The sequence below is a fragment of the Leptosomus discolor genome, chromosome 3 (assembly GCF_034619465.1).
Source record: "Leptosomus discolor isolate bLepDis1 chromosome 3, bLepDis1.hap2, whole genome shotgun sequence".
In the NCBI taxonomy this organism is placed as follows: Eukaryota; Metazoa; Chordata; class Aves; order Leptosomiformes; family Leptosomidae; genus Leptosomus; species Leptosomus discolor.
This window is the reverse complement of record NC_141393.1, coordinates 43,111,722-43,400,079: the sequence shown is the minus strand read 5'-3', so window position 1 is coordinate 43,400,079 and position 288,358 is coordinate 43,111,722. Positions and strand designations below refer to the sequence as shown.

The 288,358-nt window shown below is 42.9% G+C and overlaps 9 protein-coding genes across 13 annotated transcripts; 5 read left to right on the top strand and 4 right to left on the bottom strand.

Moving 5' to 3' along the window:
* The first annotated feature begins 35,023 nt into the window (after positions 1-35,023).
* On the top strand, positions 35,024-43,103 carry DLL4 (delta like canonical Notch ligand 4). Its single transcript, XM_086462993.1, has 10 exons — positions 35,024-35,077; positions 35,210-35,473; positions 35,865-35,922; positions 36,612-36,881; positions 37,864-37,924; positions 38,033-38,163; positions 39,567-39,736; positions 40,811-41,030; positions 41,490-42,198; positions 42,965-43,103. Exons 1-10 carry the CDS (start codon positions 35,024-35,026, stop codon positions 43,101-43,103), a joined length of 2,076 nt encoding a protein of 691 aa, XP_086319119.1.
* Positions 43,104-74,376: 31,273 nt separating this feature from the next.
* Positions 74,377-75,565, top strand: CHAC1 (ChaC glutathione specific gamma-glutamylcyclotransferase 1). Its single transcript, XM_086462952.1, has 3 exons — positions 74,377-74,640; positions 74,737-74,772; positions 75,023-75,565. Exons 1-3 carry the CDS (start codon positions 74,377-74,379, stop codon positions 75,452-75,454), a joined length of 732 nt encoding a protein of 243 aa, XP_086319078.1. The 3' UTR covers positions 75,455-75,565.
* Positions 75,566-90,512: 14,947 nt separating this feature from the next.
* Positions 90,513-149,734, bottom strand: INO80 (INO80 complex ATPase subunit). The gene is made up of 35 exons (XM_086462363.1): positions 149,592-149,734; positions 148,549-148,715; positions 148,385-148,452; positions 146,916-147,077; positions 144,957-145,077; positions 143,467-143,681; positions 142,386-142,439; positions 140,610-140,813; positions 139,125-139,320; positions 138,865-138,932; positions 138,333-138,542; positions 137,706-137,786; positions 136,365-136,460; positions 133,756-133,815; positions 133,027-133,169; positions 131,865-131,949; positions 131,238-131,355; positions 130,102-130,187; positions 128,947-129,114; positions 128,361-128,494; positions 127,451-127,518; positions 126,365-126,458; positions 125,087-125,264; positions 119,478-119,618; positions 114,099-114,324; positions 108,276-108,403; positions 104,152-104,246; positions 100,303-100,375; positions 98,532-98,690; positions 97,098-97,200; positions 96,437-96,525; positions 95,424-95,579; positions 94,211-94,370; positions 93,160-93,378; positions 90,513-92,547 (listed from the first exon to the last, which is right to left on the bottom strand). Exons 1-35 carry the CDS (start codon positions 149,732-149,734, stop codon positions 92,330-92,332), a joined length of 4,686 nt encoding a protein of 1,561 aa, XP_086318489.1. The 3' UTR covers positions 90,513-92,329.
* Positions 149,735-161,141: 11,407 nt separating this feature from the next.
* Positions 161,142-186,543, bottom strand: EXD1 (exonuclease 3'-5' domain containing 1). Its single transcript, XM_086462992.1, is given in 10 exon segments — positions 161,142-161,249; positions 172,923-173,002; positions 173,005-173,113; positions 175,715-175,858; positions 179,882-179,962; positions 180,088-180,192; positions 181,264-181,350; positions 183,364-183,428; positions 185,828-185,896; positions 186,417-186,543. Coding segments are annotated over 10 exon segments (975 nt in total).
* Positions 186,544-186,924: 381 nt separating this feature from the next.
* Positions 186,925-206,625, top strand: CHP1 (calcineurin like EF-hand protein 1). Its single transcript, XM_086462290.1, has 7 exons — positions 186,925-187,057; positions 192,406-192,478; positions 200,204-200,284; positions 201,561-201,688; positions 202,566-202,627; positions 203,672-203,794; positions 205,121-206,625. Exons 1-7 carry the CDS (start codon positions 186,991-186,993, stop codon positions 205,172-205,174), a joined length of 588 nt encoding a protein of 195 aa, XP_086318416.1. The 5' UTR covers positions 186,925-186,990; the 3' UTR covers positions 205,175-206,625.
* A 22,544-nt stretch (positions 206,626-229,169) lies between these two features.
* Positions 229,170-233,254, bottom strand: OIP5 (Opa interacting protein 5). Its single transcript, XM_086463429.1, has 5 exons — positions 232,975-233,254; positions 232,628-232,694; positions 231,535-231,657; positions 230,685-230,766; positions 229,170-229,325 (listed from the first exon to the last, which is right to left on the bottom strand). Exons 1-5 carry the CDS (start codon positions 233,252-233,254, stop codon positions 229,170-229,172), a joined length of 708 nt encoding a protein of 235 aa, XP_086319555.1.
* A 408-nt stretch (positions 233,255-233,662) lies between these two features.
* On the top strand, positions 233,663-245,576 carry NUSAP1 (nucleolar and spindle associated protein 1). 2 transcript variants are annotated; one of them, XM_086463322.1, is made up of 12 exons: positions 233,663-233,755; positions 234,566-234,628; positions 235,695-235,880; positions 236,949-237,120; positions 238,896-238,985; positions 239,721-239,833; positions 240,558-240,623; positions 240,818-241,005; positions 243,080-243,252; positions 244,224-244,334; positions 244,907-245,018; positions 245,489-245,576. In XM_086463322.1, exons 1-12 carry the CDS (start codon positions 233,663-233,665, stop codon positions 245,574-245,576), a joined length of 1,455 nt encoding a protein of 484 aa, XP_086319448.1. The 2 variants fall into 2 exon arrangements, with proteins under 2 accessions (XP_086319448.1, XP_086319449.1); XM_086463323.1 differs by lacking the exon at positions 240,558-240,623 and having other exon boundaries at positions 235,695-235,883; positions 236,952-237,120.
* Positions 245,577-247,430: 1,854 nt separating this feature from the next.
* Positions 247,431-256,316, bottom strand: NDUFAF1 (NADH:ubiquinone oxidoreductase complex assembly factor 1). Of its 4 annotated transcripts, XM_086462203.1 has the most exons (5): positions 256,282-256,316; positions 254,336-254,938; positions 252,365-252,550; positions 250,372-250,476; positions 247,431-247,884 (listed from the first exon to the last, which is right to left on the bottom strand). In XM_086462203.1, the coding sequence occupies exons 2-5, from the start codon at positions 254,843-254,845 to the stop codon at positions 247,753-247,755; spliced, it is 933 nt and encodes a 310-aa protein (XP_086318329.1). In that variant the 5' UTR covers positions 254,846-254,938; positions 256,282-256,316; the 3' UTR covers positions 247,431-247,752. The 4 variants fall into 4 exon arrangements, with proteins under 4 accessions (XP_086318329.1, XP_009951871.1, XP_086318330.1 ...); XM_009953569.2 differs by lacking the exon at positions 256,282-256,316 and having other exon boundaries at positions 250,372-250,446; positions 254,336-255,271; XM_086462204.1 differs by lacking the exons at positions 250,372-250,476; positions 256,282-256,316 and having other exon boundaries at positions 254,336-255,271.
* A 775-nt stretch (positions 256,317-257,091) lies between these two features.
* On the top strand, positions 257,092-286,743 carry RTF1 (RTF1 homolog, Paf1/RNA polymerase II complex component). The gene is made up of 18 exons (XM_086462217.1): positions 257,092-257,169; positions 259,903-260,013; positions 268,842-268,989; positions 270,461-270,665; positions 272,074-272,188; positions 273,807-273,918; positions 274,750-274,885; positions 275,504-275,681; positions 277,643-277,725; positions 278,951-279,038; positions 279,128-279,235; positions 279,810-279,887; positions 281,059-281,180; positions 281,546-281,603; positions 282,163-282,240; positions 283,380-283,475; positions 283,762-283,873; positions 285,704-286,743. The coding sequence occupies exons 1-18, from the start codon at positions 257,092-257,094 to the stop codon at positions 285,808-285,810; spliced, it is 2,013 nt and encodes a 670-aa protein (XP_086318343.1). The 3' UTR covers positions 285,811-286,743.
* Positions 286,744-288,358: the final 1,615 nt, after the last annotated feature.

Here is a 288,358-nt window from a genome sequence, read left to right as displayed (position 1 = left end):
TTGCAATCTTGCAAATGGTCCAGTCTATAGTTACACATCATTTAGCCAAGCTAACAGCAAAGTATACAAATCATAATCAATTATTGTAATTTTCTCTCTCGTGGCTTCAATCCCCTTTTGGATTCTGCTGGAATAAATCCAGAGAAATTTTGCCTGACTCAGGAGAAATAAATTGGTGGATGAAAGAGGAGAGCCCGGCAGTATCTGTCCCTGCAGCTCACATACAATTTTTGCTTCTTTTTCCTCCGTGTATTTTGCTTTTCTTCACGCCCCTATTAGCAAGAGCCAGTGTACAGCGCCAGGCATGGGGCTGAAGAGGTTTAGACACACCATGACAGAGGAACACTTCAGATGTGACTGTTTAACCTTACACAACCTGCTGACACCCTGCCACTTCCTGCAGGGAATATGGGAAAGGGGAAATGACCCCTGTTCTGGTTGGCCAGTTTCACCAGCCAGCCAGCTGCTCCCTTGGCTCTCACATCTCCACGTGACTAGAGTGCGCTCCCAAACCAGCTCCCCTGCACTATGGGCCCAGGAGGAAGGCACACAAGGACTGACACCACAGAGGTGGTTTCTCTACCAGCAGCACCCCCTGAGAAAGGCCATGAGTGTCCCTGGGTCTCCCTTTTACTGATAGCAATAGGTCATTGAAATGGTTAAAAAACATCTCTTGAGGGGGAAGAAGTGTGTCCTTTTCCACTTCACTTACAGAGGCAGAGCCCAATGACAGCCGCTGGGTGTGAAGGAAAGCCACCTTTCCTCAGAGCTGTCCTTCTGGGCTTGCTGCACGATTCTGGGGAAGAGAGACCCCAGAGCATGACAGCACTGGATGAGTCCAGCTCAAGGCTGCAGAGGAAACCTGTCTCTCTGGCCTACTGCCCCTTCTGTGCTGTTGACCCTTCCCAAAACCCAAAGTGTGGTCTGTGCATTTCCCTTTTGAGATGAATCGCGTTTTTATTAATTTTACAGTAAATCTCTTCCCCATTTCCTTTGTTTATGCTAGGTGGATTCGGTGGTTTCCATCTCTGTGTGACACAGCACTTGACACGTGAGCACAACCCATACGATCACTTCATCGTATGCATTGCTGACACTCTAGCACTAGGAAAAGAAGGTAAAAGGTCTGGCTCCACGCTGTCATTTCCCTTCACGCTCCTGCACTGGTTCAAATGGAAACTGCAGCCACTTTCAAGCAGGACGGTCCCAAATGCTAGTGCAGCACAGCTCAGATGTGCGCTTGCCAGACAAGCACCGCAGCTTACCAAGTACAGCTGCTCCATGTCTTGGCTGCTTCTAATGCCATGAATCTTGCACTTTCTTTGGGAAAGCACTGCAGCTTGGAAAGGAGGAGTAGCCGGTAATGCCCCCACTTTTCTCAGGAAAAGTGGGAGTGAATACCTGAATCCAAGGATGATGGGTGTACCTGTAGAATGCTGGCTGTGGGTAAGCTTGGGGTCATAAGTCTGGTCTTCTCACTGCAGACACCCTCTGAAACCCTAAAGGAAGCAGCCTGAGTCTTTCCCTTGAGCAATCCCAGCCTCAAACCACCGTACCCTTTGCAAAGCACAATGGCTACAGGATGGTCATGTGCAATAGTGACCGAGGATGAACCCAAATTATGAACGGGTGAAATGCACACCAGGGCACACATCCTCACTTTTCCCAGGTCTGGAAAGAGAGGGAGGGAGGAACTTCGACTTCAGTGCCATAAAGCAAAGCCATCAGAGCTCAGTTACAGATATTAATCCAAGCCTTCCCCGGGGGCCTGGAGCAGGCAGGGAGTAGGCAGTGATCTTGCCCATATACCCAGGCACAGAAACAGGTGCTGCCCCCTTCTCAGGGTGAATCACGAAATTACCATCTAGTCCTTTATCCTCCAGCAATGTCTCTTTCTCTATTCTCACATCTCTCACACTCTCAAGTGTTGCTCCAAAATAATAAAGCGTAGATGTAGAGGACACTTTCTGCCACCCTCAGAGACAAGGAAAACCACCGCACTGTCTGCCCAGGCAAAGGCAGCTCCCTCTCTCTGCCCTCCCTCTCTTCTGTCCCTTCTCCCAGGGCTTTGGGCCCCTTGCTGAGAGCAAAGAGCTGGCCTGCACTTTTTGAATTTCTTGGCTTTCTATGGCTGGGGTCCCAACCTTAATGTCGTTTCAATACCATTTGTCTTGTGTGTTGAAGAGCAGGCATGGAAAGCTCCTCCTCACAGCAAGCAGCGTGTGCAGTGAGAATCCTGCCGTGCTGTGCCAGGCACTTTTCTTCCTAAGGACCTGGTCAGTGCCAAACCCCGAGGGCATGTGTTGCAGCAGGTTAAGTGTCTCCATGAAGATCTCCCCAGCTCCCTCTCCGCAGTCCCTCCCTCCTCTTACAGCTTTCTGTTTATTGTAAACAGTACCCCCATCTCAGCCGGAGCTGGTAGCTCTGCGCTTCACCCTGGTCACCTGCCCACCCAAGTTGCCTCACAGCTTGCCGTTGCCTGGGAAAACAGCAATGCCACCCTTTGAAAATAACCCACACGTGACAGAGAGCTCTTTTCATTCCTGGGTTGGGTTTTTTCCCATCTCCCCTATTCTCAGATTTGCCTGGATCTCTCACACCAGCTGCAGCCTCACGCTGCCAATGAGGACCGTGTGTTTGTACATGTGGGGAGTGTTCAGGGAAAGCTTGTAGGAGGGAGGCTGGGGGACTGCAACCTCTGAGCCCCACTCCTTCCTCCACCCACATCGCCCCATCGCAGAAAGGGCACTGGTGTGCCCAAGGCTGGGCTGTTGGGTAGATGTACAGCCCACTCCCACCCACATCCACAGCATGTCTCGATCTCACCTGAGCAATCAGGAAAGGGGTAAGACATTTCCCCAAGTCCCCAGGATTCACCTGCTTCTTCAAGCTCCATATAATCCAAAGGTCCCATCTCGCATTCGGTATCTTCCATACAATTTCCAATGCCCACCAGAGATGAGGGAGCCCCATGGGGAACAGCATTCGTGCTTCCCCAGAGGCAGTACATCCCTACTTTGCCTTGGTGTGCTCATGAAAAGCACCCATGACTGGGAAACAGAGTCCTCTCCCTCAGGATATTTTAAAGAGATTTGGGGAAAAATGTGGAGGAGTAAATGCACCCATGTTCCTTCCTGATCTATCACCCTCCTCTAATGCAGACAGCTGGCACATCCCCAGCATATCGCTACAGTTCCTCTGCTCCTGATACTCTTTTGAGGCCATATCTTCACACGGATGGACCATTCCAAAACCATTTCTCCGATATATTTGGCACAAACAGACTTTTCTCTGACATGCCTGTGCAACAGCATATACAGCTCACTGCCAGGGTATTTTTTTGTACTCAACCCCAAGGAAACCTGCTTCTCCCTTTCTGCAGGAACATGTCTGACAAGCTCACCTCCCTGTCCCCCTCTCCAAGCAGGGTAGAAGTACTGGAGTTTGCTACACAAGGCTATGGGGGCACATGCCAGGAAGAGTATGTGCACCTAATGCTCAAGTTGCAACTGGTCTTCACGTGGCCTTGAATCCATCATTTCATCACTTGGTGGCTCAGTTTCTTTCACTGGAGAACGGAAATGGCACTGGTCTGCTTTTGTAAGTATTTTGACACCTTTAGCAAAACACAAGCTAGATAAGTCTCTGTGAATGGATGAGAAGTTGCATCTGTAGTTGCCTATAACAGACAAGAGAGTACATCCTTGGAGCTTGCCACTGCTATAGCAGAAGGTAAAAATCTTTCTAAAATTGCCTTGGGACAGAGTTTTGTCACCCAGTTCCTCTTAGAATAGCCCAAACCAGTAATGGCAAGCATGACTTACCATCCTTCTAGGTTCACCCTGCTTTGCTTCATCCAGCCAGCTCCCAGAGGGGCCTTTGCTGATTCTGACCCATAATCATGTTTATCTGACCTGCCCATGGGCCACAGAAGCATAGATTCACAGAACACAGCTGCAGGGAGACCTGTGCAAACTGCTGTCCAGCAGCCAGCAGGAGGGGGACCCATCCCAGCTCCTGGCACACACCACATGTCATTTTGACACTGCGTCACAGGTGTGTAGGAAGTACGGCATAAAACCTGATTTTGATAAAATAAAACCTGTGTGACAGGGATGAAGACATTCTGGTCATTTCTGAACTGAGATTTGCACGGAAAGAGATGCTGACAGACAGAAATTGAGTTGGAGAAAGGGGGTCCTGGTGGCAAAAAAAGTTCTTTCTGTAAAACAATTTGAAAAGGACTGGAAGAGCCTATCCACCTTCAACAACTGCCTCCAACTAAGTCAAATAGAAACACTCCTGCTTATTTCATCTCTTCTGTGACCAAAAGGTTTAGGGGTAAGTTTATGGCCTTCGAAGTCGCAAAGGCCCAAGTGCTGCAGGTTCCACCAGAGCAGTGGGTGCAGATTGCAGTCTCCTAGATCACCATAACAGGAAGATGATCAAAGTTTCTCACACCACTGACAAGCCTTGGGGTAGTTCTCCCCTCCTGCAGCTTGAGCAGTCTTTGGGTACATAAAAACAGCTCAGGCACTCACATAGTAACTCCACATCCTTTGCCCCACCAACACGTATCCCACTTGGCCCAGGACCATTGCTGCCTGTCAGCTTCTCCATAACACCTGCCCTACAAGGGCTACAGATGCAAAATTCAATGCAAAAAGGGCAACCAAGAAGACACGTCACAGGTCATGTGGAGAAGCTCCTCCAGGTCTTTTGGGGGAAACTCAACACTGGTTTTGGAAGAGTGATACATGAAGGTCTCTCTTCCATCCTCACATTCTTGCTCCTACAACAGTCTCACCATTAAGGTTAGGAAACATTTGCAGGGAGGAGAGGAAAAATTGAGATCTTTCATTTCCTTTCACCTTCAGGTCAAAGATAAGCTTCCCTACTTTCACTGTTCAAGGCAGATTTTTCCTGGCCTTTAACCGAGTCTTTTCACCTGATCTGTACTCAGATCTGTGATGCACAGTCAACATGTTCAGTGAAAGCTGCATTTTATTGTTAACTAATGAAGGTTTATAAAGGAGAGTGCTTGGGTGTCAATAGCAAAGAAAGCAAGACCCAGTGTTTCATAGTGTCAGTTTTTGGACATTAGCTGTCCAAACCCCTCTGTTGGTCTGGAGCAGTCTTTTTTTCTCCAGGGGAATCCTAGTCCGTGACAGTGCTCCAACTGCTCTCCTAGGGCAGCTCGTACAGCATAAGTTCTGCTCAGCAGATGCTCATACAGACCTCAGTGAGCCTGAATGACACAGTCCTCCAAGTTCTGCCTGATACTCAGGGCAGTCAGAGGCTTTTTCTCACTGATGTACTGTGGCTTTTCCCGTAACCTCCCCTTGGGAGGGCAGGACTTAGTGGACGTGGTGTGAAGCAGGAGAGATAGTGCTGACAAGTACAAACTGACAGCTGAGCAAGTCAGGTCCTTCACTTATTTAAAGAAGGCCCATAGTCCAGTGCCTGATAGGATGAGTGTCTTTCCCAGCCAATGTTGATACGGGACAAGTCATTCTGCCTAATGCACTAGCCTGGTTGATCCAAAGTGCACTGTTTCATGGAGCAATCCCTTCTGTTGTACATGGAGATTTATCACCTTCAGGTAGAGAAGAAAAGTTAAAAGAATGGACATATAAGTGAAGCACAGGTACCAAAAATGGTGAAAGTTTATGAGATCATCTTGTCCTTCCCCCACGCTTAGTCAATACAGGATTGTTCCCTGCCAGACTCCAGAACAATGCCACTTAACCTGGATGCAATCATGCAGCAGGAACTGCTAAACACAATGCAATGAAGAGCAGAGAATGAGCTCATATGAGTTAATCTGATTCCTGCAATAAAACAATCCAGGGCTCTGGTCTCCATTCTGCAATGTTCTCCCGAGTCAACTCTTCTGTAATATATACTAACACTCAAACAAAAGCTGGAGCCACTGGTGGGCTGCTGAAATAACCTGGAGCTGGGAAAATGCAACACAACAAATGTTCTTGCTAACTAAACCCATTGCTTTGTTTAGGTGGAATCCATAAACCTTGTTATTCACAAACATTCAGGGAGCAAAGCTTTATTTCCAAGAATGCTCATGGAAAGGAAATCCATTGTGTAGGCCAACATGAATAGACCCTTGCATGTGTAGTTTGTATAGGAAGCATCCAGGTGGCTAGTGAGAAAATAGCTTTTTATCAAATAAAGTAACACATTACAAACAGCTTCCGATGGTTCCCAACCAGTTAGAAGGCATCCCCATCTGTGAGGCACACGTCACGCAAAAGGAGTCTGAAACAATGCCACATAGCAAGCATACTGCCAGAATGGCCAGCCACGATGCAGCAAGCACTCTCCATGGCCCACAAAATCCACCATCAACCAATGTGTTCACACTCACCGTTTGCCAGACATGTCCAGAGCAGCAAAAGCATGTTCAGAGGGTGGAAAGGAGCATCCCAAATATTCCTTGCAATGGTATCTTACAGTGCCTTAGATATAATAGACCTTAAAACAAAGGGTTAAAATGTCATCGTAGGGTCCACCAAAACACTTTCTTGGAACTAGCCTGGGTAGCAAACCTATCTCCTCTGCCTTCTTAAAATCATGTAGCTGATAAAAAGCAGAAAGTCTGCCATCACTATTCTGTATGCATAATTAGGCTTAATTTGCAGAGCAATGAGTTCTTAGTTAGCAAGTGCACACACACAGACAGAGCTTTTTCATTTATGTGACTGATACCCAGAAGCACAATTCCTCAGCCAGAGTTTGGGCGGCTAAGATGAAAATGCATTTTGATAATTTTGATACTGGAATGTAACAGCATACAAAAGTATGTCCACCAAGTGCAACGTATTGTAAACAGGAGCATAAGTAAAATAAACAAATTCATGTCATTTCATCTGGGTCACAAGTTGACTCAATGTGACATTTCCTTTTGTAGTGAAGAACGCTGGAGAAAAAGAGAGCCTATTTATACATACTGGAATATATTTGGGTAAGTTTTTTCCTAGCTCTCTTGGCTATTTTTACAGTTAGCCTGTCTAAGTCTAGAGTCTTTTCCCCCTTTCAAGGTCAAGATTTTCTTTCTACTTGATCTCACAGGATCATAAATCATAGTCCTGCATCCTTAAAAACAACATTGCTGTATAGCTGTGATCAATGACCTCACCATGTGATTTTGCCCCATAATCCAATAAGAGACTAGGCTGAAAACAGTAGCTCTGAGTTCAATATTACCAGCTTTCTAAAAGCATCTGAGACAGCCTCTATTTCTCCAGTCTTCACTTTCTCCTCCTGAATGATGCTTTGCAGCTGTGTCTCTCCCAGCAGCAAGGCAGCCAGGGCTCCCTGGGGAGCCCATTTACACTGTTGCTCTTGAACGGCTAAAGTGGAACACACGTCCTATGTCTCTAGACACACACGCTCGCACACACAGCTCTGTGAAGCCCTGTGGGTGGTTTTCATGGAAGAGAAAATTTTGGCTAAAGCTTCTCTTGCTCTGCCTGCCTTGTGCAGAGTGAATGCTGTGCTGATCTCAGACATGTCGCTCATGATCCTTGAGCTGAGCATGGTGCTGTTGTCAGGACCAAATGTACACATGGGGATCACTGTGCTGGGAGCTACCTACACCAGAGAAGAAGGGCAACAGTGATAGCTGCTCAATAGCTTGTGCAGGTTTCCATCCAGAGCACTCAAAGTACCATGCAGAGGGAATAAAAAATCACAGGGAGGGATAGCAAGAAAAAGAGATTGATCTAGTCATCCAGCAGGCCAGCTGGCTGCAGGGTACCTGTTTTGAGTGCCAGCTCAGGCTAGAAGTGTCACAGCATCCTGCACAAAGTCATTTACCATGAGCAGCAGAGTATGGCAAGCACAAATAACATGATGTGAAACCCTACTGGGAAAGCCGAGCCTTGCTCTGGGCTAGCCACCACTCTGCAGTGCTTTGGGAAGATGGCAATGCAAAGCCAAGGCTCACTGTGGAATATCATGTATGTCTGTGTTGAGGGAGTTGGAGGAATCAAGTAGGTTTTTCTTTTAACAAGGAGATGAGGGAGCACTGGCCACGGCGAGCAACTCCCCAGAGCTCCTTGTCCACACAGAGTGATGCTGCAGCACTGAGAATATGAGATTATAGTCATCAACAGCTCATCAGCCCTGTGAGAAGGGCAAGAGTAATTACCTTTGCTTAACAAACAAAGGACTTGAGACAGGTCAACTACACCAGTGCTGAGAGCAGCATAGCAAGTCTCTGCCCCCGGTCTCCAGGTTTCACACTAGACTGGACCAACAGAGAGGTCCATCAGCCTTGGTCCTCTGGGCAAAGCCATCCCTCTGAGACAGTCAGATACACACACCGAGTAGAGGAGGAGCTGGGAAGAGGACCTGCATTTCAAGGATGTTGATTGTACATTACCAATTCAGCTGTTGTCTACACAACTCCCCGCATCACCCCAGTGCTTACTTTTGTGCCCCTGGTACAGGGCTCCTCAAGCTCACAGCTCACTGTGGCTGCAAGGTTGGCAGGAAAGGCTGACCTAACCCTGCACTAAGCAGGCCCTCAGACCTATTGTCTTGAAATCAGGGTAATGATGGATGCCTAGGATGTTTCATCATTTCCCAGCACTGTTACAAGGCCCACATTTAAACCTCATCAAAACCTTTTTGGTTTCCTTTCTGATTTTTATGTGCCTGGAGTGCTGGCCATACCTCCCCCAACCTTCATTCTCCTGTTATTAAACAAGTAGTCCATTTTTCTGAGGATGAGTAGTGCTGTAGAACAAACCTGTTAGTTAACCGCTTGCGTTAGCAGCAAGACACCAGTGAGGTGTTTGCCACTTGGGACGTGTCCTTCACATTCTCTCTGACCTTCTCCCCCATCCACCCAGGCTCCATCACTCCCTTCTCAACTTTTTCCCACACTTGCCACAAGGTCAAACAAATTAAAAGCTGGATGAGTCAGCAGTAGAAAACAGGGCAATGAGCTTCCAAATGAGTTTGACAGAGCAGTTAACACAAGAAGGTTAAGAGGCTGAGAGGTTAAGAGGCTGAGGGCCCCGGGATGGGCTTAAATAGAGCCCCTGGGCTCATGGGTGTGAGGAAGCCCCAGGTGAAGCTGGTCAGGGCCCTCGGGGCCCTCAGGGCCTGGCACGGTCATCAGCTGGATCCTGCTGTCGGCCTGTCTTCAGAATGGCATCTCTTATGAACAGGAGCAGTGTGCCTTCCTTGTGCAAGGGCAGCATGTGTTTGCACACACAGACAGGCACAGTGTGATTTTGACATTTGCCCTTCTTCATTTTCCATAATTCCCTTCTGCTAACTTTTTTCCCCATACATTTGTGCAAAAATTAATAACCTAGATTTCCAGTCTTAACTGTGACTTTTCCATCACTGCTACAATAAGAGCTTATAAAAATATTGGTAGCAATACCACCATCATTTGGAAAAGAGATCATGCGCAACAACTTGCGTGTTTCAGTGGCTAACATAATAACGCAGCAGTTTATAGCCCTCCTTTGGGTCTGGTCCAGCTGTTTGTTCAAGAGGTCTCTAGGTGCAGCTGTTCTCACCACCAGACCCAGATCCTTTTAGTTACTGCTGACATTGTGCCATAATACTGCTTATAGATCTTGTTTTTCTTCCTTGAAAGCACCTACTTAAGATGCACGGCCTGTTTTGTTATTAGATAGTCAGGAAAGGCAAAAGCTGAATTCTGCTTTCAGGTATTGCATGGAGTGAGGCGAGCACTCATTCTGGAAGCCCCTCTCTTGTTGGTTCTGCAGAGAAATTCATCTACATCTGCTCCCCAAACTTGCCTTCTACCTACAGGACACTTGAAATGGGCAGTATGAATTAACCTCCCTTATGCATGTAGGCTGGCTTAAGAAAATGCAGATCACTGCAGCAGTGAGTACAATGTAAATATCTATAAGAGCTTTGGCAAATAACTCAGATAAACCAGAGAGGGAAAGGATGTGCTTTTCTCCAGAAGATGAGATTTTCTCATCCTCTCTGTGCTTTTGATCCTTAGTATGAGTTCCAATTATTATTTGCACACGTTGTTAAAAATGTGTGAAGGAGTTAAAAGCTGGTGACTCCAGCAGGGACAGGAGCAGTGCAATTTAGGAAGAATGCTGTTATTTAGCTGAAATCAACCCATGTGGATACAACCCCAATGCCACCATAGGCATGCGGGAGCAGCAGGGCCTCCCCTTCGGAGCTGGAGGAAACAAGCCGCAGCTGCTGGAGGACACAGCTCACTGGGGTCAGGCGGCACGTGCAAGCCTGTAACACTGGGGCTCCCAGTGCCAAGAAAAATATCTTGGCCGTGCTTCCTCCATGCCATTGGTGGGCAGGACAGCCCCAGTGATATCCTCCGGACCAGTGGGTAAGCGGACAAACAGGGATGTTTGTTGTGCCTGGAGCCAGCTGCCTGCCCCACCTACATCGCCTGACAGCACGGAGCTCTGTGGCCACTTGCCAAGCAGTGGCCATCGCACTCACCAGTGGCGTCTGGGCTTAGCCGGGGCTGGTGAACCCCTCATGCAGGGTCCAGGCTGCCCTCAGCCCTTGTGGCCAGCCTGGCCGTGACGCCAGAGTCTGGGAGAAGTGGTGGGTTCATGGCTGGCAGGGACATCCCCAAAGGTCTGCCCCATGTGCCAGCAGGCTCCACCGGCACCTGCTCACCAGCGGTGCACAGCACAGCTTCTGGGGTTTATATACAGAACATACAATTATGACTTTTTTTTCCTCCTCCTGTCCCCTTCATAATTCTGGCCTTTCTCCTTTAAAGCCCAGTAACCTGTTTTCCCCTTGTCTTGCTCACATCCACGTAGGTGCCTGAAGGCACCGAGAGCATTGCTGCCTTTGCAAAGCACTGAATAGCAACCTCAGCTGCAATGGAGAAGGGAACAGGGTGCCCAGGGTCTTTGTTCCCAAAAATGAGCCTGGTCAGCTCTACCTCAGCTGCCCTTTAACAGACCTGCACCTCACTTACAGAGCCTGTTTCATTCTTATTGTTTTTAAAAAAGAACTGAGGTCACTTCGCACAATCCTCCTAATATCGGGGCTGGAAGGAGCTACCCTTTTAAAGCTAGTTGCTACATGTTTAGAATAAACAAATCACTTCAAAATAACCAAGTAGAGTCGCCCCCCCCTTGCAAATGTGGCTGTCATTGTCCAGCAGACATCGATGTGCTGTGAAGAAAACTCTGTCACATGCCACGGCTTCAGAAAATCATGAGAAAACACTCACAGCATTCCCTTAGATAAGAACCCCCAAACAAATCAGAAACAACAAGTGAAAATTCAATTCAAGGTTTACTCCAGGATGGACGTCTTGCTACGATAAATTAAGGTGTTTTTCATTATTAAAAATAAACAAAGCAATGAAAGTGAACCATGTTACCATTCATACACTTAAAAAACATCTTTAATCTGCTTGGGAAAATCTTTTTTTCCTTCTAACAGGAAAAAATATTAGTTGTCCAGATAACAAGCAAAACAAAATCAACCAAAGGGCATCAAGAGACTTCCTGAAATTGAAAAAACAATGTTTTGTGTAACAAGTTTGAAAAAAAAAAAAACAACAAAACACACACAGCAAGCAGAATGGTTCCTCCAGCTTCTTCAGGTCGTCAGTGGTTTCAGGAACACCAGGAAGAAATACACAAGCAGTCGAATGTTTTATTTAACCTTGCAGCATTTTACAGCTGTCCTAAGCCTCTTCCCTTCTCCCTCCCCCCCCGCCCCCGGAAACCATTTGTCTTTCTAGTGCCTTATTTTTAACAGCTCAGCTCAGCCCCAAAGGGACATGTGTAAAAACAACAAAAGAACCTAATCTGGCAACTTTGGGGTTCCCAGGACTGAAATAGAAAGCCTGATGTAAATCAGGATTGAGGCTTGTTTGCAAGAGGGAGCGATACCTCCTCGTCTCACAGAAGGGAGGGATGGAAAGAGGCAGAGCTGTGATGATGGGGAGCCCAACCGCTTACTGGCCCTGCGACTGGGAGGTGAGGGCGATGCTGGGCCATACTAGTGGGGAGGCTTGGGGACCCCATTCATCCTGTGGTAAATCAGCCCCTGGAAATGCACAGGGAAGTTCGCACAATGTCTGCCCAAACTCTGCCTGGATCACTGCCAGGGCTGGGACACTTTCATTCTCATGAGTTCACAAATTCCACCTACAAGAGCCTGATTAAAACAATACGGGAGGCAGTGTGGTGTCCCCCTGCATCCCTCTCTCAGCCATCGTGCCGTGAAACCACAGGAAATCATTAGCTGTGCCTGCTAAGAACTTCTGGATCCCAGCAGATTATTCACATTTGATGTATTCGGAGCTTTTTTAAAGTTGTTTATGGTTTCCACAGGTTCATTTGTGGTGTTGATTTATGCAGTTTCTAATGTTTGGCCATGTAGATTAAGTATAGTAATGTAGGGTTTGAAGGCCACCCATGTTACAGTTACCCTGGTTTTAAGTAACATGGTTGCTTGCAATAAGGCAATTGAGCCATGAAATTTTATCTGCTCCCTAATAAATGCACACAGAGGCAGTTCCCACCCTCACACATCTATGAGCCTGTATAGAATATGGTCTCTGAGATGCTGAAAAACACTTTCTGCGAATATTTACGGCAGGAGAGGTCAGTCCATTGCATATTTGCAAAGAGTAATCCCTAGACGGGTGTAGTACTAGCCAAAGCAAATTGATTTAGAAATGTCAACATATATTCATGGATTATTTACCCAGCTCAAGCACTTATAGTAAATGTCAATAGATCTAGGAACAGGGTTCAACTTGCCGGTAAGGAAATCTCTAGCCTTGTAGCAAATGTATGTATCACAACAGGAAAGAAATGCAAACCTGCTGACCAAAGGGAACACCCCAAAGAGGGTGATGGGAGAGAAAAGCACAGTCAAATCTACATCCATGTTTTCTGGGGCCATTCTGCCAAGGAAAGGTTGGCAATCTGTGGTGCTTTCAGCATATCTGATGTTACTTGACAGCACAAGGTCCCTTTGTTCTGCAGGTGGCTCCCAGCAGCCCAGAGCTGGCCTCTGAGGCAGCCACCAGCCGCTGGGTGAAAGGCGCACATTTCCCATCTGGGCATGCAGCACGTGGGCATCTGGGAATGTCCCTAATGCTCACCTGCACCCTTTGGCAAGGTGACACTCCCACAGCTTGCCTCCTCCACCAGACACAGCACTTGCCTGTGTTCCACCAACGAACTGATCCATCACACCAGTCTGCTGGCTGGAAGCAAGAAAGTCTTTAATGGATAAATCAAGCAATATACGGCATGTCTGTGCTGCATACAGTGCTAATGCTATGCTCCAGGGGCCCCCAAGTGTGCAAACCAGAGGATTTACCCCTACCACCTTTTACAGGAAAACTGTCTTCAGGACAGAAAAACAGCTCAGAGTTTGATTTCAAAAGCTGTCTGGCACAGAGCTCCCTCCCAAGGCAGGGCACGGGCAGCAATGTGCAGCCCAGGGCAGCTCTGGACTAGCTGTGAACCGCTCCATTCCCTCTCTAAGCTCTCCCTCCCTAACCAGCCTGTCCAGGGCAGGAAGCAGCCTCAAACTGAGAACACACATAAGGAAAAGGACCAGGCGCTCACTGCTCATTGCACAGCAGCAAGGCACAGAGAGCTCCCTTCTTAACTGTGGAGGCTCAGCCATGTCCCCTCCTAGCTGCTGGAAGCCTTTGCCTGAAGGAATAAGTGATTTAAGGAGTTGTTATTAGTAACAATCAATAGATTTTTTTTTTTTTTAATTTTGATGGCCTTTGTAGACCCGGGACACATCTCCTGCCCTTGGACACCTCTCTCAGAGCACAAAACTGCCCCAGGCCCCCCACCTAGGACGTGGGCAGGTCGTGGCCAGGCTCACGCTGTGCCTGCAGGGAGCAGGCTGGCAGCTACTTGCCACATAAACCTGAACATTCAGCAGACGCTTCCCTCTTTGTCCACCTGAGTTTTGTCACAGGACAAGAAATATGCCAGAGGCCACAAACCTCGGTATCGTCCACGGTCCCTCCCACAGTGCCACTCTTGGCGTAAGGCAGGCTGGTGCTGATTGCGGCCCTTTCCCATCCCCGTGGCTCAGCTCGGCCACAGGAAGGCTGATTTTTAATCTTACTGACACCCTGTTTACATCAGTGAACAGGCTTTGATTGCAGCTGGCTTTCAGCTTGCCTCCGCCAGACCTGCCTTGCACCCTACCTAACCCTTCGTTGCAGCCGCGATGGGAAGCATTGCCTTCTCCCCTGCCACAGCCCCCAGCTGCCCACAGGGACACACTACCACAAAGCCATGAAGTGCCTGGCTGGCAAGGAGATAAATGGCCAGGCTCTGCTGCCTCCATTCACTCAACATTCCCGACCAAGGGCTTCATCCTGCAAAGTCACCATGCCTGTCTTGAGCTGAAATGCACTCGCTCAGCCGCACCATATCCTGACAGGATGTCAGCAGTAAACAGTAGGTAAATACTCATGCTTTATCATCGGTTAGTATTTGTTGTTTTTAGAGACCTGGACTAAAATTCCCACTGAAAAAAAAAATGCGTACAACAAAAGTAGCTTCTATTTTCTGCCCGCAGAAGAACCATGCAAAGAAAGCCATTTCCTTCATCATTATTCCACACACAAAAATGTTTGATGATGTTTGTGTTGGGTTTTTTAGATCTTTTGCACCCATCTACTTAATCCTTGGGAAAAAGATTTGATTTATTTACAAACTTATTTGATGGCTCAATGAAGAGCTATCCCTGTTCCCCTCAAGCTTTTGCCTTCTGCAATGTGTGCAGTGGAATGAGTCAGAAAGCCCTGCGACCATCACCGAGGGGCAGAGTGGGCACCCACCCCTGGCATGACTATTGCTCACACAACTCAAATTTGGTTTTGGTAGATAATTGTAGGTGACATTCAGAAGCCAGCTTTCCTCAAAAAGCACATTCCTGCAAAACTGAAGGAGTAAGGGCACATAGCAGGCGAATCCTTACCCCAGCTTGACTAAAAGATAAACAGATACTTGCTGGAAACCACTGGCAGCATTTGCTCAGCAAAGGTTATTGTTAGAAAATATAGTTTATATTAATGTCTAGGGTTAACTCGTCTGATTGTATCAGCAAAATATGGTATTGCTCAGTAATTATTTTTAACATGATTTTTGTGGAAGAGCAGTCGAAGCTGGAGAACAGAGTTGTCTTTTTAAATGCAGCAAAATACCACCTAATTATGAATTAAACCCCAGGCTGAGGAAAGCTAACAGCCTCTGTATTGAGTCTGAGCAAGCAGCATTTTCCCATTAAACTTCAGATGATTCTCATAATAATTTCTTCATGGAAGTAACACTTTTCTGAAAAAATAACGTCGTTAGCCCACAGAACATTGAAATGATACAATAGCTGCCTGCTTGGAGCTCACTCACCACCTGCTTTTCCTTGTTTTGTTTTCTAGCCTCTAATTACTGAGCAGAGTCAATTCCTAATGAGGCAGTTTGATTTCCTGTTTTTCATACTTCTTGAGCAGCTTAAAGAGCCCGTCCAACATAAAAGGAATCCTTCTCTAAACAGATTTTAAATTAATTATAATAACCTTGGTCGTTGTTATTGTTGTTGCTCTGCGTGTGTGCATGTGTGTGTGTGTGTGCACCCATCTGAGTTTTACATAACTGCATTTCTCATTTAATGTTTCCACACGAAACATCCTTTTTTTTCCCCTCTCCAGTTTCCCGCCCCCCCGCCCCGCAACAATGCAAACTGGAAACTCTTGTCCAGGAAATTGTAGCCACAGAAACACTGTGTCTGGGGCTGAGGAGGAAAAGGTGGTGATGTCATGAATAATTGGACTGTGAGAAAAGATGGAGCATGAATAAGGAGGGAAATATTCTGACGTCTGTCTTTAAAGCTGGAAGATAAACATTTGTTGTGAATGGTGCATGCTTGCTTCCAAAAAGGCTGGTAGGAAGAAGAACGTTATTAAATGACCGCTCAGAAACATATGAATGATGCTAATGAGGTCTCTCAGCCCTCTCCTAGCCCCAGCAAACACATGTAACACCTCTCAGTTCGTGTCTCGGTGCTTCTCCTGTCAATACTGGTGGCACTGGAGAGCTACTGCCATTCCTGGGATTTACAAAGGTCCTAGCCCTCCTCCTGCCTCTGCTCCCTCCTTACTCTGTCCCTGCCTGCTCCCTAGGACCCTGTGGCACAGCGAGGGGCTGCTGTGGGCTGGAGCTGCGCAGGCTGCAGGCATGGGGTGGCCATGAGCTCTGACCTTACCCAAGAGGTCCCACAGGACACTGCTTCTTTCTGACTGGCCACGGGGATCTTGTGGACAAGGTGCCTCAGTGTGAGGATGTCACGGAATATGGCCAGGCAGAGCCTCCTGGCACAGTGGCAGCCCCTGCCATCATCCATCTGTGTTTCCCAGCACACCTCCCCTGCCCCAGTCCCAGGGTCGTGGTTGCTGAGGCCACTCACAGAAGGCACCTAAGGACTTTGCTACGGTGACAGCTTCCCATCACCCTGCTCCTTCCATCTCCCGGCCCAGAGCCTTCCCAGAGAAATTTCCCATGGGATGCTTTATCTGGAGCAGAGCCCTCTGCCATGCCTCAGGAACATGCAACAGGAGCCGCCGTGTTGAGAACATGGCCAACAGTGGCTGTGTGTTTGCATGAGAGCCGCTCAGAGGGCACCCAGTCCAGCTGAGGACCGTCATGCTGGGCCACTCGACAAGCACACAGGAGAAAGGCACTCTCCATTCTGCAAGGTCTGAAGGAGAAAGCAAGAGGCATGCACCAGCCAGCGCCTGGACCTGCTATGTTCACGAGCACTGGAGTTTTCTGTGGAAACTGCATATAAAGCTCATTGAAAAAAACACAACCTGTTGCTAGAAATATAGAGAAAGCCAATCCATTTTATAGCTCTCAAAATTAAAGTGAGCCTCGGCCGGGGACGGCTGCGTTCCAACCCCACCCAAATCATAAAGCTGAGAAAACTTCAATGGGCTCTAGCTTCTGGATTATTATTATTATGACAGGGTTTTCCTCTCAGGATTCAGACTCTCTCTAAATGGTGGGAAAAAGGGTTTTATACAACCTCCAGTCTCCACATGACAAAGTGACTGCCTATTCCTACAGTCATCTGAACAGAATAGACGGAATAAGCTATTGTCTGTGCTCAGAAGTCAGCGACTGCACCGGCACTTGATTGGTCCAGGATGTAGAGGAACAAAAAGGTCATTGAATAAAAGAAGAACAATACTCTTCATGAAACAAATGAGCTTTTGCTAATTTATAACATGTTTGGTTTGGGTATCATATACATCAAAATGATGTAATTAGTAAATGTCATTTTCTGGAGAGAGAGAGCTCAGCAAATCCTTAATGATGGGAATTTCCTGCCCCGGACTGAAGTCTCTGGACTACTAGGGCATCATAAAGATGCTGTATTTCACTAATAATTAGAATAGACATGAAGTGGGACCTAGATGTGTGACAAGTGAAAAACGTTCACCTACTGCAAAGGTTAGTTGCACTGAAGGATTAATGAGAAATACAATGGACTGAAGGCTGATTAAAAACTCTCTTGCACATTCCACACCCAGTGTCTGAAACCAGGAATCTGAATTGGTCTTACTCCCAACATTGCTCAAACCCGTCACCATTTGGCTTCTGCTCTGACCACTCAGCTGATGATCTTTCTGTAATGGGCACAATCACAAGTTCAGCTCCCAAAGCACCTCAGTCAGAGGGATGTCCAGACCGAGACAGAAGCGCCACAGATTGTGCAGTGCTCTGCTGAACACATTAAATTGCAAAGGTGATTTTCAATAAAAGACCTCCACACGCTCAATGCGAACTTTAACTTGTAAAGTTTTGAGGGAGTTGCTCCCCTGCACGCACACAGACACACATGGTCACATTCACAACACAAGGCAGGCTCACACCAGAGGTTACGCTTTCCAGGTCTGAGGGAAAAACTGCTCTCACAATGCTCTTTGCTCAGAAGGGAGTCAGAAGTACTGGAGTCTGTCTCTCGTTTAGGAGACATTTCTCATGCAGTGTAATTCCAGGTTGCGTAAGGCCATCTCTCAGGACTCCTGATACTAACAATGCCAGACCCGCCACAAGACACGAGGAACCTAGGAACATACAGAACCTTCTTGTTAAGGAAAACAGTATTTTGCCCTTTCTTTGCAAATTAGGCTGGAAACTAAGCTGAGGGGAGACTTATTCAAGTCCACCAGAAAGAGCAGCTGGCTGAAGCAGTGAAAGCCAAAAGGTCTAAAACCCCTCTTCAGCTACATGTCTGCCCTCTTCAAATAAGCATATCAGCATGTCTCCCAGATGTACTGGGTGACACCCAAAGAACCTCCTTGCATCTCTTCCTCCAGGTCCTGAAGCCAGTTCTGAGCTAAATGTTGTTATAATGACAGAAAAAAAAAATTGTTTCTGCTTGAATTATAAGGGATGAAGGGACATAGCAAATACCTAGGAGTCTACCAGATTGAAGGAGTCTGCCAAAAAGGCTGAGCCTTGACCTAGTTGCTCAGACGTGGGAGATGACAGAGATCCTCTGCTCTGTTTTCTTTTCATATGTTGTTGACCCTGTGGATCAGCTGTTTCCTTTTGGATCCAAAGCTCCTGCTGTAGCATGAAGACCCTCAGGATGCCTCAAGATGAGCTCTGTGGCACGCTCTGTTCCTCAGCGCTCACCAGAGCTCAGCTGCTCTCAAAGAGACACCGACAGGACAGGGCGCTGAACCGAGTCACCACCTAGAAAATCTTTTCTCATGTGAAAAATGTAATAGGTAGATTTATGAACAGAAATCTCCTCTGGCAACTGCTGCAGCATTCTCTGAGCTGTGTGATAAATATGTTATATTAGTTCACGTTTCCTTCTCCACAGGAATTACTCAGGCACATGCAAAACAATAACACTATTTGGAAAAACTTTCTTGATCATTTATACCGCAACTTTGTTCTTTGCAGCAAATTAAATGTATGTGGGAACTAAACCGAAGGCCCAAAGGGCCAGCAAATACTAATCATGGAGCCTCTTCTGCCAGTAATGGGCATGTTTGAGCTGGAAATGTTGAACTGTTAGGGATTTTCACCTCTCTATTAGCAAAGGAAGGATACCTCTAAATGTAACATTCTCCCCAGGAAATACCCTTACATTCTCTGCTAGCTCAGAAAGGAAAACACTCCACTGCAAATAATTTACTTCACACCCTTTTCTTTCCTTTACTTTAATTTCTTTTTCAAAAATTCCTTCTGCTGCCAATTTTTCTATCTTTTATGAAGATTAACCCAGCAATTCCCACATTTGTGAGCAGCTCCAGCGGAAATCTGCTAAATGAATAATCTTGAGTCAACAAAACCATGTTCTGATGGGCCCTGGCTGAGCCAGCTGCATTTGTGTGACTGTGAAGAGAAAAACATGAATTTCTCCTTAGAGGTAGAGCTGAAAAGCAGAGAAGGTTACCATTCATCCGTTGATCCACTGTACACATGTCACCGGTTCTGTGCTGCCAGCAAAGCAACATCAGCATGACCCTCCTTGTATAGCTGGTGTGCAGCAGCTCATCACCCTCAAAAGCTCCACCACTGGCCTGGGCTGAGGGTACTTCAGTTCCCCTGCTTTCTGGCTGGGGGTCATGTATCTGTTCCCAGCAGCTGGAGAAAGCTGTACGCTGTGGCTTTTCTCTAGCCATTGGAACATGTTACAGGACACACATTGTGCAATCCTGCTTATGCAGTGGGCTATTTGCCCAGGTTATTTTCAGGAAAGTGGCTCCAAGTAACACTCCTGATCTCAAGCAAAGCAGGAAAGACCAAGACACCGGAGCATCCAGACCCCAATAGCCCCCAGGTAGGGCAGGGCCAGCAGGATGGCAGCACTGCAGTGAGTGGGGAGCAGCGAGACGCTCACCCAGATCCTGAAACCCTGCCACGTACAGGCGAGGACCACAGCCAAGTGAGGTACACATTTCAGTAGTGCCCTGCCCGCTGGCAGCTCTCTTAATCATAAGGGGAACAAGGATGCAGCCCTTTCTGCACAGCCGGGCAGCTATCAGCATATGACACACCAGGACAGCAGGTAAAGGTGTTGACTCACAGACGAGCCACCTTTTTTCAGCAAACTTCTGGTTTACCATGAATGAGTGCATACAGCCCACTTTCAGTTCCTCTAAGTCGCTCTCCGGTTTCACTCTGCTTTGAGCTCACCAGATGATAAGAACACATCCATAATCTCAAGGTAGTTTCAGCTCTCTACGGCTGCAGCTATTATTAAAACAGATGTACCACTCCACAAGTGGGATTCAAAGAAATCAGGTTAATTGGCTCAGCAAGAGGACTTGTGGGTGGCAAGTGACAGGGAACTTGTCATAAAGATGAATAGCCTATGACTGCACGTGGATGTAGAGATGTGTGGGTGGCAATGTACCAAAGAAATGGGCGGCTCTTGTTTATTCCAGTGGTTTCCTACATCTTTGATGTCTGGATGGACAGAAGCAATAAAGATGTAATTCCAGTTAAACATTCATTTACTATCTGCTTAGAAAACATGCCACTGAGCTAACTAAACAGTCTCTTCTTCTCATCGTATCAGTCCAAGGTCACATATATTAGTCAAGCCTTTTCTTTGGATTTGGTAGAGTGTGTGTTCTCACAGATGCCTCACCCAACTGCTGGTAGATGAGGATGGAGCCACCGCTCCATGTCCTCAAATATTTTTTGTCCCTTTCCTGTCCCCTTCCTACAGATGGAGGGACCAGAGCCCTCTGCAGAGCTCCAGAGATGACAATATTGCAGATCTGAATTGCAGGTAGTTGAGGTTCATCCCAAATTTCTGTCCTAAAATCTTCTGACATTCCACCTGCCCTTTCACAAAGGGAGGTGTGAAAATGACAGCAAGCATGAGAAAGCTTGGTCTATCGAGAGCTTCACAGATTTGGTGGGCAGAAGTGGCCACCTTCCACCTAACACGGGCCATCAAATGTCACCTGAGATTCAGGCCCTGCCTGTGCACAGAGCAAGGGAAGGACTTTTATAACCATGCAGTATCCAGTAGTATCCTGGAAGAGCAGTGAGTTTTCAGCGTGGATACGTACATGACATCAATGCTGTGAGCATCTCTGCATGCATTTGGAGTGAAGGATCATGGAGAACAGGCACTCAGCATTAGGTGTTACCAGGAAGATCACAACCAAGCTGCACAGAAATCGTTACATATCTGTGAACCTCTGACACTTATTAAAGAAACTCACTGGCTTGGGGAGAGAGAAAGCATAAGTTAATGATAGGTCTAATCAAGAAATCTCCTCTGAACACTAGCACACATGCCCACACACACGATTTCCCAGGACATGGCCACAGCAAAGCAGTCATTGCTCCCAGAGTTTTCATACTTTGGTTTTCTCTGATTTGTGTGCTGCTTTCCTGGTAAAGAGCTGGCACAAATGGTCAGCCATTATTTCATCTCCACAGAAATAGCTTCCTTTGACAGACCAGCTTTTGGCACTCAGAGCCACTGGGGAGCTAGGTCCCCATGGAAAATTTCTTCCAAACCTCAGAAAAAACCCATCTGATCAATGCAAAACATTGACCCTGACTGGCACTTTTGAATTAGGCTTACACCCTGGTTGGTGCTGCTCTGTTCCCTAGTGCCGTACCTCTGCAGATGTCCCAATGGCAGGCAATGGCAGTCCAGCACCCCAAACACAGTAAGATCACACCTAGAGGAAGGAGAGGAAAGTAAGAGGATCTAACAGGGCAAAACCTGATGAGAAACACTGCCTTGAGCTCAACCAAGGGAAGGCTCCCCATTACTGTGGCACTGCATTAGGACAGGACAGAGAAAACAACTCCAGAAAGGAAGAGTCAGATACCTTCTAACCATCCCTACATGACTTTACTAGGTATGGATATAAACTTTGCACTCTGAATTTCAAGGACTTCTAACACAGCAATGACTTCTGTGACTTACCAACCTTCAGGTCAAAGCAATGTAAATTCACTTTCATCTGTTAGCAACTGAGAGCTCCACTTTTCATCCAACCCTGAGGCTTTCTGGAGTACAGCCCCCAAGCCTGACCATTGCTGGAAATCAGCAACTCAGCAGTCCCTGGCAAAATCACCCAAGGAACTGGTTGTCACTTGTGGCTTCTCTCCAGGTCATCACCCAACTTGTTAGTGACCAAAAGTCATTGCCATCTATATGTGCCACCCATCTTGCATGCAATGAATTGGATGGTTTCTGCCTCACTGCCGATGGATATCGATCCACATGCAAAGCCTGCGAGCATCTTTTCTGGTGGGTGTAGTACAAACTTTCTAATGCTACTGGCTACCCCTCCAAGAAGGAACATTAGACAAGAAGCACAGAACAGCTTGCACTGCTGCTGCTTGTGCTGTAGTGATTCCATTAGTAAGAGAACCTATCAGCCTGTAAAGCTGCGTGTCCAAAATCTTCCAGCAGCACTGAATTCAAGAAGAATGAGTCCAGGGCATCACAGGAAGCTGGTCTGAACTGTGACCCACTGACACAGAATCTGGTGGACACTTTCACTGGTATAACAGTATCCGACAGGATTATGGGCTGCACATTTCCAGGCTAGCTAAGATCTACACAAAGCACTACAAAAAATATGGCAGTACCGAGTTTGTTGTTAGAGGTGCTTTGGAGTCCACAACAATACAAGGCTTAGACTTTCCAGCAGATTTCTAAGCAACAAAACTTAGCAATCTCTGTTATCTTAGGGGTGAACTGAAACCACTTTGGTGTCGATACACCACAAACCTCAACCATACTGTGATCATTGCTATGTTTTGCTAAGAAAGGTCCTGTTCTTTAAGTGTTGTAGTTGTACAGCAGCTTTTGTTGGTATTGCTTCATCCAGGCTGCAGAGTATGGTGATTTGTATGAATCTTCTAATCACCCTTGCTGGCTGCCTTGGAATGACTGTGCAGTTAGAAGTAATGTGAATGAAATTAATGCGAATAATAGAATGAAGATCGAGCTTGATTTCGCCAATTTACCTATCTCGTAAATAAGAAGAGAAACAAGAGTCAGAGCTAAGAGCCTGTTCTGACAACTGATGCAAACCACTGCACAGCAAAGGCGTGCAGTTGCTGGTTGTGTTTTTTTCCCAAACCATTGCCCTCAGAAGAGCAGGTACAGCCGTGTCTGGGATACCATAGGTCTGTGTGCTAAAGCAGGCTTCCTGGGCACCTCTTCAGAAGTAGCCCTCTGTCCCACCTCCTTCTCCACTCCATACAAAGAAAATACCTCCACACTTTTTCTCCTTTTCCTCTATTCTTATGTCCGTTTTCAGCTTTCCTTCATCTTTATGCTGATATCCTTACAGGGAATATCGTCTTACCTATCCAGTGCCTATTCTCCCCTTAAACATCCAGCACATGCCATAGTCACTGACCTCAACTACAAGGTCCAAGCAACAGATCAAGGATAAAATTCTTTCCTGTCACACATCTTGTCTCTCTCCAACTCACCACTCTTACCTTGCTATAGTGCTGGCTAACAACAGAACTCTGGTCAGTGCAGTATTTTCCATCATGAGAAACACCCGCATGTGGGTTTAGGAAGAGCTTCCTGGCAGGACTGCCTTATCTTAGGTGAGCATATTGATGCCACCTTCATTAAGAGCCTCATGAGAACCGCAGAAGTACATTAACAGGTGGATATATTTCCTATCTTTAACCATTTCCCCACTGTTTGCAGGACTAAGAGATATTTTGAAACAGGTCCAACAGAGAGGATATTTTGTGGGATTACAAGGCTCCTGTGCCTCCCACCCAAAGTGTACCAGACACGAACTCGGTCCCCCCAGGCAGGAAGAGCAGTCAGGAAAGAGCAAGCAGAATTTGCACTAGCAGTCGTACCCCTGCCAGACTTTTATCTGCAGCGTCTTCTGTCATTGCTTCCCTGGTAAAGCTCCACTGGTGGCAGTCACTGCTGGAGAGCTAACATAGGGAAAGCTGTCCCTGGTGATTCTTCTGCCCTGTCATCTACACTTGCTCTGAGAAAAAGCAGATGTCATGGTGGTTAAAATTCAAGGCAACAGGACATAGACTATCCTCCAATTCCAACTCCTGCCACCATGTCTGATGGGAGAAGGAACGGGAAATGACCAGGAAAAAGGCTCATAAAAGCCTTGCCAAAAATCTCAAATTAAAAAAAAAAAAAAGCTGCATCTAGGAATATTTTAAAGCTGGATTTAGTCCTTGCAAAAGAAGGCTCGCTGTTTTCATCAATTTGAAGTGTTAGCAGAAGTTAAACACCTGTGAATTGTTTCCAAAAAGAGACAAGAAACAGCACTCATCTGAAGGGGGGGTGCAGCAAGCATGGAATGAAACACAACAGGAAAATGTGGCCAAAACTCTTAAACAGGAAAACAAGCAGGCACCAAAATAAGCAGTTGTACAATATATTATGTAAAGTGCCTTCACTGAACAATTCATCATGAACAGAATAAAATGTTTCCCAAGTACATGAGATAAAGCATCCCAGTTTGGTGATATTCTCTGAAGACTTGAGCTGCCGCTGTGTATGTTTCGAGGCTGAAGGCTAAAGCCTCTGCTAGATCCTAGATAATAAACGCACTGGACATCTAAATTGTTATATATCTTGGCATCTGACCAGAAAAATGTTCACGTAAAACCGTATGCCAGTCAATCTGCCTTCTGCTTTTAAGCTGATTATTCAAGGGTTAACTATGAGACACCCTAATGAATTAATAAAACCCAGACATGTTTTGAAAGCTATTGATTCATCGCAATACCTATTTTGGAGCATTCCAAATGTATAAACAATAAGATGGAAATGCTTTGTAACCTACAAAGAGTTCTTTAGTTGTGGTATATTTCATTTGAAACATTACTTCCCCTACCTTCACTGCAAAGCTCCAGATTTTGTTAGGAATGGGCTTAAAACAGAATTGTGCATCTCCTTCCCTCAAAGTTGAAAGTGTGCTCAAAATCCAGAGCACCAGCGCACAGCCTGATTTTACAAATTAATCCATTCAGCATCATGATCGTGGTACAGATCCCTGGCTTAATCCACATATCCCATCTTGCACCCTTTCTGGGTTGTAGTGATGCCTTTTACTCAGGTGTCCTGCTGCAGCATAAGGAAGGTTTCAATGGAAAGAGCATCAAAATGCAAGCAATCTACAAGGCTGTATTTCTTTATATCTTGTAGCTAGTTCTGCAAGTTTTGTCATAACAACTGTGCTCTTGCCAGAACTGGGACAGTTCCGATCCTAATCTCATCCTAAGCGCCGGACAGTGGCTGATGCTCAGAGACGCCACCCTTTGCTCCCAGCTCTGCTGCAGGCTGCCGTGCATCAGGGCAAGCCACATTGTCCCTACTCTACTCAGGTGCTAAGGAAAGGATTAATCTCACTTTGCTTTAGCTTTCCACAAATTAGGGGTCTCACCTGCTCTAGTCATACACGTTCCTCTGGAGTCAATGGAGAGAGAAGGGTTTCTGCAGATGATGATTCATTCTGGCTAGCGCAGAGTCCCCTCCCAGGATGAGCGATATGGTCCCATCTCTCGGTGTTGACTCAAGAGGAAATGTAGATAATTAAAGTAGCCTGTGTGCCTATTACACAGCTAAAGTAAGATGGGACAAATCCCACCCTGAGAAGAAGGGTTTCCCACCCTGGGTCTGTGTATGCATGTGCAGGAAGAACAAGACAGAATGGGCCCATGCCTCACCCCAGGCTTTCAGACAAAATAGTGTGTCAGCCTTACCCAGCCATTTAATCGCTCCTTCACGACAGCTACGTCCCCTCCAGAATGGGATGGATGCTTCTGTCCGCCCTCCCGCAGGTGATCTGGTCACCTGGGGAGACTTTAGTGTCTGCCCCCCTTAAGCAGCTGCTGACACAGGGCACCCAGTGACAGAAGTCTTCTCGATCCCTCCCTGCTGGCTAAGGGTGGCAGCACAGCCGTATATAAGAGCATTAAAGAGCCTGATGGGGAGTCCCCACAGTTGTTCAGCTCAAGAAAGGCTCCTGTGCAGGCTGTGAAGGAGCATCTCCATGACCACCCGAGAGCACTGAGTGGGAGGAAGAAGTCAGTGCCCTCATCGTACCCTTGTTTTGCATCATTTGACACTCACAGACAAAGTGTTTATTACTCATCCATTTGGGGATCACTATGTGATCAAGTACCAGCTTTCTTCAGTCTACTAAACTACCCGATGAAACTTGTGATTTAAAGAATAGAGCTAAGAGCCTGGGCAAGCCTAGCTCTTACCAGCCAACTCGATCTGCTGTCACATATGACTGACAAGATATTTATGCTGATGGGTCAACAGACAGAGAGACAGATTCATTAATTTTCTTCTCCCTTGTCCCATTATCTAAGTCCCTGTGCCATCCACAGCTACTGGAGTGAATGTTCATTTCTATTCCATTGTCATACTAACTACTGCTCTAGTTTAAGTATTCTTTTGAACCCCAAGAACAATGTGCGCAAGGCGCAAATCCATCCCTCTCCTCCATGGCTAAGTAGGGCCATTAGACAGGAGAAACAATAGAAACTCAGCGGGTGCTCTGTGTTTGCTCCCTGCATGGCCGCACACAAAGACAAAAAGCGAGGAGGGCTGGATGGACCAGAGATGGGTATTGGATACCCTGATGCACTCATTTTCCCAGCATCCCCAGATCACAAAGGAAAAGAGGTTTTGCGTGGATCTGCAGAGGCTGCATCAGTCACTGGGCACAGGACCTCATTGTTCGGTTTGTTTTGTTTCCCTGAACAGTATGTCACATATTTACTTTCCTCTTGGAGGGCTGATGCTAGCATAAAATCATCACCACGTTATGTCAAAATGTCAGCATGCCACATTGCCACATCTCCACATGAGGCTGCCTCATGGGCCCCCACTAGGATTTCTGCATCCAATCATTTCCCATAAGCAGTGTTTGCAGGATGTGAAATCTTCTTAAAATAGGACAAACACAGAAATCCTGGAGCCGGTGGCAGCCCTCGCTCATGTCTCTGTCTTGAGTGACTCCATCTGGACAATCTAGGATTGCTTTTGATGGGCTGTGAAAGCAGCTGGTCCTGGTTAAAATCTTTTTTACTAGAAATAAATATAAATGCTACGGATAAAAATTCGGGATAGTCTTTCTCTCTCCTCAGTCATTAGCAAGTTTTACCTCCAGTGAAGGGATTTTAAGACGGATTTTCTTACTTAAGTGGCCAGCTGTATTTTAAATACCTTTAAGTTCTACCAGTGTGCATCTCTGAAAAATTACAACTGCCTTGCTGCAGCTTATCCTGATGCACAAGCAGGTGCAACTCCACTGAGTCCCATAGACCTTCTTCTGCCAGCGCTGGCCTCCACATCTCTCCAGAAATTCAGTCCTGGGCATTCAACAGCTTCTGCCCAATGCCAGGCTACCAGGAGAGTGAGGAAAGCAGAAAAGAACAGCAAGAACCCAGTGTGGCCACCATGCCTGTTGGCAGCACGCCCCCAGTTACGGGGGACCAGTGCAGAGTAGGTAGATCCCACCGGGGTGATAGCATGTCATCGACCTCCGCTCGGTGTGCGGGGTTGGAAGCTGTGCACCTCCAGACGCTCCAGAAGAGTTTCCCAACACCCCCCTCTGCTCTCCTTTCGGTCCTGCCCCACTGGGACAGCCTGTGGGGTGGCTGCACCAAGGCCGTACACGTCTCACTCCAGGATCTGCTCTGTCAAATCTCACATGCCAAAGGTCTGAGACTTCTTCCTCCGACTGTCTGAAGCGAGCGCCACAATGCTGGGTCCCTACCAAACATCCCGTGGGCTCGGTATGGGGGACGGGAGAGGAGGGACTGGTCACACAGGCGGAGCATGGATCCACGCCACTCCCCAGGGGAAGAGTTAAAATTGCCTTTTACTGTTTTTCTGTGACAGATCTCTTTACTCAGTGCTATATAATATAGCCCCAAACATATTCTAAGTAGCCAAGGGCTGCCCAGCCATCTGTTTGAAGACACAGACCTTCTGATGCAGGAGTTCCCAAAGCCTGGCCCATGGGACATTTACTATGGAGCCTGAAAAGGGAATTTTTCCTCTTTAAGAAGCCAGCCTGTACTTGTTTTTTTACGCTGCTTCAGGTCGGTGTCCCATCCATGAACGTTGACCCATGCATGAGTTGTATATGAACAAAAATATGGGAACCTCTGCTCCAAGGGAGACATGTCCATCCTCTCCAACTCTCCCCTGCCAATCTGAGGTTCAAAAAAAGAGCAAGATTTGGTCGTCTCCCAGGTACCTATTCTCAGTTCCAGACATAGCTTCCAGGGCTGATTTTTATAAGAAATACAAATTTTATCCAGCTATCTCAGGTAAAAGTGCCAAGCAACTGCATGACTTTCTTGCTGACTTTCAAAGGAAATCAGGCTTTTACAGCCAGGTGCGTTTGCAAATAGTATCCATGGCCTGCACTGAATTAATTAAGAAAGAAACAGACCCACATAGCTGAAATATGTACATATCTATAACTGAGTTTTTTGTATTACATTTCATTTTATGTATTTATTCAGATTTTAAGCAATAAAGGTGCCTTTCAAAGGCGTCTTTCAAAGGCTTTAGGCACTCCCGGCACAATAAATTATACAACAAATGCAGTCCAAGCAAAATCGCCTCCTCCAGAGAACTCGGAGCTGCTCCCTTCCTCCATGAGGAAACTGCCCGATAACTTCCCCACGCTGCATTACTCACTGCATTTTCTCATCCCCCCAGCGATGCTCCCCTGAGGCCTGAGGGGTGACATCTAGAGACACCCACCTTTCTCCCTCAGCCCAGCTTAGCACGGAGCATGTTGTGGGACAGCCGAAGGGAAACCCGAGGTTTGCCCCAGCATGAGGCAGAGCAGCACATGGGCGAGCACTCTTCTCTCTTTGCTCTTGCTGCCGGCAACCGCAGCATTGCGAGGCCGGGAGGCTCGGCCCCGATGCCCAGCAAAGTGGCCCCTCAAGAAGGGTGTCCCCCCCCGAAACATGTAGAAGGATGAGGCCACTCATCCCACAAGGTGCCTGTAAGGGAGGCCCAAGGCAGCCTTGCTGCATGCCATGCGGTGATGCAGGCAGAGTGTCTTTGTGTCCTTAAAACACAAAATCCCTTAAAATACGCAAAGTATCTCTCGATGGGTAAAATAAAAGGGAACCAGAAATGTCACAAACTGCCCTGGTGCCTGTCACTGGTGGGAATCCCACTGCCACATGTACCCCTGCCTGTCAGACAGGACCTCACTCCCCAGGAGTTCAGAAGCTGCAGCGTTAAAGAAAAGATTGTTGGGGTTAGTGATAAATTTTTTTTTTTAAACTTTTTTTTTTAACGTTTTCTTTACTTTTCAGCTCTACTCCGTGCCCCAGCAGAGGGTTTCGGCGGAGGCAAAGCCGCGGGCTGGGCGGCTGTGCCAGTGGGGCGCTGGGCTGGAGTAGAGGTTTGGAGCTGCTGTGGCATCTGGCATGAAAAAATGTCCCAGGAAGCTGTTACATTAAATGGCCAAATCGATTTATTGAATGGCAGGTGTTAGCTACAAACAGATGGAGAACATAAAGGCATAAGCGGGCATTTGTATGGAAAAGAAGCCATCGATTTGCGGCGAGGGGCTCAATGGCGATCGTTACAGCCCTCAACAGAAATGGTCGCCTTCTCGCGGGCCGGGCGCGGAGCGGGCAGGGCCGAGCGGGCGGCGGGGGGCGCAGCCCGGGGCCCGGCCCGGACCCGGCGGCGGGGGCGGGCGTCTCGGGGGGCGGCCTGCGGCCGGCGCGTGCCGCGGCGGGGCGGGTGCGCGGCGGGTGCGCGGCGGGGCCGGGCCGCCCCCGTTGCGGCGGGGCAGGGCGGCCCGTGGCAGCGGCCCGGCGGCAGATGAGGCACGCGCCGGCCTCATTACAATGAGAATGGGCAGGCTGGAGGAGCCATGTGGCAGCAACAGTTTGCAAATCCCCCTTCCTTCTGTGCAAATCGGGAAACATTTCCAAACATTTGTACCCCAAATCGACCACATTAACTCCCCTCGGAGCGGCGCTCCCTGGAGGGATGCTCCGCGCTACGGACATTTAGGCAGAAACAAAACAAGCAAGGGGGGATTTTTTTCTTCTTTTCTTTTCTCTCTCTCTTTTTTTTTTTTTTTTTCTTAGAGGCTCTCGGTGCGTGTCAGCGCTGAATCGATGCTCAACTTTCTAGCGTAAGGGGTTTAAAAGCCACCGGGGAATCCGGCTCACAAAGTGAGGCTTTGGGCACATGGAAGGGCTGGCGAGCGCGGAATAAACGGGCTGGTCGCTCACTAAGGCATCAAAAAGGCGACCAGCGGAGCCAGCCCCAAAGCGCAGAAAGCAAACGCTACCGAGAAAAGCGTTCAAGGTGCACAACAAAACATCCCACTCGTGCAGGCGCTGGGGATGCTGCACTGACCGACAAAACCGCTGCCAGAAATTTGATCAAGCGCGGACCAGCCCGGGGGGAGCTCTGGATTGGCGAGGGGTTTCGCGGCGCCCCGCAGACCCCAGCCCCGGCGGGGGGGGGGGGGAAGGCGGCTGCCGGGCACGAAGGTGTTAGTGCGCTGCTACCCGCCTCTACGCCCCCCCCCGATCCGGTCCAAATTAAGTGCGGGGAAGGGAGAAACGGGTGGGGGCAGCGACTGGCGCTGAGGGCAGGGTGGGGGGCGTGAGCGGCGGTGCCCCCGCGGAGGCCCGGGCATCCGCACCGCTCCCCCCGCACAGGAGGAAGGGAAAGACGCGGGACGCCCCCAGCCAAGCTTAGGCCAGCCTGGCTGTGCCTTCGTGCTGCCCTAGGGGACAGTCTGGGACATCTGGGGCAGCGGGGAGGCAGGGGCAGCCTCCAGATCGGACGCGTCCCCTTCCAAAAACCTCGGGTGGCACCACGGCGTAGCCAGAGCACCAGGGAGGTCCTGCCCTGGCCGCAGGTACAGGCGCTCCGTGTCTGCAGGGCCTTGGAAGCAGCTCAGCCGAAGCCATGTAGAAGGCTCCCGATAGCTGCAACATTACCGGGAGCCCCTCACGCCCAGAGCCACCCCCCTCCCGCGGGAGCTTCCTCCGTGGGTCGGGAGGGCCGGTTAGAAAATACGGAGCTATCAGAAAGGAAGAAAATCGAGGCTGATGACGGGAGGCGCGGTGCAAGCGCTCCTGGCTGGGTTTGTGCGGGCGATACTGGGCACTTCGCTGCCCCCCCTCCCCCCCCCCCCCGCCCCTTCCCGGGATCTGCAGCCCGAGAGCAGCAGGACAGGGGTGACAGAAAGGAGCCGGGGCGGGGGGGGGACACACACGTTGGATGTACCCCCCTTCGGAGGCTCGGGGCGGGGAGGGGGTGGGGAGGAGAAGGCTTGGGCAGGCTGGCAACTTTCACCCGCCCGGAATTAATCAACGTTGTCTCGTTAGCGAGTTGCGTTTGGTCTGGCCACGCGTATGCTGAGCCGGGCCAGCCTGGAGATAAACCGGCAGCAAATGGGGCACGAAAGGGGGAGGGGGGGGAGGCCCCCTGACCTCCAGTGAGCGAGCTGGAGAGATGGGGAGCAGGGTGGAAAGGACGGGGAGGGGGCGATCACCGGGCACGTCTGGCCGCTGGCCAGCATCCCGGCAGGGGCATCCCACTGCCGGCCCTCGGCAAAGTCCGGGGCTCGGCTCCCCCGCCCCCAGGACATGCGCCCCTCGAAATGAGCCCAGGCTCTTCGGGGTGGTCGCTGCGCTGTTGCCCTCCGAAGTGACCCAGGATGGCGCGCTGGGCACAGGAAGTTCTCAGGAGTTGCGCTTCTCCTCTGCCCTCGGTCCACTTTCAGGCTCAGCTGGTTGATGCTATTAATGCAACTTTTTCTTTTTTTTTTTTTTAAATCTGAACTCCGTGTGCGTGTGTGTCAACATGCAGCAGGTGGTTTATTATATTCCCCGGTTATTATTTTATTACGGGCTCTTTTTATAGCCGCAATCACAATAATGCCCTGGAGTTTCGAGGAGGATTTTACGTTTGTTTTGCACCACTCGAGCTTCTGAAAATATTTGGGGGGGGGGGGGCGCGGGGGGGGGGGGGCGCGACACGTGGGGAGCTGGAGCGACTTCTGCTCCCGCCGGGAACGAGCGAAACCAGGTGCAAGGTTTGGACTCGAGAAATACCGGCCACTCAAGGGCGGCTGAGCGGGCTGGGAGCGCTCAGGGAGCTTGCACCCCTCTTGCCAGGTGTTGGGGAAGGTGGAGGCATGGAGCCCTTCCCCAACCGCCAAGGTGCACACCGCCAGGATGGCAGAGAGGTTTTGGCAGAGCTGTGAAAAGCAGAGATCAGCTTGTCTTGCTTTAACCTACATTAGCTCCGGGTCCATATGGTAGATGCTGCCTGTGGATCCTCAGCACCAAAGCGAGGCCCTATTCTTGCACGCCGCCCTGCTTGTGCCAGATGGTGCCTGGACCAAGTGGCCATGCGTGGGGTGGCTCTGGTTAGCCTAATAAACGTCCAATACAAGTCAAAAATCAAAACACACACATACTAACATCTGCTAGAGCCTGCAGTACCCAGCTAGCCTTTCAATACTGAATTAAAGAGCCCCACAGCCCTTCTGTTCCCCTAGGTTAGACACTCATTACCATTTATCAAGCACTGATGTTATCTGGCCTCTCATTTTATTTAGTACCGAAGCTATTAGCATCAGATTTGATTTTGACAGTTGACGCTGCTGCTGGTAAAGCCGGGATCTGGCCGGGCGGATCGCTGCAAAATTCCGAGTTCATCAGCGGCGACACATTCCTCCTTCCCACTTGTTTACGAGGCCGAGACAAAAGAGCTCCTCGCCTGTGCCTCTGCCTTGCGGTTTATCTCCGTCTCACGGACACGGCTCCCGGCCCTGCCCGCCGCGGCCGCGCTCACGCACCAACACGCGCACCCCGGGTGCAGCCCCCCGACATTGCCAGCCCTTGTGCCCCCCGGCTCCGGCTTTCCCCGGCGCAGCGGGGACCAGAAGTTTTAATCTCCTTTTGGCGGCGACCCCGATTCCTGGCCTGGCCCCCTGCCCAAACCCGCCCACAGCCCCGCGCCTTGGTGCGGTGGCACCGTTCACGGCGACGGCCGGTGGCGGCCGTGCCCGCTGCTTTCTCCCGTGGAAAGCTCCGCTGTTTCTCCGCGGAAGCCGTGCCCTGCCCTCCCTGCCCCACCCCGGGCGTTTGGCCGCACACGGGCCCTCACCCCATCCCGGAGCAAAGCTGGTTTCCAGGAATCGTTAACGTGCGGGGAAGCGGGGCGGCCGGGGAAGGTTGGCCGGGGTGCGCCCTCCCCGTGCTGCCTCGCCTCCAAACAAGCCAGATCCCCGGCTCTGCTTTATCCCACCCCCACCCCCACCCCCAAAAAAAAAAAAAAAAAAAAAAAAAAAAGAGCCCGGGCTGGGAAATTAACGCAGCAAGAAAAGACCCTCTGGGAGAGCAGCACAGAGGCTGAAGGTCGACTCGCAGCGCGCTGCGCCTCGACGCTGCTCCCCAGGTGATCCACGCCGGAAAGGTCCGCAGCCTTGCGAGCCGGGCGCTGGCATAAAGGTGGCAAGACCTCATTATCATACAGCTGAGGGTTTATCTCTCCCTCCGGCCTCCCATCCATTTAACAAGCTGAAATAAAAAACCACATGAAAGGCCTTCTCTGTGCTTGGCTTTAATGAGGGACACGCGACCCAACAATAAGCGCACGCTGCAATCAGGCCAAGGGCTTTACTGGCACACGCCAGACCGCAGCCCGGGTGCAGCCCGGCACCGGCCGCTGCCAAGCAGCTTGACACGGCCCCCGGCCCCCGCTCCCGCCTCGCTTGCCCGCAAGCGCCCCACTCTCCCACCGCTTGCCCTTGCTTTTGGGGGGGGGGCCGGGGCAGCGGCAGGAAAGCCGCCCTCCGTCCCCGCCGCCGGCCTCGGCCACCTCGTTCGCCACCCGTTTCGGAAGGGCGACCAAGCGCCTGCAGGGCCCCGCCGTGCCCGGCTCCCTGCCACCTCCCGTCCCGCTCGGGGGCCCCCTTCCGCGGTGGGTGTCGGCACACCGCCGTTAACCGGGGCCGGGAGCCCCGCCGGGCCTGCGGCTCGGGCGGCCCCGCAGCAAGCTGCTGCGCCCCGGCGGCGGCGGGGCCGTCCCGGCGTCCCGCCTGTCGGGCAAGCGCCGCTTTACTTTTACTTTCTACCCGGGACCAGCCCTCGCCGGGCAAGGGCAGCTCCTGCCCGCCGGGCGCCGCGCTGCCCCGGGGATGGCGGGGGGGCCACACGTGGAGATGGGGGGGCGGGGGGGCAGAAGCCAGCAAACAAACAAACAAACTAACAAGCATGTTTTTGAAACATTTCATCCTCTATTGTTCGGGCGCGGTGGAAAGCTGCTCTGCGGAGAGGCGTCTGATTTTCGAGGGAACTCTCGCAGTGCGAGCGCCGTAAATATCTCAACAGATGCTTGGCTCGTCCGTAATCAGCTCGGCTCCGCGGCGGCCAGCGCGGCCGCGGCGGCGGCAGGGTATTAATTCTGGATATGAGGGCTCTCCGCAACATTTGGTTCTCTTTTCCAGAAAGGAAAGATGGAAAAGGGGAGGGATCGCCCGTGAGTCTGACTGACAGTTTACATAATGAGCTTGTGAGGATGCGAGGCAACTATATAAACAGCTCGAAGGGAAGCAAGTTTTCCATTTACTGAGCGCTGTGAGCACCGGTGGAAGGAGGAGCGGTTCCACGCTAAGCACTCCCCTCCGCGTCTCGCAGCGAACCCACCCGGCTTTGGAGTTTATAAAGGCGACGACAGCGAGCAGAGGTCGGCGGTTGGCTGCAGGATTAATTCCCAGAAGGGGACGGATCGCCACCTGGATTTTACCTTCCGATTTCTGCTGGTGCTCGGGGAATATTTGGAAGAGCAGGTTGCTCCAGTAGAATCGCCGTGACGCGTCTCTTTTCTCCCTTGACCGAGAAGCGCTTGCTTGGACCATTTGAGGAATACAGGAGGAAAACTAAACCCACTAAGAACTGGAAGCTTGAATAACACAAGGATGACAGCCTTGCGCATCTTTGGCTTGACGTTTCTGTTAATGATTTTGCAGCAGGTAATCGCACATCAAAAAAAAAAAAAAAAAAAGGGTTCGCGAAATGTAAAGTGGGTGATGGAAGCAAGTTTGCATGGCAAAGCCAGGGTAAGGTCTGATTTAGGCTATTTTGTGTGTCTCCCCTTTGTGCAGAGGGTGTCCGGCTCCGGCGTCTTCCAGCTGGAGCTGCACGAATTCGTGAATAGCCATGGGTCTCTGGCCAGCGGGAAGCCCTGCTCCCCCCACTGCAGGACCTTCTTTCGCGTTTGTTTGAAGCATTTTCAGGCAGTGGTCTCGCCGGGCTCCTGCACTTTCGGCAGCATCATCACCCCGGTTCTGGGAATAAACTCCTTCAGCATCAAGGATACAGAGAGATTTGACAGCCCCATTAAGTTGCCCTTTAACTTCACGTGGCCGGTGAGATTCCACTTTAAATCCAATTGCGACGGTGGGGCAGGAGGGCGGCAGGGAAGGTGGATCGCAGCGCGCTGGTAATCTGTCGTGTAAACAAACTACTTTCGCCTTTAGAGTTATTTCCAGAACTTCCTTTAAAGAGAAAAAAAAAAAAAGGCTCATCCAGCACTTGCGATAATAACTGTTATTAAGAGAAATAAAAGCAAAGGGGTGTGTGTGGGGGGGGGGTGTCCGCGGTGTGTAGGAGGGGGAGAGAGAAGCGCGTAGCCGCGGGGGGAGCGCCGGGGCGGGTGGCGGGCGGCTCGGCTCGGCTCGGCGGGGCAGGGCAGGGGTGCGGGGCGCGGCGGGGCAGGGCAGGGGTGCGGGGCTGACGCTGGTTTCTCCCCCCCCGCAGGGGACCTTCTCGCTGATCATCCAGGCCTGGCATGCGCCCGCCAACTACCTGCCGGAAGGTGACTACGGCCGGCCGCCGCCGGCAGGGGGCGCCCGCGCGGCGGGAGCGACCTCCCCCCCCCCCCCCCCCGCCCCATCCCGAAAGGGTTAACGGCCGCCCCCGCTCAGCTGTTTATATGATGACGGCGGGGCCGGCTCTGTCCTACCGCCGGGAGCCGGTTCCCCCAACGATATCCATCAGGGGCCGCTTTGATTCTGCCTCGGCCTAATCTCCAACACAATTGCGTTTCCTGCGGTTTATTTTTGGCGTGGGAAAGCGAGGCGGGCTGCGGTGAGAAAGCCGGGAGGCTGCCAGCGAGCTCCGGCCGCCTTTTCCTGTATTTTACACCTTGCTCGAATTCCGCCCTTTGGAAGGGAATAATGGCTTTGGGATGTTTTTCTGAGCGGAGAGGAAAAGGATATTTCACGGCCGCCCTCGCTTCCAAAGGCCCCTCCGCTGAGCCCCCCTCGGCCGGGCTTCGCGCTCCCGCCCCGCACACACCCCGAGGGCCGCCTTCGCACGCCGGGCATGCCCTTACGTGTAAATATATGCATATATGCACACACACCTATGCGTATCTATGGGGGACCCCGCTGCGCTGCCCTCCGGTGTCTCACCGCCCGGGGCGGGTGGTTCGGGTGGCGGGGCGGGCGCACACACACGGGGAGGCCCGCGGGCGGCCGCTGACGTGGGGGTCCCTCTCCGCAGGCTCCCGCCCGCCCTCGGAGGACTGGCTCATCAGCCAGATGTCGATCCAGCGGTCGCTGTCGGTGGGCGAGGACTGGTCTCAGGACGTGCAGAGCGGCCCCCTGACCCAGCTGCGCTACTCCTACCGGGTGGTCTGCAGCGAGAACTACTACGGCGAGAGCTGCTCCCGCCTCTGCAAGCGCCGCGACGATCGCTTCGGACACTACGTGTGCGAGGCGGACGGCAGCCTGGCCTGCCTGCCCGGCTGGACCGGCGAGTACTGCACCGAGCGTAAGTGCCGCGCCGGGGGCTGGCGGCAGAGCTGGGGCCTGCGTGGGCGTCGGGCGGGCCCGTAAAGCTCTGGGACGCCTCAGCGCCTGTAGGGTCGCCACCCGCTTTGGCTCCTGCCAGCGGCAATGTGGCAGTGGCGTTAGCGAGGGGTAGGGCTGACGGCCAAGAGGCCTTGGAGGAAACGCAGCCCCCCCTGCCCGAGGCATCAGGGAGCTTGTTGGGTGAAGGGACCCGGGACCCCAAAACATGTCCCGTTGTCCAGTTCCGCCGGCTGGCCTGACCCTGGTTGCAGCTGTCTTTGCGGTGGGTCCTTACAATGCGGTGGCTGCGACAGCGCTGTAACCAGTGTACCGGGGGGGCGCCTGGGGCCCTGTTTTCGTGCTGACATTTCCACTCCCTGCCCGGAGAGAGAAAGTTGCAGGCCGAGGACTTTGCTCCCTTTGGCTGTAGCTACCAGCACCACGCTTCACTTCAGCCAGCGTTCGCAGCAAGGAGTGAGCTAGCACGAAGGGATCTTGGCTGATGTGCCTGAACCAGAGGCACCTGTTCCCGGTTAAAATGCTCGCACAGCTTGCCCACACAAATGCTTCCACTGTTCCTGCTGCCAGAGGGGATGAGACCAGTGCTGCGGTGTAGTAGCACAAATCTTTACTGTGAGCTCAGGGTCCTGTTTGGATTTTTCACTCTTTCGTTAGCACAAGCCAAAGCCACCTCCTCTTGCTCCTTTTCTAGCAAGAGTTCATGTTTGTTGTATAAACAGAAAAAACGAAGGACAATTAGTCAAATGTCGGCTCTCCTTGTTCACTTCCTCCTGCTCCAGAACTCCCCGTACCAAGAATTTTTAAAACAAAGCTTTGAAAGCGCAAACCTGATTTTTTTAAAGTATTTTTTTTAAAGCTGGCATTTGCCCTTTTAAAAGCATGCTCTGTAGTGCCATGTATATTTATCTAAACATTTCTGCATTTTTATATTCTCTTTACAGCCATCTGTCTGTCTGGGTGTACTGAGCAGAATGGATATTGCAACAAGCCTGGAGAGTGCATGTGAGTAGATGACAATTGCAGTCTGAACTTCAGTTAAAATGTTGCCTCGTAATAGAAACTTACACTCTTTCCCATGTCATTAATGTTTTAATTTGACTTTTCTTTTAGCTGTCGTCCCGGTTGGCAGGGCCGCTACTGCGATGAATGCATTCCCCATATAGGCTGCCGCCATGGGACTTGTAAAACACAATGGCAGTGCATATGTGATGAAGGATGGGGTGGCCTCTTCTGTGATCAAGGTTCGTTCTGAAGGTTGTGGTTATGGCTCTAGATTGGGTACTCCTCAGTACTGGATGAAGGAATCTGACCCCTTGGATCTAGATTTGAATTTCCGCAGGGTACACATTCATAGGCATCAGTTTGTAGCACCGCTGTCTGAGATAACCAATTCTTGTATTTGTAGTAATTTTGTCTGAAAATAAGCAAACCTTTTTGGTAGCTGCAGCTTTTTGCTTGCAAAAAAAGTTTTTCTCTTGGAAAAAACCCCAACAACCTGGATGAGTGTTGGACAGGCAAGTTTTCTGCCTGCTCAAACTAAGTTTAGTTTATTCCCTGTACAACTATAACAATTTACTAAACAGTTTCCAGCAGCAGTAAACACCGTCATTTGGGCCTTCCTTATTTTGCATACAAGGAAGTTAACTCATGTGATAAGTCTGGAGCATGAGAGAAAAATCATGTAAGCAAGAATGAAAAGTACAGGTTCCATTTTAAGGTACACCAGACCACTTCCACCTATTCAACCCATTGAATCGCTGAACCGTAGCCAGCGGAGCAGTCATGTCCTCAAGGCCGTATATGCACTGCTGGCACTGAGATCATTTAAGTGGTCAAAGCAAGCAAAGTGTTTTCAAGACAGTTGCAGGATTAAGATGGCAAAGTCTGAATTAAGCAGGAACAGTAAAGTTGCAGATCTTTTTTCTGCTTGTAGTTATCTATTAACCTGTGGTATTCCAATTACTCTATGGTATTATAGAGATCATAAAGTTTTTCTACTTACGTCCTATAAATTTGTGTGCTCAACCTCTGTCTCAAATTTAAAAGGGAAAAAAAAAGACTGTCAAGCTGGGCAGAGCATTTAGACAGTTTAAGCTGCTAACATTCATAACAAGAGAGCATGGTAAATAAACAATAAAAGATTTCCAGTGTTTGTCTAAATCTCCAAGCCAAAACATCTGTATTTCCTCCCTGCCTCCCCAGAACGTGCCTTGGAGCACACCTCGCTGTTTTAGTGTGCGACATGTTGTGCACAAAGTGTCCATAGCGCCGTGGTGTGTCTTTTGGAGAACACGCACTTATATTTTCCAACTTGGCATCTAAATCCCTTTGCAGCTGTCGGTTTTATGCGCACAAAAAAGGGGGAGTATACCAAAGCACTAAGGAAGCTCAATTTTTGCCAGGTCTCTCAAAATTCAGAGCTCACATATTGATGGATGTAGAGAAATACCTGAAATCGATGATAATCTGAAACATCTGATTATTACTGATAATAACCTGGATAACCATCTTCAGTATTCCTATTGCTAGCAAAATTAAATACTGCCTTGAAAAGCCTGTCTTTTTTGTTGACTAAAGCGTTTTTGTATCGATGTCTTTTCCCAGCTGCCAAAGACATTTTCTCTAACTCCTGGTACCTTTGCAGATCTGAACTACTGCACTCACCACAGGCCATGCAAAAACGGAGCAACATGCATGAACACTGGCCAGGGCAGCTATACGTGTTCGTGCAAACCCGGCTTTACTGGTGTTGACTGTGAACATGAGATCAGCGAGTGTGACAGCAATCCCTGCAGGAACGGTGGTAGCTGCACGGTAAGGGCATTTTAAATGTAAAGTCTTTGTGTGAAGCAAGCCCCAGTATACCTTTTCAGAAACGGTTCTGTAGCAACATAATGGGAATTTGATAGTACACAGGTTCATTACTGACACTCACAACTATCATACTGAACCCTTCCCGAGAGGTGTCAGGGGAGGAAGTCTGTTACAGGAGGAGATGTATCATCTAGATTAGAACAAGTCAACTGATTCTTAGGTTTCTGTGGCAGCCATTATCAGAGCTTGGCAAGGTCCAAGGTTGGTGAGGGAGCAGATCTGTAAAAAAATAAGCTTTGCAAACCAAGGTTCACACAGAAATACGCTAAGTCCGTATTTTAATAGCAAATAAAAGAACACTTCTGCTTTCTGCTGTGGGAGTGTAGTGTCAGACAATATGAGGGCAATCAACAGAAGCACTTTCTGTGAAACAGAGTTCTGTATTTTACTTTCCTGCAGTCTAGTGTTTCAGTGCAATGATTGATTCTACCTGTTGATAAAGACTGATTGATTATAGATATTGAATGTAATCTGATGCATGTTTAGATTAAAGCTAATGACGTGAGACCCTAGCTCCCTTCTCCCAAGGCCTTGGCCATACAGTACTTGGGAAGAAGAAGCAGTTTTGTTGTGATGTAAGTGGTGGGAGTTATCCATGGCAAAACAACGTAAGCCCTTGTAAATTAAAAAAGGGCTCTCGCACCGAGGATAAACAGCCTGGTCACAGCTCTGTAGGTCCACACGTGCCATTCTGCTCTGGGAGGACCTCGGGGATCCTGTTAGCCAGTATTGGTGTTAGTAGTGTTTTTGTGTCGCTGCCTGTAGTCTCCCTTCAACTGCATCTGCTCTGCTTGTGTAGCTGCATGATTACTCCTACATGCTGAGTACCGCCGATCCACAGCTCTATCCCTCACAGCCCAGCCTGCAGTTATTTACTCTCCAAATGTTGCTTTTGCCACATCAGAGTGTGGATGAGAAGCGACTGAACAGCGCTCACCACCATCCAAAATAAGCATGCAAGCAGCTTTCATTTGGTGCCATCAAGTAACAGTGGCCTAATGTTGTGTTTTGCAGGATATGGAGAACGGTTATCACTGCCTGTGCCCCCCTGGCTACTATGGCACTCACTGTGAGCACAGCGCTTTGACGTGCATAGATTCTCCGTGCTTTAATGGTGGCACATGCTTGGAAAAAGAACAAGGGGCCAGCTACACTTGCGTTTGCCCTTTCGGCTTCACAGGGTCAAACTGTGAAAAAAAAGTGGACAGGTGCACAAGCAACCCGTGTGCAAACGGTGAGTCTTTTTATCAAAAAATCTCCTGTATCTGACTTGTTTGTGCTTTTCAGTGCAGAAGTGATAGAAATCCAATCTGACCTTTACTCTTCCTCTGATACATTAGTCCCTCTCCCCCACTGTATTCCACATCTACCCTAATTTTAGTCTCTTGCTTGGGGGGGCTTTCGCTGACATTTTCTGTGCAACAAAACAGTGCACAAGGTTTTTCATGTGATGGGGAAGATGGCAGAATTAAGTAAATTAAATTAACTTTCTAACATATTTGGAAGGGGCATATTTTGAAGGCATAGTGCTACAATTAGGTAAACTAGAAGGAGCTTTTAGATGTGCAGTTGTTTTGCAAAATAACCTCCCTCTTCTTGAGATAGTACAAAATGCTAACCGGGGAGAAGTTTAGGTTTCTGAGTGAAGTGCATTGCAGGCTAATTTTTTTTTATTTTACTTCTTTTTCCTCAGATGGTAATTGCTTTTACCTTGGTCAGATTCGTGTGTGTCGTTGTCGGGCTGGTTTCTCTGGTCAGAAATGTGAGATAAACATCAATGACTGTGCCAGAAACCCATGTTCTAATGGGGGAACTTGTCATGACCTGATCAATGATTACACCTGCACATGCTTGCCAGGCTACAGTGGCAGGAACTGTGACATCAAAACCAGAGAGGAATGCGCTTCTGGACCATGTGAGAATGGAGGTACATGCTACAGCGGACTTTATAGTGCCAACTTTGTCTGCTACTGTCCTTCTGGCTTCATGGGCAACCGTTGCGAATTGCCAGTTTATTCAGTACCCGTTACTCTTCCTCCTAAACCAGTCCCCTGGATTGCCATATCCATGGGAGTGGGGCTGGTGGCTTTGCTCATACTGTTCTGCATGATAGCAATGGTCATCAGGCAGATGAGGATGCACCCAGAGCAGGACTTGGAGACAATGAACAACCTGTCTGACTTCCAGAAGGACAATCTCATTCCAGCTTCCCAGCTCAAAAACACCAACAAAAATAAAGACCTTGAAGTGGACTGTGGGCTGGAGAAATCAAACTACAAACCCAAGAATCATAAACTGGACTACAATCTGGTAAAAGACCTGACGAGTAGAGGGACACAGGAAGATAAATACTACAAAAGTGAAAAGTGTTTAGGAGAAAAGTCTCCCCTCCGACTACACAGGTGAGAATGCAGTCTTCCTTCTAGTCTTTCTTAAGGCCCCTCATCTTCATACAGGTCTAGAAGCAGATGAGAAAATAGAAAAAAAGGACAAAAAAGAAACCTCGAGCAGATAATACAGAGAACAGACCAGAGCAAAGCCAGGAATCTTCATAGTGGAGTATGTGTGTCACGGCCAAGTGGTAACCTTAGTGAAGTCAGTTAAATTGAGTGTTTGTGCAGAGTGCTGCTAGTGTGGGTCTTTGTGAAGGGCAACGGGAGTGGCTAGGTCAGTGGTGAAAGTAAGAAGTGTCTTTCCTTCTTCAGTACATCTTGGAGGAACAACAGTTAAGGCATTTAGTGATAAAAAATAAGTATTTTGCTTATTAAGAAGGCAAAATTATCTGCTTACTGAGAAGAATGATAGAGTAAAAATAACCACGCTTTTTCGAAAAAAGAAAAGAGCAGTTATTCACTGGCTCATCAGTCTTCTGATACACGTGCTGGAAGTCTTGTCTGGGATCTGCTTGGGCTGTTACACTGAGGGATCTGAGGAGCATGCTTTTTAGGTTGGAGATGGCGGAAGCATAGGAAGACAGTAACTGTGCCTTACTTCCACTTTTCTAGTATAAAGTCCTGCCATCACGTAGAACGTGTGAAACTTCATCCTCTGCACTTCCCTCCTACTCCTTCATGGCTATCTCATCCACCCCTCCACATTCACAGTAGATTTTGAGAGTCAGGCTTGTTAGCAGTCAACTAACATTCTTTTCTCTCTGCCCTGCCTTAGTGAAAAGCCGGAATGTAGGATATCAGCGATATGCTCTCCGAGGGATTCGATGTACCAGTCCGTCTTTGTGATAACAGAAGAAAGGAATGAGTGCATCATAGCCACAGAGGTAAGTAAGTACACAGGTGGACAGACATAAATTCACAATGTAAAGGGGTAAATTATCCTTTAGAATTGCCTCTGAGAAGGTTACTCTTATTTCCAGGGATTCTGATGCTTCCCAGCATTCACCTCTCCTCTTCTGTGGCCCACACAGAACATACAGTGGGGAAAATAAGGAAATTATCAGCTCTGATTTTGTTAAATCAGAGATTTTGAGCTTAGATAAATCAGCCAGAGATGAAAGCATAGAATGTCAGCCCATAAAAATTCAGCACATTGTAGGATTATTTCCTTTTAAATAGATAGTCAGCAAAAATTGAAATAATAATCGTTCATAGGCCCATTGATGTAAAGCCACATTTTTTTCCCATGACTGCAATGGATAATCTGTGTTCTGTGGAAACAAGCAAAGCCATAGATTTCCAGTAGAAGATGGAGGGTAGCTGAATGTGTTGGTGGGTAGGCATAACAGCCATTTAGGGAGTCTGTGATAAGGTCATTTCAACATCTTGGCATTTAAGCTCCAGCTATATATTCTCTAACAGAAGTTAACACTGTTACTGATAAACACATGTAGATTTTGATGTTATGTTGAAGAGTCAGAGGGCAGATACACAAGAAAGGAAGAGCCTAGCATTGAACATTACACTTTAACGTTAAGACTTTTCCTCAGCTATTGAGGAACCAACCAGTTCCTGAATTACTGACCCTTTGGAAAAAGGCTCATTGGAAGTTAAAGGCAATTTGGCATTAACCAATATTTGCCTTCTTCAGCGTAGCCGTCTTAAGGGCTAATTTCAAACTCCAGGAAAGAGTAGCTTGCTGTGCCACATAGCAGTGACCTGTGAATTCAGATCTGCAGGATTCTGTCTCCCTTGCCAGGGTGGATATCAGATTTCCTCTTGGAGGCAAGCTGGAACACAGGTCAACCAACAATATTAAAAGTTAAGCCGAAGTGAAAGGATTTTCAAAGATACAACTGACAGCTAGACGCTTTATTCCTATTAACTGACCTAAATACCATATCTTCCTTTGAAGATCTTGATGACCAAAGCTAGACTCCCAGATTTACATTAGCGATCTCCAGAAGTGTTTTTATTTTCAGAATCACAGCCCCTGAAACCTCTCTCCACATCTATCAGGGGTAATGCTTCCGAACACGAGCCGTGTTACTATACCATATGCTTTTTAGAGAGATCTAGTGTGAGGCACCCAGATTTGTAAGCATTCTTCCCCTCAGTCCAGGTAAAGAGGCTACTCATCATACAGATGACTCTTTTTGCTGATAAACCTTTATCTCTGGACCCAGCCAAAAATGTTGAACGCCAGTAGTTAAACCGCAGTAGTGTCTGGCTTAAATTGCTTTGGTTTGATGTACTTGAATTGCAGTCTGTTAGTTCTGCAGTAGTCTGTATGCTGTGCTTCCTTCTCATTCCTGGTATTGTTGTGTGTCCTGACAGGTATAAGACTGAAGATCAGCCCATTTGCACCTCAGATTTGGTAATGCCAGTAGATGGACGTTCCTGCTGCATTGTTTACAATTCAGAACTGGATTGGACTGTTTTTAATTACATTCAACTTGCTGCTCTCAGGCGGAGGATGGAACTGGGTGAACTGGACAGACTGTGAATTTACTGAAAGATGCAATACACCTTTTTGTTCTTACTGCCCTTGTTTGAAGTTTGATACCAGAAATCTCATTGGCTATAGAAGAGGGGAGGCAGAGGGAAGAGAGAGGGGTTAAAAATGTTGTTGGTTTAGTTTGGTTTTAAAAGATACTGGGGCCAGTTCCTTATGGACAGACCCCTGCCTTGCCAGAACTCTGGTTGCAGGAGGTGCCAGTAGATGAGGAGGCACTTAACCATCACAGATGTTGCCATGGAAGGTGTGAAGAAAGACACATTGCTATGCAGATAATGGATACAGTGTAAACGAGGTCTCCATTTTTTTCTGGGTTTAAAAGTGCCTAAAATGTGTCAAGAGAATCTAACAAGCCTAAACAGAGACTTAACTGCTCTTTTTGCAGTTAACTGAACAGTATTGGACAGGGGGTGGTTGCTACTTCCTGCTACACATCTAGTTGTGTCTCCTCTCTCCTGCTGCATGTATTGGAGACTGTGTTAGGAGCAAGAGGAGGAAGGAAAGAGGAATACCGAATTTACATGTCATCTCATTTGGTGATGCTTTGGAGAACTGATTGACCCAAGCCACAGTATGGGACAGGATTTTTGTGGATTTAAACATTCGAGAAGGAAAAGTTGTGATAAGGAATGTGTACTGCCTCTTCTCCATTGATAAGGAGGAGGCGTGATCCCAGCTCTATTTTAAAGCCTTACAAATGCGTTTAAAATCAATCAGCTCCTACAACCTTTATGTGCTGAGCTGTCTCAGCTGTTTTCATGCCCTTTGCACTACCAGTGATTGTGAATAGACATTACTTTTTTTTCTTCTCCTTCCTCATTCTCTTCCCCCTGCCTTATTTTGACACAAACTTGGGGGTTTGTGTTGTGTTTCTGAATCAGGTGCCACCTTCTACTACAAATAGTCTCAAAATTGCAGCTGTTACTTTCTGAAGGCGAAGCAGCAGTGTGACACACACCCCCACCCCATCCCCATTTCTCCATCTGGTTGCAAAACCCCAACTCCAGTCCTTCATCCCGGTTCCAAATGCCCAATAGTGAAGCACCCACTGAGACACCCTCTGCCAAGACAGGTGGAGATTAGAGTTAGAAGGTTCTAGGCTTGTCCTGTTTCTTTCATACCCACCCACAGCTGCACGGTGAAGGGGAAGCCTGCCCCTGGAAACCAGAGGCGTGCAGAAGCTCTTTTCTTCTATACATATTTACAGCAATAATACCAGACACCCCAGTGGAAAATGCAGTGACGCTAATGAGACGAGACTGTGGGATGGGGCAGAATGAGGAGGGAGGAAACAAGATCTCTTTGAAGAAACCTGGACCGTGCTATCTCTCAGACAGCAACGTTCCTGCCCTTGTAAATCCTGTTGTTGGACTAGCCCATCTACTGCCTTGAACTGTGCAGACAAGACCCCTTCATAATGTCCACTACTGACCTTCTGCTCTGACCACGTAGGACCATTTTGAAGATGACCTTCAGAAATCAATAATATGGGTTTTAGTTTGTCTGTTTGTAGTTTATTTTGAAGACTAGTATTTCAGTAATTTAAAAAAAATCAGAAGCACTGAACTTTCTACGTTTTATAACATTATTTTGTATATAATGTATATTTATAATCAACAGAAGTGTAAATATGTTTATTACTTCTCATGTAATGTTTTTAATGTGATGACAAAGTTTGAATTTTATTTTTTTTTTCAAGCAATGAAAATACTTTCCTGCTACTACGAAGTTTATTGTGGTTTGTCCTTTTACACTTCAGGTTCCTTGATTCTGTGGCAGCCAAGGTCATGTGAAGCCCCAGAAGTAAGATTGTCTGCCCGCTCCCTGCAGTTAGCCCTACATTTACATTTTGGACAGCAACTGCTGTCAGCTGCTTTTTATAAAACAGTTACACTGTTGTCAACAACTCAGTTGTTCAGCTGAGTGACATTCATCTGACAGAAAAGTTATACATATTTATATTGTGATATATTATGTAATATTTAAATTATCTATATACATATAGATATATATATTCTCTTGCTATGGAGTGCGACTGAACTGCCAGGGAAGTTATATTTATTAACACTTCACTCTTCCATGACAACTCATGGCAGGGAAGATACAGATGTAATACCACTTCAAAGTGGCTTAATAAATGTGCTGGCTTGGGGTTCACTCACAGAACAAGATGCGATTGCTTTTTTTTTTTTTAATCCCATTTCTTCAAATACTCTCAGTAAGACCCAAATCTTGCCCTCGGCTTACTCTTGCACAGCATTTACATCTACGCTTGCAAGATGGTATCCTTGGTTGGTTGATGGCGATGAGTAAGATTTGTCTTTCACTTGTGGGATTAGGGGGAGTTTCAGGCTTTCTCCTCCTGACTTCCCTATGCTACACCAGCAACCATGCTTCCCAGGGCATCACAAAGCCATTATCCTCCACAGCCCTTTTGGAGGACATTTCCACAAAAATGTCCACTGCAAAAAGCACACTTGTGTAAAAAACACTCCCAGCAGATTCAGCAGCCTTTGAAGCACATACATTTACAGACAATTAAATCTCTCACTAGATCAGCTAGGTGCAATACAGCCAACATCTGAATGCACAAAAGCAGAAATTATAAGAATAGGAAACCACTGCTGCTCTATTTTGAAAGCAGACTTTTTTGGTTGTTGTTGACAAAATGCCAAAAAAGCATCTTAGTGTTGGATGCCTTCCCCAAAATAAAATCTAACCAAAATTTGCTAGTTTTTTAAAAAAATCTAGGGGAAAAAAAAAAACAACAAACAAAACCCACTGGTGTAAAAACACACCATGACAAATTATTTTTACTCTGTCATTAAAACGCTGCAAATAATGGTTTATAAGGGTCCTTCTGAGTATATTATTAAGATTACATAAATACTATTTACTTTGCATGGTTTTGTTTCTCCCTCTTCAGCTCTTTTCTTAGCAAAATTAACTTTCAGATTCCAGCCAATTTCCCTGGCTACCATAAAAATAAGTGTAAGATGAAACTCAGAAATAAAAAGCCACCTCCCCCTCCCCAAACATTCACCCTGTAGAGCAAATTATGAAAAACAAGCCATTGACAAAAAGCCGAGCAGATGCTCCCTGCTTGCAGTCCTTCCTCGGCAATGTGAAATAAACCCAACAGATGCCTCTCTTAATTGAGCACATGGATTACATACACACATGCACTCTGTCCTGCTTAAAACAAAACACACACAAAAATCAAACACGAAAATAGCCAGAGAACTCTTCCCAAAGCCTAGGCAAGCAGGAATGCTAAGACCAAAAAAGACCCATCTCTTCCTGCTCAAAATGAGACAGGAAACAGTATCCATAGTCAGAAGGGAGTTGCAATCCATTAAAACCCATGGACCTGATTATGTAGATCCCACAGGGTAAAGCAGGTACAACACGTGCCTTTGTGTATCCACACAGGAGAGAGGAAACAAAAAAAAGCATCAGCTTACAAGGAAATCTGTGAATACTCACTGGAGGCAGTACTGCACTATGCAGCTACCAGAATAGATCACAGATCCTACACAGGAAAAACAGGAGCAGTGCCTACTTCCACACAGGAGGAGATGGAAAGCATATGTGAATGTATGCACGTGTGTACATCCCCAAGTCCTTGCCAAAGAAACTACAAGCAAATTAGCTGAACACATAATATGACCTGGATTTAACCCGCATCTTTAGCCAAAAAATTCCTGACCGAGGGCTGCTGTGCACTGACTGCTCACCAGCCTGCCCCCCCACCCGAGGTGAATGCATCTCTGAGCCACAGTGTGCGAACTCACCAGGAGGAGCTCTGAGACCCTTTGGGGTTGTAAATTCCAAAGTTTCCTCTTGAGTACCACAGATGATGCCAGGACTGTAAATGTACTGACAAATAATGCCTTTTCTCTTAACAAGCTTACAGTGCTCTGACCCAACTGTACAGCTAAGTTCTCCTAGCATAATTTGCACCAGCTGTGGCAAGATTACAGATTCAGCTCGAGGACAGCACCTCAACTTGGCCTTTCAGTTTCAAAAGACCGCACAAACTCACTTCAAAGCAATGTGACAACACAACAGTTTTAAGAATGGACTCCTGACTCAGAGAAACTCTTTGGTGTTGCCTTCTGTTAGCACCTGATAGAAACCCCTTCACAGCCACACAGAGCCCTTCAGTCTAAACAATTTCAGAGTTGGGCTGAGTGAGAGGATGTCCTGCTCCATGCAGCGCTTTGCTTCAGTCATTCCATGTCCGGCTCCATCCCTTCATCATTTACCTCTTTAAAGAGTCTGCTGATGAGGGGAAACAGATGCCGGGATATGCCCGTAACTATAGCACACACTGGTGCTGAGACAACATGCAGCAGGACTGTGCTGGTGCAAACACAGCACAGGGCACAGAGTTCAGTTAGGTTAGTGTAGATGAGGGATGCTCGTGGAAATTAGGCTTGATACAAGACGTGCCTAAAATGGGATAAAATGCAGAACGTATTTTATTATGCACAATACTTGTCCAGCAACATCTCTCAGCCTTGAAAGAGCTGCTGACAAAGCCTAAATTAGTCATTGTGCAATTGCAACCATCTAGTCCAACAGACGAAACCATTTCTGTAAGAACACATTTCAAGTATTTCCATTGCTCCTCTGTCTTTTTTCATGCTAAAATGAGCAAGACACAGCAGGTCACCGACAAAGCTGTACTACAGTGGCTTAAGCAACAGTTATGTGTCTGTTTGCCTGTCATTCCCTTATCTCACATACCTGATCCATAAATATGTATTGATTTTACGCAGCAGATACGACACTCCCAGCACATTTTGCTCACAATCCAAACTCCAGTTGTGGATAATTGACATAACTCAGTGGCTCTCTGGCACGCTTCACTATTTCCATAACTTCAATTTTACGACGTCTCTGGAGAGTCAACATCAAGATTTGCCCCCACCTCCACACTCTCTCAGTTTAAGTTTTGCCAGCTCAGCTCCCAGAGCTTGCAGGTAGTGACCCTGCTGGCTAGTGACACCCAAAGCTGTGAGATTTCTCCTTGATCACTCTTGTGCCTGTTCTAACCCTGCCTACTCTGCTCTCAGACCTTGCCTGGGCAACAGTGTGACTCAGCACCATAAAACTACCTTATCTCTTTCTCCTCCCTCTGCTGGTCCTACCATCACTGCTGTCCTCGCTCCCCTTCCCCTCTGCAGCTTTGTGGCATATTTCTGCATCACAGTGGTCTATCATGCTGCAGGGTTAGGATGGAACTCTCTGATTCACCAGGTAAGTGGTTGTGTACAGAGCAATAATTTCAGATGCTAGAGAAATTGTTCCACGCACAGCATTTGATTCTGGGAACCAGTACATACCTTCATCCCTTCCCTTTTAAATCTTGATGTCAGACCATCACCTTCCCAGATGTGCTCCTTTCTCCACAGATATATCAGCCATCCTCTCCAACGAACTTCAGCCCTTGGGAGATGCAAGGGGGAAGACACACAATGTTAATCTGCTTACAAGGCTCACCCAGCAGTCACTGCCACCCATAGGTCTTCACTGCATTCCAGCAACCCTCCACATGTCTCCGAGGGACTCAGTGGTGACAGGCTCTGTGCAGCTCTCCGTGCTGCAGGATTGCACCCTGGGCAGGAAGAAGAGGAGGCAAAGTCTCAAAGTGCAGGGCAGGGAGTGGACTGGAAAACAACTACTGCTCCCCAAGTCTCCATCTCATTGTCCTCCCATATGACTGGGTTGCTCAGGGCTTGTGGCTGGCATGTCATGTGAGAGGGAAGACCAGACAGATAAGACAAACAGAGCGGTCCACTATGAAGATAACATTACCCTGGATGTTATGTGACCTGCTTAACACAGATGATCCCATGATTACTTTATGTCTTCCATATACTGTAGAATAGTGATGGACTTGCCTCTCACATAGGTAGCAGTGTAGTACATAACCACCATAGAAGGGCTTATCCTTCTTCATTTCCTCTGTGAGCATCGTGTCTTTCCTCCCGGCAAACAAGACAGAGATAGTGCTCAGAATCAATCTATCCCTGCAGCCAACCACCCTGCAGGCTGCTCTACATGAAGTCCAGGTCATTCCCAGGAAGAGTCCCAAGGTGCAAAACAGCACCTTGTTCACATTCATGTTTTGCAAATACACAGATAAATGAGGAAAACATGTTTGAGGAGAGGCTGTTTGGTGATGACTTCTTTTATCTAAGCTTTATGACTAATTTGTTGAGTTGTTGATAGCTTCACAGTGGTTTTGTTGATTATGTTTTTAACTAACTGCCTAGAAGGTCATAGAGGCACCATGTTTGGTTTTATAAATTAAATTAAACCAACTTGTATTTAACATCCAAACAGATTTGCTGAGACTTAGGTTTATAGCTGGAGAGGCTCTCACCAGTCAGAACAGGATTCAACCCTTCCAGGCACCATGCAAGAACTCTGATGATCCCTGTACTAGGGCACACGGCTCCCACAATGGTTTGTGATCAGGGTCAAAATTCCTGGTGAAAATAAAAATCATTGCCCATTTGAAATTCCTTTTCGATTAACACTGTTTGATATTTGCCTTACATCTTCTACTTTGGCAGAAAATGCCAAAAACATTTTTTGTTCCTGCCCATAAACTCGTTTGTTCTCTGGAAGATTGTCAGTAAAGAAACACAAGACAATCTGAATAAAAAGTATTTGGGATGGGGGTAGGGGGGAAACCCACGAAGGATAAAAGTGTGATAATTACAAAAGAAATGGCCCTGCTCTAATTCCCTCTTTCAATTCAGCCCACCAGGTCCTGGTGTTAGCTTCTTCATCAATAGCTTTTCCTTCTCTCAACCTCCTTATAGCACAGAGGATCTTTTCTTCCTCCAGACCCCCTCCCTTCATAAAGATTACACTGATTTTCACTCTATTAATGGTATTTACATTTTTCATAAGTTGCTTAGGAGGAGGTTTTTGAAGTTCTCCAAAACTCCAGATACAATTCATAATGCATGGCCAGGTTTCTGGAGACAGAGTTCACTTACATCCTAGGAACAGGCAGAAACACCCATGTTCTTATAATTACAAAAAGCTCATTTTTCATAGAGACAGCATGGTTAGAATCTCTTACATCAGTTACACGTTTTTCATAAGTGGGGAGGAAGAATTTCCTTGCCTTCTGGCAGTTGCTCCACAATCTGCTCTCAGTCATCTTCAGCAGACGCAGGTTCATCTCACCTTGCTGCAGCCATCCAAGTGTGAAGCATCTAGTTTAAGCTAACCATGCGGCTTATCTAGCATGCGCAGAGAAAGGTAGACCATTTCAGTGTTCTCCCCTGGAGAGGCATCTGAAATAACTGGGAGCAAAGAGTGACTCTTGGAGCGGTCAACACCATTAACTGAAACCTGACAACTACCTTTAAGATGGTTTGGACTGTGCAAGAGGCATTCTTAGGCACGAATTTGAGAAGCAGACAATGCTTCTCTGAAAGGAGTGGGATGTGAATGCTTAACCCCTACATGTCCTTGAGAAAGCCTGCCTTCCACCATTCCCCTCTCCTGACATGCGAGGTGGAGTTGTTCATGCCAACGTGACTCAGAGGGATGTTGCGAGGCCTCATTTGTATTCTTCAGACTCGTCGCGGCTGCGGAAGTGCAAATAAGCCTTTACTGGTCTCATCTTATTGTTTAAATAGCAGCTCAGTGTAAACAGCATCTGGGCAAACCAAATAGCGGTGCGCGGGCGCGTGGAGGCAGACATTGCTCCCTCTGAGAAGCACTTTCCTCAAGTTTGAGCCCAAACCAGGCCACGCTGTGCTGCCATCATCGCTTCCTGTTTGTTACCTCACAACATCGTTTCCTGTTTCCTGCCTGATTACAACCGTGCCAACTGTTTTTCCGAAGGCTGAACCAGCTTCCCAGCACCCCCCCTTTTGGCTCACACAAAAGTACCACCATGACACCAGCCTGGTGGTGGGGTGTGCCACCATCTGCGTGTGAAGCATGGCCCTCTCCCACCACCAGCACCTTCCCTGCCCGCTTGGGCACCAAGTCCCAGGCTAAAGAAGCGAGTCTCACCCGTTACATAATGTGGGAGAGAAAGAAATGCGGTGCTGATAACTCCCAGGGTTTTGTGGCAAGCAGATGCAAGGCAGCACAGTGCCCTGCAAGGCATCTGGGTCAGCTGAATGTGGAAGGAGATGATGTGAAGGACTCACAGAGCTCATCTCTTCAGGCACCCTATATGCCACAGGGCTTTCTGTTTACACAGCAACCTGGCACTGAGCTGGCTAAAGCACATTAAGGGAATCAAAGTATGGTGATTAATATAGTCCGCAGTAGCTAGTCCCAGTGGCTCATCACAACCATGGTAGAACACTTCCACTTTCGTAGCTGAATTTGGTTTCAGTCCAGTCACTTCTAGTTATGCCTTCTCCACTTTATTTAGGGCCTTTTAGCATGTGGTATTTTCTCTTTACCTGTAATCAAGTGGTGCTCCCCAGTATTTTTTCAGTACCTGAGGCAGCTGAGCCCTTTCTGTCTCTCCCTGAATGTCACAGCCTCTAACATTGAGGTGAGCTCCCTGGCTTAGGAAGAACACCTTCCTCCTCCTACTCTCCACCCCCTTGTTTAAGCATCCAAGGACTACAGAGACCCCAGAAGGGGTCCCTTTCCCAAACCCCTGGAGGACTGCTGTCCTCTCACCAATCACCTGATGGTGCATCCAAAGTCCTAACAGGATCCTGGAGATCTCTTGGAGACAGGGAGCAGCTTACAGGCTGGCAGAAAGCAAACATTCTGCAGTTCTGGCTTTTAAGGGGCTGGGGGGCAGGGACACACAGGAGAATAACCTGCATTTAATACCAGTTCACACTAAAGCACACAGGAGCCTCCTAGGAGCTGTTACGTAGCTCTGGTCTGTGCCTTTACTCTCCTGCAGTCACAGCAGCAATGACCTGTCACAGACAGATTAAGTGAATCCTCTTTAGCGTCCTGTACCCAGTTCAGGGCCTGACCCAGGTAATACATATTATCAGTTACTCACTGTGTTGGGTCATCACCTTTCAAACATGAAGAAAAATAAATAGCCTTTGCGGACACACGCCAAAGGCACGTGCCCATTGAAGCTTAGCAGACTGAAAATGTGAGCTGGCACTTTTATTTCCTCACATCTCCCCTACAGTAGGCAAAAAAAAAAGAGCACCCCTGGCCCTTCACCTTTTGCCTGCCCTGTCTATTTAAACTGTAAACTATTTGAGGAAGGAACTGTCCTTTGCTGCAGCTTTCATAACATTCAGGTGCTTCTGAGACGCAGCACAGGAAAGACCCTGGACATCCTGAACTGCAGAATGAAGACGTCAAAGTAGCAACAACTGATCTACAAACAAAAAATGAAAGCTGATTTCCCTAACCGACCCTAAATGAACATGACATATGCATGCTTTGAACTATCTGCTTTGTTACTAGAACACATGGAAATACGACTGTACTGCTACAAGTGGTCCCATTGCAGCATAAAGCTTTATGGCTATTCCATTTGTTGTCAGAAATCTGAGCAGGCAATGGTAGCAGAGCATTTTCTGTACTTTAACTTCATTACGAACTGTCCCACCATAAGTAGCTGTGAGGCATGCTTCTGGGAACAGGCTGGAGAGGAACAGATTACACCACACAAATCCAAACCAGCAGCATGTGGGAGTGGTGAGAGCTCTGGTGTTGAAGGAGCTCTTGACCATGTACCAGCTATTGCACTCATATTTTGTATTTGGAAAGCTGAGTACGTTCATCTGTGCCGGAGGGCAGGGAGAGCAGCCGGAAAAGGGAATAAGTATTTGCACCAGTTCCAAAAGCCTCACACACATATGTGCACAGGCAGTCTCACAGTCCCTCAGGAGTCAGAAATACCGCATCCCTGACCAGCACTGTTTAGCCAGCAGAGGTCTGGAGAGTAGTTGCAGCCTGAGACTGCAGCTCTGAGGCTGTGAGGGCTCAGGGTAGGTGTCAGACTATGCCTGTCTCTCAGAAGAGGCACCTTAACTGAGAAGAGCTGTAGGGTCTCTTGTGACTGAAGACACAGCAGGGCTCTGTCACTGTGCACTCCAGTTAATGGGGAAGAGTAGCGGGGCTAACAGAGTAAAATGCCCTGTGCTGCACGGCCACAGGCATGTAACGGTACTGTGGGAAAGATTCGTGGTGGCAGGGGTAGCTCACTAATAGCGGGAGTACAGGTGCATCATTGCACAAATTGAAGACGCCTGGCCAAGGTGCTTTTTAAATAGAGTTGAAAGGTTTTGCACAGCTCTGGGACTGCAACAGCAAGGTCACAAATGACCATGTAAATAAGAAGTCTGTACAACCTTACAAAGTGCACTCAAGTGTTGCACAATGCTGTTTGCTAGGACAGTTGCAGGGTGTGTGGCACCAAAACCCATGTTACAGTACAGACAAGGTATCAGAACACGCCCCTGCAGCCAAGGGGAGGCAACATGGGCATTTCCAATGAGACTGCAAGCTAACGCCCTCTCCCAAAGCTTAAGAGATGAAACAAACTCTACCCTTTGAGAAACCTGCCTGGACTGAGGAATTGATATCCTGTCCTTCAGTGACTTACTGTCGCGTGGCACATGATGCAGCACACCAGGTAATGCGCATCAATCCAGCGCTGGTCTGCAGGGCCGAGAAGGGCATCTCTGACAGTCACTGCTTATGTTTCAGCTTCAGGCTGCAGCTCCACTCAAGGAGCTTTACTGCGGAGCAGCAGGCATGGGGAGAAAGCAAACAGCATCCTTTCCACTCAGTATCAGATTCCCACCCCAGAACCCTCTTCTGGTGAGCTCCCCCGGCCACTTGCAGGATCCCTGGGCTGCAGCTGTAGCACCACAAGGACTTCTTCAGCAACAACAGCCAAGCTAACAAGCAGAGAAAGGGGTCCATGTGGGAGACAGGAAGTTGCATCCCTCCCCAGCCTATCACAAAACTGACTGAAAATAGCTGAACTTAGAAAGCTGCGGAGCAACCACCCTCCAGTCCATGCCTTGAGGGGACAGAAAGCTTTCTGGTTTTCTCAGTTGTCCCTTTGTGTTAGGGGACACCTGCACAGCTGGCTCAGCAGCAGCAGTGGGGTCCCTGGTACCGCTTCGAGCCCTCAGGGAGCCAGGGACCAGCTCCAGCCCCTCGAATGGCATCCCACGGCAAACAGCATTGTGTTTCTTGTCAGAGGCTCATTAACATATCAATATTTAATCGCTGCTACTGAGGCACAAAGGAAGAAGGGACGGAGAGCTTGGGGCTTTTGAAGGTTTGCAGGAGAGGCAGCACATGTGCCAGTGGGACTGCAGGGTTGAGAGCCTGGAGACGGGTGGGAGAGCAGGCCATGTGCTTCTCTACCGTTGGTTAAAGATGTCACCATGTCCCTTCAGGGACCAGTGCAGTTAGTCACTTCTGCAACAACAATGTTTTGGGGTATGGCTGGTTGGCTTTTGATTTCTTTTTCTCAGGTTCACACACATGCTGGAAATTGTGCTAGCGAAGGGACAGTTAGAGTAGTTTAAGGGGTATTTGTAAGCCTACAGCAAAATGCATCAGCATCTCATGGCAAACAGCTGCACTGTGCACGCTCACTTTGAAAAGGATTCCTCGCTGTCCACCCCTGCTTCTTTTCCTTCACTCCAGTTCCTGTTTCATTTCTCCAGGCCCTGCCACCTCCTTCCTGAGAATAACTAACTGCAGCTCTCCAGTCTTTCGAGTCATTTTCCAGAGAGGCAGAGGCATTCAAGGCACCACTGTGCAACCACACAGGATACCCCAGAAGAAGACCCCACCCCAGACCTGGAGAAAGCAGCCATTTCCCAGAAGAAGGGTGGATGCCATCCTTTATGTCTTTCTAACCTAATTCTTCACTTCCATACACACCACCTTCATTTTAATGCTGCTAGTCTGGCCACCTCGCTGTGTTCTGTGGCAGCTAATGCCACAGGGTTGTAGTTGCCAAACAAAAGGGAATTCCTCTTCATGTAGGCATGCAGCTGCTTTGAGGATGCTGAATAGCCCTGGATGTAATTTTTTAGGGCTGGATGATTAGGTCCAAAATGAATTTACATTAACCTGCACAGTATTTGATGCACACAGCTGGTGTTCTCCTCTTGTTCTCTGCTTTCTTTAATACATAAGAAGCATTGCTGAACAGTTGCAGCATGCAATTTCCTATAACCCGGATGGAGCATGTTCTGGAGTGTGAAGAAAGCTTGTGCTAATAGTACAAATGACAACTGGTGAAGAGACATGGAGCTCATTTTTTATTTCTCAGCCAGCTTTCCTACCAGTGCAATTGCCCTAGTTCCAACAGAGTTACATGGGTGTAAATCAGGATCACAAGAATTCAGGATGAGGCATCTATTCCTTCTCTCCTCTCTCAACTGCCACTGTTCAGGCTCTGCAGCTGCCCTCTGCAGAATTCACCCTCTTTCTCTGTCCCTCACATTCTCTGTCATGTATTACTGTCCACTGTAGGTTACAGCAGGCGTTTGTACAATGCTTTGAGATCCTCTATCAGTGGAGGCTGCATTACCGTTAAAGACAAACACCTCTCCAGTTCTGCCCTCCACCTTGCAGTCACTACCACCTTGCAAGATGTGCCCAAGTGAATGGCACAGTTCCTATACTGACACAAGCTGAAGGCATACTGAAGAGACTCCTTTCGGCTGCAAAGCCAGTGTCAGAGCTGGTTGCTTGTCCAAAGCAAGGTGTTACCACACCATGGCACTGTAAGTCCTGTGGGCAGGTCCTGTACGCACTCCACTCTGAGCTGAAAGGCATTTACACTGAGGAGACAAAAAAAATAAGAGAAAATAAGAAGGATTGGTGTTTACCTGGTGCTCCACTGGGTTCAAAAGATTTCAGCGAGGGTTCATTTTTTGCCCCTTCTTGCCCCTGTCTCAACAAAAGGACTCAAGATCCTCACACAGATATTTTCACATGTAACACTGACATCGTCACAAAAAGGAGACACGAGCTGTGCCATGGAGGACTGTTTCGGTGCATAGCCGTTTATGCTTACCTGGCAGGTGAGACACGCACACATTTCCTGTTCATGACTACCTCCTTTAGGGAAAGGTTAAGCTATGCTTTTGCTGACATTTTCCTCTGGGGCCATGGGGACTGCTCAGGGGACGAGAGAATGTACGCCTTAGTGCTGTTAAACAGTCGCAGGAGTCTGTTGAATAAGCCTGTAAGGAATTCATCCTTCAGCTCATAATTAAGTGTATTATATCTTTATTATCAGTGTTCCATAGGGTTTCCAACACACCATTGTCACTGCCACAGGACTCATGCTCTCCAAATGGTTATGAATGCCATACAGAGACAGCAAGGTCTCCTACACAGCTCCTGCTGGAATTCTCCAAGCACAAGTCACTGCTCGGTACATAATCAGCTCTCTACTTCTAATGTTCACTTAAAAATTCACCTGCATAGAGTAGTTCAGAGTAAAGGGAGACACCATTTTTCCCAGATATGATTTACCATAGACACAGTGCACTAAATAGTACTTCTTGGACTGCACTCCAAGGCTGGAGCAAGAAAAGTGGATGAGATGTGCAGCAGAAGGTTTTTTTTGTTGTTGTTGTTGTTTTTCTTTTTTAATGAATACCTCATTAGTTCCATGCTTCCTCTTCATATTCCAGGTTAGCAGCTGATGGTGAAGTTTGAGAACGACCGTGAAGGATGAACTTTTATGCTCTGGGCCACAGAGGAGCTCACTTGTGATCTCTTTAAACCTACCCACTCACACTTTCTTGCAGAGAAATTCCTACTAGCTCAGGATGACACTCCTGCCAGACTCTGAATGTCATCATATGGAGATCTGCTCCCACACAGAAGGGTGCAGAAAAGATGATGTGCTAATGAGCTACCTTCTTATCCCTGCTGTCTGTTCAGTGACTCCCCCTCCTCCTTTTCCCTTTCCCCTGAATTGCAAATGGAATTGCTTTCCAGCAGCACTGCGAAGAGCCCAGTCCATCTGCAACCCTGGAATCCCTCCAGAGGGCAAAGTCTTGGTTTTGTGCTTCAAATTATCTTGTCTTTTCTCTAGAGAAGACGGAACGAAATACTAACCAGGGCACTGATGCAGCCAGACTGAGCAGTTGAAATGAGGCCAGCATCCCTTTTGCCATCGGACTACCCAGGCTGTCGTCCTGCCAGTGCTCAGCAGGCCAGTGCAAGTCTGTTGCCACCATGTCACCAGTACTGTTATTCTGCTTGGCAGTGCAACGTGTGCCTCAGCCTGCTCCCCTCATGCCTTTCTCAATACATGACCTAGCACCCAGTAAGCAATATAATATCTAACACAGAATGGATAGCCCAACACTTAACTCATCTCCCATGTTCTATAAGAAGTTTACAATTTCTGCACACACAGGGCTCAGGCGCAGGCAAACAGGGTACTCTGCCATCACTCACACCCGTTGCCACTTAAACATGGCAAGCCACTTTCCCTTGCCACTCTTCCTAGGTGTAAAGCAGGGCTAATACTTACTCATCTGCTTCCAAGAGGGATAGTTAGACTCAATTAGCTAGTGTAAGAAGAGTTCTGTGCATTACTAGGGGACACTGATGCAATGTCTGAGCCTGCTCAGGCAAGAAGTATGCTCAGGCTAGAGGCAATGAATACAGCAAGGTCAGCGTTATGATTCCATGGTATTCGTGGTCTATGAAGGCATAAAATCCTTACAGGTGTCATGGTTATCAGCATCTTTCTTTCACATTGTCTCTCCATACACAGATTCGAGAGGTGAATGGTTCTGCTTAGGGCCCTCGGAAACGAGAGATCAGCAGAGGAAAAAACCTGATAACCAAGAACCCCGCATAGGAAGAGGAAAAATTTCCCTGCTCAGTTTTCTTAGAGGATCTGTTGGTACAATATTTGATAAATAATAGTATCTAAGCAGTTGCTTTAATTTCTCTTACAGAGACAACACACCAGGAAAAAGATTTTTCAATAAAAAATTGATGCTTTCAAACTGTCTTGTTCCCCAGTTCCCTTGTTTATGAAATCTATGCCAGCCTTTTTTAGCTTTTTCAATTTAAAGGGTCGTACTGAGAGCTCAATGCTGTTTTCTGCCCTGCCATTTTTTCTCAGTTTCCCATTTATACCTGCTTTTTGACTAGCCTGATCACAGAGTATGAAATTATTTGTTTTCACATCCAGTGCACGAGGTTCTCAGCAAACAGCACAGAAAAACTGTGGGATTCAGCTTGTAACTATTTTGATCTGATGTCTTCTGGGAAAAGGCACATGCAGCCACCAGCTGGCCTTCCCACATGGATTTCTCCCACTTTAGGGCTCTCTAGATGTTCTTTACTGCTGATGCTCAGCCATCTGATGCAACCTTTGCTACATATATCACCAATACTGTAACATGCCACAATGACCCTTCCACTCAGGTACTGAGTCCTCTTGCCTCACAGTGCCTTCTAGTGTGAGCTATACGGAAAACACGAAGCTATTGCACAACCATACTATGACACCTTTCTTCCATTACCTCCAGCACAGAGTCTTGCAATTCCTTTTTAATTGCTTTCATAATCTTCCTCTACCACATATATATCTAAAGAACAGCCGAAAATAGCTCAAATAGGCAAATTCTGTTACAGGAAAGTGGCTGAAGTATGACAGATGGTTTTCTTCTCAGGCTGAAGGCTTCACAGAGGATTCTATGGAGTCTAGTTTTGACTCTTCTTCAGTGTAGAACTCATTACCGTGACAGAACTAAAGACCTCACACCTGCTGATGTTTGAAAGAAGATGCATGGCAGAACTATATTTATGTTCAACATATATCAAGTCACTCTGGCTTGAAGGGAGGAAGAGAAGAGACCCAGTTCTTGGCTTAGATTAGCTCTCTCGTATTTGTACCGCTTGACTGCGAGAAGTGCAGTACGTAGGCTTTGCCTTAGATGAATGGAGACCTCTTCAGCTACATCCATCAGCATGTTGGGCCGCTTCACCACCTTGCAGCAAAATCTAAATCCTTGCTGCTGTTGCACTTAACCTGCCTACCCCTGTATCCATCCACAATCACTCATTCATAGCCAAGCTCTTGATGTGCCACAGCTGTCTGATTCCCTCCCCTCTGTCTGCTCACCCATGGAAATCCAAGGGCTAAGAAATCCCAGGGCTCTACTGCGCGGCTTTGCACTACATGTCAGCACACACTTGGAAAGCCAGTTTTATGAGGCAGTTAAGGGGAAAGAGGAATGCTTGGAGGTGGATGCACACTCTAAACTGCTGTGCCATCAGATGTTAGCTTCACCTGCTGAACAGCAGTTCACTTGCCCTGCTCATTTAGGCTAAAATGTATACACACAACCCTGCCAGCAGGTCTGGAGAGGCAGTGAGAAAAAGCTGGGACAGACCAAGTGCAGTGAACTTTCCCACCAGCCGGATCTAGAAGAGAATAGTGGTCCACAGACTTCATTCAAGAAGTTTTCATATTATAGGCTCCCATTTCTGCATAGATTGTAATGAAGTATGGGACAGGAGAGGAATAGGTGGCCAATGATTCAGCTTGAGATGCAGCATTAAACAGTCCCTGAACAACAGTTTGATTACCTCAGCCATCTCCAGGATCGAAGAGAAAAGGCACTGGCAGATTTGGAGGGATTCTTCATATCTCTGACTCTGAAGTCATCTGTTATGCACAGACTCAGACTCAAATTAAAGGAATCACTAACTGCTTAATCTTAAGCACGTGATTAAGTTCAGCATCAAGTAATTTAAACACATTCTTAAAAGTCTTCACCCAGGAACCTCTGATAATTTTGATCCACGCAGCTGGTCAGTCCATGAGTGGGCAGCATTGTCACTGCCCATTCCTGTTTGAACCAGTGGAATACGGAATAAAGCTAAAGATTTTGGCATTAACCTGCAGTGACAGACTTTAGAAATAAGCCTCTGCCAACCAAGATTCTAGAGAGCAGAACACTACTGTCCTCTCACCTTGCATCCACCTCCGCATTAAGCCTCTCTCCCCCAGACAGTGCCCAGGTGCTCCAGCTGACATTGCAAGCTACCTGCTGCTAGAGGCTGGGTTCTCAGCAGGTTGTAGGCAAGCACTACGGGATTGGAGGTTGTGAGATTAGAGGGTGATTTAAAAAAAAGAGAAAACGATTATCCTAAAGAATCATTAGCCTCTTAAAGGGCTATAAGGCAACAGCCTTCCTATCTTAGCTGGCACAGATTTCCTAAAATGGGAATTCTACAAGACCAAAATATATTGGAAAGCCCACACTGTACTGCAACATGACATGTATGTGTACCTCACAAAATTAAGAATGGGCTGTGCATGTCCTAGCACTGCCAAGAGCAATTTCACATTCATCAGAAGCTGGAAAGCAGCTGTACAACCACTTTGTTGTAATTGTCTGGAGGCTCTGGGCTAAGAGTTTACTTATTTTTATATAGGAAAGATGGACTCAAGGAACTGGTTTCTGTCCAATACACACAGGCAACAGGACAGGGAGTCTTTCCTCAACAGTGCAATCTGTACCAAGGTGGGGTTCACACACCTTTGAGGGTCTGAAATACGTGTGTCAGCTAAGAGTTATGAAATCTTATACCAGGGATACCATCAAGGGAACATTTCAAGGCTTTTCCTTGAAACAAGAGGAGGAAAATACCTGTCAAAAAAAGCTGACATTGTCAGCTGTTGTCCTGGCGTCAGTCTAGTGTTCCCACCTCACAAAAATCTGGCTGTGCTCTCCTTAGTCTGATGTAACCTCAGGCTATGTGTAACACCGGAGTTAGTAAACAGGCGGTGACGATGCCTCTGCTTGTGTACAGCATTCCAGTTCAATCATTACATCACATACCAACCACTCAGGTTATGACTTTGATATTCCACTGACACACCAGTCATCAGCCTTCAGCGTCCGTGCCACCAGAGTGCCCGCAGCTTTAGTCTGCCTCAGAAGAAGATTCCCCATAGTCAGCACTGTACAGCTCACTGCCAGATCTCACACTGGCCATTAAACAGGGAGGGTGCCCTGGTAAAATCGGGATTCAGGTTCATCCAAACTACATCGCTCTTCACCCTGTGTTGTTATGACTTGGGTGGCTCTGGCGGATGAGTGCTACAGATGAGGTACAAAGATGCAGGTGGAATTCAACTGGATTAATTTAAGCAGATTACTTGTAAAAAAGCACGTAAGCCACATCCACCTCACTTCTCCCTCTTCTCTACCTCCCCTCAAAAAAGTCCCATCCTTTTTCAAGAGCCCTACAGGCCCAGATGTCTGTATCCTTGCACCCACACTAGCCTTTACTGCAGCCAAGGCAGATAAACTGCACTTACGTTCTGATCTGGTGACACTGCCACTGGCACCATGCACAGACAAACATAACTAGGCAGGGTATTTGGCACTGGGAAGATACCACAGCACCTCGAACTACGAAAGAGCTGCTGAGAGCTGACATTAGAGGGGGAAGAGCGACAAGCAAAACTCTGGCCTTGGTCTAAATAGATGAAGCTACTGAATTCAGCGTGGCTAAGTTTAGCTTCTGCTCTTAGGTCAGTTCCAAAAGGCTCAGCATGTAGCAGGGTCTGAGATAAAACAAGGTTAGGGACATGAGAAGAATTAAAATCTGCAATGGAAAGATGTCATGGCAGAGCTGGAAGAGGTTAGTGCCCTGTCAAGATCAATAGCAGAACCACAGCAGGTGGAGAAAAGCAATTACATACGGAACACTGATAGGTCAGAGCAAGCCGAGAGAGAAGCATCATCAGGACACGGTCGGTGAGTGCAGGAAAAAGTTCCAACTATGCCACTGCAGCTACATGCATGGAGGAGTTACCCAAGCAGACACGGGAACAGGCTAACAGTAAATACCTTGTTCTGTCAGCACTGGATGCTATTTTTGGCCACGGGAATTAAAACACTGACAAAGTATGACAGCTCTTGATGGAGCAGAACTCTATTTGCTAGTGCCCACAGGTCATTGATCGCTTAGGAGTTCCTCAGCTGAGCTCAAATGACTTCACTAGTGACCTTAACCAGCCAAGAGCTCAGTCACTGCCAGCCTATATCATTTTGCTGTCAGTCTCACAGCTACTGTGTGGCCCAGCATCTGTCCCTCGAGTCACCATGTTCCCTGCGCAGAAGGGGACGCAATGTCACATGAGTCACTTTCCTGTTGCCTCCCAATTAGGAGCATGGACCACAGAACTGCACTGTCAACACTTCCCACACACAGCTTACATGGCGAGGAGGTGCAGAGGGAACAGCTACCCTGCACCGAGAAAAGCTGTCCAGTGACCCTTCCTTACCGTGCATTTGACCAAAAGGCTGGCAGTGGCCTTCTCACATTTCCACTGGGGGCAGGGAAGCTGTACCTAGTTAATGGACTGGCTGTTCAGGGCTGCAGGAGCCCTGCTTGCTTAGGCATTCAGGCAACACAGCTACCATTTCATGCAAAACACACCTGTGCCACCTTAAGCCCAGGGAACAAAAGCAAAGGACACTGCCTCTGGGTAGTGACTTCTGCCTGGAGAAGAGAGGTGAAGTCAGTGCCTCCAGGTACAGTCATGTCTAGATGACACAAAGCTAGGGCAGAAACAGCAGCAATCACAGTAAGCCCAGCTGGTGAAGCCACGCAGTCCAAGGCTCTTTGCATTGACAATGCCATGAGTCACGAGCAGCAGAGGTGCAACTGCCCAGCAGCTCCTGGTCTTCCTACCTACGTGCCTGGAGTCAGCTTCCCCGAAACACACCCCCTGGCACAGTGCAGCCAGAGGGAATTCACCCCAATTTATGCTAATGCTGTGACTCACCCTGTTGATCAGCTTCTCAGCTCTGCAGAGATCAGCTTCTCTGTTTGCTACAACAGCAGTCTTGGCCAGGCAGTAAAGTGCCTGAAGCCTGGACACTGGTGTTCCTCCTACCTGCCTTCTGTTATCACCACAGACTGTGACGATGCAATATGCCCCCACGAGCCTTCTGTTTCCATCTTAGTGCAGGACAGCACAACCATTCTGACACATGGACCAGGTTTTTCATACAGGGCAGAAAGGAAACTTTCCCTCCCAAAAAAGAGCACAATCAAATACATGCATAGTTGTTTTCCTTTTTAAAGCCAAACCCAGACTTCAAAGAGGCTGCTACCAAAGCCATTGCCAGTCTGGTAACAGACCACAGAAATCATGACTTCTCTTAAAAACAGAATCCATTTTATTTCACTAGAAAAAATCTGTTCCCACATGGGCTACAGCTGCCCTTTCTGACCTCTCATTCCAGAGGGCTTGGAAGCATCATACCTCCTAAACTGAACTGAAAGAGGTTTAATGTTGAAATAATTTTATCTTCACCATCTTTAATAGTTTTCAGGTATTTGAAAGTCATTGGAACAGGTTGCCCAGAGAAGCTATGTCTGCCCCCTCCCTGGCAGTGTCCAAGGCCAGATTGGATGGGGCTTTGAGCAACCTGGTGTAGTGGAAGGTGAACCTGCCCAGGGTGGGGGGGTTGGACTAGATGATCTTGAAGGCCCCTTCCAACCCAAATCATTCTGTGATTCTATGATATCCCTGTGGCGGAAGTGACAACACCGAGCTTTCAAATGTTGCTACAGTGAACTGCCACAAAGGTTATGAAGCATGGAACGCACCAGGACCATACAGGATGGGTCACAGCCAACATGCACAACAGCTCTGCCCAGGCCGATGCTTTTCCTGTTTTGATCTTGCATGTGGTTGAGCACAGGAGGTCAATGCCCATTACTGGCCATGCAGAAATTTCAACAGCTTCTGATGACTTTTGAGTACTCTCAGCTGTCCAGCCATGCAAGTTCCTGCTGTCCCTACATGCAAGAAGGTAGCAGGAACTTGACTTTACAGAGCAGCATGACTAACACCCAGGTTACAGGGAGGAGCATATCCAGCTTTGGAGAGATGCTCAAGAACTGACCGCTGGCCCACAGCATGGAAAGGATGGTCTGGACAGACTGTTGGGCAGCACATGGTACTTACGCATTTGTGCTCCAGGCTGAACGAGAGTGCTTCTGTGGAACCTGCATGTACTCGTGCAAGTCCTCCATGCCTGTTATCCTGGCACTCAGCTTTGTCTTCTGGGGCAAAGATACAGCCTGATCTGACACACAGATGCTCTCTCTGAATTAAAGAGCTGGCAGAACTTGTTTATCATATTTACCAGGGCACCACAAGGAAGACAGGCAACACTTAGCAGGTGTGTGAGTAATTTCTTGGCTTATTAAGTGTTTTTTCCATAACATTTTGTTTTAAATAAATAGTATTGTGCTTTAAGGAAGGTGGTGAAACACTGGTGTATTCTGCTCCTCGTCTTTGGGAAGAGCACCTGTAATTAATAAGGACAGATCTTCCGATCTGCTAGGCTAATCACAAAAAGATTCATCCACGGAAACTGCAGACCTGGGTTACCAACCTAAAGGGAGAAGAAAGCAGGGTTTTATTTTGAGACAGCTGAGAACTCAGGGCCTGAAACTTAAGTGGGCATGATTTAGGAAATCACAAAAGGAGTGGAGTTACTGTTGAGCCAGAATCTGTCTTATTAATACCACAAAACCAAACACGTTAGAGTCACAACACATTCACAGCTATTTCTCAAACCTCAAACAGTTCTCAATATAGGTGCCAGAGGTACTAAAATATAAAGACAAATACTTTCAGCTGTTTATTATAGGACTTCTCCCCAAGACTCCGAATTCCCTTCAGACAGAGATATGGTCTTAATATGAGAACACAAAATTCTACCCAGTGTGGCCATGTCTAAAGTCTTTCAGTATTTGACACTAACAATCTGCTTGGTATAAGCCACAGCTTCAGGACCATTTAGGGGGTTTTGTCACAGCAACCAGACTTTTAGTAATTCCAGAAATAAGCAAGTCTCATTTGCTGATACACCACCATAAACCATTTTGTCTTCCTCTACATTAAGCATCATGTTAGCTGGTTTGGTTGCTTGCAGCAACACTCAAATGTTCAAAAGAGTGAAATGTAATATAAGTGAGGCATACTTACACATTAGAAATTGTAAAGGAGAAAGAATCCAGTGAAAGGAGCAGCTTCTTATCAAGATAGCTACTTATCTCTCTTTCTCCACACTGATCCACAAGTCCCACATGGTGAATGGTTGGTTTATTGCTTTGATTGGATGGTCAATGCACACATCTCCCTGCCATGGAGCAATCAAGAGTCTAAACAGAAGCAGTGCTACTATCCTCCTTTTTGCATTGATAAGGATTTGGAAGAGTGGGTAGCAGGTGAGTTTTCTTCCTCTCTTCAATGAAGACTGTTGGTGACTGCTGCAGGTGCAAATCCTTCCTTCTGGCCACGGCAAGGAGGGGCAGGGCTGCTGGGAGATTGGCTGCTCTCCTTACAGTAGGGCATGCTGGGCTCTACCAGCTGGCTGTTTGAGGGAGGATTTGCTTCCTCTTTGGGCTGCTTAGTCTCATTCCAGACTTCACCCTTACTCTGTCTTTATATGCCTTTCTCACATCTCTTTAGCTGTGTGGTTTATGGTCTTTGCCCCCAGGGAGAAGCCTCTTGTGCCGTTATTACACTTGGGAACCTGCTGCTTCCTGTCTTCAGAGAGCATGCTGGCTAGTTCTGGTCCTTTCTTAAAGCTTGGTGACAGACCTTGTAGCTCACTTCTCTGCTGGCAAGTAGAACAGGAATCTCAACCTCCTCCCATCCTTCAAAATGCCAGATGATGCTGTAATGTCACCTTGCTCAGGGTTTCTCAGTAGTCAGGGGAGGAGACGGTGCTTCAGGGTTTGCATTTGTTCTGCAGCTCTTGCTTTGCCATTAGTATATCAATCAGGCATTTCAGAACTCTCAGTTTGTGCCTGTTTGGGGCTTTGTTGTCATCCTCTAGCTATCTGTGTCTTAGGTTTAGTAGAAAACATCTAGGACACAAAGAAGCAATGCTTGTTATGAAGATGCTATGATGATGTGGGCAAGAACAGCTGCAAGCAAGTCTGGACAAAACCTTATCAATGCAAACTGATGAAGCCTTTCCAGCACCACAAATCTGCAGAAATTCTGGAGCTTGGCTTCAACTGACCGAGGCTACACTGACTATTTCCTGTGATGCACCTGACATGGAAACCTTCTGCTCTTCAAACAAGAGCATTGGATGGAAAGGCACTGTAGGTGATGGATACAATGACATCACATAATCTCTGTGGCAGTTAAATCTACATAAGCTTGTTATTTTTCTGTTATTGGTTCTTCATCTGGATGAGTAGGAGGTACAATTTTAAAAACTTGATGCTTGGCAGGTTAAGATATTCTTTTCAATCTCCAGGCTATGCCACTCATGTCCAGTTAATGCTCATACACTTCTGTGCCAGTTCAGTTTGAGTAACAGCTCCCTTTTCCTCCTCTTTCCCCCAGTCATCAGGATAAACCCCATGATGTAAACCAGTCGTACTTCCTCATTTACATATGCCCAGACTAAGCAAGCCCAGCATCCTCTGGGAGGAGGGCTCTTCATCCCCTCAATCAGCCTAATAATTCTTCCCTGTTCTGTCCATGCTTTCATCCTTCTTTTGAACTGTACACAGTCTTTCAGTTGCAGCTTCAGCAGGGTATTGTGCAACAGCATTAGCTCTTGTTGGTTTGGCAGGTGCTCCCCTCATGCAGCCCCAAACCACACTGGCATATCTCAGAATAACAGTACCCAGTTAATGCCCTCCAATTTTTCTCTTATCCAGCACAGTCCTCTTCCCTTTAACAGCTCCTGTCTACATCTCACCTAATAACTTGTCTTGCATTACCCTATCGAATGCTTGGCTGAAGACTAAACTACATCTGCACATTCTCTTCTCTGCAAAAGCACATCATCAAAGACAGCTGTGCAGTTAGTCTGCAGTGAAGTGTTTTGCTAAGCCCTTTGTGTATTTCAACTATATTTGCATCCTAAGTTATTCTTTCTGTCAAAGCCCATAATAGAATGATTTGTGTGTTATCGAGGTCAGGCTAACAGGTCTTCAGTTTGCTGCACTGCATTTTATTTCTCATGTCTCGCATACAGGCACCGCTTGCTATTTTCCAGTCATGTGGTACATGCCCTGCTTAGATATATTTACATTCCTTGCTAATAAACTCTTGGTTTGTACCTGTTCTTTCACCTCCCTTGACTCAGGCACCAGGAGTTCTTAGAACGGTGCTTTTGCATCAGATGTGGTAATTTTTTAAAAAGCCTCATACCAATCACCCTCCTGTCTTTTACTGGTTTGCATCTAAGCTATCTTTAGTCTTGACGGTCATATTGCTGCCTGTTATCTCACTTCTTTCTTGATCCTCTAATTATTTGATTAGAAATCTTACTGAGTTTTAAACTCTTTGCAATGTGTAAATTACCCCTAACTTCTGCAGCTCTTGCTCCATTCCATAGCAAAGCGCCAAAACAGAGGTTTCTCTGTTGTGTTATTCCTTTTCTGTCCTGTATGAACTCCCTATTATTCCTTAAACCCTTTTTGAAATCATCTGGTTTCTTCCCTAAACACTTTTCCTTCCCTGCTTAGGATGCAAATCATAGATTGCTTTCTCCCTTTGACTTAAAATTCTTCTACATTTCTGTCTTTGGACTCTTCAGTCGACCTTCTTGTACCAACCAGTTCCTTCAGGTTTTTCTCAAATCCGCTTTGTTAAAATTTTAGCTATAAACCCATTTTTCTTCTCTTCGTACTGGAAGTGAAACTAAATCACCTCCTGAAGTGAAACTAAACGATAACGCTACATCAGCCCAGATAAGGTGCTGACATTTACAGTCCAAGCTGACGTTCCCAGCCCAGGCCATGTGAGCCCCCGCCTCCTCTGCCTGTGTCTCATCTTAAAGCTGCCAACATGGACATCCAGATGACTCCTCAAAATGCCCTTCTAGCTGTCAGTGTAGTGTCTGGGCAGCAGAGTAAAGCCACGGGGAATGAAGAGCAGGGAGTTGCACTGCACCGAAGGATGAGCCAATCTGGTTCACGGCTCACAGCCTGACACTCAGATGAGCTCCCAGGCTTGGGATGCTATGGGCTCAAGCAAAAGGGGTTTCCAGCAGGTCTGTACTCAGCTTTTACATCTGGTATCCGATTTGCTCGTCCCTCAAGCTGTGCTAGTTGGAAGCATTTGAGTTTCTTTCCTACCCTAAAGGAAGAAAAGACGAAATTCCCTAAGCTCCTGCTACAACTGTCCGCACTGTCTCCTCAGTCTCTGCTCACTATGTCTGCCTTTAACCAAGAAAAAATCCACTCTGAAATTGGATTTCGGATTCTTTATGGAGACATTTTTTATGGACCAGTGCTGGGGGGACCTCAGTATCAGTCAGCAACATGGCAGAGGAGCAGGGTGACCAGAGCAACAGAGGCCAGCTCCTGCCAGAGGGTCGAAACCTCCCACCAGCTTGAAGTGAGAACGGGAGGGGAAGTTGGCCAAATACATAGTGCAGCAGGTCACTTTGCTGCACAAGACTCAAAAATCAAAACAATAAAGCTGGGTTTCCTTCAGAGAACTTCTCAGTCAACTACAGGGCATTGGGGATTGATGGCATGTTAAAATGCTCTTTTGATCTATGGGGGGTTTTTTTCCTCTCTCACAACTTATTCAAATACAAGTTTGTCATGGCTCAGTCAAGTTTATCATTCCCACCTGCGGGCATTCAGTAGTCTCTGGGGTATGAATTGGGCACACTGCAAAACTGCCGATGCAGCTGACAACAGTCAGAGCTGTAGCAGCCATAGGTGTGAACAGACTGAACACGGGGTGGGTCAGCATCACCATCAGCTTAAGCTCTGTCCTGCAGAAGAATCCCCCAAACTATTAATCCTACTATGCAGGTCACCTAAATGTGGCGACTTGTTTCCCTGCCTTGTTTGATTTCCACGTGAATGGTGCTTTGTATGTGCCACTTCCTTGTTGTCCTCTTACACAGACTTTTGTTTTTCAGTCTGGTGCCCCTACAGTACTGTATTCACTGGAGTTTAGGGTTGTTCTCTTTAAAAGTACTGCTATGTCCTTTGCCATTTTTTCTTCTCTTTGCTCAGGACTGTATTTAACCCCATGAGTTATAGCATTTAACAATGAAAGTGCATTCCCTTCAGATGTAGCAAACAAATCCAAATATACCCCCACCTACTGTTTCATACATCATGTTTGATCACCAAGGTTTAATATGGAAGCTTTGACAATGCCACTTCAGTATTTCCAAGTTTGAAACAAGGGTGCCTGCATATTTATATGGTAAGTGTTCGCACTGGGAGGAGATTTGTAAATGCCATAAGAACTGGATTCAATGAACAGAAGTAAGGCCCTTGGTGATGCACATGGATATGGCATTATGAATATCAGGGTAATAGTACTGACCTCCATCGCTTTAAAACATCTGTGGCATTCTTTGAACTTGACCTCCAATTGCAGAAGCTGTAGTCTTTACTGAATCCTCAGGAAAAAGGGGCAGATTTATATTTTAGATTCTCCTATCTGCTTACTACAGAGAGGAAAGCAGTGCCAAGCTGTTGGAGGAAGATGTGGTGGTACCGGGAAATGAACTGGCAATCCTCCTGTCCCCAGCTGGTATTTTCTGAATAGGACAACTTTTGCTTAAACCCGGTGTGTGCCCTCAGCTTAGTGAAGCCAGTAAGAGCCTGAAACACAAGACAAAGCTAATGGCAGTTTCAATCCATGGCTACCTGTTGTGCCAGCCCTGCTGTTGGTTCCTCTGGGGTGACTCACCACTGCCCTGAAAAACAGGCAGCTCTGGCGCTGTTAGTCACCCAGCACCAACACGGGAACGCTCGCTCTGGGGAAGCAGCGCATATACTGCTGAAGAGAAACTAGATCCTCCCTTTCCCAAAACCTAGAAAGACTAACTTCAGGATGTAACAAATAAAGCTACTATTGCCTTTTCCTCCTTCCTAAAGGTTTCCAGGCCAAAATAAAAACTTAGTGCTGTTAAGCTTTCTTTTTAAGTATAATTAACAGAGTATGACCATTATCTTCCATTCCTTCTTCCTAGTCACTTTTAAACTGTTGAAGTCCTATGGCTTTTTTCCATCTCCTTTTGTAGTACTTCTGAACCTACATCATGTTCCTGAACAGTTAACTCCATTGCTGCTGCATGTCCTCCCTCCCACCTGTTTTAAGCGTTCCTGTGGCTCAGTTTGGCAGGCTGTTCTCCTTGCTGTGTGATCGCAAGCTCCAACACCACTGACAGACACTAAATCTTCTCCTTAGTATCCACCTGCTTTACTTGCATAGCCATACCTACACCATCTGCAAGACATCTCTTCCGCTCAGCCCTTCACGCCTAGTGATCCTCATGCCCTTGGATTTATTTAACCAAAGTACAACGAAGGTACAGTCAGTAACAAAAAATGGATTAATGAAAGCCTGAAACCAAAAAAAAAATTCTTCACCTCTTGCTGCATATGCCGTAACTTCAGTAACAGTCTTCCCTCCCCAGGCCATGCTCCTAATGCTGGAGCAACGAATCAATTTCTTTACACAAGAAAATCAGGGACTTGGTCTGGGTACAGCAGCAGTGAAGGGAGCAGAGATCTGCAGCGTTTAACTCGTGCGGGACCTGAAGCTGGTCCCCTAAGGCTTTTGCTTTAGGCATTGGCTCTCCATTGCAAATCCGGCCTCGCTATGTAGCAGAGCCTTTTGGCGAAATCGAGGCAGCTCTACAATGGAAGGGAGCCATTTTTCTCCCCCATCAGCAAGCATGCAGTCACTTCCCAGTAGCATATTTTTTATGTCTTGATCCAATTTTCCTTAGCTTGTACTAGCAGATAAGATATCTAGTGCTTCATTTGCAAGACATGTATAATCCAGCACATTTCTCAGATAAAATCCACGTCCCAGGGAAAGTTGAAGAAAGAGGCTAGATTTTTTTTTTACTGGTATCACTAGGACCAGAACCTAGCAAGAGCTTCTTCAGCTTATCTTTTAGACACTGATTTGTCTGTCACTGTTTGTGCCCTTGCTTGATATGGATGATGCAGCTACAGCCAAATGTTTTAACGCTTTTATTAACTACATATTGGAGTTTTGCTCAAATTTCCTTGATTTTAGCAGGAAAAAAAATAAAGAACTAAATATCAAAAAATACATGTTTTCTGCAAAGGAACACAGAAGGCTGGTTTAATTCCCAGAAGAAACTGGTTTCATTTGATTGAAAGGCCACGTTATTTGAGCCCTGACAAACTGCATGGCTAAGGGACTGGTGGGGAAGGAATAAGAGGCTGCAAGCCTGTAACAGCACGGGCGTGCGGCGTGAAGGGCTGGGAGGACGCAGTGCCGACCCCATACCTTTGAGCCTGAGTAAGACAGAGAAGGTGACTGGGGAAAGCGCAAGTGGAGAGGAAAATTAAGAAGCTTTGGACACCGTTAAGGCTGACCTTGTGAAGGGTCATCCAAGGTGACACATCAGAGAGTCAGTCATGCAGGGCAGGGGAGGAGGGCACACTGTGTAAGGCACAGCGGGACAGATGCGAGAGCCATGTCACCCATGGTGAATGTGTCAAGGCACAGGGAGCATCTGCAGCCATCTGCGTGCGTTGTAGCTGCAACACCCTGTTAAGGGGAATGGAAAGGTTGGATGGGACCCAAGAGGAAACTAAAGAAAAGACTGTAAATAGACTGTTCGGAGTGATTAGATGCAGATGACAAGAACAATAATGAGAAATACTTCTATAAAAATATCTCAGTGGTTTTGCTTCTCGTTCTTTGCCCCCTTTCTCTCTACCAAAATGAACAACTTTGTAACCACAGCCCACCTCTTTAGCCATCAAAACCTGCTTAAAGCTGATTTACAGCTGGGTCACCATCTCATAGGCCAACAGCTCTTGGACCCATCTACAAGCCCACGCTCCAGCTCCAGTGCAAGGGAAAATGCACTCATCTGGCTGGATTCAGCACCGTTTCCTTGCATTTGTGTGGATTTTATTGCTCTGTTTCACTTACATGCCTTACGCCTCAGCCCTGTTGACGTCAGGAGCTGTCGGTTCACCCGTTTAATACTAACTGCTCGGTTTTCCAACGCAGCAGCCTCAAGTTCTTGGGCGAAGCCAAGCCCGGGAGCGCAGTGCGGGCTCCTGGGGAGGGCTTGCTCGCCCGTTCCACCCCAGCTTCTCCCTTCTGGGCACGGCGCGGCCTGCTCCATCCGTCCCGGGACGGCGGCACCGGCCGGGCAGCCTCGCCGGGGCTCACCCCTGCGGGCAGAGGTGTGACAGCAGGTGAACCCCTGGGATCGCCAGGCGGGAGTCGCTCCCTCAGCGGCTCTCCCCGAGCGCTGACAGTACAACCCGACCGCTCAGCTCCCACTGGGCCCCGTCTTCCGCCACAGGCGCCTCCCGCCCCGCCCCAGCCCCGGCCAGCGGGCCGGGCCGGGGTCTCCTCACGCCGGTCAGCCCCGCCCCGCGTGCGGGCTCAGGGTAACGGCCGCCGCCGCCGACCCCCGCCTCCCCTGACGCAACCCGCGCCCCGCTTTGCCCCACGCGCGGCGCGGCGAAACATCCCGCCCTCGTTGCATCACCCGGCGCGAGCCGCACCGCCCCGCGCGAGAGGGGGCGGGGCTGGGCGGCCCGGCCGTCCTTTAAAGCGCCGCGGCGGCGTGTGCCGCCCCAGGAGCTCCTGGCGCCGAGCCTCGCGCCCGCACCCCCTCAGCGCCGCCGCCATGAAGCGCGACCCGCAGCGCCCCGAGGAGTGCCCGGACTGGCTTGGGGAGCCGCTGGCCCCGCCGTGCCCCCCGCCCCTCCTCTTCCCCTCCCCGGCGGAGGGCGCGGAGACGAAGCTGACGCCGCCGGTGTGGATCTTCGGATACGGCTCGCTGGTGTGGAGGCCGGGCTTCGAGTTCACGTCGCGTAAGGTGGGCTTCATCCGCGGCTACAGCCGCCGCTTCTGGCAGGGCGACACCTTCCACCGCGGCAGCGAGAGGATGGTAAGGGCAGTGGGGCGGCCATCGGGGAGGGGGCGATGGGGTGGCCGTCGGCGCCGGCCCGGCTTCTAATGGCTTCCCCTTGCCTCTTTCTCACAGCCCGGCCGGGTGGTGACGCTGTTGGAGGACTGCGGGGTGAGTACCGGGGGGAGAGTTGGCCTGGGTAGGGGTGCCCACATCGGCAGCTGGACACTGATGTCGGCAGCCGAGGGCTTTTCTGCTCTCCCGGGATCGGGGAGGAGGGTGTGGGTGCGTGTTCTCCTCCCCTGCCCTGTTAACAGCTGTGCAGAGACCCCCAAGCAAGGCAGGCTCGCTTCGAAATGTTAGAGAATGCGTCCGCTGCGGTTAACAGCATCCCATAACCACCTTGCTCCTTGGCTTTTAGGCATGCACGTGGGGTGTAGCCTATGAAGTCCGTGGGGAACAAATTGCTGCATCGCTCCAGTATCTCAACATGCGAGAAGCTGTCCTGGGAGGCTATGACACCAAGTTGGTGAAGTTCCACCCTCAGGAGAAGGATGCAGAGGAACCCATCCTGGCTCTTGTTTACATTGCAACACCCCAGAACCCTTCTTACCTTGGCCCAGCATCTGAAGAAGACATTGCAGCTCAAATCATTGTCTCAAGTGGTTGTGCTGGCCATAACATTGAGTACTTGCTGAGACTGGCAGACTTTATGCGCTACTTCTGTCCTCAAGCAGAGGATAAACATCTCTTCTCCATTGAAGAGGCTCTTACGTCCATCCTTCCGTGCCTGTACTACACAGAGGAGTCTCTAGAAGAACCTACAAGTGTCCCTCAGAAGTGTAAGAGTTGAAATAGAAAACTTTTTTGCAGGGTCCCAGCAGAAGGGACATACGGGAGAAAGCAGTGGGGACAATCTTAACTCTGATAAAATAGACTGGACTGAATGAGTAAAGGGAGAATTAGCAAGTAGTAGGGGAGGGAGGGAGGCATGCTTGCTATAGGACTTGCAATTAGTACCTGTTACACTACTTACCTGTAGCATCACAATAGCCATCACTGCTTTCCAGGTGGGGAGCAGGGATCTTCACTGGAACTTTGCTCTGTAAAGCTTCCAGGGGTCAAACCTGAAGCACTCGCTTCCTTTGGAGAAGAAAGAGGCTCATCTATTCTGTGCACTTTTTTCTTTTTTTTTTTTTTAACTTTCTTTGAAGACTAGTTGAGCAGGACTTGACTGGGTTTAAGTGGTATATATGTTATTCTACCTCACATTGGCAAAAAGCTGTTTGTGTGGTGGTGGAGACTTGGGCAGGTTCTGCCAAATAAGACCTTTTTTCCCCACCGTGTCCCACCTCCAGGACAATGACCTGACACTAAATTTCAGGACTTCTGTGCAATATTAAGTGAACTGGCCTCTGTAGGCTTTTGTGGATCCTACTTAAGTTGTGAAGGATCACAGTAATGCACTTACTTTCTAAAAATGTAGTATTTTATTACGGGTTGTATTTCCCCATGGGCGGGGTATCTGAACTGCTCACGTGCCACAGTGGTATGCAGCCCACATTCAACTTTGTGCCTTCTAGTTTTAAATTGGTTTTCTGGGGAGCTAAGGCTGCTTTGGCAGAAGCTTTTCTTCAAGCTTCACTGACCTTGTGCTGCTACAGACTTAACTGACTGTAAGAAGTGGCCCTGCCCGTGTGGGAAGTCTGTGCTGTCCACAGGGAGGCTGTCTGGATGCAGCAGCGTTTTAACTGGCCCCGGGCTGGATAAACCTCTGGTGCTTCAGGCTAATGTGGGGTTCAGACGAAGTGTTTGAGAGTTCTAGTTCCATGCCGGGGTGGCTGGCTGGTATGCTTGGATTTGACTGCAGAGGGCCGTGGCTGAGCATACGTAGGAGCCTTGGAGCTGCTGAGGGGCCTGCCTTCATCGTGTTAAGCAGAGGCACTGCTGCAAGCTCAGACTTCCCAGCTTCACATACAAACAGCATGAAAACCCATCGTATTTTGTAAGAAAACAGCTGCTACTGCAACTGCAGTTCTTGAGAGCTGACCACTAGGACACTTGGCTCCTCCCAAATGCCTTGTGGGTTTATTATGACGGAGGGTAAGGAACTGTTTGTGTTACTGTGGCTTGTATGTATATGAAGTGGTCCTGTGCTGTGTCCAGTAATAAAACAAACTGGCAAAGATTGTCTGCGTTTTGGTGTCAGTCTCTTTCATTACTGACTTAAAGTTCAAACTGATCCTTCTTTTTTAATGTTTTTGTTTGTTTTTAAAAACAAAGTGAAACCTTAGCTGGTAATGCTGTGGTAGTTCCTATGGGTTTGGGGTGGGGTTTTTGTTGTTTGTTTGGTTTTTTTTGAAAACCACCACCTTGCTGCTGGAACTACTGGAAGACACCCCCTGACTCTCTTTGCTTGGAGAAAAGGGCATTTGGTGACTTTCCCTTCCCAGCTTCCAGCTCTTGTTGATTCTGGAGTGTTAGTGCTGCTGACGGATGCAAGCCAGCCCTCCTGGCTGTACAGGGCAGGCACAGAAACTTAATTTGCCCTTGGCAGGTCGAAGGATTTTTGTTCTGAATGTAACTTGGCATTGCTGTTTCCAAGAAGTAATTGTGGAAGGACAAGAAACTGCTGCTGCAGCCAGACCTACTGGCTCCAGTAAGGGAGAGACTTGTTTCTCTCCTGCCTGTGTGCAGGGGTAATGTGCAGCTGCCCTTCTGATACCTCTAGTTACCAGCTGCCTCAGCACTGGCAGAGCACTGTACTGACTGTTCACTTATGGAGTGAAACCTAATTGAAACAACTGAATTTACCACTAATTAAAGGCAGGTGCATGTTTCAGGGATATAGACTGGAGAAAACTCTGCTTTCCCTGTTCTGTGGAGGCTCTTGCTTCAACTAAGCTGCTCTATCTCTCCAGCTAGAAAATCAAAGGGTTAAAGAATCAATTTACCCGCAGGGGAACACTCCCTCACTGGTACAAGACTGGGGTCAGATACCAAAAGATCTCCAGAATAAACATAAACATTGTTAGCCTTTCAAATTGTCAAAGACACCGCTGACAGGGGTCACTAGCAGATGGGCACTAGGCAGCCTCAGTGGCCATCTCGCAGGGAAAGCCCCTTGCTTTGTTCACCCTGCTGAGCCTGGGTTGGCCCCACAGGTGAAAGACAAGCAGTGAGTGCTTGTGAACAACACATCGGTGCTAGGAATGTTCCTTCAGCTGATCTTTCTTCTTCCCTTGAAAAACTTAAGTATTTTAAGCATGGATATACTTCTTCACTGAACTACCATTTTCTTCCCAATGGGTTCTTTGTAGTGGACTTCCAAAAAAGGACCCCATTTTCTTTTTGGGCATGGTGAATATGGCAGCTTGCTGCTGTCATCCTGACACGGCATCTTCAAGTCACTAAGGTAGACAACGAGGTATCATGTAACTTCTTTCTCCTGAGGCTTTTATTGTGTCTTGTGACTGGGAACTAGTCACATTTTGGTCAGTTGATGAATTTGAAAGGTTAGCATCCCAAATTTTATCTTTGGCCATGTGAGCACAGAGAGATGGCACCCTGCAACACTTGCTCTATGCCCAGCTTATGCTTGTACTGCTACTGGAAGACAGGGGGCTGTGGTGGCTTGCCTCTGATGAACCAAACACGAGGCAGATAATTGCTGCTTGGAGGCAGGCACACAACTGTGGCGCTTGGGTGTGCCAGGCCAACAGCAGCACACAAGGACAGTGTCCTACCCCATACGTGTTTCACTACAGGCTTCCTCCCCCCATGTCATGACTCACCAGCCCAAGTGGAGCGGCTGGCTGTGGGCGCAGCTCCAGCTTCTGGCAGCTCTGCCACTGGCCTGGGAAAGAGCACTCGCCTTGTCAGAAGGTGAGACAACCACCCTCATTTGCAAAGCACTGCCAGATGTTTCTGGAGATGCTTCCCTATCTAGTGGCTTCCTCTTGCACGTGCAGTTTTCTCTTCTCTGCCTTCCCTATGACAATTTCGTGCCTATCAGGTACCCTCACATTAGAAACCAGTTGCAACAGAGCCATGGTTACAAGCACAATCAATCACATACTTTCCAAGTCTAAAACCAGCACAATTCACATGCATTCAATCCCTTCTTCAACCTTTTCCATTTTCCTGCCCAGTAGTTCCCATATGGCCCTGGAACATGGGCCTGAGCAACCATTTCCTTGAGTACTTTAGGACAGGACCTACCCATTTGCTTTGCAGTGGCACAGCCAGCTAAATGAAGGAGATGACAACAGTTGGTCCAGCCCTGGCCTTCGTGTGTATAAAGTGCTCCTGAGGGCACATGGTCCTTAACAGGGCAGGAGAAAGGATAAAGAAACTTAGCCATGTTAAAAGGATCCAGAGAAGACAAAACCAAAAGAAACAGTCTCTCGTTCTTAGGTGCTACAGAATCATCTTTGTTTCAAGGTGGAGTGTCAAGAACCGAGGAGACTTCACACAGGTAAATCTCTACCAAGGTGATTCCAGCTTTAGTAAAAATGTAGTTTAAATACAGCATCACCAAAGGGTGAAATTACCTGTGCTTGGTGTACTTTTCTAGATGGGACACAAAATTAGGGAGACCAAACTCGTGTTGGTGGTTGATAGCAATATAGCCACGCAGCGTAGCAAGCAAGGGAGTGGTAGGAGACAGCAGTGGCCTAGGAGAAGGGTAGGGGACAGATCAGCATTCCTCAGCTGGGTGCAAAAGCAGCCAACGGCTTGGTTGAGTCTACTTCAGAATGTACATTTGAGCAGCCAGAAAATGGGGCCAGCACCGATTTTGAAGGCTATAGAGGAGCCAGTCCAGGATGTCAGTCCCAGGAGGAGCTGAAGAGGAGAGGTGCAGCTCCACTTGCACACCCACAGCCTCAGGAAGGTCCCTGGGGCTCCACCATGTGCGGCAGGGAGAGGCTTGCAAGTGACAGGGAATGGCACATGATGGATTTAGCAGCTGCTACAGGAACTGCAGCTGGTTGTATGTAGCACATGTTGTTCCATATGTGTCTGCTCACCGCTCAAGAGACAGGCTGAAATGTGGATTTAATTACCTCCAGATGTTTCACAGGCAGAGGAAAAGCATAAGATAAAAACCCAAAGAATGCTTATTGCCGCTCCTGGACAGCCTCTGCAGCGATACACGGGCTGACTGGCCGATGCAAGCAAGAGAGCAGCCGGTGCTCTTCAGTTACAGTCTGCAAAGGCTGTGCTTTGACAAGGCTGGACAGCACTTCGTGCGCACTGTACACAGAGTGTATGCATCCAGAAACAACGTCTGGGGCATGGTAACAGCCTGTTCTTCTGCTCCTGCTACCAGGAAAGATAGGATGGTGAAGCAGAGGAAAGAAGAAGGGTCTACTGGGTGTATAGCTGCACCAGGATAAGTGAGACTGACTTTGCATAAGATATTCGGCACAAAAGACGCAGACGTGGTCACCTGTGCACTTCAACACTTCTCCATATAGAATCACAAAGGTTGGAAAAGACCTCTAAGATCATCAAGTCCAACCGTCAAACATGTAACACGTTCCAGATAGTTCAGTGCCAGAATGGTAGCACTGCCAACATGTCCCAAAACCCAGGAGCCAATCTAGGCCTAGAAGTCCTTTGTGAGACTGTAAATTGGGTTATATCACATTCAGTGCAATAACCTCATCCCAAAGGCAGAGGGAAAACAAATGAGCAGAATTTAGATTGGAGATTTTCCCCAAGTCAGACTTCTCGCTTTGGTGCCGCCAGTTTTCATGACACAGCACATTCTTCAGGAGCACCAAATCCAAAGAGTTTTTTTAGAACTGGAGGACAGATGCAATTTAAAAAAAGTGCAGTCCCAGTGCATGAGCAGGCAGCAATGTGCCATCGGCATGCAGTCTAGCTCAGCACAGCATGGTTCCCCATGCACACAAGGAACAGGAAGGGATTGAAAAAAAAATAGATTTATAGTCAGGCTATGGAAAAACTACACTTGCAGCAAAAGCAGCAGCTTGGAATTTCCTACTAACTAGTTGCCTTGCCTTAAGTGAAAATGTCCCTAATTTATATGCTGCATTAAAGTTATGAGAGAAGCCTCATACGGCTTTGAAAGAGCCTTGGGCCTGGGAGGGAAGGGAGAGCGGAAGGAAGTGGGCACTCTGGGCAGCGCTGGGGAAGTTCTACATGCTCTGTTTACAAACCCTGTACACTTTTTGTTTGGCTTTTGGATGTGTTTTATTCTGTCTCAACTCCCTTTTCATCTCATCGTAGTGCCAGCCACGCTGATGAGTGTTTATGCTTGCGAATTCCTGAAGCACAGCCAGTACCTTGAACTCCAGGGAATGAGACTGAAATAACGTAAGAGGTCAGGGAAGTTCAAAGACAGAGAGGTGCTGTTTTCCTAGCTGTGGACACCACACTGTTCCCAGATCACGCTGGGCTGCTCTGGGGACACAAGAACAAAGTCTTCTCTCTTATGTCCTCCTGTTTGCGCTGCTTTTTGCCTCTCTCACCTCACTGTTTTCATGGGACTCATTTCCATGAAGCTTCAATTAAAACCACCAGGGATCAGTTTGGCCTGAGCCTGACAACTGAACAAACTGATAGCTACCGGCATTTAAAACCTGTCATCAAAGGAAAGGGGAAGTTTCTACTCCAGCTGCTACAGCCCCGCCGACTCATATAGTAGGAGCAAGCGCCAGAGCACTGCTTCGTCCGCAAGTGGATATTGGCTATGGCAGCACCTAGAAATCTGTAAGTGCTTCGCCCACAGGAAGATGAGTTGGAAGATGACTTTTGGAGAGGAGTGGTTTTGTTCAGCCTACTGGTTAGCAAGCCTGTCCTTCAGAAACATGACAAACGCATGCCTGGGCTGATGGGGCACTGGCCAGGTACATGCAGCAAAACTGTGCCGTGCAAGCAGACAGCATGCAGCGCGGCCACGGCCAGCCTCCAGCGCATCGGGCACACCACCCCGCGCTCTGCACAAAGCCATCGATCATACTTCCAGCTGTGCATTTCTGTAGACTGGAGGGTTCATTAGCATGTGCACATACACGACATGACATGCTCATTTGCACAGCACTGCACCTGCCCCATCTACTCTCACTCAGAGGTGAAGGCAGGCTAGGGAACAGTCCAGGCTAATGTGAGCACTGGGTTTCTCTAGCTTATGGCCTCAGCTATCTGCTTTGCCTTGCACTGGAGCTATGGACCGAGCGACACCAACAGTGCAGACAATATTAAAGTCATTTCACAGACTCGCATCGCACTCACAGCAATTACAACCTCATCCACAAACAAACCGCCTCGGGGGCAACCACAGCCGGCTTGCTGATATTAAACTCTGAGTACACAAAGCATATGTGACATTTGAAAACATTTAGAAAACAAACTAAAAAGCAGCCTTTTATCCTCTCCTTGTCTAGACAGCACACCAGCCTTTCCAAGCTGCAGGTCGGCACCGACGAAGCGTGTGATGCCGCGGGAGGGAAGGAGCAGGCGCTACCCTGGCCCCCAGGGACGGTGAGGAAAGGCAGGGGCTGCCTGTGGATGCTTTTGTGTTACCTCTGCTCACCCCGCGGGCACCTCGCAGCGCTGGTCTGTGCTCTTTCATGTGTCACCACAACCGTCAGCACTGCAAGTGACCTCCCAGGACTGTGGCTGACGTGTTGCTGATGGGCCGGAGGTGCACAGGGGTGGGAGATACTGTTACAGACAACTGGGGTCAGCAGCTTTGTCCTCAAGATGCTTCTACAGATATCACAGGCTGAAATCTCTCATTTATTTTTTGTTTTCCAGTGAGGTACCCATTTCTTTAAGTAAAATTGACCCAAAAGGCTATTTCAAACAGCTAGCAGGTTTTTAGATTATACATAAATTCATTTTTGATGACACGTACATTCATTCTTTTGGTCTGCTTTATAAAAGTGTGTTTTTCTCCAAGATGTTCCTCTCCACGAACACGCAATCACATTTTCAGAGAGGGAAAAGAGCAAGAACGCCCGGCTCTCCATGGCTGTGATAGATGCTGCTTTTCATCTTCCTTTTGACGGTGACTGTTAAAGAGACTCGATTACCTCTGGACCTGTTAAGGCAGGAGTCAGATGAAACTCTGCCTCTTGTTGCTGCACAGAGCAGCCAATTCTGGCAGCATTTGTGTCTCTAAACTACATATATATTGAATCTATTCCTGGAAATACATCCTATAATTTGAGGGCAGATGAGCTCAGGACTGAGGATAAAAAGTAACTGTGGGACTAGCTTCAGTCAGAATAAATATCCACTATTTTTTCCCAGAGGATTCCTGTCTCATTTCACTTGATAGGAGGATGCTAAAACCGAGCAGCAGTTCAATTCCTTTTTCTCCTATATGTGTTTATGGACACCTTGCTCCAAATGCAGGAGGACCGTTCCCCATTTTGACATTTCTCTGGCAAATCACTATAGTAGCCTTTGCAAATCACTATAGTAGCCTTTGCAAATCACTGGAGCACTTTCCAAACTTTAATCCCTCTTCACAAGACCTTTGTGAAGAGGTGTCATTTCCACTGTATAGACGGGGAACTGACACATCAAGAACATGACTTCAAAAGCATACAGTCACTTTGAATGAACAATGTGAAACAGTGAGAGATGATGTTTTTCCGAGGACTCAGAACTGTACATTTGGTGTCCAGAGATACCACATCAGAATAAAGATAATGTGTGCTCATGTAATTGGCACTGCATCCTGATGCAAACATGTGAGAGTCATCTGAAGTTTTCATGGATACCCCTGTGTTTGCCATTGCCCAGCGAGGATCTGTGTGATTACAAGTTTAGTAATTTGCTCTCAGTATTCTTAAACCTTCACATACCTAAGCTTGCATAGTATTTATTTGCCAACTAAAAATTAAGCTCAGCAGAGAAACATTTTTATACAGCTTGGGGTGGTTCTGTTTTATACACATCACTCAAATTTGTTGCAGTCCCTCAAGCTTTTTTAGCTAGTGGCTGAGGCTCACAGCTGCTGGCAGTTCCAGACTTCTCCCATGTGTTTATTCCTGTAACATCTGAGATGAGATCTGTTTTAAATAAAAAAATCTAAACAACATTACTTGTCTCATTTGCTATCAATTATATCACTGCAAGGAAGAGCTGGGCTTGTCTAATCTGTCTGCAAATATTCTACCAGACCAGCTCTCACTTAACATTTAGTTATTTGATTCCAGACAGCCTCAATGATACATAGCCAAGGACAGCAAACCACAGTGTAACCAAATTACATTAATTATACAATACATACCTCTGATTGCATATGCAAATAGCAAGTTATCAAAGCCAGGGAAGCAAGCCTCCTGCAAAGCCTCCTTCTGCAAAGCTCATGATGGTGTGTTTCAAAAACATATAAATCACTTGGGGTTATAGCAGCCCATAAAAGAAATTGTCATGACTTCCAGTCCCAAATCAACACCATGTTTAAAAACCTACTTGTGCATCACAGATTCAGCATTACAATGTCAGTAAGTTTTCAATGAGTCAGTAGGAATTGAGCTGACACACTACTAAAAAACTAGGCAGCAATTATTTTTTCATGCTAACCCAATTAAATATATACCACAGTCAAATTATGACTACAAGTTAGAGACAGTAACTTCTTCCAAACTCTGAACATGACAGAGAACCTGAATTACTGTTTCAGGAAAATTCAGAGATTGAAATGTACCATTAAGCATCTTTAGAGCTACTTCAAGATCCATACCAAAGAAATATATACATCAATGACCTGGATGAGGAAACAGAGTGCACTGTCAGCAAGTTTGCTGATGACACAAAACCGGGAGGAGTGGCTGACACACCAGAAGGCCGTGCTGCCATTCAGTGGGACCCAGCCAGGCTGGAGAGCTGGGCGGGGAGAAATTGAATGAAATACAACAAGGGCAAGTGTATCTTACATCTGGGAAAGAACAACCCCAAGTACCAGTGTAGGTTGGGGACTGAGCTGTTAGAGAGTAGCGTAGGGGAAAGGGACCTGAGGGTCCTGGTGGGCAGCAGGATGACCATGAGCCAGCAATGGGCCCTCCTGGCCAAGAAGGCCAATGGCATCCTGGGGTGTCTTAGAAGGGGTGTGGTCGGTAGGTGGAGAGAGGTTCTCCTCCCCCTCTCCTCTGCCCTGGTGAGACCGCATCTGGAATAGTGTGTCCTGTTCTGGGCCCCTCAGTTCAAGAAGGACAGGGAACTGCTTGAAAGAGTCCAGCACAGAGCCACAGAGATGATGAAGGGGGTGGGACATCTCCCTTCTGATGAAAGGCTGAGGGAGCTGGGTCTCTTGAGCTTGGAGGAGACTGAGGGGTGACCTCATTAATGTTTATAAATACGTAAAGGGCGAGTGTCAGGAGGATGGAGCTGGGCTCTTCTCGGTGATGGCCAATGACAGGTCAAGGGGCAACAGGTGCAAGCTGGAGCACAGGAGGTTCCACATTAACATAAGGGAAAACTTTTTCACTGTGAGGGTGACAGAGCACTGGAACAGGCTGCCCAGAGAGGTTGTGGAGTCTCCTTCTCTGGAGATATTCAAAACCCGCCTGGACGTGTTCCTGTGTGACCTACTCTAGGTGGTCCTGCTCTGGCAGGGGGGTTGGACTAGATGATCTTTCGAGGTCCCTTCCAACCCCCAACATTCTATGATTCTGTGAAATACCATAGTACTGTAGCTGTAAATAAGATTAAACCAAAGAAAAATCTAGATTAAATGTCAAGAAGAGAGAGGTCTGTAGGAATACAGAAGTTGTCCACGAAAGTGTTCACATGAATTCTGTGGAAGCAGCAGAAGCAACAAGAAGAAACAAGATGCAGAAGAGACCTCACATCAGCACCTGCTAGATGCATGGAGCAACCGAAAAAGAAGGGGTTTTTGGATGTTGATTTTCAAGATTCTCTAAAAGTTGATACAGTCCAAACATCCCTTCTGTTTCCTCTGTTTGCAAAGGAAAACCCTGGAGCTTTGTCACAGGCAATGAAGTGTCATTCAAGGGTGTGTCCGGCCACATGCCATTGCATTTACTGGGCAGCAGCATGCTCCACTGATCAGCATGTAGCTAACGGCAGTCACGTGCCAAGAGCTTAATGTAGTTTAAAAAAAGCAACATTCAGCCAACCACATGTGAAACTTGCTGACTCTTCCACTCTTAAAAAAACCCCAGCAACTTCTACTGGCTGAGTGAAATACAGACCAGCACTCTGTGCACTGCCAGTTCAGATTGACTGGGGGGGGATGAGGACTACCAAAGGTGACTGCTTCAAAGACACTTCCATGAGGAAGTCAGATGGGTTTTAGAGTGGCTTTGATACAAGTTTAGGTTCATCTATAGAGAAAAGTTACTTAAATTAAAGAATGGTGCGAATTAGAGAATAGTTGTTCACAATGCACACAATTGTTCTTTCTCTGCAAAGAGCCTACCTAGGAGGGGGGATATTCAGGAACATCGCTGCGGAGCGAGCATCATAAAACTGTTTGTCTGCATAGTAGCTGTAAAATTCTGAAATGCACTCACTAACGTGAATACAAAAGAAGATTTCTACATTTGAACTCTATCATAACATCGGCGGAAATTTTAACACCAGAATTTAAAAGAAACCTGAAAGACAAGCACCTGAAAGACAGGCACGTGAAAGACAGACGACATCATGGTATGGAGAGTGGGCTCCCATCTGTGATTTTCTTTCTAGAGGAAGGCCCAGGTGGGAAGTTAAGATGTAGGGATACATCAGAAGAACTGCAAGAATAGATAAGAGGTGAGATAAACATGGATTGCTTCTCCTAGTAGGACAGCATTTGTTAAATACACCTTGAGAAGAAAGCCACTAGTTTCTTGTTATGAATAAGAAAATTTGAATAAATTTAACAAATAGTCCAATCCTACACATCAGTTTTGTATGACAGTCCAAACCAGTAGTAAATTTCCAAATAGGTTCTCATCTCTGAACGACAATAACATTTTTTCCTCAGTTTTGAACAAGTTGGTGAAGGTTTATTCAGGGTAACAGTGTGCACAAACTACACATATGCTTGGCCTTATCTGAATTCACAGTTCTCAACACTGAGATTCAAGGCTATGAGGGTCATGCGTTTAAAAATTAACACCTTCAAACAGAAACATTTCTCCTGCCAACCAAAACCCCTTGAAGACAACACTTGGGTCTTGAGAAGAGTTGGGTAAGGCTAAGGAGCAGCGAGGGGAAAAACAGCTGCTTGCAAACAAATGTCACAGGGATGACAAGGGATACTGTCATCCCTGCATGCTTGTGAGCTCGCATCAGCTCCTGTTAACTATGGCAGACTTAACACAACCAGCAATACTGTTGACGAAGGAAGAGACAGTCCATGGGGAAAATTCAAGAAGGCACAAAAGTTGTGTTTCAGTGTTTTTCTCCCCTACCTCATTCTATCAGTGATGCTCATCAGCTAAGAAAGGAAGGAGTCATCGTTTCATACCAGAGTACTGAAACACATCCTCATGCCTAGGATGCAAATGAACTCCCCGACATGCCCCCAGAAGAACATTATGTAAACAGATTTCAGTACAAAATGCCTGGAAGACCCATCAGCTTTGGAGTAACTTCACTTTCCTGAGAGAAGAGGCAGGAGCAGAGGAGAGTGAAGCTGGAGGAAACCCAACTCATCTTATGCATTTCTCCATTTCATAAGGTGTTTGTGGCAGGCTTTTCAGAGGAGCAAACGCTAATCTGAGCGCTACAAGACAGACTTGTTTACAATACAGACCCACTGCTTGAACCTAGGAGCTGGACCACCTGTATCATCCTAATAATGATGCTCCTGAGGGAAAGCATCAATTGCCCCTTCGCCTCTCTCATTCACTGCTATGTACCGGGTGCAGGCTGCAAATCAAAAAAAAAAAAAAAACCCTTTCACAATTCAGTGAGTGCTTACACCTAAGAGCACAAGATGTGGTGATTGCCTTTATTTTAGTACATATGTCTCAGTTATACTCCATATGCAAGCAGCATCCCTTTGGGTAGCAAGCTACCAATTGTTTTTATGGCCACTCGAGCAGAAATTACCAAAGGACAGAGGGGAGCACATCACCATCCCTTCTTGAGCAGGAAGGGGAGCACAAGACAAGCCTATAAGGCTCCCTCAGTTATAGTGTGTGTTTCAGACTGAAAAGTCAACAAAAAAAGAAAGAGGCAGAACTGAGAAGCTGAGGAGACTGTAAGTGTATCTGAGAGCAGAAGCAGGCCAGCTCGCTCCATCGAGAGTTGGAGATCAAGACTGGCAGTGCAGTGGTCACAGGGCAGCATGTCCCAAATTACACTGATCCACATCCTGCCCCCCAAGTGATTTTATCAGTGGTGCTCTTCCTCCTGCCAGCTGCAATGCAGCTGTTCCTGAGCTACGTTCAAAGTAGTGCAGATCCCTATTCCTTCTTCATGGAGCTTTTCCCACTGAGCTCTGTGTGCCTCCCCAACTGGGAAGTGCTGCTGAAGGAAATACTTCGGGAATATGGGAATAACAAGATACAGCCCTAGGTAGACAGAAGGCTTTCCACAAATGGAACATGAATAGCAAAGAGCAGATACAGAAAGCAGGCAACAGGAAGCGGAGAAGGCACAGAAATAACACTACATTTGGACAGTGAAGTATTAATATCCTGAAGTTAAGAATTAAAGCAGTTCTAGGCAAAAAGCCACCTGCAGTAACTTGTTTATCTCTTTGCAGAATAGGAAGAGGAGATCTAGTGGCTGACTAAATGAGGAGGACAACAGAATTGACGCATGATAGAGAAAATGGCTTGAAAGGTAATTCTTCTCCCCTTGATTTAGATTAAGTGGACACCAATTGATCACAAAATAATTAGAAACACAAGTTAGAATTCTGAAAGCACCATGAAGCGAAGGAACCAAACCATTTTTAAGAAGTGGCAAGAGTTTGTGTGAAAGGGGCTGCACAGTGATCGTCCAGCTAAGCAGAAGAATTTCTGAGGAGTGTGATGCACATCCCCCTCTCTGATACATATGATTTTTAAGAGGAGTCGAGTGCTCTGTAACATAATCCTATGTGTTGGCTTTCACAACCCATCTGTGGTGAGCAAGGAGAAGTTTTTCTCTTACTTCTTTGATGCATCATTTGGCTCATTTTTTTTCCCCCAGCTTTTGTGCTTGCTTTTGCCATTCTGTAGAGTGCCGATGATTAACCACATCCAGAGAACATGCAGGGCAAACTGCATTGGGGCTCATAATGTTCCATTTTATCAGTGGCCTGGCTGGTGTGTCCTGTCCACCTGCTTAAGGGTTAAATTCAGCATTAGAGGTCAGAAGGAAATCCCTCTCTCCTGTCTCCAGCTACACTGCAGTATTTTTTGAGAGAAGGCAATGGTTTCAATCACTCTTGCTTTCTTCCAAAGGAGTATTGCAGTTGCAGTCTTTGGTCTTTTAAGAATTTTGTCACTCCTTGGTTAAGACTTTGTTGACCATGCATGGCAGCAGGATAGAATGGGTGTTCTGGGGAGCCTGCTGAACCAGACATCCCTTGTAGGCTAAACTACAAAAATGTGTGTGAGGCTGGGACATGATAGCACCTTTTAGTCCTAACTTCTCAGATGACACAAGAAAATAATCACCTTTAAATGTTTTTAACAGCAGCATTAATCAGTGAACTGTATTGAACAGTTTTGTAGTAACTGGTGAGTAAATGCTATAATCAAATAGCACGAGGAATACACAGCATTCCCAGCACCCCCCAAAACCATGCTGACATCTATTTCACCATTCCAGTTTAAAACACAAATGCCGCTCATACAATATTTTGCCACTAGCCTGTACCTTGATCCCTTGAAGAAAAGTGACTCTCTCTGCCATTAATCCATAAGACAAGTGCACAACAGACAGTTGGAGTGAAAAGATGCTCAAACTCCAGAAAACAAAGCTCCAGTGTGCACGTATTCACTTCAACAGCAGCGTTCCCCGCAGTGTTGATCATAAAACTACCTCCACCTCCATAAAAAATTTCCACTCTTTGTCTTTTCTAGCACTACTTCCTTCCCCAAAACAAGAAATTAGAACAGAACAGCCGTCCCATGAATTCTCCTAATTCCGTGATTAATATTAATCACAGAATCTCAGTTCTTCTATGAGGCATAATACAAACAATGCGTGTGTTTAGATTTAAGTTTTTCCAGAAATTGAACGGGATATGATCTAGGAGTTCATTTACTTTACGCCACATTAGACCTTCCTGAATTTGTTAGTTCCTGATGCCAGTTCCGCAAGCAGACAGGCTACCACTGCTTTTGCCACAACTTGTGATGTCATGTAGTATTTCTTTTGAAGATCAAATGACTTTAAATACATTTTAATATTATCAGCTTTTAAAATATCAGGAATTTAATCTTCCAAAAGGATAGCATGCAACAGCACATATTACATTTTTGCAATCTTTTCAAGTTACAAATTTATTTTTTTCTCTCCACTTTGGATTACAAACTAATGCAACTGTCTAGCAGTTTGAAAATCAAGACTGCACGCAGAAATGTCTTTTCAACTCCCATTAAAAAACAACACAAAAAAACCCACTGTAGAGAATGATGTCCCAAAATGATCAACTGTATCGAATTCAACCATCATAGTTCACGTACTATGTAATTACTCATATTTACTTATTTCTTGTGATCTGCTGCATACCTGTTCCAAAATAGATCACGAGATAATCAGTGAACTCAAGACACATGATAACGGTACAGTTGTAACTGGAAAAGATTACAAACATGATATTCGGAAGAGCGTAGAGACTCTAGAACATTCCACTGAGCAGCATATGTCTTTAGCTACATTTCCAGATATGGACCCTCCATGCCTTCTTCCCTAATCCTCTCATTCATACAGCTACATGCATAAAAACCACAAAGACACTGATTTACATAAAATTATCTCACTCCATTTTATTTAAGATTTTCTTCTCCGGTTAGTAAAAGAAAGATGTGTCTCTCTTTATACATATGTACAAGTTCAGTTATAAAAATAGACAGCACATTCAAAGAGAAAAAAAGGCTTGGCATTTATCTGATTCCCTCTAAATATCATATATACATGTGAATAGGAGAGGAAGGGGGAAGTCTTCATCAGTTAATTAAACACCACCTCCCCCTCAATTATCCCCTGCAAATCTGTTTAAAAATCAATCTAACTAAGCTCAGTTCTGCTATTTTCAGGTGTGCAAATTAGAGGCAGAGCCAACAGGAAGCACTCGCTCCACACTGTAGGACGCCAGGCAAAGGATTTGGGGTTGGAAAAGAATTATAACAATAAAAAAAAAAAAAGTCATCTTCAGCTGTCACAGCCCAGACCTGCAACTCAACTTGCTTCTCTCTCAAGGGATGAAAGTGCCCCGGCAGAACAGCCTTTTAATTCAATGTGGCAGGCAGAAGCACTGCCCCACACCTACATCTCAGTGCAATGCAGACAACGCTTACAGCAAAGCAAGGGGCTACGGGAAGGGTTTGTGCATTGAGGATGGGGAAGGAACAACCAGAGAATGAGAACACAGACAGGCACTGGCCACGCTGCCTTCTATCAGCCTTATGGGACATGGCTACTGGTACCTGCACACCGCAGTGCACTCGACCAAGCTAGGAGGTGTGATGACCACAAATATGAAGGGAAAACACACTGGAAGAACAGTCAATGGATGGCTGGGATAAGAGACAATTTTCTTCCCAGGATTTGGCTGGAAGGGGGAAATGGCACAGTTCTGTCTCTCTCAGGATTGGTTTTCGTTGCTCCCCTCACAGCACTGCCAGCTACAGAACTGTGCTCTGCTATGGCACAGTGAGAGCAGCAGCAGCAAACTCTTCCTCAAAACTCTTCAGCTTCCCCTCTTCTTGAGATTTGTACAAATAAAGCCTTGTTTTGATTCTAAGCTTTTAAGAGTTCTGCAAACCTCAAAAGTGACAGAACTCACTCTGAACACAGCAAGCATTCATGCTGATGAGAACTCTGAAATGCAACCCAAACCATTGGCTTGTGGTTTCTTCCACTGCATGAAGCAGAGGCAGTGCTGCTGCTCTCACTAGGCCTGCCAGCGCGCTCTGCATTCTGCGGCCCTGAACCTCCTCCTGACAAATGGTGCTGAAAAGAGTCCATTCCCTGGAAACCACCCAAGACACCCTCCTTCGCATTTCAAACCCTTAAAGAACCCAGAGGCCCACACTAGAAGAATCCAAGATTTTCTTTGATCACACACCGTCTTCAGCTTAGCTGCCAGTTACCCCTGCACGTACACTGACCAGCTGCCAGTATGGAAAAGTCTCGTGACTCTACAGGATACTCTTGGGGTTCCGACACAGATTTCATAGGATAAAAACTAACACTGGGTTCCACCTCAAGCTACAAGAGAGAAAGTATATTGGTGTGACTTCAAGCACACACAGCTGCAGGATATTGCATGGAGTAGCTGGATGCTTTCTTGGGAATCTTGGTCAGATGTGTCAATAAAACACAAGCTGACACTCTCCCAGTTACCCCAGACTCCCTTCCCTCCTTCTTGCAGTGTCTGCAAAGATAGTTTTTTGGAATACACATAATCAAAGTGCTCACATAAACCACCCTTTCCCATTGTGCTTTGATTTTCTTTTCACATATGTGCTGGACAGCAACAAGGCATTCATTCACATGCCTTCAACTGGCAGGGTGGTCTACTCTGAAAGCCAACGCAGTTCAGACAAGCTTTGGGGGTTCAAAATCACTACCGACCACCTGAGGTGTGGGCACCTTTGCTCTGCTTCCGAATTGGAGTTTCCGATATGAGACTGCTGGTCAGGTTTAAGCTTTTGGGGGTCCCACAAACACTGTTTCCTTTGCTCAAAGGGGAGCTCAAGGGAGAAGAGGCGCTTGAAGGTCCAAAATCTGTAAGTCCAGAAGGCCGAATAATTGCTGTTTGTAGAGGGCTACTTGCAGACATGCCTAGCAATGGAAAAGAGAATCAAATTCCACATGAGAGTATTATTTCACTTGCGGCTCTTCAACAACAAACAATGTACTAACAATCCATCCTAACACCTCCCTGTATTCACAATTTATGAGATTAATGAAAAGGGATGTCCTTAAGATATAAAACACTTTGCAATTATACCCTCAGCCAACTTCAGCTGCTGTAAAGCTGAAGGCCCATCACCATTGGTTTAGCAGATTTTGGAACCTGACGCTGTAACTTCAACATGACAGCAATGCAGGAAAGCCGCAGCTATACCCATGGGATAAACAACACTATCTGATTCGTCTGGACACCAAAGGAAAAAAACAAGAGGAAAAATATTTGGTATGAGATAATTCAAAGGGCAGACGAAACTTCTGCAGGACTAGCCTCTCCAGGTCATCTGCACTGAAACTGGCTACCCTCTCACCCCATTACTGTGTCACATTGTGTACTACCTGGATCTCAGAATATAACGGACAAGGAATACCAACAACATAAGCCTTTTTATCTGTTTTTTGACAGGCTATAAACAACAAACACCCAAACTCATGTGGTTGGTTCTGCTCTGGGTAGTCTGCTGCCTTCCCTTCCCCACATACCTTTAGAGACATTGTACCCGTACGCTGCATATGCCGCTGCAGAGGCTGCTGCTGCCCCTGCTTTGGCACCAGCCATTGCAGCTGCACTTCCCGCTATCGATTTCCGGCTTCTGCCTTTCCCAGTGCCGCCTTTTGATCCACTGCCCGAACCTTTAGGACGACCCCGGCTTCGACCTGACTGGCCTCTCCCAGCGAGAGGTGTATCTTGCATTGAAACACCTTAACAAGAAAAGAATGTTAAAACAGTAACTGCTGTAGTATTTCAGGTGATTCACAAATGAATACAGCATCGTAACTACCTACCATTTCCATGCATACCATTCCTATTTAGTGATACTCTTCATTGACATTAATACAGACACTGTTAGCAAGCAGCAAGCCCATGAAAAGAAATTTTGTACACAAACCTTCACTCCTCACTAACCACATCTTATTAACTCCAACTGCTTGTCATTATTACTATGAATTCAATCCGCAAATAGGTGGAGGATTCTATGTTCTACTTCAAGATGAAGCATTTTCTTACTTGAAGACAGATATGAAGTTTCTTCCATTTGCCAGCTGTAAAGAAACTCGTCAAGAACTATGGCTCTACTTATTTCAGTGTAGAAAACTATGGTAGTTAAAAACATTTGCCATTATTTAAAATTACAGCTGCTCCAATCACCCATCGGAAAAAGACAACTGATTATTAACCCAACAGCAAATTCAAGGAAAAGCTTAGAGATTATAATTAGTTAGATTAGTTCTGCAGTTGTCTGTAATTTGGTAATATGCACATAATGGAAGGGGAGCCCTCTGTAACACAGGAACAAAAGACAAAACTTTTAAGAGTAACTAATAGAGAAAAGAGGAAAGTGTGGTGAATGACGGACTATAAACAGATTTTCTGTCAAATCACAAGTAATTTCTCAATGAAAAGGCAATTTTTTTCTCCAAATCTTGCAAACCATGCATATACTCTGGTTAAAATGCAGAAAACGTAACACCTAGCCATACAAAGCCAATATTTAATAAATGTTAGTAGTAAGTCAAGGCAAAAAGTACTGACCATTCATGGTATCTGACACTGAGCCAGTAATGGACACAGGAGAGTTTGTTGCCCTCGACTGAGGTGCTGAAGAAGCTGGATCATCCACAATCACAAGCATATCACTACTGCTCTCATCAGGAGGAATAGAGCCCATATGTAATTCACTGTTAATGGATATCTAAACATGACAGAGAACAAAGCCATTCACTTCTCAGGTTAGGAAAGGGAAGGGTACAAACATAGTAAGATCTTCAAAAGACAAACAATCACAAGCAATTAACTAGTACTTGTTCTGTTCTCTCTCACTTTCTCTGTGTGAGACTTGCAGCATGATGCACGATCTGCCCAATCACACCACACCCTCTATTTACATGCTGAGTGGCAGTAAAGACCTGCAGGAGCTACTTAATTTCAATTAATGAAAACAGATGTTAAGTTAAGAAGCAGGAGACTAATGGTCTCAGCAGAGATTTAAGAAAACTGCTGTTCAACCGTGCACCGTCAACGGCAAGAGAGAAAACAATAAGATTCTTAACCTCCCGCTACTGCTAATAAAAATCTTGGATCAATAAGGGAACAATACAACATAGGAATCTCAATCAACATGGTATAGAACAAAATGTATCTGCTGCCACAACCAGTTTGCAATTCTTTACAAAAAGCTGACGGAAAATATGATGTATGCCACTGAGAATTTACAATTTAGATTCCAAAGAAAAAAACGACACTAATCCAGAATCAGAAGCAAGGAAGCATACAGAAGGAGATGCAGGTGAGACTAGCAAGGAGTACTTACAAAGTAAATATCAAGGAGCTATTTGAGGGATACTGTGGTTCAGGAGCAGAAAGAGACTGTTCTTGCTACAGAACGTATTGGTATGGAAAAAGGCACGTGGTGTAAATGTGAGCATGACAAAGGCAGGGAAAAGGGAGAAGAAAGTAAGTGGGACTGCAAGCAGGAATGGAAAAAAATACAGAGGCTGAAAGGCAGGAGAGACAGGGCATGAATTCATTGTGGAATATCAAATAACGTAAGAAGCTGTAAGCCAGCTTATTGGCAGCTGTTAAGTTTTCAATAAACTATTTTCATTTCCCTGGTTCACCTTTAAGAGATATCATTTTCCCAAATAGTCAAAGTTCTAAACTAGCTAAGATAAGAAGCAAGAATCCTACAAGACGTAAGGCCACAATTGAAATAGTATAGAGTTTAAAGCAGCAGTGAGAGTCTTACCTCACTGAAAGGGCTGGGCATGGCAGAGTCTACACTAATGAAGGAGTCATCCCCATCAGCAGACAGGTTGGAGTTATCAGCCGAGGGAACAAACGGGATCACAAGGTTCATGCCCTCTTTCTTTCTCTTCCCATCCAATTCATCTTCCTTCTTCTTCTGAAATAAGTAAAACAATACCAGGAATGAAAAAGGTGATGGATAAAACAGAAGAAAGGGAAGAAGGAACCCAAAATCTCAACACCTAATGCAGTATTACAACTCAAGGAATGCCACGTCCAGAATTTCCCAAAACAAGTTTCTGAAGGACACAATAACAGATCCCTTACAGGCTACTTCCTTAGATTTAAGAGGTTTGTTTTTTTTTTTCCCCCCAATAGCTGGAATGATGGAGAATTACTCTTACACAATTACTTTGATTTCCATTACCTTTGCAGCAAGCTTGAAATCCTTTACCATTACACAAAATTCCTATCAATTAATGCAAAGCCTCCCTAACTCAAAAATTCAGAATTTTCATAAACTAGTTTTAAAGATATTTTTTAAACAAACTGATCTTCTTGTGTTCCATAGAAGCCACATAGCTATATGGGTTTTACCTGTGTTTGGTCCTTCATTTACATTCCCTTTTTGTCCTTTGCAGAACAAAATCTTGATTAAGTCACCATTTTATATGCCATAGAATGATCAGTCGATAATTTTGGTTTTTTCAAGCATGACTCTTCAAATTGTTGTGTGTAGACTACCAGTGATCTGCAGTGGTTTTTGGGTATGCAGTACTTCCTTATTTTTCAAGTTGCTAATGATACTGAAATACAGATAACTATGCATTACATATTTTGTAATATCCCTTTTCTGTGTAAGGAAGTGCCACAGATTGATGTTCAACAGTGAAGGGAAGAAGGCATTACTCATTAGACCGCCTTTGCATAAAATGTTTCCGCCCCACATAATAGTGAGCCTGAAGCTCTTCCGGCTCTATCACTGACACGGGCAACCTCTTTGCATCAAAGTACCTTTTCAGCGTATTTTTCCCTTTTACGTTTACGTTCCTTCACACGATTTGTTTCTTCTTGCTGTCGCTTCTCTTCTTGACGCTGACGCACTGTCAGAAAAGAAATACAAAGTTGTCACTGCTGGAAAGGTATTTCATATCCATTTGTGACTCTTACAGGAAATTCTAGTTCTAACAGAACTGTGAAGAAAAGTCAGCTGTATTAGAACTAAACCTCACTGAAAACACCACGGGATTAAAACTATTTGTATCCAAACTACTAAAAAGTCTTATAGTGAAATTCTGCTTTCAAGCAACATAAAAGCCTATACCTCTAATATAGCTTCAAAAGTATGATGCAATACAGCATTTTTACTAATATTTTCCTTGTCATGACCTACATAGCTCTTGTCAAAGCTTTGTCATTCAGGAACAATGTAATGATCCCGAATGAGTGCCAATAAAAACTTTATCGCATCATCATGTCTCTCTTGCACAACTTCATCTTTCAGCTCAACAGTGATATGAAACCAGCTTGTACTAACAGGAGTTGGCAATACAAAAAGAGCCAGGAAACAGAAGTTGTTATCAGCAATACATGTGTTTGCAGAGATAAAAACACAGATTTCATAAGCTAATGAAGTGGAAGATAGGGAAAATGCTGCAACACGAATTTCACATACATTTCTTTTCCAGTTCCTCATCATCCAGCAGAAGGCTGACCACCTCTTTTGGCTTCAAGGTGTCAGGTTTGAAATTGCCACCTGAAATCACCATTCGTTGGATCTAGAAGGAACAAAAACACAAGAGAGAAAAAAAGGAAAAATTACTCAAAGCAGCCATGAACCATTCTCACTACCCTTCACTGAAAGCCAGCCAAAGAGATGCCAGCGCATCTGTGTAAGTAAGAATTGACTGAACTCTATCATACCAAAGTTAGTAGCAAAATTTCAGGGAAGATTTATTAAGAGTATAATTAAGAGTATAAAATAGGAGAAGTAATCAAGATAGAAAGCAGGAAATTGCCATCCCTTGTGCAAAGTTGCACTTCTAAAGCACCATGTTACAAACAACAAATGACAATAGTATTAATATACTGTTGAACAAAAAGAAAAAAATACAGCGGTACTACTGTCAGGTATAAATTAACAGTCCAATTTTTCAAGCAATCTGCACAGAGGATCATGCAGACCACATCCTTTAAGGGTACAATATTTTTAGTCCCCTTGACTGAAAACCAAATCTCTGTACTGAGTCAGTGTCTCAGTTTAAGCAATTCACTCACTTTCTATTACTGCAACTATATTAAAAAAAAAATAAGAAAGAAGAGTCGTAACTTAGCAAAAGCGGACTAGCTTTAGCATAGGCCAATCTCGATGATTTGGCTCACCAGCAAAAGGTCTACATTTTATTTTCAGGTTGACATTAGGTGACTCTAGTGCAGCCTCCTAGAGAAAACAGGTTAAGTTTCAACAAGGGAAACGTGAATGCATTCAGCTGGAGATGCTTGTTGCTACAGGACCATGATAAGCATCTGATTAAGACAAAAGCTAAAAGAAACTCTGAGTACACAAAACCCTTGAATGTTGTATACAGTATACCTACTGCTACCAAACAAAGTGAATCTCCTTATTTTTCTCTTGCCAAGAAAGTGTCACGAGGTTTAAAGTTTCTAATACACTAACTGCTTGATGCTGCAGGACACTGAGCTCTTTTGGCAACCCTCATATCTCAATTTTCACTTAATACTTTTTTTTAAGAAATTTTGAAGGTAATCAGCTGCAGTGTAACAGTATAGCATGAGAGAAATCAGTAGCCCTGACACAGCGAAGAGAGAAGCTCTAGCCTTAAAGAAGCCTGAGTGGTTTCACTGCATCATAAGAAATAGTTTTCATGAAGTCATAGTGTAAATAATTAGCTTCTTCGTAGTTCACACAATGCAGCTGGAATGCTACTGTGGTAGGGACACAGATTTGTTTATGTGAACAAAGAAGTTCCCTTTTGGCCTCTCTTCTGTCTCTCTGCATGTACTTTTTCTGTTGCTTTACTCATTTTGATATGTGTTTTCTGATTCGATTTCTGTAACTTCTTGTTCCAGATGATTTCTTTATTCCTACCTCACTCTTTTCCTTAGCCCTTTGTAAGATGCGCTCCTCAATAGTGCCTTTACATATCAACCGGTATACAGTGACTTGTTTTGTTTGACCCAGCCTATGTGCCCGGTCCATGGCTTGCTGGTCTACTGTTGGGTTCCAATCACTGTCATAGAAAATTACCTGCAAAAGAACACCAGAACAGAAAGGATTAAATAAAACCATACATTTAGAGCACCTAGTGATTAAACAAAAATCCAAAATACTTTTAAAAATAAAAGTTCTACTATACAGCCCCCAGAATTTCTGCCTCACTGCAGGCTGTATTAACCTAGCTTTGCCCAGTTCTATGAAGTCTTTTCCATTGCATTTCAGATGAATTCAAACAAATTAACACTTTGAAGGTTTCAACTTCCACAGAATGTCTTTAACATCTTCAACAAATCTGCTTTGGGGGCACAAATTTCCACAAGAAGTTTCAGTGTTACTTACCTTAAGAAGAAAAAGCCCATCAAATTAGAATTTCACAGAAAAAATAACAGTCCAATATTTTTTTCTTTCAAACCTGGATAAAGTCTAGACTAGTCTAACACTTCCAGCGCTTTTACTACAAAAACCTGAAACGCCACATTACCTTCATATTGCCCTATCATTCCAACAGTACTTTATGCACAGTAAGCATACAAAACAAAAACACTGGAAAAAATTTTAGGCAGCAAAGTAAACTATTCGGAAAGTTACAAAACCACAGAACTAAAAATGTTTGTGCAAGTAGCCTTCAGGAGCACGCCTGTGCTTCCATCTGTTTATTTCCTCTGTTGAAGCAACTGCAATCAAGAGAAATTTTCAACCCTGAAAATTCTACAGATACTCGCCTTCTTCTGATTTCATTTAAGTGACAGCAAGATATGACGGAGTATTAAAAAAAATAGTAATATTTTTTGATTCACAGATCCTTGGTTTTGTGCAGCTAAGGATTGATCACAGTCTGTCCTGGGGACAGATCTACATGCACACAGGGTACCAGGTTAGAAGCACAAGGGTAGCTGTTATTGAAGAGATAAATGGTTCATTTGGTCAGTATTCCTCCCCTAGTGACTAGTGGCAGCTGCTCTAGAGTGCAAATCCTTGCAATTCACCTAAAACAGTATGCCTTTATACCTTGTGTGAGTAGCAGGCGAAGCAATTTATCCTCCCAGACTAGCTGATACTCAGCTACGAATGACTTTGTACTTTTAGAGGCATTGCTTCATTCTTCTATGTACAGAAAAAAGGGTAACTGACACCTGTTCTACTGATTCCTTTGCAGCTGAATCTTAAGAGCAAACAGCCATACATGACACAGCACTCTGTCTGAAAGTGTCACTTGCACCTCCAGACCCCTTCAGTTATCCAACTTCTTTCTAGACTCTGGTACTAAAGTACATGGGGAGAAGGAAGATATTTCCAACTGCAACCAAAAACTGTGTACCAAGTGTCACTGGATGCAACTTTGTCACCAAGATAATACTATATTGTAAATACGAGCAAAGTAAACAAGCTTATGCAATTTCATTATGTGAATGGCAGTACTAAAAAAATATTGATCAGCATGGCTAAACCATTGTCAACTTTCACACAGAAAGACCAATTTCCCTATGTATATTGTGAGGCTGGGAGGCAGGAGATGAGCTGCTTGGGAGAAACGGTGGTTGGAGGCATATGAGGCAAGAAAAGCAAAGAAATATTTATACTGAAAAATAAACACCAGTAACCTGATTTTTCATTCTGCATTACTTTACCAAACTTCACCTACCGTATCTGCAGCTGTGAGGTTAATGCCCAAGCCTCCAGCTCTTGTGCTTAACAGGAACACAAAAATATCATTCCTGTAGAGGAAACAGATTAAAAACCCCTTAGTTTTGCACAATGAACAAGAAATAACCACAGAAGTGATTTTTTTGACCCCTATAAAGTTATCAGGGCTATTTCTATCACTTGAACACCTCAGAATGTTTTGTGCTGTTCATTGACAAGAAAAAATCCTGTATGAATACGTGAGAGAAGTTAATCTACAAATCAGGACTATCAGAACATGCAAACATTCAGTTTGCAACAGCAGCTTATTAATCTCTATCAAAACAAGCCAGGGCTTGTTTATCTTGCCCACATTGGAAATTACAATTTCATATGGACAAAGAACAATTTATTGTTTCACAGAACTGATGGATGTTAAAAAAAAAAAAAATCTTGCCTTAACAATGCTCAATTAACAAAGAAAGAAAAATAAATGTTGAAACTGTGTAGATGCAAGTTTTGTTCTAAATTTGGTGGTTTGAACAGAACAAAAAACTCCTCTGGGGGGAAAAAAAGAGAATAATGTTAATATAAGGGCAATGTGGCAAATAGAGGTACATTAGAAAACGACAAGGGTCTACTGGCACAAACAGAAGTCTTTCAGTCTAAGAACTTCTCAACTCTAGTCCTAATTGTGGTGTTGATGTAAATTAAAAGTTCTAATCTTCTTTGTCCACTTTTCTCATCTCTAAAATGAGGATAAATTGATTCATCTCAAGACAGTCATATAACAATTCGTTTGCGATTGACTGTAAAGTGTTTCAAGGATGACAATGTATACAGTACTAATGATCAGATACTGCACAAAAGCAAGAGTCATTTGTTTCACACTAAGTTAAGCTCTTTGAAACACACTTCTGTAAGTAAACTCCATTATTATTACACACACACTGTCATTCCCACCCTGGAGCATTTTCAGTTTGCACTAACTGCATTACATTTACATTCCTTGTGTATTCCAGACAGCATGAAAATCGACGACAAACCAGTTGCTTTTGGTGCACATCGCCCTCCAGACAGAAGGCCCTAGTAGAATATAGATTGTCATTCCACAACACACTTTGGGAAAGCCATCTCTGAACACCTCCTTGGGAGATCCCTAATATAGCCATACTAGCCCCAAGGGTTAGCCTTGCTGGCACCACATTTAGGGATGCTGGCTGCAAAGACAGAGATGAGGCACCCCAATACCTGACTCAGTAATAGTCCTAATCCCAACCCTAATCATCCTTTCTGTAACCGGAGGAAGGTGGGGCACACTAGACAAGTACCTGTAACAGCACATTAAGCCCTAGATACAGTCTGAGGAGTTGGACAAAATGGACAGTTCTAACACTGTGCGCACAGAAAACAAAGGAGACAGGTCTATACATAGGATGACTGAGTACTGGTGAAAACTCAAGTGATAAAAGTGAAAAGAGGATTTCTGCTAAGGTTGTGAAGCTCACTAGTGCCACTGAGGGGTCAGCAGTATTTAAAAGTGTTTAACACCATATGGATCTGTGAACAGGTTGATGCAAACAAAACCAGACAGCACCAGTAAGGACTCCAAAGAGGTTGGCATACTGTACTTTGGGAGTGACAGAGCAAGGCCCTCTGCTTCACAGAAGATGCTCTGCAATGCTATGTTCTTTTGGTACCACACTGTCTGTACATTAGTGCATGCAAAATTAGTAAAGCACCAGAAACTCTTGCTGAATCAGCAGCATGGGACATTTCCTTCTTGACTAACTTTGTGTAGGCAGTCTGTCCTTGAAAGTCCACTCATCAAATCTAAAGGGTCTTTTGTGCCCTTCCTGAAGGAAGTGTGGGTATATTGCAGACTATTACTCATACGCTAGTACAACTCAACAAATGTAAGAAACTCAGGGGTTTAGAATCTATATCCTTGAAGGTCAAGTAGAACTATTTTCTCAGGACTCAAACTTCAAGACACTCACAAGTACCTGGCAAGGCTTTATCACAGAAACCAGACTTTCAAAGAACCCATTCCAGTCCAAGGTAAGATTTCTCCCTGCCTCTCCTCAAGAAATTACCAACAGACAACAGAAATAATTATGAAAGCTATGAACTAACACACACCAAAAAAGCACCAAGAAGTCTAAAATTAGAAAGGTTTCTGGTAGTCCAAAATCTAAGAGTACAAAAATCCATTCTGAGCTATGGGCAATGGTCTCTAGACTTTCTCTTGCAGGTACAAAGCCAAAGTAGCCAGCAGGTGCCTGTTCGTAATGTAGGTATCCTTGGCCAGGAAATCATTTTCACTCTTGTAACAACAGCGGAATGTCCATATAGACAGTCACCTGAACATCCAGCCGTGAAATGCTTCTGGAAATGCCTTATGGGAAGGAAAGAAAGTGGACAGTGCCACTGACTACAGGAACAAATTATCATTCTACAGCTATATATTTTCAGCACCCTGCTAGGATATCCTGCAGGGTAGTTTAGTCTCAGTTAGACTTTTTTTTCCTGGAAATATTTCTCATAAGTAAATCATGTATAAGAGGAACTCAACTAACATTTTAATAGGAACACTTGTTTAGACTGGCTGACCTATATCTCAAAGGGATTTCCTGCCGAAATGATTATTTTTCTTCAGTTGTTCTATTCATTAATAAAACCCAATTCTGTTCATTAATAAAAACAAATCTCTTCCCTTCTTTTGGTTAAAGGACCTTACAGGAAGGAGAGTCAGGATTCAAGAAGAACATCATAACCTGCAAAAAACCCTGTTTCTGACACCTGGAAACAGAGAGGAAGGTACTGCATGGTCCTCTCACTTACTTCAGGTATTTGGCACACGTTCTTCTCAAGTTTTATTGCTCTGAGGAGTTCACTATAAGACTCATCATTGCAACAAAGTCCTTCAGGTCTTTAAGCCTCGTGAACCAGTGGCCTGAAAGGGTATATATGGTTTTCCCTCCCATTTTCCGCTATGATACCTTGGGACCACTAACACAAAGACTAGTCTGGACTGCTGCTTTCACCCTGCAATAAACAATCTTTGATCCTAACTCCTCTGAAAAAGAACAGTGACCCTCTTAGAAATCACATCAACATCCAGGAAGGGTAACCTTACTGTGAACTACCATACCGAAGTGACTTCCTATCAAGTCATATCTCACGATTAAAAGGAAACTTAATAACCATAAATCAATCATTATAGATCATGCACCCTAGTGGAGACAAAGTTGTACTAAAATATATTAACTTAGAATAAGATGATTACATACTCTTCTTTTCTGATGTGCTTGTAAAAATTGCAAGAATCCATTTTGGTTTACTAAATGAAAAGTAACCAGTTAGCATATCTTACTATCTAATAAAATCCCCATTTTATTACTTGTACATTAGTTTAAGATTTCTTAATAAAACATCCTTAAATGGTTTGTTTTGCAGAAAACTAGGTCACTTTCATAGCTCTAGCATATGCAAGATTTTCAATCTCATCTTCACAGTGTCAGTTGTCAGAGCATTTAATAACCAATGAACATTTGCTGCCTTTCTACTGAGCTTCTTTATAAGCAACAGTATATTTGGAATGGCAAGAAGCACAATAGATGGGTACAATAAAATTGCTTCCAATACTGTTTCACAGATGACAAATTCCTAAATACAACTGGGTTCAATATCAACACCAGTGACTCCTGGTCAGCAAACCACCTAGAAAATTTTTCAGATAAATGAGGTCCATTTGATATCAGGAAAGATAATTTAAGTGCAAGTTTCATTTATTTCCATTACATCGTACACCAAGTCTCTATGTACACACAATTTAGCACAGAAACACATTGTAAAAATACATTACCTGTTCTGAAAATCTGCTACCATGTCCCTTCGTTCAGAAATCTTTGAAGAACCATCCAATCTCATGTAGGTATGTTTCCTATAAACCATGTATTCCTGCAAAGAACACATACCAGAAAAACATAGTTGCTCTTGAAACAGTCCAATCTTGATTCTTCCAGGAAAAAAAAAAAAAAAAAAAAAAGCAGAATTGCTACTTACAAAATCAAATTTAAAAAAAAATTCCTAAATGTCATCAATAAATAAGATATAAGCAATCTTATGTAAGCAATTCAGGGGATTCATCTTGCTCCAGGCTGCAGTGTTCAGCAGATACAGAACAGATGTGCTGTGAGAAGACATAGCAGTGTTTGCACTCTAATGAAGCTTCTGACAGTACCATGCTCAGTTCTGCTTTTCACCTGTCCTTCAGGACACCTGTTCATTTTTGTGCTGCTTCACAACTGCAGAAAATGTGAAAGAGCTATCATACTACAAGGAATCTGGGAAAAAGACTGCTGTACTGGAAAGAAGTTCTGATTTTTGGTAGATGAAAGAGAAAAACAGATAAAGAAAATTAACAATGTGGAAATGGCCAAAGTCACACTTGCTCTATGTATACAAAACAGAGCTCATGGCTAGTACGTTCTTGAGTATAACAATAAAAGTTTAAAGTAGAGAACAGCTACTTCACCACACAGACACTCAAGCCCTAATCTACTATTGATTTATTCCATTTCTATGACAGGTTTCTGTCACCAACTAAAACCAGAGAGATACTCTTGTCAATTAGGCACTATGTGACCTTTTCTCTAGATTTAATCAACCCTTTTTGTATTATCACAAAGGTCTTTTCCTTTCATTTCTTTGTTACTGTCTTTATCTGCTTTTAATACAATTCAACCTTTCAACATCTTGATTTAGTCTTCCCTCATCTCACTATTAACCATCTCTTCACTAGTGATTCTAAATAAACTTCAGCACAAATAGAAAACAAACAACTTCTTTCATTCAATTTGTCCTTGTCCCAGACCATAGACATTTGCACCAGAGGCACAAATCACAAAAGAGTAAGATATTCTACACCTGTAGTACTGGTATTCACGGGTCATTCCCCCTGCCTCCCCACAAACTAGCTTAGTCATTACCCTTTAGCTAATTGTCTACTCAACACTCTGCTTAACAGGTTCTGGTCTTCCTCCATGCACATTCCTTTGATCAAGAAGGATACTTCACAGTAGTTAACAGTGCTCGTATGAAACACCCTTTTTGTGAACTGTTTTTATCGAGTATTTTTCCAAGTATTAACAGTACATTCTTTCAATTCAGAAAAAAAAAGAAAAAAATATTGCAATTTATACAACACTTGTCAGCAGTTTAATGCTTTGATCACTCACAGAAACGGCATGCTTTTAGCCAAAAAAAATAAAGAGCACTCTAATGGCAAATTACTACTATGTAAGTAGCAATATACCTGGTTTCCACTGTACCTATGGGAGGCACTTGACTGCTCATTTTTCCAGTTCCCACATGGGGTGCTGAGGTGAGGTGGGGGAAGCCTTCATGGGAAGGCTTTAATCTCATTGTGATACTTATATTAGACCTGCTTGAAAAATGGACCTGCCAGTCTTGTTTAGTGTAAGGGGTCACCAAGCCACCAAAAGTATCGATCTAGGAAAAATAATGGAAGTGGCCCTTGCAACACAGTACCTATACAGGAAATGAGCAACACGCAGTGACCCGAGTATGGCAAGAATGCAGTGCTGTTAAAGTCAGTGTTCTTCTGGGCTTTGACATTGATACTTTCTCAAAAACTATAAAATGTTTTCCCTTAATTTTATTCCATAGTCCAAATTGAGTACTCTTACATTTTAACACAACTAATAAACTTTGGGTAGAACATAAAGATATGTGACTTAATGCAAAATATAATTTGACCCCTCATCACATGAATGCAAGGTGATTCCCACTGAAATAATGGACAGTTATGCTTCCACACAGGAGAAAGCAATCACATTCAGAAAAACAAACATCACAGTCTTAAAAAGTACAAAATACACATCTGCATGAAACAACAGTACTGAACTTCTCCTTTACCCCCTTTTGTTGAAAGTAACTTTCCTCTTTGCATTTATAGGTGCCATTTCACAATGGCTGAACTAAGCAGTAGTTCTTCAGCTGAAGCTAAATCAAACAAACAAAAAGTTTTATAACTTTGTTTACAATGTTTTTTGTGCTCTCTGCCCTCATAGATTAGGTTAGTATGATACTGTAGCAGTTACACGGACACAGTCAAAATAGTGTTAAAAGAACTAGGACATCTTATGTTCTTCCATATTCAAGTAGGCAGAGGGTATGTATTTTGGTATCTCTGGTCAGGAAAAAAAAAACAACCAAAACCTACTGCTACACAACTTTTGCAAGGATTTTCTTACAAACTCAGTTACTTGATTTTTAACTTGCTTAACTCCAGCTTCTGTTACATGGGTGGGGAGAAGGAAAACCAGAGGACTTGGCAGGTGGCTTCTTAGGGTAATAAAACCCAACAAGTAAAGTTGAGCATTTAGGAGGAGGAATAGCAAAATGGTGTGCTCCCAAGCTATTAAAACAGAATGCTAACAGAACAGACAGACCCACTAAACACTCAGCTTTATAAGCTTCATGGTGTAACGCAGGGTATCAAGAAACCTGCAGCATGTCCAGTGTTTGCCAAAGAGAGAGGCATATGACGTGATGCTAGGCAAAGAGCCAAAATACAGAATTGCAACCATGCAAGTTCTGTTTCTCCTCACAGCAGCAAAAACTAAATTCAGCTTGTGATTCATTATTGAGCTATCAACTGCTGACCTTAAAATGCACTCTTGCTCATACAGGACTCATGATTTAGGCAGCTATTGATTCAGGCTTCTCACTTTTTCTCTTCACTTTATTGTGGAGAAGACAGTATCCCATGTCAAACACTGCTAAGGGAGCCCATGTACACCTAGGACTAATGAGTGAAAGATCTCAGGATCCTGCTCTTTTAGCACTACTGAAATTATACTGCCAAATGCAAATATTATGCAAATGCAAAAACATACCTATTATGTATTCACAGCCAGGAAACTTTATCAGGATTGCCTCTTTGAAGCTAATGTATATTAAGTTTCCTATTTTCTTACTCAGAATTAGATAGTCATAAAATTATTGCTACTAATCCTTCACTGACAAGGGACAGAGACATTGTGATACAAGATACTGCTTTTTTCAGATCCAGCTGAAAACTCAAACTTTGCTGTCTTCAACAAAGGCCCAGGGAAATAAAAGAATTTATCTTTCTAATCATTATAAGGATTACCAACAGGTAACCAAATTAATAGCTCTCCTACTGATGTCTCTTCAGACAAGCTCTTTGGTGACACGGTTGCTAATCAATACTGATTTTTTTTTTTTTTCTTCTGAGGCAGGCTGACTGTATTTAAAGAATGAGTAATGACTTAATTCCTAATTTCTTTCCTATCATATATGTCAGAGAACCTCTTGTTATTAATGTCTATCAACTTTCTGCCCAGGAATAAGATGAGAGAGTGAAACAGTAAAAGTCTGTGAAATTACATGCAACATAAACAACATAAAATTAATCACTGTTCTCCCTCTTCTTTCCAGTAAAAGGACACATGGGCATCAAATAAAAATAGAAGGAAGCAGCTCAAATTCAGCAAAAGAGGATAATTAAGCCATGCAAGCCCTTCCCACAGGGCAGTGCCAATGATGAAAATTTACAACGAGTCAAGATGCAAGTGAACAATTTAATGAAAGAAGAATCCATTTAGGATTACTGAATATACAGAAAGCATATCTGGCTCAGAAAGCCCTTGAGCTGCAAGCTGCTGGACACTGGCAGATTAATCGTGAAATATCACTATTTTTGTACATTTTCCCCATTGGCTGTTGTATACTGGTGAAAGCACAACACTAGGCTGGACCTTAAGCCTAACTTTGTATGGCAGCTCTTATATTCTCACATTAATGCATTTTACTGGGTATCCTTCAGTACAATCATTTCACACCAAGTTTGCTGCATCCAAATTACAGTATTTTCTCCAAAACATGGTTGCTAAATCTGCATATTCAGAATTTGTCTTCTGTAAGCTATAGCCCTCCTACCTCCAGTAAGTCAATCATCCGTGTCATTTGGGAGTAGATGAGAACTCTGTGTCCTTGAGATTTCAGCCGTGTCAACAGAAGATCAAGAGCATGAAGTTTTCCACTGTCAGTGATCAGACTCTCTTTGTCTAAAAAGAAATGGAAGAGAAGCAGGTAACTAATAAAACCAAAACAGCTACATGCAACAAGTTAACTTCTAAGTTTTCCTACTACTTCACTGCATTCCTAAAGTAAGGAGTTGTGATGGAAGAAACTGCAACATCCCTTCTGGCTGACACGTACAATCAGACAGTTAACAATAACTTTCTTTTGCTGGGATGGGAGTAGATGAATACACCCACTTGGCAAAATTGCATCACAGATTGATCTCTTCACGAGTATGGATTCAATCCTTTTTTGGACAGCCATTTCCCCCACCAGTTCAATAACCACAACATGCCTTGACAGTTGAAAAAATTTTTCTCCACACATTAAAGTGCTGTCCTTTGGACATTTGCTGCTATCTGCTACTGACCTTCAGACTTACTCTCCACAGATCTACTTTCAAGATCAAACCCCTCACCAACATGGAAAGTGAAGAACAGTTCTCTGGGTCACTGTAAAGTAACAGCCCCTTCACAGCACTGCCCTAACTTTTCTTTTTCTTCCCTGCCCTCCACTTTTTGGGTTGTGGTGGGGTTTTTTTGTTTAAGAAATATTTCCAGATGGCAATCTTTTAAGTCACTTCAGATTTTATACTTCATGTCCTCTCTATTTCAGCACTGCTCATGAAGTATTTTTCAGGAAGGACATCTTCCTGTTGGCACATTCTGTACATAAACTTCAGTAAACAATACATTACTGCTGAAAGAGGATGAAGAGAAATTTCTTCCAAAAAGTTATCTGTTGGAAAGGCCACCGATGATTCTTTATTCTTTGAGATGTCTGAATTTAGGTTTACAGCCAAAACGGAAAGTCGACAACTGCAGATGGTGCAGGCTAGTACAGAATCCAAATATTTTCAACATGTCTAGCAGGTACCACTCTCTAACGTCTAGCAGGTAACACTTCTGCAGGCTTCTCATAGCACAGAATGAATTGATGGGCTGAAGAAAATCCAGCTTTCTGTAAGGCAGTTAACTGTCTTGCACGATATTCCAATTAAAAAAAAAGTATATACAAAAAATTCATTCATCTGAGCACCATGCATTTTAATATACCTAGTGGAAAAGAGGAGTACAGATCACACAACAGCACTCCTAAAAAGATCTTATGAGCACAGCAAGCAACACAGTCCATGAGTGCCCAAGTGCAGTGATGTGGCACAGAGGTCTAAGTCTGATTTTCGCATGTACAGCCAGGGGTTTGCTGAGAAAAGCAGGAATGTAGTTGTTGTTCTATACCTAATTCAAAAGATGGTTTTTAAAATGACCTGCCTAGGTTTAGTATACCTTTCAGAAAGGTTGTGAAAACCAGAAAGTGTTCATGAAAAATCTCCATGATTTCAGTGTGTTCAAAAACTTTTCCTGCAATAAGGGAGTTTAGAAGCTTGATCCATTTCAATTTTTCAAAGAGCAACTGGCACTATTCAAGGTTGTTCTTTTGGTTTTTAACAACTGAAGAGAACTTTATACTAGGAGAGAGAGGCACAGTATCCAGTGACTTGTTAAAACTGTAAAAGCAAGGCATGCTTCCCTCTCATTCTTCCAATACTGAGGAAAATTTAGTCAGCAACACTTTTATCCAGAAACATGGTGGATTCTTCATTGCTTCAGTATGTCAACCAAGAACTCTGACAAAAATATCCTTCAGCTTAAATATAAATAATGCACTTGATACTGGAATTAGTGGGATTTACATTAGGACATGAGAAGATGCAGTCCTGCTTTCTGAATTTCAAAAAAATTATTAGTTATTATATTTGCAGTATAAGCCAATGCTGTGAATGCTCTCTCCTTTGGTAAGTTTAGGGCCATGGTCCTGCAATTCACTAGCTAAGAATCCAAGACAAGGGAGCTCTGCTCTTTCTTGTTTGTCTGCCCATCTAGATAATCACTCTTTTTCTCCAATTTGCTCTCCCTTTTTGATAGCGATCTTGTTGCTTTGCCAGGAGTGCAAGTGCCACATCATTGCTTGAACTGTTAGCAACTACCTTAGGGAATCCATCAACTAGAGAGCCAAGCCAAGCACATACTGCAAGGAAAACTCCCAAGACCACAAGCTCAGGCTGGCACTTGTTCAAAGTGTAACACAATGTATGATGACACACTCATCTGTAGAACAGAACTCAGTCTCAATTACATACAAATAGTTAACAGTTTCATGCATTCTTCCAAGGAAAACTAAACTTTGAACTTAAGCAATTAAGTAAAAATAGAAATGACTTATGGTTATTGGGTTTTAAAAATAGGTCTATGTAAGCCAAAAACTCTGCACAGAATGAATGTTTACTCTTTATACAAAATGCTATTCTTCCCTTTAAATCCATACAGCCATGACATTCCGCTTTTATTCTAATTGGTCAGCTTGCTTGCTATTTCAGAATGAATTGAGTGAAACAACATGAAAAGTCTAGATATACATGACAATCTAACATGATTATTAACCAAAAGCCATCTGACCGGAAGGAAACTGAGAGAACAAACAGGGTCTGTTCAAAAGTCAACCTCGACTGACTCAGATTAACACACTAGCAAGTTTCCAAAGTTAAAATGCTCCTGGTTTTCCTCACACAGGCATGAATACGTAGAATTAAGTTTGGTAACTGGAAATGATGTGTGTCCTTTGCTGCTGGCTCCTCAGGTCTCCATTGTGTACGTTACTATTTTTAAATAGCAATAAAATGCAAATTACAAGTAAAGAACTTATTTGCAGACGGTCTTACAGTCTGAAAAGTTAGCAACCTGTTAAGAGGTCATAATTTGTCCAATAGCTCAGCATCAGAGCAGACTGCACTGGTTAGAAAGTGGGTTGCTTTATTCTTTTAGGAAAGCAAAACAGAACTAACGAAAAAAAGATTTATCATCTCTGGAAGAGAAAACCATTTGTCTTTAACCTGCATGCTATCTTGATACCATTGTGTTTTCCAAGATCAAATATTTTTGCATGCTTTAAGCCTGCCACCTAGTGCTTCAAAGCACAAATTCTGGAAAGCGGGAACAGAAAATGTGTTACTTTATTCATGTCATCTTCAGAAAACACCGTAATTACTCAAAAGAGGGGGGATAGTGGCAGAAAGTGTCTTCCACCTCTAGTTTCTCTCACTTATATTTCTCATTCCCTTTTACCCTGGGGGAAGAAAAAGACAGTTTATTTCATTTTAAATGGGATTTCCAAAACTGGCAATTCTACATTTTCCATTTTTAATGATCAGTGAAAACTTCCAACTACAATGTCTTTGGATTTTTTTTTTTTTTTTTTTTTTTTTTTAATAGCATCAAATGAACTTTTAAAGTTTTAAGCAGGTCAGGAGATAGACGTCCTGGACTGCACATCAAAGAACTTTCCCTAGGACAGAATTTTTGGGTTCTTCAGCACTGTATAAAATAGGTAAGAGAACTAGATCAAAAAGAAAGTAATGGTCAAATCATATTATATGGCTTTCAGTCTGGGAAAAAAAAAAAAAAAAAGAAAAAAAAAAAGAAAGAAAGAAAGAAAGAAAGAGAGTCCCTGCCTCCGGCCACGAAGGGATATGCACACAAGTTATCTACAAGGGGATACAGTGGGATCCTATGGCCTGGGAAGAACAGTTACAAATGACTGTGACTCAAAATAACCCTTGTCAGGAGGCTCTGGCCGATGAGTGTAGCTGGGCTCACTGCTCTCTGGAGAATGAGAAAAAGTGCCTCTGGACATGCAAAAAGCAGAGGAAAGAGAGATAAAGTCTGGGTTCCAGTTGACACCCCTGGTTCCCCTCCCGACAGTCTGCACAGCACAATGGGGTCAATGAGGAGCTAGCTGGCTCTCACAGTAAACAGCCAGTAAGGCCGGTGCTTTTTATCGATGCTAAAAGGACTCAGACACTTCCTGCCATTTAATCCAGGACCATTTTTCTTTCAAAGAACAGGAAAAGCCTCAAGAGATTCCCACAGTGATCGCAGCTGAGCCTGCTGCCAGGGTACTGGGAACGCTGAGTCTGGGAGAGGATAGATCAGGGTTAGGAGAGTACGTATCCTCTTTTCTTCTTGGCACCTATTTACCGCAGACCTTCACACCTACGATTCCATTTGACACTTGCTAGACCGGAGCCTTGTAAATGGCTCCTTCAGCACATCAGTCACTTTCTGTAATGCACTGTGCCTGCTCCTGTATGTACAAACACAGCTGTCCTGTTGTGGTATGTGTCCTCTCCTCTTTGACTAAGTTTAGGTTTGAATGCTACTTTCCACCTAAGTAAAACACAGCTGTACAAAACTACTTTTTTTTAAATCCACTTTTAGCTCCAACACCTCCTCCTAATTAAGCCAGCTTTACATAACACACTTATCCCAACCAAATTCTTTGTTGTGCTTTGACAAACATTTGCCTAACCTTGCACCTATTCACTCACTTCTGTAAGCTTCCTGTACCTCATCTTTATTCCTCTACAAATTTTTGCTGATGACGAAGTAATCAGCTTAAAATGGAAGTCTTTTCGAGAGAATGCAGCCCTCTCTCCATTCTACACCAGCTACTTTTCTTCCTTTCTCTATCTATGCCTTCTACCTTAATTAATCCCTTTACTATTTTCCTCCTTTCTGCTACTGCAATTCATTTGCTGTTTCCAAATAATTGATAAACAACTCAATGAATTCCTGAAGAAACTACAAAATCATGAACTGTCATTGAACATTAATCTAGGGCAAGCTCACAAAAAATGGTTTCTCCATTACATAGACACAAACATGCATGTGCTTCAAATGACTCCAAGTACTTATGAGGTACCTTCTTAAACCGGACTACAGCAAGCAAAAGGCCATCTTCCTTTTACTGCACTAACTTCCCCTGCCAAACATCCTTGACCCAAAAGGGTCTGGGAATAACTTAGCATCTGGCAGTGTAAGCTGTTTTTCCTCTTGGCTATCTCTCAGATCTCTAGTACTTTCTGCAGAACCCTGCTCACTGCTCAGGACCATCTTCCGATAGCTAGTGTGTCCAGCCCATGAAAGTCACTGCAGTACTGGCAATCAAATTCTAGCAAATCTTGGATTACTTTAATTTTAGGAAAAAATGAAGTGCATTTACTTTACTAGTACATTGGTAACTTTTTCCCCACTTTACCAGGAAATATGAATTAAGTCTTATTCCAGCTGAAACTCAGTAAATCCCTCATGCCTTGTCTTCCAGGCCAATTTCCTCTGAACTTGCTCCCCAAACCCATCCTTCTCATGGCAAACTGGTACAAATAACGTTTGTCCCTTCACTAGGAAGGCCAACAAAAGATCTCACAGATCAATACGAAGGTCTTCCAATACACTAGGAGGCAAGGTATAGCTGTTACTTTTCCTGCAATTTTCTGTCTTCAACCTCAAAATAGTATTTGGTTGTGAGAGCAGACTGTGCTTTAGTAAGTAAATCCATCTCTTTACAGTCATTTGCAGAGCTGACATGCTAAGAGAGGTTTGTAAGCATCAGAAAAGTTGTATTAGACTTGTTCAGTATCCATTGACAGCTTTACTCCACACAGAGGATATGAAATCACAGTGTATTTTAAGATACTAGGGTTAACTTTCACTCAGGAGGAAAAACAAACACACAACCACACCCCACCACCACTCAAAAAGCCCATAACCAAGCATATTACCACCAAAGAGCAGATGTTCATATTTATCTCATCTCTGCTCCCATGACAACCTCCAAACTTACCTGGTATCCTGATAAAAGACCAGCCGTTCTGAGGTCTGATCCCTAATAGCCCTCCTGGATACTCTGGGAAGAACCGGGAGCACTGCCTCAGCCACTCGGCTGCTAGCTCAGGGGCTCCATTGAGTACACACTGCTTTGCTTCAAGACTTCCTCCTTCCTTTAGTGCTCTGCGCTCATATTCTGCACTTCGGTCATTGCAGTAGAACTCCAGTGGCACAGCTGTTACCTACAAGTAAAATAATAATCAATAGTCTTGTTCAGATTTCCCCTCATCCCCAAATTCCCAGTTCAGGCACCTTCCCACTGGATCAAATTTTAAAAGTCAAATAATTACTGACATGTACAAATGCAAAATCATCTTAAACTGGCTTAAAATAAGCAAAGATGCAACATCTCCCCACACCACAAAAAACAGTCCTATGAATGACCAAGCACAGACTACTTGCCTTTTGATAGATAAACAATGCCTTGGGCCAAATGCTACACAACTGATAGCAAAGAGAATAATATCCTTGCTGCACCACTCATTTTGCCTAGATTTCTTTATTTTTTAGTTTGCCCTTCACAGTCAAGTATCTACCTAGCACAGATGAGATTTACATATCGTCCTTAACAGAAATTAATGTGGTAATTTAAAATCAGGAAGATACACAAGTTAGAAAGGAAAAAAATCAACAGGAAGACAGCCCCATTTTGGAACAGCACATTTCTTGGGCTTGACAGCTGATCTGAACACAAGTGGGCGACAGAAACAGTGCAAGTGAGCACAGGGTGACCTTCTTCTGGCCGTTCCATGAATCCCTTGCCTTACTACCTGCTTCAGTACATACAACCCAGCTGGACAGACCAGTGTTGCAAACACAGGAACTCTGATTTCGCATTATGTGAGCTATTCTGGAATGGCTCCATCACTTTAACTCCCCCTGCTCTGCCCCACCTACCCAAATCTGGATGGCGTGTGGAAGGTACATGTTAGCTGGACAGCTGTATGCCCACTGGCTGTAAGGTCCTCCAGCAGACAAGCCTGTCCTTTGTACAATATATAGCTTTCTCTTATATCTCCCTTACTAGGGTAAGGGACAACTTCAAGATACCAAAGTAATAAAATCCCAAAGCATAACTGAGCCATGGTACATACCAGGACAGCCTACTCTGCTGGGTTTTTCTTCAGGTACTTCACCAAGAGTTAAATCGCATGATCCAAAGCAAATACAACAATTACAACGCTTTAACTCAAATACACAACAATTCACTATCTAGCACAAGAATCTTTCCAACAAAAATGCAGACCACCAACTACTTCCTCCTGTCTTTTCTGAATACAGGTCTGTTTTGGGCCAAGGTTCTGGGGTAAGCATTTACAAAATCTATTTATAACCTAATCTACAAAAGAAAGCTAGTAGAAACTTTCACATACTATCAAGAGACTTAATAACACATTGTAACTCACTCAAAAATGAAAATAAAACCTAGTATAATCAAATAACCTTACAGCATGGGCTTAAAACAGAGAAAAGTCATAAATTTGCAATGCTTTGTTGGTTTCTTCACCAATATAGGAAGCAAATAAATCACTACTTTAGCAGTCATCATTGGTTTTATTTCAAAAGCACAATTAAAAAAAAAAAATCATCCACGTAGACTCATGTAAGTTAAAAACATTATCATGAATCCTAATACGGCAAAATGAACACATTACCTAGGGGGCTATGAAAAGCAAAATAACAAATGAAAAGGAACACAAAGGAAATCAAACTTGTGAAAGTTTTCACGTTTTAAAGGAGACAGCTGCATAGGAAGAAACAGCACGGGAGTCTGCAGGGTTTGATGGTAAACATTAAGTAGCTGAGTTTCTGGAGAATCAAGAAAGGCTGGAATTGGTTTGATAACTGGACAATTGAAACATTAAATGCAATGAAGAACTACCTCTGTACCGCAGCCAATAAGCTTTATGAATTTGAAGGATAATGAATTGTTTGGTACAGGTTACTCTGGCATGACACAATTTACTGCTAGATACTGAGAATAACATATACAACATCATACCATGCAAACGAAAATATTTTAATGGCTTAACTAAATGATAAGCAATAAAATAGCTTAAATATCAACAGTTTTAAATACTGTACTCTAAAACTGTTAAGATGAAGGGATCAACCCACACCTCTGGACAGACTGCCTGCTATCTTAGATGTTGGCTGCTGCTCTCTGAACATTTACCAGCTAACTCAAAGTGAAAGGTATCAAGCAAGATCTTCTCAGTGGAAGCCTGTGGCCCCTCCTGTTCTACAGGAGCTCTCTTCCAATAGCAGAAATTAATCTCACAGAGACTTATTGTGGCAAGGGCAAATCAAGCACTTAAACAGATTCATAAGCACAATCAAAAAGCATACAAAATTGTAGCAATAATGGTAAAGCTATTGTTTTGCAAGATGCCAAGAGCTATTTGGTGGGACACTGGAAGAGGCTGCCCAGAGAAGCTGTGGCTGCCCCCTCCCTGGCAGTGTTCAAGGCCAGGTTGGATAGGGCTTTGAGCAACCTGGTCCAGTGGAAGGTGTCCCTTCCTGGTAGGGGGGCTGGAACTGGATGAGCTTTAAAGTCTCTTCCAACCCAAACCGTTCTATAATTTTTAAACCGGATTGGCTTGTAAGTCTATGCACACAGTCATATGAAACACTGCAAATTGAAAGGGACTGTGTTAAATAAGACTTTGTATACATTCCTGCTACTAGACACTGTTAAGAGTTGATGCTATCTCGTGCTGCCATCTGCAGTCAAAGCATGGGACTGTCTTTTGCAGGAGAGGGCAAAAACCTCTCACAATTCATGTCTTGTTCCCTGAAGAGTGATGTAGACCACAACGACGGTACCGACTTAGGTTGTTTCTTTTAAAGAACACTATTAATCGTCACATTTCAGTTCGTATTTCTACACTGGATAGACTGGAACAAATACTCTTCCAGGCACAGACCACCTGTCAGATTTATTTACAGGACACCTAGGACCAGCAGCCACTACACACAAAACAGAGCAGACTGTTTTCTAACACAGAAATCTGGTTTATCTACTGAAATCAATACAGAGATTCGCACACTAGGTTTTTAAAAAGAAAAATAAAATCACATCATAAAATTCTATAAGCTACATTTCAATAGTACTTCAGCTAAAGGAAGAGCTAGTAGGAGACAATATTGAGACAAACTCTGTGTGCGCCTCAGTGCAACTTCTATATTTACAAGAACAAATCTTCCCATGTAGGAAGTATGCCTGTGTAGCACTGGACATCTGAGGACTATCTTTTCTGTCAGGTCCACACTTTTTTAAATGCATACACACACTTCTAGGGTACAGCTCTGTCTTTTTTAAATGGCCTTACAAGAAAATCCAACACATTTCTGAAACAGATCAAAAAAATCTTCCGTTCAAGCTTGTTCATGCTTCTCCTCTCTCCTTTTTGTCATGGCACAGTTCAAGTTTTTCTTTTCCCAGGCTTTTTTTTGTGGTCTTACTCATAACAAAAGGTAGTGTACCCTTAGTACTAAACCTTCCTATGTCAAAATGTTCTTGTCAAACTGACTGAATGTAACAGTCTTGTTTCAGAAATACATTAAAAAAAAAAAAAATACAGTGACAGGGATACATGACTGCATTGCCACCTTAAATTCACCAACTTAGGGTAATCGTAAAATGCTTCCTGCATTTATCTCCACACAAAGTTGACCTTTCAGACATAGTGAGATGCCCAAAACCACTTCTGACCACAATACCTCTGGCACACTGGGATCTACTGAGCTGCTAAACTAAAACAAACAACATTTCTCTAAATCAAATTAATCAACAATTTAATGAATACAAGAATACAAGATCCATCCTCCAAGTTACTTTTTTTTGTGATTGAGGCCTGTCTGCACTCAGGAAAATTGCCTGCATAGAAAGAAAACTACAACACTAAAGTGTCCCCCCTCACCACTACCCCCACCCCTGCCAGCTGCTACATAAACATACACTCCTATTTCTATTATTCGCTCCATTAACTTCCCCAAATTCATCGCAGGTCAAACAACAACAGAAGGCTATTTTTTCTCAGAACATATGTGCTCTTTCTGCTGTTTCAGGTCTTCTACACTCCTGCCAAAAGTTTCTAACAAGTGTAAAATTAAGTCTTTGTATTCCTAGACACAAAAAGCCATGCCTCCACTTAATCATTTTTATACACCACCCAAGCCAAAACAAGCAACTTGTATTCACTAGAATATATTTAGGTATGATCTCTCCTCGTCTTTACCTTCCTATCTAGTCTTCTGAACCCCTCTCCTCTCTTCCTAATGTATAGGAAGTATTCAACATCATCATCTGCAATGCAAATTTCAGTACAAAGGGCAAGAGATCAGAGCAATCTGAAGAAGTGGTTTTCACAATTTACTCTCAGAATAACTGCTTGTTCTTGAACCAGGTAATATGCTGTGACTGGGAAGCGATACGTGACTTGAGAATTCAGTTCGATTCCTGGGCCCCAGACCTGCAGGCACAGATGAACTGAGCTACAGGAGCATGTAGGCGATAAGCAGAGTTTTACTTGCCATACTCCCTTCTCCAGATGCCAATGCGTAATCGCACATGCAGCCCCACTTGATCAAGCCTACAGCAATTATATCAACAGTAATTAAAGAATATAGCATCTGGGTAGCCTGCTAAGATAAGTACATTTTGTCCAGCTTTGTCAAGATCCAACAACATGGAATGAAAACAATAGCCATAGACTTAGGAAGGTCTCTTGTGTCTGCCCAGGAAACTTCAGCTGAAGTAATTTCAAAATTCAGTTAATAGTTGATGGACAATCTCAAGCAGTACCACTTAATCCAAAAGATTTAGAAAATGCCAACTCATATAATCCTTATATATTGCAATTTAGCGTTTCCTTTTTGAAGCATAAGCTGACAGAATGAGAGAAAATGAAGATCCTTTTCAAAAACACATTGCTCCTCAGCCTGCTTTTGTCATCAGAGTTGACCAAACAATCAACCCATTCTGTTCATATCATACCATATCATCTCCCCTTAGATTACTGGGGAATAATCAACCTGCCAATCTCTTCCATAATTTTACTGCTTTTGGTATTAGGATAGAAAGTAAAATCTATGTATCTCAGCATAACTCCTGTTGGGTGCATATTAAAGTTTTTCTTTTCCCTTCAGTACACATTACAGTCACTTCCCCTATGAAAAAACCCACTATTGAATACAGTAGCAAAAGGATATCCTCACAAAAGTCTTACCCAACCAAAAGAAACTAATAGATCATCCTGTTCCTAAGGCACAATTCTAACAAGATTTAAAACACAATAGAAAATACATAATTTACAACTTAACTTGGACTTACCCGTGGACTGGCTATGCACAGGAAGGACGGCAGCTCAGTCACCTGACAGCACCGTACACATGAGGTAGCTGATCTCCTTCGATGTATGACATGATCTGAATAGCCAGTCACTGCTTTACAGGGGCTACTGAAGACAAGGTTCTGAAAACAAAATTAAAATTAAAAAGTTACTATGTCTACAAAGAAAAACTCCTCTTAAATCTTGTAACCGCCCATAAGAAAAACAAAGGGCATTCACCAACAGTTTCTCTTTGAAAAAGGAAACTCTACTCATCTTCTGCAGTGACAACATACAGGATCTCTGTGTAATTATCAGAACACTCAAATCCTGAAATGGGTGAAACCAGAATAGCTAGATCAATACTTGCCTTTATGCCCAGTTGGAACCAGAAACAAGTTTTTCCTTCTTTGAACTTTTTGACTGTAGCTTTTATAATGAAGGAAATACAGGAATATTCTAGCAGGTCTGACCCTCAAGATGTTTTCTAGCCTCTCCTTTATGTATTCTGAAGTATAGGCAAAATGATATTTGGCAGAAAAAAATATTTAAAACTCTAAATGAGACTGGATTGGTATCTTTGGACTTTCACCTTTTCCAACCTTTTTGTCTTTTCCTGTGCAAAATGGCTCCGAATTTTATCCTGAAGACTTTCAAGGTGCTAGCTTGGTTACACACACACTCCCATGTGTAAAACCTGGAACTTGGCACAAGTGTATCAATGTCCTTTTGATCAGAAAAATATATTAACTCAAAAGTGGGGGCACTGAGATGACACTGCAGTTTAAAGAACAGAGAGTTCTTTGAAGATGCTCAACTCTACAAAGAAAAATGATAGAAAACTAATTTTTCTTCGCTTATATCAGTTATATTTCCTTTTTGGTTTAAATATCTGCATCAAACAACGAAATAAACTGCTTATAGACTAAGCCATTTTTGCTACTTAGTTTTTATTCTGACTCTTCTATATTCATAGCAACTGATCATTACTGTTATGTATAACTGTCTCCCATAGTATGCATAGCATTATTCTGCACACTGTAGGAAATCAGCAACAATTTTAGAAATACGAAAAGGTATACCTCTTTGCCATGAGACTACAGGATGTGCCCTCCTGACTACTCTAGCAGTTCACTTCTGTAAAATGTAAACAGTATCTAAAACTTTGGCATTGGCCCCAGGTCCTAATGCACCAAAATTAACTGCATGCTACTTTTTCTTTATAGAGCCTCCCAATTTTTTAAAATCGCAGTGTTTGAAGTTCTAAACATCAGGGTACATGACAGAAGCAGACACCTTGTTTACCATGTCGTACACTGCATATGCGCATTTCTATGTATGTCAAAATACGCTAGAAAAACATCCACAGCAGTAGTCTATTATGGATCATGCATTCTGGGCCCTTTCTATTTCCAGATGTAGATGCACTGGGCAAGATGCAGATGGCTAGCACAAATAATTTGGAACCCACTGACAAGGAAGAAAAATAGTCTTACTGTACATAAGTGCTAGCACCCCCTAAGAAATACAGTCAGTCAATCCTACCATGTAAATGGGTCTTTCAGCTGCTACCAGTGTGATTCGTGGTCTGGAAATGGCAAAAAAAAAGTCCATACTCTCTGTCTAATCATCTGCTCCTTTATATAAAAGGTGAGAGCAGAAAAAGCAGAGAGTAACCTTTCATCGACACTTAGCAAGGCTAAAAAATACAGGTCAAAGCTTGGGCCACACTGGATAATGTGAAGTGATTCCCAAACCAGGCTTTTACTCAGCTGGCAATTCTTTATCAGTAATGCTGGCTTAAGCAACAATCACTTCACATGTTCTCTCCTGTCCCCGTGGAGCCCTTTCTTGTTGGCCTAGTTGTCTGCACTCGTTAAGACGCTGATCAAAATGAAAACAAACCCTTGCCCCTCCATTCCAAGTTAGTTTTGTGATCTGTTTCACCACCTGGTAAAACAGGCTGTGTGCTGAAACAGCAGAGTGGGAAACGCAAGGCTGGTTGTATATGTCTGCAGACAACAGATGTGAACACCGGCTTACTCATCTAAGGGCCAGGAATGGTGGCAACAAAGCACCAGCACAGCTGCTGAAAATGGGAGTCCCTTCCCATGACATATTTGTGCCATTTCTTGTGCTATTTTAGCAGCTGTCACACCCCTCCAGAAGCCTACTTAGCTACATATCTAGTCAAAGAACAAATTCAACAGCCATGAAAACAGAAAGTTTTCTGCAGTTGTTTCATACAGGGATGTGACAGTGCAAGCCCACATCAGCAGAGGCAGGATTCAGTGGCTGGGAGTAAAGAAAGGACATCAAGAGTCAGAGGGGAAGACCGACTTCCCTCTCAGCAACAGCAGGCTACTGGATGGACTTGGAACATCTGCTTTACCTCGAAGCCCCTCTCTTCCACCCCCCTGGCACACACACTGGGCGTACAGCTGATTTTACAAAGAGGCATCAGCATTGCATGCAGTCACAAGAGCTTTCCACTGAGTCTTACGACAGCAAGCGCTGGCATACCTGTTGTGGCCCTGGTCATTAGAGGGGTTGGGTAACTTTATTTCCTGGAAAGCGAGAATACAAGAACTGGATAGAGAGGAAGCTAACAAACTGTAATTCCAAACATATGCAAGTTTGTTACTTAATTCTCTTTTGGAAGACATTATCAAAGAGCCATTGAAGATGGCTTTAGCCCGATTAGAAGTATCCAGGAAGAAACATAAAGGAATTTCCAAGAAGGTACCCAAAACAAGAGGAAAATATTATTTTTGTATACACACAGTATTAGGTCTTGTACATGGGCATTAATATGGTTTTTTAGTGCCTTGCTTCCTGTGTACAAATTATGAGCAAGTCACATAAGAAACATCCCTGATATACGCAGTCGTTAAGCATTCATGAACAGAGAAGACATCAGATATAACAGGGACAGTGGAAACAAGCTTCCCATCAGTCAAATACATGGAAAAGACCGGGTAAGGTTACAGAACTGAACACAGCCACATGGATCTTATATCTTAGTATGACAAAGCCAAGAACCGATTAGGAGGATTGTTAAAAAATAAGAATGTACACATCTACTAAACCACACCATCCAAAGTAAGTGTTGAAAAAGGCTTTCCTATATTGCAAACAGAGCTGCACATAAATATGGGTGATTACTACCAGCATATCTTAAGCTTATTAACACTCCTATTTTTTTAATAGAAAGAAAATTAGGAAGGACAGAAGGTTCATCTCAACAGATCACATTTTATATGAATTTAAATCCATGTATACAAATTAATACACATGTTGTGGAGGTGCTGAGTAAGAGGAACGAAGAGACCTCACACTGCAAGGGATTTCTGTTTTTACGTGAAGAAACTCATACTATCTTTAGACAGATGTTACCTCAATTTCAGAAAGATCCGTTAAAAATAAATGTGTTTTTTTTGTCTACTGACTTATTTTCATAGTTTGTTTCATACTGGAAATGCTGATCTGAGCAGTTAAGAAAAGCCTTTCCAGATTTATAGCATTTCCTTTTTCCTCTGTTTCTCTCCCTCCTCACTCCCTACATGTTACAATCTTATGAAGGCCCAGAGGAAGCCTCAGGGCATTTTACATTTAAAGTTTCTCAAACTTGGGCTAAGATAAAAAAAAGTGAGTTCATTTTCACTCACAATGATGTGTGCTGCTAGAAGACAGGCACGTAAAAGGCAGTTTGTTTTTCAACTCTCCCTTTGGTTTTGTGCCTTTTTTTTTTTTAAATGTTCTTCACGTAAGCTGTGCAAACAAAATTCTGCAAACATAGCTTACTTTAAAGTGACTTCAGGTGGTAATTTGTCTAACATGCAGGTCAGAAAACAGTTTTAAAGAATCTATTGTATCTTTAGGGCTAAACTTCCTTTAAACTTCCTGATTTACTGAGGTTATTATAAATGTGCTGTATTGCACACACTGATGAACTTTGCTCCTCAGCTGGCTGTTTTCTATGTAAAAGGTACTTAGTTACACCAGTCACTAGTTACACACAGCCACAGCACTAGGACCCCCTGAGACACAAGTAATGACTTCCTCAAAGAACAGAAATTATTTTGAGAAATGAAATTATATGTTTAAGTGCTGCCAGGTTGTGGTACAGGTGGGTCTGTAACTTATCTAAATGCTTTACATTTCATTGTTAATAATAAAACCTACGTGTGCATATTCCACATCTCATAGTCAATAGCTATGTTTACTCACCTTCTACTCTTTAAGAAAATACAATTACTTCCATGTTAATATTTATACACACTAACTCAAAGGCTATGTAAAGATCTAGACTGTCTTTCTACACATGTAGAAATAAATGCTACCTTCTGTAACTGCATACAACTTCTGATACCATCTTCTACGCCTTTACTGTTAGGCTGCAACATTTATGACACCACACAAGTTTTCCTTAACCATACCAATGAGAAGACAGAGCCACAGTATAGCTCCACAGTATAGCTCCAGAGATAAGCACTACACAGTCAGTATACAAGCAGCTGAATTTAATCTCAAAAAACCTGAAAGCAAATCCATATAATATGGCATTTTATCAAGCTAGACATAGAAACACAGAATACATAAACACCAGCACAGCCAGAGTTAACTGGCATACACACTCAGTTGGCTTGCTCTTTGTTTGATAACTAAGACGACTCATTTTATTTGCTTTGCTGTTAACACTGCAAAACATGACACCAAGTCCAAAGTTGGGTTTCCTACTGCTTATGCGTCTTCAATTTCAACTTCCTCTACACGCTATTCAATTGAATTCTGGCTATCTCCTTTTCCCTTCCAGACTCATGAACAGAAGCAATATTCCCTAGAGAAATTTGGCACGATCTCACTGTTTCAGAAAAGATTTTTTTTACTGCATATCTGCTAACTGCCCTAGATGCTTTCCTGACTCTATGCTAGCACTTTTGTGAACTTACTTCCCAGTGAAAGGAACCAATGGAGCTACAACTTAACTCAGGAAACAAACAGCAATTTAATCACAGAAAGGCAAAACCTTCACACACATCCCAGGCAAGAGATTAGAGAAAATTACCTTGCATTACACAGTAAGATGAATACATTTGGAATCTACGAGACAGCAGCAGAAACAACTTTCAGAGTAGAAAAGACACCATTGACAACAATTGTCCACCAACTCTGAAACACTGCTGGACTGAAAGTCTCTACTTTCCCCAGTTGCTGCAACAATGTATCGAATTTGAGAAGAGTTTCAGTCAGAAAATAAGCATCTTGCATATAGAAAAACATTACAAAACTCTCAAGCATACATGTAGAATCCATCCCTGACAAATCATGAGTCTCATTCTGTTGCTCCAGTAATATTTAAAATCTCTAATTCAACTGATTAATTTTTTTTATAGCAAGTTTTGAAATATATCACCACATGGGAGGAAGACAGCAGTTAAACTGTTTTTTGGTTCAGCACTCTGAACTTTATTAACTGTATCTAATAAAGCAGTTAAAGCCATCCTGTTTCCAAGTTTGTTTCCTCTGTTTTATAAGGATTGAAAGGTTTTCAGCATTTCTCACTCATGAGGATTTGCTACTGTCTCCACATCACAGAAATTTTGCTTACCTGCAGCAAAGTGCAGCTGTGCAAGTTAGGGAAAGACAGCGGGAAATTCACATCAAGCAACAAATCCCTGTTCCTCAGAAAACATGACCCCTGCTGTTTCTCCCCTTCTGTCTCCATCCAGGAGCGCATGTGATGGAGCCTGTAGGATGCTTTCAGAGACAGGAAAAGAGCTAACCATCTGAAACAAAACACAGTAGATACATTTATTGACTGCTTTGTGAAACAAAGGCTTGAGTACATTTACAACATAACACTATTTGACACAAATGCGGGGGTTTTTTTCAGAATTTCAGGCTTACGGTGTCCTGACAAAGGAATTACTTTTTGCTAGACATCTTCCAATTATATTACTCTTATTTTCAGCTTTTCTAAGGTTTCTTAACCAAATCTAAGTAACTAAATCAGAATACACTCTGAAGCACTTTGTTTAAAAGGGTTGAGCCTGAGTTAGCCACCACTACTTAAAATTACACCCTGACTTATCTGTAAATTACTCTGTATATAAATTATTTGTAATAACCTGCATAACAAATGCAGAATTTATCACAAATATCATTCAGACAGATCAAGAGAAATTTGTATTACGTTACTGAAACACAGCCAAGAAACAGTAGTCCAAAACAACCACCACAATAAAGGAATATGACAAAGCCCTAAGCAAAACACCTTTATTTATTAATAAAGACTTGCTTTTAATCTCAAATTTCTTACAGTCACTAACTTCAGTCAGAGTACTGTTGCAGAGTACACCATAACTTAAACAGATCACCTCCCTTTCCAAGATAATACAGCTCGTGACACTAAAAATCCATTATCCTAAGCCTACACCTTGGAATTCAATTCCATATTAAAAACAACAGGCTCAGAGCTGAAGAACAACTATCACAGCACAAGCTTATTCCACGTGTGTTAACACATACACTCAAGTGCAATATTGCTAAGTATTGCAATAAATTTGCCTTCAAAAGTCTGGGTTTTGCGCTTGATAATGCCAGCAACCTACAGTGTGATCCTAAGCAAACTCTTCTGTGGCCTTTTGACTGCCTTGTGTATTTACAATGTCAAATCTTTGTAAGAGAGGTTTTCTTTTGACAGAGACATAGAAATTGCCTTGCATAATGGTGCCCTATTACCTGCAAGAACACTCTAGAAGTTGCTATGATATCAGATAATGACAGACAAGACCACACATAGGAAATGCGGGTTTAGAGAGCTGCCTCCAGCATCACCTGTACTTTCCCTATAACTAGTAAAAGAGAAAAAAAAAGTTGTCCTCACCTGGCTAAATGTCCCTGAATCATGAGGTTTGCCATTTCCGCTGGAGAGACATCAATAAACCGGAGGAATGAAAAACAGCTTTCTTCATTGATGCCTGTTTCACAGAAATACTGAAGTTAGGCCAAGACATTTCAGACACTCACAGCTGAAAACAATCAATTTACTTCAATATAAGGTACACATTCTCCAACACACAACAGGCCCACCCATGTGCACTGCATATCCCAAATATCATTATATATTTTTATTTTTTAACTTCTACACAAAAATTATATTCTCAAAATTATTTTCCTTTTATAGTATGCCAAAAAGGATGCCCAAGAAAAAGCCTATTATGAATACCAAAACAAATAGAGATCAAAATAATCAGCAAGACAAATGGAAATTGAGTTACAGACAAGTGCCAACCCTGCAGCAGCATCTGGTTCTTCTTAACTGAAAAGGGTTTTGCATAGCTGAATAGGTCCATGCTCACAGATTGCAGCACAGTAATGCAGCCAGTAACTCTCTCGCCTTTTTCTCCCAAAAGTTTTCCCACAATCTAGTTAGCAAACCAGTTATCTCTCTTTAGCAAAAAAAATCCATCATCTATAATAATAAATTGTATTTGTCAATATAAGCAGCTTAATGTGGGTTTTTTGCTCATGGATGAGATCCTGGGTCACTTGCATCTCATCTACTTTCTACTTAAAAGAGAAGCTGGCAGTTTAACATACAATACAGAACATACTGAAATAAATCTGAGATTTCTCTGAATTGAATATGAAAAATTCACATTAGTCTAAAAAGGCAGCATTACTCCCTTGGCGTAAGTTGAAACAAGACAGGAGGAATGGAACAAGAGACTGTAGTAGGATTAAGCAATGACTAAATAACAAGTTGTCCATAGATTATTCTTCCAGCTCCTTCCATCCTTTCCTCACTGAGCAGATGAAATATACGTACAAGTACAAATGCTAACAGAATTCTAACAAGTTCTAATCAGGTTATCTTAGAGGACTAATCGATTTGGCCTCTCAGTCCTTCCCCCTGAATAAGACATATTACAATATCCCATGCAAGTGATTCCTAGGACTGTAAACCTACCCTTCCTATGGAAAAGAGACTGCTGGATGTGGTCTGGTGCAAATGGCGAAAGTAAAACCCGTAACCACCTGAAAATGAAAGCAACAAAACCAAACAAAATCACTAAGAAGGTATTAACACATATAATGTTCAATCATACAATCAGCAGAAAATGCAGAGTAACCATCCAGTTCTTCATTGTAAGTACTTCAGCACTCTGGTACCTGGAACTGCATGGCAGTAAGATAAAAGCACCCTCAGTCCAGATGCACTACTGTTATTTTGACGCTGAGACACACCATTGTTCTGGAATTGCATTTTACGCTGTAGATCAGTAGTCTCATCTTCAAACACTGCTTTCTCATCTCTGCCCTGAGCATTTCTCCTAATTCAATGCAAACCAAATTAATCAACAATTGCCACAGTCAGAGAAAACAGCACTCGAGCAGCTGCTCTTCATCCAAGGTAAGCATTAAAAGCTGTCAAGGCACTAGTAGATGCTCACTGTACACCATGTCACAACAGACAGATACTGATAGCTTCCTCAAACATGAAAACTAACTGAAGGGAACCTGGAGTTTTTTTGGTGTGTGGGTTTTTGGGTTGTTTTGGTTTTTTTGTTTTTTTTTTTTTTAAGAATTCTTTTAAAGCTTAATTCTATTACACATCCTCAGCAATAACTCTATAAATTCCTTTTCCTGACTGTCTCATTCAGTGAAAGGGATATTTGATGATCAAGATTCCACCAAGAAAGAGCATCAGATATCAGATGCTTAACAGCTGAATGAATGAAAGAAAACTAGGAATGCATCGCTTGGCCATGTAATTTAAGAACTTCAGGTACGGGAGTTTATTAGCACATACAAAGCTAAAACAAGCCTAAGTAACAATACTAAACATGCTAAGTTGGAGAGGAAGCAGAGCAGCTTGCCTGTCCCGTGAGTGGTTAAAGACCCTGATCTGTCCATGACGGTAGATGAACTTGGAAATCTGGTATGGCTTTAGGGAGATGTGAAACGGAGACCAAGTTTCTTGTCGCTCAAATAGCTCCGGGTGATTGCACACCTGTAAGAAAGAGAGCATGTCAAATTCTGTGAGGAATTAATTTAGTCCGAAGCAGCATTTAACATCCCAAATCTACTACGACTATTGATCACTAAAATTTTAACTCTGATTAGTATGTCACAGCTATTTCAGTATATCTACTCAAATTTGAACACTGCATTCTATCTTTCCCTATTCACATAACAGCTATTGCCTCTTCTTCCCAAGTGAATGATTTCCTTCAACAACTAATTTGGAACCAATCCAGTGAGCAGATGCAGGTACCATTTGGTTAAAGCTCTTCTACCCCAATATCATGCTACACTGCATCAGAAACACAACTGAACTGCACGAAAATTTGCTTGCCTATGCCAGAATTTTTTTTTATATAGTGTTTTCTAGAAGCCGTTATTTTAGTTCTGCGCTAATGAACAATTATATTTTTCAAAAATTACTATTTAAAATAGCCTTACCTTCCTGAACTGCATTACTAGATTCATGAGACTACTAGTGGTGGTCTGTGCTTGCTGAGTAGTGCCCATTGAAGACTGCAGGAGGTCATCAATAGAGATTTTGTTTTTCAGAGCTTGGTACAGTAGCTTCTGTCGACTTGTCTGCTGGCAGTACATAAGAACTTCAATCTGCAAAACAGTAATGAAGATTTAGCCTTTTCTGTCTCTGAAATGGAGGATGACCATAACAGTAACACACAAAGCAGTTATGTTTTCCTTAAGAAGTGTTTCGCTCTTTCTCAAAAATACACATATAGGCAGTTGCATTCATATCTGCCTTTCAGGATCCAACCTGGGAAGGACTTGAATGATAGGTGTGTTTTAGGTGGCTTAGGTAATGTTGTAGGAGACAGACCTTTAAAAGTATGTAAGCACAACTAAGTAAACAGATAGGCTCTTAAGAAGCTCTGAAAACATTATATCTGCAGCTGATCATCTTAAAATCTGCTATTCTACTATCCTACTGTTAAAGTGCTACCCATTTAGAGGGTAAACAGGTGTCAGAAGCCCACAATAATGACAGGTGCATCACACAACAACAATGTCTGTGGGAAGTCCTGGTTTTGAAAATAAAAAACACATCAGAACAAAGCAGAAGTCTCAGCCAGTGGTCCCAAAACCTGGGACCTTTTGACTCAGTTCATCCAGTATTGCTAACATCCACATGGAATTAAGAGACTAACAAGAGAGAAGAGTATGGTGTTGCCACTATGCATTTCTTGCTCTGTACAAGCAAGCAAAAAGAATCCTAAATCCATGCCAAATCCTTCACAAAGGCAACTGGAGATGTTTATCATCAGATTATTGCTGTAACAATCTCCTTCACTTCAATTAGTGATATTCTTCTCAACCTAATAAGTCTTAAACATTTTTTATTTGTAACTGTTAACAAAATGTTTTTCCTAAAAGAAAAGTTTATTAATTAGGAGTTCTCCAGTTACACTCACATCTAATGAGACTGCTGGGACATTGTGCCAGAAACTGAAGGTCCATAAAAGGTCGACAATCAAATTTCAGGTATGCAGACCAGCAAACAAGTTTGCAAAAACCAGATTAGAGAACAGAGTTATGACAATAAAGTTGAAATACTCATTCCAGATAAATATTTTTTCTCACCTTATCTGACAGCTCATTTTCCACATCCTTCTTGATTCTTCTCAACATGAAAGGCTTCAGGATCATGTGCAAGCGGGACAGCTGGTCTGAAATACAGGGAATGGGGAAGAAGGAACAATTACTTCAAAGAAGAAAACTATACAGTGTTCTACTGCAAACTAAGTCCCTTACTGCTCAGCCATTTCCTCCCACATGAGTTCTTACAGCACGCAGTTGGTATTTCTCTGTTGATTTTTCTTTTTTAAAAATTTAAATTTAAAAATGAGTGCCGAGCTACACTGTTTAACTTACAAATCTAAAGATCTGCTTCAAAGAACGAACTTCTAAAGCATTTTATGTGTTCTATATTCCTCTGGGCTGAACAATATGGGCTTAAATTTAACACTCGCTATTAATGAAGAAGAAAGTTTCAGATGAAACATTGCTAATTCATGAAAAGAGATCGTTACAGTTTTAAGTCTCACCCCCCCAAATTACAGCATCACAAGAACAGGGCACACTACCTTGACAGGCAACTGCAGTCCTTACGTTAACCCATAAAAACAAAGTTCTGGGGTTTTGAGAACTCTTAAAGCCTTTACTTTTGTGACAAGTTCCAACTGTGCTGTGTTCTACTCCAATTACAGATCAGCTGTTTAACCTAGCTAGATTTTTCCACACAACCATCCCCTAAAATTTACTGTGAAGATTATTTTTAAAAGGAATTTTTATGCTTTTCTTCTGAAGCTCAAAAGGTGTTTAGCACTTCGTGTCATAACTTTTATGTCTAGAGCTTGTAACACACTCAGGAGATGTCCAAGATGATGTGCTCTGTAGAAACTTACAAATACTTAAAATATTTGTTCTCTTATGTTTGGGAAGGAGGAGGACTGGAGACAAGTGGCAGACCAACATTTTCAGGACATGTTTTCCTATTCATTACACACGCTACATTACAGTCAGAAACACAAACTGACATAAAATACAGACAAAAATCCATAACATTCCAATCCCACTATGCACGCTCTGCTTTAGATGACATTTCTCATACAAAAACCAAGAGATAAATTTACATATTAGTAGTTGGAAACAGATTTTTATTTAACAGGCAACAGATTTTTAATATAAAAACTACGGCTGTTACACACTGCACTCACTCTCATCAATGGCGGATTTGTTCTCTGCATGGCTCTCTATGTCCTTAGAAAACCACTCATTGAACTCTTCATGGGAATCAAACAGCGTAGGCATGATAAAATGCAGCAGGGCCCACAGCTAAAAGGAAATGAGAAAACAGTAGATCAGCACAAGTCACCCTATGGTGGACAAGGTAACCGGGGATCCCAAAGCCCCGCAGCTCTTTATGAGCAAAATCACTTTGCTAGATCAGACATGGCAAAATTAAACAAAAACCCAGCTGCATCCTCTTCCCCCTGCACCGACAAACGCCAGATATATCAACTTAACAAAACACCATCAGAAAGCAGTGAGAAACACAGCACAATTATTTCAGCCAACAGAAGGAAAAGCCACAGGAATTAGACTTCAACCTGTAATCTAGGTATTACTAACCATCAGGTATCTTCAGTTTTATTTTTATTTGAATGTGGGGCACACTTCCAAATTTTCCCCTCCCAGAGCTGATCTCACATTTGTTTGCCAGTGGTTTGCTACAAGCATGATCCCACAACCACACAAATACAACTGGTTTCTCAACTATTCACAAATATTTAGTATATATTCTTGTTATAAAGAAAAGTCCACTCTTGTGAGCTCCAAAATACCTCAGCCATCGTGTTCTGGATTGGGGTCCCAGTCAACAACAGTCTGTTTCGACACTGGAACTGTAGTAGGATCTTCCAACGAACACTGATGAAAATAAAATTAAGACAAATTATTAGAACTGTTTTTTTGTAAAAGGATACGAGACATAAGGTATTTTAAGACCAATTGCTTCCAGTGACCTTCCCAAATGATTTTTGGAGGCCACTGGGTAAAACTATCACAGTTACTCCCCAGGCTTTCAAAAGACAATTACAGGAAGTAGCCTTTTACAAATTACAAAGAAATGTACATAATTTATTTTGTTTTTCTAGGTAGCTTTTTACTCATTTTTAATACAAATGCTTGGATACTAATAAAATCTTATGATCAGAATAATTAACCTCCCAAAAGAAACAGTCACTGTGAATCAGAACATCATGCATTTTTCAGACTTTCCAACACTAAGTCTATGGGCTACTGTGGCAGGAGTGCTGAGCTATACATTACAATCCTCTTAGAGGAGCAGTTTCCAAAGAATGCTGAAGAGACAGAGCAGTCAGAGTAAGTCGTCATCTAAAGCAGTCTTCTACTTTCTGTGTACAGTGGCAACTTGGACAAAGGTTATGGGAAAGCAATTACAGAACTAAAGACGGACAAATCCATTACTTGAAATCAAACAGAAAACTTTCTGGCACAGTCTTATGACAACTATTGGGCTTTATTGCAGCCAACAGTATTCATGGGGTTCTGACCTTCATTTGTGCCTGGAAGTGCCACTGAAGGAGGAATCAAAATAATGCATTTAATGGAGACAGTATAAGCAATACATGTTAAAGACTACAGACTGTTCACTAGGCAGAATTCTGGGAGCAGTCTGTAAAGCAGACGAACAGCATTTCACACTGTTTTGTTTAACTGTCCTGTACTCCATGCAAGCTTCTGCTCCACAATTACTTTTTAATTACATTTTACATATTTGGAGAAGGAAAATCTAAATGCAAAACCCTAGTGGATCAATCCAGCATCAGAGTGTTATACGGACACCGAACTAGGTTAGGCACTTAAAGGGTCCTACATATGTTAATTTTAACTTCTATCAATTTGTGTAAACTTGATGTTTTCTTAATATTCCTTCAAGAGGTTGATACAGAGGGAAGATTCTGATTCCAGTTAATTTATTACCTGGAGCTACTCTTAAGTGCTTGCGCTTCATCCAGCACCATATATTGCCACTTCACTCGCTGGAAATATTTCACATCCTGTACTACTAGCTGATAACTGGTAATCACCACGTGGAAAGGAGCATCCTGAGTATACAGTGTCTTCTATAACCATAAAATAAGAAACAAATGTCCATATAAAGTAAATACATTGTGAAGAGTTCACTTGTATATACTGTAATTTCAGACTTCTGTTTCATAAGCTTTTCTCATTATTACCGCATTTTTCCGCAGCTGATTTTTTAAATTAATTACAGCACAGTTATTTAACTGGTGGATCTGGACTTCAGCCCATTAGTCCCTGAACAATTTCAGATGCTTCTTAACGTGCCAGACGAGACCCAGGCATTGAACCCTACAAAATGCTGTTGTTAAATCAGGAACAATCCAACAGGCCTGCAGAGATGCTAGACTTGGGCATCCTGAGTTAGGCTACTCAAAATAAACAGTCCTTGACACTGAAACTTTCTGCTTTATTTACAGAGCTCTAGTTTCTTCAACTGAACTTCATACTGCCCTGAACTGCATTGCTCTTCTACCTCGTTATCTTAATGAAAATGCTACTACATAGATGAAGAAACAGAACTCTCTATCCACACATCATTTAGCTTGGTGGCATGTGGCAACAGTTTCTGGTTTACTCTGCAAAAATAACAAAGATGGTCAAAGTACATGGGCATGCTGGTATTACCTGACTCCAGAACTTCCTGATGACCTTTCGATCATGGGGATTTCCCCAGTAAGGTAGCACCTGGAACAGTACCAAAGTAGAAAGACATTATTTTCAAATAAAGACATATCTGCCCTAGAATTCTATACTATGTAGTCTACAAATGAGAAAGACAGACCTCTTTCTCAAAAACAACAAAAAGGGAAATCATCTTTCTCAACCCAGAAAAATCAGAAAGCACTTAAAAACACTTAAAAGCAGAGCATTCCAGGCAAAGCTATCAATCCACTTAGGCCTACTACAAAGACTAGATCAAGATATGTCAAGAATTTCAACATGCCCAGTAGCATGTTAGGCTTTCTAGTCTGTTTTTTCTAAACATTAAGAATGATACTTTGCTTATGGCAGAAAGAGGTCTGCCCTCAATCGCTACAGTTAACCCTACAGGACTAGTGGGCTCATTCTCCTGTTCAACATTTCCTGTTGTCCCACTGGTTTTGTATTTCAGAACTATCCCCTAAAATCTGAGATAAAGTTAACATCTGGTCTGGCCATTTATGGCTCAGAATTTCATGGGTCTCGTCACTCAGAACAGATCTTTCCAGTGCACGGAAACCAGTTACTGGTCAATAATCTTGCACTGCCATCTTCAGTTTGATGAAAGGACTACACTCAACTAAGGCAGAAAGTGAGGAATACTGGTTTCTGAGGTTGTGAAAGGTCTTAAACATCTCCGTCCTTCAACTGATAAACTTCAAAGTGCCTTTAGTTGAATATTCTTCCAAATGTTCTGAAACAAAGATGCAAGTAAAAACCCACCAGATTAACCAAAAAGTGAGTTGCCTTTTAGATTATATATTCTGCATGGGCTTGCAGAAATTAATTCACTACACACTTCTGTCTGATTAGAAGCATTTGTGTATGATTAGAAGCAGGAACAAAACTGTTTGAAAAAGATCGATCAAAGTTGTAAACACGTAACAACCAGAAGTCTAGAAAACTTATTTTTAAAACATGGTCTGTTCCATGAATGAGGTAAATGTTGTTAGGCAATAAACCCAAAGAACAGTTATATAATGACAGAAACAGTGTGTTGTTTGCTTTTTTTAACCAAAAAAGGGAAAACTATCTTTTCACAAGCACCTTGACTGCATTTTGAAACTTTTTCTGTATTTCATTCATGAGGAGAAAGCATAAACAGTTGCTCACCTATTCTATAACAATGAACTAATTAAAGGAAATGAGAGAAAGTAAGTAGAACGACCAACTGCTCTAATGTTTTCTATACCAGGTTTTTAATCAGGGCATCTATTGTTTTAGGCTATACATATAGATAAATGGATTATTTTTCTTTTTTTTTTTTCCTTAAAGTAACTCCCCACTAACTTAAACATTTCTATTTCTTCATCAGTTTCTTTGAAGTCTCAGTAATCCAAATTTATCCCAAAACATAAGCCACTTGAATCATCCAGTACTGAACTACGTTCTAGCACAACTTTTCCTCCTATAGTTACCTCAAACTGTACACCATTAGAACCAACATATGGTCTCATCAGGAATCTGCGGAGCAAGCTATTTAGTAAAATGTAAGTCCTTTAATACTGCCCTACTCCAGCTCAAGAAATCAAATATTACTTATAGTAATACTTCCAAGTCTTTCCCTCCAGCTTTTTAAGTAGCAAGACATTCAAACCATTAGCGTGGTATACTGGCTACTTATAACTGGGTATCTTTTACTGTTCTTACATGTTCTCTGTAAAACAGAAAATCAGATGTTTAAAAACACCCTGATCAATATCTCTTCAAATCAAAGGTTACTACGTTAACAACTCACATATTTAAACTACAATCTGTTCTTCTTTGGAGATGTAACTGCAAGTTTCTGACACCTTTGTCTATCTTTAATTCTAATATTTCAGCACTGTTTCAGCAGTACACATTCTTTTCAAATCTTTCTTTGCAACACTCCAATGTTTTTCGGGGGGGGTAAGGAAGTAACTTGTTTTTCAGTAACTGATCGTTCCTTGCTTTCTACATAACTATGTTTTCACATTCATAATATACCTGAAGAACTCCATTTATTTTCTTCTGATCTTTTTGTTCTTACCTATTTGTGCCTCACTTCTCTCTTTTTCTTGATTACTGCTCATACGTCTATGGTTCTTCCATTTTTCTGTGATAACAACTGCATTCTCACTCTAATCTGTTTAAAGTTCAGTTTTGTTCACAATACAATCTTTATCCCACACAAATCAGTATGAGTGACTGAAAACATTGCTCTAACCCTAAAGACAGTACATAAGACTGAAATATTATTCTTTTATCTGCCGCCAGGCCCACAAATTAGAACTGAACATCCACTCCCTGACCCACTTCAGTTCCTTGTTGAGGAGGTGTCTTCAAGCTGTTGCAAAAGGAAAATCACATGATTCAAGTAAGAACATTTTTAAACCCTAGATAATTGAATGCTCCAGAAAAAAACAGGATGACAGAAAAAAGTATCAGAATCAAGCCCATTACAGAGTTTCAAATTTCAAGGTAATTAGGCATCCAGATGGGGCAAAGAACTCAGAAGAACAAAACAGTTTGCTTTTGAGAAAACAAAGAATTTTCTTGCACATGCTTATTACCTTAAATTTAGGTACAAATCTGGCAAACTCCTGGTGCCAGTTGTTAAGTGTAGAGGCAGGTGAAATTATTAAAAAAGGTCCCCAGATGTTCTCTCTCTGCAATATACACATTAAGAAAAAAAGACATCCAGAAATCAATTGGGGGAAGGGACACAGAGACCATTTGATACAGCTTTATGACAATTAAATGACAGTGACTATGTAAGAGAAGGAACTATATGGAACGTAACAAAACTTTCTCCCAGCACAGCAGGGTGACACAGAATCAAACAGAGCAGATCCAACGTTTGACTAAGACTTATTTCACACAGCAAACTAGAACAACCAGCACCATTTCAATCTGGCTTGCTCCTTTGTTTCTGAAAGTTGCCACCTTGACATTACTAACAGCCCCTGTCATTTTCGAGGAGGAAAAGAACTTCAGGTGGCACTGGCAAGCTTTGCTCCACCACATCACATTAGAAAGCCACTTGGTGAGTAGCAAAGTTGGGCCACTACTGAATTGGTAGTTACAAGCTGGCCTGCAGAAGGGAGAGCCAGAAAAAACAAAAGCCCTCTGCAGGCTTCCAAAAATCTCACACTGCAGTCTAACCGTTATCCCTTCTGGGGACAGATGAGGTCAAGAGCCTTTGGCTCTGCACACTCTTCCACCATCGTGGCTGACAGTAAGAGTGAACTGGTGTCAAAAGGAACATAAACAAATGCACATAATTGTCATTTGGTCACTACTGAAGCTAGTTCTGCTCTCAGTATCACTCGGTTAATATCTCCTATTTAAGGCAAGTGACTGGATGGCAAGCAAGACTTTTTTTTTTAAAAATAAAGGTAGCTATTTCTGCATAAAGATGTAAACTCCTGTTGCTTTTTCTGTTTTGTCTGCCTGCCCTGGCATAGAATAACAACTATGCTTCCTGAAAAAAACCCAAGTTTTTTGGAAATATGGAAATGCATGCTGATTGCCATGAAGCTCTGAATATGGGCTTCGTTTCTATAAGTCTCTCTCATTTGTAAAAGTCAATGAACCATGAAGTCTACAACTTGTTCTCTTATCAGGCTTTCACATTAAGTGCAAGTAAAAAGATACTACTCTGTGAATAAACGAAAACTCTATTTTTATTTATATACATATACATATATATATACACCCTTTATTATTCACACACATACATATTCATATACACACCCTTTCAAAGGTGTAGCTTTAAAACAAAGGGAAAGGACATACCTAAAACGCCTTTTAAGACATTTAAGCTTTATAACCTAGAATTCATTTCAAACATGTGAAAAGCATGCATCTTCTTACCAAGCATACCGACCAGGAATAAGACATAATCCACCTACCTCAGCCAGATGTGCAAGGAGAGCAATACTTTGTACTGTTTTACCCAGACCCATTTCATCTGCCAGGATTCCATTGATGCCCTGCAAAAGATCCATAAATCAAAACCTTTCACCTTACTACTTTTTACTCCATACAGGACTAGCAGAACAGTTTATGGGGATTAGCCCCAGTGTAACAACTCTGAAACACGTTATTGTCTCTTACATCTTCTACTAAGAGATAATTTATCTCAACTGCACTTTCATTCATTTCTTGGGCTGATTTTTTTTCCTCAGCCTGTCTGTACTTTGCAATGTACCACTGGGTATAGACACAAGTACCAGGCTGCCAGCAGTTCACCAGCTGACCAAAGCTTGAAACAGCATGCAGCTCTGAGCAGCAAAAGTATAATCTAAGTGATAAACAGTTGTATAAACACCCACATAAAGAATCTTGAACTTAACGCCCCATTCAAAGTTGTTATTTCATAAATATTCAAGAATACTGATAGGTGGCTTACATAATAGTTTCCTTTCTTCTAAAGACATTACAGATTTAGTATATGTGGTCTATTTTTAAAACCATTACATTTTTTTGGACCAAGTTAACTCTAATGACTTAAGAACTTACAAGATGTACTACGATACCTGCTCATATAGGTTGGCCAGCCAATTCATGCCTTTCAGTTGGTAACCTTTCAGTTTTCCATTGAAAATAGTAGGCTGTGGAATATCTTCTCCTGCCCGGATAGATGGGTTTGCTAAACTGTAGCTCTCTCCAAAGCCAGTACCAGACTTGTTAGCAGCCCGTAAGGCAGCTGCCCGACTCTCCTTTGCATCTTCATCAAATGATCTGGTCTAAACAGGAAGGGGAAAGTATGCGTAAGATGATGAATGTATTAATTTATCAAGAAACGGTATAGTGAAAGGCTTTGCACTTCACATTAAGACACAGGATGTCTGCCAGAAACTAGCAGAAAACAAGCCTGTTCCTATAGCCCAAAACTTTATAGTCTGGTTTTCTATCTGTTTAGCACAGAAAGTGGTGATGGAATTAAATTCAGATTTGGCACGCAAGATTAAACAAAGCTATTGACCTGGTTGCTATGAAAGATTCTGGTTCTGTGGCCTCTACTAATTACTCTTTCTCTCCTACTTCAGGGATCCAGAAAACACATACCTGGGCCTGATGAATCTGGTAAGCATCCTCAGCATTCTTCAGAGCTTGGGCCTTGTAATAGTTACTATCTGAAAACAACATCTCCACATTAGAGCTCTGCAGCAGTAACCACCCAAATTAACACACAGATAAATTCCAGTAATTATGGTAGCGCTTCTTACACAAAAGGATTTTGTGCCTGAAATTGTACATTTGCACAATAATGTGTAGTGTACAGTAAATTTCAAGTGCACAGGAAGGATTATAGATGAATCACTTACCATAATCCTCTTGGGTGATGTTGACCACTACTCCTCCACCAATATCAATCTGTCTTTGGGTAGAGCTGTCTTCCAGTTTGCGCAGGATTTCCTCCTGTATTCCATCATGTCCGATATCTCGTTTACGACTCATAAAATGGGCATATAATTCAGTTTGTGTGATCAGGAAGTTAAGTTTTCGCTGCTGCCTCTTAGCCTAAGAGAAGAGCATTTACAAAAACAGATGAAGGGGGGAAAAAAAAGCCAGGATGAAAGTTTAATGTTAAAAATATCATTAAAAAAATTAAATCTAATAATATCCTAACAACAAATCTATCTAGATTACATTATGCACATCACTGTGATATCAAAATGCTAGAATAACAGTTGCACATAAGAACACCAACCACCATCATAAACATCTATATTAAAATCTAATGTTGTTGTAAATGAAAAGTTCTTTTAAATTCAGTAATCATGGCAAAGAACACCATAATCTAATAAAAGAAAGTTTAAAAGTTTTGTTTACACTGAAAAATTAAAAGATTGACAAAAATAAACAGGATTTTAGTGGTCTACAGTAAAAGAACTGAACAGCTAAAAAAAATGCTCTCATGACAACCTAACTCCAACATTGTTATTTACTAGTAAAGAGAATTACGGTAGAATATGTAAAATATATCACTAGGTAATAGTTGAGATATTATCCTTGTTCAGGGTTCAGCAAGACATTGCAGAAACTCTGTTCACTCTTAAGTTCTGGTTAAAAAAATGCTATAGTTAGAGGTTGTCTATCAATCTAAGTCAGCTGAAACCTTCACAAAATGCTTACAAATTTGCAAGAATGAGAACACCACAATAAATGAAAGCATAATTAAAGCATAAAACTCAACATAAGGTATTCTAAAGATTCAACCTTAGCTCATCACCATGCATGTAAGGTAACGACCATAAATCAACTAGAGAGCTTTGGCAAGGAAGCTTTTTCTTAAATTCAAGCCCTACTGCTCTGCGACGGAGTCCATGAAGCTGTCACCTGGCCAACAAAAAAGCAATCACAGAATAATTCTGTGCCCTATATATAATTGCAATATCAGTTTACAGCAGGGGAAAAAAGGAGGGAAAAAATCAACAAAATTCAATGTGAACAAAAGGCTTGCCTTCTGGACCCAGAGTGATGTATAAATCATCACAAAAGCTTGGCCCTTACCAACACTGTTATGTACGCCTGTGAGACACGTGCTGCTTCTCTAATCCCTTCCTCTATTTCACCCACTTGCAAAGAATTTATGCAGTTCAAAGGCTTTTTTTTTTTTTTTAATCACCTCTAGCTAACATCAGAAGAATTCTGTAAAGAATTTTAAGACAGCAGAAGAAATAGGTGGAATACTGATGAAACAACAAATAACTGAATTTCACAGCCTGAATTTAGAAACTCAAATTATCCGGTCACTTCTGTGTCTCTTCAACTGATTAAATTATGAACAATCTGTGCTTTTGCTGTACCTCTCTCATCTCTTCATCCAGCTTGCGCTGCTCCAGAGCCTCTTTCTCAGCTCGTTTGCGATGTTCTTTTTCCACCTTTTCGTACTTTTTCCAGTAGAGAAGCATCTCCTTGGTAAGACGACGTGCCCGTGGCAGAGTTTCCTTACAGTTTTTCTGGGCCTGGATAGCAGCTCGACGTACCTCTCTCATGCACTGATGGGCAAGCTAGAGAGAAATACAGTTTTGGAAACAGTGGTAAAATAGGCAGATTTTAAAGAAAGACAGCAATAAATAACATCAAATTTAATTATAACCAAGTCTGATCCTTCAGAAGAGAAAAAAACTGTGATACATTACTCAGCAGTAATGCTGCCAAAATGGCATGAGAGAATATGAACTTCCAAAAAGCTCCTGAGATGGTGGAGAAGAGAAAACCTGAAGACAGCCTCAGCACAGCACGGTACTTAAAGGATTGATCTGGTGGTTGAAAGGGACTCAGGAGACTAGAGTTCAAGGCCTGCCTGCAACTCTGACTCACTGATTCTAGACATTTTTTTGGTGCTTCTTTTCTCACTGGTTCAATAAGGCTGCTGCAATAGCAGCATGGTGGAATGCAATTCCATTCACATTAATACACTGAAAAGCAAGGGAGTATCCTACAATTTTCCTACTATCTCATGAAGAAGCATAATTCAACGTGATTTTTTGTTCTAGTATGAATAAATTAATGCCATTGTCACAATGGTCAAAACAGTTGGGTTTGGTGTTTGTGACAGGTTTTTCTTCCTCCACTAAAATTTGCACATCGACAATTCTAACACACAGATTTCAAATGATCAAACAAAACGAAAGCAAAGAAACAAAAGTGGAATTTCAAAACTTCCAAGACTGCTGCATCACTCACTAAAATGCAATTTGTGATACTTACAAATACAATAATCACAGGCTATTTGCCCAGACATCAGAAAGAAAGCCAGTCTCTGCTACCGAAGGAGGACCACAGGAGAGAATGTACCTACAGCAAAATTTCTTATACATGCAGGTCCTGTTTTCTGCATCCCTTACACAGAAGATGCTCCCCTTCTTGCTAATGTATATACAGAATGGAAAATTTCCTACATCATCTTGTCTCTGATGATTCGCAGTCATATATTTGATTACCTTTTCATTAGCCATATAAATGAATCACACACTTGAGCCTAACACTTGAAAAATGCTCAGAAAGCCATTGCCAAGTGTTCCAAAAGTAAAGCCTTCTAGGTAGAAACAATGACACTTCTCAGAGAAGGCTCTGATGAGGAGATAAATTCCTTTTGCAATCACTTAAGCAGAAAGTTGTTCTATTTTTAATTTCAGCTCCTATATATATTTATGTAAATTAACACATTTAATATTCCAAGAGCCCCTATGATTTAAACAAGAATGCTTAAACCAGCAAATTCTAGCTAGTGGGTAGATGGGCAGTTCAAAAGCCAATAAAGTGTACTGAAGTAATTAATTTATTGTATCAAACATCAGTAAATTAAAAATGTACAAACTAAATCCTGCGAAAGCCAAAAAGATCTCTTGAAAGAAATTCATGTTGCTTGTTTCGTCTGTTGCTTATGAAACATGCCAAAGCGACATACCTACAAACCGAAAAGCCTTACATTAATTACAAATTAATTCTGTACAATGCTTTCTCCTATTCTGCCCTGCTAGTATAGTCATATTGTAAAAAAACAGAAGAAACAAAGAAGTTACAGTTTGCTTATTACATTCAGTACAAGTAACAGCATAAAGCTCAGCAACACTCACCTTTTTGCTGTTGGTTAAGAAAAGGTTGCGGGCTGAGGCTTTTTGCTTGTATGCCTATAAAAGAATACCACCTTAAAATTAGATAAAGGGTAATTGTTTCCCATTTTAAAAGACCACTATCCAGTCTTTAGCAGAAACATGTGCCAACTTCAGCCATGCACAGTATATAATTGTGTACAGGTACTGTAATTACTTTTTATTTTGACTGAAACAGCTTTTCACCCTTAATTACTGAAGGCATACGCAAATGTAATCCAACTCCTGAAGGAAGCATGTAACACACCTCCATTTTCAGGATCATTTCTCTACTGCAAAGCAGGGTTCTCCTATTCCACCATTATCACTGAAGTAAATGACAAAAATTTCTAGTTTCCCAAAGATGTTAAGAATTAATATAGATCCTATGTTCTTCATGTGATCAATAACAGTCTTTTGGAAAAATAAGGTCCGTCACAGTGCACATATCCTTTGCCTGGCTTCCAAGTTCATAAAGGGTGACACAGCCATCACTCATATTCAACTTCCTAGAATTCAAAGTCTGTTAACTGTGAACTCCAAAAAGCAGGTTGTAAGGCCCACTCTGGTCACATCTCAAAAAACCAGCAGCTGTGGACCCAGCTTTCTATTTCAAATGTGCCTGAAGCTTGTCCTGTAAATTACACAAACACTTATTCCTACACCTTTTCTGAAATGTTTCAAAACACACCCATGCTACAATGATTGAAACACTCCTTTCCTAAACTTTATGTAAAATCTACACATTGTTTGATCAGATAATCTACACTACCCTGTAGATTAGTAGGAGTAGCTTCTAGTTTACTGTACTATTCATAGAAAAAGCTTGGATAGCCAAATGAAAGCAGTGGCAAAGCACTGCATGATCCACTTAGTTCTTACTGGTGATAAGAAATTCAAACTACACTTTGCTTACAGATTACAGAACATCAGTTTGGTCATTAATGACCACCCGAAACATCAGGTTTTACTTCATTCCGTTCCAAGTGTCAACTCCCCACTAAGCTGATTTTCTATTTTGCTTTCCTGCTGTCATCACTGATCTAGTGTCATTGACCAAACTCACCTTTGGCAACTCCTTTTTAACAATGCTCAGCCACACTTTCCGCCGACGTGCGTTAAGTTGCTCAATAGTCAAATGCTTTTTCTTGGACCCAGGTGGTGGTGTATCATGAGAAAACTTGGCAAAAACTTTGGTCTGGTGATGGTGGCGTTGTGGTGACTCCTCTGAAGAGAGCTCTTCATCCCGTCTCCTCTTTTTCTTTACTTTTTTCAACTTGCCTGCATGGCAACAATTATCATAGAAATCAAATTCTTTTTCTATATTTTTTTGGAGATACATTTAGTCAGGATCTTTCCCAAGTAAACTATCCTAGTCAATTTATGGTGGAACCAACAAAAAAGCCAAACTTACCCACATTTGCCAACTCTGGTACCATCTATTTATCACATTAGATATTTCCTCACTACTTTATAATGGAAAGATTTTCCTGCTTAATAAATAAGTGTGGTGAAATGCACTTTTCCCACCCAGGGAAACTCGCCTTAGGAGTTAAAACGTCTGGGACCTGGTGCAAAGTTTCTTGTTTTGCAGCAAAATTCTACTTAAAGACATGTAAAGTTAAGAACATTAGCATTTGGCAGGCTAAGTCTCAAATCAAACTTCTCAGCAGTTCAAAGAGATTGGCATGTTACTGTGTATTACAGACATCAGCTTTCAGCAGAAATGGATGCAGGTATCAGATATTAAAAATATTCTTTGAATATGCAAAATCATGGATGCTACAAGATTAGTGGGAAAAAAAAAGACAGTTAAAGGAACTTGCAGAAAAATAGGAAGGAAGGAAGCCCAAAATAGCCCTGTTAAAACACAGCTCAAACTTAAGTACTTGCACTAGAGAGAACTCACCTTATGCTGACAGTTCACAGCCTTCTCTTCCTGCTTCCTTACATATATACAGCTGCTGCCAGCTCTATCAAGAAAGGAAACTCTACTTCCTGGCAAACATGCATCCAAGAAACTCCAGCTGAGAGGTTACAGAGTTAATTCTATTTTAACTCACACTGGACATCAATTCTGAGTTCCCTCTGATTTCCAGATAACACTCTCACTCCCTACCATTTCTTGTTCACTACGATTACATATTCAAGAGTAACTGCAGCAGGTACTACGTAAGTTCTTTTTCAAGGAACTATCATGTTTTCAAAAAAAACTGTGAGAAAACTGACCATGGTACCAATGGTATTTATGGATTCTGAAGCACTAAATAAAGCTGTAAGGTACTTAGTGCATAACTCTTTCATTGTAGATTCAGAGGTCTGCAAAGAAAATCTAAAGCCATGAACTCCCAATTCACACTCCCTTCTTTCACCCTAGCTTTCTAGAAGCCAGAAGATAAAGCACAGTATTTTCTGAAGATTTTTTTCTTTGACAGTCCTGGGTATTTTGATGCAAAACCCAAAAGTTTTGAACATTTATTTTTATTCAAAGGAAATCATGTCAGAAAGAAGTTTAATCACAGCAGCCATTTAAAAACACAAGGTTAGTGACTTTACCTTTTAATTTTTTCTCTTCTTTAAACTTCTTTTTCTTGGGTCCTAGCAGGTGGCGCTGCTGCTCGTAGTAAGGATCATGTGTAGACAGCAGTCCTGCACTGTAGTACTGATATTGCTGCAACTGAGGTGGATGTAAATGAGCACAGTAATGGAAAACAGACATAGCATATAACAGAGATCGCAGGTAAACAAGTTCAGATCTTGATCATAAATAATAGATCAGAAAACATGCACTTCTCCATAGTTAGTTTTGTTATCAAGCATCATACAGTGTCCAAAGCGAAACAACTGCTCCTAGGGCTGGCCTCAAAGATCTTTCTACGCTGGGAGTGAAGCCCACCCAGTTAAGTAAGATGCGAAGACCCAGCAGTGAAGCCTACACTTTCAAAACATAACTGCTCTATCTTTTCCAGTGATCTTTTCCAGCAAGACAGCACATTACATGAAGTGGTCCAGTTACGGACCTCCTATTTGTTTTGCTTGTATTCCCAAATTACATACATGTTCTACTTTATCATTCCAAAGGATGTAAAAGTACAGGTTTAGATAAAAGGCATTTAAAAGATTTCCACAAGGAGAAACAACATGAACATTCAGATTGCCAAGTAAAAATATATCTTCCCCAGCATTTTTTCCCTAAATTATCAAAAAGGTCAATATATTCCAAGCATTATTCAACTAAAGTATTAAAGAACTATACTCAAGTTACGTATAAACAGTCAAATCAAACACAGTACAGATCAAAAATTAACTCTTTAAAACCTAAGCATATTATTAAGTTAATAAAAGATTTTTGAAAGGCAAGAACATCAGCATAAACCAACTTTTTTTGGATAGATGGGTTTCTACACATGCCCCCCCATAACTGTGTACTGCTGATCTGACAATACCCTGGTTATTTCCACTGGATATTATTTCTTACTAGTCTGGAAATAAATATTTGTGTAAAATCTAACAAAAGTTATGACCTGTGTAAAAATTGGGTGTATGAATATTTGTGTAGTTATGCAGTATTTCAAGAAGCTAACAAAATCCCAGTTTAGAACTTGACAAGTAAACAAAGGAAAGAAGTGGACTGAAGCAAAGACCTGGGTGGGCAAATATTTCTTTACTCTTCTGGAGGAATTTCAAAAGAAAATGAAACAAGAAGACAAATTTTAATTTCAGACACATCCTCTGATAGCAGAATAGGATGACTTCCTTTATCTGAGACTACTTTCTGGTGCAATTCAAAACAGCAGTGAAAATAATTTCTGCAAAAGCCCTTATAATTTGAAGAAATGTATTATCAGAATCAAAACAGTCACAGAATTTGGCCTAATATTAATAAAAATGCAGAAACACTTCAGACTATTTTCTTATAAGAAGGGAAAAAAAGAGTATAAGAATAAAATCCAAAATAAAAAAAGAAAGGTAAGAAAGAAAAAAAAAGAGTCATGTAAAATCTCAAAGAATGACAGAAAACAATAAGGAAGAAAACTAGGAACTCCCTTTCAAGGTAAACTTCGCCTGACTACTCATCACCTCAATGACGATGCAAGTATACTGCTTTAGGTTTAAATGCACAATTTTAGTCTTGAACAGCAGCTACTACCTGTATTGGAATTTAACCCACAGCACCTCAGTTTTCACATATATGATCCAAATCTTTCATTCTAGCATCCTGTATTTGCTCCAGTGACTGGGACAGAGCATTGTGGAAGCTATAACACGTGCCACTACCAGCTACATAATTATTGAGAGATACTCAGCATAAGGCACCAACAGCTTTTCAGCCGGTATGTAATTAAGTAACCCTTGTGTGAAACTGCTGTTAGATTGTGCCAGTCTACCAAACAACAGGATATTTTCCAGTCCACAAAATATTACGCTTTTTGATAAAAATATAAGAGCAGTTAAATTAACGCAGGTAAAGGAAAGAATAAAAACCAAGGAAACGTAAAAATTCTGGACTTTTACCTCTTTGTCTTTGCTATATTTACTTTGATGCAGTTTCTTATATTTGTGTAATCGCAGCATATTGTGAAGTTCCTCCCTTGAAAGAGAAAACTCTTCTTCCTCCTCTCCATCCTCATCACTTAGTGAATCTGTGTCACTGGAGTCATCACTCAGAAGGATACTCTAACAAGAATAAAGGGAAACTAATTTAACAATCACAAGTCCCTATACCTAATTGCTTTGCAAAGCGCTCTTGATCCTTTACATAATAAAGGGTTGTGGGCCTGGCCCAACAACAATACTTAGCATTTACAAAGTCTCTTCCATCTGAAACACCTCAAATGGAAAACCGTTTTCTGAGGTACAGAACTGTGTAGCAGTCAATCCAATACACATTTTCTGCTTTGGAGGGTGGCAGCTTTCTGTTCCTGGTCATAGTTAAGTCATTTTAGAATCCACTTTGTTTGTGGCCTCAGAAAAGCAGCAGTGAGAAAACACAGGATACCAGTAGGGGCATTTGTGATGTGTGATTGCAGGTGCTTTCCTATCCCATTTGTAGTTGTTCGTGCTATTCCACCACTTCCACCCGCACCAGTTGTGTCAGGTTTGGCTCTTGTCTGACCTCTTGGCAACCTGTTTTTGCTAACCAGAGAAGGCTACAGTATAAAGAAAATGCAAAGATGGCATAAAGCCACCTTTACACTCTCTCCTTCCATCCTCATTTGGACCTTGTACCGAGTCCATCTTAGAAACAAATTTTCAGCTGAGTCCCAAATGTCCATTTAATATATTTCACAATAGATCATTTTAGTTTCGACAGTGTCTAAAATTACTTCGTATTTCTGAATGTATACTCACTGAAATTTAACTAAAATTCTGCTGCTCACCAGAATTGAAATGCCTGCTGTGCATTTTGCCACATGACGAAAATGAAAGCCTCAAATCTACAAAGACTATAATTCTATTTTGTTCTACCCACAGTCTAATACAGTATTCCTTATCAGCTATCACATACTCTTCTTTCTTCCGATTTCCAAGATGAGAAGCTTCTGTAGATTGTATTTTTTGCTTTGGTAAGTGTTTTTTCTTAATGTAAAAAAAACCCCACCAAATTGAAAAAATCTCCATTCCTTATGCCTCCTTTTCAGTGTGAGCTTTTGTATCAATTAAATTGATATGATTTAGGGCAGCTCTTAAAACACGTTAGTCCAGCTTTCTGAACTCTCAGTAGTATGTGTAAAGTAAAATTAAATGGACTTCTGAGATGAGAACAAACTTACTGTATTTGGAAATCGTATTTGTGGTAATTTGTGATAATGCTCTGACCAGCGCTCAACTTACTTTCTTGTTGTCATCTGCTTGCTTACATGTTTCTACACCATGACCTAGGTCAGATGACAAGATGGAATCACTCACCACTGTCTACAGGGTGTTGACTGGAACTCTACTCACAGATTCATGATAGCTGCATTTCCTCCCAATATTCTTACCTTCAGCCACTTTCTGCTTTTCTTCAGTTTGGAGAAGTTATACAAGCTCCCTTTTTCAGACTTTGGTTCTGTTTAGAGAAAAAGTAAAAATAAAGCTCTTAAGAAATAATGCTTTTCCCAGTTTATCCCAAACAAAGCAGAGCTTCAAGCTAGCACATGCCTACCTGGCTGCAGTACTCCATTCAGGGAATGTGTGTTCAGCATCCCAGAATTCCCTGCTCCAGAAGACTCCCCAAGCAAAGAGTTCGGAGGCTCTTCCTTAACCTGCATCAGGGGATCCCCAGACTGAGGCAGCAAAGGATTGTCATCCAATCCATCTTCACTTTCATCGCTGCAAGAAGATAGGCAATACGGTGACAATGAAAGGAAAATATTCAAAAGAGGAAATGCCTGTGCAACTTTCATGCATGTGGCCATTTGTCTAAAGGTTTGAGAACTGAGACAGCTTTAGATGTAATTTTATGCATTAGAAATATTGCTGTTAATAATTTCCTGTTAACCTCTCAGCAGTAGTTAATCATCAGACCAGCCTGGCTATGCTATCAACCAGCACCTTCAGTCTTTAACTAGGTATTTAATTTGAAAAGCATGAACTAAGCAAGAAATTAGTATCAAGTCAAACCAAAGCACAACATTCTCATCCTCAGCACTACTGTACATGTGAGAAACACAATGCTATACTTTTTCTGCTACTTGGGTGGATCTTACTACATGCTAATAAGTATACCTGTTCTCTGTTACCCATACAGTTATCAGTTGTGTAACCCTACAATTCCAAACCATGGATGAAATTAAACGTAAATTGTTTTGGGACAGAAACATACCTTGATGACTCACTTCTCACTGCTACAACTTACATATAAATTCTGCAGCTGACAACAGTCTTTGCATTTCACTTACAGCTACAGGCCACGTCCCTGAAAAATCAACTTGGTGCTTCTTCACCCTACTTTTTGCAGACAAAGTTTTGGGCACTCAGCTACAAAAAAGAGCTTTAAAACATTGTGCTAATTTGTACGTGAGCTGGCAGCACACTGAATTGTCAGCATGAGCTAACAGAAGCACAGTGCAAAATCTTTAAAGGAGAAGAGTTTATATTGAACAAGTCACTACTAAATCCTTAATATGGTGTTGCCTGGGAACAATATAACAAAAATGCTTGTCTTTCCTTGGTATTCTCAAGGGAAAATGGAAAAGGTTTTAGTACCTGGATATACTCCTGTTAAAGATGGCTGATGTCTGTCGTAAAAACTGATCCAGTTGCAGAGCTTTCTCCAGGTATTGCAGATAGAGGGGTTTTGCCAGCTCTGAGCAGCTGCCATCCTCCCTGGCACCCAGCTCTGAGGCCATAGAACAAACTTCTCCTCATGCAGAGGAGCCTCTGAACACACAGCTGTTAAGAAGAAACAACAGTCAGTACCACCACTACCACCTCTGAAAGGAAAGCAGGTGAGCAGGCAAGTCTACTGCATGCTACACCAAATGCTAATATTTCACAGAACACATAACTGAGGTAGTTCCGGGCAAAAAGCTTGAGTTGCAATTAATAGGTATATTAAACAACAAACAAACAAAAACAGACAAAAAAAAACCCACAGAAATTCACACTAAACCTTCCACCACAATATTACCATAGCCAAAAACTAGATTCTTAAGTTTTCTGGTTTATGACTTGACGGATGTCATTGATAGGAATGAGCACTGCGCTGACCTAGTATGACAATCCAAGTGGTGACATGAAATGCAAAGTACAAATGAAGCCAGTCCTTGAACATCTAAAGTAAACTTTCATCATGATTAAAGATAACATGTTTAACTCTGCACAGAGGGCAGCCGTGTATTGTGAAAGCTGCACGAAAACAATTACATCAAATATAAATTTACTCCAAAGGGAAGAACTACTGAAAATATTATTCTGTTGTTTTTACTATGCACTTCACAGCTGTAGTCTACAGTATACCTGTAAAACCTTTCCTTTACTTTAAAGCAATGCTTCTCTGACAGCACCCAGACACAGCTGTTACTCGTTGACAAACAAGCTACAAATACTTGACCAAAAAAAACTTCCATTATAAAATTCAGTGTATATTTATTAAAGTAACATAATTAGCAATTTATTACATACTTTTTATATTTAGAAATTTAGAACATACCCTGTTTTTTCAACCAGTAAAACCAGCCCAGTTGATTTTAATTTTTTAATTTGTTCTCAGCATTTTAGAGTCTTAAAAAACCAAACACATCCCCCCTGCAATATTTGCATAATACATAAAACCAATGCTATCAAGATGTTTTATTACTGTCAACTGCAGTTTTATTTTCTTTTAACTACAAAAGATGTCATAACCACTGTTACAGTAATAGCTCTGTCAACTGGAATTTTTCTTTGATTACAAAAGGTGCCATCATTGTTATAACAACAGGGAGAAAGATAATTTAAAATTATTTCCAAAGTCACAGTTGTCACTGTGTACATGAAAGTGTTGTCAATATCCTAAATAAGACAATATTTGCTAATAAATAAATGCCTTAAGCTTTTGCTTCCGGTAGAAGACAAAAGTAAAACCAGTCAGCTTCGAAAGACTTAGATTAATTGTTCTTCTGAAGGTTTCTTCTGGTTTTCTTCTTCACATTTGTTCAATTATTAAATTGTTAAGCTTATATAAATGAAAACACAGACTGAGTATCTGGTCTTCAAATTGTTCTCTCTTCACATACACAGTCCAAAACCCAGCATCTAACTTTTTCCAAGTCTTTCACCCTCAAAAATTACAGAACAGAATCAGAACTTCCAAAGTTACAAAAAACTAAGGTAAGTGATTACCATCTTGAGACTAATGGCTGTGGTTGAACAAGAGCAAATTTTATTATTTCTTAATAAACACCTGGCCTTGAGTTAACGTCTTGACCCATACAGAATAAACCACAGCGTGCCTGAAATTGTGAGACAGGATAACAGCCTTCATTTAAAAAATATTTGCAGACTGAAGCTATCTACGTTCAGCTTTCTATATGCTATACCTTCGTAAACCTGACAGCAATGGAATGATTGACCTCTGTTACCAAATACTCATTTCCAAAAGAAGATAACAGACAGAACAAAGCACCTGAAAGCTTTCCCTACGCTAAGGGTATTAAGATCCATGTTTTCCAAGAAACTTACATCTACATATGTCACATTGCTTAGTGGCCATCTGAAAAAAAACACCCTAAAATCAAAAACTGCCTTCCAAGAGACAGGGCCACGAAGAAAGTAAAGAGGTTAGAAAATGAGAGGAAACATGAAACTTGTGTCTCTGATGGAAGAAATCATTGAGGAAGAGCAGAAAAGGATACCAAGAAGGTGAAAGTGGTTTTCCTTCAGATCACCAATAAAAATTATATATATCATAGGAGCAAGATTCAATCCCTAGTATTATACCATAAAAAGTACGATGATCCTTTTAATCACTCAATTTCAAAATGTATCTGTCAACAAGAGCACGTGTTATGTCAACATGGTATTATTTTACTTTCCCAGCCAAAATGTCATGTGCAACCAGTGTTTAATGACTTTACTCAGAACTACAAGGCATCTTTCACTTGTCTGCTCTTTGCAGAAAACCTCCTTCCCAAAACCGAACGTTTAGTGGCATTGCCTGCCCTTGAGGCACCCCGGGAAAGAAACGTGCCCCAAGGGGCACAAAACACACAGGAATTCACTTGGATTCACTGCCTCCGAGGAAGCTAACAAAGCAAACGTACTCTTTTGCACCCCAAGGAGCCTTGCCCTCACAAAACTATACAACCTTAACAGCAAAATAAAGGGAAATAATTAAGATAGATTTGAGTTCAAGCTTTTAATTGCAGGACAGAGGCAAAACAAACACAATCATATTTCTGATCTAAAAAGAGTAACTGGATGCTTTTCTAGCTGCCCAGATGCACTTGCCTAAGTGCCTGTCTACATGGATCCACCAGACCGGATGGGTGCCTCTGCTCCGCACAGGCAGTGGTGCTCCTCTGGCTCTACACTCATACAGCTTAGGAGATAACCCAGCAGAACACTATTTCTTTACTTGTAAGATATAAATGACCCTACGAAAAGATGACACTATTAGATGTGTTTAGTAATTAGAAAATGAAGATATTTCCTCAGGAGCGGCTCATTGCTGCTGCAGAGTTCCCAGGCAAATACGAAAGAAAGTGACAATACTCTGCCTGCAACCGCAAAGAGCAGGTTCCATTCAGTATTTTAACACATTAAATTGCCTTATTGTGTACACTTAGCATGTGTACATGCTAAGTACCTGTCTCATCCATACTTTTTTCAGCTACCTGTGTTCTTACACATTACTTCCCAGATCAGGAAACCTTAGATTTCTGCATTTAATAAAGTCCTCCTTCTGCTGACATAGTTTAAGTACTCTGCATTTCACCTGTAGAAAAAGACATGCTTTTGCTTGTCTTCCTATTTTAATCATCCCACAAGGCTCCTGTATGTACAAAGTTAATTACTCTTGTCCTCAAAACAGTTACCCGTCTGTATCCCACCTACCACATAAACAAACACAGGAGAGCTTAACAGTATTCTTAAATGTATTAACAATGCCCAAACAAAATTTAGTAAGTGTTACACAGGCATATTTCATGAATAGAGAATAGCTCAGCCATTGAATTCAGCCATTCATTTATTTATATGCCGACAGTCACACAGTGCTTCTGTGCTAATCAAAGTAATTACAGAGGAAGCTAATTGACAGATACTTCTTTATTCTCTGTTCTTTTGTTCCCACTCCAGGTTTTAAGAAACAAAGATTTCCAATGGTAAAAAATACTTGAATACTGAAGCAAGAGGCACACAACAGCCTGACCCACTACAGTACGTAACAGTGTTCAGGACATCACCAAGACACTGCTTCAGTAGATTAACATGGTGATGACATTCATTCCACTTTTCTTTGCCATTTCCAAACCAAATCTATCCTTTTGCCTAATCAGTTTAAGGAAGACTGCAGATATACAGATTTTTGAAATGGTTTTGTTACTAACTAGGTAAATACTCAAATGTTACAGGCGGTAAAATGACTGGATGCTGCAGAGTAATCCTTCTGCCATCACCATTTCCTTACTGACATATGCCAATTTTATGTGAAGTTTCAGTATCAAATTCAGAAGTTAATCTGCTTTCTCCCTTCATCGCCCCTAGAGCTGTAACAGTTTAGAAAATCAGCATTTGGAAATAAACAGCTGCTGCACTGCCTGGCTGGCACTTCGAATCCTCTAATGTTCTTACTTAAATCAGAAGCTCACATTGAAACTATCTGATTGTATCATGTGGCCCTTTGAATTATTAAAAGCACAGGCAAGATAGCAGCAGCAGGATCTGAGTTTAGTTATATATACATCGACTTCATACAAATAACTTTCATAATCATAGTTTTTTTAAAAAAGATCTAAGTTCAGTTCTGAAGAAGCCTTTCTTACCCTGTTTTAAACCGCACTGCTTAGTTCAATGTTAATGTAGGTGTGGGGTTTCTTCGCTCTGTTTTTTTGAAGTCTGCCCATTATAACATCTAGTCAGCAAGTAAACCCCCAGCATTGGAAAAGAATCCTCCAAGGGCATCCTCAGAGAGCAGAGTTATGTTTTATAAGGTTTCTAAGTTTTATACCCACCAATTTGCATCAACCAACCAGCAGAAACGCTGCTCTCATGAAGCAGCTTTAAAGGTAGATTCTCCCAGTTTAAATATCTGAATGAAGTCCAACAAGTTTTTGCTACCGATACCAACTTAAAGCAGGATCCTCCTAAGTGGCAAGCGCAGTTTGGCACTTGTGCCTAGCTGCAAGCTAGAAAGGATCTGCTTTGTACAGCTGTTTGAAATAGTACTTTCCCCCCCGCCTCCCTTCAGTTGCTGGCATCTCTACACCCCAAGTAGGGCCCAGAGGATTACTTTTCTTTCTCTTTATCCCTAATGCTAACATCAAACATCATAGTAAATAATGGTAAGGACCACACTCCTGGCTGAGGGCACATACACAAACACAAGCTGCCACAGAGGTAAAAGATACAACACAGCAGCTAATCCACAGTACCTCTTCTCAGCCTACAATGAATGCAAGGCAAATCAGGGAGGTAAAACTAACTCAGTCTCGCCTGCCACACACTAAGTGCATGTACATGAAGTGTTACCAGCTGGCAGGTGACCACACTTATTTGTTCAAATATTTCAGCCCACAAAAGCAGGGTCTCTTATCTCTCCTCTGTCCTGTCGGTGTAAGCACACTGACAAAACATTCAAGCAGACACAAACCAGAAATCCCCGTTGACACACAGAAAGTATCTATGCCTCATATCTCTGTCTACAGCATTGACAGTTTTCTCCATAAAGCAGGATGTAAAACTGGGAGCAAGAATACAACCTTCTGTGCTACCTTAGTTCCCTCACAATTTAACCGCTTTCTGTTCTTTCCCACACATGGTCTTTTCATGCTTTGCATTCTGACACCAACTTATTACAAGAGATTTTCCAAACTGATAGGAGCATCCAAGATACTTTTCTTTCATTACAAGATTTACGGTCGAGATGTACAACTCTCATCAGAATAATAGAATACCGTCAGAATTTCCTGTAGTAACATATCCAGAGCAACCCCTGACACAAACATACATGTCCACACAGAAGATGAAGTCAAGATCTATATGGAAAACTTACATTAGCACAGTCATTATCAGTTAGGTATATTTTTGGCAGATTTCTTTATAAGCATAAAATCTCTAATACAGACAATTGTGGTGGCATCAAAAACTTGGAGGTTTTTGCTTGGAGGAGAATTACACACTCTTCTTCCCCCTCTCACATTTTAGCTTGCTTTGATAAATGCACAGGTAGACTGACAACCATTCTCCAGAGTAGACTATATGCCAGGTCTTAAAGCAGAGCATTATCCCCATATGGTCTTTTTTATGGCAGTGTCTTAAATATAACTTTGAAACATAGGAGATTATTGCTCTAAAAAAATCAGAGGAGGATGTTTCATAGGAACCTAAAGCCCATCTCCACTGAACTCAAGGCAAATGAATAAGATATGTACATACAACTGAAGTGAGTTCACACTATTTCAATTTGAAATTAAAAAGCCATTTTAATTGCCTTCCTGAGTAATGAAATGAAATCTAGTTAAAACCAGATACTGTCCTATATACAGTACTTGACTGTTTTGCTTTTGTGGTAAGGAATTTTCCAGGGAATGAGATGGCATTTCATTGATCTCTGTTCCACCTTCTAATTGCTTTTAAATACAGTGAAGAGCCAGTGGGGACAAGTGCTTAATTTTCTAATTGCTGAAATAACAGTCACAGATAGGGCCTAAGTTTGGGTTTTGTTTTTTTTTTTAAAAAAAAAAAAAAAAAAAAAAAAGGCAGCTATACAGCATTACAAAAAATTTATTCAAAGCATATATGTAGGTGAACAACAGAGCATCTTAAAATATATGGAACGCAAAAGCCGGCACGTCACAGCTCCGCTTCCATGTTTAAACTAGGGGAAAAATGACTAGCAGAAAACCAAACTTAACTATTTCATTGTGCAATTAGAGTAAGTCTTGTTCCAAAAGGGCAGTTAACTGTGTTTCTGGAGACCTCTGACAATGCATCCAAACCCTCTGCTCTACATAACAGCACCATCACCCTCACATGGCGCCATTGTTTCACTCCTCCTCTCTCTGCGTACACAAGCACACACGGCATGGATGTTTTCAGTTTTGTTTGGTTTTTACTCCCTCCACCCCAGACCACGAAAAGCGAACTATGTCCAAGACAGCTCTAAAAGGACCATTTTCTTCTTGCCATCTAAAACAATCCCTAGCATGTAATTTAGCTTGTCAAAGAGCATGTTCATTACAGAATTTACCGTTTATTATGTTATACCCAAATGGAACAAAATGTGCTCATTTGAACAGTCAAGAAATGCAAAGCAGTAGTTTAAGCAACTTTTAACAATGTACATGTGAGAGATGGATTAGAATTACAGGGAATATCCTTAAATACTGGGAAAAGGTTCAAGGCCTAGTCTTATTTCTTGTACTTTTCCCTATCTTACCAACCTCTGGATGTCACGACATACTCTTACCTGACAACACAAATCCATCGTTTGTGATTCATGTAAATTAATAACAGAGGAGTGTCGGCCATGTACAGGAGTATCAGATGTGCTGTACAAATCCACACAGTAGATTTGCTCATATGAGAGAAAACTAAAACTCCAATAATGCACATTAAGGCATGTCACTATAAAAAAGGAACTTGACTCATACCATTTTCTTCATGCAAAGAAGAAAATAATGTCAAGGAATTCATTATTATTATGAGCACCACTATCGAGAGGGAAATTTAACATGCAAGATCAGCAACAGAGTAACAAAAAGAATGTATAACACTAAATACTACTAATCACAACCGAAATTGCATTAGGCAACGTGTGTGTAGTGAAACGGGGAAGACTTTACACCACAGCGTTAAAGAGGTATTTTCTAGTGTACGTGTTCACCAGCGCAAACGCACCATTAAGCTACGTGTTACGCACACCTAGCAGGCACTTTTCATCGACAACGACACCAGTTTGGCACCCAACGCCTTCCTGCAGATGCCAGTCGCTGCTCAGCTACAGCCTCCGCCAGCCCCGGGCCCTCCCGGCGCGCGGCTCGCTCGGAGCCCAACACCCTCAGCGCCAACAGCAGCGCTGCATCACCCGGCCGGGGCTGCCCCGGGGCCGCCCTTCCCTTGGCAGCCGAGGGGCAGCTCCAGGCCGCAGGCGCAGGCCCAGGCCCGACACCTCCGCACCGTGCCCCCGTGGGACGCGCCTGCCGGGGGGGGGGGGGGGGGCGGACACTGCCCATAAACGCCCGCGACACCGCCCCCTCAGGAGGACGGAGGGTCCCACGACCGTGCTCCGGCCCGCGGGAACCGCCGCGCTCCTGCCGCCGCCGCTGCTCGCGGTCCTCGTGACGTGACGAGGCGCTACCGGCGGCTGTAGTCCAGCCCGGCCCCTCGCGGCCCGGCCGTGCCGCTGCCCTCGCTACGCGCACGCCCCGCCCCCCCCCCCCCCCGCACGTGCGCCCCCCCCCCCCCCCCCCGCACGTGCGCCCGCAGGTGCACCTCGGCGGGCCCCCCCCCCCCCCCCCCCCCGTGCGGCGGGGGGCTCGGCGGCCGCTCCCGGCGGGGGAGGGGCGGCTCCTGCGCCGGTATATCGGGGCGCATCCGGCGGGCAGGGCGGGGAAGGGGCCTGTCCCTTTAAGAAGAGGCCCGGCTGCTGCGGTCGCCGCTTAGCGGTGCGAGGGGGGGGGGGGGGGGGGGGGGTGTTGAAGCCGCGGCCTGCCCAGGCGGGGCCTCGCTACCGCCGCTCGTAGCCCCGGCCCGGCGTGTCCTTGCTCGGTCGCCGCGGTGGCTCACCTGGGTGGCGGGCCGGGCTGCGGCGCGGCGGCGGCGGGGGGCTGGGGGTGTCTCCCGGGCTCGTTTCCCCGCTCGCTCCACCCGGCCTCGCGCCCCGCGTTGCCGGGGCTGGCGCTGCTTGTCTCCTGCCGCGGGGCGCTCTCGACTCCTGCCTCGCCAAGATGGCGCCCACGCTGCTGCTGAGGAGGAGGCGGCGGCTGCGGGCGCTGGGACGGCGGCGGCGGCCACTTTCGCTCACTGAGAGGAGAGGAGCAGGGACACGGGGAGCCATGGCGGGGGGGAGGAGAGGCGCCATGGCCAGGCCTGAACAATCGAGCCCCGCATACCTCCCTGCCGCCCGGTCCCGCGCTTCGGCCCCGCTGCCTCGCTCGCGTCGCCGCAGACGCCGCACGGCCCCCGCGCCCACGCCGCGGGCCCCGTCCCCACACGCAGCCCACGGGGGTCCCGCTCCCATCGATGCGCTCCTGCGGACGATTGGTAGAGTCTGGCGGTGACGGAAATTGCCGAAGGCACTCGGCCGAAGCGGCCGGGTGAGCTAGCGAGTCTCGCGTGAGACGGGGCGCACTCTCGCGATGCCGGTGCGGGGAGGCGGATGAGTGGCGGAAGTGACGGGCTCTCGCCCTTGAGCTGCCGGAAGGGCGGTGGGGAGGGCACGGCGGCCGGAGGCCTTCCAGCAGCAGCGGGGCGGCCGACCGCCTGCCCCCGGCCGGAGGGCGGCCGGGCCAGGCCCCTCTCCGCCCCCCGGCGGCAGCGCAGCGGGGCTGTTCTCCCTTCGGCGCAGGCAGAAGGCGGCATGTGCCGGGCCCGGCCGCCCGCGGCTGAGGCGGGTGTTGAGGCACAGACGGCGCTGGAAGCGGGGCACCCTCACGGTTAACAGCAGAACAGGCGAAAAGGGGGTGCTTGGTGTGGCTACATGCGTTCTGCCCTATTGCCTTTGTCACGCGTGAAGAATTGCATCACAGAAGCTCGAGACGAAGTAGGCCTGGAAGTTACCGGTGAGGGCGCTGTGCAGTGTAAGCACGGGGGCCTTTCGTTGTTGAGCACAGCTGTCTCCCCAAAACCATTAAGCAGCACATGTACAGTAAATTATTAAAGGAATGATTACTCCAGATCACCTCCTGCCTAGAGAGAGGAACTTGTACTTCATGACCAAGCTCTGTGTCGTCCCAGCAAAAGAACCATCGCTCCGGGCCCAGCAGAACTTCACTACAGAATTGCAAGCCAGTTAAGGAGCTTACATCCCACACTACAACCACCAATTGTACTGGTTCAGAAGCCTACCTGATTTTGTCACGCGCTACTAGCAAGCATAGAAAAATGGTGCTAGCACCAAGCAGCATGACAAGGTCTTAGGGATCATTTAAAAAAAAAAAAAAATTTTTTTTTCCTCCTTTAAGAAAACTGCCATTTTCAATCTTGTGCAGCAATGAGCGATGGCTCCATTCCAATTGGATGCAATTTCCAAATAAAAAGTTGTAAGACAAACTTGTTTCACACCTGTTTTATTTTTCTACAGTGAAATGCAACAAAGGAACTCTACAGCTGGGACTACAGAATACTGTTAGAGGTTTTTTTAAAAAAAGTATAAAATATACTGACAAAGTGCAAATTTCAGAAGTTTTTCTGCCAATTTTCCTGCTGCTCCCAGAAGAGAGTGAGTCGTATCTACAGTTTCAAAGAAGAGACGTATTTAAATACTGCTGCTCTAGTACTCTTGGTGGAGAGAAAAGACCCCACCAAAAACCCAACACACATTTCCTCTAACAGTATTTAAAAGAAATGCACGCAGATACATCAGAAGCATCCAGTCACACCAATATCCATCCGAGGAAAACCAGCTCAAACAGGAATTGGCACATACTCACACGCAGACATCCTGTCCCTTGCGTGGCCTGGCGTCAGGACTGTTCACGCATTTGCAGCCTGATGCCCAGCTTGTTCTGGGACTGCAGGCTGCTTGGCACAGCCACCATCACCTCTTCCATTCTGCCCTACTGCATGATGTTCACCGATACTCATAGCCACAACCCAGGGAACAAAACCTTCCTTACACTTAAGGTGTTCCCCATCCTGTCTGAAGCATTTGAATGGCAAAACATGCAGGTTTTTTTATGCATTTAAATACATAAATGTGTATAAATTCAGAACTTCAAAAAAATTTCAACAGTCCTGTGCTTACAACTCAAAATATATGATATGCCAAAAAACACCCCAAAAATGTTCCAAGACCCTGTCTGTCGTGTGGCAGACTAGTACTATCAGCTGGAGGAGCTTTACTTTTAGCGCATACCAGCCAAAGCAAGTATAGTGGAAATAAACTGGTTTTGCCTTGATACCTTATTTTGCGTGGGGGGAATGCTATAACATCTTTTAAACTAATTTAACTGCTCCACGCCTTTATACACACTCGTCTGTATCCCCACCATGTTAGTGTTACAGCCTTACCTACACGAGTTTGATACCGCAGTGCTGACAAAAAATGATGGCGCACAACTTTTAGCAGGAAGCTTCACAGCCTAAAATAACTCTGACTTGGCAGAAAAGTCCTTTTTATTAGCACACCTCTTTGCCAGTTTGGCCAGTTCACTGGGGTGTGATATTTCTCACTCTCTTATGAAAGACTGTTAATAGCTATGCCAAGAGACTTATCTGTATATAAACCAAGCCCACACAGGTTGGTCAGGTGTTTTTTTTTAATTTTTCCAAGCAAACCCTTCCTAATCTCAATGAACAGGCATCTTCTAGCTCCCCTGTTTACATATCTGGATTGCATGGGAGTTTTACATACCTGCAATAGGTGACAAAAGAACCAATACAATTTAAGACATTGGTCTGAGAACAATGCAAGGAAAAGAAAAGTCACTGCTTTAAAAGCAAAAATAGCTATTGAAAAAAATTAATCGCAAAAATAGACCTCGAGGAACAGTCAGACACAGAAGGAATTTCCCTTGAAAGACAGACCAACATTATTTCCATTCAACAAGGGGTTTGCCTATCATTGTAAAGAAAGGACCTTTTGTTTGACGCTTCTGCATGAGGAATGGCCCCTTTTTTCATGTGGATGTTTTCAAGCACCCAGTCTAAGCTCATCAAGTCACCTGTATCAGAAGTTAGATTCCTACAGCCAGCTTGAGGTTGGTTTAGGGTTATTCCACAGATTTACCACTTGATTTTGATTTTCAAGCTTTTCTGGACAATGTACATCCTGATCGTAGAAGGATGTAATTTGAGACACCACCTTATCTGTGGGAAAGCAATCCCTGTCATCTCTGTGGTTTCCATCCTTCTGTGGATTGTTTCTTTCTCTTAATTCCATGGTTGCTCTCATCAAAAACCATCCTCATTCATTCTGTAGTCTTTTATTGCTTTCTCCCTTCTCAGCTTCTGGATGTCTGCCAGTTGACACAGCTCCTGTGGCAGCTCCATGCAAGTGGGCTGATAAGGTAAACAGAAAAGAAACAGAAAAGAAATCAAATCAGTACATATGCATACATATGCTCTGCAGTTCTTAGTACCAGGTAAGAGCTCCCTCTGTAATTAGCCCGTGGAACAGAACAACCACAATCCATTAGATCTGTGGAACATGTCAACTGCTTACACAAATGATAGCTCAGGGGAAAAAAAGCCCCGCCCCTCCCCCCCCTTTCTTTTAAAGGCAACCCAAAGGGAAAAATATTAGACTTGCATTTATTGTTTTTTCCTTTATTATGAAGATCTTCAAGAATTCAGTAATACTTCACATACGGGTTTTAGATGTCTCCTGAGAAACCTTTTCCACTCTGAAAGTTGTTGTAAACCCCCAAAGAGGCATAACCAGTTCATATTTGCTTGCAGGAGCCACTGCAGAGGCAACTTTCCCAGCTTTTCATTTAAAACCATGGTATTATATCCCATGGGTAAAAAAAAACTTATGTGGAAAAAGCCAACATGTTAACAAATCAATGAAACAGCTGCTTAGGAAGCACGAGAAAGGAGATACACTTGTTACCAAAATATCGGCTCAATAACCCTCCAAGACCAATCTGTAGGGATCAGAAAGCAAGGTGTTCTTTACTGCAGTGCTGGCCACACAAGCGAATCGTTTTGCAAAGGTGAGTGTGGTTTTTGGTTGCGTAGTTACAGCCTTTACAGACCTTTCTCATTCCACATTCATCATCTTTCCCTGAAAAGGCGGTGTTATTCTAGTGATTTCCCAGAATTGTTTTACATAGGTTCCCTCCCACTTGCACATGATCTATCAAGCAGAACTAAATAGTTCGGTGGTCTCTTGAGGGTACTAGTGGTTGTCCGTAGCCTTCCTCACGATATCCTCTACTTGAATCCTCCTTCTTGAGCACAAGCCACGGCCCCTTCTCTGTTGCAACCTCTTGTAATAATCAGTTGTGTAGATGTTTGCTAGGCGTCTCCTTAACATCTGGCATGTGTAGATAGCTTTGTCTCCTTGATGTCTGTCTGGTATGTATAGCTTTGAGGCAGCTCCTGATGTTCCTGGGTTCCTGCGGTTTCAGTACATTACTCTTTCATCAGCAAATGGGCTGTGCAGAGTTTCACAACCCAGAGTTTCACATAGTTTCACAACCCCTAATTCAAATGTTAGCTAAACCAAAATTCATACAAAAGTAGAACACTTCATCATTTCCCCCCTTTGAGACTTATTAGAACGCATACGTTCTCGTAAGTCTCATTCCCAATGATTACAACTAAGATGACAATGATTATCACTCTTATTATCAACCATCCAGTCTGTGACCACCCTTCCTTACACTTAAAGTGGATAGTTATAATATTCGCTTCTTTTACAAGAAGATCGTAACAGTGGTAATATTTGAGTGATCAAACATGCAATAGTTATTAAAAATATTATCAAAATTACAACCAATTGCTTTACCCATGAAAGATCTGGTAACCAGCTAGTCAGTCAGGACCAGTCTATTCATCACTCCAGCTTTTCAAATATACCCAGTCTCCTGGCTGAAAGGGATGGACTGGACAGTCCAATCCCACTGGTATCCTCTGATGAAAGTACCTGTTAAGGGAGAAAAGAACTTTTCCCAAAGACATTATGTATTCTTTTGTAGCATGTCTCCCTAAAATGTGTTCACTCCCCATTCCTTGAGACTGCAGAGTTTAGTAAAGTCTTCCATGCAGTATTTCAAAGGGACTAATCTTATCCCCAGATCTAACAGTTATTCTTATTCTTAACGGAGCCAAAGGTAATGCATCTGGCCATTTTAGTTGTGTTTCTTGAGAAATTTTACTCACCTGCCTTTTTATAGTTTGATTCATTCTTTCTACCTGCCCACTTGACTGAGGTCTCTACGGGGTATATAAATCCCATTTAATCCCCATTCCATTAGCTAATGATTTTATTACATTAGCCACAAAATGAGGACCCCTATCTGATGACATTCCTATTGGTATGCCTAATCGAGGTATTATTTCTGTTAATAAAATCCTCACTTCCTCTCTGCCTGGATTGGTGCAACAAGGGAAGGCTTCTGGCCAACCTGAAAAGGTATTGACTAATACCAAAAGGTACCAGTATCCATCCTGCCCAGGATGTTCTGAAAAGTCAGTTTGGCAGTAATCCGCTGGAGTACTTCCTCTTTTTATTTTTGTTTGGTCTATTCTAGGGATTTTTCTTTTGACATCTCTCACATTTGTTTACTATGCTTTCTGCAATGACAGTCATTCCCACATCAATAGCAAAAGTTTTTGTCAATGTTTCTATTCCCCTCCAGTGTGTTTCTGCATGGGGTTTCTCTAATAATTCTCTCCCTACTGCTTCTGGAAGTACTACTGTTTGGTCAGAAGTTATCCACCACACTCCTTATTCTTTCCAGCTTGTGTCACCTTTGCCAGCTGATCATCCTTTTCAGAATATTTTGGGGCCTGTTCTAATTTATTATACATTTCCGGCCACAAACTCAGCACTTCCTCTTCTGCCACCTGTTTTCCAAATTGGTGGGCTTTACAACGCATTATAGGCACTTGCTTCAGTAACTGTACAGCCTCTAATAAAGTCTTCCAATCAGTTGCCCATATTTGCCTTGGGCTGTTAGTAAACCTCTTTCTTTCTATGTTGCTCCATAAGCAAAATGGAAACTACACCAAAAGCGTATTTCACCACATATTGCAATAAAGTCACAGATGCATTGTTTTCTTTCCACCCCCCTAGTTCTGTCACAAGCTGATTTCCAAAAATAGTCAGGCTGTTTTTAAAACCCTGAGGGAGTACAGTCCAGCGGAATTGAGTCTGTCTTCCCATTGTGGGGTTTTCCCATTCAAAAGCAAATAATTCCTGACTCTCCTTTTCCAGAGGAATGCAAAAGGCGGCATCTTTTAAATCCAGTACTGTGAACCACTGATCAGTATCTTTAACAGTCATTAACAGTATATTCGGGTTTGCAGCAGTAGGGTGGGTGTCCAGACTTATTTTGTTAATAGCCCTCAGATCTTGTACCAGGTGATACTCATTCGCATGTGTTTTCTTTACAGGTAGAATGGGAGTATTAGAGGTTCCAACCCTTTTCTTGCCTTCAATTTTATAGGGCATTGTTTTCATCTTACAGGCTTTGATCCAGGTTTCAGTTCACTGTTTACTGGTTCCGAGGCTTTTGACCTCCCAGGCACTCCAGACGCTCACAGGAGGGGGTTAATATTCAATGTTAGCAAAACCAAAATTCATACAAAAGTAGAAAACTTCGCTTCATCACACTTCTTGATTTGGTCCGGAGCAATGCACGGGACATGGACCAAAATCCTACATTTAAGGATCTGCTCCTTAACAAGGACTGCAATGCTCACTATCTTTGTAGGGTCAACAAAAATACCCACAGTTGTGTTCAGCTGTAAAAAGGGGAATTACACAAATAAGCAAGCTTGATAAAAAATAGTAAGAGACAGTCAAACAAATTCAGTCCTAGCAGGTAGCACGGAGACAACTTCAAGGCAACATACAAGCTGCATAGAGTAAACATTATCTAACAGCACAAGATCACAGAAAGAGTGAAAGGAAATTGGCAGGACTACAGGTTAAAGGAAGGGAGACTACTGATCTGCGAAAGAACTCCGCAATCCAAGTTGATTGTGAAGCAGGTATGTTTATTACAGCTCTGCAGCGCTGGGTGCAGCAAGGGTCAGGTACCCTAAGGATGCTTGCACCCCGAGCTGCGGTAATTGTGTCCTATTTAAAGCAACAAAACTTATATATTTATCACTCTGTCCCGCTTCGGATGTAAATTAGATCTCCTCCCCCTTGCGCAGGCGCAGTCTTCCCCTTCGGGGGTCTTTTGGTGGTCTTGAGGAGGAAGTAAGAGTTCCTCGATAGTCTTCATCATGATTGTCCTTTTGAACCCACCCTCCAGAGTGCGCAGTTCAGCCACAGCTGGGCAGTGTCTTCCCCCGCGACCACAGCGCAAGGCAACATCCCCCTCCGTGGTCACGGTCTGTTCCACAAAGACAATTCCTCCCCCATCACCATCTTACCTAATGAAGCAGGCCTTTGAGTGATCAAGACCCTACTTAAGCCCTGCCAAGGGCAGGGGGTTACACTCTTGTTTACCAAAGACAAGGCTAGCTAGCTAATCTTGCAGAGACTAAAGCATATTACATATTTCAAAAAGAATATTTTCAGATATTTTCTACTTTCCCATATCACTATGAAGTAAGCATTCCTCGGAAAGCAAAGCCACATCCAAGTGAAGAAAATAGTAAGGACAGAGTTACAGAAAAAACAAAGGGCAGGCTAGAATAATTTATCTATATTTAACAAAAATATAACGCAACAAATACAAAAGTTTCTGTGAACATGAGAGGAGCACAAAATGTCAACCATGCTGCAGGGCCAAGTGATGACCAGAATACTAAAGCAGCATGGTAAAACACACAAAATTTTTTTCTTCTCTTCTACATTTAACATGAAAAAAAAAGCGGAATTCCCCTACCAAAAACATCCATTATGTACCCAGAATCTGTTACAGATTGCCTGATAAGTACTTAAGACCAATACCTGAAATACAAACAGCAAAGTGGATTTCACCCAAAATTCCTGAGCAGCCTAAGATGAAAAAGCTGAACTAGGACCTATAGTACCTTGCTTAAAACCTGCCTTAATACCCCAGGACTGGAAGATGGTGAATGTTTATAGAAGGTCCCAGGAAAGATACCAGAACAACATGCTGCTAAGTCAGATGTCTGTATGAGCGTACTAGTAGAAACACTAACAACAGAATGAGTGGATATACAGATGTCATGCACCGGAAAAGTTACCACAGCATTTGTAAAGGGAAGCCATGCCTCACAAAACCTGCCTCTAGAAGATCCAGAGGAAAGCTAAATAATTCAGACAGGATTACAGAAAAAAGCAGAGTAAGCGCGCACTTGAAAACACCCCACCTTCAGGTTTGTTTAACCAGAAGAACGTACATCCAGCTTCCTAACTGTTACAGCATCCTACCCTGAGAGGTAATCCATGCCCTAAACCACTTAAAGCTAAATTGCATGAAAATTCAGGCTGTATGTAAATATTAATATGCATTGTGTGCAATCCCAACCCAACTGCCAATCAGGAAATCTTCTGGCTCAGGCATGGAATTATATTTAGATAGAGAAGACAGTTTATGCCATCACATGTCATGAACACGTTATCTGGCATTATATACTACACTGCACTGCACCTTATCTACTGCAGTTTTACCTTAAGTGCACTGGGAAATCAGCTCTGCTGCATAGGGGCGTGCGACTCCCCTGTGGTACCAGAGCTCTGCTTGTGAACTGTCACTGCTTCAAGACGAAAGCACTGCACTTCTAGGAAAACATTTGCTTTCCTTCACTGATGAGTTCCCAGGCTGTGTTTGCTTCTTTGAATTTATGTCCTAAACATCAGAATGCAGTTGCATTTCCAAAAACCTAAGAACACACAATATGAATCTAGAAGGAGAGTTAGAAATTTAGCACACACAGCTCCTTTACTAGCTCTTTTCTAGGGACAGAGCTGCAGAGGCACAGAAACCCAGTTTACTTGATGTCTGCATCGACAAAAAGAACAATGACTCTTGGTGGACATTTATGCTGAAAATGGAGGAAACTGCAGAGACCTTCATGAGGGGAAGTTTGCGTTGCGTTCTCCCCCCCAGTGGTAAGGAAGGTTATCCATTTGAGAAAGATGCTCAAGAGGGAAGCTGAGGGTTTTGACAGTGAAGCGCTGGGGATCAGAGGTTACTGTTCTGCATCTGGTTTGTGGGTAAAAAGTCAGTTGCTTAGGAGGCAGTGTCCACTATTTGGAAGACTCAACTGCTACTTGCAGGTAGTGACACAAGAAACCACAGAAAGTGTCAACATATACATTTCCAAAACTGTCAGGATCAATGAGATGACTTTCTTTTTATTTCCTTTCATTTTTTCTTTTTCCTCCATTTTCCTCTTCATTCTTTTCTTTCAGTACTACATCAACAAGAGTGTTGCGTTATGATTTTTGGCTGCTGCAGACCACCGGCAATACTTTACTGTTGCTAGCAACTGCTAGGATGCATTGTAATAAGTAACATATTGTGCTTTGTTCATTAAACCTGTATGGGAAGGTATGGATGGAAGGTTTATGTGCCCGCAAGGCTTGATAGCCCAACCGAAGGACATTCTTGCATAAGTCAACAGGACCCGTAGCTGAGGGGGTTGAGTAGTCACATTCTTGCATAAGTCCACCCACAGGGCAACGAGGAAGACCTTCAGCCTTCATCCTTACGATCACCAGGAGGCAGAGAAAGACCCCCAGCAACAGAAGGAACGTGTGCAGAGTATCGACCTGATTGCGACATCACGAATGCAGGAAATGAGACTGTATATAATGTGCTTACACGAGGCGGGAAGTTGCGAGCCGTTGGCGGAGCGCAGACTCCCCGGCCGCCCAGCGCTGCCTTTGCTCTTGTTCGCTTGCTAATATAATAAAATTCGCATTGGATTTTGACACTTTAAATTGTCCGTGTCTCTACCTATCACATCTCCCACCTGGCGTACCAGCTCATGGGCCAGCTCCTCAGTACTTCTGCTACTGCCGAAACAACTATCCAATGACAAAAGAATGTGTTTGGCTGCCCAGGAGCAAGGTTGAAGTCTTGCTGGAAGGGCTGCCCACTGGCTGACCATAAGGACTCTGTTTCTTTGCCATTTCCAGCAAAGCATCAGAAAGATGCAGGGGAAGAAAAGATGGCTGAAACCTGAGGTGAAACCAGGACTACCACCAGTGACTACTGCAATTGCTCACAAGAATTATGACAGCCAAGTCAAAGACTCAAACATACTATTTGCACAAAATACGTAGCTGCTGCTTGCTCTGCTCTTACCAGTTTACTGCTGTGAAAGCAATAAACTGACATTAATCTTCATTTCTACCCGCTTATCCATGGCCTTTGACAACATAGGACTTTGTTCCTATCAAATTATTTATAAAAACTTGTCTTAAGTAAAAGGAAAGTACAAGCTTCTGTCAAAATAAGCCGGAAAAAACAAAACCCCTACCCGTCATGTATGTTCAAGAAACAACGGAAAATTAGACACAGGTACATGCAACTACACGTCTGAAGTCAGGCACTCCTGGATATGTCAAAGCCCACAAGGATGATCTGACCCTAGTAGGAGCTGTGCCAGAAAGTGATTCTTGTATTCTGCCACTAAAAGGGGCCTATTAGAGCACACAGAAATTTTTCACTGAGGAACAAGAGATGCATGTGGAAAAGTGACTGCAGAGACTGGGCATACAGAGCGCAAGGAAAGGTGGTGACAATTACATCCATCAGCCTTATTCATACTCGTCTTTCCTCAACTCTCAGTGGATGCAGTGATCCATAAGGGCAAGTGAACAGGCTTGGCTTTGACTCCATGGTGTCCTAGGTTACAGCGTAAAATGTGCCAAAAGAAAAAAAAAAAGTATTCTATTACCATCTTCAGGAGCTGTTGAGACCAGGTGGGGCGGTGCTCCCTGCCTCCCCCCCTCTGGACTATCTCCTGTTGATGGGCACAACAATGCCTTATCGCCTGACCCATCGATAACTCCCTCCTGGACTATCTCCTGTTAATGGCCCATCAAGGAACTGCCTCACGACTCCCCATCCCATGGTGAGATGCTCCGCCCCGGGGGGAAGGAGCCAAGCAGTCCATGCCAAATAAAAACTGAGATCTCGAACACCCTAGCAGCCTTCTTCCACTGGATTCCCAGAGGAGTTTTCCCTCCACTGGAGTTCCAGAGAGCAAGAGCTACCTACCTACCACTGGACCTTCGGAGGAAGACCAGACCCTTTTACAAGATCGCTGCTTCAAGAGAACTACATCCATCGCTTCAGGAGGACTGCAGCCACCATCTTATTGGACTGCTACTGCCACCCTAACAGGGTGTCAGGTTGTATTCCTGACTCTGTCAGTGTAAACCAGTGGGCTGTTTTTTTTTTTCCTGCCTTGTGTTTTATATCTATATATGTATGTATGTATGTATCTATCTATCTATCTATCTATATACAGTAGTAAAGAATTGTTATTCCTATTCCCCACATCTTTGCCTGAAGGCCCATTAATTTCAAAATAATAATAATTTGGAGGGAAGGGGGTTGCATTTTCAATTTCAAGGGAGGCTCCTGCCTTCCTCAGCAGACACCTGTCCTTCAAACCAAGACACATGGTTATGCATATTCGTTTTTCCTTGCTGCTATTTCCAAGAGGAGAAAAAAAAAAGGTCTGGTCCAGATCTGCTCCCAGAGGCTGAACGCCCTGATTCAACAAGAGGAGGAGAGAGGAGGTAACTGCCCCAGTGGTCATTATTCAACATTATTGGTCATTAGCATTATTTAATTCACAGGCAACCTCAGACTGGAAAGCTAAAGCATCTTTTTCACCAAGTGTATCCTAACAGTGTTACTACACACAAAATCCATAGACATTCTGAATTTCTGGATGTGGCAGTGACCCAGGCAGGATTAGGAGGATGCTACCACGCTAGTGCAAGATGAAGTTCAATGTTGTAAACCCTGATCCAGGAGCTGAGATTCAACATGTGACAGCTAGAGATGGGAAGGAATGTGGCTGGGTATTCCATCCAGCTTCAGTACTTCATTTTTAATGAAGTCTCACGATTGAAACTGTGTCTGTATCTGTGTACTTGCTTTGCAAGCATAGTTTACATGGGAGTGTCATAAGTTTGGGTCAATGGAAGAAGGAAAAAAAGCACTTTTTTGTGTGACATGATGTCACTTAAAAAGATCAGAGGAAACAAGAGCAGGCCAGGGAAGCACTGCTCTGTTCAGATGTACTCAGAACACCTTTGTAGCCCAAAGGCACAACAGGAGGAATGTCTACATAACTAACTTTCCTTTTGTCAAAAGGGTGAAGACCTGGTAGTTCTGTTCAGAGAGCACAATCCAAGAACTAAAACAACAGAGAAGAGCCCAGAAGAGACTTTCTTGACTGGAGAGTTGGAAGCTTCCAGATCTGGTCATCTTCTCCAGGTCCCTGTAAATCACAGAGGCCATGGTAACTTGGAGACTCTCTTGCCTAGTGCCTTTCACTCCCACAACTTTCAAGTAAAGACTTGATGTACCACAAATGGTTCCTGTTCACTCCGGAATTATGTCCACCTTCTAATCTAGAAGCTGAAGCAGTGCAAGATTATCTTTATGGCCCTGGAGCATTTATTGTCTTTGGCTTTGCTACAGTCCTGCATCAGCAACAGAGGCCTCTCTTCCAGTTCTCCAGCATGCAGAAAGCATAGCAGATAACATATTTCAGGTTTCAAAAATGTTTCCCTGGCCTGGGTATTTACTTCAGAATCCAAGAAGATCCATTATTTCTGCTGAAGTAGTGTTGGAACTGCACCAGATCATGTCTGGAGAACACAGTCATCAAGTAAAGGGACTCCAGTGTTGCAGCTGTTGGGAGACTGGCTCCAGGATGAAGTCAAGCTCCTTGTACCAGGCTGCTCATCACCAAGGGTCCAAGGTGGAGCACAAGTGTAAATTGTAACTGGTCAGTGTAAATAGTCCAGTGAAAACATTTTCCAGGTAACTTCCAACTGTAGCGCCAGAAAGTGCACAGAAGGCGTAAGACAGACCTTAGTGATGGATAACTTCTAAATATCCATCAAAAAGCACTAGAATAAACGGCGGAGGGGTAAGTACCTTGACTTCTGCTTCATTCTGAGAATCAGATCTAAATAAAGGCTTTTTGATTCAAGGAATTAATACAGATTTAGCCAGAAAACCTAGAAGTTGCAAAAAGCAAGCTTCTTTTTTTTTTTCTTAAAACAGATTTAGTTGAACTCAGCAACTTGCAAAGGATTCCCTTAAAGTTAACTTTGTTTTCAGTGAAGAAACTGAAGTAACAGACCAGATTTAACTAAACCAAACTCCATATTTGGAGTTTAAATATGCATTGCAGGCATATTATAAATAAAGTAGAAGTAACTTTCATTTGTATGATCTTCTTGCAAGATACAGAAACAACAGAAAATTATTAAGAGTGAAATGATGGTAAAAATGGCTACTTTTACTATCCATACTACAAGATTTCTAAAGCAACTGCAGGAAGTATGATTATCAGATGTGATATTAAATAGATCTTCAAAACGGCATTTGAAATGCTCAGGATCAGATTAATTCCTTGGCTCATCTTATGGAATAAATGGATTTACAAAAGGATTGGCTTCAGCAACCTGAGTACCACTTAAAATTCTACAACCAACCCAATGTTTATCAATTTGTACTCTTTTCCCTTTAACACTGTTCTTTTCTCTTGTGTCATGCCTACTTTTGCATGCATTTCACACTGGAAATTCAGATGGCAAGCTAATTTTTTCCATGAACTATGAACAACCTTGTTTTTTTGGCATCTGTCCTCTAAAAAGAAAAGGTTTTCAGATATGACCTCTTCTCTTCCATCTCTGAAGCAACTATGACCTCTTGTGGTTATCTAAACTAATCTCCTCCTAAATCCTCAATAGTGGGATTTACTGCTCTGAGCCCATAAGTAATTCCCAAAGGATTCAAGTCTGTGCTTGAGTGCTTTGTTAAACCAGGGCAAAGATGACAATTTCTTGCATGAAGATAGACTTGCATTCTCTCTTCCTAATAAATACTTCAAGACATTTACAACTGCAAGAATGGGTCAGTAACAGGATTTAATCATGTTAAGTTCAGTCTCTTTGTGATAAATGAGGATGTTTGACCATTAATTTTTAACACAAATTTAATACCACTAATACCTTACATAGTTGTTGCAAGCAAGCCTTCCTAAGATTACTTCATGGAGAAGACCACACCAATACCACTGCTTGTTTGGTTTACATGGACCTGTTCTTTCTATTAGTGCAGGAAGCACGCTCCTTAACCAAAAACCTCATTTCCTCCCCTGCTTTAAAAAATAACAAGCAATTACAGAAGTGTCCACCATTCAAGAGCCACACCAAAGTATCTGGGCATGCAATACTGATGGTTCTACGTAACATAAAAGGAAAAGTGTTACTTGACTGGAATTTTTTTTTTTTTAAGATAACACAGGCGAGAATAAATTAGGAAGACAAGATAACTCAAAGATGCTTTTACAGAAAAAAAAATCTTTGGCCAACAAGAGACGATATTACTCAGAAACAGCCAGTATATGCAAAACAGCTCATCAGTAAAGATGACAGAATATAAGAAAACCAGAACAGTATTTGGGGACCAAATGCTCTTAACAAAACAAAACAACTCTGGCAACTTCACAACTGCCTGTCCCTCTTCATGCCCTCACACATACACAGCTGCTATGGAGCCCAGAGGTTCTCATTCTCAGACGAGAGTGAACAGAAGGCACATGTGCCTGTGCCTGTGCCCATGCCTTAACAGCTGCAGCTCACCATCCGCAATACTAACTTGAGCTGGATTGCTGCTAATGGATTAACATGAAATGCAGCTAGGAAGATACAGAAACCATCGCTTCTGCCCCTACACACAGGTAACAAGGTATGTAGCACAAAGTAGGGTGTACAGGTGCAGAAAAGGAAGCTGCTGTAGCTAGGTCCTCCAGAGTTTATCCATCAGAGCCTTAGATCTAATCACTAATCAGAGAAACAAGCAAAGGCATACCTACCTTTGTGCTTCCAAGGCGATCTCCAGACCTGGTCCGATAAGCACTTAAATAACCATGTATTACAGCTGTTAGGTCAGAATCAAGTTATCCATTAGAGATGAGCAGAGCAGCAGAAGGTACACTGCCTTCAGAGCCAGTGCTTTAAGCAGAGAAGCTGGGAAGGGTCTCAAGAACCATATGTCAGGATTCTCCTGTGTATCTCAATGCAAATGAAAACAGTTATTTAAGTAGCAAAAATTTTATCAAAAGCTTTTAATCACATTCTTCTGACATTCACAACTTATCTCCCAATGATGATCTCTATTTTCAGTGCCACTGAATGCATGCAGCTTCTAAGGCCATCTGTGTACAAGCCTGTAGATGTTAGAGAAGAGGGAGTTTGGGAGGAGAGATTGCTTCTTCAAAAAAAAAAAAAACCAAACAACCCAAACAAACCAAAAACCAATACACAGCTATTCCAGCATTTAATGCTAGGTTCTCTCTGACCCATCTCTGAAGCTAGGTTGCATTCTTAAAGGCTGAGCTGAAAGATGTAAAGGGAAAAAAAATCCTCCCATCAAGGGAGCCAGGGAAGCAGCTGAGGATAGTAACATCTTCAGCCATCACAACTGGAACCAGAAGAACATGAACATAAACCCCAGTTAAGCAGCATGACCATGATACCCTGAGCAACACTGTCACTACACTGTGGCTTACACTGGTATACTTACTACATACATATTACACATTGTCAACTTTTAGTCTTCAGACCAATATGAGGATTTGGTCTGGTAAACTAAGGCAGGTGTATTGTCATTTGGCTTAGATCCACCAGAGAATTCTCTAAATTTAAATTTTGAGAGACACTTATTAGAATTCCAAAACTTACAGTAAAAAATAAAGCTGTGTTCAAATTAGAGGCTTCACTGAGTAGCTATTACAGAAATATCAAGTAACATTCAATCCAGGTTTTTGAGAAAGATTTTAAGTGTGCAAACAGGCAGTGCAAAAACATACAGATGTACTCAGGAAGTTACAAGATCAGTATGAAGGGAAAAAAATCACTCTGGTAGGAAAGAGGCTGTTCCTATTCAGTAAAGAAATCCTGCCTATATAGTGAGGTCTCATTAAGTATCTAGTTCCCATATTTAACAGTTTCTTTGGAAGTCTTCCCCCCACCCTGCCCCAAAAAAGCAAGGTCAGGTGATTAAAAAACCAGCAAAAAGATGCCACAACTGGCACTAGCATATTTATATACTATTTGTTTAACTAATTAGATAGACTTTTATGATAAGGTCACCCACCTAGTGGATGAAGGGAGGGTGGTAGATGCAGTTTTCCTGGATTTTAGTAAGGCTTTTGATACCGTCCCTCACAGCATCCTTCTGGACCAGTTGTCCAGCCATAGTATGGGTGGGTTCACAGTGCCCTGGGTGAAGAACTGGCTGAAGGACAGAGGTGAAAGGGTTGTAGTGAACGGGGCTCAATTGGGCTGGTGACTGGTCACCAGTGGTGTTCCTCAGGGCTCAGTCCTAGGGCCAGTGCTCTTCAATACATTTATCAACGATCTGGATGCAGGACTTGAACGCACCATTGGCAAGTTTGCTGATGATACCAAACTGGGAGGTCCTGTTGACTCTCTTGATGGACAAGAGGCCTTGCAGAGGGATCTGGACAGATTGGAGCATTGGGCTGTGATTAATGGGATGAAATTTAACAAGGTGAAATGCCAGATTCCGCACCTAGGGTGGAGCAGTGCCAAGCATAAGTATAAACTGGGAGAGGAGCAGCTGGAGAACAGCCCTGCAGCAAAGGATCTGGGGGACTGGTCAGCAGCAGGCTCAGTAGGAGTCAGCAGTGTGCCCTGGCAGGCAAGAGGGCAAACCCCATCCTGGGGTGCATCAAACACAGGACAAACAGCCAGCCGAGAGGTGATTATCCCGCTGTATCCAGCGTTGGTGCAGCCTCACCTTGAGCACTGTGTGTAGTTCTGGCCCCCACAATTTAAGAAGGATGTGAAGGTCCTTGACTGCATCCAGAGGAGAGCACAAAGCTGGTGAAAGGGCTGGAAGGAATGTCCTGTGAGGAGCAGCTGAGGACTTCGGGCTTGTCTAGTTTGGAGTAAAGGAGGCTGAAGGGCAACCTCATTGCTCTCTGCAGCTTCCTGAGGAGGAGACAGGGAGAGGGAGGTGCTGAGCTCTTCTCCTTGGGATCCAGTGACAGGATGCATGGGAATGGTTCAAAGCTGCACCAGGGAGATTTTCTATCTTAGGAGCTCCTGGCCCATTAATTTTTCCTTTGCTTGTCCCTATCTGAAAGATTAACAAAACCAAGGACAATAGAGAATAATGATTTGGCAAATGCTGCCGAACTGCACAAGCAAGAAAAAAATCGTTACTCTCACTTTTTCATTCTAATAGAACTGGCAATAAAAGTTTCCTCTTTCCTTACTTGACTCAGGATTCATTTTAACCAACTTGTTCTGTTGGAACTAGGTTTCAGAGTCAGTCAAATATCTTGAGATATCCGGAACATTTTTTACCCAAGTTATATATATCCTCTATTACACAAGCTTTGTGGTTCTTCAAAACCTCAATTTCAAACAAGCTATTAGGAAATACCAGCATAAGCACTGACGCCAACTAAAGCTTCCATCTGTCTCCCAAGTCAGTGTTACAAAATGTCCTCAACTACCGCAACTTGACCACTGCATAGTGTCATTCTCTTAAAAAAAAAAATGATAGAAACCTCTCAGATGGACAAAGCACAGCTCACAATTGAGTTTTCAGAAAGTGCTTCACTGAATCACTCACTGAAGCCATCTGCTGCCTGCACTTCATCACGGCATCCCATTTGGAAGGTATCTTCGAGTGCTGCATCAAACACTCCTGTAACATGCGGACGTGGTGCGGAAGGAAGCCTCCTGTTGCCATTGAGAACTGCAGAGCATCAGCAACCTATGATGGAAGGGATCAATATGCCATGACTAGTGTTCGTTAACCCAAGGCAAAGAATGTGGAGGTTTGACAGTGAGGATGCATATTAGAAGTAAAGTAGGCTACAAACAAATTAATCCTCATTTTGACTGCATGCAGTTGCAGAGCTAGTAATCTGACTCCTTAAAGCTGTTAAGTTACATAAAAGGGCAAACTGAGTTTTAAGAATAACTTACATACGTTGTATTAGCCTAAGGCTTCTTCTAGCCCAGTACTCTTGTTTCCAGACAGCAGGCGGTTAGGAGCAGTATCAGAAGAAATAAACAGAGTGATACTTCCCCAGGATACTTAACAGTTTTGCCTTTTATCTAAAACCTGAAATTGTGATGCAATGTAAGGAAAACATGATGAAAGAATATGTAAGTTGTCAAAAATCTTTAGCCTAAAACCTGATTTTGTCAGTAAGACCCATCTTTGACAGCACACACAGCCAGAACGGAAGCAGTCAACAGCCTCCAGCAGTGACTGCATGGCATGGTGCTTGCTTGTTTTTCATCTTGGTTTCATCCCTTCCACCCTTTTGCAGGAAGAGCAGGAACAGCCTTAACTTGTCCCTAACCAGGGAACACAAAGATGAGTGGGACTATTTCAACAGGTGCAGAGAGAAGACAATGGAAATGGAAAAGGGAAGCCTGGAAGACAGTCCACTCACCGGGGAAATGGAAAGGGAAAATGCATTTTTATAAGCCTGCGTGCACACTCAAAATCTGAGACTGAGCTATCTGTCATTACAACCTACTCTTCAGACTTCCGCTGCTACTCAAAGGCCCAGATTCCATGCTGGTCCCCTGAAATCCCCACTGACCTCGCATAGCCCTTTTCTCCTTACTACACTCTCCTGGGAAATCTTGAGCCAACTCAAAAGAAGCATTCACAATCCCACCAACAAAACCATGAGCTTACAGGCCAGCCCCGTTCTACTGCAAGGGTTACATCTGAAGTCACTGTTCCAGCTGTTCTACCACACCCTGCTCATGTGCTACCTAGACCAGACCACATAGTGCTTGGCAGCACCAGCTCAGCCCCTGCAACAGTGACCACAGAATTGTAATTGACCTCTTCTCACCTCTTATAGTGAGGGTAAATTCCAAGACCAAACCCCATTCCTAACTTATCTATTAAGTCTTTGGGGAAAAAAAAATAAATCTCTTCCTGTCCAACAGCAAAGGCAAACAAGCTGGCAGGATTTATTAATGACTAAAGCTGTCTCATTTGCTAAGCCTACTAGAAGAAAGTGCTAAGCCAATCCATTTACTGAATTTCCAAGGAATAAAAGATTGTATGAAGGTATTACGAAGAAAATGCAAAACATTAGAGCACCACAAGTAGAACAAGCAATCTTGGACTAAGGAAAGAAATGTCAGACCTTCTATGCTTTGTGGTAGGACAAAGAATTTAGAAGTGCCTATACTTTTGTTAGGCTGACTACATTGGTGCAGTCCAAAAAAGTCTACAATCGCCAGCTGAAAAGTGCCAGGAAACATACCTGGAGAAAGGAACTGCAACAATTCAAACTGCTGAGTTCAGTGAAGAGAAGAAAATGGTGAAGATGCAGGTAAAGCTGACCTTCACGTAATTATAAGCCCAAATCGCCACGTAAAGAAGTTTCCATCATGTCCTTTGTATTGTAGTTCTGATCACTAAAACTTTCTCTGCCTGTTCACTCTCAGTGGCCAAACACAGATGAAAAGGATCCTCAGGAAAGACCTTCTCAAGCAATCAGTTACTTTCACTCAAAGTCAAAACAAAGATGATGTTCAAATCTATGGAAATATATTCCAGTCTTCCACATGGTTACAGAGAGAGTTTCTAGTTAAAAAATTTCAATGCTTTCCAATCAAGGAGAGAAGAGACTTAAATATTTAAACAAAAATGAAAGCATCTTTGTGATCAATATTCATAAAAAGCCTAACCTGAATGAACAAGGTTATAGAATAAACTTGCCCACAATGAAAACAATGTTTTAGCTTTCACTGTGAAAATCTTTGTCCAAAGTCATCACATGCTTGGATTCAAGGGCAGAAAAACTACAACACACTAAAGAGTAGTGTATGTGCACTGATCTGCAGAACCAGGCAGTAACAGTGACTTCTTCACTTGTACATTCTATGATTAAACCTTGCACAGACCTCTGGCTTACAGAAAGTCTCAAGCTGCCAAATTTCCTTTATTCTTTCAGCACACACCTCTAGAAAGAACTGTATTATATCTTTTGGTAGCACACAGATATGCAACCAACAACATTTTACAACAGGCAGGGACTTCAGAGTGTGAGAATGCTCTAGCCTCATGATGCAGCATAGAAGTGTCCCAGAAGGCAATGTAAGGGATGTAAGCATGGACAACAGCCAGTTGCCCGCTCACTATGCAGCTGTTTAGGCTGCTATAGCCCAACAGGGACACAAAGACCCCCACCAAGGCAGTCAAATGTGAAATAGCAGTATCGGACTTCTGCAAACATTATCATTAAAAGTTACTTCCACAGGTGATGCTTAAGAACTAGAAGAACATCAATGGAGAAGACAGTGAACATCAGAAACCTTTCACTACCACCCTCTACATGTTGTCTTAATTATATCAGGTTACTTATTGCAAGTAATAAACAGTTGCAACAACTGGTCAAAAGCAGGTATAAAAATCACTTTTCAAATTATGCAGGCAAGATCCCATCTAAACCAGAGTTCTTCATTCCATTCCTGCGTTTTTTAAGCAGAGCCTCACTTGTGCACACAGCCTGTTCCAATTTTAACAACACTGGGAAGCTGTCTCTGAGAAATGCTTCACAAAATGCTTCTATGAGAGTTTGCTTAGAGGTATCTCCCAGTTGTTTGCTTCAGCAGTACTGAGCGGAAGACAAGACAGCTTAATTCCACAATATCAGGTACACTGCCAAGTAGCCAAAACCAGACTACTTCACTAGCCTACTTATGTTAGAAGCGGGATTCAGGCCAAGGAATCAGAGTAATTGAATCTAAGCCTAGAGATCTATCAGTGCAAGAGAAGCAAGCATGTCAGCTCATATCAAGACTATAGAACAATGAGTGCAATTCTGTGTACCTCAGACCCTAGGGTGGATAGTTCTAGTTAGTTATTTCCACTGTATCACTTACATATTCTAGCCAGTACAGTTGGGAGTACTGGTGGGAATTTTCACCCCTACCTTTTTCATGCAGTCAAGCCTTAACACTGATACTGATATTTGACCTGTAATGGAGTAACATAATTTTTAGGGGCGAAGGGACAAACAAAATGAGAAAGGGACTGAGAGTTTAAAGTTTATGACACAGCCCAGATTAGGGTTTTGATGAGTTACTACAGGCAGTCATATCTATGACGTGAAAAGTCAGAATATTGGCAAGGACAAGTCATACATAAGTATCATAATGGGCATGGATATGTTATCCAAAGATCATAGCCATCATGTTATTTTCTTCTCTCTTGAAAGGCTCTAATTCTCCCATTAGTCACACAACTTTAACTACCACAACTACTAGGGCCAGCACCAACAGAAACAGATTTTTATGGTAACCTGGCTTGTTCTCTCGCTTCTACCACTACTTTTATTAGTAGGTGCTTCCCAGTGCTGGATACCTGTAGCCTGAATCTGTTTCTACACTTGTTAAAGGGGCAGAAAGAATAACAAAGAATATAAAGCACAAGCCAACCTGGCTCCTGTTTAAGTCACAGTAGCCTCAGGTTGTGCAAAGTTTGATCAAGACCAGTAAATACATCTTAAAAAACCCCTCCCACATTAACCTTGCTGCTAATATTAGATATTAACTACCTTTTAAAATGGGTCTACACAAGACTCTAAGTAACACTAATCAGCCTTGCCTGCTGTTTCTTTTTAGCTAGAACAAAACCACTACATTTACATGGTTCAGTAAGTGTCACGTTCTAGTAATGTTAAACCTTGTCTGAGAGAATGCCCTGAATAAGGCTGAACTTTCTCTTTTGTTCCCAACCAGAATATTTGAAGGGTACCTGCGTATCAAAGACACTGAAGAGAAGGACACTGTACTGGTGAAAGGGGCAGTCTGAGTTCCAGCGGCAGTCATGCATGACCTGAAGCAAGAAAGAGCTGTCAGCCAATCTTGTGTCCCGCTGCAACTTTTTTGGTGCAGGTAGATCATTACATGTGTATATGACCTCTGCCACCACAGATGTCCTCACACACCCTGTACCCTTACCTTCAAGATGTTTTTATCTTCCAGCACCATTTGTAATGCATTTTTGAAAGCCTGAGGTCCCAGAAGGAAGATATCAAATAGAAAAATTCAGCTCTTTGTTGCTATCTACAACAAATTCAGTTGCAGAGAAAATGAGTGAAGGACAGAAGAACAAAGGATTTGAAAGTAGGTGAGAGTGCACTGTTGCCCACAAGCCATAAACTCCTACGTACAGGCTTATGTTGGGGAGAGTACGTTCAGTTTCCTTAATGCTAATTCGTAAACAAGTCTTGTTTTTTTCGAGATGCTCAGAGACTCTCACAATAATCAGAAAGAACGACCCAGTAGTCTACTATACACAGTTTAAATACAACATTTTGAGACATATCAAGAGCAAACCCTATGCACTGCACTTAAAATAATTTCCTACACCTATTTTGGTGACATTTTTAAAGAACCACTTCCAACAAAATTCATGTGCCCATGACATTCCTTTCATTGTCAAAGACCACTACCAAAGAAATAAAGGACATAATTTTCCATCCTAGCATTTTGAACAGGATATAAAATTTAGGTTTTGCCTATGTTCAAATTCATAATGGTTTAACAAAAGCTGTTATTTGAAAGCAATTTAGCCATACTAAAGCAAACATTTTGTGGACATTTACTTCTGCATAAATGCGTTAAGTTTGAAGCATGAACTCCCACACAAGTTTTTGCTTGGGATAAACATACTCAGTTTTAAACCTATTTAAAAATAAACTAAGACAATTTTGAGCTAACATATTAAGCTGTTTTCATTTCTCTCCCTTCCTTTTCAGATGTTGATAATATCACAGCTAATTAAGCTACTGTATCATATTCAGATGGATTTTACTCCTCCAATTATATTGGCATTGATTAGGTCTTGCAGTTTTTCCTCTACCTGTATACAAGTATATGAAGATGGCAAACCAAATATACTACATTGTTATATACAAATGCATATACTACATACAAGTTTAGTAATTGTCACATTGCCTTATAATGGCATAATTTTTTCCATAACAGGTCTTTTTATGAAATACCTGATCTGTCTTGAAGAATATCATATCCCTTACCAAAACAGTTATGCGAGTCAAACACAGGCTAATCCCCAAATGCTTTGCAGTTATGCCTCCGTTCAGTGGCACATTTTGGGAAATATCTGACTCTTACCTCAAGCCATGAGAGTTTTCCATGACGACATAAATTAACACCTTCTCCTGCTAAACTGACAACACACTGCTGTTTTAGGTGCAGCACCTAATGAAAAAAATAGGGATAAAATAAGTAGTGCCAGAGAATGATAAGGCAGAGGGACAAATAGCAAACTGCAATTTTTCCGGTCACGATCTACATTTAAAAAGGTAAACACAGATCAAAACCACGATGAATCTCAGGTATATCGTGATCCAAGAGAAACAGACACAGTAGCAGTCCAGTTACAGACAGACAGCTGGAAATTCCACAACTAGAAACATCAATGACAGGTTTAGCAGAGATTATGATTAACTAAAGAATACAGACTCCCCTGATCTCCTCCCAAGAAATTCTGCTAAGTAGGTTTTAGGAACTTCCTTATGATCACATAAAGAAAGTGTTCCTTTCAGATAAAAAGCAGAATTCATTTTCTAACGTATAAAAGAAAAACCTGTTACTTTCACTGACAGAAAAAGTTTTCAGACAGTTAAGATAAGGCAATCTGTAGTGCACATGTAACACGAGTAGAAGGCATAAACAGAAATAAAAAAAGCCAGCTTCTTTTTCAAGCAACGGTTGGATTCCTCTGTAAGCAGGGAAATCTCTTCCTCTGGGGAAGAGCTTTTTCCTCTGTATGTGCAATAGATTTACCACAGTAAGAGCCCAAATGCTAACTGATGTTACTGCAAGACAAAATGGCACGGAGGACCTATAGTAGTGCTGGTTTAATTCAGCATCTAAAAAATGCTATTAAATTTAATAATAAATCTATCATTGTCTCTGAGTTCTGAAACAAAGCCTTTCTACCAAGTACGCTTATGTTGTTATACACGATTTAAAGGAAAAAGGTCCAGGCACATGTGGAGTTCCAAACACCTACAACACAATCAATTCCCTCTCCAAATGCCAACAAATCCTTATGTCGTTCTGTCCTAGGTTACAGTGTAAAATGTGCCAAAAGAAAAAAAAAAAAGTATTCTATTACCATCTTCAGGAGCTGTTGAGACCAGGTGGGGCGGTGCTCCCTGCCTCCCCCCTCTGGACTATCTTCTGTTAATGGGCACAACAATGCCTTATCGCCTGACCCATCGATAACTCCCTCCTGGACTATCTCCTGTTAATGGCCCATCAAGGAACTGCCTCACGACTCCCCATCCCATGGTGAGATGCTCCGCCCGGGGGGAAGGAGCCAAGCAGTCCATGCCAAATAAAAACTGAGATTTCAAACACCCTAGCAGCCTTCTTCCACTGGATTCCCAGAGGAGTTTTTCCCCCCACTGGAGTTCCAGAGGGCAAGAGCTACCTACCTACCACTGGACCTTCGGAGGAAGACCAGACCCTTTTACAAGATCGCTGCTTCAAGAGAACTACATCCATCGCTTCAGGAGGACTGCAGCCACCATCTTATCGGACTGCTACTGCCACCCTAACAGGGTGTCAGGTTGTATTCCTGACTCTGTCAGTGTAAACCAGTGGGAAAATGAAGAAATGGGTTATTTTCCCTGCCTTGTGTTTTATATATATATATATACAGTACTAAAGAACTGTTATTCCTATTCCCCATATCTTTGCCTGAAGGCCCGTTAATTTCAAAATTATAATAATTTGGATGGAAGGGGGTTGCACTTTCCATTTCAAGGGAGGCTCCTGCCTTCCTCCGCAGACACCTGTCTTTCAAACCAAGACACGTTCCCTTCCCAAACAAAATAACTGTTCACTAAACAGTAATATTCACCTCAGTTACTGCTGATACAGAGTCTGAAAACAGCAACCAACACACACAGATGCAAATTCACATCCAACCACTGCAAACTCACGTGCACTGCACTCTTTCCCTGCATATATGCACACTTTAAATATATTGTGATGCCACCAGAGATACCATTTCTCCTTGACTTAAAGAAACCATTTACTACCTGTTACTCAAATTTCACTATGCTCTGCAAAAGCAATTTCCAGTGTAAGATGTCAAGAAGCAGCGCTCACAGTCCTGCCACCTAATGGACCTACTGACAATTAGAAGGGATAAGGCTTAGAAGTCATACACACTGTGTAAGAGCTTTCATTAGTACTTACTGCTGGGCCAAATTTCTGCTGGAAACAATCAACAACTGTGTACTCCACATTCTCTTCTTCCTTCTCTAAAAGGAAGAAAAAAATTAAACAGTAGACACTTCCTCCACGTGAATGAACTTTGCACAAGGTCTGTATTTGAACTGTGTAATCACTCTACTTTTCTGGTTCAGCTGTTCAGTTCCTCTCTCTATACTGCCTGAACACACCCAAACAGACTCCTGAACTGTCTGCTTCAGACGCGTACAGTCTAGAGAATGATCCAAAATTCTGTTTCTGACAGAAAAACTGGATGTTTAAAAGTGAGTTGCAGCATTACTTTTTGTTGTTCAGATGCATAAAAGAAACAAAAAGGTTTTGGTTTAAAAAATTGCATCCATTAAAAAAAAAAAAGGCCCCTAATTCCCCAGTCTTGTCCAGAGAAGGAAAGAGATTGTAATAAGGACAAAACTAACAGACAGTGACACCACAGATCACAAATAGCTAAGTAATCGGGGGGGGGGGGGGGGGGGCAAACAAAATTTAAGCCAGATTTTAATATGTTTTTAACACTTGCTTAACAATGGCTAATGAACAGGTGAAGAAGGGTTCTTCTACAAGATTCTCCCTTCTCTTTAGGTAAGATGCAAATGTTCATAATATGCATCTGTGACAACACAAGGACAATCTTCTGAACTCTAAAATAATAGTAAATTAAAAGATAGTAAGAAAAATTTGTAAAAGCTCTCTCAAATCACACCAACCCTTGCTCATTTTCTCCCCCACTACCCAGGTAAATGCAGCTGACCTTCCTTTAGCCTATACAGGCCTTGCGCTCTTTTCAGTGCTCTGCCAGAACAGAACGAGCTGATCACATTTGGATCTGTACCTGTGTATAGGTACACAGCAGGAACCACACAACCAAATCCATGCAAGCACGTGACAGCCAACACAGAACCAAAGAGCAGTAGACTTAGTGGGCTTTAACTTATCTATCATGCCGCATACATTTCAGGAGTAAGTATAAGATTAAAAAAATCACAAAGAGAAATGCTGACCGGCTGGAGCACTTTGATTTCTCCAAAAGACCAGTTGTGCTGCTCAGCCACTTTTACAGTTGACGACAGCTACAGGATAAACATTCTGGAAAGTAGACGAGTTTCCTTCTGATGTTGTGAACATATCTGCAGGCAAAGCGCATGTCTGCAGGTAACAAGCTCTGTGGAACTTGAAAGAATCTTCTACACAGTGCAGGTCTTCCACTCACCACCTTGTTCACCTCTTTAGAACAGAGAAATACAGACTTGTCACAGCTGAGTCTGAACATCAGTATTATACTAAATGTAAGTAGTGGCTCCCCTAGCAAGCACATCCCACCCCTTCTCCTACCATGAAAGGAAGGAAACATTTCAACGTACTCAGAGAGCATTGCTGTGCCCTTCCCTGAATCTGGTTCATCCAGCAATTCCACTGCAATAGAAACAAACGATTTATACTCTAGTGCTGACAAGTAATTTTTTGGCACTCTTTATATCCCCAAAAAAGGAGAACCATAACCGATACTAACCATCACAGGACATGGCCATACATTAAAAAAAAAAACAAAACCCTGAACTCAAAGTATAGTTTAAATAATTTTAAATTCATTCTAGTAAACAAATCCATATAAAACAACTTACATCAGTAGCCTAGATAAGGTGTATTTCAGAACTCTAGCATTTAAACAAGACTAATGGCTTAGCATTCCACCAAAACCAAAGTCATTATGGAACCACAAGTAATTACTTTACAGACTATTACATATACAATAAAGCAGGTACAAGAAAAAAGGCAGAATGGAGTCAGTTCATCACTTACAAGTTCAGTAGCTGCATTCTAGCTATGCCCCCTTCAGTACTTTGCTCCTTGTCCCCAAAGCAAAGCAGATGCCAACAGAAACACACAGGAGCCTTATACACTAGAAATGTTTTTCTTAAATAATCACATACTCTTGCCACTAGTGAATCACTGAAAGACCATTTGATAGAGGCCTTTGCAATTAAAAAAAAACGCAAACAAGTTAACTAGAACTTCAAGGAATTTTATTTCCCAACACAGTCCATTAGTGGAAGTCTTGCACATATAAGAACACACACAACGAATGTAACTTGCCTTTAGGATGTAAACAGGGGGCACGCTTATCTCAATTGATTACCTTCAGAGTGGTTGCTTTCATTAGTGGTCTTACTGGACTTCACTCATTATTTTACTAATAAGCTTTAACGAAGTACAGTCACAAGACCTTCACAAAGGCGGGAATGATTATTATTCCACTGACAGACAATTGGAGAACAAATTTGTGTGATTTATACATTCTTATTTATACTGATTTTAGAAGAAAGATGTGCAACTGAACAGTTCAGCAGAGTGAAGAAAAAATGGATTTAAAACACTGAACTAAGAGTGCGTGTGACCCCTGTGCCCCAAAATGCAGTAAGAAAAGCCTCACCATTGACTATTTCATGGCCAAACCCCATCTTTACTCCTGAAGTGCTTCTACCAGTTTCCAACGTCTTTACTGAAATGAGGGAGGAGAAAAAAATACAGACGCACATGAAGTCATACTGTTTGGGGTAAAAGCTTATCATTTGCCGAACAAAGCAAGACCATAGGACCGGGCAGTACTAATAATTAAGAAAAAAGAAAATGAAGAAATGGGTTATTTTCCACGACAGCTCCTTCACTCAGCAGAAGAGGGTTTCCATCAGGTGACTGTGTAGCGAGTGGGACACACCTAACGGCTGAGGTGCTAGTAACCCCTACTGTTAAGTGCACGTTTTGTTCATCCCAGTGCCCGTTTCGGCTCCCGGGCAGCATCCACGGGCGCTCCGCGGTGCGGTCGAGGCTCCCCACGCCTCGGGCCGCACACTGCCCGCCGGGGGGCCGGGCGTCCCTGCCCCAGCGCCCTTCGCCGCCAGGCAGACGGCGCCGGGCTCGCCTGTTCCCCTCCCTCTCCCCGTCACCCCCGCCAGGGCGGCAAAGGGCGCTAGGAGGGCTGGCCGGGCACAGACCCGCCCGCCGCCGCGGCGGGCCCCGACCTTTCCGCAGGAGGAGGCTCAGGTCGAGGTTCACGTCCTCCAGCACCCCCTGGAAGACACTGCCTTTTAAGGTGACTTTAACGGTTCTCCCCAGAAGGGCCCTGAAGCGCTCGCTGCTGAGGGCCATGGGGCGGCGGGACACCTGCGGCGCGGCCGCGCTGCGGCAGGACACCAAGTCCCCGCTCACGCCCCGGGGGTGGGACCATCAGAGCCCACACCCAATCACGGAGCTACAGGCAGAGAGCAGCCGCCCCGCGCGCCGCCGCTGGGAGCAGCAGAGGAAGCTGCTCTGCCGCACCCGCGAGTGCTGCCAGGGAGGACGCCTGCGCCTTGTCAGGGCGTGCTGCGCGCGTGCGCCTGCCGGTGGCTGCCGGGGGGCTGAGGGGCGGGGTGAGGCCGGGGGCGAGGGCCGGGCCGGACCGGACGCGGCGGGCGGGGCGATAAGAGTCGGTGCGGGCTCGCCTTCCGCCTCAGTGCAGCTGGGCGGCCGTAGTACCGCCGTCGCTGTTCGGCTGCGCAACTCTCCCCGTCGCGGAGCGCGGCCCTTCCCTTCCCCTCGGGCCCAGTGGCGGCGATGGGTTCCCGGGCATCCACGCTGCTGCGGGACGAGGAGATTGAGGAGATCAAGAAGGAGACGGGCTGTGAGTGTGGGGGTATGAGGCGAGGCGGGCCGGGAAGTGCTGTGGGGGTTCCGTCCCTCAAGCCGGGGAGGCGCCTCGGCCGGCCGTGCTGTCGCCTGTTCCCTCGCGGCTGCGCGCCGAGCCGTGCCCGGGGCGGCCAGTCCTGCCCGGCGCGGGAAGGCCGGCCCGACCGCTGCGTTCCCGGCTGGGCTGTGCTTGGTCTCAGCTGGTCTCGGGTCAGGAGCCTGCTGTCCCTAGCGACCGGGGCCGGACGTGTCTTGTGGGCCCGCGGAAACCTGGGAAGAGCCTCTTGGCTCAGCCCGCCCCGCTCGCCCCCACCACCCCCCCGGCCATGCTGCCGCGCAGGAGCAGCCCTGGGGGGACGGCGCCCGGGGCTGGCAGAAACCCGCGGACAGCGCTTCTATTTTGCAGATTTCCTGCTCACTCCTGCCAGCTGTAAATACAGGTGCTGGTAGCGCAAATGTTCCTTGGGCTGGCCTGAATGCGACAGGGGCAGCTGCGGGGGCTGGTGTTTTCTTGGCGGACTAGGAAGCGTAAGGTGTCATCCAGCTAGCGGGGTTCTGCGAGTCCCTTCAGCTGCTGGTTATGCTGGGGTTGTAGGGGAGACCGCGTGGGAGCCATTAGTGTGGCTTCAGGAGGCGAAGATTGGCTGTGCGACGGCAGCGAGATCTGAGTGGGAAGGGAGAGAAGCAGTGCTCTTGGTGTCTGGTGTTACATTTGGTCAGAGCTAACTCGTTGGGTTTTGAAGAGTTGTTTGGTTTTGGTGCTGGAGTCTTTCTCTAGCAGCTGTTTTTAGCCCCAAAAAGCTGACATTCTATAGCAGATTTTTTTCCAAATGTTACTTGTTTCATAGGCTATCTGTAAATTTGTAGTAAGGGTATTCAGAATGCATGCTGAGTGACATTTAAAACATGAAGGAGGTAATGTAATTTGTGAAAGTTGGGTATGGTTAACTAAAGTGATGAAAATTCCTACTGTAGTCAGCAATTGAGAGAGAGTTATTCAAGCTGGACTGTAGTATATAGCTACTTTACCCTATAGTATTGGATTGAGTTGTTCTCCATAAACATAATGTACCTTAGAAAAAGTAAAATTCAGTGTTGTTAGGCTGGCTGATGGAACGGTTGACTCTCTGAGAATTCTGGTGAATACTGAATAATAGTGAATGGAGGACGCCTTCTCAACTAGTTGGAGGGGAGGTCATATCATAGGTACCACTTTGGTGTTCCCCCTGCCCCACCCTTCAGGTGAACAAGGTCTTCCCAGATGACATTTTTTTCTTGCTTATGCTTGCTCATCTGTTCTTGCTCCATGGAAATACTTTCTTCAGTTTTCTTTCCAGTAGAAATGGTATCATATATTCATTTTAGGTGATAGTTTATTTGTGTCAGGAAAATGACTGGCTACAGAAAAGGAGTGGAAGAAAATGAAGACAGTCCTGGCTAGTGTAAGGGACAGCTGAGTTAACATAGTTTCTGTGATCCTTTTTCCGTCTGTGAAGGGAACCTTCTACAGGAAGGCTATGATAAACAAGTAGGAATGTCAGTCTGCTTATTCAGCTAGAACTTCTGGGGTTTTTTTCTTTTTAATCACAAAGGTCATAGAGTAAAGGTAGCCTCACCTCATTTATAAAGACTCCTTAAAAACCAAATCCCAAATCTGGAATGTTCTTCCTAAAGGTTTTGCTTTGTTTTTCCTCATGCCAATATTTGATGTATTGTCAGTGGTATTTTCTTCCTAGAATTTAACTTACACAATAGTTAAATACCATTAAGATGCCTATATCAATGTTCTAAGCAATAAAACCACTCTGCTCTAGTCAGCCTCTAAATGCTTTTCTTACATCTTCAAAGTGGGGAGCTTAAGGTTGTGATCAGCATGTTTAAGCTTTGTGGCCTGAGTTTGGTTCATTTTCCTGTGCTTTTACAAAGTAATACCACTTTGTTAATCAAGAATTGCTAATCTCTGACTCATGCTTGCTTGTAAGTCATCACAGTGTGTTGACTTTATCAAATCTTTTTTCCCCCTCAGCCTGTAATCACAGTCTAGGAATGTGGTTTCTTCTGCCGTTTATACTTCTCTAGGTAGATGGAAAATTCCACCAAGCTCTTAGCACTGTTATACACTTCATATAGGTGCAAATATTTATGCAAGGTACAAGGTGGGGGGAAAAAAAAACCCAAACAGGATGCTGTTTTATCTGGAACAAAGTTCACGGGGAGAATGCTAAGTTAGTGTTACTGAATAGAGTATCCTATGGTTTGTTAGAGGCTTGATGCTTATGATACTTCACATACTCAAGAGTTTGAGAAAGGGACTTCATAGGCATGAAACAGTTTGACAGTGCTACATGTCCCTTGTCCAATTGTACATGGGAATTGAACTGATGTTCTCGTAAGTGCTCCTAAGGATTTTTTGGCCTCCTGGCTGTGGAATATGACTTGTTCAGTTCATCTGGGATAAGTGTGAACCACTGAACAGAACATTTAACCAATTCAATTGAGTTCAACTATGGAATTACACAACTTTTCTCTTGTTCAGTTTTATGTAGTGTGAAACTGAATAGCTCACTAATGTGAGTGATAAACCATATATTAATGTTCTTCAGCTGAGCAGATTAAAAAGATCTCTTTTAGGGGACTTGAAGCATAGTTTTTCAAAAGCTGTACAGTGGCACTTAATCTCTTGAATGAAGTCTAAGTTTGGATTAAAGTTCTATTCTGATTTTTTTATATTGTGGTGAAATACACTTCTTGGCATAATAAGTGTAGAATCATCTGCAAAGGTAATGTTTCCAAGAACTGGGAATAACATGTTCACTGAAGTGGACATGAAAATCTCCATCAGGTTCTCAGTAACAGGTGCTAAGCCTGAAGTTGACAGTCCTAGATCTTGTATGATGTTCTACAGAAATTGTTTGCTTTGCATATAAACATTTTGAAATTTGAGTTTGAAAAAACTTGCAAGTAGTCTTCATTGCTTTTGTATAGAAGAAGCAGATGAGAGTCCAAGATGTTGCTTGCCTGCATTCCGTTGCAAGCTTTTGGGAAGCCATTGGAATGTAACTTTGTTCAGACTATTTGGTTCACACCCTTTGTTCCCATGCTTTGAAGCCGTCTACCTAAGGATTAATAATAAACTAATGCTCATATTGGAGCTCAGGAGAAAAAATATTTTAGTAGCAGTAGGTGATGGATTTTCTGATGGATGTTCATATATTTTCTAAGTATATAAATATCATATATTTATGTATTTATGCTAAGTTTTAGACAAAACTTTCAAAATGTCTAATTGCAAAAAAAACTTTCTCATGATTTAACAGAAGTAAAATAGAGGGTGCAGTTCCTATTCTAGAGGTCTTGGCTTAAATTTTTAGAAGGACCTTAGTAGGATAGCAATGTAGACGGAGTAGTGTTTCAGCTAGCTTTTAAGTGTTAACCTTTGATTTTAAGAAGCAGTCATAAATTGCAGATCTTGTTTCTGTGTCTCCTGTGGTCAGCAGGGAATGTCAGAATCTTTTATTTTGCATGAGAAGGCTTTGGAAAGTGTCTAGTGATGCAGCTTTTGTGAGGAATGAGAGCCCAAAAGGAATCAAAGAGTTTATTATTAAATAATAAAATATTAGAGGATACAGTGGTGGACTTGGATCACCTTCCTTTCTCATATAGCTGTGCTATGCTTTTTGTCTAGTGTGATGTTAACAAAAACACCTCTTTTGTCAATAGCTACATACTGTTTATCACATACTAGCTGTTATGGAGGTGTTCCAAAAATGGAGTTGCTGACAGTAGTTTGGAAATGGTGGCTGCGTAGAATTCTCATCACCCTCTTTCTTTCCAAGGAGGAGTGGGAGTCCAGGGCTTCTTAGCGGAGATGTAACTCCAGGCTATTCTTTTATCATCATCAGATGCTGTTATTGCATATCATATCTAAAACACTAAATCAGAAATGCAGAAATGTGCAGTCTTTACAATACCAGTGCCTGCTTTTCTATGTGTTGCTTAATTTGAAATTGAGCAAGCTGCCTGATCTGATTGTAGAGAAGTTGCCCGAGGTGGAACTGAGCAAATTGCCCAACCCTATGCGAAGAACAAAAGTTGCAGAGGAGACAAGGAGGAAAAAAAACCCCAACAAAACAGTTGCTTGGCAGGTCATCCTAAAGGAGGGAACAGCTGAACTTAAACAGCCTGGAGAAAGAACAAACCTGGAAAAAACCCGAATTGCCTCAGTTGTCACAGATCAGACAACTGGTGTGCAACCTGTTTACAAGTAACAAACATTGTATGTGTGCTGGTGAAGGCTTTTAAAGCAATTTAATCTGAAAATGATACTAAGTAATAGTTTAACTTTTTAGCAAATCACACCTTTACTGACTAAACGTTGAAATTCAATTCAGTCTTATTTCATGCATTTATTAACTTCATCTGAAGAGGCTCTGAAAAGCCAAGATCTTTTAGGTGTTCTTTCAGTGTAAAAGGAATTGCTATTCCAGAAAGGTTTAACTTGCTCCCATCATGGACTAATCTAAAGATCTAGATGTGTCTAATATTGTTGTGTTGTCTAATATCTTGGTAATGTTGACACCATGATGCTAAACTTAATACTGGCTTTGGAATTTCTGTTTCAAATTGCAGATTTAAAAAGTCTGCAATAACTTTCTGCTTGCTTTGTATCCCAGCTCCCTCCTGAACTTATTTAGAAATAGGCTTTTTAATTTTTAACTCAATGTCCTAAAAGCCTGGAAATTACTTTAGTGAACCCCCAAATGAACAAACTTCTTAAAATTCAAGCAGTCCTGTAAAGGAAGAAAAGTGATCAGGTATAAAGTTTCCAACTGCTTTCCAGATGCAGAGAAAGTGAATACCCTTTCCATCTTTAGATGGAAAACAGACCACAGGAGTAGAGATAAGCAAAAGAGAAGGAAAAATACTATAGGAGAGGTCTGCAGTGTCATGAATGAGGTAGAGGTCATCAGTGAAGGCTGTGTCCAGATTATTTCTAGCCATAAAGGAATTAAGGAAAATACAGTGGAACTGTGAATCTTTTTTTTTTTAATTGCCATTTACTGAATCAGATGACCAAAAATATAAACAGGTAGAAGGCAGAATTAGTCAAATTCTTGGAGAATGGGCTTATTTGTGGATTCTTGAATATTAAGATGCAATTTACAGCTCATGAAGTCCCTAAATTGCTGATTGCTATGTGCTTCCAATGCAACTTTTTCTGTGTGATCTTTTTTTTTTTAACACAGCTTCTGGCAACAGAGTAGCTCAGTGTAATGAGGTCTGTTCCTATGAGGAATCATTGACATGCTAATTTGTGGTTCTTTTTTTTCTTTTTTTTTTCAGTCTCACACAGTCAAATCACCCGCTTGTACAGTCGCTTCACCAGCCTAGACAAAGGAGAAAATGGCACTCTTAGGTGGGTACCGCCACTAGTTCAGCTGTCCATGCATTGACACGTATCTGTAATAGTGGCTTGCTGTCGCATGACGCCTGCGTGTTTTCCTCATGTGGTGAATCAGTGAGGATTGTAACAGGTTCTTTCATACCTACTGTCTACATGGACATTCAGGTTTGTTCTCTTTTATGAAAGGTCAGGAGTAATCTGACTGTTGAACTGAGCTGCTCTAAATACCAATTATCTTTACTGTAGTGCTGAAGGTTTGTAGTAATTAATACAAGAAAGGTCAGATTTGGTATTCAAGGTCTTACAACATGTTCAGAAATGTTAAACGGTATTTTTAGATTATTTCTTGCCTTTCTTTATATGTTGCTTCTAATGATTATTACAAGAATGGTTCTACTATGTCTTCTCCATCCAGGCTTTCATAACAAAAAGATCATTTATGTTTTTGGGAGCATGGGCTCTTAATAGCTTCTGATACCTGGTGTCTTTTAACACTACTTTGATCTGCAAGCCCTTTACTATTCTTAACTTTGCACCTCTTCCTGAACACCTATGTGTAGTAGTACGCTCAGAAATAAAGAGCAAGCTGTAACTGAATCACTGACTAAACACACTTTTTATTCTTTAAAGTAGTAGTGCAGGATATTCCAAAAACTTTAAAATGTTTTTCTGTCTTCAGTTTGAAAATTACAAAAGCGAACCTAGTTTCTTACAGCTTAATCAATTGAATAAAGATGAGGCTTACATTTTTATCTGCAAAACATTTTTCACTTTGATGGATGGAGTCTGCTGGAAAGAGTATTCTCAGCTGAAAGGTAAACTCTAGTGGCGTGATTGCCTGTTAAAATATATCTCTGCCTGCTGGCTTTGTTCTCTAGCCTTCCACACTCTGGTTATTGTATTATGTGTGGTATTGGTTTGCTCTTTATTTACTGAACTAATTATGAACTCTGTATTAAATTGCTTATTAATCTTCTTCTTTAAGGTTGCCTACAGATTACATTAATATTATGGAAACAGGTGACAAATAAGAGCTGTCTGTGATTGCATCGGGGTGAAATTTTGCAACCAACATAGCTGGTCTAAAACCATACTGCCACTGAAAGTCTGTTGCTTTTCTGTGTTGATGCTGATACTCTGTTCTCATCTTTGGAAACAAAGCCTTCAGCTTTGGAAACTTACCAAGTGAAACAACAAAGGAATCTGATCAGTTTTCAGATGGATTTTGTTTCCCATTCACCATATAGCCACATATGCCAGAACCAGTGCACAGGGATGCTGGAGAGAATGCAGGAGAGAGTAGGAAGGGGAAAGGAACCTTGTTGTAGCATAGTGTACAGGGTCTGACTGGGCTGAAGTTATTTTTTTCATAGCAACTCAGTCCTGGTTAAAGCTAGCAAACATAGATTCGGGGATCTCCTGGGATTTTGTATATGATCTTGCAAAATATGGTTGTAGGATGCACTATAAACCTACAAAAGCTAGACCTACCTATAAACAAGCCTAACTGTAAATCTAGAATCACTGCTTAGGAGGTGAAGGTGACAAGTTGTAAGAAGTCTTTGGCAGTATGCCAGTTTACTGCAGTTTCCTTTCCTGAAGGAAATACACAGTTCCTTCTGGTGCTACAAATTGCTGGCTTCTCAGTTAAGTGTTAACTGGAGTTGTGGAGTTGTACTGTAAACAGGACTACTGAGTGATTATTTTTGGTTGAAAATACTCTCCCTCCCCTTCTGGTTTGTATAGATATTTTTAAGCTGACTGACTCCGGTGATTTGGACTGTGGCTGTACTGTTAATAGTGGGACTTGCGTAGCTGAAGGGATGACAAAAGGGACTGTGGGTGTGGAAACAATTGGCTTGGCATGGCGTTGGCAGGAACTTCTTAAGCCCACTCTGTCACCAAAGCAAATGTATCATATGAATTGTAGCATTGGCTAGTTGGCAATTGTGACAATCAGGTCAGCTGTTGGCATTGTAGGTAAGGTTAATACTACTTATGTCTCAAGTATTCTTCTTTTTCAAGTAATTTAATTTTAACAGCCTCTTCAAACTTTGCATATAGGTTTAGCCTTCCTGATGAATAAAGGTGATGGCTGCCAGTCTAGCACAGTTTGAACCTAGCACACATACTTCCTCAGCTCTTCCCTCCAACTTTTGAATCCATAAAGTTTGTATAGACTTCAAAGTGATCATACTCACTTCATGTAAGAGGAGTAATTAATTAAATATGCTATGAATGTCTGTTGCACAATGCTTAGTTTCATAGTGTTACGTATCAGGAGGAGTTTGAATTTCGTTGTCGATAGTCACATGGTACTTGGGAAAGGAAATGAAGTTCTCTTGAAAAATCCCAACAGCTGTGCAAACTGTGATCCATTAACTCGCAGTCTTGGCCTCTTAAGCACAGCCTGCTCCCAAATGTGGCTTGACTTAAAGTGGCGTTCCAATTTTGAACCTGTCCTGGCACCCACAATATGTGGAAACCATTAAGCTTGAGTAATGGAAAACTACTTCCTGAAAAAAACGAGGGGGGAGTAAGAACTACAGCTTGGAAGGTCATAAATGTTGGTTTCAGAAATACTGATCAAAGAACTTGCTACTTTGAGACAAGTGAGATGAAGTTACCACTTGCTTACTACCTCCAAACAGTTTAGAAGGCATGTCTGTTTTCTGTGAGCAAGAATGATTGTTTCCCTAGGATGACTTACACCTTTGACTTAGACAGACGTGACAGAAATTACTCTTGTGACTATGATCAGGAAAAGAAGTGTTAGGCAGTTCTTTATGGCACAAAATAAATCTTTAAATGTGTACCACCCTTCTGAGGAAGGGGAAAAGCTATATTGTCCTTATCTATGTATTAAAAATGGGCAAGGTAAAGAGCACTTTGTACAGAAGATCTGGTAGATGATGATTAATTCTGGTGGTTAGAGAAGACAGGTAGTTCACTCTGAAACTATAATCCAAAGCTGAAGTCTTTCCTAGCCAGATGTTTCTATCCAGTGTACTATGAGCAGTTTCAAGGTACTTTCTTTTTACAGAGTTACTTAAATGAGATGTGAGTGAAGGGTATTGATGGAGACAAAAACTTCATATGCCTTGTTTTACCTTGTCCCCCACACCCCCATCCTCCTTATCCTCTAAATGGCTACAGCCATGGTTACTGATTAACTCTTATAAAAAGTGTAGAAAAATGTTATATTTTTCCTTAGCTTTACTGTTCCTAAACAAAATGAGTAAGCTCCCTCAGACTTGCACTGCCTGAATTAAATTAGGTTGTAAAAGCCAGGAAAAAACTGTTCCTTTAAAAATTCTTTTGTCACCTTTGATTTTAATATTGTGACATGCTGAATTGCCAAAATGAAAGGTTGATACTCTTGGATGTCCGTAGCTACTTCCAAATTGTGAAATTGGAAACGTTTGTTTTGCCTACATCCTAACTATAGGTCAGGAAGAAACCAGTGTGCATGTTTACTTCTTTACATTCTGATTTCCAAGATGAGGAAATTGAAGCCTATGACCAGGATAAGTATGTGCTTGCTTCAGTGAGTCTCCGTGTTGGGCTGCTACGGAAGTGTACACCACACAAGAATACATCTGCTCCAAAATTTATCTAGTAGTAAGTAGCTCTAGACAGACATGTATAGAGCTATAAAAAGGAGATACTGTCTAAACTGCTACTTTTGAATGTAGCCTCCCACTTACGGTAGCTGCTTCTGTGCTGGGCCAATGACAGGTTAAGCACTTCAGAAGTGCTTTTTTACTGTACAGCAATTGGTATAGCTCTGTGAGTGTGGCAGAAGGAAGGGAGGGCAAGTATTCTGAGGATAATAGACACACTTGAAGCAGTTCCAAAAACTTAAAAAAAAAAAAAAAATTAATGGCACCATGGCTGACAAAAAGATGCTGGGAGCCTAGAGAAGTGATAGGGAAAAAGGACAGACATCCTCCTCATTCACAGCCGTCTCATCTAACCTCCTCCTTACACATGAGGAGAATAGATGCACTGAGCTGTTTCTGTGTATCTTGTGCTTATGAAAGCTGTTCGCAAGATGGTGTTTCCTGGAGAACTTCAGAAAGCCTCTGGTCTTGAAAGAAGGGTAACAAGAGCTAGTCAGGTCCTCTGTTAATCTTGTGAATGGCATCATCTCAGTGTGGAAAGGTGTCAGGGTTGTTCTTAAGTTCAAACTGGTGTTGCAAGGTTTCAAAGTAAAACATAAAAGGTGGGTCTCTGAATGTGGAATTATTTATCTTTGCTTAAGAAAATGCAAATGATTTTTAGCTTTATCTAAACAAGACAAGGCAGGCAGGATATGGGTTTGGATTGGAGAATGGTAGGATACTAGAATAGACTATACTTCCATCCATGACCATGCTTATTTCATACTGCTTTCCCCCCCTCTTCCCTGTCTTGCTCATCTGATTACTACCTTTACTTTTAATGTAATTCCTGGCCTAATGTTTATAAACAAATTATTCCTCTGATAGTTAAGCGACCTCTAAAATTTGTGTAGAGCATGTGTAAGGATGAAATTAAATGAGATGGCTGTGAAAAGAGGAGGATGTCTGTGCTTTCCCTATTGTTTCTCCAGGCTCCCAGCATCTTTGTCAGCCACGGTGCTGTTAGATTTTTTTTTTTGAAGCTTTTGAAACTGCTTCGTACTGCTTATTCAATGGAAAGGTATTTGGGAGGATGAAGAACAGGAGGATGGGGAGCATTTTGGGGGGTTAGTGAGATACATTAGATCACCAAAAGGTTTGAATGACAAAGCTGATGTTAGCAAGGGAAGGGAGCAGTGAAAGCTCTTCAGTAATCTGTTTGACCATCTTGTGTGGTACACCTTAGTACTTCCCTTTTTTCAAATAATGTCTTGTTTCCTATGTCTTTTGGACACTTTTCCTTTCCTCTACCATTTCTGTTTTGCATTTGGTTGTTTTCTTTCTATTGTTTCACTTTTCCCTCAGCCCTAGATAGCCCTACCCTCCTCTGCCCTGTTGAGGGAACAGTACTCTCTTCTACTACCTAGAAGTAAAAATAAAAATAAATAAATAATAATAAAAAATGAACAAACAGAAATAATGGAAGGAAAAAGTGTCTGAGTTTCTTGCAGCCTTTGGGGTAAGGCAGAGCCAGCTTTACGGTAGGGGTGTGCTATGTGCCTTGTAGGGAATACTCATGCTGAGGAATACTTGTCTTTAGAATCTACAAACTGCTTGCTGCAAAGTATGTCTAAGTGTGAATGCATTTGCATATATATTAAATGGGTGGCCTGCATGATGGTAACATGCTGTTAAAGGTTGCTTTGCATGTTGTGTTTAAGCAAGGATTTAATAGAAGCTACGTTCCTGGAAAGATGCGTTAGAAGAGCCTTGTTGCTATGAACACAGAAGAAGCAGAGGGCATCAAATTTCCTGTAAGCTCTAGCCTCAGCCAGGTGAAGTTGGTCCCTAATGACTGCAGAAAGCCTTACTTTATAAAGTGGAGAATAACTTATGTCATGCATTCATTTACTTTTATGGCTGTTACTGCTATTTCAATTATAACACTTACTCAGTAATGTGCTCTTAATAAGCAAAAATGGTCTGCTGCAATCCTGATAATGACAGGACACATAGATTTGAAACCTGCAGAGTTATTTGTGGTTAATTGTTAATCTCCTGTTAGAAAGCAGAACAACTGGAGACTGAAATGCTGAGTGTAAATTCAGGCTCAATACTAAGAAACAGCAATAAAGTAAAAAATTCTGAAGCCTTAGGATTTTGCTCTAAATGGAAAAGTGGGCAGTTGGTGCTTTTAGCTTGTAAATGTTAGCATTGACTCTGACGTCCTGTTGTTAGTTTTGTTACTCGGACATAGGTTTTCCACATCACTGCATCTCCTGCCTAAATTGCTAATGCATACTTTGCCCTTAAGCTATAGCTTAAAATGCACTAGTCCTGAAGGGTCTGGTAACAAGTTGATAACGTTACGCAGATATTAACTGTGCCTATTAAAAATAATTCAGACCTGGTCAGAGCAGAAGTTTGTTGGGTAGCTTAAAAATATGGTCAGGTCATTCTATTAGAAGGTCAAACAGTTTAACCATGTTATAAAAGATGTATTGTAATTGGGACTCTTAACAGTGCTGTGGTGTGACTCGGTGCAATGAGTGCTTTAGAATGCATTTAAAACTAGAATGTCATGCTTCTGTACCTTTCCCTGGCTAGACTAGTAATAAGGTTAGCCAGTTCCTTTTTTTTGCCCGTCTTCAAGATTGTAGTATTGTAAAAGGGCAGTGTACTTAAATAATCTCAAAATCTGTTTGTTTACTTTACTCTGCCAGTATTTCGGTGTAATGACACCATAAATCAAACCTTGTTGCAGATTCATTTAGTGAGCATAGGTTTCAAAAGTAGCAAACCTTTAGTAACCAAGTCTGAGACTTTGACCCAGGGTTCAAGAACAGTAGCGTTGCATTTGACTTGGAGGGAGCTGCCAATATTTCTGGAGACAGGGCAGGAAATGTCAAGCTGTGCATCCAGACAGAATAGATTTTTTTTTTTACAGCCTTACCCCATTGCTGTCATCTTTGCAATTTAAAACCTAAATGATTATGGAGTACATCTTGTACTAACTGATAAATTGCTGTGCTCTGTTGTGGGGGTGGTGGAACCCCCAAAAAACCCCCAAAACTAAACCTGCTGACCAAAGTATTCAATAGGACACATGGAGCATCTGCCTTGGTCACACTAAGATTATCCCACTTTCCTGTCAGTGACACTCTATTAGGGTGAAAGAAAAGAAAAATTATTCGTGCAACTGTAGTAACAGAATGAACCCTATGTTCACTTCATACTGATCTAACACATGTTTACATAAGTACAGCTCATGTGTTCCAGATCAGAAAAAGCTTCTAACAATGTAAGCACAGCTATGCTGTTACTGTACTCTGTACATGTAATCATGAGCAGAAAGGAGAACGGCTGGCAAGAGCAGTGAGTATTTGCAATGTGCTGGTGAAGTTACGTCTGCTGTACAGGCCCCTGTCAAAGTCTAAATTTCCTACTTTAAGATAGCATGCTGCTTGGTTGAAGCTAACATAAACTGAAATTTGGCATTTATAATAAGATATAAAGTTGTTGCATTAAACAAAAAAATTCTATTAGAATATGCAAATCATCTGTGGTATGTTTGGAGGGGTGTGGTGTTGTCCCAGAATCTGGAGTGGGGTAGTCTGGAAAAATCATGCCAACTCAAGTGATTCAGTACCAAAGTAATTATTATTTTTTTAAAAAATTATATTATATAAATATATAATATATATACATATTATATATATAAATATATATAAATATATTTATATTTAATTTTATAAAAATATAAAAAAGTTTATTTGAAGACGTATTTTTCATTCAAGGCATTTTCAAAGCTTTCCTTTCCTTACATTGCAGACTAGTTGGCATCATTACAGGAAGGTTCCTAGCACAAACAATGTTAGTATCTGAGAAGTGCTGGTAACATGATAAATGAACACTGCTAGTCAGTAATGTAATACAGGCTTGGCATTGTGTTTTGCTTTGTTTTGTGCTGTTAGTCATAGAGAAAACATGATTTAAATTTACATTTTAAACACCACCAAGTGTCTTACTGCAGAAATAGAACCCAACGGATGTTTTACTCTGAATTCTTTTTAAGCAACTTTTTCTCCTCTGTCTTCAACTTTATGTAAACTTCTTGTGTTCTTGCTTTACTTAGCCGTGAAGACTTCCAGCGAATTCCAGAGCTTGCTATCAATCCACTGGGAGACAGAATTATCAATGCCTTCTTTCCAGAAGGGTGAGTTCCAACAGACTGAATTTGCAAGCACGCACAAAACTTGTAGTGCGTCAGAAGCTTTGATAGGAGTGAAATGCTGATAATTAGAACACAGAATTTACTAACGATTGAATGCCTTAGATTTGTTATGAAATGTGAGTGGGTACATTGTTTCCTCAGCATGTTGTCATCCCGTAATGAGAAATACTTCACAACCTTACAAGAGTTTTGTGTGCTTTATTTGTTGACAAGCTCGGGCTTAATGTCACAGTTTTCCACTCTTGCTATGCTGCTGAACACTTTTCAAGAAAGTGAAGGGCACGTGTGGACTTTGGTTCTTAAAGCAAAGTTGTAGCAACCCTATTTTATGCTAAGTAGTATTGCAATTACCTAATTCAGTATTGGTTTTCACCTTTTAGCCTATAAATGTATCTTTGTTATTAGATCAGCTTGCTTGTTTATTTGTTGTTTAGTTTTCATTCACATTTAAGACATAGCTTATGGCACTTCTAACATAAATCCAAAGAGATGATCAAATTTGCAGTGCTGTCTGTCTTCATTATTCTTCTCTAGATATGTTCTATTGTTGTTGCTGTCCTTAAACACATTTCTCATTACTGATTGATGAAGATTGGATTGTATAGTCAAGCCATAATATCAGCTGGGAAGTATTTCCTGACTAGAAAGCAGGAGTTCTAGAAAGTACTTACGTAGCTGGCTCCCAGAGAACAGAGGTATTTGTCAGAGCAGTGAGTGATGGCTGCCCTACAAGCAGGAGGCAAGGGCAATGGCAAAGCTGGCAGGGGCAACGTACTCACTGACAAAGGGCACAGCACCTGAACAAGAAAAGCAGAGCAAGTCCAGTGACTGTTTTCACGTCTGCCAACAGTGGTTGCCAGAGAAGTTGACAGTGGTGAAGCTTGTCTTGGGTCAGTCCAGGGAATCAGGGTCCAAATCAGCAAGACACATTGCTAGACTTGGGCGCAGTGCAGGATAGCTCAGGCAAGGGCAAAGGGTGAAGGCTTGAGTTTAAATAGAGCTTGCAGGCAAGGGGAGCCCTCAAAACTTCTCACAGCTTCTTGTTTTACATGTCATCCTTCAAAATAGTGTGATCCCAGGTTGCAACTGCATTATATCAGAGCTGAGTTTGAGCATAGGTAGCCAAACCCTGGGGAAGCAGGAGTGGAAACGTCTGCATGGTGTTAATGCTTTGGATGTTACATTCATACCCTCCTTTACTGAAATAAGGAACTTGTATAAGCTGTGCTCAAACTGACTTGCTGAAATGCTTACGCAGAGAGGACCAGGTGAATTTCCGTGGATTCATGAGGACGCTTGCCCACTTCCGACCCATAGAAGATAATGAAAAGAGCAAAGATCAGAATGGACCAGAACCACTGAACAGCCGAAGTAACAAGCTCCACTGTAAGAAATGTGAACCTTTCTATAGAAGCAACTATTTTCCTTTTTTTTTTTTTTTTTTCTGGGGAGTGGAGGGTCTTGGAGGTCTTCTGTATAATCATTCCCTGTGGAATGGTATCCTCTAATACCCAATTGTTTTTATTTTTAAATCAACTTGCAAGCTTACCTGTTCAGAATGTCAACAATTGACCCATTCTTCTATTGGAATTTGGTGGAATTGGTTGAATCTGGAGTAATGTATATGCTTTTCCAAATGTCTCATAACAGAACTGTTTCAAAATGATTTGCAGCCAAAGTTATTTCAGATTTAGAAGCCGCATCCCAGCCATGAATGGGCTTTTCTGCTTCTTTCTCCAGTCTTGCATATAATATAGTGCTTTTTCCTCACCTTCAGCTGAGTACTTTTTTGAGTGTTTGGATGTCTGCATGCAGTATTTGAGCAGAATGCTCTTGCTTGCTAATCAAAGTTGGCAACAGTTCTCAGAGCACTTAAAATTTCTATCATATCTCATCCAGAATATAGTCAAAGAGGAGGTATGGTAATATAAAAATGATTGGCTCTGAAGTTAAAGGATTGAAAGTATCTTAGTGGTAATTATACTTCCATGAGTTGAGGCTTTGAAGAAATACCTCTACAAGCAGAATGCTTCTGAAAGTACTCATACTGAATACTTCATTAAGATTTTTCAGTTCTTGGCAATGATGTTATTCCTGTATGTGGTAGTAACACTTCATGGAACTGAACATGAATTTCATGATGAATTAATTCTGAGCTAATTCTCTTAAAATAATTTATGAATACTTACTATTATTTTTTTAGAGAAATGTGGTGTTATGAAGAAAACTTGAATTAAACTGCTCATTCTTTTCTTCCCTGTAGTTGCTTTTCGGTTATATGATCTAGATAAAGATGACAAGATTTCCAGGGATGAGCTTCTTCAGGTAAATAGCACAGGGCTGCTTTGAATGACTGCATCATAACCTTCTCTGTGACTTCACACCCATTTAGAATGAAGAGGGGAGTTACGTCAGTCTTAAAAGAACTCCTGAAGGAATTTGGTGGCTAATAGCTTATCTCTGGTTTAAAGCTTTACATATGGTATGAGACTTTAATCTCATTTGGTAGTCTAGGCTGTTCTGTCAGACTGGGAATGCTCGATTCAAATTTAAACCAGAGTGTTAGGCTAAGCAGATTCTATTGGAAATGATACCTAAACATCCAATACACTAAGCCCCTTAAGAACTGCCTTCTGTAACTTTCAAAGATGCTTCCAGCATGACTTCACAGGGACAATCCTTGAGGTGGATTAGGTTGTTTGCCTGATCCTCTGTGCCTCGTCTCAATAGAATAAAACTTCTTGAAATTGCAGCAAAGGTAATCAAAGTTCATCAGTGCTGCATATATATAAAACTAGGCTTGATCTAGGAGTAATTACATACTACTAATCCTGGGACGTAGACATGGCAATTTGTGGTTCCTGATGTAGGACAAGGATTTGCTTTTGACTGAAACTGCCCTCTGTTAACTGCACAGAAAATGCTTTACTAACTGAGAGTAATGGCAGTTATCATTTGACCATGTGCTTACAAGTAGGCAACTATCTCACACAGCAGATATTCAAGCAAATGTTGGTATGTTCTGTGGGGAAAAAAATGGATAAAAGCATTGGAACAAAACAGTCATTCCTAATTCCGAAAGCTTTTTCACTCTTACCTCTTCCTACTGTCTAATGAAAAAGCAGGATTCTTTGACAAAGGTGGCTACAAAAGGAAGCTGTCTATCCTGAAAGCCTTGGTGTACAAAGGACAAATAGAAGTCTGTCTAGAAATTACTTCCATGGAAATCCTCCAGTGGTGTTCTTGTACGGTGTTATTTTGGCAGTATACATGAGAAAAACAGCACTAAGAATACTTCTGTTCCTATGTCAATAATGGCTATTTTTATTTTCTTATTAAAAATAATATGGGGACTTCTGTATGTTACAGGTATTACGGATGATGGTTGGTGTAAACATTTCAGACGAGCAGCTGGGCAGCATTGCTGACAGGACAATCCAGGAAGCTGATCAAGATGGAGATAGTGCCATCTCCTTTGCAGAGTTTGTAAAGGTTGGTAAATACATTTTTAATGACTAAATGAAACTGCTCGGTAATGGGCAGGTCCTTCAGACTTAAATGCATGTGGAAACAGAGTCATTCAAATAGTCCTGCCTGCTTTTGGGCAAAGCAAGCCTTCTGCTAGCTCTTTCTTCCCTTCGTCAGAGCTGGGGTTTTTTTTTAATACTGTCAGGGTACTAGTAATTAGTCTGTGTTTCTTCGTATTTCTACATAAGTCACAGCACTGAATATGCTGCAGAATTTTCACTTTTTTCTTTTTGCAACCACTGCTTTCTATGCAAGTAGCCTGACTAGCACAGTTACCACAGAGTAATTCTGCTATAATTGTGCTGATCAGTTTTCACTTGCAGATTTTGTCTGTTAGCAACACAACTGCTATCAGTATTCAAGTTCCTAGCTCTAGTCCTTTGAATTACATCCTTTGTTAGTGGCTACAAAAGGAAGCCGTCTATAGGTAACGGTAAGGAGCCATTACGTAGTCAGTGGAGAAAGTTGTCCTATAGCAGGACAACTTCAACTGCTTAATAGGATGGTATTGACAAGAGGAACTAGACTCATTTTGGAGGTGGACAAAGACAGAACAAGAGACAACAGAAACAAGGTGCAACATGGGAAATTCTGGTTAGCTATAAGGAAAACTTTTTACCAAGAGGGTGATCATAGCTGCTGAAGATGTAGAACCTCTTTCCTTGGAGACAGTTAAAAACTTATCTGGACAAGGCTCTGAGCAACCTGATCTAGCTGGGCCTGCTTTAAGTAGGAGTTGAGGGAGCTGGACTAAATGACCTCCAGAGGTCTCTTTAAACTTAAATTAATCTTGGAACACTGAAGTCTACTGCCTGAAACAGCCTGGAGCAGACTAACATCTTTGTACCTCAGTGCTAATCGCAATTCAGTAATGAAGTTGCTACCCCAGTTTTACAGTGATCCGTGTTAGTGATGCTGTGGTCTTGATTTTAGCTTGTCAATGACTGCTCATGACCTTTCCTCTACTCCATTCTCCCTTCTGTTTCCTGGCCCTGCACTCCCACACAATCCAGTTTTGGGAATCCAAGCCTGTCTGGGCTCTTGGCAGACTGAAACTGCATCAGTTACATTTTGGTTGACAGCTTTCTTCCAGCTTTTAACGGCTGAAGTTTCTTTCCTTGGAAGGACATTAGTCCAGAATGAAAAACAGCAGTCTCTAGATGAAAGACTGGCATGCCAAATTGAAGACATCCCATGTTCCTGCCCACTTCCTCTATACTAGAGTAAGAAACCTTGTAGGAGAGAAGAATGTACGGTAACTTAAGTAGCTGTTTCTGAATTTTATTGCAGGTTTTGGAGAAGGTGGATGTAGAGCAGAAAATGAGCATTCGATTTCTTCACTGATGGATGGAGAACCTATTCCTTTCTACCCCTACTATATAATGAATAGAACTTCATTTTCTCCTTAGCACCTTCCCCCAGAGCATTGCTACTGGTGCATATACATCTCCAGCCCCTCCCTGATTTGTCCTACCAATGTGAACATTCCCTGTGCATCAGGAACAAAGGGAAATGGCTGCCCTGCAACTTAGAAAGGAGCATTTTTAAAAAAAAAAAAAAATTTTCCTTCCACTTTTTTACCCTTACTCCCTTGTCTCCTTCTGCACTACTGTTTCAGCAAAAATGTCTCTCCTTATGTACTGCTATTTAATCTACAAACTGATTCTTCTGAGCTCTGAATCCAAGAATGGAAAAATGGGAACATGCCACAGAAGCATCTTCTGAAACACTTTGAAGACAAGCATCTACTCCAATACTAGGTGCAGTGATAATGATTCATGTTTGCTTCCCGTAGCAACACCGCATTACAGCTGCCTTTTTTTTCCCTTTCCCATTTGGCTTTTTACATGCAGATTTGTTTCTTTGCTGCTTTTGAATCTGCCTTCTACTTGAGGACTTCTCAATTTCTATGGCTACATTGTACAACTAGCACTGAATGCATGATGATAACCTAAAGTACTTTGAAGTACTGGGAATAGATTTTTTTTTATGCTTTGAGGGATGAATTCATAGGGACAATGGGAGAATCCGTGGTGGAGACAGGCTGTGGTGTCCTCAAAAGGAATAGGAATTCTGCACTAAGTCACTTAAATTGTTCCAGTAGCAGATGCAGAAACTTGTTTCATTCCTTTGAGTAGCTTCCAGGCTTGGCAGCCAGTGGACCATGAAGTGCCCTCTCCAGGTTACTTTGCTCTAGGATCCCCCCCTCTCATCAGGGTGGTTTTGCCTCTGAAAGGGTAAACTTGTTTACCCGCAAAGCTAATGCAAGGAAACTAATCATGCCAAAATCTGAATTTGTAGCTCTGTCACTGCCCCCCTGGTAATAGTGTTATGAAACATAGTACTGACTTCTTTTCTTTCTTTCAATCAGAGTGGCCTGGATAATCGGTAATTATTTACATTTTCTAGTATGGAAGTCCTGGTCTGTTAGATTTATATTGAGGGTAGTAGCTGTATTTATGAAAGCTCTGGCATAAGAATATATTTTGGGGAAGTACATACTATCACTAATATTTCAGGATATATTACTACACAAATCTGCTTGTAGGTATAAGATGATGAATACCACTAATATAATGCTGATAAATTTAAGAGATCAAAATTATTGAAGGTTCAATAGTAACATCAATTTTCTGTGGCTAGATTGGTAAATGATCTCATCTAGTTCAGTACAGTCTTGGGAGGTCCATCCAATAAAACCAAAAAATCCTGGGAGCTTCTTCACTGATTCTTCAGTGTTACAACTGCTTCTCTGTCATGTGTTAACATTTCTATAAATACTTACCAGTCTCAAACTACTCTCAAATGTGTATTTCCTTTTTTCCCCCAGTTCCTTTAATCATAACTTGTGTTAAAGAATAACATGGAGGCCTGTGAAGGATTTTTGATCTGTTTTAAATTAAGGAATTGCAAAGTGAAATGTTGCAGTTCATTGTTTTGCAGAGTACAGCACAATTCCAGCAAGAAATGTAAATAAAAAGCCTCTACTCTGTATGAGAAACATTACAGTTTTATGACAGTGTCATGTAAAATAGGAATGTAATAATGTTAACAGATTGAAAAGCAAAAAACCTGTTTGTAGGCTTTGTGATTTGCTTAAAAGTAGGTGATGCTCTCTTCTGGCTTTGTAGTTGTAACCTACAGTTGTGCCTTACTGTCCCAGTGAGACTGGATATTGTATTTATCAATCCATAAATAAACCTTCCACTGTATAAAAACAAACACTAAAACTATTCCTGTATGGTAATTGACTATCTTTTAATGCCTGGAAAAGCTAAATACCAGTAGAAAGGTGCTTGCCAGGTTTACAGATCAATTTCTTATAACTGAGCTTGTTTTCAGAATATTTACAATCGGTGAGTAGAGTGGAGGAAACTAGTGCAGAACATGAGCTCCAGAAGAGGACAGGCACTAATAATACTGCACTAGGGATCCTGTAACATGAGCTTTTACCTCTCCATGGTTCCAGACTAGGCTTCCCCCCTGTCCCTGTAGCATTGTTCTAATTAAGGGTATATAATACCAATGTCAGTTTGTGACATCTGTCCTTACAAGTCCCCACCTCAGACATCAGGTATTTTTGCAGTGAACACAAATACTCTAATAGGTGCACAGCAAAAAAAAAAAGGCACAACCCAACCAGACCAACTAACCTTCCTGTGATAAACAAAAAAAACTCCCTCAACTATCAGAATCTGACTTTGCTGTTAGCTGTATAAATCACATAGAAGCCACTTGAGTATCTTATTCAGTGTTCTGAATTCTACTGCTTAACATGTAACTTAAAAGGTGGTAGGCAGTAAAAGGAGTTTTATAGAGCTGAGATCTTAAATTTATGTTAAATTTAAAATTTTCCGAAACTAAGCTGTACAGATATAAGTGGATTTCCACAGAAGTAATCTTTTTAGTGTACCTGATTGCTTGTAGAAATTGTTTTAAGTCTTCTTGAGAATGAAGGTCATCTGTGAAGGTTAAAGTCTGGCAGGGGGATAGTATCAGCTCAAAGGCAGAAGTACTTAGTATTTCATCTTTGTCTTTTGAAAAAGCAGTATAAGGGATAGGTATTTAAATACAGATGAACCATTTTCCAATCTACTGGCAAATAGGAGGTAAAGTATTTTAAAATCTGCAGGCTGAAGTTGATGTTGAGACTCTGGATGGTTGGCTGCAGGAATCAATGGTTACATTAGTTTTCATTAACTGTTAAAGTATTATGAAGACTACAGAAAGCAGAAATAGGTTTGATAGCTAATTGATACTGAAAGGTGGCAAATGAGTTGGCTGAAACAGCTGTAGGCCCATTAGCTTGGCATCAGGTCTGGGCAGAACAAACAAATCTCAATACAGGATTTGACTCACAAAGAGAAGTAGTAAAAATAATGTTAGCTTCCATAATTTTACAATGGAAAATTACTTTATAAGTCTGCTTTCAGTTTTTTGAGATGACGACTTTGGTTGTAAATAAGATGCGGATGTAGTGCTGAAGTTGGCAGAAGTGTTTCATATAAGCTGACGGTCTGCATTAAAGCACTACATAGCAGAGAAGTGTGCATTAACTGGATTAAGATTTAAACTGAAATGGGTTGTAGTAGTTGTCTGTGATGAATTACGGTTAAATGGGGGTGTTTCTCGAGAGTTTTCTGAATGGGTAAGTACTCCTCTTCACACTGTTCAATACACTCACCCGTCAGCTTGAAGTGTAAAATTACCGCTGCTAAAAACCTTATTTCCTGCAGATGACACAAAAACTGGCAGAATGAATAAGCTCATTCAGAGCAATCAAGATCACTCGATAACCGCGACCCATGCCGGCGGCTGCGCCGGTCCCGCCGGGATGCCTCATCCGCAGCCCGGGCGCGGGCAGGCGGCAGTTGGTGGGGCCGCTGCTGCGCGGTGAAATGGAGGACGGGCAGCGGCAGCAGCGGTCACGCACCGGGGCTCTCCAGGGGCATCCCCGGCTGAGCGGGGTCCGAGTGAAAGGGGCGCCCGAGACCCCCACGACAGCCCCAGGAGCCGGGCCCGCTCCACTCTCCACGCCCCGGGAGCCGGCCTGCGCGGCGCCATCGGTCGGGCTGCCGCTGGCCCCGTAGCTCGAGGCGGGTGCTGGCAGGGCTACCAGAAGGGATGCCCCGCGGCCTCTCCGCCCCCTTCCCTCCTGGGACGGGCGGGTGGCCAGGGCCGCCGGGCCGGAGTACCTCGGGTCGCCCGCGCCCGGTGCTGCGGGCAGGCCCTCCCGCCGCCGCTCCCCCGTCGCCAGTGGCTCCTTTAAATTTCTGTGGAGGTCACCGGAGGATTCGCCCCAGGCCAGCCCCGCTCGCTCGGCTTGAGCCAATCCTGTTTCAGGCGTGTGCCCTGCCCGGGGCCAATCACAAAGGAAGGCCTTGGAGGCGGGAGGCCAGCCCCCGTGACTGATGTTGCTACTGACCAATCACCGCCAAAATCGGACGGCTCATGCATAGGCGCGGCACCCAATAGGCTTGAGGCCGAGTGGGCGGGCCCGGCGTCGCCGGGTGCTGTGAGCCCCCCGCCGGGTGGCCGAGGTAAGGAGGGGAAGATGGCGGAGTGAGAGGAAGAGGTGGAGAGGTTGGGGCCGGCCGCGGCCCCGCGGCCTCGGCCGCGCTCAGGTGAGTGCGGGAAGGAACAACGGCCTCTGGCGCGGGACCACACCCAGCCCGGTGCCTGGTGCCCCGTTCCCTGATTGGGCTGGGCCCGGGCGCCCGCGCACCCTCCTCCCCGTCCTGCTCCGTGATTGGGCTGGGCCCTGGCATGTTCGCGCCCGCCGCTTCCTGAGACGCGCTCCGCCCGCGGCCCCGGGCCGGATCGGTGCGCGCCCCTGGGCGGCTGCCCCCCCGCCGCACCCGGCAGCGCCGCCTCCACGCTGGGGTGGCCCCGAGCAGGGGCGGGGGTTGGAGCTGGGGGGTTTCTGTGCGGCGACGGCTGGCGCCCGTCGGGGACACCCGTCGGGGCGCGGGTGAGGGGGTGGGAGCCGGGCCGGTTCGACCCGCCCGCCGCCCTGAAAAGTCCGAGTAACTTCGGAGCTGGGGGTGAGGGCGGGAGCGGGCGTGCAGTGGCACGGGGCTGCAGCAGATGGCCGGGAGGGAGAGCCCGTTTGCTCACAGCGGTACCCGACAGCCGAGTTAGGAGCAGCCGGGAAGGCGCTTTCGGAGAACAGCTGCGGGTTCGTGGAGCGTTCGTGGAGCAGAGAACCCAAAATGTATCATCCGGAATTAGTTTTATCATCTCTGGCTACAAACATAGCCCTGATGGTAGTCACTCTGCTGTTACCGTGGTTGTTGGAATCTGTGCGCCTGGTGGGTTGTGCTGCTCTGAACATGCTTTTCTGAGGTCTTGATGTCATACTGACAGAAGTGCACAAAGGGGATGGCTGCCAAGTGATCTGACGAAACTAGAACGTACGAGTAATCTGTAGTGCAAAATAAGCTTTATGGAGGGTGGAATTGCCTTATGAATTGATATGATCGTTGGTAATAAGGTGAAAAGGACTTTACACGTTATGAAACAGGTGAAACTACTACTAAAAATGCTATCTCCTTTCCATGTTAGTAACATGCATGTCAGATATACCCTGAATTTTTCAAAATTATTGGATGTATTTTCTACTACAGAGTGGTACTTTGTTTAAAAAAAAACAACCAGGGGACGTTTTTATTGAAAGCAAAAGCATTACTATCACTAGCATGAGATTCTGTTTGTCCTATATTTGATAACAATTCTTTAAATCTCGAGTTTGTTATAGAATTCTCAGCGACTGCATTTTCAACGTGCATGTCAGGTAAAAGTAAAAAAGCGAAGTGGTTAAATAAGAAGCACAGCCTTAGGTCCTGTGGAGATGTGGTATGGTATCTTACTTGGTCTAATAATTAAGTAGTTGTTTGTAACTGGTGAAATAACTCACAAGAAATATGGTGTATTATTCACAACTAGTTCTGAAAGCAGTAGCTGCTTATGAGAAAGATATCCTAAGGAACATTTTATGAATTTTGTGTGCTGTGTTATTCACATAGTAACAGTAATAGCAGCTTATGAGCCACATAACATTAAGGCACAGTGTGCTGCAACTGATGAGTATTCCTACTTATACATGTCTATGTACAAATTGTTAAAATATACCAGGGGATTTGTTTGAAATATTACATATAGAGATAATTCTGCTTTACATTATCATTAAGAATAATAAGCAATCAGCTTGCTTTCACGTGAAGTTGTACGCTGTTTTAGAGGTAAGTAAATTCACTTGGATTAATATTTATTCTTAATTGCTTCGAATGCAGGAGAGCTGCGAGAAGTAGTCTCTTAAAAAAAAAATTTAAAAAAAAATCAGAGTTTTCTGTTAACCTGGTATATGTCAAATCAACTATATGCACTGCTTTATGATCTTGACACAGTGATGTGAGTCTGTAGCATGAAGATTTGCATGAACAGGCTATGCATCTTACAATGGTGACCTGTCCTTCAGGGATATCAAAAATTGTGGGCCAACTAAGGCTAAAAATTCTGACCGAGTCTGTGAGGAGTCTGGAGTATCTCTTGAACACCTCCCACATTCATTCTTGAAAACTAGAAAAGGAACAGTGTTTGAAACCAGTCCTGACATGCTGGAGGTTATGTGAATGCAAGATGCGAGGGCCGGCGCAGCCTTTGGAGAATTCAAAAAAAAAAAAAAAAAAAAGAGGTTTCTCTAAAACAGGATGCGGAGGAAGGGATTTCTTTACCTGAACAGTATTCAAGGAGCACATGAGTATGACGTGTGTATCGTGGAATAGAAAGCTCAGCTGTGAAACAGTCTTTCGTATTTTCTCTGCTGCTGTAGGAAGTACTGTTACAACATTATACCAACAGTGTCGGAAATATCCATTGGAAACCTCGTAGGAGAGGAAGGTGGTTTTATTTAAGATATAAAATGAAACAAAATGCTTACTCAGGCTTGCAGTCTCCTAGGTGGCGGGATGTGTGCAGTGCCCGAGATATATGTCCAGCAGCTAAGCGCCGTAGCAGGGGTGTTTAAGCTGTATGTCCAGCAGTCTGGTGCTATGCTGCTTGTGTCCAGATATTAAGTTCAGGATCCCTCATAGAGGACAAGGGGCATCAGCTGGCAGGTCCTTATGTCTTCTGTCCTCTTCCTCGGCTGGTAAATGTTCTGGGTTGCAGATATGCCTTTGTGTGCTCTTTTGGAGGAGGTGACAGTGGTCTATGTGTCTACCCTGCCCCGTTCCATGGGTTATCAGTGTTCTGTGTCTCCAGATCTGGGGGTCTTCTGAAATTGCAGGGGCATGTATTGGGGTGTTGATGACCTGCCAGCCTGGGTGCAGTTTACACAAGCCCTTTTGAGAGCCCAGTTCCTGCTCTATGTTCCTTTTGGTGTCTCCACACTCAGGCACTCCCTTCTTTTCTCCAGTCACACTGGTCTTAGCCTATTACAGTTTTCTACATTGCCCCATAGATCAGGTTAGATGCCTTCTTAGAAGTTATCTAGAAAGTGGAAGGAGCACAAAGGCAGCTAATGTTTTTGCAGGACTGTAAGCTACTTCTATTGCATTTTGCGTTTATGATTTAAGCTTTTGTCATTATTGGCTTTCCAGGTTAAATTTGACACTTTTTAAGCCATTGTAAAGATCTTAGTGGACTTGTGATCTGTGGCACTAATTTTGCTTTCTGTATCTTCACACATCTATGCCACATTTAACTTGCAAGTTTTCGTGTCTTAGTCTTTTTACATAAACCTGCTTCTAGATCTTTCATTCCACGCTTACTTCTCAGGCTGTAGGGAAGGGAAGAGGAATCATCTTCAGTGTCCCTGTTAATTGTGCTTGTCTCCTGGAGCATTTGTGTGTGAAAGAGAAAAAGAAAGGTTTTATTTTGGAAAGCCAGATCTGTTGGATCTGGGTTTTTGCTGACCAAAGTAATTAAAACTAAGGGTACCTTAAAAACAGAGTGTGAGGGCTGGGATGAAACTTGGTAGCATAGCTGTACAGTATGCATTTTAGTATCGTTTCGGGTTCCAATGTGCTGATTATGCAAGAACGCTGACTTTACTCCCCACCCCGCCCCACCTTGTGCAGTGATAATAGGACACGTTGATCTATGTGAAAAGACAAATACTGCAATTTTGCTGGTAAATTTATTTTTGAGATATTTCTTCATCTCTTTTTGGCTTTGAAATTCCTGAAGTTAGTTGCTTGTATCCAAGAAGCTGTCTATCTGAATGTGAGATTTAAAGTTCCTGGATACTTTTAATTATGGTAGAGAGAAAAAAAAAAAAAAAAAGTGGTCAGTAGATAAAAACTTAATAAAACCAGTATTTTCTGAATTTTTAGCAGAAAAGAATTAATATATATAATGTTGAGTTTTCACAAATGTTTCTTGTTCCAGATCAATTGATTGTATGTTCAGTAAGGTATGAAACAAGAAAAACAGTTCTCTTTTTCTTTTCTTCATCATTTCCACTAGCTTTTAACTGTGGAGTTGGTATTGTGAGCATCAGTTTCAAAGCCTGTTAATTTTCAATAGCCTTGATTTATATCCAGTTGTATTTGCAAGTTCTGTGGTACTAGTGTGAACTCTTCTCCCACATAATCTGTGAAAGTCAGACAGAAAGTATATCAAGCAGAGCAGTTAAAAACTGAGTCATCTGAAGTCAGTGAACTTGTTAAAATAATAAAAAAAATAATATAAATTGGTTAAAGCCAACTGAATTTCAGTATTGGAACGGTACCTTTGTATGAATTGCTTTGAGTGTCACCTGCTGTTTTTTTATAATAAGACTTACTTTAGTTAATTCATAGTTTTAGAATATGTGAAAGAAAACCCAACTGTTAAAGATTGGCATTGTGAATTGTTTCCATTATAAGTACATTTGGGAGAGATCCTGATAACTGTTGCTTATCAAATTAATTGTTAGGTGAATCACTTACTGTTGGTTTCTCGATCTCTTAAAGTCACGTAGTGCTTGGCAGGTTCTTGAGGGAGGACTTGATAGAGAGGGTCAGAACTTACTACATGAGGATGGAAGAACTACCCTGAATACCGGGCTAGGGATTGTCTGATCTGACTGCACCTGAAGGTGCAGGTGCCCGGTGCTTGCAGAAATGCTGTGTTGTGCAGGAGAGTGGAAGCTAATAATACTGTGGTGAGGTAACTGTGAGTTTTTAATAATGTAAGTTCTGTGTGATGAGAGAGTTCTGCCTATGGCAATCCATTATTCTTCCAGTTAGGTTGTCAGCTCCGCATCCTTGAGAACAGTCATTGTTATACTTCCTTGCTACAGTGGTTTGTAACTAACACGGAAAGAGTTTCTTGCCTTATTGGAGACTGAAATGGTGTCCATCTCAGTCCTATGAAACTAAACTGTGTGTCTGTTGATGATGGCTTGCCATAACAAAGTCATTTATCTTCAAAATACGCACAGTTAGGAAGTCGTTTTGGTAGTGGTGTATACTTAATGCTCCAGGTATAGTCAGTCGAGCATCGGCTGTAGGCTGTTCTCAGTAAAGTAGCAACCAACCAATTCCAGGGGAAAAGGGAATTCAGTACGGTGCAAACTACATTCTGTGGAATGTATGACACATAATTTTACCCCAGAAAGCAGAATGGTTTCTGAACAAAAGCCTTTCAGGCATGTTTTGGGTGTATGCTTCTCCTCCCTGGTCTTAGTTAAAATTTTGTTAAAATTCTTAGTTAAATTTTGTCTGTCCTGGGTCTTCCATGCTTGGGCTCAATTCACTTGACCATCCTTTCCCTTAAACTAAAGGAAGGGGATAGATATGATCATTTGAAAAGTAAAATCAGCATATTTTATGTAGAAAGTCTAAAAATGTTAACTAGTTCCTGGAGGGTACAGCTACTCTTTTGTATCTTGTGCAGATAATCATGTATGATCTGAGTAGCTTCCTAGATGCAAATTTAATGTTCATCTCTTTCTCTTTAGGCTCACTGAAGAGAACGTGGATTGAGCAAAACCAATGGTGAGTAAAGCCATAAGGTTATTTAGGTACTAAATCTTAGGTACTAAACTTGTCAAGTCTGTTGGTTGATTTAAGGGTGTTTTTTGTTTCTTCTTATTTTGTTTGTTTTGGGGTTTTTTTGTCTGCCCAAAGAAATCGGTCATTGAGATTTTAATTTTTCATAGAATACTTTCGGAGAACTGGAATGTTGCCACAGTGTCAGCTTTCAGCTTGGGCTTCACTTGAAAGAAACTTTAATTTAACTACATATTCTAACAAGAATAAATGCTTTTAAAGTTATAAAATTCCTGCCCTGTGATGTCATTTTGCTATGCAAAGAGACAGTAATTGTGTAATTGTATTAACTTGGAATAGTTATCTTGAAAGTTGTGTTTGTTAAACACAAGTAGGATTGGAAGAACGATAACCAAATGTCAATTATCATCTAGAAAAGATGACATTCAAAATTTCTAAGGTTGACAATCAACTTCTGGAGCTTTGATTTATCTTTTTTTTTTTTTTTTCCCCATTGATTGAGATAAAAGATATTCTGGTAGTTAAGGTGTGTAATGGAGTGCTATATTCTGTTCTCGGCTCTGCCACAAACCTTTGGCATGTTTTGTTGCAGCTCTCCAGATCTGTCTTTCCCCATCTTCATAACAAGACGACGACTTTCCCAGCAGTATGAGCATGCATGTCAAGCTCATGATCAGCTGAAATATTTGAGTGCCTCTGAGAGAAAGTGGTGGTGACGTGTGTTGTATTTCCATTTTCATTATCTACTTGCTACTTCTAACGTAGGAGTTGAAAATCATCACTGGAAGATTATTTCTGAACTTGATCAACTAAAGGATTAAGGTAATTAGAATGAGACATACAGAGAAAAGAGTTTGGGGTTAGAAAATATTGTATGTCCTTGTGTTCTTGTATGTGAGAAAGAGAAACCAAAGGAAAAAAAAAAAATTCTTTTTTACATCTCTCATTGTAGTATAGGAGAATAAGTGTTTCTGGCACTAGCTATGCAGGAGCGCACCCTCATTACCTTCGAATCCAGGCTGGCTTCAAACTTAAAGCAAAAAAATTCTGTCTTAACACCTACTGTGAGTAGGTGATACCAGGTGAGCATCACTGATGAAAGGCCAGGAGATCAGTGACGAGTTATTAAAGTATGTCTCTCTGTGGATAAGTGGGGAGAAATGACTAAAAGTAAGTACCTAATCTATGTGATCTTGCAAGTGTCATAAGTGCTTTTTTTCCTCTACAGCCCTGACAGTTTCGTAATTAATTAGGTGGTAGTTTGTGGTGTCTCTTTGAATTGTGACCTGCTTTGAATTGCGACTTTGAATTATGAGCAAAATATACTCTCTGTGTGCAGTGTGCATTCTGGTGCTACCTCAACGTTGCTGTGCTATATGTTGGAGTGACAATCAAGAAGCCCCACAGCTAATTAACACTGGTATATTTTTGGATACATTGCTTTTGAGTAAGTGTATAGTTCAGCATTTCTGTACTATTTCCTTGGCCAGCTTATGGACACCTACAGTTAGATACAAACTCTTGCAGAGCAAGTTACTATTACAGTTTGTGAAGCCAGCTAATTTTGTCCTTTAGTCAGGCTTTTGGAGTAATGAACCAGTGGGCATTTTAATGTTGAATGTATTTTAGTCTAATTCCTAAACTACCTCTCCTGGGTTTTTTATTTTGGGATTCCAGATCCTCTCCTGGTGTTCAAGAAGAAGGTGGTCCTGTTGCTTGCTCATAGGCTGTGAGATGTGGATGCTTCTCTTCTAGCAAGCAAGGACCTGTCCTTCACTTCCATGGAGCTGAATGAACAAAGATTTCTCCACTTCCTGTTTCAACCACCTCACCCAACATTTGATTCAGCAGATGACTTCTCCCACAGAAGTAGCCCACCGTTTTATCAAAACTCAAAAGCAGAGTAACAGAAATCAGCACTTGTTTCCCTGAAGAAATGTCTTCTGTGCCAGCTCTTCATCCAGCTTTCTGCATTCAGTTTTAAAATGAGAAATACTTTGTAATCAGATGCAAGTGGAAGCTGGTGTTCTTCACTGATATCTCTTTCTGCATTTTAGGAAGGTTAAGTACTTCACTGTGTCATATTGGAATTCCTAGCAGATAAAGTGTCTGCATGCATTGCTATGTCAAACTGTCTTGACATGTATGAAAAGTTGCAGCAGGAAAATCAGAACGTACTTTCTGCTCTGACATGAGGAAGAAACTTGCCAAATGACTGGGGACATCCCATACAGGTGTTTTCTAGTCCAGGACCCAGGCTTGGCTTTGTAGATAGGTGTCTTGATGTCAACTCACATAAAGCAGCTAATGCACAGGAACAAACGCAGAATCCCCTTGTCTGTAGTGTGTAAATGCATCATCCCAGACTGTGATCAAAATGTATATTTGCATGTGTAAGCCTGTGTCAGTGCTGGATATGAAGAGCTTTCACCAGAAGGAGAAATTACTCTGTGTCATTTCAATTTTAGCTTTAAAGGCCTCTGGGGTACCAGGATAATGCTTAGGTTTGTGTTAAATCATTCCCTCCCTCTAGCTTTTTATGAATCCATAGCAGCAAAAGGAACAAAACCATTCTACCATAGAAGAGATGGGGCAAAACTTCTTTGCTTATTAAAGAAATTAACTTCTGGGGCGATGGACGAGACCAGAGGTGTAAAGTTGCGGTTTATCCACTCAGCTTCCTTGGCACAGTTTCAGCTTTTCATACTGCTGATGGAATCAGCTTTTTGATTCTTCTGTGACTGAGAACTGGGATGACCTGTATGTTTCCATCATCTGGGTGGAAATAGGCCCAAGAGAATGGACTATTAGCCATGTAAGAGGAGTGAGTTGGGAGAGCAGAAATACTTGGGATGGGCCTTTTTCTGGTTCCTCTCATTCCTTCCCAAACTAAGGCGCAATCTGTTGTTCTTATGTTTACACAAGATTCTTTGTCTCCATCATTTGTGATTACATAGGATGTTTTCTGTCATTCTGAGGTGGGAGTGTATATTGTTTACATGCTCCCTGCTATGGTGTTGTATACAGCAAGTAAGATTTCTTGGCAAAAAAAAACCAGAACTGGGATATATAGTCTATTCCACTTCAGATCTGGAGCTCTTAGTGCACCTTATTCCAAGCTTGTGGTTTAGAAAATGTGACTTACTAGCTTAAAAGAATATTTTCAAATCTGGATCAAATAAAGGTATATAGGTTCTGTTAATAGGTTTTGGGAGATAATAGCGTGGTTGAGGGGTGGGGTTTAGATTTCTTGTTTTATTCTGTTTTTCCTTTTAGAAAACTGTTAGAGAGAGCCAGACAGCCTGAAAATGGCTGAAAAAGCCAACAATTGAAATCCTTCTTAAATCGTAGTGATAGATTGCAAGGGCAGCACTCTGATACTTAAAATGTGGTGACATTTTATGGGACCAAGTTCCATAGCAGAGTAAGAACTAGTGTTGATGTTGGGCCTAATCTTCGGAGTAGAATTAAGTCTATGTTTAGACTTGCATTATAACACTAAAATGTAATGACAGCTTTTCCCATTTTTTATTTCCATGAAGAAAAGATCAGACACGTAAGCTGAAGAGTGGTGGGCAAGACACTGCGTATCAGAATAACAGCAACTGTAACAAGAAGAGAGGCGCACTAAAATTGCGTGTAACGTGGTGAGCTGTGTGATAAGAGTTACATTGATCTTGATGAGGCAGCCACCAGCTTGGCCTGACTTCTTTTAAGAACATAGGATTTCCTTGCTGAATATTGTCTGAATTTTCTGGCGTTGGAAGCAACTAGAAAAGCACACTTGCTTTTAGGGCCTCCTTATGGTCAAACCAATGGGATTTAATGTAAATGTCTGTAGAAGCAGGATCCAGCTCCGAGTGATGGAAAATGCTGTTGATATCCTAGGATTATAAGTGGTTGGGAGTATCTGGTATAAGAAACATCTAATTTAGATCTGGGAATTACCTTTTCTTCTTTCTGCCCATACCTATCCTTCTGATGTTAGAGCTAGCAGTTGTTTCTTGCATAGCTTGATGGCAAAATACTGGGGGAAAGGAAGGTATTTTTGTTTTCTGTGGACATGTACAAAACCTAAGAATTTGTCTGACTAGAGAATAGACGCTTGAAGTTCTTTTAATTTCTTTTTCCGTAGGAATAACTCTCAACATTTTATAACCCTGCATTGTAACAAAAAAAAAAAAAAAATAGAATTGATGATATTTCCTGACTCCTGTCCATGACAATGTAACAACATTAGTTTTTAAGTTTAATTTTAGAACGTAGTATTTTTAGCAGGGCTAAGGATCTGTGGCTTTTGCAGAAGTAATACTCCGGTAGTGCATGCCCAGAAGACCCCCATTGCCGTACCTTTCCGGCCAGCACCTTTATAAAACTGCTGTGCTAGGAAATGCTGCCTCAGCCTACTTACTTTTTCTTGCTCCACTTTTTCTCTCTATTGGTTGGAAATCTTCCCATGTGAAACATTACAAAAACAAGGGGCATGTGCAATAGATCATATATATATACATATATATATTTTAATACTTGTGGACAAAATGATGTTACAAGTTGTTTGAAAACAACAAAATCACCAATGTCTTCCATTTTGAGATGTGTATAGTTCCATAAGCATTAGTGCTTTGTAGCAAACTGTAGTGCCATGTTAGGATCAGTGCATGAGCCTAGTAGTGTTTTTACAATTTCAGAGTGACAAATTTATTAATAAACAGTGATGATAATGTAATTAACAATAGAAAGGATACAGTAGAAATGTCACAAACATGGTCTAAACGTGCAGTATCCTCCCTTTGACAGTGGCAAGGCTATTTTTAGAAATGGAATGCATTTGCTTAACAGGCTTCGTAGCATCATAGTTGAATTTTTGTTTTTTGTTTGTCTGTCCAACTGCAATAGTAAGCTGGTGTATGTAAGCGTCCAGAATTCTCATCCCTATGAGTGGGATTCTTTTCTTTTTAGTCTTTGTTTAAGGTGTTTTCTTCCATGTGCAGCATTTTCAGTTTTATTATTACCCATCCTGTGATATACTCAGAAAAGTATGAATATGCTAGGGAGTTTGTGTGCACTTTGTACACATCTCTGCTACCTTAAGATCATTTACAAAATCTGTTAATTACTAATTTTTTTTTCAGATCTGACAATCTGACAATCTGACAATATAATTATTATAACTAGTTAAACATTATCCTCATTATATAATAAGTTAATGGTTGCAAAATGCTATCTGCCAATTATGCATAGAAGACTTTAATCCTTTATTGCAGGAATGGGGAACCTTTTTTGGCTGAAGTCCTATTGAATCGTTTAACACTTTTGGTGGATCCTGCATTTACGTACACCTTAATAAAAACAGAGACTGTAATAAGGCCAAGGGCCGTTGAAAAACAGCAGTGCAGACTGTATCTGTGCAGCAGGCTATCTCTAGCCTATGGATCAGAGATTCCCCACCCCTGCATTATTGAGAATTCAATAGCCTGTGTTTTAGGTGACTTCCAGTAGTGCTTTCCAGCTCTAAGCTCATTTTTAATAATTTCTGTCTCTCCCTCTGCTTTTTTCAGAAGGAAAGTTTAGACCAGGGGAAGTCCAAATGATTTAGCACTCAATGGGCAGCTTGGACGGGTCAAATAAGAGACTGGTATGATTCCTGAGATGTGCAATGCTCTGTGGATGGCATCCTCTGATTTCCTAGGAAGAAGTCTTTTATTTGGTGCCAGTGTTGCTCTTCATCCATTTCTCTCTTTTACAAGAACAAAATTCTCTTTCAACTTAGAGAGGATACTGCATCTCTTTTTCCTGAGACCTGCCTGTAAATGGCCGTTGGGGGGGAGGGAATGGGTAGCTTGGCTTTGTAATTTTGTTATGATATATCTCTAAAGTAATTAATCAAGAAGCATGTACTTTGGTGCAAACCCAGTATTCGTGCAGAGTTAATGTATGTAACAGGGGAGAAAACAAACAAGCAACCAACCCTCTGCATCTAGTAGATTTCCAGGAAAATTGGACAGGTGGGCCATTTACAGCAGAGCTCTGGGGGACCTGTGCTGAGAGTTAGGTTCAGTTCTAAATGGAAATAGCTGTACCATTGAATAAAGTAGTTTAGTGCTTGGGAGAATCAATTGAAAAATACCTCTGAAACTGGAATGCAAAATAGCACAGTATGTAGGGGGAAGAATCCCTGATGCAAACAAAGCCATAAGATGATATAATAAGAAAATAGAACTTTAGTAGCAATAACTGTTTTGCATGTGATAGTAAATAACTTGCGTTAGCAAGACTGTACAGTAGAGTAAGTGGGTAATAACCAAATAAGTTTGTGGCGCTCTGTGCTGCAGGGAGTTGCGTGAAGAGTCTTTTCCTGAGAAGATGGGTGAATTCCTCTTATGTTCATCTCATTGGAGGGAATTTGGCACTTGAACACTTAATGGATCTGGTACTAAAAAAAAAAACCAAACAAAAACCAAAACATCAGCTTTGTCACATGTCTGAAACACTGTCAGTAAGTGCTGGGGGAAGGGCAGACAGTTTTTTTTTAAAGGATAGCTGAAGTTTCCCTATATTTTTTTTCTTTTTTTGTAGCGTAGCACTTGCTTTGTTTCTCTGAGAAGAAACTAAACCCTTCCAAATACTGGATTGTGAAGAGAACCTGAAGAGATTCTGAAGTTGGAAGCTTTTATTGTGGGGATTACTTTTTGTTTTCTTTGTTTAAAAAGACCAATTTGAGATGGTCTTTAAATAAAAAAATAGAGAACACTTAACACTCAAAACATTTGTACATCCCAAGCACAATTGTAGAACTCTAAAAATGTTACTTAACAGCAAAAAAATAATTGCAGCCTTGCTAAACACTCTGTTTCAGACCATAATTGATTTCTGTTGATGCCTGAAGTTTTGCAGAGGCAAAACTGTGAAGCCTCTGGTAGCACAAAGGGTTATTGATCTACATCTGTAGCCTCTGCACCCAGCAAAGCATTTGCCATCAAAGGGCTACATAAAAGAGCCACGGGAGTTCTAACATGTCCATAGCTGACTGTTTTCAGTGCAGTTATATAGAGACAATATGGCCCAACAGACTGTGTTCTGAACAGAATTATTACATCAGAGGTTTAGAACTGGCTGGCTGGATTTCTTCTAGAAAGCTGAAGTAATTTGGACTGTAACTAACAGCTGAAAGGAGGATTCTAATGTTTTGAAATTACAGGGGTGAAGCCCTTTGGCGCTTTGCAAGTTGATAATGGGACTGTGAGGGCTGTGAGAATTTTCACAGTATAAAGTAACCAAGATAAGGATGAGAATGTCTAAATTAAGTGTTGGCTAATACATAGTATGTGTATGAAAAGCTAATTGATCTGGAAGGTTGTAATCAGCTTAAATTCCACCTACTGAATTATTGATAAAATTGGAAGCTGGCCATAGGGGACCTTAATTTGATTGTTATCTGATTACATTAGAGAAATTATAAATTTATTCTGGTCTGTAGTCAGCAAGTACATTTACATAGTAATGAAATAATAATGAAAACATGATCATGTTCATACTTCAGAAGTATGAACTTTGTGGCTGAACAGAATTCTTCAAAGGTTTATTCATTTGGAGAAGAGGGTTGGAAATCAAGACTGATGTAGCCAGGCAAGCTAGCTGCATATTCTTCCCAGCTCAGACTTTTTATACTGATCTGTATTCTGTGGGCTACTAGACTAAAAGTGACGGTTCACAGCAATAAAAGGAATCCCTTCACCTTTCAGCTGTGGTAATATGGCATGACTTTTGCTCCAACCCCCTTGATTTCACAGCTTCTAAAACTACGTGGAAGTGTTAGCTGCTACCCCATTTCAGTGTGGGATATCAAAAGTGTAGTGACCAGTACTGACGTGCCTCATTTAGCAGTACTAAACCCAGATGATACAAGTACATGCTGTTTCCATACCCAGTAGTGCTGCTGCAGAAGGTGTAGCCAGTACTTGTGTTGGGAGTTGCACCTTGTGCAACTGAGGATAATTGTTAAGTTTAGGACAAAAGAACAAGGTATTGCAAAGACTGCCTTGATAGTGAGTGAGAAGAAATTGTACCTAGCTTCAGGACGCTGATACTTAAGTAAAAAGGATTACATTGTCACAAGCCGTCAGTGTGTGTCTTGGGCGGAGAAGGGAAAAATATGAAAGAGAACGGTTTGTGATGATAGATAACCAATCTTAGAAATAGCTGCTTTCTGCATCTCTAGGAAACTGTCTGGTCTTCCTCCAAAACTAATGATCTTGCTTGCTGTTCAGGTATAGAGCTGCATAATGCCAGTTCAAGTTAGATTCCGTTGGATTTCTTTTACTGAATGATCCGGCATTTTGCCCCTGTAGTGCTTTGACTGGCACACAAAAGCCAGCAGTTGAGCCAGGGTGTCTCGTCGAACAGTGCAGAGCACTAACCATGGATTCTGATGTCTATTCTTTTTTGGTCTGCTCTATGCTTTCTCCTGGGTTTTAGAGAAAGTGTCAGTGTTGGTGATGTGAGCAGAGCATGTTTCTGTCTCTGAGCCTCTGTAATACAGACAGATTCCCAAAGGCTTTACAACATCTGAGGTTAGAGATAAAAGGTAACTTACTGTTATAACTTACTGTTTAGTGTGTCCTGTGTAAATCCTGTCTGCTCCTCTCCACTGCCCCTCCAAACGAGTGTTTGCAGGTCAAATAAAAGGCGGCTAGCTTGTAATGCCTTAGGCATGAAGAACTGCATGGAGAAAAGTGAAGGAAAGCGGCACAGGCCCACAAACCAAATCTTAGAGCTAGTATTCTAATTATGCATGATTCAAAATGTCTAGTGTAATGTAGTTATTACCAGTAAATTGAGATATGCATTTATACATAATGAAGCAATAGGAATTAATATACCAATAGCTTGAACTTCCTGCTTTGATTCTCAAATTTTGGGTTTTTTTTAGAGAATGTGCTGCCTCTGTAGAGAAAGGGGCAGAATGTATAAATAGGGACAGAAGCATGGCACCAAAACTGTAAATCAGGAACCAGGATCAGCAGAACTTGCCTTTGTAACCTCTTGCCTGGTTCATATTAGTGCCCTGGGCATGTAAGAAGCAGGGCATGAACTAAGCATGTTTAGGGGCGAGATGAGGTTTCTCACCTGCTGCAGCTGTAGCAAGGAAAAGGGTGCAGAGTTTCTTACAAGGTGCAGGGGGAAGCAACTGGTGGGCAAAAAAAGAAAAACCACAAACACAAAACAACACAAAAAAAGTCACAGAAACCACAGACTTAAGTTGTGTGTAGTATTTGCCAGACATTAGGTAATAAGCTTGGGTGTGGTGAGAGAAATTATTTGGAGAAGACTGAAATTAATAAGCACAGTACATATATTTCAGGTGTTGAATAGCTTTTTAATAGACAGTATTTTCAGGTAACTCTAGCCACATAGGCAGCTGTACTGAAGCATACTGGTATCAGCCAGCAATAATGGCACCTGCAGGAATGAACCTGAAAATACTGGTAATCTTGTATATTTTTTAAGTTCTTTAAAGAGATTTTTAAAAACAGAAAATGAGATTTGATCAGTGAAGGTCTTTATCTTCTGCAACACAGGTTGCAATAGTCTTTTCTCTTTATTTCACTTATTAAATAAAAGGGAATTTGGGTGCCATCTTTCTGTAAACTTTTAGTGTGTTCTCTGTAATCTTTCCCAGGTCTTTTAGTGGATAGTGCAGTGAATTTCTGATGGCAGTTTGAAAATAACATAGAATATGTGGCATAGCCTACGTCACTAATACTTTTCCAAGTTTAAACCTGTATTCAAACATGTAGAATACTAGCTTGTTACTGCAGAGTTCCAGACTTCCAGCTTAGCTTAATTTTGTAGGTGGGCTTAACTTGTGCAGAACACTTCTCCATGTACAGATGCTCAGTCCTCTTTCTTAAATAGAAAGAGGAAGTGTCTTGGAGGAAGAAATTGTGTGTCAAGTTAACTCCTGTTCATACTTCATAGACAGTCATCCATAAAGCACTGTGATTTGGGTTCAGAATGGGGGTTGTGTTTTTCTCATGAATGCTCTTTCTGGATACACAAGAATTGCCAAATGATGATAAGAATACTGTAAGGGGAGATAACTATTTTATGGTATCAGAAGTTAGACTAACTGAAATCCTTTGAGCCAACTTCTTCAAGCAAAAAGGGAACTTGTAAAACAAGGTTAGCGCAGCTGTTAGCCATGGTGGTATTCTTTAGAATGCTTCACATTGTTTTAAACCCTGTTGAATACATTTTCTTTTGTGTGATGAGTAAGCAGTTGCATCCTTTGTTAACGCTTATTCCCTTCAATCTAAAACCTGGGGAATGAGGTACTTTAGGATGTCAGTGAAGATACCCTCCTTTTGAAAAGTATGATACTACAGCAAAGGAGAAGTGCTAGTTATAGATTCTTAAAAATTACCTTAGTACTTAAAAGATGGGACAGAAAATATTTCTTACACTGAACTTCTGATGGCATGCTTATGTGGATTAGTGGAGGAAATAATGGTGTCACTAGGATCTATGTACTCCCATTGTACGTGTGTTTTATGTGGTAACAGTGAACAAATGTCTCCCTGCAAATTCTGATGTTTTTCCAAAAGGCAGCTTGCTTTTATATCTATGCATCTTTGAAGATTTCAAGATAAGATTTTATTCTTTTGACACTGTAAAGAGGAACTGTTTAAAAATGAACTTGGAAACTCTGCACCTGTACACAAATTTTTTAGCAATAAAGCAGCACAGGCTGAGAATGCACTAGAACTGGATGTGTCATTTGTTCAGAAGACAAATTAACTGGCTTACTATACACTCCACTTCTGAGATGTGTTTGTACTTGCTGTACCTTTGTCAGAACTTAACCATTTGAGCTAAACTCAATATGCTGGATATCTGCTTTGGGTCAAGGTGTTGCAGCAGACTTCAGGCAAAAGAGCCTCTGACTTCTTGGAAGGCAACTAAAGCAGAATGGTTACTCCACTCATAGTAAGATGGGCGACTTACCAGACAAAAGCTTCAAGGGTTGTTTTTGACAGTAGCAGAAAGCTTCTGTTGCTTGTATAGATTGTAGTAAGCCCCTCAGAAAACTGTTCCATGTATGTGGATTGTCTGTTGTTGTGGCAACTACATTTGTGAAAAATTCCTTCTGTGGTTGGCATGTCACAGGCTGCAGAGAGGCATAACTTTCCTTGCAGTTGCTGCTGACAGCAGTTTTGGGAAGTGCTGTAATGCAGCAGCACCACAGCACCTCCTGAGGACTGTGCCAAAGCAGTCACAGCTCCCAACCTTCCTACAAGCTTTCCAAAACGTGTTATGGATTGCTAGCCCTTATGCTGGTTTATAGAAGATTCACAGTATCATTGTTACTTCAGTAGCCTCTTCAACCTCCTTAATTTGTTTCATTTTCTGGTTGGTTTTGTCTTTAGATTCCAGAGAAGACAGCTGATGGTTAGCTAATGTAAGAAGGCCTGACCTTGAGACTTGCTATGTAGTTGATAATCATTTAAATGGGGAATGCATCCCTCCCAAGGCAGGCTGGCCCTGGCTGCACTTAAAGCTAGAACACATCCCTCAAGATGCCTAGTTAGGGGCAATCAGGTTCTACACTAGAATAAGAAAAAGAAATTCAAATCTGGGACAGGCTCTGTCTTTCAGAAATAAAAGTTTATAAGCATCACTTAAATAAAAATGCACCCCTAGGTTTAAGGTGATACCTCAGGTAAATATTCATCTCCAATTACTGAAGATAATGTATTTACTTTATAGGGCTTTCTTCTTAAACCAGAATTTCCTTAGAACACTGTACTGCTGAGAGTGTCAGCCAGGCAATAGTCAGTGCCAAACAGGCATGAAGCACCACAGCTTGACTCAACAGAGCAGAGGTCCTCCCAGTTCCAAAGATTAGAGAAAGAGTTTAAAAAAAAATCTACCATCTCTTATTTAGCACATATACTTGTTATTTATTTAAATTCATGCTAAGTAATGTGAGGAACCATCAATTTAGTGCTTCATGAATGAACCAGGACCAAAGCAAGAAAAACAGATGGCTTTTTTCTGCAAACATAATCTAAGGAAAACAAGTGGCCTTATGCCTCACATGGTATTAGCTGTGATCTCCACAGTATCTATTTCTGAATTTCAGCTTTTTATTTAAAGTTTCTTCTTTACAACTGTAAAGATAATACAAAAAACCATAACTGACAGCTTGCTTTCCCTTGTGGACACATAGCTAAATGAAGCAAGATGATTTAACACAGTAGCGATGTAAGATATAGAGAAACAGTCTCAATGCTGAAACCAGAATGAAAAGGTAAAAGTGAGTAGTCCTGTTATCAATCACATTTTTTAGACTGATGCAACAACAAAGGGGCTGTTGCTTAGGAAGTAACACAGAGGTGAAGATATACAATGGAAAACACTGACCCAAGATGGGAAGATGCTTGCACAAAATGAGCTTAGGCACAAGACCCCAGTTAAAGACCAACAGGCCCTTAAACATGCAGAAGTCACTGCACAACACAACTTCAAACACGCCTTTGTTCTTAATAGTGAAACGATCAAATAGAGCAAATCCTAACTTTACACGCATGTACAGTGACAACTGTTAAGAACAACCTTCTAGTTGAGGGGCAAGGATACAGCTCATTTTAGAGAAGATAACAGTTATCATTACAGGCAATGAAACAGATCTTACAAGAGTGTAACATTTACTTCACGTAGTTACTTTGATAGCCCAAATTTAGCTGGCATTGAAAAGCACTGTATTTTTGCACGTAACGCCTGTCAAATTTGTAAAACACAAATAGTAAAAATAATTTAGATAGCATATAGTATTAGAATTTAACAGAGAGGGCCCCTCCTCTCCCTGCAGAATGGCTGTTGATATTCTATGTTATTGCTTAATCAGAACAAACTGAGACAACCTGAACTCTTCTTCAAAAATCAGCACAGTAAACATTAGTAGTAGTCTAAGTACCAGCTGCCCACCTAAAGCCTCTGAGGTGCCTTGCAGTGAGTTCTGTCCCCTCTGCTCCAAGCCCATTACAAGTTTTTTTACACATAAAACATTTAAGACAGTTAAATACAGTGTGTAGCAGCACCAGCAGCGAGGGGGAGTGTAATCTGCCAATCACATACGGAAGTTGAAGTAAGGGAACAGCAAATTGCATCACTGGAATTAAGTTGATCAAATAAATACAATTCTCTCTAGACTATTAGAGACAACTGCTAAACTTTATGGAAGGTTTAAAACATCAGCTCTTTAGGCAGCAAAAGGGAGAGGAAAAGGACCCTTCATCTTCCAACCGACAAGAATTAGGGATAAAGTTACTCTGTCCCAATAACAAGGGGTAAGTAGCATTTGCTCTTTGCCATCAAATTATTTTCTACAGGTTTGGAAAGAAGCAGAGCCCATTCGAAACAAGAGAGAAATGCTAATGAGTGCCCATTAGGTATTTTTTATAAAACATCTTGACTGGCCAAGTGAATCACCAGGCAGATCATCACTTCAGCAGAGCGGTGTTCTCACGATTGCGAAGTGAAGGATGAAAGACTGTTCTTTGTTCACAACTTCAGCCCCCAACAGAAAGGCTCAAATCTGTTCAAGGCAGTTGCTCACAGTCTAAGCTTCAGGGAGCTGCCAGAACCTGGCTGTCCTGCGCAGCCACAGGGCTGCACTTCCAGAGGACTTGGCAGGCACGGGGGTTGCCCTTGACTTTGAAATCCAAAACCCTGCACTCCAGCCAGCATTGTGCCATCCACATCCATGCGCTGAGCACACTGTGCAGCTTCTGTAGCATGCTAGCTTGCTCCTTTTGCAGGCCACACGCGCAAGCAAACCTAAAAGAACAGATTAGGAGGCCATTTAGCAGTGCCTGACATACCAGATGTAGCTAAGGAGCCACTCAGCCAACAGCTGGCTGCCATTAACACTGCATCTATAGCAAAAGGCAGGACAAGATCTTCAGATCGTTGTAAGAATGTTCAGTTTACAATAGCTCCTCTTAAATACCATCTTGTTTGTACGTTTTGTGTAGTTCCAGAAACCTGGTTTTAGTACTTCAAAGGCTATTCTTCCCCCTGAAGTCATCAGAGAGAATCAAAGTCATAGTTATACTGTCCCAGAAAGTTATGTGCTGCACAGGTGAGCTATTCAGTTTTCCAAGCACAACTTCAGTCTGTCAGATTTTCAGTGCATTGAAGGGATGCACTTAAGCATTGGTTCCTTCCGTACACAGATAAAGTGACAGATCAACACTCAAACCCATTCTGGTTTCATCATAACGAACAAACTCAGCAGAGATGCAGAAACAACTCCAGCAGTTCTTGAAAATGGCGTATTATTAGCTGACCCTGACTACCACATATCCTGGTGGAAGACTAACTGGATCTGATGCAACGCTTCGCCTTTCTGCCACATCATTCTTTTGTTCCAGTTCCTCCAGCTTCTTCATCAGCAATTCTATGCGAATGTGGACCTTCACAAGCTTTTCTTTCAGCTAGAAAAAGAGAGAAACAAGAGTATTAGAGAAAAGTGTCCTAACGCTGATCTTTTTGAATGATCTGCACCCCACTTTCAGTGGCTAAAGAGCAGCTGACTTTCAAGATGGAAGATTACACTGGGCTTTAAACTCTACACTGCGTGTCTAGTACAGCCCAAACTGGCACCCAAATCAGAGGCCTGTGCTAAAAAGAGGAGACAGATTAATGTGTGCCAGTGCGACCCCTTCCAGAGATTATGGAAATACTCTGCTGTAGGAGAGAGTTGTTGGAGCCTTACTGCGATCGATACAATCTTTCCTGCTTTGGCAGTATCTGGACAGACTGTTTCTCCATTAGCTTAGGAATACATGGGGTCAGTCCCTCAAAAATGTCATTTCCAGAGCCTGAGGGTTAAGTTAGCACACCTAAAGCACAAGAGTAAAATCCTGCTGACGTTATGTCTCAAAAAACAAAGACCAGGTTCTCGCACTTCTTCTAGTCAGCAAGCAAACTCTCCATGGTCACATACTTTGTGTTTGCAATGAAGTACTACCATATTTTTTTTACTTCATAAAAACATGTCTCTACTATAGAAGCCTTGCCTGGATAAGATTTTTGCATTTTAGCCTCTCTTGACCTATAAAACCACTGTGATCTCATGGTAAGGCACTGGAAGACGACTTTAAAGAGGACAAAACTTCAGGAATGTCACAGGCCCATTTCCATGCTTAGACCAGAAACTAAGAAAGAAAAAAAAAAAGTAAGGAACAAATAAGCCTATAAATACTGGATACACTGGCTCTGTCTTACAGTAACTTTATTTGAACTATGGGACAGACAATTTGCTAAGTTAACAACTAACCAAGTTACGGAAAAGAACATCCAATTTAAACACCAAAAAACCCGAGGGAGGTTCTAGTGTTGTCTCTGAAACTACAAGTAAATATTACCATGCTGTTTTGAGCCCACATAGCCACAAATACACCTGTGCTAGAATCCCCTTCAAATTAACAAATTGTTCTTTTTTAAAGTCTTCAACAGTGATTTATCAATCCTAGGGACAACACGAGTAGTAATTCTTAGGTGAAGTCTGTCTAAGTGATTCTTGGGTTTTTTTCTTTTCAAAGCGTGGAGTTAAAAGGATAACACACTTTTGCCAGAAGATTAGCTAGAACTGGCTATGTTTTGCAGATAAGTTGTTCTAGAAAGTTTTGCATGTCTCACACATTAAGTCAGTCACTGTACTAAAAGTCAGCATTTTCTCCATCTTATGAACTTAAAAAAAAAAAGCAATTGTTTCAATATTTTTGGACTAACATCTAAAAATATCAGCATTTCAAAAAGATTTTCTATACAAATTAATGTAGAAACCTTACTTCCTGCAGTTGTTTCTTCAAGGTCACAGCAGGAAAATTCACCTTAGAAGCTTCTATTATCATTTGGTTTTGTAAGAGGTAACTGGAAAACAAAAAGCAAAAGGGAAAAAAAAAAAAAACAAGAAAAACAATTAAAACCCCCATAGTTACAGTCATTGTTTATCCAGATTATTTGAGATGATTTTAAAGCAGATACAAAGTTGTTGCCAAAAGTACTCAATACTTTATGAAAATACTAACCACTTAACGATGGTTTTACTTTGAAATTGTTAGATCCTCTCATCACCAGCTGTAAGTTGTTTACAGTTTCTATAGTCAAGTCCTCAATCCATCATGAAACTACTTTGATACCTTACACTAGTTAAGCGAATCTGGAACTTAAGATTTCAGCATTGCAAACAACTAAATTTAAACCTTGACATCACATGAGGACACTCAAGAAGCACAAAGCAAATCAAACGGTGTCACACCAACACAAACAATTTAAAGACAGAGGATATTAAAATCCCACACCAATGTGCTCAGTCAAAATTAAAGCCGCTTTTGTTAGCTGTAGATGAGTTCTACAGCCCTTTGCAATAGCTTACAAATTCCCACTCATGAATAGAGCAGCAGAAGTCACTCATTATCAGTGTGAAAAAAAACCCAACAAAACAACAAAAGAAACCCCGAACTGAGATGTTTTAATTTAGGTAACAGACCTTTCAGGGAAGGAGCAGAAGAAAGAGACCTAAAGGCTCAGCTTCGCTCAAATGTTCTTCACCAACAAAGGTTAGAGCAGCAAAACTTTTGAGTTTAACAGAAACAAATTCCCCCAAAATCACTGACTGTAAGGATACAGTACACTCACCAGAAGATGCTGTCCTTGAAGAAACAGAAGAAGTCTCGGAGATACGCCAGGTCACTGGTGGTAGAATAAAGCATGAAGCCCACGATCACACCACATGACCGACAGGATAACTCCTTGTAAGCACTGAAAGGAGAATGGGAAAAATATTATTAAACAGAACCTTCTGAAACCATAGATACTGCATGCTTGACAGAGGACACTGAAACTTCAGTTCTACCAGGACAGCAAAACAAGACACAACAATGCTTTCTCCTTAAAGAAACAATATGTACAAAGGGAACGTGAATATAAAAAGTTGGGCACGTTTTGCAAGAAATAATCTCCGTAATAAGTGAAGTTGCAAGTAAGGAAGAAAACACATGTCTTATTACCACTGAGCGGGTTAGGCTATGCTACTCAAACATGATTTAACTGGTAAAGCAATGTCTGTGTCGGGTGGTAGATGTGAAATTTCCTGCTGATAAAACGAAGTATTGCCTCATGCAGAGAGAGGGGAAAAAAGCAAACCCAAACAAGTCTCATATTAAAAAAGTTCCTAGCCCTTGTAGCTTGTAAAATAGCCTTTAAACATCATTCAAACAAACTACTGGTTCTGTAAGCCCGCAGGTGATATTACATCCTTCTCATCAGACTAGGCCCAGAGTTACCAAACCTGTTGCTAACTGCAGGCTCATGAATAGAGCAGCAGAAGCTACCCATTATCAGTGTGAAAAAAAAACCCAACAAAACAAACCCCGAACTGAGATGTTTTAATTTAGGTAACAGACCTTTCAGGGAAGGAGCAGAAGAAAGAGACCTAAAGGCTCGGCTTCGCTCAAATATTCTTCACCGACAAAGGTTAGACCAGCAAAACTTTTGAGTTTAACAGAAATAAAGCTACATACCTACAAAAGGTTTCTCCATCCGACATGATGAAGCCCGGGTACAAAAAGCACTTCGGAGTTTACCAGGCCCGGAGGAAACCCCAGGGCACAAGTCAGAGGAGCTCCCGGCTCCCAGCTCTGCCGAAGCCCGGTTTTGCCCACAAAATGTACCGCGGCGACTGTTCCCGGCAGGCCCGGTGCCAAAAGCAAGAACTAGGTGAGCTACGCACCATCCCAGGAGGGCTCCCTCCAGGCCGATCATGAGTGAATCCTCCCACACTACGCCGTTAGTCACTTCTGAGGAGAAAGTGAGACCCGCTGAAACTGAGACCCCCGTACCAACCCCGCCCCGGCCGCCCCCCGTGCGCAAGGCAGTGAACCGCCCGCTCACTCCGCGGCCTCGGGGCGCCCAACGCCAAGCCCAGCCCAGCCCAGCCCCCGGGGCCAGGGGAAGGTCGGCGACCCTCGGGGGGCGGCAGCACAGACTCGGTCCCCCGCCCTCTCCCCCGCGCCCAGCCCTGCCGGGCGGGACCAGGCTCCCCCCGCCCTGCCCCGGGAGGGCCAGGCCGTCACTGACTGAAGCAGACGAGGACGCCGAGCCGCCGCTCCTCCAGCGCGCAGAGGTGCAGCGAGTCCCCCAGCACCGCCCAACAGCCGTGACACTGGAACACGGCGCAGTCCTCCGGCAGCAGCCCCTGTCGCCGCGGCAGCAACTCCGCCCTCGCGACCGGCGGCGGGGAAGGCGGCGGCACCGAGACACGCGTGTCAGGGGTGGGGCTCAGCAACCGCTCCACGGTGATAGACCCGCTCAGCTGCGGGTCCTGGAGGAGAGCCCGCAGCTGCCGCCGCACCGCCATCTTCTCCCGCCCCGCGTTCAAGCGCGGCGCCCACCTTCCCAGCAGCACAATTGGAGCGCGCCTCACACATCTGCGTTACTATTGGGCAACGGGTGCATCAATCCTCACCACCCGAGACTATTGGGAGGTGGGCCGCACCAAGCCATTCCGCTGTCCAATCAAATAGGGCTTTCACTCACGAGGAGCGCCTATCGCGTTTGAAAAAAAAGCACGCCTCGGTAGCCATGTCACCATTGGTGGTTTCCGTGCCCCCCTAGTTCTGCCCCCTTTGCCTCTCCCAACCAATGGCCTGGCGCGGCGGGTGGTTCGAACGGCGGGGGCGGGGACGAGGCGGGCCGTGTCAGTTGGGCGCGAGATTCGAAGAGCGGCGGTTGGCGCTGGGTGAGGCGGAGGGTCGGTGTTGCTGCCATGGCGCTTTCTTCGCTCCAGCAGCTGGACTCGCTGAAATACGTCGAGCTCCAGCGGATCGCGAAGGCCGCCGGTCTGAAGGCCAACCTCCGGGTGAGGCGGGGGCGGCTGCCGCGGCTGGGAGAGAGTGGCGTCGCTGCCGCCGACCTGAGCGGGGGGCGGCTGGGGGAAGCTCCGGATTCCCTCCCGCCCGCCCTCCGAAGAGCGGCCCCGGCTCTGGCGTTACCCTCTGCCCGGCTGCGAGCTGAGGAGAGCGGGTGGCGTGTAGGGAACGTGCCCCGCCGCCCCCGCGAGCGTTGTTCTCGTTTTGGGTACCGTGCTGGGTCACGTCCCCTCCCCTCCCGGGACGGGAGGCGGCGCCGGCTGGGGCGCAGCCCGGGCCCGCGGCGGGGCGGCGGCGGCTTCTCACTGAAGCGTCCCTTCATCCGGGAAGGCCTAATTTTCCTTGTTATTTATTGCTTGTTCTTGTTATTTTATTGCTGTCAGGACACGTTGAAGGGGGGAGAAGAATGCTTTGCGCGTAGTATAGACCAGGCGGCAGTTATTGCAGAAATTTGATGTGGTTTTAATTCACGTTCAGCTACGCAGAGCTGCTAAAAACAGTCAGTCTTATTCATCCTTGAACAACTAAACTTTCTGGAAAACGGACGGACCGGAAGATACCTAGTCGGGGAAATTCGTCTTTGTGCCTCTGTGGGGAATGTGCTGCGTGTTTACCTGGCGCCTTAGGCGCTTTCTCCGATTTGAGTGAAGCTCTAGGCACGCCGTTTTCCGCTGGATTCGGGAAATGTTCTGTTTTTTTTTGTTGGATCAATTTATCGGACGCTAGTTGAGTTGGTGCAGCTTTTTGTTTGATGACTTAATGCAGTATTTGGTTCACAAGTTGTTTTGATTTCTCTCCAGGCAGACAAATTGCTGAAAGCACTGAAGGAACACTTCAAAAATGAAGATGAAAATGAAAATAAGGTAATAGGCAATAAATTAGCCAGTCTTTTTTAAGAGAGAGAGCCCTAACTTTCTAACTAGTAGAGCAGGGCATGCCTGGAAGGTTGTTTTTTACTGTGGTGTTAACTATAATAAAAATACTTTTGTCTTAACAGTGCCTTGAGTTTAATGCATTCATGTGCTGATAGAAACAGATGTGCTAATATTAACTTTGAAGTGGCCTCCTACATGACCCAAAGCTGATTTCCTTTCAGCTGCCAAAAATTAATAATGTATTTTTCAGCATCAGTACAAAATTATTCTCTGTGAACACTAACATTTAATTTCCATTGAACAAATCTTCGTTCTTGCCTAGTTGGCTCCAGACACTAGTCAGTACCAAATATAAAAATATTTTATTCATTTTGCATGCGTAGATGAAAGGGACTAGATACTCCTCAGAAAGCGTTTTGCATCTACTGCAATTTACTGACACTGTAATGAAAGCAATACAATCGTGAGGTTTCCTTTATGCATTTCTTAATATGTGTTTCTCATAACTATTTTTTTAAGTTTTCTGTAAGCTGAATAATTTTTTGGGTATGGTGATGTTTTTTACATTTTTGAGAGAAAGTAAATTGGTATCTGCTCTTTCTAAAAGGTATCTCCCTTTAAGTGCTTCCTTTAAAACCTTTAAAAGTTTGAGGAACTGGTCTAATACTTGTCAGCTTATTTTTAATTTTAACAAGCATGGAAGAGGCTCTGATTTTTTTGGTGGAGAGTATTCCACAGAAATGTACAAATCTGGGAGGGTCACAGCATCATGCAAGTCTGGTTTCAAATACATAGGTTTTTGTATAGTCTTACTAAAATGTTATATAATAAAACAACTGTAGGACTTCTTTTTAAAGTCTTCAAGCAACGAGCTTTGTTTAGGGAAATCTAGATACTGCCAATTTCTTGATTACTATGCTACTAAATGGTGTGCTACTATATTTCCTCCATGTGAAATACTTTTTCCAATGATAAAATTGAAACTATCTGTTTGGAGTATATAATTTATGTTTGTGTCAGACATGTTCCACACTACAGTATTTTTCTGCTACAGGGCTCTGAAAAAAGTGCATCTCCTTCCATTGAATCAGATGAGCTGAGCAATCGGGAGGAAATTATGCTGGATTCAGTGTGTTTTGTTACAAAAAGACGTAGTAAAGAAAAGAAAATAACCAGAAAAAAGAGCTCCAATGAGGAAAGGAATTCCAGTGAAGAAAATCCAAGGCTTTCTGATGAGGAGGTGGTGATTTGCACTGCTTGGTTTTGTGTGCTGGCCATCCCTCTTTCCCTCCAAGCATAATTTAAACACACTTGATTTTTTTTTTTTTTTTTTTCCTACCACCCTTTAACAGGTGGTATATGTTTTATATATATATACATATATGTGTGTGTGTGTAAGAATTTTGTGTGCAAATGTTCTGGTACTGGTCTTCTTTACTTTGTAGCACTGGTTTTGTCTATTTTGACTATATGCTGTTCTGTAATGAACAGAGATTACTTGTTACTCATTACTTCAAGCAAATAAATTAAATTTCTCTAAGAAATATACAATTCCAAACACCTTATCTGAATGTATGACTGCTTTCACTAGTTCATCATAGTATTCTGAATATTAGACTAGTTTCAGAATTTAACTAAAGTAAGGCTATCTTCACTTTCTTTATATAGAAAAAATTAACAGAAATTGGATGATTGCCTAAACATCACAATTTTTTTAATTCCCACTTGTCTAAGTGGGTTCTCTATTGATGGGTTGCATGACTGAAGGAGGGGAAGTTTCAAGGCGAGACAGAGGTAGAATTAGTTTCCTCTAAAATTACATGCAAGTAGTGAACTATGAACTGTGTGAAAGAGTTTTACTGATTTAGAGGAGGGAAATGAGAAGATGAAGAGCGTTAGTCTGTTGGTGTTAGGTAGAGAATTGTACAGTAACCAAAGCTACCATTGAAAAAAGTAACATAGCCAGTGAATTTATTTTTACTTGCAAGTAATTAATTTTTGTCAATAAAGGCAACTTTATACTAAAGTGTTAGAGCTGTGCAGGTAAAAGCTTTCCAATATGGGTCTGTCTGAAATACCAGGATAAGTATTTCACAGGTTGGACTTCAGAATGTCTCTAGCTCAATTGCCCAATCAAAGCAGAGTCAGACCACTGAAGGCTTCATCTAATCTGATATTGAAAACCTCCAAGATGGAGGCTGGGCAACCTGTTCGACTGACAGCCTGCTCTCAGAACCACAGCCTTTCTTTAGAACGCTGTCCATCTTCTTGGAATGCACTGTTTAAATGAAGTATGTTTAAACTGCAGGAGCATTCTGAAATGAAAGAAAACGAAGTGCCCCCGGGTGAGCATGAGAAGGTGCAGAAGGTATTAAAAAATGAGGAACAAGTAACTAAAAAGAGAGCTACTAAGAACCCAGGGATGGGTACTGATCAGAAAGCACAACCAAAGACTTCCACTAGAAGTGGTGGAGATGAACGTAAGTAGAAAATTCAAAGAAAGTAAGTTTAGTAATTTGTACTACTTAAAATGCACCTTTTGGTAATTCTATCGTGTCTGCAAAGTTGTTTGTTTTTGTTTTTGTTTTTTTTTCGTGGCAGGTCTAGTGATCAGTACCTTATTTGGGGATATCAGAAAAAAATCTCTCATTTGAGTTTGTGTACTTGTTTGTTTAACATACTGAAACACAAATTCTGCAATGCAGGAATTCTGTTGGCTTTGACTTCAGAACTCTGGACCTGATGTTTTTAGTTGGTTATTTCTCGAAGGTCTGAGGTCTTTGAGTCTTGTACCTCGTTTAGGATCAGTGCCTTTTGGAACACTCCTGAGATGCTACCCAGCTCCTTTAAAAAGTGGCGAGAAAGGGAGCGCTTCCTTCCTCATGCTTTGTTTTTCTTTTCCTACAGATGAACAGGTTTTGTCATTTTTCTTCCCAGGAGTAAATTAGTAGAAAAGGACATGGGCAGATCCTTCATAATTTCTTTAAACTGCCCAACAATACCTGAATGTATTACAATGGATCACTTTTCTATCTGGTGGCTTTTTTAGACCTTCAAACATGATGCTACTGAAAAAGTATGAATTAATTTCTCCCCCACTCCTTTGTGCATGCAGCTGACAAGAAGAACTGAGTTTGTCTGCCCAATCTGATTATTTACTGATATTGTGGGTCGGTCAAGATGCATACTGTTATTTGCTCCTGTTACACTAAGTGTACATAGTCCTTGAGCTGTGTTTATGGACGCTCTTGCTGTTCAGTAGAATTTACAAGGATGTTCTTATTGGAGCCTTCTATGATTTTGAAACTAATTTAGAAAATGAGGATTATTTTCAAGGAAGGTTCTTCTAAAAACAGAAGCAATAGAATATGTAGAGGATGCTTTAGCTGAGGCAGCATTCAGCCTGACAGTCGGCACAGTACTCATCTCTTCCTATGCATACTGCTCCCTGTTTTTTTTTGGTTTGTTTTCCTTTTTTTTTTTTTCCCAGTAATTTTGGACAGCAAGAGCTCTGTAACAGAAAAATGCTATGTCTGCATTTAGTGTTGAAAAGTTGATTTCTTTTTTTTTTTTTTCCCAACAACCCCCCATCATTTGTTTCCAGTGAGGATTTCTTTCAATGTTTTGAGGTCATCCGAGTTTACTTTAAAGGGGATGTGAATTAACAGAAAAGCAAATGTTTGCTTTTGATATGCAAATATTGAACTCGATGTGAAGTCTGTGCCTGATTTTTTTTTTTCCTTGCTAAAATGAAATTAATCACTAAAACATGAACATGAGCTTAATACTATGCCTGAGAGCAGAGGTGATAAAAAAGAACTTAGACTCTGTATAAGGCGGAGGCAGAAAAGCTGGCCAAAAGGTATTTCTTTATTATCAACATTTAAAACCCACTAGCTTATTAAATAGATCAAGACCTGTGAATTTAAAGATGTTTTTGCTTATCACAAGCATAGTTCTCATGTTAACTTCCTCTGTGAAATACTTTACTATCGAGAGATAATACCCTAGTATGACTGTAAGGTTCACGCTTGGCTTGTAGTTTCTCCAGACGTGCTGTTACTGACAGAGCATTTAAAAGGTTTTGGGGAGACTTGGGACGTTCCTATTCCAGCTGATGTGTTTATTTTTCAAAACCTAAATGCACTTTGAGGAGACATGGTGTGTTTTGGAACAAATACCTTTAAAAAGGTTGTGATAGTGTTAAAATATTTTCCAGGAGTTCTAATGATTTTGTCTAATCTTACTGTACCAGGTGATGGTCATCATGCAGGAGGGAAGATCCCTTTATATGCAGGCCGTGCATCTAGGTCTGGGAAAGAAGGAATAAAAGCTACTACACCAAGTAAGATAACCTCCCATCTTTAGAAATAGACACGTTGTCTGTGTATGAAGGGAGACTTGACTTGGAGGTTTTTACAACCCAAAGTTCTATTTCTGCTTGAAGAAGAGAACATCCTCTCTTTAAAAAGCAAACAACCAAGAAAAGTTCCCAAAGTTTACATTTTAAGGTGTATCTTCCAACTTGTCAATTCATAGTAGTTAATGACTCACATGTATGTTATAAAACTGGTTTATCGAACACTTTAGTGTCTTTTGGATATAATGCTTGCATTCATGACTTCTCAAAACAACAAAGAGCAGGAAGACACACTATTACTCCCGCTTGATTAGCTTTCACTCTATAAATACTACTGTTGTACTGCATTGCTCTATATTAGCTCATTTGCGTCACTTCATAAAATACATCAATTTAAATAAAATTTCGAAGTATTTCTTTTTCAGCTGCAGAATTTGGGGGTTGGACTGGATGATCTTTAAAGGTCCCTTCCAGCCCAAGCCATGCTGCTATTCTATAATTCTCCAGAGCATGCACTAGGTAACTGGCTGTAGAGCTGGTGAGGTAGATTTTATTTCATACGGTTTGGTTACCTGTGTATACACAGTTTTTAATTAGAGGGATAAGTCACGCTTTCTTTGAGGCCATAATGATAGATGTTGCAAGATTCTCCTGTTAAGTAGTAAATCTCCTTAGCGGCTTATGAGATATGTGACTCTTCTTATTTTTGGAACTCCTTAGACTTTAAAAAGTTGCATGAGGCTCACTTCAAGAAAATGGAATCTATCGCTGACTACCTTGAGAGGAAAAAAAAAGTGATTGAAAACTGCAGCAGTTCCCTCAGCGAAGTCAAGGTAAGTTAGAACACAGGAAGACAGCCACGCTTCCTGTGTTAATTTCTTTCCAGAGCTTCTCTGGAAAGACAGTCCTGTAGAGTCTCTTTAGAGCAGTAAGTAGCTGCTCGTGTGTACGTGCAGTGGAATGTTATAATCAGTGAAACTGAACTGCCGTCCTGTATAACTGGTTCTATGTAGTTATCTGTATGTAACTTGTATAGTTGTGTAAGTTCTCATATATTAACAGTGTATGGTTGTAGTTATAGGAACCAACAAGTAACTTGTCAGTTTTGAATAAAAATAATTAAGTCACACTTTCTGTTGTGAAGGATCTTGTGGAGCTTTCGATTACAGCCATTTGAATTGCTGTAGAACTTAACCAAGGGGATGGGTTATTTTTCCAAGAATGGGAATTAAATATTAAGTTCTTTTTTTGTGCCTTAAAGAACCATTGTCCACTGACTGCATATGACTCTCCTTTAAAATACATGCAATATATGTTGTTCTCAGTGGCCCTGATTGTCAGTTCTTGCATTTCACACTTGTGTGGGTGAAAGCTGCTAATGGCGCCTCTTTCAGAGTGGGACAGACCTAAGGTGACCGGAATGTATTGGTGAATACAGGGAGGGGTATGTGAATGGACATACCAAAACAGCAACACTGAAACTCCTGCACACTATGCTTCTCTCTTCTATGGCACGTGTTGTATCAGTGTATACTTAAGACAAATTACGTTTGGCAGGTGCTGGCCAAAAAGTCAGATCACCCAAAAGCATCAGAAAAAGGGACTCCGTGTAAGAACTCCAAGGTATGTGTTGTCAGATCAGTCTAATAATAATAAAAGTACTTATGTTTAAAATATGCTTTTAAAGGAAAAAAAAAAAAAAGGAAAAAACTGAAGAGAGTATGCTTCTGATTCACTGTGTGTTTTCCCTGCCTCTTAGCTGCTTCTCTGATAATTATTTAGCAGAGTCTGCTAACTTGTGATTTGCTTTTCCCTAGAAACAGACCAGCAGCAAGGCATTTTTATTCAGCCCAAACCCAGAAAGAGACAGATTCTCTGCCACGTGCACTCCTAGTAATCTCTGGCGCTCACCACGGAGTTCTCTGAATGCTGCCAATCGAAGTATTTTATCTAGGAAATCTTCATTTAATCCGTCTGTCCTTTCAACAACCAAAATGAATGTCAGGTAAAAAGAACAAACCAAAACTACCAGTGAGCAGTTGGGTATCATACACCTGAAATAATCAACATTGACTGTGGTTTGACTATGTTATTTATACTCCAAACATGAACTATATGAGACTAATTCTGATCACTAACTTTCAGCCCAGCTTTATGGCTGGTTTAGGCCTTACTGTGCTGTTAATCTCTTGATTCTTCATTTTGATGTCTGATGGTAGAGGAATCTTGCATGCCTCTCAGCTTTCATTTTTCTAAACCCTTCAAGCCAAATTATCTTTCTTCTTTTACTGTGTTAGGTTTTTCCACTTTGTCAGGCAACCTAATAGTCTCTGTTATTTCTGAATCTTTGAGATTACTTAACCAGAGCTGTATGCAGTATTCCAAGTGAGCCTCCCAATGGACTCATCTGGAGTTTTTTGGGGGGACTCTCTTCCTTTTCTCCACAAACCCACCCCCCCCCCCCCCGATGTCACAGCAGGGGCTTGTCTTGTAGTGGACTACTGTAAGTAGACCGTTCCTAGCAGATGGGAACCAAGCTGACACCAGAAAGTCATGAGGAATTGCTAAATGAATGAGCTCATACTTGATGCTATTAAATCTCATCTCATTTCCTTTTAAAGCATCATGCACTCTTCATTATTCCTACACAGTAATCTAATTCTCTATTATGTTACTATTTCATGAACTTCTGTTATCTGTAAATTCCATTAGCTTACTACTAATTTTTCTAAAGTCTTGAACAAAAAACCTTTTAAAAGAAGGAATCAAAAGGACAGTCCATGTGGTACTCCATTGATAAATGCCCTTTCGTCTGGTTTTCTTTTCAGTGAAAGTCCTTGTCTCTGCTATTTCTTTGGTTTCTAATGATTGTACTAATTCCAAATTGATTCAGTTTACTAAACTTTCCAGTGGCTGAAGTTCAGATTTAGACATTCTATAATTTACTCATAGCCTTCTCTGACAATACCCAGATAATCTCTGGTGTCAGCTGTGCTACTTTCCACTTTTCTGATAACCTTCACTTCTTAACTTTGGCATGCCACGACCGCCATGGTCTTTTTCTCCCTGAATAAAGTGTGTGTGGGGGGTTGTTATTAAGTCAGATAGTGTGACTTCTAATATTGACATCTCCTAATAAATATTTATGGGACTTTTGAATGCAGTTCTTTTGCTGTTCAAAGGTCAAGATTGTAAAATCGAGCTCATGATCTTACTGGCTTTGTTTCTGCTTTAGATGTGCTGTCTCTGCAATAGATAACAACAAATGAAAACAGTATTTGTTCTGCCTCTGGTGTCAGATGGTCTTTACTGTGTTCACTGCAGCCCTACTTGAGTAAAACAAAACAGCACTTAGAATTTGCTTCTGTTCCACTTGTCCAAAGGTGTGCTAAGGTGGATCTTGCAAGCTGCACTTCATCCTTGAACATAGCTTTCTGCAACATTTCCTCACCGTCTTCCCGTATCTTGTAGGCTTTCAGCTTATTATCAGTACCTTGTTGATAAGGTTTGTTCATGGAAGGTTTTGAATTTTCTTTTGTGTGTCTATACATGTATGTACATGTCTACATTAAAAATGGGTGTGTACGTACACACATGCATACAGCACATGTGTCTTGGTATGCAGGTAACGTGTTGGTTTGACTAAAATTTCCAGCTTCTTCCTCTTGTACATCTTTTGAGTTCTAGAGTTCTGTTAGTTAATTTTCTTTCAGTTTTTCTTGATTTGAATCTTAAAATTAACAACATTTATATATAATTTTTAATTACAGAATCCAAAGCTAAAGCAAATCATATCTGTTGGTGAAGAAATCAACTAGCTTATTGCATCCAAATATATCCGCTCTCCAAAATAACAAGAAAGTCCAGTTCTTTAATTCCAATGGGTATTTGCGATGGCTCGTATCTTGAAAGCTGCCATCAAGGGTATTTTTAGTGCAGTTTATGCATAACCTGTGGAGATCTTGCACACAGTAAAACTTTAGCCGTAAGAAAAGTGGAACGCAGAACCTTTTACATTCTGTCATGTTGCTTATGTGCCTCGTAGATGACTTTGTCTTCATTTCTCTAATCCTTTTCAGGTTCTCAGAAGCCACAAAAGATAATGAGCATAAACGGTCTCTTACCAAGACTCCATCTAGAATGTCTCCATACTTGGAGGTCTGCACACCTGCTAGGCAGAAGAGCTGCAAACTGATGAGTCAGAAAACCGGCAAGGGACATGCAAGAAATAACGATCTGACTGCACCAAAGGGTAAAGTGGATGGTAAATATTTGGCTCTTTCAGATCAAGGGTTTTGTCTTACTGAATTACTATATAAATTTTTAATAACCTAACGTCTTGTAGTCCCAGGTTTTCATTTCATTCTCTAACTTACGACTGATTCTTTAGAAACTGCAGTAGTTTCTTTGTTTCCTTTGGTTTCCAGTATTTTGACTAAAATATACGGTACTTGGCTACTACAGAAAAGGGGACAGAAAACCTTCTAGACCTTTAGGGACTATGTAGCAAAAGATTCATGTAACAGGTACAGGGTGATCCTGTCTGCGGTGAGTGGAGTTCCTTATGCCCTCAAGGAGGTGTCATTCCCCTTGTGGGACTGGCATGCACCAGGCTTCTAGCTGTGTTTTAGGACAACCTGTAACGATCAGCCTGAACAACTCTGATCAAGCTAGGAACTAAAACCCCGTAAGGGAGAGCAGAAGTCCTCCATGATCTCTGTACCAGCATGGCTCTGCTATCTAAGCACTGGTACCCCATCACCACAGGTCAGAACCCAGCGTTGCCTGACTTGCTGTATGACAACACCAATGTTTTGTAGGCGGAAAGAAAAATTCCGCTGCTGATCTGAAGCTGCTGTGTCCTGGAAGAATGCTGCTTTTCTTAATGTGAAAATCCCCTGGCTTCCAAACAAGCATAAAGACTAGGAAACACAATCTGCTCTGAAGGACTAGAAAAATGCATGGAGCTATATGTGCTATTGTGCAGTACAACTGGAGCAAGAGGGCTGATACTCTGCAACTCCTGCTCTCTCCAGACCTGAAAACTCCCTCTTTCAAGAGAGCTCTCTTTGTGCAGTTCTCTCTTCAGAGGTCACAGGCAGCAGCATTTAATGGCTCTTTGGTTTCCATAGTTGTATGGGGATCTTCACAGGCACTTGGTAACTTGCTCTGTACAGTGAAGTTCTTGCTGCTATAACTACGGTATCTTGCTGCCTTTTGTAGTTGTCACCCCCTTCAAGTTCACGGCTCACGCTGCAGAACTCACAAGCGCCAAGAAGACATTTGATCTCAAAGCAAGTCTCTCGAGGCCGCTCCGGTATCAGCCACACAAAGGTACCGTGATCCTGCGCAGTTTGTGTTGCTCACACCCCTCACGCTCAACTGCCCGTAAAGCAGGCGTTGGTACAAAGCATTGTAGCAAAGCTTTTGGTCTCTTCCTGTCCCTTTCTGGATTCCCACACAGTCTGGGCACTGATATGTTAAATTTCTATAATGCCTCTCTAACTTCTATAGATGCTTTAAGAGCCTCCCTCATGAAAAATAAGCCTTTATGACCAAAAGCCCATAAATATAAGCATAAACATCCTTGTAGTTCACTGAACAGATGGATGTACAGGAAATACGAGAGAATCCTTACACAATGAGGCCTACCTTTATTTTATTTTCTTAAGAAAGTGTACTATTGGGTGAGAAGCTGAACTTTAACTGTTACTTTTGAGTACAGTCACCTGTTGCTACTTACAGAAATAGTACTTGTAGGGAATGGGCCGGTGGAGCTGAAGGGCATAGAATCTTCAAGTCAACCAGCAAAACCAGGCTAGCTGGTATAAACTTCACAATAATAAGTGAAGCACACAAGTACTGAACTAGTAATTCAATAGTCTCTCTTTGCCCCTGAATTGTAGGACGACTAAAACCATGGGGAGAATTTAAAGAAAATACTGTCCTAAATAAGTCTGTCAGTAGCAACATCTCTTCACGTAAGAAAGATTACAAGCAGCCGCATCTCCAGACAAGGTTAGTACCTGCTAGCTTTTTATGAATAGTGTTATTTAAAATAATAAGACGACGACTCATTTCTCTTTCCAGAATTTAAATATACAGTTCAGGAGAGAATACTTTTATGTTAAAGCAACTTTTGCTTCCAATAGTCTGTCTAGTATCAGGAAGGGGGAGTTCTGAAGCTGATAAGACTTTAATTCTATGAGCGCTATCAATTCTAGCGTTTGACGACTTTCACCTTGGAAGAAGCTGTGAATGTTGTTGTGTTGTTACCTTGAATGTTAGACCTGTACGCCTGAGCAGAAGTATTTGCCTGAATGTCTGGGTTCGATCCAAAATGGTAGCATTCCCTCTGCCAGAAGCAAGCGCAGGGTGCTGGTTTAATGAATGTTAAGCCGTGGTCAGCTGCAGCTTCCTTTGGCTGCCTGTGCCTCTGCCTTTAATGGAACTTGGTATGACCTGTCTCTCTTCTCTCTCCCCTTCAGGGAAGAAAGGCGTGAGAAACATGAGCAAGAGAGGAAAAAGAAAAAGGCTCAGGCTCTTGGAAACTGCAGAGGACTGTCTGTGGGTTAGGAGGAATAAGAAATATTTTAAAAATCGCTGTAAATACTGTTCCTGTCTTGTAAATACTTCTGCTGTCTGTGTGGTTCGGGTCAGTATTAGCTAGTGGAATCCGGAGAGCATTGAATGAGACCTTACAATGCATCTGAGTGTGACATTTTAGTGATCAACTTCTCCAGTGAGATGAGTTCTAAATTCTTAGGAGCTTAAAACTATCTCTAGTTGTTTAATAATGCTTTAATTTAACTAAAAGATGTTAAAGGAGAAAATGTAAGTGGAAGAAAGATGCTCAATTTAGGACAGACTTCTTCCTCCTTGCAACTTAGGACAGACTTTTCCACCAGAATGCGTTTGTTGCCCACTTTGGGCAACAAACTTCAAAACATTCCAGTGGTAAATTCCAGGAGTTGTAATGTCTGCTTGCCTCTTCTCCAGCTCAGCCCTTACGTTCTGTAATAGCAATTACTTGGCATTTCTAATCGCGCACTTATGAAGTAGTAGGGAATTTCCAAGAAAAGAAAAAATAGGCAAGCTGTCTGGAAAACTAAAAGCTTACAGCATAACATAACTGTAAAATACCACATTTTAAAAATGCAACAGGGAAGTGGCTTTACAGACTGCCTGCTGGATGCTTTGAAAAGTTATTCTGTTCCTTTCTATGGTAAACAGCAGATGCTAACAAAATTTTTCTGCTTTTCATCTCTATGGCTCTTGAAAGAGGTTACAGTAGTGTTAAGGCACATTCAGTACCTTAAATTTCAAAGGTGCTGTTGTTGTTACTTCCAAGAAACACATAGAAAAGCTGTCTGGATGTATTGTGGATGGAACTGGAAAGGTAATTTAGCCATTGTAATCTCAGCTAGAACTTTGAGCAAAGAATTGTTTCAATGAATTTAGTGGGCTATCCAACAAACATGCTGAAAAGTCAAGGACAAACTTTCATTGTTTTATAAACTTAATGGGGGGGAAATAAATATTTTGTATATATCCTGTTTATCACTGCTTATGTCATTTGGTGTTCTACGTGTAATCACCTCCTTTGTGTAGCACTAGTTCTGTTCACACTTGTATTTACTCCTTGGGGTCTTGTTTTGTGATGAGTTTTCCTTGGCACTAAGCCCGCCCACCACTTCATGAAAGCATGTGTGTTATGGTATCTTTGGGAATGACAGCCTTCCCCCTCCTTTGCTCTTAAGTTGCTTAATTCTGTGCAAGAGAAAAAAAGGATAGTACAACATGCTGCTTCAGCTTGCTTTATTGGGGCCTCTTCCCTCTGAAATACAGGTACATTTAACATTTGTAGAGTAGCTGAACAAGGTCACTGCTTAGATGAGACTGAGTTTGTGACAGCCAAAATAAAACCCTTTGCCGCTTGTTCTCAAATTACTGAAAACCAGAACCAGAGAGGTACAACACTTCTGTGCCACCAGCTGAGGCTGTGACTTCCTACAGTGCAGCAGAGCTGAGACCTGTGAATGCACCTGCCCTGTAAGGGGGCTAATGGAGTGAGGGGCTGTCCCTCACCCCACCCTGGGGGCACTACTACTGCAGGACTCCATCAATAGCTCTAATTAAAGGCCCAGCCTGCTGCACATCTACTGTTTCAGTCTTGACAGGGGCAGCTGCTGCTTTTTTTAGTTATTCAGAGGAGCCAAAGCTAAAGGTTGAAATACTTCTGCCTTTTCCACCTCAGGTGCTGCTCTTTGTACATTTCAGCAGCTGAATCACACTTACTCACCCTTCCCCAGAGTATTCATTCTCATTGTACTTCCTCCAGTTTAAAACCAGCAGATGCGAGTGTTTTACAACTGCCTACAACCCATATAATGTAGAAAACAAAAGCATTGTACAAAAGAGAACTACACCAAGCTTGTGAAATACTTTTATTTCTATAAAGGTCAGGACAGAAGCAAACACTTAGCCTGTCAACAGTTACTACTCTGTAAGAACACAGCTCTCCTCAGGCTTTGCTCCCATCCCTGTACATAGAGTCTCTGCAGGATTCTGGATCTGGCAGCTCAAAGGTGCCAACGGTGTCACTCCAGTCAGATTACCCCAGGCAACACTTCATGCACTTCTCTCCTTTAGTGTTTACGTAGAATCTTCAAGTTGTTGTAAGCCACACATTAAGTGTTTTATGACCATGAACCCAGTGTCAGAAGAATGCCCCAAAGGACACCAGCCCAGCTTACTTCTTTTCATACATTTCGTAGGCAAACTCTTCTGTATGAGCTCTATCGTTTAGCAGGCCAATAAAGTCAATCTCCAGCTGGAACGGACCATCTACTTTATCGCCGATTGTGAATCCAAGGGTACTAACCTAATCAAGGGACACATTCCAACAGTATTTATAATGTCACAAACTCAGTGTATCTACCACTTCCCTATTTTACAAACAATTCACAGCCTTTTACTTTAAACTGGTATTTATTTGTTCAGAATGCAGCAGCATTTCTTGAGGTGTGAACACTTCACTACCACACGTATAATACAGACCCCCTGCAGAAAAACTATGGCACGTTTGCCTCTACTGCTGCACCAAACCCTCTATTAATGGCCTGAGCCTAAGGCAACGCCACAATTTTTATCTTTGTGGATGGCCGGTTCCCTCAGGATTGGGTGTACAAACACGCTTTCACAAAGTCTGTTACAATTCGTTTGTGAGCAGGGAACACAAACCATGTCACTAAAGACAAAAGAGAACTTTTAGTCTAGATCGAGTGACACACCTGTTATAGCGTGGAAGTGCCCCAAACCAGACATTGTAAAATGCATTAAACTTCCATTACTGAGTTTTATATTATGGCAAGGTTCCTGGCCACTGCTTCCCAATTAGAATAATGTTCTTAAATATATGAACATTCCTCATTTCTTTACCCTCACATTCTCCCCCACCACTATTCCAATTAAAAAAAAAAGTAATTTTTTATTCTAACTGTAATAATTTCCATAAAAATCTGTGTGGCTCACGCAAGCTTCCCCATAGCCTTCCCAGTTGCCTTTCAGAGAGCCCAGTGTCAGCAGGTCTCAGGACAAGCTGGGTGCCCACCTAGTCACCTCCAGCTGCCCCTAAGCCCTGCCGGCAACGCAGGTCCGAGCTGCGCCCATGACTTTGGGGCTGGCTATACATCAGGAACAGAGTGCCCAGGGTGCGCCTGGCAACGCTGAGTGACTGGGCTGCAGCTAAACGCCCATTGCAAGTGTTGGCAACACCAGTAATGGAGCGAAGCTACAGAAATAAAATGCGCTGATGCTCCTCCCGGGTCACGCCGATGTTCCCAATGCTGTCTCCTCCCCAGAAGCTAGCTCCACATCCAGCCCCTTGCCTTCCAGAGCCTGCAGAGTTTTTAAAATTCTACCTTTCTGGTTTGCACTGTGATAGGTGACCACGGGAGCCCCCTAAACTCTCTGCTCTGAAGAATCCACCCCTTTGCAAGCCCTGGGCACACAGGCTATTTCCTGCCTTTTTACTCCTGTTTAATGATGCCGTTCCCAGGAAAGCACATCCAAGTACGATGAGGGGCAAATACACATGATCACAATTTCGTTAACTGCCTTCACACTGATTCCCCTATTTTTAGCTTTCTTTAAAATACATGTGTAAAATTACACTTCATATTATACACAGGTGCATCATTTTTATTGTGAAATATTCAGCATAATCTGAGAGGAATGGCAAGCAGAGGATGCTGAGATCGAGTACTGTCTTGTCCCTCTAACTCCTGGTAAGTATTTTCAAACACCCCATACACACAACTGTATGTTTTCATTTACCATCTTGAATGACTGTATATACCAAATCCTGATAAATTCCTCAGTGCCTCTATTTAAACATAAGCCTTTTATAACAACTTTCCTCCATAAAGCATATCTTTTACTGTAGTTGATCCACCTCCTTCATGTCATTCATACTTGCTTTCTACAGCCTCAATACCTTCTGTTTCAGAACAGATTGTTTTCAAGCTGCCAGTCACCAAACTGCCCTCCATTTTTTCCCCCCTTTCTTTTTTCCCCATTAAGGCCATTAGGAACTGAATGCAACATTCCAGGTGACCAACACTGATTCAAGTAACAGGCCTTTTATTTGCTTGCCATACATATTTCTAACATTGTTTTCCTTTTGGTAGTCACTGGGTATTAAGCTGCCCTCAGTCACGTACTGGAAGGTCATTGAAATTTAAAAAAACAAACAAAAAAAACAACAACAAAAAAAAACAGAAACAATTTTTTTCCAATGCCTCCTCCGGTGAATTAGTGAGTTGCCTACCTATTTGCAGAAACAAAGTAAGACACTCACTATGTTTATTTAATACTTAGACTAGAAAGCCTGAAAAAACTAAAAAAGAGCCTGTAAATACATCAGTCTACTGCTCACCACCAAAGCCACCGATACAGCACATGCTCAAATAAAATCTCACGATACGATATCCCTGACAGAAGACTGTCAGGAAGAAAGTTCATTATACTTTTATTATTTTTGGCAGTGCTGTGCCCACCGGCATTTTAGATTTCTTAGTCACTTTGATCATTCCTCAAAAATAAATTTTGGTTTTTTGAAAAGCCAAGGACAGTGTGAGTTATTTCTTGGTTATACTGATCTCTCAAAAATATTTTTGAAGCTCCTTTGAAGTAAACTGACACAAAGTAGGGTAACTGAAATGCAAAGGCAAGCACACAAGTACCTTATAACAAGAAGCAGCCCTTCAATTTCAAATTCACAAAGATTAAAGCATTTGTAAATTACCTATATCGTGACAATATAATCTTAAAGGAAATTTCAGACAGATAAAGCCTATAGAAAACTTGCCTTGTCTAACCAGATGGGGTGCTGCTGATCCTGGACTCTTCCCCGACTGGAGAGAAAGAATTTGGAGAATGGAATCTGCCAGGAACAAAACCAAACCAAACCAGACTTCAGTGTCACCAGTACATAAAAGAAAAAAAAAAAAAAAAGCCTGCCTCAGTGAATGAAATAACACTCTGCTACATCTGGTACCACCACTGGTTGGGTACAGAGAACTGGCACAGAGAAATGGGCCACATTAACCTTTTGTGGACCACTCGCAGCCAGCTCCAGGCCCATGCTGTTCTGCGCTCTTCTGTTATCCGGTTAGGGCACAAGGAGAGGTGGCAGCAGAGAAGGCAGCTGTTTACATCAAGAATATTTCCTTCCAGTAACACATCAATACAAAACAGAAATTGATGCGAAGTCCAGCATGTGTGTGTAGCAACAGCTTGTCTGTACCCAGGCTGTGCACTTCACAGAATCATATAGGGGGGTGGGTTGGGAGGGACCTTTAAAGGTCCTGTAGTCCATTTCCCCTGCAGTGAGCTGGGACACCTTCAGCTAGACCAGGTTGCCCAGAGCCCTGTCCAACCTGACCTTGAATGTTTCCAGGCATGGGGCTTCTACCACCTCTCTGGGCAGCCTGTGCCAGTGTTTCACCACCCTCATTGCAAAAAATTTCTTCTTTACATCTCATCTCAATCTGCCCTCTTTCAGTTTGAAACCATTACCCCTTGTCCTATCTCTACACTCTCTGATCAAGAGTCCCTCCCCACCTTTCCTGCAGGCCCCCTTTAAGTACTGGAAGGCCACCATAAGGTCTCCCTGGAGCCTTCTCCTCTCCAGGCTGAACAACCCCAACTCTCTCAGCCTGTCCTCACAGGGGAGGTGCTCCAGCCCCCTGAGCATCTTCATGGGCCTCCTCTGGACCCGCTCAAGCAGGTCCATGTCTTTCTTGTCCTGGAGGCCCCAGAGCTGAACGCTGCACTGCACGTGGGGTCTCACCACAGCAGAGTAGAGGAGGAGAATCCCATCCCTTGACCTGCTCGCCATGCTTCTCTTGATGCAGCCCAGGAAGCAATTGGCCTTCTGGGCTGTGAGCACACATTGCTGGCTCATACTCAGCTTTTCATCCACCAGCACCCCACAGTACCACATTTCATAGTGCAAACTTCATACTGAGACATGAGTACTCTAGCAAAGCAGTTCAGAGTAATGTAAAAATGACTTTGAATGCAGTGGGAGCAAGAATGAGGAGGGGCTGTGACAAGAGCTGGGAAACAGGAGGGTTGGCTGGTGGGTGTGAGAGGAAAGCATGCAAGCCAGCAGCAACACACCAATTTTCATCCTCCTGACTTCTCCTCTGTGAAACAGTGGGCTGTTCTCATATGCCTGGACAACGGTATTACAATGCACTCAGTGCCAATCCATAAGGATGCACACACTTCCTTAATGTTGGCATCAGCAAACTACAGAAGTTCCCCGGGTTTCCTCAGAAACAAGCTGAAACGCCCACTTCTTAGAACTATTATTTTGTGCCACAGACCTGAATGCCATAAATGACAAAGCACACCTCTGAGTCTCTGACCGACTCCAGCCAGTCAGCAAGTTAAACAAATCCTGTTGCAGGGTACGAATCCTACACCAGCCTACGGCCACCTGCATTACAGATAAAACGCTTATCGCAGACAATATTCCCGGCCACACCTGCTGAGCCTCCATCACTGCATCTATTCTACTACTGCAGTAACACCAGGCGTTTAGGGGAAGGTACAGTGGATCAAATCTTCAGTACAACTGCCACAGCATTTCCTCCCACAATCCAGTGAGTTACAATTTTGGGAACTCCCAAGACAAAGGCACAGGCCTGTTGTATAAGGATATGTAACAGAAACCTGGTGGAACAAGGTCAGCCATAGCAACAAACCCTGACTGTGGAAAGAGCTCCTCTTCCACAGAGCTAGGGCCAGGACTCCAAGACAGTCGCATTAGTTTGAAAGACTCACTAGTTCACCTTTATTTCCTCCCAGTATGGGCCTCCTCGAGTGAACATGAAGTAGTTGTAGAGGTCATCCTTTTGATGAGAGAAGTAAGGATCAGTATAAATGTTTACCATCCAAGGTCTGCCATCACCACGGACACGTAAATACAGACTGTTGAAGTTTGACCAGTCATAATACTTCTTCCTAGCAAAAGATCCCTACAAATCATAAATAAATAGAATTATTCCCCCTTAATAAAGGTAAACATCCGTTCTGAAGAACAGAGCACTATTGCTTTGATCACTGGGTTACTCTTTCATCATACTAGTTGCTGATCTCACCAAATTTCCTTCATCACTGTATTACAGCCCACAAATTGCAGCATGACCACTCTGACGATTCAGGCTTTAATTATAAACCACAATCTTGTAATTATCAGAAATCAGACCCAGGACCACACTCCCAACCAGGCAAGTACACAAAGGCTAAAGTAATGGATCAGTAGTTATGTAGTTCATTAAGTTTAATGTAGTTCACTGAGTTTAATATTCTGTGGTCAGTACTAGATTATTCAGAGGCAATTACAAGAAATTGAAGAGGTAGGGTAATTTATCCCCTGTGATAGCTCGCCTTATTGAAGGCTGACATAAGCACTGGAAGCATCTAATATTTTCCAACATTTGTCATTAACTGTGCATAATGATATGGATTGCAAGCATGTCTAATCTTGACTGCCTTTTTTTTCCCAAAGATTTTCGAAGTCCCAGTGTTGTGATAGGCCAGGGGCTAATCTTGGCCAGAACTGCTTAAACCAAGTCAAAATTAGCACCAAAACCCCAGAGGTTTCCCTTTTATTTTACAACATAACTACAGTTACTTATCAACTGTCCTCGTACCAACTCATAGTAACAGGATGAGTAGATCATCAATACACTAACACAAGGCCTACGGCTACTTGAGTTTATGGTTTTGCCACTTTTGATCCTTTTTACTTAAATAAAGAAGAACCTTTGTATTTATGTTTTCACCCTCTGATTTCAAACTGCTTTATAAAGACAGACTGATACACTCCACTACTTTGGAACTAGGAGGTGAAAGTCTGAGTCACATCTGCACAAGCCAGTAGCAGTCCTGAGAATTTAACTCGGGTGAGATTCAACTCGCTGTTCCATTCCTCTAACTCAGTGTCCCTGTTCCGATCCGTGTTCATCTGCTTCTCATTTGCCTATTGGTTTTGCTCGCTCATATTCTCGGGTCTCCAAGTTTCTGGCCCAGAAAAGATTTCACCTATGTACTTGTGCCAAGTCACAAACAATAGGATGGACTACAGAGTTAAGCATTTTATATACAGAGTCAAAACATTCCTTTCCTTTTAAAGGTGCTTAAAAATAGGGAATGAGACAAGAAGTATCAATAATTAGCACATCCATTTCTGGTTCTGTTTTGCTCAAGCTATCAAAGATCTGTGTCTTGCTTTTTCCTGATGTACAGTAAGTGTCAGACCTTTAAAAAGTACATTTCTAAGCATTATTTTCTGTTCCTGTGAGAAAAAAGATGAGCTCATCACCTAAACCAAGTTTGATGAATAGGCAAGTTAAAGCCCAGATAATTTGTCCTTATGATGCATTCAATTAACTCTAAATTGAGACGGACATCTATTTTAACCATACCAATTTGGGATATAAATGCTCATTACAAATCCTTCATTTGCAAGGAGGCTGCAAACAGGGCTATCTTAACGAGTGGATGCCCTAACGTTCGTAAGTAAACGAACAAACATGCATTATTCCTTTTCTAAGGAAAGAAAACAAAATCCAAGAAACGTTTAAGTTCCTTCCAGGTCACAGGATACAGCAGCAACTACATCCCCAAAGGAATATTTAACACTCCTGAAAGGGACCCATTTCAACCACAATAAACAACAGTCCACTTGTCACGGGGATCACACAAAAGTACTCTCCAATTAAATAACAGAAGCTGTGCAAACGCGAAGCTGGACTTACCACTGGTGGTTTAGCTCTCATGCTACAATATCCACTGTATTTTGTCTCTCCATCACGAGGTACTTCCGTATTGAGGGTTCCATACAGCAGAGCAGCCTGGTTGTTCCTACCCAATTTGAGGTAAACTTCACTTTTCCCTCCGATCTCTACATCAGAGGAAATAACCCATTTATTTAAATCTTCTTGGCTCCGAAACTCCCACAACACCCTTGTCTGTTCCAACAGGTACTGATCGAACGGGCGGCCTTCAGGTCCTATTAAGTAATCTTCAGTCTCCTTCTTCAGCAGGCTTAGTTGAGCCTTTAATACATCAAAGCCTTTCTTAAAGCTGAAATCAACATTTTGCCAAGATGTTTTTTTCTCAGGCTGTGACCCAGGCCTCCTGTAGCTGCTATACAATTTCAACATGGAGCCGCTGAGGAGAGGTCCAAGAAAGGGGCACAAAACTTCATGCCTGCAGCATCTACCACCTAAGCAAGCGTTGTTCAGCAACGTAGTAGTCAAAGCCATATCGGTAAACTTCCAGTAACAGGTTTGAAATTAATTTAACAACAAAACTAGTATCCAGAGCTATCTTACTTTAGTTACCGTAGTTTTCACCACCTATAATCAAAAAGAGAAAAGGATTAAAAAAACTACATATAGGATGCTTGTAAAATTGTTTGTTTCTTGAACCAGATATTAACCAGAAATCTAATCCATTGGAAAAAGGAATAAAAAATAACATCAAGTATTACACTTCCTCAGAGTTCTAGTTTACTTAATGATCTCCACCCTATGTGTTCCCCCTTCCCCATGATGTGAAATGCTCAGGCAGATAAGAAAAAGTAGAACAGGTAAAAGTGAATATAGAAAAAAAAGCAATTCCTGTTCATCCGTTTCACTGCAAGTTTAGGTATTATGACTAACACCAGCAAAACAACATTAAGAAGCAGGTTTCTGAAAGATGGCATCTATGTAACTATAAAGTATTATCCCCTGCAGAAAAATCACAGATCCGCAACAGGCAGACCCTGCTGCCACACGGACCAGAACGACAGCCTCATCTGACAGTCACAGGTGACAAGACTTTCCAGATACGAAGTCCTACAGCAGCCATACTACATGCTTCTTCCATAAGTCATCCAGCCCCTGGCCCCCTCAACATATCTGGTTTAGGATTACAAAAAGGTTTGTGAAGACCAAAGAATTGAACATGAAAGACTGCAATTCAACAGGCTTTTTTATAAAGCTTTGGAAAAACTCGGAAAAATCTTCTCTTTGCACCTCTCTGCATCATGTTGGTAGAAACAGCTAAGCCACATTGCTGTTCTCTAGGGAGAGCCTGAATGTTCAATGCTCTGTATTTTGGACTTAGAAAATTAGACAAACCTCTTGTCTGGTTTTCGGGGGTTTTTTCTTTTTTCTTTTTTTTTTTTTTTTTGCCACAGAATAAATCCTAAAATGATATCAAATCAGTTCACCTTCTCTCGGCTTTCAAGAATGGAGCCTGTCACCCCACATATATTCTCTATATGCCACATACCTTTTTTCACTCATGGTAAAATTCACTACTACTGTTCTCACACCCCGATCAAGTTATGCACCGTGGACTAAAACTGCATTGAAAGAATTCACATTTTCTCTATCACATAGGTAAGAGACAAGTTCCTAAAAAAGAAACCCCGTGCACAGGCCTTCCCTGCCCCCTAGCACTGCGGTGAAGCCCACACCACGAAAGCCACTAGAGCCCGGGACAGTGACGCCGTCCAGTTCTGGACCCTGCCGGCAAATCTGCTCCAACCCAAACCGTACCCAGTGGAAAGGGAAAGCACAGGAAAACTGCAGCCCGCAGCCAAGGGGAACCCGGCTCAACACTGGCTCGTCCTTGCTCCCTCCCAGAACCAAGAAGGAAAAAGTTTAATAAAATTTCACTTTTGCCCCATTTTTGTCGCCACACGTTTTACCAGCACGCCGATGTAACGCCCAGCGGTTACAGAACCTCGCCTTCCAGCGACGGCCTCGCTTTGCGCCTCACCGCACCGCCACAGAGAACCGCCCCGCGGCCCGGGCACCAGGCCCGGAGCCCGCCCACCTTCCCCGAGCCCGGAGGGCAGAGACGAGACCGGGACGCGGCGACACACGGTCGCGGCCCCTCCACAAAAGCGCCTTCTCCCCAGAGAGTGGGCGCCTCCGCACCACCCCGTAACGGACCGACTCCCCTCACCTTCCCGCCGGGTCCTACCGCTTCCGGGCCCGGTGGGGGAACACGAACCGCGCCGTTCATGTTCCGCTGGGCGGCAGTAACCACTGAGCTCCCGCTCTCACCGGCGGTGGAAGCGAAATCTTCCCTTCAGGCTGCGGGCGCGGAGAGGGAGCTGCACGGTGCCAAGCGTTGTGGTCGCAAATCTCTGCGTTTAAAGAGAGGCGGGGCAGGGCGGGGCGGGGGGGAAGAGATAGTTGTTTGTGAGGAACATGTCGGCGCGATAGCTCGAATAAACTCTGATAGGAGCCGGTAAACTGCCTGGGGCCGCCGTCTGTGAGAGCAGAAAGGCGAAAGAAGAGGCGGCCGCCGCTGCCGCCTCCTCCTTCGCCCCTCTTCCCTCACAGGCGTCCGCCACGCCCACCTTCCCGCCCCGGCTCCTTGCGCATGCGCGGTGCCCTTTGTGTCCCTGTCGGGCGGGCGGCGCGGGGCAGGCCGGGCCGTTGTGAGCGCCGCGCCGCCGCCGTCGGCGCCGGGGCGGGGAGGGCGGGCGGGGGGGAAAGCCGGTTCCGCCATGGTGAAGAAGCGGAAAGGCCGCGTCCTTATCGACTCCGATACTGAGGATAGCGGTAGCGAGGAGAACCTAGATCAGGTGCGCGGGGGAGGCCCGGCTCGGTTACGCGGGGCCTTGGGATCTCCGGCCCGCGCAAGGCTCGGCGCCGCCATCCTTCGCTCGTTCCCTTACTCCCGCACCGGGAATTGGGCGCCGCCGTCGCTCTCCTCAGCCCGATGGGGGCCCCCGCGGCCTCCGTGGAGGGAGCCGGTTCTCCTCCGGCGCGTGCCTGGCCCACCCCTGGCAGGCGGCCCGCGTTGGCGGGTTTCGGGGGCTCTTTGCAGCGGGCCCGGTGCTTGCAGGAGGGCGGCGCTCGGCGGGACGGAGGAGCGATGCTCCGGGGCGGTTTGGCCCTGAGGAGGGAGGAGCGAGGCCCGGCTGCCGGCGGTCGTGGCTGCCGCCTCTCGGGGTAGTGGGGGAAGAGGCCCAAAGGGCCGGGTAACTTTTCTGTGCTGCCTTCGCACGCCCGGAGAGCGTGTCGGGTCCCTGCCTCCCGCCGGCCCGGTGAGCCCCTCGGGGAAGATGGGCTCCAGGGGCGGTTGTTAATGCATGTTTAGTTCTTCCTCCTCAGTCTTAGGGACTGAGCTGGGGGAGCTCTGTTAGTGGGAAACTGCATAGAGTTAGGAGCTTCTAGATGTAACAAAGGGAAGTATTTATTTATCATCAGGCCATCTCCTGGGATTTGAAGTGCCATGTCTGGTGTCAGTTTAGCCGTGTTCACGGCTGTAAAGGGGGCGGCTTCCTCTTTGGAGAGGGCTGCTTCCAAAGACTCCTCTTTCGGTGTAGCACGTGTTGATGATGTGATTCAAATGGTAAATAAAGACATTATAGGTGAGGTGCGTTGCAGCTTGTATGGCTGTGCTTGTTCCAGGGAGAAGTTTGGCTAGTTAAATATGCTGAAGCCTACATGTCTGATGTAATTTATGTGCTGGACCTTCACGGGTTTTAATATAGAAGTTGTTGCTATGTTGCAATAAAAAGCCTTCCCAAACACAAAAATAGTTTTGCAGCTTGGAGCTTCAGAAAAATTGAATTGGAGGCTCTGTTAGACAAATACACTGGAGCAGAGCCTGCACTGATTTTGATCTTGCATGCCTCTGGAATCTTTAGAGCTGCCAACATCTCGCCACTACTGTATTAGTTTGGTAGTTTCTTCAGAGCTTGAAAATAGAAGGAGTTGGCTAAGCTCTAGCATAGGTCAGGCTATCAGCAAGATGGTGGTAGGAATAACCACATGGTTCTGCATCTGTTCCGTCATTCGCTGGAAGCATGCATCTGCAGCTGTACCTGAGTAGTAGATGCTTCCTCCTCTGCTGAGCTGTTCGTAGCAACTAGAACAGCAGGAATATGTATGTGCAAGGATGAAGACCAGATGGCAGGGAAGGAATGCTTTTGTGGTGTGGTTTAAGGATGAGAGTATACTCACTGAGGGCCCTGTAGATTAAATGTTTGGCAGCTTCTCTTGGCAGTCTAGGCTTGTTGAATCAAAGGAGAAGGAGCCTTTCTAATATAGTAGCTTGGAAAACAGAGCAAGGGTAGAAAGAAAGAAGGAAAATTGCTTGGAGTAAAAGTAGTGGTAAATATGCCAAGATATCGTCCAGGGAGGTAATCTGGGTTTGAAGGGCTTCTTGGAGACAGTTGTGAGAGAGAAATTCTAGAAAAGACTGCTGAAAACATCAGGAGCTTCCTGAAGAGAACTATTAATTGTACAGATGTGCTCTGTTGCTGTTGCATGCCTTCTTCAGAGAAAGGTTTGTAAAATGCCATTACTGATGGAAGGTTTCTTTGTTGGTAAGTAGCCTAGGCCATCAGTTTCTTCAGTGTTTGTGTTCTCATTTGAGGTACTAAATTGTAATCTGTCTGCTGCGGAGATAATCTTCCAGTTGTGAAACTAATGCAAATGAATCTGGTATGGACTTCGCAAGACTGCAGAAGTTGATGTGACTGGATTTCTACTTGCAGCTAAGGTTCATCAGCCCCAGAGCAATGTTTTTAAGGATAAATTATGTGTCATGGACTACAAAGACATTAATGCAGCTTTAGAAATGTTTGTTTCATACTACTGCTTCTGTCATCTGAACAAGCTCTGAACGGCAGATGATGAGATTATTTGAGAGCTATTTAGGTCTTTGTGCTGGCATGTGTTGCCTTTGAAAGTGCTTCCTTTGGAGGAGAACAGCTCTACTTAATTTTGGAAACTTTGAGCTTGATGCCTGCTCTGTGTCTATCCAAAGCTTTGAGTGCGTTCTGTGGCCTGTAGGGACAGTGAAAAGGAATTGAACAGGCTGACTAAATATTATTGGCCATGACATTGGCGTGATGGCTAAAGTATTTCCCTTTTAAAGTGTATAATTGCAAACATCACTTTGCTTTGAAGAAGGAGCTGCTTTCTAGTGGTATTTGGCTTTTGGGGTTAATACTACACAATGTAGTTAGGGTGGTTTTGAATTATTGCCAAAGCCAAATAAAACAGACCTGGACATGGCTCTGAAATTAATTTGTCTTATGTTATTTATACCAGGAAAGTAAGGTAGTGGTATTGATTTCTTATAGCTTGTTATCCTCAAAATGCTTTTGTAGCATCCGGTTGTGTTAGATTTGCATGTGTATATATATATTTATGAAACATAAGTAGACTTTGTTCCTTAGTCAGTAAGGATAATCATGTTACTAGGATGTGCTTAAATATCACAGAGAAGGTGCATATGCACTGACCTGGATTTTCAAAGCTAATTACGACATTTTAAGATAAACGTGTTTTTTTCACACCAGGAGCTCTTGTCATTGGCCAAACGGAAACGCAGTGACTCTGAAGAAAAGGAGCCACCTGTGAGCAAACCTACAGCTTCTTCAGACTCTGAGACGTCAGACAGTGATGATGAGGTGAGTTTGTTGTGTTATCAGTGAAATTACTTTGGGTTATTTGTCTGATGGTACTTAAGTGGTGAAAGTGTATTTGTCATAGAGTATATTTAGGCTGCTGACTTCATGAAGTGGGACTGGCCATCAGGAGAACTGATGGAGACCCATTAAGCCCAGAGGAGATGTACTCAGAAATACTTCTTTTTTTATTTTTCTTTTAATTAGTAAGCTTTGAATTGTAACTGTATACAAAATTGTCTGAATGTCTGTAGAAAAGATGACTGCCTGTTTAATCCCATGTTCATACGGTCTGAATGATCTGGTGAGCTGCCTGCTTAAAACTAGTGTTTTGCCTGTGTAATTCTTGCAGGTTAAGTAGCAGTGAAGCTGCTAAAACTAGACTCTGAATTATAGGAGAGAGGTTTTCAGCTGTAGAAGAGAGCTTCCTTCCTCAGGGAAGAAAAGGGTCAAGGCAGGTGGTACTATTTTGCAGGTGGTAAAACTATTCTGTTTAGCTACTTTGATTCTCCAAGAACTCTGCTGTGAAGTAGCTTGTCTGGTCATTTGAACATGCAACAGCGTGTGGGTTTTACTGGCATTTTTGAAGAAACTGAGGCAATGAAAAGTTTAGCATTACTTTGTTCTAGGGTTCTGTCAGTTCCTTGTATAGCAGTGCTTATCTGCTAGATCTGTTTTTATGATTTGTCCTTGGTGCTCCATTCTGGAGCTGGTTGAAAGTCTCTGCTTTCATTTATAAGTGAAAATTGAAGTAGACGTATTAAAACAGAGGAACTGACAAACAGGTCATACAGGTGTTTGAATAAAAACGCCTTTCTTGAAGGCTTACAAATGTCTTTTGCTAGCTTTCTGCACAACGTAGTGAGGTCATTTATTCCAGCTATGCTTAAAAATTTAACAGGGAGCTGTTTGGGTGGATTTTTTTTCTGAAACTACGGGAAGGCCTATTCATTGTGACAACTTGAAGACCAGTAGGGTAGGCCAGTGATAAACTATTAACTATTAAACATTTGATAGTGTAGCAGAGTTCTTATAATAACTGTGAAGAACATGTGGTTTAATTTTCTGAGTCGTTTTTGAAATAAATATACTTTGAACTTGGTTTCAATCAATCCTTTTCTTAAAAAAAAAAATAGTGACTCTTGTATCTAATATATGCTTAAGACATAAGGAGAGAGAAAATTGTGAATGGACTAGATATATTAGGTTTGTTATTGGGTGACCACTCAGTCTGTCACTGTGTGTGTTGAGATCTGCTGGCACAGAGTTTATTTATTCTAAGCTCTGTGGAGACCAGCTGGTCTGGAAAAGTAGACTTAGGTGTGGAGAGCACGTCGATGATAAAGCCTTCTGTTCTGTGTTTATCTCTGAAAACTGACAGAATAAATAATATTATTAAAATTAATATTTTTTTGTTTGTGTAACTACAAGTAAGGACTACCTTTCCATTATCTGTAGAATATGACAATATGTCTCTTCATGAGTTTGCACAGGCCTTGCACATGCAGTAGTATCTCTGTTGCACCCTGTGCATTCGATACTCTTTCTAATCTGTGTATCATTTCTAATTGATTCTCTGTTCTTTCTGACCTCCATGCAGCTAGAGGAAAAGATTTAGAGAAGAGGTAATTAGGACACTTGTTTCTATTCCTGTGCCTGAAATATGCTTTCTGAACTGCTGCTTGTCACAGCAGGGTGAGACAGGCTTGGTTATAACAGTTCTGCTTCTGCCAGTCAGTCCGTTGCGTACATCCCTAGGCTTGACTATTCCTGCTGAACAACTTCGGTTTTAATCAGTGTTCTTGTGGTTGGTTTGAAGTTTGCTCAGCTTTGGGGGTTGGGAGAAGAGGGGGTCTAACGCTTGAAATTGTCTTAAAGGACTTCTTGCAAGAACAGGACCTTGAGACAAAAGCGTGGAAATTGTTGCACTGGGCAAATGTGCTTAATCATAGCCATGTGCTTCCACGCAGGTTTTGTAGTGTGCACAGCCTTTGTGGTTCCTGGAAAGCTCTAAACGTTCCAGGATTGTCACTGTGCTGCATGTACAGGAAAGGAGCTTGAATCTCTGCCTCAGAGGCTGTTGCTGTGTCCTGCCTTTTTTAAAGGGAGGAAAGGTGGTGGGACATAGGGCAGAGAAAGTGCATTTTGGAATTACAGAATAACAGCATGTACAAATCATGCCACATCTATGCAATGGTGCCCAAGGGGTTTTGGTAGATATTTAATGTTGTATTTTGTCTGTCTGGGTGAGAATGCACTGCTGTAAAAGCTGTTAGCCACATCAGCTGTTCATGGTGCAGAGACTGGGTTCTGTAACACTTCAAGGACCTCTGTGGACTGAACTGAATTACCTAGCCAAGGGACTGAAGTTGAGTTGCAGGCAGTGAAATAGGAAGGGTGCTCTGAATGATCTTCTGGTGGGTCTGTGGAACGTGTGTGACTGAATTGACTATGAACTGGTGTTCAGAGAACTGAGAAATAGCAATGACTGCAGGGCTTTGTGATAAGAAGTACTGCCTTTGCAAAGAGCTGTACTAAGCTGGATGCAGATGTGGAGGCAGACAGTTCCTTTATCTGTCAGGCGACTGGTGGCCATGACTACTCAAGAGCTCACCATCCCAAACTGTTAGCATGCTGCATGTAAGCAGTTTGGTGTTAGCCAAGTTGCTATGGGGCTACTGTTCTAGAGGTGTACGAGTCCACAAGGTACCCTTGTTGCTTATTGAAGACATTGTGTGAATGGTGTTCCTCAGTTGCAGTAGGTTAATTCTGGATTCTTGCTCTTTCTTTTATCCTGGCATCATTGCTTGCAGTAAGAGAATTCTTTCTGTGCCGCGGTGAAGCCTGGATGACTTCTGGAGCAACTTCACTAACATCAGTGTAGGTTAGACAGAAAGCCACAATGCTGTAGGAGCTCCTGTTGGTTTCTCTCGAAAGGCTTGTTGTTAGCAATGCTGGTGTAAGTCTGTGCTTCTTTCTACACACGTTCTAATGTTGTGAGGGGTTTGGTTGTGCCTTTTAACAGCTCTAGGGTGTCAGCAGAAGATACTTGCAGAACAAGAAAAGTTGCATCATGAATGCTTGGTACTAGTCCACAGTTTAGTGAGGAATATCTATTTATGCTTTTATTTGCAAATGTGCAGATTCAGTAGGAAACGGCATGGCTGAAGATCTTGTCAAGAACTATGGGATGGAGGAGGAGGCAAGCATTGGTCATGCAGCTAGTGAGGAAATCTGTGTCGAATAACAGTCAGCCTAGGAAACTTTATGCCCCTGTTATGAGGAAAGGACTTGAAAGTTTGGATCTACTTACTGCTCTTCAAGTTAGAGCACTCTAGTAAACCACAGTTTAGCAAGTAAACCACAGAAAACTGCATGTGTTCCTTCTGTTTTGGGGCTGTCTTCTGTGGATTTGTAGAGATTATGATGCTAGATGTCCTCTTTTCCTGTGTGCTTTTATTTCATAATACTGCTTAATTAGACCTTCAGGAATGCGTTGGTTCTCCAGTGCTGTGAGGCCTTTGCCACATGCATTTTTTCAAGCTTAGGAAATTTGAAACAGGCTCTGCTTTAATCTTCTTACACACAGCCTTATAGACTGTATGCTTTGTAACTTTGACTTTTCTTGGTGACAGTTTCCTTCAGCTGTTAATAGATGCAGTAATAAAACTTTTCTTAAGGAAGAGAGGTGCTGTTACTTCCCCCACTCCAGAGAAAGTGCAAGTGCAAATCTGAATTGTGCAGGCTAATTGTATGGAGGCTAATGTGTCCAAAGAAGAAATGTGAACCAGCGGTTGACAAAACAGGTATAACATTTGGTCTGCAAGTAGCTTCTTTAAATTTCAAACTAGTGTGGGGATAACTTCTGAGGACTTGATTTATGTGGCGTGAGAGTCTGCAAGAGCTCTGAAGTGGAGCAGGTTGCTCCAGAAATAGACTTGTGGAGGTATTGGAATTGAATATGTGATTTTTATTTAATTTTCTTCACTGAATGAACTTTTCCTTTGTACCCGGGGAGCAGTTTTTGCTGAGAACAATCCAGTCATAAGGCACTGTCTAATATCTAGAGAAGTCATTAAGCCTTTGTTAGTTCAGATGATGCTGGTGGTGCTAGAGCCATGCAAGGCACTTGTTGACCAAGTATTTTATGGCTGTTGCCATCTGCAGCTGTTTGGCCCAGGCATCCTAAATAAAACACTGGAGGTTTTCACAGCCAGTAGTACCCCCAAGTTTGTTTTGATTATGGAGAGTGCTTCTTCATTGGTGTTTGGTCTCGATGTTGTCACTCAGCAGTTCTTGCCATTTTTCAATGCATGGAAATTCTCAAAATTCTTCTAGAGCAAATATTAACTTGCAGCTTAAGCCGAATTTGAACCTACTATAGGTAGACTTAAATTTTTTTTTCATAGTTACCTTTCTGCGAGCTCCTTTGAGCAGTAGTCAGACAAGGGTGGATCAAGTGTCTGGTGATATTTTGGCCCATGAAGTCTTCTTTCAGCCAGTTCCTGGTAAAGCCTCTTCTGTGGCTTCAGAAGGTGTTTTCTTTATTTGCTTATCTCCTTTCCATTTTTGTGTTGACACCTTGAGTCTCCTCTTTGTGTCTAAAATGGTCCTTTAAGTTTTCTAATTGCTGGGCTGTTGTCATTGTAAAGGTGTTTGAGGCATCTGAATGACAGGTGCAGGCCCCAAAAGTAACAAGGTCCTTTTATTTATTTAGTTTTAACAGCAGTGGTATAGAGCATTTTCCTCCTTGTAGCTCTTGGAGTGCTGTCTCCAGAGTTCTTCCAGCTTTGAGAAACCCTGAAGACTAAATGCTGCCATGTCTTCATATCTGTTCTGCCTGCTGTTGTCTTCAGACAGGCTGAAACTGGAGTTTGATGACTTGCCTGGAGGACTGCCTTTTGCTTTCCTTGTGTGCATGGAGGAACGTTTGATGTCATGTACCTTGGTGCTCTTAAGCTTATGTTGTCATGGCCTGTAAGTTATCTGGCCTAGGAAAGGAACACATCGGTAAGGGACCTGTTTTGCTTTCATGATGTAGCTTGTAATTTGTCTTTTGCTTATAAAAGCCATATCCGGGAGGGAAGGATATGGCAAGCACAGGCTGATAATCTTGGTTGTGCACCTCTGTCCCGTTTGATGTGTTTTAAAAAAAAAAAAAATCAGGGGAATGCCTATTTGCAAAATAACATCTCGGTGGATAACGCATTTAGGCACTGTGTGAATAGAAGAAAATAATGACTCTCTGAGCAGCGGGGGTAAAACAATTCTACTGCATTCTGCACTCTGAGCTCACTTTTTTCTTTTTTTTCTTTTTTTTTTTTTTTTTCTCCTCAATCTCATTTCATCTCCCTAGTGGAAATATGTTCCAGGTTTGCTGAGCTATAAATTTTCTTCAGTCATTTTGTGTAGTTGGTTTTGTAGAAGCTGACTTCTAAATCTGGCTAATTTATAATGTGGGGTTTTTCCTTGGAAGGAAGAGGAGAAGTTGAAATGCTCTTCTGGATACTTCCTGTGAATGAACCATAAAGCTCTGTTGTTTGTGAGTACTAAACAATGAGCAGAAAGCCATGTTGCAGCACACTTCTGCTTGGGTTTATTAACTTGCTGTGTCTGGAACCATGGAGGGTTCCAGATGGTGGCCGAGGAGGCAGCAGTGAATAGAGGGGCTGTTTAGAGGAGGCGTGGTAGTCATGGCAAGAGTGTGAGAAGTGTTGACTGGCTCTGCCTGGCTGGAAAGTGGAAGGGGGAACCTGGAGAAGCTGCAATAGAGGACAGATTTTGGAAAATACAGTTATTGTTTGCTGTTTGAGATGCATGGAGTTAAGGGAAACAGAGGGAACAAATGCTTCAGATAACTGTGTGTGCATTTTTACTTGATGTTACACGCAAACATGTTGTTTTTCTGATATCCTCTGATGTGCTAGAGCATGAGGAAGGGGCTCAAGACTGGTTTGGACTGCAGGTTGCCTTGCAGCTCATGGCTTTCCAGTATTGTCTTCCCCCACCACCCCAGACCTGCTAATCTGTTATGACTTTTTCTTCGCTGTTAGAGAAAACTTGATGTCATCCAGTCTCTCTGACCACTCAGAGTTGTTGTTCAGTGTCAAAATGACAACTGATGATTCCTGAGCCTTCAGAGCAATCTGTGAGCCTAAAAGAGCCTCATACTGACTATGCCCTGTTTTTGATGATTTGTTTGTCCTTAAGGCTTGCTCGAACCCTTGTCTTGTCCTGTAGTGGTACCAGGAATGACCAGGCATGCATGAGAGATTGGGGTGGCTGAATAACACCTGAAGCACCTGAGTTGGATGAGGAAGAATTTGCCTTTGTGACGGCACTGAAACTAGGAGGTGGCAACCGGTTATTGTGACTTAAAAGATGTAGAGGTCACTTGCATAAACCTTCTCTAGGGTGAGATACAAACCAAAGCAACATTTCCTAATTAGAGCAGATTTTTTTGTTACTTTTTTTTGTTCAAGAAGTTGTCACCCAGCTTTCTCTTCAGCTTCATCTTCCCTGGACCCAGGTTCTCTCCACAATTCTGGTTGTGAGTCAAAGGCTGAAAATGGTGGTCTGTAACATATGTATCTACAGCTATTAAACATTTTAACTACTGAAGTCCTGCTGCTTTTATCTGATCTTAATTTCTTTCATCTCAGCATGACCTCTCAAGGTCTTGATATAACTGTGGTGTATACTGTGGCTTTCTCTGTGTTGCTTCCTTGCTATCCAGCATGCTGAGGCAAGGTATAGTTCAGTGTTAAAGCAGTGGAAAGAAGTGGCAGAGCTCTGGGAAGGAGGCATCTCTGCATCCCTGGTTCAAAGGGCTCTGCTCCTTCCCGCTAAATGCGGAGTTTCACTTTCTCACTGCTGTGTTTCACTGGTATGTATGCTGGCAGTAGGTGAGCTCTTGAACAAATAGCAAAAATGCACTTTTCTGTAATACCTGACAGATGATTCCTTAACGTTGAGGTTTGAGCAGATTCAGGCAGAGTACAAGCTTACTCTTAACTGATTTACATGGGCATAGTTAACCAGGAGTATTGTTAGGCAGCAGTGTTGTAGCGCTGAATAGGTAAAACTTTAATGTGGAAGCCAATAAAAACTTGAGTGCAGGCTCAGGCTGATACAAAGTCAGATGCTTTCTGTGCAGCTTCTCCTCTGTCCTAAGGACCATAACAGACTGGGGGGACTGCATAGGGTCTGGTTTGCAGTTGGAGGCTCATCACTAGGTAGCTGTACTTCTATCTCAGAAAGCAAAACTTCTGCCTGGCCTTTGACAGGTACTTTTGAGTACACAGCTGCTGTTTAAAGGTGATGATGAAGCAGTTGGTAATATGGAAGGTACAAGGCTGGGTATGAGTAATCAAAACCTAAGAAATTCTGAAGATATCGGTAGATCAGGTTGTGGCTTCTAACTACTCCGTTGAGTTTCATTTAGATTATTTGATCATCAGGGTTCTCTGAAGACGGTGCCTAATCAGGCAGAAGAAGTCATCAGATTTGATGCAATGATTGCTGCCTGCAGAGATGGGCTTGATTCAGCCCCTGGGAAGGGGTGAATGGGTGAGAAGCCTGAAGTTTGTGTGCACCTGAGGTCGAATCTAAAGATTTTTTTTTTTTTTTCTGGTTAGAGTAGTTTTGAGCACCAGATCTCAGTTATGCAAAAGAGTATTTGCTCATTTGAATAAGTAATTATTTTTTTTAGTAATTGCGTGCTTGAACAGATGATGATGTGCATGAAAGATGAGTAATATACAGGTATGAAGAGGATAACGGTTTAAAAATATATGTGTATATATAAATATATATATATAAATATAAAGAAACAGTCTTATACCTGTAGGTCTTGGGCCTGGAGAATTTCTAGGAGAGGTAGTGAAGTGCAAAATATTCTAAAGCCTTAAAATAAAACACAGGCAATCCTTACCAGTTCTGTTCCCTTCTGGCTTTACCCAGGTAGCTGCAAAAGTTGGAAAAATTCTAATAAGAAATCACACTGTAAGGTAAATAATAGTTCTTCTCCTGGGACTTTGGGATTTAAAGTTGCTGCCCGTGTGTGGGTGGTGGTATAAGTCCTGTGCTTGGAAACTGCAGTCTAAGTTAATTGAAGACGTGATATTAAGAGAAAATTAAAATTAGGACTTGACGATATTTGTTTTCCCCCGACTTCTGTGATTGTAATTTAATTCCGACTTGTGTACATGGATGCGGGCAGTGGCACTACAGTCTATGAGCGGGGCGCTATTGGTTTGTTGCATAAAAATACAGATGCTGTGTACTCTTGGTAAAACTGAGGTTTTAGAAAGGCTGTCATGTATTATAATTGGTGTGCATTCATGAAATCTAAAATCTGCTCCTGAACAAACTAGTTTTGGAAACACATCTGTTGCTTCTGTTTAATAGTAGTAAACTGAAGCTTATCTTTACAAATGCAGCTGGACACTTGTTTAAAATTATTTTCCTAGGAGAATGTTTTCATGTTTTCAGTACTTCTCATGGATATTGCAGACTCCGAAGTCTTTGTGGTTTTTTAAAAGGAGTGTCCTACCAACTGTTGGCTTGCACTGATAACTGATTTCTTTTTTTTAAAAGAAAAAACCAACCCAAAACACATGACACCCCACCCCCCCAAAAATAAAAAAAAACTCTTGTAAAATGCTTTCATTTGATAGGTTTCCTATTGGCTTTTGTTTGTTTGTTTTCCTTGTATGATTGATTTGTTGCTGTCAGGTATTGGACTGTTTATCAGTAGTTTTTACTCCAGTGGTTTGGAGGAGGGAGAAGAGAGTGATATTCGTGTTTCATTCTTGGTTCTTTCCTTGCAGTGGACTGTCGGAGGTTCTAAAAACAAAAAAAAGGGAAAAGCAGGTAAGGCAGAGAAGAAAGGAACCATGAAGAAACAGACGAACAAAGCTGCCTCTTCAGGCAGCTCGGATAAAGACAGCTCGGCTGAGAGCTCAGCACCTGAAGAGGGTAAGATAACACACGTGCATCTACTTACAGTGTAATTCCAAGTTAAGTTACCCCTTTTTGCATGCTGAAGAGTAACGTTAAATGGTGACGTTAAAGACTACCTTTAAAGAGGTTTGTTTTGTGTTACTGGTAGTCTGGATGACTCTTAAACTTGGCTTGAAGTGCATGTAATTCAGCATAGCATTGCTATAAGCACTCCATTACAACCACAACACTGAATAGTGTTTCAGCTGCGGAATGTATGACACATTCCATTACTTGACTTTCTCCTGGAAAATTCTTTTCTTCCTTCTAGCATGTCCCTTCTGTAGTGTAGGTAGCATTTTCTTCTTTGGGACATATTTTTCCTTCCCAAACTTCTTGTGATGACAAAGGGAGAGGTGTATAGTGTTGCGTGATGCAAATAGAAGCTTATCTGGCATGCATTTGTTCTGAATTGGAATTCTCGCACATTTATACTGATATGGAAGAAGATAAATCATTACTTTGTCAGAATGTTTTTCACGCGAATACTGAAACTGTTCCAATGCTGGGCAAGCTTCCTGTGTTCTTTCCTGTTTTCATCATGCCCGTGAAAGTTTGCAGGTGGTTAGTTGCAATTTCAGTTGATACTAAAAAAACAAAGTTAAAAAGTATGAAGGAGCCTGCAGTTTTAAGTATAGCACAGCAGAGACAGACAAAAGCGTGAAGTGACTGAACCTGTATATATCAGTGCTTACAAATCAAGGTTTTTCAAAGTGTAAGCTTGAAAAGCTGGAAGTTTCCAGAAATACTGAGACCAGAATGAAAGTGAAAGAAAGAATCCTAATGTCTGCTTTTGGGATTTGGTGTAATACAGTTGCTTAGGTGAGGTAATCAAAGCACTTGGACTTAGATCAAGTTTAAAGGTGGTGTTACCCAATATTGTTGGTGAGTCAGCTGTTCCCTAAGCCTATTGTAACTGGGAGGGCTTGTTACAGTAATAGAGCTAGCATCATGGCTGCCAGTCATGAGAGCAGTGTTTCAACTTTATCTTGTGATGTAGCAATTCATAGTGTTGCAGTCTTCAAATGAAAAATTTTCGTTCTTCAGGTTGCTATAATGAGTGTTGACAGTGGTTAATGTGGCATCTGAGATGCACACACACACTTTCAAAGTTATGGATGTATAAGCAACTTCTCAGGGACATAAGTGAATAAGCATAGAAATCTTAACCTTTTGAGGCCTCCTAAAATTTGCTTGTTCTGCTAAGAATTCTTATTTATAACTCGATTTGTGTTCACATGTAGTACCACTCATTCGCATTTTTTAGCATGCGTATGTTAGTGTAATAAAGTATTTCCTCCTGGATTTAGTTGTCATGGTATGTACGCTTTCAGGACAGTGGAAGAGGAGTGTAAAATTGATCCTTCGTATCCTTTGCTAGCATGCTACAGTGAAGTGGTTGGGCTTTGCCCCAGTTGAATCTTACTGCTTTGTATTTTTGATTTAGGAGAAGTCTCTGACTCAGAAAGCAACAGCTCCTCATCTAGCTCAGATTCAGATTCTTCATCCGAAGATGAGGAATTCCATGATGGCTATGGAGAAGATCTGATGGGAGATGAAGAAGACCGAGCTCGACTGGAACAAATGACAGAAAAGGAGAGAGAGCAGGAGCTGTTTAACCGGATAGAGAAGAGAGAAGTGCTAAAGAGAAGGTGAATTTTGTATCTGTTGCTATTCAGTAGCAAATTCATACAGGCTGTATGGAGAGTATGCTGACTGTGCTCTCATGTTTGGGATCCAAGCATTCAGCACTATAAAGTGAATTAATCTTCATTGTAGGTTTTCTGTGTAAACTATCCTTGTAGCTAGTTGAGAAGCACACAGGAGGAATTCTGTGTGTTCTTGTAAAAGTAACTTTCTGAAAGTTTCTCTGCTGCTGAATACACATGGTTCTGTCTGCTACCGTTGTAACTGTATTACTGCTTTGCCTTCTAGGTGCCAGACAGTCAGAAGGACAGCTTTCTCTTCTGTCCTTTTTGTATTAGCTGTCACACACTGATACTTTGGAAAAAGGTGAACAAAGTGTAAGGTGTATGTGAGCTTCTGGAATTTTTCAGAAAACTGTGGTGAAGCACAGAGCAGTGTTAGGGTTGCCTCTATATGGGTGCGAAGCTGGTTGGGACCCTAATAGAAGAGACAGATACTGAAATAATGAGGAGTGGTGTTGGATGTGTCGTTTTCAAGGGATCATTTGTGCATTTCTACCTTAGGTGGTGTGGTTTTGTTTGTTACTGTAACATGGTCCTGTCAGGCAGCTTCCTTGTAGTAAAGGTATTTTTCTTCCCATGTGTCTAACAGAAAATATTTCAGTTATTGGAAGTTCAGTAACTTTTTTTCGTTGTGTTTGTCCATATGCACACTTCACTAAAGCAATGGCTAGTCCATGGTGCAGTGGAATCTCAGTCACAGGACAGTTCCAGCGAAATCACTACTCTTCTGAATACAGTGGCTGAAAATAAGATTTCAGGGAGACCCGTTTTGTGAAGGTAGAAATGGAAGTGCCCAAATTAGGCTGCAGAAACTGCCTGAGTGGGATTGGAATGTGGCTGCTGAAGGATGACGCGCTGAGACTTCTTTGCAGTCATTCTTATACAGACTAGTGCCTGTAGAAAGGTGGAGTTTAAAGCCACTATCACGCTAACTTCTTTATGCTTAGACAACCAAGTTTTTAGCTGTTGAGATTCAAATGATGTGAAATAGCCAACTGTGTTTAGAGTTAGAGGCAGCATGCAATGGTCACTAACTGGCAAAGATGAAGATGGAGTAAGGACCAATTTCTGGGGAGTAGCCATTGCTGTGTGGTCTCCTCAGCCCTTGAGGTTAGCTGTCTGTAAGCCTGCACTTTTCTGTGCTCAGCTTTTCATCGCCTTATTTTTCTTGGGGAAGGGAGGGTATGGCAATGGGGGACAGGATAGCATTAAAGGGTTATCCATCTGGGGCAAGCAGCGGAAGTATTCCTTACAGCCTAACAACTTAAGCTGTGATAACATCTGAGCAGTACTTTGCTCAGGGAGAGAGCATTCTTTCATACATTCTTTATGTTTCAATATCTGTTACTAGATTTGAAATCAAGAAGAAACTAAAAACAGCGAAAAAGAAAGAGAAGAAAGAGAAAAAGAAAAAGCAAGAGGAAGAGCAGGAGAAGAAAAAACTCACACAGATCCAGGAATCCCAGGTAGGAAATGAAACTCTTTAGTAACAAACCCTTTTCCCTTGGCAGTGCTGCCTTTCTCTGCCCCTGTTTTCCTTTACTGTCAAACAGTCTGGTAAGCAGATCAGAATTTAGTTCATTTATATGCTCAAGCTATCTTTAGCCTTCCCAGTTCGTTTAAAGAAATTAACATCTTTGGCCTGCTGAGGGGTGCACTGATAATTCCTTTTAATGAAAAATGCAAAGTTGCAGCTATATCTAGAGTTGCTGTAATATCCTCCCATGTGAGAACAGGAAGGCAACCTTTTACAGTTCCTTTAGCCAAACTTCTGTCATTCAGCCTGAAACGTTACATACGCAGTCTTTCTTGCAAGTGAAAGTGTGAGAGAGCAGGCTAGAAACTGCTCAGCTGTTATTTTGCATGTACATACAATGGAAAGAATGCTTAGTTTCTACTAGTAGGGATGTCAAGGAAAAGCTTGAATGCTGGGAGGAGCAGAGGTAGTTCTATAGTTTTTCTGCCTCAGTAGAAAGAGGATAATACCAGTTTTTGGGGTGAGGCCTCTGTAACTGAACTGTAGTTTCAAATGGCTGAATTTGCTGTAGTTTCAAATGGTTTAGATCCTGCCCTTGACTATTTATAGAGTCTGGGCAGATAGGCTCCCAGAATGGGATGGAATTCATCTTGCCTAACTTTAGCCATCTAAGAACTGGTTGGTTTTTCGCACTTGTTGTCGCCTCTGTCTCTGTGGTAATGGAGAAGGGCATCTCCAGCTAGCGATTGCCTCCATGTTGTTTTCTAGTGAAACAGATTTTTTAACGCTTAAATCAGGTGAGATGGGTTTTCCCTTAAGCACGTGTTAAGTGGAGTGAATCTTGTCTCCCTACCCATCTCAACTCCGTGTATGTACGTGTGTGTGTATATTTATATAGTCCATATATATAATACATAATGTTTAGGTATATATGTATATATAAAATGATCTTATGCAGAGTTCTTTCACAGTGCCTTCCAGAAGTTACTCTGATTTTCTTCAAATGTCTGTCTCTTATGCTTATTATAGAAGTTGCTTTCTGTGCTACCTGGTATTCCAGATAGACCTGTTAGAAATGGAAAATATTAGAAGATTTACAACATTTAAGATTTGGATCCATATTGCAGACTTTGCACACAGCTTTATTTCTGCTTTAACTATTTTTTGACCATAACTTTTCTCTTTGCTACTGAATGAGAACAAGTGCCTTGATCTGGCCTTGCAGAAGGAGAAGCAAATGAGAAGAATATTCACCCAATTTTTCTTCATAACTTCTAGTTGCAGAACTACTTCCATTTTATTTCTCTAGTCCTTTTTTTTTTTAACTTTAAGGAGGAGTTTTGAGACTAAAACTTGGTGGTAGAAACGTTGAAGTCTAAGTATGTTCATTATTTTTGATACAAAGTAGAAAAGAGACATGCTTCAGATTGATTTCACTCTCCCTAGCCTCTGTAAAAATGAACTTGAAAAAAAGGTGATTTCAAAGTGGAGTTTGTTAGTAGCTTCTATTTGAAAAGTTTTCAAAGTGTGCAAACAATCTTTGTGTTAATGCATTTCAATTTGTGGATTGCACTGGGTGTTGAGGAGCTTTTTGTGCATGTTTTTAGGTCATGTCACATAACAAAGAGCGACGATCAAAGCGGGATGAGAAGCTAGACAAGAAATCTCAGGCCATGGAGGAGCTAAAAGCAGAAAGAGAGAAGAGGAAGAACAGGACAGGTATGAAAGAGTGTTGCTATTGCTACAATTCTTGAGGCATTATTACTGCTTTCTGAAAGTGCTGTTTCCTGTTTCTAACTAATGCAACAATCCTACACGTCGGAGTGAATGAATTCTGTGTCTGTGTTTTCCTTGGTCTTTTGCCTAACACGACCACCTAGGGTATTGTTTGGCACCACTGATGCTGTATTCTTCCTCTCCACCTCTCCCTGGAATGGTCTGAAAACAAAGCAAACTTTCATTGCAATCGCTTGCATGGCACTTAGTAATGTTTAGTTCATGTATTTGAACTGGTCCCTTAGATTCTGTTATTTAATTTCTGAACCATTCAAGCAGTATTTATGGTATTTGTGCTACCTTGTCTACATTCGCTTATTTCTTCGCTGGCACATCATCTTGTCCATCTTGCCACAGCGTTTTGATGCAACCCTTGTTGTTACTCTACTGGGTTTTATTGTGGTCCTCTCCAAACATGAGATTTTTCTTTTTTCCTTGCAAAATAACAGTGAGCTGTCTGATCGTAATAGTTTTATCTTGTATATCCAGCTGTTACACACATCTTGTATTGCCATGTGCAGTCAAGTTGGGAGACTGAAGATAATTACAACTGAAATTTAAGATGCTTTTAAATACTTGGATTTCTCTTTTTGAGTTTATACAATGGAGTGCCTAGCTTACTAGTGGAGTTGAACATGTGGCACTTGTATCCGGCGTAAAATTAACAGCTATCTGCCTTTTTTAAAAAAAAAAAAATAAAAAAAAAATCAGCTCTGAAAGGTAGGTTTCATAAAAAATTTAGAGCTTGCTTTTTCTTTGTCCTCCTTCCCCCAGCTGAACTGCTTGCGAAAAAACAGCCATTAAAAACCAGTGAAGTATACTCTGATGATGAAGAGGAGGAGGAGGATGATAAGTCTAGTGAGAAAAGTGATCGCTCATCCAGATCCTCATCCTCCGATGAAGAAGAGGAGTAAGTAGTAAACACTGGACTATGATTACTTTTGTGCGTTCAAAGAGATCCACTTTGTTAGTCACATGCTGTTTTAGAGGATTGTTTGGGAGCAGTTCAGTGTAAAAGTAACAAATTAGTAAAAGTAGTGAAGTAGTTTTGCCACTGGGCACCCTTGCGTTGCTCAGATTTGAGTCCTCAGCTTCTGTGTCATGGTACATGGGACTGATTTACCTTGGATGGATTTGCAACTTCAGTTCCCTGCTGTTACCTTTAGCCCCATTTACTCTGTTGTTTACAGGTTTGTTTAGCCCTACAGTTTAGCAACCGCAGAACCCTGACATACTAGCAGGGTAGAGGTGTGTGCTGGCTTATCTTAAAGCGTTGGCCTGTGAACTGGTTGGTGCGTGAGTCTTTCTGCTTTGTGGTAGCAGGGGCAGCGAGTATCAAGTCTGGGACTTCACTTTAAGACTTTCTCTTAATTCACGTGCATAGAGTTAACTAGTGTGTGATGAATCATTCCTTTTACTAGTGATTTAAACAGTTAGCACTCATGCTGCACCTTCCTAAGGACCCCTTTCTTAGTGATTATATCTCTACTTTATTTTTCTTTATTCCTTCTCACCTTTCCCAAATCAGGAAAGAAGAAATTCCTCCTAAGTCCCAGCCAGTGTCCTTGCCTGAAGAACTGAACAGAGTACGGTTGTCGCGACACAAGCTGGAACGCTGGTGTCATATGCCCTTCTTTGCCAAGACAGTCACTGGCTGCTTTGTCCGTATTGGCATTGGAAATCACAACAGCAAACCTGTTTATCGGGTGAGTTCAGTTTCAAGGAGTTTCATTCCTTTTATAGTGCTGTAATATAACATTTGCAGCTTAGCAATTCTCAGGTATCTGCGATTGCTTGAGTGATTAATATAAAAAGATTGCTTATAACCAGAAAACATCATTGCTGCCAGAGAAGTGGAGGAGACTGGTTTAAAAGTAAATAAATTTTGTGGTCAATGGGACAAGGTCTAATTGGAGGCCCGTATCTAGTGAAGTCCCTCAGGGGTCGGTGCTGGGACCAGTACTATTCAATATATTCATCAATGACCTGGATGAGGGAACAGAGTGCACTGTCAGCAGGTTTGCTGATGACACAAAACCAGGAGGAGTGGCTGACACACCAGAAGGCCGTGCTGCCATTCAGTGGGACCCAGCCAGGCTGGAGAGCTGGGCGGGGAGAAATTGAATGGAATACAAGGGCAAGTGTAGAGTCTTGCATCTGGGAAAGAACAACCCCATGTACCAGTGTAGGTTGGGGACTGAGCTGTTGGAGAGTAGCGTAGGGGAAAGGGACCTGGGGGTCCTGGTGGGCAGCAGGATGACCATGAGCCAGCTATGGGCCCTCCTGGCCAAGAAGGTCAATGGCATCCTGGGGTGTATTAGAAGGGGTGTGGTCAGTAGGTGGAGAGAGATTCTCCTTCCCCTCTGCCCTGGTGGGACCGCATCTGGAATAGTGTGTCCCGTTCTGGGCCCCTCAGTTCAAGAAGGACAGGGAACTGCTTGAAAGAGTCCAGCGCAGAGCCACAAAGGTGATGAAGGGGGTGGAACATCTCCCTTCTGATGAAAGGCTGAGGGAGCTGGGTCTCTTGAGCTTGGAGAAGAGGAGACTGAGGGGTGACCTTATCAATGTTTATAAATACAGAAAGGGCAAGTGTCAGGAGGATGGAGCCGGGCTCTTCTTGGTGATGGCCAATGACAGGACAAGGGGCAATAGGTGCAAGCTGGAGCAGAGGAGGTTCCACATTAACATAAGGAAAAACTTTTTCACTGCGAGGGTGATAGAGCACTGGAACAGGCTGCCCAGAGAGGTTGTGCAGTCTCCTTCTCTGGAGACATTCAAAACTCACCTGGATATGTTCCTGTGTGACCTACTCTAGGTGGTCCTGCTCTGGCAGGGGTGTTGGACTAGATGATCTTTCGAGGTCCCTTCCAACTGCTTCCATTCTGTGTGATCTGTGTAAATCTATGGGACCAGCTAGGTGAAGAGGTATATTTAGTGAGAGAAGGAGCACTAACAAAGCCTGTTCTTCCAGCTTTGGTTCAGGCTGTCTTGTCTCATCATTTGTATTGCAAACCAGAGTTCAGGACTCTGCTTTAACAAAGTAAGGATGAGTAACATTCACTCCGTATTTCAGGGAATGTTCCCAAATTATTGGGTGGTCTTGGTTTTTTTTGTGGGTGTGGGTTTGTTTTTTTTTTTACAAAGTGTTTCTAGAACATCAGTGTGCCTCCCTGATGAGGTAGGTGATTGAGAGCACAGTTTTGTTTTTCTGTTTCATTGGTGTGACTACAGAATCATTGGGTGCAATAATATTCTCTAGAGTTGCATTACAAATGTTCCCAGAGGGGCTGTGTTTAGTATGTGAGCAGCACTGCCGTATTTCATTTGGGACATGTGTTAACCCAATCCAGTGTTAACTGAAAAGGAAATAGGAAAAGTAGGAAAGTCTGCACCATTTGGTCAGGAAGGCAGAACTGAGAAGACAGAAAACCTGCATCAAGCATTCAGATGGTACAATTCGTCAACTCAAAGGTGATGCATGAAGCAGCTAATTCAGTACCTGATAATGTACACTGAAGAGTTTCGCTTCCCTTGATTTAGTTAGAATTGTTAGTTAGATTAAGGTTTTTGACCTCTAGTGAAAAGGCTTGGCTATGCCAGATATATTCTAGGAACACAAAAAAACCCTCTTGCATCCTTCCTCTTGTGTATTTATTCTGTGATATAGGTTGCTGAAATAACTGGTGTGGTAGAGACCGCAAAGGTTTACCAGCTTGGTGGTACCCGGACAAACAAAGGATTACAGTTGCGGTAAGATACCAAAGTAATGCTCATCAGTTCATGGATCAGTGTCCTTTTCATAGCAAATAATGTTTTGTATGTGGTTTGGAGATGAGAGCTGAAAAGCAGACTGGGCCTTGCCATGCCACTTACTACTAGAATGTTGGGGCTGGGTTTGTTTGGTTTTGGTTTTGTTTCCCCTTCGGCATAATGGAAATTATTAAAAAAAAAAAAAAAATAAAAAAAAATCTCATGCAGGGACTTGTGATTATGTTGACGTCTGAGCAATTCAGTTATGTTAGTAACCCGTGATTGTTCGTATATGCCTCTTGAGCTTTGCAATATTCTTCTATATCTTTTCTCCCCTATTGTTATAATCAGATGTTAGAAATATGTATGGTTTAAAGGCATACATGATGGAGTCTGGCATACATGTTACAATTTTACATTGGTACTTTGGAGGGAAGAAGCTGAATGTAGCATCGGATTTCTCAGTTATACTTTAGGCCCTTATAAGGATCATGAGGTGGAGGTTAGCAGTTACAATACAAAACATCCTGGTGAGATAGAATAAGAAGACATTAACCATTTGGGAGAAACAGGAAAGCATGTGGAGAATGCACAGAGGTGCAAGTGTGAAGTCGAAAAAAAGTCTTATCTACATCCATTGTGACATTAAATAACTTCTTAGGCTATCTCAGGAGAGAGCTCCATGCTTTTAGTGAAATTTACACCATGGCAACTAATTTTAGTATTGGCTAGTAGCAGTATAGTAGTTTAGCTGGTAGTGCTCCGCAGCAAATGTTTAGGGATTTTTGTCTTTTGACTGGCCAACTGATGAAAAATTAGGTAGGGATTGGCTCCAGCATTGTCTAATTCAGTACTGTTTAAAGGTTACTTCTACTGGTCCAAACATGAAGGAGCTTTGGGTTTCTGAAGATCATGCCATGGGTCATCAAATAGGTTACATAAGTTTTAGGTGTGAGAGAGGTCTCTGTCTGTTTCTTCATGAGGGTTTTGCTGCCACAACTGAGTGTTTCCTGCAGACTCACGGTCTAGTATTCCTTTGCGTTAGTACTGAGCTGAGATGGGCTTCTGAACTGTGACTGACCTGACTGTAGTTAGGAATAGATAGCATGTGAGCCACAAGAGTAGCCTTGAGTGTCTGGTTTTGGGCTTCTTGAATTGGTTTATACCTATAGATCCAAGATCACAGCTCATCAGAGAGGGATGTTGTTACACTTTCTTGTTGCAGGCATGGCAGCGATTCACGTGTGTTTCGTTTGGAGTTTGTCTCAAATCAGGAATTTACTGAAAGTGAGTTTATGAAGTGGAAGGAAGCGGTAAGTTTGCTAGACTTCAGTTTCTTCTTAGCAGCCTTCTGCCAAGGATACTTTAAGTGTAAAGAAACCCCTTTGTCTCTTGTGTTTAGATGTTCTCTGCTGGGATGCAGCTACCCACACTAGATGAGATAAACAAAAAGGAAGTGTCCATCAAGGAAGCCCTCAACTACAAGTTTAATGACCAGGACATTGAGGAGGTAAACTGTGCATTGTAGTGAGGCTCTGGCAGTACTTAAAGGTGACAGGAACTCACGGACCACTACCTGTTACAGAGCAAAAGTAATCATGGTATTTGCTTCCTAAGAAGAAAATAAAAGGTTAAAAATGAAGTTGCATAACTGGACAGAGTAGCTTGGTGATCCAGCTCTTGTTCAGTGCTCACTCCTGCTTTGCTTCATCCTTTGTGCTGTTATCTCCTCTTGAACTTGTGTTGCAGGGCTCTGATCTCCTAACTTGAGTATGGCAGCTTAGTTTTCAAGTTCTGAATGCATCATGATAGATGCATTTATCACAATTTCTACAGTTTAATACTTGCTCAATACTGACCAAATGTGATTAGCATTAGATTTTTGTAGGTCTTAAGTGAGGGGAATGGAGCTGTAACTCATTACCAAGTCATAAATTAAAATGTTGCAGAGAAAGAGCATGAGTACGAATCTGTGGCAGTAAGTACATTTCTTAGGTGATACTGATCTGTTGCTTCTAGTGTCAAAGTATTGAAATAGACATTTCATATTTGCATATTCTTGTGATTTCCTCTGCACCTTACAGATTGTGAAAGAGAAGGAAAGGTTCAGAAAAGCACCTCCAAATTACGCTATGAAGAAAACTCAGCTGTTAAAGGAGAAGGTGAGAGATCAGATGATGCCTGCAAGCTTAATGCAGTCTTTGGTTTTGAAGAACTGGAGCTCATCTGAATTTTGGCAGTAGTCAGCAGTAAGCTCAACTACGCAGCTAAAAGGTGGATCTCAAGGTTCAGTGCTGGGTTCCGGACACTTGAAAGCTATTGCATTCTTTTTCTAAGGGCAATTTCCAGCAATTTATAGCTGTCTCTTTCTGGCCTTTAAACAAGAAGGTCTTTAGCTGTTCTGCTTTAGAAACTCTTCCCCCCGGAGTACCCTGTAATAACATTTGAAAGTTGTTTTCCTATACTTTTTAAAATAGGAAAAATAAAACTCACGTTAGGTTGTCTTTTACTCAGGGGTGACAGAATTGTCATTTTATGGCCAGTAATTTATCTTTCACCAGAGTAATCTTTTCGATATGTACTTGACACTGGACTGCTTTGCATGTGGACCTCCTCCAATGCATAGACCTAACAGGGCTGAGAAGCCAAGAAAGCACGCAGTTTTAAGTATCTCTGAAGACAAAGATAGGCATAACACGTTTTGTTTCTATTTGTGCAGTCCTTTTTCAAGGCATTCGTGATCCATGTACAATAAAAGCAAAGAGTTTGTGTTAATTTGTAGTTCTGCATTCTTTGGCTTAACTGTATTGTTTGGTCATCATTTGACTGTGTGCACGAGTATATAAATGGTTAGTTTTCCATCGCAGAAGAGTGCAGTTGCTTCTTGTTGTCACCAGGTGGCATAATAAGCTACTGTTGTTGGTCTGGTGGTGTGGTAGGGGACTCTCCAACTCCCTGAAAGAAGTGGCACCTGACAGTTGCAGGAATAATCATTCTTTTCCTGAGCTGGTAAATGGTGATATTAAATTTTAATCAAGCCTGTAACTTAAATCATCTAACTGACTTGCCCTCCTCGTGCTTCCTCCTAGTGTTCCTACATCTTGCTTAGTTTAAGGGGTTTCAAAGGTTTTCACAGTAGTTCTTCAGAGTAAGAAGTCCTGTTTTGCCATGAGCTGTAAGGAGAGTTTAGCTCTTTGTGGTGTTCTTACCATGCAGGGTGGAACATTTGCAACTGGAATAGAGTTAGCTGGCTGATTCATGGGTCTGCCCCTTGTTTCTCCGACTAGCTCTGTGGTAGAGATTAGTGCCTAATGAGTAAATGTTTGGTTGAAGGCTATGGCTGAGGACTTGGGGGACCAAGATAAGGCCAAACAGATTCAAGATCAGCTTAATGAACTTGAAGAGAGAGCAGAGGCCCTGGATCGTCAACGAACAAAAAATATTTCTGCAATCAGGTAAGCAGATACTGTGAATTTTCTTTCTTAAATAATATCAATCAGAATATACGGAGAAGAGAAACTAGTGCAGCAGTGAATTAACTGCAAGATTTTGTTTCTTCTTCCCTGTACAATGTATTTGTGAAATATATATCATGATGGCTGTATTAGTGTTTGCCTATGTTCACTTCCTTGTGTCTGTTATTCGGTTAAAACTGACAAAAATGTGAACTCTCTTCCACATACCCCAGGTAGCAGTTGTGTTGCAATAAGAGTAATTTGAGGTCGGGATGAAGCTGTCAGGAGTTTTGTTGAGTAGGGATCAACAAATGATAGTCACTTTCTTTTTCTTTCCCCCACCCTCCTTTTTTTCCTTTCTGCAGTTACATCAACCAGAGAAACAGAGAGTGGAATATCGTTGAGTCTGAGAAGGCTCTTGTGGTAAATAGTGCTAAATTAATACTTCTGTACAAGTAGAGATGAAGTTATGCAAAGGGGGATAATTACATGGTGAAGTTATTCCATGTTTTAAATGATCTATAAGATCTTTCATATAGGCAAATGACTTGATTTTAAAGCAGATTGCTTGATACTTTTGATCAACTCAATTATGAGCAGATTACTGATTGTAATAGTGACTTAGTGCATTTTTTATGGCAAAGAAATTGGAAAGGGGACTTCAGAGAATAAAATAGTAAAGGAAATATTCAATTCTCTGCAGTGACACTTCTGTTAAGGAAAAGTTAAGCTTGTTAGCAAATGGTTAAGCCTTTACTATCCTGAGAGTTGTGTATTATGTTCAATAAGGACAATTTTGCCCTGTGAAGCATGGGACTGTGGGTGTGTCAAAACCTTTCTAATCGGTAATGGTGTTGCTGGTTTTCCTCTGATCTTGGTATTATACATAGCTGATGAGTGCTTGCATGGACAGGGTGCTATGGGAGGTTTGACAAAGGTGCAAATAGCTAACTCTGCAAGACCGTGTGCTTTTTTTCTTCAGGCTGAAAGTCACAGCATGAAAAACCAACAAATGGACCCCTTTACTAGGCGGCAGTGCAAGCCCACGATAGTGTCTAATGTGAGTGTAATACTTACATTCAATTGAGGCAATTTGCAGAGAAACAGAAACTAATGTAATGTGGAGAGTAGGAAGGAAAATGTTTGTATTCATTCCCAACTGTGCCATATGCTATTAACACTCCAGATGCCAGAGTGAGGTATAGTTGAGCGAGATCCTGGTCTCACTATTCCAAAAGAAGTAAAAAGCAGTATTTTTAATTTTTATTTTTTTTTTTTTAATGCTAAGTGTGAAGGACATAAGTGGTGTGAGTATGTACATGGAGAAACAGATGTGGCTTAGACTTCTGTAATGAGTTCTTCTATGTAGGATTACTCAGATTTACTTAGCTCTGGGAAGACAGTTTGCTTTAGTTGTTTTGTTTCTAATTAGTTGAAACTTTCCTGAAAGATCTGTTGAAAGGAGAAAGGAGATCAGACATTTTGGGCCTGTGATGGATAAAGTAGTTTAGCACAAACTTTTCCTGTGATACTGTGGCAAAACCTGCTGCTGCAGTCTCTAGCTATATAAATGATGGATAGCAAGGTGATCATCTAAGTAATCTGGCTTTGTTGAGGCCTGTTCTGGTATCAGTACTTAAAAAAAAAAAAAATTAAAAAAATATATCAGGTTGGCTCTCATCAGTCTCCACAAACTGGCAAAGGAATAGAAAAGGAATTTTGTTGCAGGGCCTGAATTAAATAATTACTTCTGAAATAATTCTTGATTAGAAAATAATCATAACTTTATGATTATGGTTAGCTTTATTATGATAGACAACTATATGTAAAGAAAACTCTTCTAAAGATTTCTTCTCTCTTGTAGATTGTTTAAGCCAGAACTGTAAGCGGAAAGCAAACACATCTAACAGTAGTGTTAGTCACAGGAGCAAACCGTATCAACAGGAAATGTGTTTCTTATTTTTTCAAAGACTTTCTGGGAGGATAACTTTTAGTTTGTTACTGTCAAACGCATTACACAGCCAACAGGATGATTTTAATTGTCTCTGAGGTCCTGAAGATTGGGCTAACTGATCTATAGCCTCTTACGGTTTTAGATTCATGGATGTGAGTGCTGTTTTAACAAAATGGCAGTATAGTTGTCACCAGTTTAAGTACAGTGATTGTTTTTGTCTGTCTTTTTCTTTTTCCCCTCTGCAGTCCAGAGATCCTGCTGTCCAAGCCGCCATCCTCGCCCAGCTAAATGCAAAATATGGGTCTGGTGTATTACCAGATGCTCCAAAGGACATGAGTAAGGCAAGTTTCCATTTCTGTCTCTGTTACATTCCTCCCACTGTCACCATTTGCTCTAGAAGCTTATGACTAATAGTAGATGTGCATGCTTCTGTTCCAGAAATGGGTATACTGTAGGGCGTTATGATAGAAAAGAAACAGCTTTTTCTCAGGGAAAGAAAATTAAGTTTCTCTAGCAGTATGAATGCTAAACTAAATATGTTCGTGGCAGAAGTGAGGAAAAAGCATTTTTATCTCTGTTTATCTGGACAGGTAAGGGTTGGAGACTTACCTGTAGTTTTTATTTCAGGGTCAAGGGAAGGACAAAGATGTGAACTCAAAATCAGCCAGTGACCTCTCAGAAGATCTTTTCAAAGTGCATGACTTTGATGTAAAGATTGATCTTCAGGTTCCCAGTTCAGGTAGGTGTTCCAGCTGAGTTTGGGGATGTGATTGTCCAGATCATTTTGTTGAGCTCACTTCTTCCAGAATAGTTCTTTCAAAATCATTGGTGGGCTTTTGAAAGTGCAAGCAAGGACTCAATGTTTGTTGTCATGGCAAGTATCTTGAATGGAGGAGGAGGGGATGTGTGCTAGTGACATCCATTGAGAAAACAAGAACAGCTGTGTTGTGTTAGACTGAAAGCTTATATATCCCTGTATCCTTGCTCCAAATGCCATGGGGGAAAAGGAGGTAACAAGTGTTTTCTCAGGTATTCTTCCATCCTACAGTATCTATGACTTGCATAATCTTTGGGTAACAGATGAGTTCTGTATTTAATAAGCCTTGATATCTACCTTGATACTTACTTTGTTAATTTGTCTTAATTGCTTTTGAGGACAGATAAGCTTTGGGTGTCTGTCATAGCATGTACACAGATATGGAACAGGACATGTGGATAAAGTGTTTTTCTTTGATTTTTGAACCTGCTGCTTTACCAAGTTGCTGTTCCCTAACTTTGGTATTGAAGCAAAATTTAAGGATACCAAAACACTGGGCAGGGAGTGAAGGTATGCTTATAGATACAAACTTGCTGACGCTTTCTCTTTGTGATCTTGACTTTGAAATGCGTGGCAAGAACAGTTTAGTGTTATAAAATCATTTAGGTTGGAAAAGACCCTTAAGATCGAGTCCAGCTGTTAACCTAACACTGCCAAGTCCACCACTAAACCATGTCCCTGAGCACCATGTCTACACACATCTTTTAAATGGCTCCAAGGATGGTGACTCAACTACTTCCCTGGACAGTCTGTTCCAATGCTTGACAACCCTTTTGGTGAAGAAATTTTTCCTAATATCCAATCTAAACCTCCCCTGGCGCAGCTTGAGGCCGTTTCCTCTTGTCCTATTGAACAGTTTTCCAGTGGAGGGAAAGCATGGAAGTATACCAGTGCAATTTGATTTATGTGGCTTATTTTCCCTTGCGTTACTAGAAGGATTAGAGTTGAACTTCGTTGGAGGACAACAATTTAGGAAGTACTGTAAGAACACACAAAGATTTAAAACCTCAAGAAGGGAAAGTAGGAGAGGTTCTCTTTCCTAACTAGATCAAGATTGGAACTCTGGACGTAAGACTGCAGAATGAGGTAGGGTGCCAAGATTAGGAGACTTCCTGAAGCAGATAGTGAGAGTTGTGATCTTCAGAGAGTTATCAAGCAGATAAGGGTTAGCCGCTAAAGAACACTGAAAACCATGGAGGTGGAGGGGACTGAAGAGAGAAGGACGAGACATGCACAATATAGGTAGAGGTTTAAGTAGGGCTGTTTGGGTGTTTTTCCTCAGATGGAACACCATTTTGGCATCTTGCTTTGTGTGGTCTCCTCTCTTAGCAGAAGAACCTGAGGATTGGTTACAATTGTATTGTAGACATGGATAGGAAGTTTGACTTCTGTCCACTTATCTGTGTCTTTGTGCTTGCTATTCTCATGGGATAATGATTTATCAAAGATCCCAGAAGTGAGCCTGAAGGCGCTGTCTGTATTGTGATTTCAGTGTGCTATAGAGTAGTTTTCTTAAGAAATGAAAGTACACTTATCAGCAGAAAGCTGGATTATCAGAGTAAATATTGCACATGCTTTATCTATGAAGATAAGCTACCAGATACTGCCTGTATTATTAACTGAAATTCTAACCTGATGTGTGTACTAGTGAAGCCAAACGTGATTTTGTGGTGAAGTAGTCATCAAAAGCAACAAGTAAAAATCTGTAGTTTTCATGTATTTTGGTCCTCACTCTTTTCTTATCCCTAACAGAATCTAAGGCACTGGCCATCACCTCCAAGGCTCCACCAGCAAAAGATGGTGCCCCTCGGCGATCGTTGAACTTGGAGGACTACAAAAAGAGGCGGGGGCTTATTTGAGCACGCCCACTCTGCTGCTTCTGATCCTGCATGCTCCATGACGATGTCCTACCTTTTCTTCCTCCCTTTTCAGTTCTCCCTTCTGGGTTGGAGCAGCAATGGAGCTGGGAAGAGACTCTTTAAAACTGCCAGTCATCTGTAACATAAACCATTCAACTATTTACTGTATAGACCTCCCTTCTTGCCCTTTCCTCCTGCCCCCCTCACAAATGTGGATCTGTGCTATTTGGGGTTTTCCCGTTTCTTTTAGTTTGAGTTTTGTTTTTATTTTGTTGATGCAGCTCGTTGGTCCACTCTGTGTTCAGTATTAGCCTGAGGTCTGGATTTCCATAGGAATCTCTTGGTGGTCACAGAATCAGCACTTGGTGATCTCCCCTTACATACCACCACAGGCACGATGAATAAGCATTGGCGCAAGACCTTTGTGGCTGGAAGGTCATCTGCACTTTCTTCCTCTTCTTCCTCCTTCATCCTAGCTTTGGAGAAGGGAATCTTCAAAAACTGGCTTAGGTTCAAAGTGTAAATTTTTTTGGGAGGGTTGTGTGACTTTTTTTCAGGTGTTTTTTATCATTTTTAAGCTGCAGTACTATTTGTATCCGTCTGTCACAGTTCTTTACGGCTGTTTTGAATTTCTACCAGCTGTACTTGAGCATCTGAAATTGCAAGAAACAAACTCATTAAATGTGATTCTTCTTACTAAAATGGCTTGGTTGATATAGCTGTTTAACTTCATGTTCCCTTTTTTACTTACACTTAACTGATGAGAGAGAGATACACAGTTCTTGATGTGGAATTTGTCACCTACAGCACATCTGGAGTTTCCGGCTGTAACTGAGTGAAGTAGCTTTTTCTGGGATGGCCCTGGGGTGCTCATTGTTTGGGCTTAAATTTCTTCTCCAAGCCTTCAGTATTACATATTTGTAAAGTCATCGTGTCTTTGCTGGGCTCCAGCTCACTTTATTTCTTGCTTTGTGAACCATTTAAACGGGGCTTCTATAAACAAAACAAAATTAAAACATAAATAAATAAAAATCACTTTGTGTGGAAGGGGAAGGACACAGTAAGGACGTAGTAGAAAGGTCAGTGGGTAATGTATGAGAGGTAGCTGATGCACGTTTTTCATATATAAACTGATACAAGCGAAGTGCAACACTAGCACGGGAATTGTATGGCTTTATGGAATATTTGACTGGACACAAAGTGACAGCTAAATTATCACTCAGGTGTAAAAAGAAAAAAATAATTAAAAAAAAATCAAAGTGTAAATATAAGTGACATGTAACAAAGAACTTTTCCAAACAAGATACGACTGAATATATGGAGCTAAGAACTAAATTAAAAGCGAATTAGAAGTCTAAAAGGTTACAGGCCCTCGTTCAGGTAGGCGTGCAAGCACGTGTTTGTTCCTACTCAGGCCAGTACGTATATAATAACTTAAGCACTGAACTGGATAGGAATGTTTCTGGGGGACCCTGAAGAGGGAAAATGCTGATGCTCTTCTTGTGTCAGAGCATTACTGTTTTTCTGAAATCTTACACTGGTTACATTTAAACCTGTGTTTGATACTCCTCATTGGATTCTTAATGAAACTTTAATCTAGTTCTTATTTAACTTTATCTTCCTTTTTTTAACAGTAGCATTATGGAAACGTCATGTAATTGTGTGCAGATTGATACTATGATCTGTGTATAAAAAGAAGATCAACCTATGAAGCAGCTCTTACCTATCATGTAAACAAATAATTAGAAATCCTTCAATACTTATTTACTGAATAGTCCATAGTTCTAGGACACATGTGGGTTATTCTGTAAATATGTAATCATAGACGGCTTTATTTGATGGCCTATTTTAGCAGCTTCTCTGGAGTTGTAATAGGCTCTCACATATATGTACTTTTAACTTTTTAAGGGTGGATTTATGGAATCTACCATGATGATTTCATAGGTGATACCGTGATTCGCTGTGTAGATATGCATTTGATATGATTTTGTTTTTTTCATCAGCTTCAATGATGTTACAGATTTGTAATAAAAAAAAATCTAAACTTAATTTTGCAATAGCCAGTTTTCAAAATAATCACTCTCCAATGCTTTGCAGAAATAGTTGCCAAATCAAGCAATTCAGGAACTAATTTTTCCACAGAAATGTCTCAGATCTGAGGCACAGTGATAAGTGGTCTCTAAAGGTAAAGTTAACTCAAATTCAGTATTTTTAATGTGCTTGCCCTTGGTGTATTGGTTTTAGGTAACTTCTACATTTGGTGACACAGGAATAATCTGTACTACAGCCAAAACGTTGATGAGACTCATACAGTGTTGCAGGTAACTTGTCGTGGAGATAACCAAATCAGAGCAGATGCAGTGAGTTTAGAATGTGAATCTGAATGATGGACTATGTCCTGGTTATCTGCAACTATGAAACTGCCACTTACTCTCTCAAAGTCTCTCAATTCTGCTGAAATACTTTTAAGAGAGAGGTAACAGTCAGTAAATTATTATGCAAACCTCTTACATTGAGAATAATACATCAAGAAAGTACTCTCGAATAG

Bases quoted from the DNA above. Each gene is read 5' to 3' on its own strand.
- DLL4 (XM_086462993.1), top strand. From the start codon at position 35,024: ATGACAGCCTTGCGCATCTTTGGCTTGACGTTTCTGTTAATGATTTTG. The intron at 36,882-37,863 runs GTAAGTGCCGCG...TTCTCTTTACAG, and splicing joins CGGCGAGTACTGCACCGAGC to CCATCTGTCTGTCTGGGTGT. The intron at 41,031-41,489 runs GTGAGTCTTTTT...CTTTTTCCTCAG, and splicing joins AAGCAACCCGTGTGCAAACG to ATGGTAATTGCTTTTACCTT.
- CHAC1 (XM_086462952.1), top strand. From the start codon at position 74,377: ATGAAGCGCGACCCGCAGCGCCCCGAGGAGTGCCCGGACTGGCTTGGG. The intron at 74,641-74,736 runs GTAAGGGCAGTG...TCTTTCTCACAG, and splicing joins ACCGCGGCAGCGAGAGGATG to CCCGGCCGGGTGGTGACGCT. The intron at 74,773-75,022 runs GTGAGTACCGGG...CTTGGCTTTTAG, and splicing joins CGCTGTTGGAGGACTGCGGG to GCATGCACGTGGGGTGTAGC.
- INO80 (XM_086462363.1), bottom strand. From the start codon at position 149,734: ATGGCCTCAGAGCTGGGTGCCAGGGAGGATGGCAGCTGCTCAGAGCTG. The intron at 133,816-136,364 runs GTAATAAGCATG...GTACTGTTCCAG, and splicing joins GATTTGTACCTAAATTTAAG to GTGCTACCTTACTGGGGAAA. The intron at 127,519-128,360 runs GCAAGCTGCTCT...TTTCATTTTCAG, and splicing joins TTTAACCACTCACGGGACAG to GTGGTTACGGGTTTTACTTT.
- CHP1 (XM_086462290.1), top strand. From the start codon at position 186,991: ATGGGTTCCCGGGCATCCACGCTGCTGCGGGACGAGGAGATTGAGGAG. The intron at 200,285-201,560 runs GTGAGTTCCAAC...ATGCTTACGCAG, and splicing joins AATGCCTTCTTTCCAGAAGG to AGAGGACCAGGTGAATTTCC. The intron at 201,689-202,565 runs GTAAGAAATGTG...TCTTCCCTGTAG, and splicing joins CCGAAGTAACAAGCTCCACT to TTGCTTTTCGGTTATATGAT.
- OIP5 (XM_086463429.1), bottom strand. From the start codon at position 233,254: ATGGCGGTGCGGCGGCAGCTGCGGGCTCTCCTCCAGGACCCGCAGCTG. The intron at 232,695-232,974 runs GTCAGTGACGGC...CTTTCTCCTCAG, and splicing joins CGGCGTCCTCGTCTGCTTCA to AAGTGACTAACGGCGTAGTG. The intron at 229,326-230,684 runs GTAAGGTTTCTA...CTCTTTTTCTAG, and splicing joins TGAAGAAACAACTGCAGGAA to CTGAAAGAAAAGCTTGTGAA.
- NUSAP1 (XM_086463322.1), top strand. From the start codon at position 233,663: ATGGCGCTTTCTTCGCTCCAGCAGCTGGACTCGCTGAAATACGTCGAG. The intron at 239,834-240,557 runs GTAAGTTAGAAC...TACGTTTGGCAG, and splicing joins GTTCCCTCAGCGAAGTCAAG to GTGCTGGCCAAAAAGTCAGA. The intron at 240,624-240,817 runs GTATGTGTTGTC...GCTTTTCCCTAG, and splicing joins CTCCGTGTAAGAACTCCAAG to AAACAGACCAGCAGCAAGGC.
- NDUFAF1 (XM_086462203.1), bottom strand. From the start codon at position 254,845: ATGGCTTTGACTACTACGTTGCTGAACAACGCTTGCTTAGGTGGTAGA. The intron at 250,477-252,364 runs GTGAACTAGTGA...GTGACACTGAAG, and splicing joins CATACTGGGAGGAAATAAAG to TCTGGTTTGGTTTGGTTTTG. The intron at 247,885-250,371 runs GCAAGTTTTCTA...TCCCTTGATTAG, and splicing joins ACCCCATCTGGTTAGACAAG to GTTAGTACCCTTGGATTCAC.
- RTF1 (XM_086462217.1), top strand. From the start codon at position 257,092: ATGGTGAAGAAGCGGAAAGGCCGCGTCCTTATCGACTCCGATACTGAG. The intron at 277,726-278,950 runs GTAAGATACCAA...TTCTTGTTGCAG, and splicing joins AACAAAGGATTACAGTTGCG to GCATGGCAGCGATTCACGTG. The intron at 283,476-283,761 runs GCAAGTTTCCAT...TTTTTATTTCAG, and splicing joins CTCCAAAGGACATGAGTAAG to GGTCAAGGGAAGGACAAAGA.